Source organism: Anguilla anguilla, chromosome 7, assembly GCF_013347855.1.
Source record: "Anguilla anguilla isolate fAngAng1 chromosome 7, fAngAng1.pri, whole genome shotgun sequence".
In the NCBI taxonomy this organism is placed as follows: domain Eukaryota; kingdom Metazoa; phylum Chordata; class Actinopteri; order Anguilliformes; family Anguillidae; genus Anguilla; species Anguilla anguilla.
In genome coordinates, this window is record NC_049207.1 from 33,946,991 (window position 1) to 34,219,464 (window position 272,474).

Below are 272,474 nucleotides of genomic sequence, written 5' to 3' on the forward strand. Positions count from 1 at the left end.
ATGAGGAGACTGCCAACCAAGAACTCTCCCCTCCTCAAACCAAAGCAGTTCTGAGTGGGCCAGCTGGGTCAAACGAACGGGCTCTACCTTGATTGTCAGCTCAACAGGCACCCCTGCCGAGCCCTAGTGGACACTGGGTCCACCATTTCTATCATCTGGCCTGGTGTACTCCCCGACACCACAGGTATGCTCCCACCTGGCTGGACCCCCTCCACAGCGGGCCTGAGGATGGTGACTGGAGAACGAGCCGAGATGATGGGACAGAAACCGCTGCGAGTCAGGGTGGGCGACAAAGACACTAACCACGACTTCTGGCTGGCTAACATCCAGGACGCCTGCATCATCGGGCTGGACCTGCTCGCCAGTTGGGGGGCACAGCTCGACATCCCCGGTTCCGCCATCCACCTGGGGAAGACAAGTGTAGCCCTCCAGCAAGGCTATGAGAAGCAAGCTGCCAGGCGACTGCAGCCCCCCTGGTTCCGGAGAGAGCTGTCCCCCAGCATCGGCACCCCACTGCCGCCACTGACCACCCCCTCTCCAAGCCCCAGTGGAATTATTGCGTCACCCACCGCAAGCTCCTGACGGTGGTGGAGGCCCTGCACCACTTCCGGCCCTACCTGTGTGGGAGGCACTTCCTGCTCTGGACTGACCATACCTCCCTCACCTGTAGGGCTGCAACTAACGACTATTTTGATAGTCGAATAATCTATCGATTATTGAAAAGAATAATCGACTATTCGGATTATGAATCGCACAGTTACTCAATGGCTCTTATTTAGCTATCAGCTTTTAAATTTAGCTTGAGGTAGGTTTAGGCATGTGCTAACCAGAGGTGGGTACAGTAGCCAAAAACTGTACTCATGTCAAAGTATTGTTACTTTAAAATAATAATGACTCAAGTAGAAGTAAAAGTAGTCATCCAAATAATTACTTGAATAAGAGTAAGAAAGTATCTTGTGAAAAGACTACTCAAGTACTGAGTTACTTCATATAATTTGATTTAATGTTGAAATAAGCAGAGCAAGATGAACGTAAAAATCCAAATGTCCAAAATATAAAATTGTAAATGCTTGTCAAATAGAAATAAACAAAATATAAAATAGCCATGTGCAAATTCAAATATGGCCTAAATCATATCCCTTTAAATAAAACAATACACAGGAGGTTCGTCAGAAGAGGAGGATATTCGCTTTCTGTTAGACTCTATTAAGTCTGTATACCTCGTCAGTTTGTTGGGGTGAACCCTCCGTTGACAGAAAAAATATCAATGAGGCTACAGGGGATTTATCCATTAAAATAGACTCATCATCACAACAAAGAGGAGCCTGCTCAAATTCAAACAGAAACTTTATATGTGGAAAACATAATGCTTTGTAGCACCATTATTGTACCTTATGATGCACTTATCCACAATATTCCCAAGTCCCATGATGCCTTGTGCGGAATATGCGCAGAACTTCTGGTTTAGCGTAAACAAACGTTATGTATGCTATGCAATGTTCCAGCGCTCACGTCATGACTGTTGCATGCTTCACAAAAACTATTACACTACTAACTAACGCTTACATTACAGTGTGAAATATCCACATTAATACCAGTAACCTATTTAAACACACTCAATTTAAAAAATAACGTATATAACCGAAGTATTTTGAGCAATAATAGCCTACTTACATAGCAATGATGAAATCTTACCTGTGTTCAGTAGATGGAGACAGAGACAGTAAATCAACAATACAGTTCAATCCGCTTCTGTTTTGCTCCAGAAAACGATGTCAGCTAGGTCTATCAGCAAACATACAGCTTAGCTATGCCCAGAAGTCCTCAATAATAATAGTATTTCCCAAGAAATTATGAATAATAGTTGACCACGTTTCGTGCTGCGTCTTTAAGAAAAATTTCGGTTACGCTGACCTAAAAAATGCTATTCCAAAAGCAAAATTAGACATGTTATACATCGTTAGAAAGCTTATACTCTCACCTACTGAATAAATGAATTGTCAATCAAGCCAGACTGTACTAAAAAGGGCGACAACGCCGTAAACAAAGCGTGTGGTATTAGGCACAGCTATTTTGGAAGGTACCTAGGCATCACAAATGCGCGTATATTTCACAAACGGATTGTCCAAGACAATAAATGACCACTCAGTCAAATAGTCTATCCACAGCCAAAACTAACCTACAACTTACCGCCACATATTTTCTCAAGTTCGAAGTTGAGTTCTTGTAGGCTGCAATGTCCATATTTCTAGGCAGACAAAGAAGGCAGCGCATAATGTAACTACTGTTTTTGGTAGTCTGTAAGTAAAACATAGTTTCAACGTGAGGCGAGGGGTGTTCTCCCTGCTACCAATCACCCGCCGTTGTTTCAGCCATTGTTGTCGCCCACTCATCCTTCTGTGTGCTGTGACTGGCTACGTTTGATTGGTGAAACGGAGTCATGTGGGGCTATGACAGAGCCAAAGCAAAGACCAGTCAGCCTCTTTGGCTGAAGTCTCTCTGAGAGAATGAAACAAACAGAACGTGCATTGAATAAAAAATGGGTAAAAAATAAAAGTAACGAACGGAATGTAGCCGAATATAACGGAGTAAAAGTAACATTTTCCTTTACAAATATACTTGAGTAAAAGTGAAAAGTATGTTGCATTATAAGTAAATGTAACGGAGAAAATATAACGTGTTACTACCCACCTCTGGTGCTAACTAACAATAAAGACAATAAAGATGAATACTTCATTCAAAAATATGTCTTTTAATGAACTTTCCTGCTGATACAAAAGGTTAAATAAAAATTCCAATATCCATTTTTTTCCGTTAAAACCAAGGATAAACAAAGTAACAGCAATAAAATATAACAAAACTACAGCAGTTTTCCTTAATCAAATAAATCAAACAATCCATCGAAATTTAAAAGAAATAAACAAGAGGGTGAGGATAGAAAAGTGCATTCTGTGGTCTACACTCTGCTGCAACTACATTAGGCTATATGTCAATCACAGTTTTGTATTGAAATGGAGGAAAGTCAGCATCTCCACATGGTCTCGTGAGAGGCTTGCTCTCTTCTGAGAGCAGACATTACCTGCTGCAGAGAAGATGCGCTCTGACGGGGTGGATGTTGCAGGAATGCACAGAAAAGATCTTGCCGGCCTTGACAGCATGGGAAAAAGCCTCTCATTTTCCATCTGAGAGGGTCTTACTTTTTGGGTATTGCTGGCACATTTGGAATTTGAACAGGATCGTTGTGAATAATAGGTTATTATTTGCTATTCTGTTCAACGCCATTAATAATTCATTGATCAAGAGAAAATGTATTTCAAAATAGAAAACGTTACAGCTCATGATGTGAAGCAACATGGCTTTTAACATTAACATTAGCTAATTAGCTAGCTAGCTAACTAGAGTGAGAGCACCTATTATCGACCACCCGAGGGGGGGGACATGTATACTGCTAGTGTATTTACTTTGTATTTATCAGAGAGAACTGGACATCATTACCTATTAAAATGTAAGTCCTGTAAAAATACACATAATAAACTGTCTAAATGTCTAAAACTAACTTCATACATATACATTTAGTTATATTAATACAGCCTATTCACTATGTCAACTTTAAGACAAGCAACACATTCGGAATTATCTCATCGCGACCCATTAAATCCAATGGCGCAGATGTTGCTTCATAATTTCAAACTCCTCTTCAATGCCAGGCAAAGCTTTGCAAATGTTGCAATTCAGAACCTTTTTGGCCGAGTTAAGAGTGAAATGCTCCCACACTTTGGAGGTTTTTGGCCAGGTGTTGCCATCGCACTATTGTTCACTTCACTCCAGTAAGCGGTAATGCCTACATGTCTTGTCAGAGCATTCCGAGTCAGCGCGAAGAACACATGCGATGACGTCACCAACTAATCGACAATTAAATTCGTTGGCAACTAATTTGGTCACCGATTTTAGTCAACGTCCTCTCCTCTGTGAAGCCCTGGAGTGCCGCTACTGTGAGCAGCAAGAGGGGCGCGGCCAGGCGCTCCCCAGGGTGGCGACCCTCCAGACTGACGACAACCCCGAGATGTGCCTGGGCCTTGACGAGCGCAGCTGGATGACCAGGTGCTGTCTCGTGTCCGGAGGTGGCTGGAGGCGGGGAGGCAACCGGTGTGGGCAGAGGTATTGGCGCTCGACCCCGAGACCAAGGCCTACTACGCCCAGTGGGTCACGCTCGTCGCACAGAAGGGCTTGCTGTATTGGCAGTGGACAGCACCACGACGGGCGGCCGACCTATTGCAGCTGCTGGTGCCCCGGGCACTCCAGCCCCTGGTGTTGCAGCTGGTCCACAGGGCGGTGGGGGCCGGGCACATCAGGGTCGCTAAGACACTCCACCAACTTTAGGGGTGGTTTTACTGGGCGGGGTGCAGCCGGGATGTCGAACTGCATGTTCATTGCTGTGACACCTGCACTGCCCAGAAGGGGCCGACCCAGCGCTCCCACGCCCCCGTACAGCAGTATCTGGTGGGGGCTCCCATGGAGCGCGTGGGGGTGGACGTCTTGGGCCCCTTCCCCACCACCGAGTCGGAGAACCGGTACGTCCTCATGGCCATGGATTACTTTACCAAATGGCCCGAGGCGCATGGGTCCTCGACCAGACCGCCATCACCACCACCAAAAAACTGGTGGAAGAGATGTTCTGTCGGTTCGGGGCGCCGGAGGAGCTGCACTCGGACCAGGGGCGGAACTTTGAGGCCGAGGTCTTCGCAGAGGTCTGCAGGTGCATGGGGATCAAGAAGACCCGGACCACCCCTCTCCACCCCCAGAGCTACGGGCTGGTGGAGAGGTTCAACCGGACCCTGGCTACCCAGCTCGCCAACCTCACCAGTCGGCACCAGCGCGATTGGGACCGGCACCTCCTCCTCATCCTGTGGGCCTACAGGACCGCCGTCCAAGAGTCCACCAGATGCACGCCCGCCGCCCTCCTGTTCGGCCAGGAGCTGCGGACCTGGTGTTTGGGGCCCCTCCCGGGGACGAGGGACTGGGGGAGACGGAGTGCGGGTACCTGTAGCGGCTGCGCGAGCGTCTCCAAGTCGCACAAGAGTTTACCTGCCAGGCCCAGGCGAGCGTCGGGATCCGCCAAAAGCGCCACTACGACACCCGCTGCCAGGGACGGGACTTCGCTCCCAGGGACCAAGTCTGGGTTTACATTCCCTGCTGCAGGAAGGGGGTGTCACCCAAACTCACCAGCCATTGGGAGGGGCTGTGCCAGGTGCTGGGCCGCCTCTCCGATGTGGTGTACCAGGTGTGGACGAGGGTCCGTGGCCGCACCGTGGTACTCCATCGGGACCGGCTGGCCCCCTTCCGGCCGCTCGTGGACATGGCAACTATGGCGGCGGAGGCGCCCTCCGCTGTGGCTGAGACCCCCATGGCATCCCCTGACTTGCCCCCTGAGACCAGCCCTCCTGGACGCCCGAGATGACAGCGGCGGTTGCCACAGCCCCTATTGGACTGTGAGTTGGACTGTAGGGCCGTTGGGGACGACAGGCCCCTTGGGTGGGGGCAATGTGACGTCTGGGGGCTGTTCCAGCAGGCTGCGCCGGCAGTTCCCAGAATGTACGATGTGTGGACTTTTGTAAATAGTTCGTGCGGGACTGTAAATTGTTAAATACGTGTAAATAGTGAAGTTATGTGTACATATGTGTTCTTGTGTTAACTGGATTGTGTTTGTTGCTGTTTTATATGTTTTATATGTGTTACCCTGAGTGAACCAGTAATGTAATGTAATGTAATGAGTCTCAGCTTCCTGATGGAGCCCCGTTTCACTACAATACACTACAGTGACTTCTGGAGTCGTTTTTGTGAGAGAATTTTACTTTTGCATCTAAAAATGCCAAACCATAAGTGACGTAACAGAAGGGAGAGCGGTCATGTTGAACAATAAGAATAGATACCATGTCATTCTACAGTCAATATCTGGGACTAAACATTGAATAAATATACAAACTTACCATTGGTTTTAGGTGTAAAGATGTCCCTTTTGAGACTGAGTGGTCATATATTGTCTTGGACAATCCCTTTGTGAAATATACGCACATCTGTGATGCCTGGGTACCTTCAAAAACAGCTGTGCATAATACCACACCTGTTGTTTCCGGCGTTGTCGCCCTTTTTAGTACAGCCTGGCTTGATTGACAATTCATTTATTCAGTAAGTGAGAGTATAAGCTTTCCAACGATGTATAACATGTCTGATTTTGCTTTTGGAATAGCGTTTTATCGATCAGCGTAACCGAAAAATGTCTTATCATCGCATTCACTTAAGCATTTACTCTGGGGTAGCAGTAAAAGACGCTGCACCTAACAAAACGTTATCAACGATTTTTCATAATTTCTTGGAAAATACTGTTATTATTGTGGACTTCTGGGTATGGCTAAGCCATATGTTTGCAGATATACCTAGCTCACATTGTTTTCTGGAGTAAGACAGAACCAGAACCTGCTGTTGATGGCAGACCTGATGAAGCCACTGTGTGCACTGAAGGAACCGCACCAACTGTCAGTCACACCTGGTCCTGGCTTCGACATCCCATCCTGAACTCCATCATATCGCCGGGAAGATAATCCTCTGGTCTAAAATTAGCGCCACACACGACCGCGTTTTGTAACAGATGCAGCAGTGAAGTCCTGTCTCTTCACCTTCACAAAACGCATCCAGGCACGAAAGCTAGCACCATTCCTTTTCCTGTTAGGAAAATTGTGTGCTCGATGTCCTGACAGGCTGGAGTTTGTGCAACCTGCACAAACACAATAATTTACCATGATGATTCACGGTGAAATGCAATATAAAACTACTGAAAAAAGACCAACTCACTATATCACGACCGCTCAGACTCACTACCACCTACTACTGCACATTGGGCTAAGACAGGCAGACTCCCTTCTGTTACGTAATATGACGCGATGAGCTTTGCTCTAAACGGCCACTGTTTCCTCTGAATTTGTGCCCTTGTCTTGTAAAAATTATTAAATTACTAACTTTTCAAATGGTCATTTTCAGACAAGGTTAAGTATACATTTTGTAAAAAATTTAACCTACAAGATGCTCTTTAAATTTTCGTCATTATTAATTTTGATTCGTATTCCTAGGTTTGTCAGATAAGTGTAAGCCAGGGGCTCGTTCAGCCCCGACAAAACGTAGCAAAACGTTTATTTAAACGGAAACGGCAGTGTGTTGAACACCCTGTTGTGTTACGCAAGCGTTGCAACTATGGCAACTGAGAAGGCCATTCTTTGCGTTCTTTTCGAAGAATTTTCGGAGCCTGATGAAATCGGTTTAAATACGTGTATAATACTATAAAATACTTACGACAAGCATGTCTTCTAATGTCTTCAATTGTTGCATACACCAAGCTCCAGTGGACACATTTGTAAAGGACTTCAGTTGGATCCATTGTGCGCACTGCCTTTTTAATACGGCAGGTTTATGTACACATCACTGCTGATTGTACCTCTGACACCCCCACTAAACGAGAGAAAACGTACCTCAAAGCCCGCTGCACACCGTTTCACACCATTTCGAGGAAACATGTTGTTCAACCCGGAAACCGTAGCAAAATGGTGTATACCGTTTTCAGATTTAACGTGCCCCAGGTCTGAGCCAAACAATTTCAGGCTTTATTGTAACTGGTTGTACTGAGTCTATTCTTTCACCTGTCAGCTATGAAGGACACATGACTGTCTTTTTAGCATATATGAAAAAGGTTTTGTAGTAGTGTGTACTTCATGTTGCTTTGTGAAAAAGGAACAATATTTTTCACTTCTTTCGTTGTTTTAAGCCGCAGCACAAGCTGGTCATCCTTATAACTACAGCCCGACCGATATATCGGTTTGGCCGATATATCGGCCATTATTTGACTTTTTTGACGACATCGGGATCGGCAGTTATGCAGCCCAATTTTTAAATAAGTATTATAAACAAAAAAAGCATTGATTATTTATCTGTACTTGTCTGTTCGAATGTTGTAATTGCTATTTACTAGAATTATGCCATAGAGGGAGCTCTAATACAAGTGTGAACTGCAGCAGCTGAAGCGCTACTTCTGTAATAAGACGTTTGTCACTCGTGCCTCATCCAATATTCTCCACTGCAAGACTTGTCTGCACAGATTCGATTGCCGCAATGAAGGTATGTATATTTAGTGAAAGTTTTTAATTAAATGCGTTTATACGACCACTATGTTTATCAATCCTCATTATCAAGCGAGCGAGCTAGCTAACATATTTGGTTCACTTTAGCAAGATAGCTGGCTAGCAAGCCTTTATGAAGTGGCAGTGAGCACATAGGATCTACATTTCCAGAGGACATCGCTGTATTCTCAAATAAATAACCAGCCAAAATAAAATGGTGATTGAATGCATCACACATTTGTTTTTTTATCTGAGATAATGATATTAGCTACTATATGATGCTATGTCAATAGCCAACGCGTTATTGCAAGCGATTATGTCATCTAGTCACGCGTCATCATAGCAAGCTAACCAGACAGTAAAAAAGCCGATAAAACACTTCTAACGTGGATCATTTTAAGCCATGTTATCTAGCTTTGTTGTGATAACATGAGAGAAGGATTGCTGTTGGAGAAGTGAATCAACCAACAGTTAGCGCGGGTAACCTGCACGAAAGCGCATTGTAGTTTTTTTCCACCACTGAATTCTTATGGACAAGCCTCACATTACGTATTTCATCCAGTCAATTTAGTTTCATCTAACGTTACACTTGATTCACTCATTAGCTCCGCTAGATAAAGTCTTACTCTTTGAGATCATGTAGTAGGAATAAAATAAGAAAATATAATTAATTTACTGAGAATAGATACTAAGAAATAATAATAACAAATTAATAATAACAACAACAACAATAATAATTAAAGCCGCAAGCGGCGTTGGGAGGGGTCCAAGCATTGGCACCATCGCGCCCCCTATGGAGCGATTTTAAAATGGCTTTGTCTTCATGATGATATGCCGTCACCCAACATATCTACTGAATATCACGATGATCGTATAAAATATTGATGACTTATGGCCAATTTTGTGCTAAGAGACGCTGTCGGATGACTTAGTTGCGTCGCTATAGATGTGTCCTGGCCGCTTCCCGTAAAGGCCTTTACTATGTCGTAACGCTTAGATGGGATGTCGTAACACTTAGATGGGATGTCGTAACACATATATGGCCCGGCGTGTATGTACAGCTGCAGCGCTTCCATGCTGTAACTAAAAAAGGCGTCACACTAGTGTTGTCACGATTCCAAAATTTTGACTGTCATACCGATACCAGGTTTAGTATCACGATACTCAATACTGAAACAAGATTGATTCAATAATCTATACCTAACAATACTGAAAATACCTTCATAGATCAGAAACCTAATGTCCAAAAGGGTTAACCTCATTTTCGAATTCACAGTTTATTAAAAATCTGGTTTATGAATAACCTTTAAGTTGAAGCCTGTTCAACATATTAATAAGCATAGGCCTATCGTGTTACAACACTGAACGAATAGAAAAATATATTAAATAAATTTCAAAAATGTAACTATTGTAAACTAAATAATCTTTAAACAGGTCTTTCACTTTTAAATAGATCTAAAAACAGCATATTCTAACTCTCAGGGGTCTAAGGGTAAAATGAGGCAAACTGGTGATTCTGCGATGCTCTGGCATTTGTGTAAATTTCATCAACTTCATATACAGTGATTCCAAAGTTTTTCATATCTTTGTTTTCAGCACAAACTCAGCTACAAGAATATGGCAGTAGTTAGTAGGTCATAATCATGTGTGGATTGTAAACAGCTCTAAAATCACACAAATTGTAAACAGTAGTTTTGAACATGCACAGGAATGTTGTAATAAAACACACTAAACAATTGTGACGAAGACTTTTGGTCACTGAAATGTGTTCATCAAGGTCTTGGGTATCAAAAGATGACAAAATATTTTTGCAAATCCAATGAGAAATATAAAATAAATTGCTAAAAGTAAGTGTTGTGACTATTATTTTTGAAAATGGGAGGGCTAATGGCCTTTCTGTAATGAATATTTATTGAGAAGGAGGACCTGCCTGCTAAGTAGGCTATTCACACCTGGCCGCATGCCTCCCCACCTCTAAGACAAAGACTTTTCACAAAGCAATACACAGTGAGCCATTTAGAAGACAGAAACGCAGACATCATTTGATTTTGGTACATTCATTGAAGTAAATTATATGAATGGGAGATGCAATTCACACACACTTCCAGGTTATTTCAGAATCAGAATCAACTTTATTAGGCAAAGTGCATAATATAAAAGAGCATTTACACAATATAAACCCAATATTTCTGCTTCACACACACAATTTGACTCCAGAATGACACAGAGTTATATGAAAGTCCTTGTCCTGTCTGAAAGCTGTTCTTTCCTGTGTACACAGCAAAATCCACAGTGTATCCATTGCTGGAGTCACAAAGCACAAACAACTTGAAACCCCACTTTGTCGGCTTTTCTTTCATGTACTGTGTCATACCAGTCTTTGCTTTGGTTGCTACCATTCTTTCATCCACTGCAAGGTTCCTGCGAGGATGATAGAAGGCTTTGCAGGCATGCTGAATTGTGTCCATGAGAGGTCTGACCCGGAAGAGTTTGTCATGCTGCGGTGTGCCCCGCTTCCTGTCATTTTCTTGGTCCTTGTCTGCATCACTCATGTGTACATTCCAGCAAATAGTTCTGTATCTGTCCCTTGTCATTACGGTTGCTGGGAATGGGACAGAGAAAATGCTACTTTGCCGCCAGTAATCTCTGATTTGGTCCAGCTTTACCATGGCCATGTAAAAAATCAGTCCAATGTACCTGTAGAATTCCTCTATCCCAATGTCAGTCCATTTATACTTCCTCCCTTTTGCTATTGCCCTGGCAGCATGCTCGTTAGTGTTCTTGCACAGTGTCCTGACAGCATCTGTAGAGAAAAATAGTTTGAACAAATCCAGAGGAGTGTGGGCTTCTGTCGAGCTCAGCTGCACTCCAGGTTGCCGCGCAGGACGGAAACGCATCACCGGTGGGGCCACATCAGCAGATTTCTCAGTTTTCCATGACCGAGCTGGCTGAGCTGCTTGCTGCTTGTTGACTGGTGTCCTCTTGCCACTCTTGCGTCGCCTCTTAGCAGGTGGTAAACTAGGCTGTGTTACCTGATCAGCATCTCTGTAAATGTAATAGAAACAAAATTGTTAGGAAATGTGACATCAAATCAAACTTTATTTAGCACATTCCCATCAACAACAATGTGATTTACAAAAAAGGGACAAACCACTAACTAATGAAAACAAAACTTAGAAAATGTGGCAGTTATATCTTATACAAACAAATAACCGAACAAACACAACCAGATGCAGAGAGGTAGCCTATAATTTTGAGATGCAACGGTTAGTGTGGAAATTTACAAACGCGCATATTACTCGATATTCCTACAAACACACACATAAATTGCAATACAGTACACATATTTACAAATAATAAAAGCTATCAACGAAACAACATTAGCTAAACTCACGCAACTCATAAATAATGCCTCAATCTGAAGTAGGTCTTTTTAGCTAAGTGGTTAGTTTATTTCCCGAACTTACATGCAATATGCTAACATCGATTGTGCGAGGACACCCGGTTTTAGAATCCTAGCCACGCCAATACACGCCACGCATAGGTTATTTACGTACAGTGATCAAGTAAAATAGTTACAGTGCAATTTTTTGAGATGCAGTATTTGAATCGTTCGTAGTGTGGCAATTTACAAACGCGCATATTACTGGATATTCTTACAAACACACAGATAAGTTGCAATACAGTACACACTACCAATATTATCGTAAGAAATACACTTACTCATGAAGTTGATCCTCAGCTGGATCAGTTCGCAGTTCGAAATGACACCGTTCTTCATCAGTGTCAGCTTCAGTGTCCGGACCTGATGAGTTCGCGTCTTCATGGTCGCTCTCCCACAAAGCATGAAGAACATCCAGTCCAGTCATTCGTGCCATTTTCCGAAATGAAATGTAAGGATTGCCCGAGAAGACGTGGGCTATGCTTCTGTGTGACATTTTATCCTTGTTTACAGTAGGCGCTCTCGCACATCAAACGCATCGCCCCTCCCCTGCCATCGATAGCAATTAGCATGTCATTATCTTGTGAATGTGGTCTGGGTGTACTTACTGCCGAGCGAACATCACATATTAATGAGAAAGACTTAGCACATGGCAATGGTCTGTTTGATCTCATTTTAAATAGCTTAAAACAATTCATATATTTTGTCAATGGGTACATTGGAATGCCACGATTCTAAGGTTTATGTCAATGTCTTTGTTGTGTCCGTATGATAAAAGCTCGCGAAGTTATTCATCCAAATAGCAACGAAATCTTGTCGAGCTCCGCCGGCGGAGCTCTCGACCCCAGAGAGTTAATAACAATACAGCATCTTCCTATAATAAAATATTTACAAATTAGAACACCTATTGCTACTGAAGTCAACTGAGTGGAAGCTTGCGCTGTATCAGGGAAGTGAATGCACAAGCGCAGGTCACCTCACTTGGCAACCTTAGTTGCTACTGCCATCTAGCGAAGATTCTGACAAACTACACTTTTCATCCTCTAAATCAGTAATGCGGGAGACACATTTCCCTGGCTTTTACATTTGACGCAAAACTGCCGAACGTCGGAAAATTCTAATACGGAAGTTTTTTTTTTTTTTTTTTTTTTTTTTCGTTTCGGTATACGGTGCAACAGTACGTCAGACACATATTCCAATCCATAGCTCAGCTTAGCAGAGAATGCACATTTCAGAGCGCCTCAGAGACAGATAGAATAATAACACATAAATACGCATTTCAAATAATGAAGACGACATTGAGAAAAAACGAAACAAAAGACGAAATATCAACTCGCGACCTGCGTAGTGCTCGCAGAATAGCCTACCGTATTATTTATTTAGACACTGGCATATAAGAAAATTTTCGGTTACGCTGACCTATAAAACGCTATTCCAAATGAAAAATCAGACATGTTATACATCGTTAGAAAGCTTATACTCTCACCTACGGAATGAATTAACTGTCAATCAAGCCAAAGTGCAAAAAAAAAAAGGGCGACAACACCGTAAGCAACAGGTGTGGTATTACGCACAGCTATTATTGAACGTAGCCTACCCAGTGATTTAAAAATGCGCGTATATTTCACAAACGGATTGTCCAAGACAATATATAACCACTCATTCGCAAAAGGGACATCTCTACGCGTAAAACCGATGGTAAGATTGTATATTTATTAAATGTTTAGTCCCAGATATTGACTGTAGAATGACATGGTATAATTTTTTTTTTTTTTTTTAATTGTCTCGTTTATTTCGTTATTCAGTGAGCAGCGTTTTCACTGCTGTATTGGCATATTTTAGGGCTAATGTCGGGTTTATCTTGTTGCTACGGAATATTGCATTACATTACATTACAGGCATTTGGCAGACGCTCTTATCCAGAGCGACGTACAACAAAATGTATAACCATAACCAGGAATAAGTGTGCCGAAAACCCTAGAGAGAAATACCGTTCCAAGTGCAGGGAACAACCGCATAGTTCAACTTGGACCCAGTAGGTTAAACTGATTAACGCTAACACAAACAAGAACAGCAACAACGCAGTCTATGAGAACATTCAAACAATAGTTAAGACGAGTTAAGACTAAGTCACCTACGGAACAACTACCTAGTTACAACCCTAAGCTTACAGTCAATTTAGAGATTAAATTGAGAATACGATTTCTCAGCACAATGACGGATTTAAAGACTAAACGAACTCACCCGATGTTGTCTTCAAATGGACCGTATTATTTATTTAGACATTGGCAGACTACAGCGTAAAATGCGTCTTTTGTTTATATTCAATATTAGTAATTGCAGCGAGAAACTGCAGCTGTAGGTCGTTATGTTATGGTAGCAACGGAACGAAGCGGACTATATATGTATTAGGCTACCGTCATTGTTTCATTATACCAGCGTGTTTTCGCGCGTTTGCACAGAAACTCAGAACCTATCAATAAAATGGTTTAGCTGTTTCTCAGCATAATGACAGATTTAAAGACTTAACGAACTCACCCGATACTGTCTTCAAATGGATCCATGCCAAAGAAAAGTAATGATTCATCCTCTCAAAGCTTTACCGTGGCGTATTATTTATTTAGACATTGGCAGAGTACAGCATAAATTGCGTTTTTTGTGAATATTCAATGTTAGAAATTGCAGCGAGAACTGCAGCTGTAGACATAAGATAGTCTGTTATGTTATGGTAGCAACGGAACGAAGCGGACTATATATGTATTACCGTCATTGTTTTATTATACCAGCGTGTTTTCGCGCGTTTGCACAGAAACTCAGAACCTATCAATAAAATGGTTTAACTATTTCTCAGCATAATGACAGATTCAAAGACTAAACGAACTCACCCGATACTGTCTTCAAATGGATCCATGCCAAAGAAAAGTAATTATTCATCCTCTCAGAAAGCTTTTACTGAAAAACTTTTGGTAGCCTATCCTAGCATGCACTCTAGGTGGCACTGTCAGACCGCCCTTTCACTGATAAAAACTAGACCTACGGTGTCGGATTACTTGCATCGCCATGGTTGTCGCTTGCCGTAAAGAAGTTTACTCGATGTCGTAACCGTTTAGATTTGGAGCCACAGCTCTTCCGCACCCCACCTAATAGAAACGGCCAAATGGCGGGCAAACCATATGGCGGACATAGATGGTCCCAAAAGCAAAGTTGTAGAGCACATTCAGATGCATCGGTCGATGAAGTTTTGTGTTGATCGGACTTGTGGCAGTTATGGCCTTTAAAAGTATGACCCTTTGTTATAGCGCCACCATCTGGCCGACATGGGTGATTTTTAGAGCTTGGGTAGTGGGGGGCCATAGGAACCCACCTGCCAAATTTGGTTGCTCTAGGACTTATGGTTGCTGAGCCTCAGACATTTTAGCGGAGAAAGCTGCCACGCCTCAACGATAAAGTTAAAATGGCGGGAAAACAATATGGCGGACACAGGTGGTCCCAATGGCAAAAGTATAGAGCACGTTCAGAGGCATAGATCTATAAAGTTTTGTGTTGATCTAACTTATGGTGTGGGAGTTATGGCCTTTTACGCAAAACCCTTTGTTATAGCGCCACCATCTGGCCGACATAGGTGATTTTTAGGAGAAAAATAATAATAATAAGAAGAATAATAATCCTAACAGATACAATAGGGTTCCACCAGCTTCGCTGCTTGGACCCCTAATAATATTCATAAAAATACATGTTTGAAACTGGAAAACTGATTTTTTTAAATAATTTTTTTTTATAGATGGCTGGAAAAGAAAGGAGTAAAAGCAACGTGTGGAGTATTTTTGAATTCACACCACTTGAAGATGGTGTTAATATATATATTTAATTTAATATCGTCTTTTACATTTTTTTAAAAAGTTCTTTGTATGTTTATTTTTATTTATTTGTTTGCTTAGTTAAGGGCTTTCAAAAAAAGCTCTTCGGCAACTCCAACTTATTCAGAACGCAGCTGCCAGGGTCCTGACGAAAACTAGGAAATACGACCACATTACACCAATTCTAAAATCCTTACGCTGGCTGCCAGTCACTCAGAGAATTGATTTCAAAATTTTGCTGCTTGTCTACAAATCCCTCTGTGGTTCTGGGCCCAAATACATCTCTGACATGCTTTTGCCATATGAACCTTCTAGGACCCTTAAGACATCTGGGGCTGGCCTACTGGCTGTCCCAAGAGTTAGAACAAAACACGGTGAAGCAGCGTTTTGTTATCACGCATCACAGACCTGGAATAACCTCCCAGATGATATTAGACAAGCCCTGACTCTGACCACTTTTAAGTCAAAGCTAAAAACTTTCCTATTTTACACTGCCTACTCTACCCTATAATGGCTAAAAACTTATCTTTTCAGCCTATCTTTTAAATAGCCTTCATTTTAAATTGTTTTTATTCAGGACCCAAATCTTTTTGAACTGCACTAGTTTACTTTTTAGGTTTTTTTTTTTTAATGTCTTGTCTGTACTTCTGTAATTTTTAATTGTAAACCTTTTACCTTTACTGTATTTTTTTATTTCTTCTTTTTTTACTCTGTAAAGCACTTTGAATCTCCCCAGTGTATGAAATGTGCTATACAAATAAAGCTGCCTTGCCTTGCCTTATGGTGAAGCCACACTGTACGCGGCAATCCTGCGTCCCACAATCGACCGCTTGTGGGTGTGTCACTTTTTTTGACAGACAGTTGTGTTCGTTAAATGTGACGATCAGGTTGCTGGTTGCTAGTTGCTAGTTGGACGATCACGAACAACTAGTAACTAATACATTAGCAAGAAAATGTTTTTGTTGTTATTGTCGGTAGTTACTCACTAGCTAGACATTAGACAACCTAGCTAGGCAGCATCTTTCAGAGCTAGGTTACTTAAAAAATTATTTTTATTCAGACTGGACCATGATAACTCATAGTAATGGCTATACCTACATAGCAGAGCCACCGACAATTTCAGAGACTTTTCTCCACGCTGCGTTCTTCTTATCGGTTTCTCTGTAGGAGATCGTATAAAGTTGGGAAACCTGATAAAGGCAATTACGAGCGAGTCCTCCAATGTGGAACTATAGAATGTGGAACTAAAATTTGAAAAAAATGGGGACAATTTACTTGATGGATCATTAGATCAAATCTGATTGGTTACCGTGATGCGCCGTTGCCCCGCCTGGGGTTCAAAGTTGAACTTTGGCCATCCCCCTCGCCGCCTCTCGCTCATACAGTCTATGTCCTCGCCCCGCCACCTGCAATCCCAACATCCCTTGCGGAGGTGCCGCCATGTCTCATTCAAAATGAATGGAGGCGGTGTCGCCATCAGGCGTCGCCGCGTGCAGTGTGGCTTCACCATTAGTCTTTCTCAGTGAGATTATACGATGTCTCATAAGTTATTTATTTACTTCTGGGGGTCTGCCTTACTCATTTACTCATTGTATTAATCAAGCGTGAGTGATAGTTTAAAATTATTTTAAAAGACAAAAGCACCTCATTTGTATAAAAAGCCGGAGAGACATTTAAGTAATTTAAGACAGAAGCACCTCATTTGTGTAAAAGGACTGATTCTCTACTATAGATCAAGTACTATTTCAGAACATCAGTTGCTGTGCAACAAGTAAAAATGTTGAGGATAGTTGTCGTACCAGTTGCCCTTATCCGTGATTCATTATTTTGAATGGTTTGCTTTGTATCATTTAGTCTTTAAATTTTAAAAAAATGAACAAATTCACATTATACCTATTGTATAAATAGTGACCCTTCAATCAAAAAACAAGTCAAATCATTAATTACAACAATTTATTAATTTAAATGTTTCCCTGTCATTTGTTTCCAGCAGTCGTACTTGGGGTTAAAAGAACTTCACTGGTATGTCATTGCCATGGTTTAACAGTGGTGCAGCTCCACAGTCCACGGTAAAGTCTATGTAGAGGAAACACAAAACTTAGAAAACAAAAAACAGGCTAGCCTACACTGATGTTTAGCTGAGATACATAAATTGAAGATAACTGAACATAATTACATTATTAATTTCATACATATAACGCAATGAAATAACAGTACAGTCACGGATAGAAATGAAGCTCCGTAAACATTTGATAATAAATTATAAAACATAACGGCAGACAGCCAGTTTACCTCAAGTTCATTTAGCAACCAATTTAGGTGATGGGTAAGTGAAGTAAGCTTTAAGGTCAATGGCTTTTCCGCTCCGGACTGTCAATCACACTGTGTTCGGGCCACTCTTCCGGGGTTACGTTTCCGGTTACGTTCCCTTAATGCATAAGTTAGCGTCAACTTGGCTACCTTGCATGCGTGGTTTCCAAGCGTTCTCTGCTGGTTGCTAACCACAGTGAGTGATTGCCAAAAACAAAATCTGTGAGAAAAGGTTTTTTTTCTTCATCTGGCTCTGTACTCTACAATTCTAGATTAGCAATCAAACAATTCACATATGGTCAAAGTGCATATATTCTCAACTTTCATTTCAGGGTATTTTTATTAATTTGTTGTTTCACCATCTACAGATTACAGCACTTAACTAGTCCCCTCATTTTAGGGCATCATAATGTTTGGGACAAATGGCATCACAGATGTTTCTGATTAATCAGGTGTGTTCAATAGCTTCCTCAGACCAGGTATAAGAGAACTTCCAGTCTCTAGGTTTGATTCTAGACTTTCAATTGCTTTTGAAGTCTGTTATTAGCATATGTCAACATGAGGATCGGAGGTGTGCCAATGAAAGTCAAGGAAGCCATTATGAGGCTGAGAAATAAGAAAAAACATTCAGTGACATAGGCCGAACCTTAGGCTAACCAAGAGCAACTTCACAGATACAACACCATACTTCGCAGTAGGTATGACCTTCTTCTGACTCAGTTCCAGTTGAGGTACTAATGTTATTTGGCAGACTCTAGATACATATTTTGCTGACTGCCATCAATAGAGCTTTTTCTGCCAGCCCTTCCAAATGCTTGTTGACATGGAGGTGGCATCTGATGTTAGTTTTGGAGACTTTCTGTTGATAAGATGCAACAAAATTCTATAGATCGTCAGTTGTGTCCAGTGCTGGGCAGTTTGCAAACAAATTAATAATTTTGAACAACTCTCAAGTGAACCCACTGACCTGAGTCTCCATCAAAGATTTGTTCATTTGACTCTCCATCCAAGCACTGAGATTTGTATCACTCGCTCCTCTTTTGTCTTTTTATTGCAAAAAATAAATACAATGATTTAGTGACTTGCACAAGAAGCCAAAAGCTAGTTATCAGACCTGCATATGTGTGAAGCCAATAGGCTTACTGAATAGCCAATAAAATAGCTGCAAATGGATGACGTTTTTCAGTATAGCTAAGTCAGCAAAGGAGAAGTGAACAAAGAGCAAGCAAACAAGAAGTGAACGAAAGCAACCAACAAATGAGAAGTGAATGAACAAGAACTGAATGCAAAAAGCCAAAGAATGAAACAGCCATGTTAACAGCCAAAGAATGAAACAGCCATATTAAACTGAAAGAACTGTGAAGTATAGACGCTTTCATCGGACGCACGTGCGTTGCCAAGGTTATGCGCTTGGCCCTAAGTTAACTTCCGCTCTGTGTTTGTTTATTACTGGGTTTGTGTTTAATATGACACCGATTACAAACGGAGTGAAAGTTAAACTGATGAGCAGACTGATGTTGGGCTCAGGTTGTTGTGCTGTGGGGTGCAACCTGATCTCAGGAATAAACTACATTTCGAAAATTTGTAAAAATGCATGCAGTGATGTTTTTCCATCAATGCATGCTATACAAATAAATAACCTACAGTAATTGCATTGGCTACATGCTGCCCACTAGCCCCAGTTTGTGTCTCATGTAATCATCGTTTTTAAGCAATATCATAGAAAGAGTGCACTTGTTACACAGGAATGTGCATGAAACCCAGAACAGTTATGGATTACGCAAGGAATGTATGATGCTCAGCAAGGTGCAATACTGTCAACACTATCTGTTTCTGTCACTTGTTTTTCTGGTAGTGTAACGTTATCGCATTTGAGTTTGGCCAAGTAACGGTTCTTTTCTTCGACTGGTAACCTCAAATAATACTGGCCAGACATAGATTTAACTAGCTAGCTAACGTAATTTACTTGTTATTTATTTTGCTTGTTTTCAGAAATAGTCTAGAGGGACTCTGTTGTTATTGATTGTTTGCGGAAGTCTGCCGAAAGTTAAGTTAGGGCCAGAACAATGCACATGCACAGTAACCTTTGTTTATGTTGTTACCGTTGAAAGCGTCTATAGCCTGAATGTAATGCAGTTAACAGGTAGCGCACATTCTGAGGACCAGGCTATCATAAACAATATTTAGTTAAATCCTGTTCATAAATTATAAGTTTCTATAATACTAGATCCAGCAATGTAATAATTTATAAAAATTATTTCAAAAAGACCAAATACAGTATATTGTATCTTTTAATATTTTTTAGGTATTGACATATTGCAAGTGTTTATAATAAGAGTATCATATTAAGTAAATATTTCAATTACTTGTCTTCTTGTTTGTCTAATTACTGAGTTAATTATTCATAAGTTAAAGGGTACTCAGTTCATAGAAATAAGCCTACTAGGGAACTCAAACTAATATAAAAGTGAATTACATTAGGGTAAACGAACCTAGGGCCCTGCCCTCAACAGCTATGGTGGTTAAAGGGGCTACACTAGTGTAGCTGAGTCAATATGTTTATGTTTTATTTTTATTTTTTGGCGAACATTCTCAAAACCAGTGTGTTATATTTTCTTTCATTGGGTCAAAGTTTTGGTATATCGCCAATTTAATATTGAGGGAATGAATGTGAAAATAGCTCCGGTTTACCTGTTGCAGGGGGGGCTTTAATTATTGACGCACAATTAGCTGCAGAAGGGACGTAATTGTGGAAAACGCGCCAGAACTTGGACAGCTTTTGTGCTGGTAAGACGTGTTGTGGTACGCTCTCTCCTTTGAATAATCTAGCGTGTTTAAAAGTAATATAACCTGGTTTAAAGTGCATGGAAACGTAAAGATACATCATTGCTAAGGTTTCCTTGAGTCTGTCATTGAGTTTCGTCAGAAAAACGGACATTATTGCTGTTAAATCTGTCGGAGATTTTCTCCTCAATTGCATATTTCCTAACTCGCTACAGGTGAAGGAGAGAGAGTCGGTTAACACTGCGTGTACTGATCGTGCCCCGTGCTGCTCTTTATAGGTATGTTACCGTGTTAAAATTGTTATCTGTTATATTTCGTGTATTTTTATGGAAGAACTGCACTGAACGAGTAGCTTGAATTTGGAGGAAAAGATCGGTTTTAATTAGTGCGCACATGTTATTTTTTCATTTTGCAAAGATGTTTAATTCTATATGTAAAGTGAAGGATAAGACCTCTAGTAAAACAAGTTACATTTTGTTTTAATGGGTATTAATGTTACTCACTGGATATTTGCAAGTTCTTTTGTTTTTAATGTAACTGTTAATTTCAAATATATATGCTAAGGCAAGAATTCACTGTGCACTTACCTTATTTGTATTATTTTGTGTATTACAACAACAACAAAAAACAGAACTTTGACAGCTTTTGTGCTGGTGAAGGAGAGAGAGTCGGTTAACACTGTGTGTACTGATTGTGCCCCGTGCTGCTCTTTATAGACCATTAAAGTGCAGATCCTTCCTGAAGCCTGGTGTGACTGGTCTCCTTGAGCAACCATTCTGCGGCTGCTACACTAGCATCACATGGCTACTAAACTATAATTATCAGTATTACTCCATCAAAACAACATAATAAAATCGTATAAGTATGTCAGGAAGGCACACAAATACTCCTTTGAATTTCAATGAGTGGACGAGCTATCTGGCTAAATTAGTGGATAGTGGTTGCTGCTTTAGATGAGTGGGCATGTTGGCAAATTTGAAAATGGTATATCTGCCCAATCAGAGCTTCAGACCCGCCCAATTTCAATCTTGAAAAAAATTGCCCAATTAAAAAAAAAAGCATAATGCATGTACATAGCCCCCTCCAAAAGTATTGGAACAGCAAGGTCAATTCCTTTGTTTTTGCTATACACTGAAGACAATTGAGTTTGAGGTCAAAAGATGTACATGAGATGACAGATCCGAATTTCAGCTTTTATTTCCTGGTATTTTTATCTAGATTTGTTAAACAACTTAGAACATATCACCTTTTGTATCAGACAACCCAATTTTTAGGTGAGCAAAAGTAATGGAACATGTGACTGACAGGTGTTTCTTGTTGCCCAGATGTGTCCTGTTAGATTGATTGGTTAAACAATAAATAGTTCTGAATGTCTGCTCTTGGTTTTAGCCTTGGGTTTTGCCTGTGAAAACTGCATGTGTTATAAAAGATAAACTAACATGAAGACCAGAGAGCTGTCTTTGGGAGAAAAGCAAGCTTAGAAAAGAGGGGAAATCGATCAGAGCCATTGCACAAGCATTGGGGATAGCTTGTACGACAACCTGGAATGTCCTGAAAAAGAAAGAAACCGCTGGCGTACTGAGCAACAGATATCGAACAGGTCGACCAAGGAAAACAACAGCAGTTGATGACAGAAACATTGTGAAAGCTGTAAAGAAAAACCTCAAAACATCAGTCAGTGACATCACAAACAATCTCCACAGGACAGAGGAGAAGGTATCTCAATCAACTGTTCGAAGAAGACTTAGAGAGCAGCAATATAGAGGCTATACCACAAGATGCAAACCACTCATCAGTAGTAAGAATCGGAAGACGAGATTACAATTTGCAAAGAAGTACAGAGATGAGCCTCAAAAGTTCTGGAACAAAGTTTTATGGACTGATGAGACCAAGATTAACTTCTACCAAAGTGATGGAAAGGCCAAAGTGTGGAGAAAGAAGGGATCTGCTCATGATCCAAAACATATAAGCTCATCTGTGAAGCACGGTGGAGGAAGTGTCATGGCTTGGGCTTGCATGGCTGCTTCTGGAGTGGGCTCACTAATCTTTATTGATGATGTAACTCATGATGGTAGCAGCAGGATGAATTCAGAAGTCTACAAAAACATTCTGTCTGCCAACTTACGGAGAAATGCGTCCAAACTAATTGGGAGGAACTTCATCATGCAGCAAGATAATGACCCAAAACACACTGCCAACACAACAAAGGATTTCATTAGGGAGAAAAAGTGGAAGGTTTTAGACTGGCCAAGTCAATCACCAGACCTTAACCCAATTGAGCATGCATTTCACCTCCTGAAGAGGAGATTGAAGGGAAAAACCACCCGAAACAAACAACAACTGAAAGAGGCTGCAGTAAAAGCCTGGAAAAGCATCACAAAAGAAGAATGCAACAGTTTGGTGATGTCAATGGGTCGCAGGCTTGATGTAGTTATTGCAAGCAAGAGATATGCTACCAAATATGGTTTAGTGTTATTTGCTTTCATTTACTTAAATACTCTCTGTTCCAATACTTTTGCTCACCTAAAAATTGGGTGGTCTGATACCAAAGGTGCTATGTTCTAAGTAGTTTAACACATCTAGGTGTAAATACCAGGAAATAAAAGCTGAAATTCTGAACTCTTGTCTCATGTTCATCTTTTTATCTCAACCCCAAATGTATTCAGTGTATTGCAAAAACAAAGGAATTGGCCTTGCTGTTCCAATACTTTTGGAGAGGACTGTACATACAAACACACACATGCATTATACTTATTTTCTCCTGATAAGTGTGAACGTGCTTATTATGCAAGACCACAAACAGCAGCAAACACACGCGCATGCTCCCCACCAATGCGATGACAAATGCAGCTAATTTTATTATTTCTCTAATTGTTTCACCACTAGCAATGTTTTGCCTTCAGTAGTATATATCCTACACTTTCTGTCAAAAATGATTTATGACCCCTGTGATTTATGACCCCGTCAGCTTGATTGACAGGTCAGTTAGACGGACAGGCCAGTTTGTCAGTGAGATTTCTGACACCTCCCCAGACAGTGTTTAAAAGGAGACATCCGTTTGCCAGTGAGGTTTCTGACACCTCCCCCAGGCAGTGTTTAAAAGGAGACATCCGTTTGCCAGTGAGGTTTCTGACACCTCCCCCAGGCAGTGTTTAAAAGGAGACATTGTTTAAAAGGAGACATCTTCCAGTTAAACTACTCCGGCTCGTGAAACACTGTGCACTCTGCGATACTAAAATGGCAGCATCAGCGGCAACAAAGTGTGTGAAGAGGATACCTCTCACACCTATTTCCGATGCTACTGCGGATGACGAAATGACTTTTGCGCCAAAAAAGAGAAAATCTGAGAGTTTGATCTGATTTCTTCAAAATGTGAGGGATGCTGAGGAATATGAATGGATGTTGTTTGATGGATATGTTGGTGGATATGTTTTTGACAAAGTTACACGATCTGTGAAACTATATGTCGTTGAACCTGGATGGGGGACATTTGAAGACGACACGTTGCACATTTCATTCCCTGCTAAAGACTGGAGTTTTTTTAGAAACAAAGTTTGTGGAGACCTTGAATTCCTTGGTTTGGACTGCGTCTACACTGCCGCGTGGAATAGCGCAACACCGCAAAAAGGCTACTACATATTTGCTAATCGTTTTGAAAATGATCCTATTGATTACGTTTATATTTGTAGTGGGGATTTGTAAGGGATCGTGAAGAAAATGATGTCGAGAAGATCATGCATGACCTGAAAGTTATGTTTCTTTGGAAAGATGTCTGTTCTACATGACGTTTTCAAGATAGACAGGTTGTTCAAATGGTGTGACATTTTGGATAGATACCAAGACATCAAAGTAAAACTTTTTCAGACGTGTCAGTCTGACCTCGAGTGTGACTGTGGGGTGGCCCTTTTTCAATCACCGCCCATTCTCTACGAGCATTAAAAAGGCCAAAACCTCCAAGACAGTTCATCTTAAAGACTTGTTGACACACTGACTAACCATGTCGCTGGTAAATGAAGCTGAAATGCCTGAAGACTACGGATGGCTTGACGATTGGTGCGAAAATCTAGGGAGAAAGAATTTGACATACATGCAGAGGTCTGAGTCTACTGAATCGCTAACAACATTGCCTTCAGCAGGTTGCGATAGTGGCGACATACCCTCTACAACCCCTGGAGAAGACGTGGTTGGATGTATAGCACCGCTGGGCTTCAGACTCATAAAGGAAGCTGTTGGTGTCATACTAGAACACATCATTGGTGTAAAGTTGCGGGAATGTTGTTTCGGCTGTGAAGTGGATCACCCGAGCCAGTTACAGCATTCATGTCCGTTTAACCCCAACGCATTCTTTTTTTCAATCGCACATTGAGTATATAATACAGAGACTTTTCAAGCTGGAATTACTACAAGCCTTCGCACATCTTCTGGACACACACGGACTACATCCACACCTGCAAAAAATCCATGGTTCTGTGGAAGCTATTGCCTACGAGCTGGAAGAAGAACCATACATTTGTGAGAAACTGAAGGAAATCAGGGAAAAACTTGTTGATCCACAGTGTGAACAAGCTATTTTTGACGCACTGAACTGTTGGCGGGGAAAAAGTGATCTTTTAGACTGCATGGAGCTGTGTCAAAGGGGTTTCAGCATAGGACACATCACCGGTCTTTGTACGTACATAACGGATGTCTGTGTAATGAAGCTGTCTAAAAACGAGTCAGTAAATGTGTGTAAAGTAGTAGAAATACTAGTTGATTACCTGCTTGAGAGAAATGTTGATGCATGTGTTAAATTTTTAGACTACCTTGACACATTGTGAGTTTGTAATCTTGTTGAAAATAAAAGATGTGAATCAAACAAATAATGTCATTATTTGTTCAGGTATTTGGTGAGCAGGTATCATGACAGATCTTCTGAAATCTGTTTACTACACACCCTCTAACGAGGGTTCTTTTGGTGGTAAAACACATTTAAAAGAGGCTGTGTTCAAAGACACAGGGGTGCGCATGTCTGACAAACAAGTTTCTGAGTGGTTAGCCGGTGAGGATGCCTATACGCTTCACAAGCCTGCATGCATTAACTATAATAGGAACAGAGTGATAGTGCACGGTATCGACATTCAATTTCAAGTTGTCATGGTTGATATGACTATGTACTCAAAGATACAATATTCACCATTTTGCCACAGACAGCGAGCTAAAAGCTAGCGTTGTTGAACGCTTCAATAGGACTATTAAGGGGAGAATGTGGCGGTATCTAACAGACGTCAATTCCAAGCGATATATTGATGTCTCGCAAGATTTAATTACCTCCTATAACAACAGTTATCATCGGAGTATCAAAATGAGACCCGTGGACGTATCCAGAGAAAACGAAAATAATGTATTTAAAACCTTGTACGGGCTGAAGGATGCAAAAGATAAGAATGTTGTGTTTAAATACAATACAGGCGATGCGAATTTCCAAAGTAAGGGGCCCCTTTACAAAGGGTTACGAGCAAAATTATACACACAAATTTTTCACCATATCAGAACGCATTCCACGAACACCGCCAGTCTACAAGTTGAAAGATTATGATGAGGAAATAATAGACAGATGTTTTTTATGAAGAAGAGTTGCCAAAAATTAAAGTCGGTAGGGATAAAAGTTTCAGAGTTGAGAAGATTTTAGAAAGAAAGAAAATGGGGGAAAAGATTATGGTTTTGGTAAAATGGCTTTCCTGGCCTTCAAAGTTCAACAGTTGGGTTCGCGAAGAAGTGGTTAACATCTAGAACCTTTTTAATTAGTGTTTTTGCACACTGTGTTTCATTTGGTGGTGAACAACGCCATGGGTGATGACGGATTTTACATAACGCTACCTTGTAATTCGTCTCGTTCAGTGTATCCTGATAATGAGATAATAATGAACAAAACTATCCAGGCCATTAATATTAAAAGGCGATTAGCAGGTCGGGTTAATCGAATTCCAGTATCCAAGAACGTGGGAGACTTTTCGCGATGTAGATGGATCTTTTATCCTCATTGATAAAAAAATAAAAAGTCAACCGGATGCAAGCTGTGCGCTGGATTTTACCCGAGCATTACAGAGTTAGTTGATGAGATTAATCAACACTTAGTTCCACACCATGTAAAGTTTGGTTATGACTCTGTAAAAAACAAAATATACATACAGACAAGGCGTGACATAGCTCTAAAGTTCTATGGAAAACTCGCAATAATTCTGGGGTTAAATACGGAGGATGTTTTTGACCTGGCGGAACAGCCAGAAACGTCTGAAAGGCATCCGGACAGAGTTTATGCACTGAACCCCACTGATGTATACGGAGGGTTCGATATAATTGAGCATCAAATTGTGGGCGACTACTTTGTACCGTTGTTGAGATGCGTACATATATCAGGGAAAGACAATGAGATAGTCACTATTAGATACGGCAAGGTGCACTACGTACCTGTGTCTAAAACCCACATCAGTGACACTGCTATAGAAGTAAAAACTGATCAAAACTATAGCGTGCAATTCAAGTACGGCAAAGTGGTTGCGAAGCTTCATTTTAGGCCTGCGAGACAAAGGCTCAGATTTTTAAAACGATGAAACCGTTTAACCCATACACAGAGGCTCTGCAACGTTATGTGGCTTATTATCAAAATCAGGCCGGTGGGGTGCTGCCCGGATATGCGGGCAGTACTGTAATGTATAGATCAGGGCTCAGTGGAATTTTTTGCGGCCGTGGCCGTGCCGCTATTAAAAAAAAGGAAGTTAGCGAAGTGGTCAAGTGACAAGAACCAAGGAGGTTCAGGCATGCTTGTGATGACACGCAGATCTGTGAAAAGACCCCCGGGGACGAGGCGTGAACCATGCGCAAAGAAAAACAAAGCAGTTCGTAAGAATTTATCAGTGTTAATAAAGAAACCGAGAAGTAAACAACATAGACGTGTATCGGGTGGAAAAGGTTTTAAAACCGTATTCTAACTATGTCCCTCTTACATGTCAGAGTGTGCTGAGTCAGAGTTGGACTTGTTCACAATTCCTTTGACACAAACAACAATAGAAAATAACACATATGTAGAAGTACCCCCTATATCGGCAATATCTGACACAACGCCGTCAGAGTTTTTCATCGCAGGGAACAGTGAAGACTATATTGACCTAAACAATACGCTGTTGTACATACGACTCAAAATCACAAGACCTGATGGGACAGACATCGCCGTTGGGTTGATAAACTATCCTGGGGCTACTGTTTTTTCCCAGGTTGATGTTTCGTTGGGCGACAGACTGATCTCGCAGAGCTCGAACACTTACCCATACCGCAGTATCATAGAATGTTTACTGAACTATGATGGACATACCCTGGAATCACTTTTCTCTCCGGGGCTTTTTTACAAGGATACAGCCGGACATATGGATGAAGCAGACGCCGCTGGGGATAATAATGGTCTGACAAAGAGAGCAGCCTTTACAAATGCCAGTAATGTGGTGGAATTGATGGCACCAATCCACAGCGATATATTCTTTCAAGAAAAATTGATGTTAAATGGTGTTGATATTAAAATACGAATGACCCGATAAAAGGATTAATTTTGCCGAATGCGCAGTGAAGCCGTGGCGTACAAAATAAGCATTCTTACAGCATCCTTATTTGTTAAAAAAGTTTCTGTTTCCCCTGCTGTAAGACTAGGTCAGGCTCAGGCATTACTCTCGGCAACTGCAAAATATCCTATTGATAGAGCGTGTCTAAGAAAAATTTTCCATACCTGCTGGGACATGTGTCTCCAATCAGGAGAATTTGTTTTTAGGAATACTACCAAAATCTACTGTGATAGGTATGGTCGACATTTACGGGTGCTTACGAAAAGAACCCTTTTGCATTCAAACACTATGATCTAGAATTCTTAGCGGTCTACGCGGATGGACAACAATATCCAGCTAAACCTCTGCAGCCCCAATATCTGTTGGGGTCAGCCGTAGGTGAGTTCTACCAGCTAGCACTCGCCTCTGGAAGACACCTTAAAAATAGAACCCTAGCTATTGACCGAGAAGACTTTTTGAACGACTACACACACTATGTATTTAACCTCACACCCGACGAAGAATGCGGTCAACATTTATCTCTAATTAAGGCTGGAAATCTACGGTTGGAAACTCGTTTCAGACAGCCTCTGCCACATACTATCAATCTGATTGTTTACGCTATATTTGATAGCATAATTGAAGTATCCAACCATAGACAGGTCCTGGTGGATTACTACTGAGACTCCCTGGGGAACACTGGCTAGCCGTCTACATAACCGAGGATCGTATCGGGTGTTTTTTTTATAGTTTTGGAAACAAACCAAACCACAAAATTTATCCACCATCCATCTATACGTTTTTAAGAACTTTGTGTCCTGCACATTTCAGCTTAGGCGCGCGCCTGGGACATGCGCACTTTAACTAAGATGGCGCCGTCCAGGAAAAAAGCATGTTCCTAATTATTACTGTGTTGTGATTCCGTCTGCTGTGTTTTGCAAGTTAACTTCAGTAAACGCTATGCAACCATATTCTTGTCGTCCATGCCTTGAGAGTTTTACAGCGTTTAGCCGACATAACACTGGCGACGAGGCGGATCACACTGAGTGCTACGGCTGCTACAACCCATGGACTGGAATTGGCGGCGATAACACGGTGATGTTCGCTAGCTTTTCTGTTGATCTGTGAACGCTATAATCGCGTGTGCGGACACGGACTTCAGACGGACTGAATTCATCTGAACGGGAGTTTTATTAGTTGTTTTTGCCCTTGCGGGAAAGCGCTATGACATGCTTATGAAGAGCTGGCTAACTGCATCTTTCGTTATCGTCTGTAACGTCACATTCTGATTATCATTAAAAAAAATAAATAAAAAGAAAACGCACAACAGGAAATTAATCAAGTGAGACAAACTTTGCTAACATGGCCACATTTGGACGTATTGAAGAATTCTCAGAGGAAAAAAGCAGCTCCTGGCAGGAGTATGCAGAAAGACTAGAATGTTTTTTTGTTGCTAATGGCATTGTAGAAGCTAAAAAGAAAAGAGCAGTTTTTTTAAGTGTGTGTGGCCCAGCTACATACTCCACCTTGCGGTCTCTCCTGACACCACGGCTGCCCTCTGCAGTTTCTTATGAGGATATCATAACTTGCCTTGGTCGCCATTATAGCCCTGCTCCATCACCTATTTTCCAGCGGTTTAACTTCCATCACTGCAAACAAAAACCAGACCAGCCCATGGCAAGTTACATTGCTGAGTTGAGAAAACTCTCAGTTTATTGCGAATTTGGGGACCATTTGGGAAATTATGTTTTGTGACCGCATTGTGTGTGGTGTCCTTGATATTAATCTGCAGCGCCGTCTCTTAGCTGAGCCTAACCTAACATTTGCTATGGCCGAGGAGAAGGCTGTGACTGCCGAAGCTGCTTCTACAAATGCACGCATGCTCCGCCCAGTGGAGGCACCTGTATCTGACACAGCAGCTGATGTTCATCATACTCAGCCCCGAAGAGGACAGAGGGTTACAGGTGATGCAACGGAAAGCCGCAAGCCATGTTTTCGGTGTGGGGGACCTCATGCTCCACAAAGCTGCCGGTTCAGCACTGCAGTATGCCACTTCTGTAAAAAAAGAGGCCACATTGCTCGTGTTTGCACATGCAAATGCACCCTCTGCGGCTACACATGTAGTTGAAGTGCAGCCTCAGCAAACTGATTATCCAGGTATGGAAACTGAGGGTAATTATCTTATCAACTGTGTGACTGAGCATGAAATACCTCAGAAGAAAGTGCCATACCATGCCACCGTCACAATCAACAGTAGGAAACTGAAAATGGAAGTGGACTCTGGAGCCGCTTGTTCATTGATAAGTGAAGACACATTTCATTTCCTCTGGCCTGAAGGAACCCCTCAATTAATCAGCGACGACCGTGTTCTGAAACAGTGGTCGAGTGCACCCCTCAGCGTGTTAGGTAAGGTGCTTGTTGACGTGAAATACCAGAAGACGGAGTGCACCTTGCCCTTGCTGGTGATTCAAGGTTGCGGGACCAGTTTGCTTGGACGTGACTGGTTTGGCGCCTTGGGCATAGAGGTTACAGGTGTGTACCAGGTCCGCCAGCAGTCCACAGCGGCTATATTGGCAAAGCATGCTGAAGTTTTTGCTGAGGAGCTTGGGGCTTGTCGGGGTCCTCCTGTCTCAATTGAAGTGGATCCTAACACAGCACCCAAGTTTTTCAAAGCTCGTCCGGTGTCTTTTGCATTGCGGTCAAAGGTAGACAAGGCTTTAGATCGCTTAGTCGAGCAAGGTGTGTTCATGCCAGTGAAACACTCCAGGTGGGCCACTCCGATAGTACCAGTCACAAAAAAGGATGGTAGCCTTGGGCTGTGTGGCGACTATCGTTGCACCGTGAACACAGCTGTTAAGCCAGATGTCTACCCACTACCCACTGTGAGTGAGCTCTTTGCAGCTCTGGCCGGTGGTACGGTTTTCACGAAACTGGATCTGAAACAAGCGTACCAACAGCTCCTGTTGGACGATGACGCAGCGGAATTACTGACCATCAACACACATCGTGGTCTGCTCCGTGCCTTGCGCTTACAGTTTGGAGTGTGTACAGCTGTTTCCATCTTTCAACGATTTATGGACACGCTACTAGCCGGTATTCCAGGAGTGAAGCCTTACCTATGACACACTCATTGCAGGCCGGACACAAGACGAGCATGATGCACGCCTTGATGAGGTGCTATGCCGTTTTGCCAAGAGCGGGTTGCGGCTCCAAAAAGAAAAATGCAGCTTTGCAGTCCCTGAAGTGGAATACCTCGGATTTCGGGTGACAAAAGATGGAATAAGTCCAACGGGTGAGAAGGTGGCGGCCATACGGAACGCTCCAACGCCAAGCAACAAGACCGAGCTCCAGGCCTTCCTGGGTTTGCTGAATTTTTACAACTGTTTCCTCCCCAATAAGGCCACTGTCCTTGAGCCGCTGCACCGCTTACTGGACAAGTCGGCAGCATGGAGATGGACCGAAGAGCATACAACAGCCTATGTGCAAGCTAAGCTGCTGCTGCAGGCTGATGACATCCTTGCACATTATGATGAAAAGAAGCCACTTGTGCTGGTGTGCGATGCCTCGCCCTATGGGCTTGGGGCACTGATGAGTCATGTTGAGCCAGATGGCCGGGAAGCACCTGTGTGTTTCGCCTCACGCACCCTGACCTCAACAGAACGAAATTATGCCCAAATTGACAAGGAGGCACTAGCTGTTGTCTTTGCTGTCAAAAAATTCCACCAATACTTGTCTGGCCGGTCATTTGTGGTCCACATAGATCATAAGCCTTTGCTCGGATTGCTGCATCACTCCAAGCCGATGCCCCAGGTCCTCTCCCCTCGCATGCTGCGGTGGAGCCTGATTGTGGGCGCCTACCAGTATGAGCTGTGTTACCGGCCTGGCAGGCAGATGGCCAATGCAGACGCCCTCAGCCGCTTGCCGTTGCCTTCGGCAACTACAGAAATTCCACAGCCGCTTGAGGTCTTACTGCTAGAGGCTGTCCCAGACGGTCCGGTGCATGCTGAGAAGATAGCAGCCCTCACGGTGAAAGACCCTGTCCTCTCCCGTGTGTTGAGGTGGATCTTGCAGGGCTGGCCAGATGGAAACAGTGACAAGCGTTTCAGTCCTTTTTTCTCGCGCCGCCATGAAATGTCTGCTCACAAGAACTGTGTGCTCTGGGGCAATCGGGTGGTGGTTCCAGTACTGGCAAGGGAGGAGGTGCTGGCACGACTCCATGACGCACATCCCGACATTGTGCGCATGAAAGGTCTTGCACGCAGCTACGTGTGGTGGCCGGGCATAGATGCTCAGGTGGAGGAGGTGGTGAAGAGTTGTTCTGCATGCCAGATGTCACGACATAACCCTCCGAGAGCACCTGTGCATCCCTGGGAGTGGAGCTCAGGGAAGTGGTCCCGACTTCATGTCGACTTCGCTGGCCCATTCCAGGGGAAGGTCTTCCTTATTGTGGTGGACTCACATTCAAAGTGGTTGGAGGTGGTGTCGATGAGTTCCATGTCATCTGCTGCAGTGATCATCACACTGCACCAGCTGCTGGCAACCCACGGCTTGCTTGATGTAATTGTGTCGGACAACGGCACAGCTTTTACCTCGGCGGAATTCAAGGGATTCATGGAAAGAAACGGCATCAGGCATGTAACGGTGGCGCCCTACCACCCCTCATCCAATGGGCAAGCGGAACGTATGGTGCAAACAACGAAGGAGGCATTAGGAAGAATCCTGAAGGGAGATTGGCAGACACCGCTGGCTCGATTTCTCCTGGCCCAACACACAACACCACACTCAGCCACTGGAAAGAGCCCAGCTGAAATGTTGATGGGTCGCCGCCTCACCACGGCCCTTGATCGCCTTCACCCAGATTTTGGGGCAGAAATGCAAGAAAAACAAGAAAAGGCTGCAAGTAAAAGTCAAGGTACGTTGCGGCAGTTCACGGAAAGAGAGGCTGTACATATGCGACACTATGGAGGAGGCCCAAAATGGGTACTGGGAGCAGTCGTGGAGGCTACAGGACCACTGTCGTACAGAGTACAAACAGCAGATAGCCAAGTGCACAGACACCATGTGGACCAGCTCAGGGGACGGATGTCCCCAGCTCCTGATGCAGCACCTGTTGCTGCCAGTGGTGTACTGGTACGGCCCTTGGAATACTACCCCACAAGCTTGCCAGTGTCAGACCTCACGCAGGTTGAGGCTACTCAAGAAAAGACTCAGCCCATGCCGCAGGCGCCCCCCAGTTCTCCAGCTGTGGCTGATTTCCCAGTTCTCCCTGCTCAACCCCAATGGCCAACCCGCCAGCGAGTTCTTCCTCGGCGCTTTCAGGACTAAAGTGGGGGGAAGGGGTGTGATGTATTGGGGTTACTTTTGTCGGTGCACGTTCCCTGCACATTTCAGCTTATTAGGCGCGCGCCTGGGACATGCGCACTTTAACTAAGATGGCGCCGTCCAGGAAAAAAGCATGTTCCTAATTATTACTGTGTTGTGATTCCGTCTGCTTTGTTTTGCAAGTTAACTTCAGTAAACGCTATGCAACCATATTCTTGTCGTCCATGCCTGGAGAGATTTACAACGTTTAGCCGACATAACAGTGTTCAAGACTATAATACTCAAACCAGCAGGTTCAAGACCTTACGTCGATCACTTGTGAACACTGCGTTTTTTCCCTCTATCACATCAAGAGCATTAAACTATGAAGATGTAATGTCTAAATATTCTGATAATTTGGTTAAAAATGATAACATAGTCTCACTATTTGTGAAAAAATTACAACCCTGTGTGTGTATTTCTAATATGTTTAACTGTGTTCAACATGTACAAATGAGGAAATTGTTCATAACTGTTCATAAATGTTCAAACTTTAATATACTGTGATGATGATGGAAAATAAAACACGACAACGAAATTATACAAGTCAAAGTTTCATTTATTAACAATGTTGAAATATACAAAACACATTTCATAGTAAGAATAAAAACACATTTCATAGGGTGAATTAAAAACACACCGTAGTAAGAAGTGAAAACACATTTCACGGTAAAAATTAAAAAACAAAATGTAGAAAATGCTACATATTTCACAACAGTACATTTTAAAAAGAGAGCCACGAGGCAGTGTCCAAAATCGGAGATCTGAACATTCCCTACAAACACACTATGTAATGACAACGTTACACTTTGGTCGTAATTTGGTAAGTCGCAACATTACCAACAGGTGACGTTGTGACAACATTGCTCTATGGTCGCAAAATAACCAGTCCTCATGGAGACTGTTCTGCAGCGTTGCTGTAACGTTATAGAATTATGTAAATACGATGTAATTTAATAACGTAACAATTACGTTATATCACAGTCCTCATCCTTACTTAATTTGAAACGTTACTGGTAGGTTGTGATAGGTTCCCTGTTTTAGTTACAGGTTTCATGTAACTATGTAGTACAATATATATATATTAGACTGTATGTAGTGTTTTGTGTTTCCTTTTCCTACCATGCTGTGTCTGTAGTTTGCATGCCTCTATGTCTAGCACCTCTGTAGTGTGTCTCCGTATAACACCTCTAGTGTCTGCGGCAAGGATGTCACATTCCTATGCTAAATGGCTGCGAGGGTCCCCAGGAAGAGACAAGACCATTTGTCCCCGGTCCGCCACTTAACTCAAACCTTTTGATGTGTATGACTGAAAACTGTATATCTAGACACCACACAGTGTGATGGGCAGAGATTCTCTCAGCACAGCGCCCGAATGTGCTGGGTCTGTCTCTCCCTTGCGCATTGAATTAAACAACAAATCCTCTGAGGAAACTTTGTCAGCGTGTTCTTCATCGTCCTGCATTTGACTCCACGAATAAGGGCAAAATATCCTAACAGTTGTCAGAACGTTTGTAAATGACGTATTGGCTTACAGTAAAATATCTATCTGTCTATCTGTCTGCGCGTTTACGCTTGGACCGTTAACACGTTATATCCAATGCAGGGTTTATTATTATTATTATTATTATTATTATTTTATTTATTTATTTAATATAGGATATGATGGATAAGCAGGTATAGGGTTCTTGGGTGGCTGACATGGATAGGGATTTTATAGTAGGACTCAGTGTAAAGCATGGAGGATAAAATATAGCTTAGGGTGAAGGGATTTTTGAGTGTAAATCTATTGTCTGATACACACTCCGAAGCAGAAGGGGGCGGTAATTCACCAATAAGCTGTTTACCACCCGCTGTAAAACAAGAAGACGACGGTATATCCAATCACATGCGCATGTTGCTGTGACGTGCTCTTGGACCCAGCCAGGTGTCTTTTACAAGGGTCATGGGATCCGGGTGGCAAGATTAACACTAGAAGCGCCGTATTCACTGACTTTTCCTAAATATTTGTTCTTTACGTACCAACGTAGTAGGAATGTCAAAGTCACGTTTGGAAAATGTTAAAAACACCTTATTTCACTTCCGCGTGTGTTATAACAGTGTTGTTAAATTATGGCCGTCTTCAGACTAAGGAGTCAGTTTTCCTTCACCACACCAGGAGGCGCAAAGATTCACTTTTCATCACGGTGCACACGCTGTTGCATTTTTATTTGTACGAATGTTTTATTTATTTTGTTATTAGAAATATTTGTTTATGTTTATTTCGAAGAATAAATTATATAATGTTTTAAATATGTGATCTTAAAAAATATTTTTATAGGCTATTGCGTTCGTTTTGTCATTTTTTTATGCCCATGCCTTTCCCTTGTGTTCTGAAATCATAGCCCTACATTTTATTTTTACAGTTATTATGCAACTGGAAATTTCTAAATAAAGGTTAAAATAAAATTGATCTGTCTTCAAATGCAAAAAACAAATTAGTTTTTTTCAGTTTTATGCATTATCATGCTCGTGCACAATGGCTGCATGCGACACGTTCACGTACAACAACAATGCTGCGTAGGATAAAAATATATTTGAAGCGCTATTTGTTTCGGCTGTTAATTTGTTTATTCATAGAGTGTTACAGTTACCGGACGTTTCTTCCGCCATGGGTTCCCTCGGCAGATTGCCAATGCATTTTTCCAATAGGGATTTAGTTTTCTTCCGAAAATAAGGCCTATGGTTAATTTATGCCTAAAACAGTTTCACGTTTTGTTTTACGAGTTCTAGGGGTTCGGCGCTCATTCACGCTTAGCGTTCGACGCTCAGCGTGCATGAGAACTAGTAAAACAAGAGTGGCTATTGCAAAAATGTGACCGCTCTTGTAGTTTCAATATAGAAACTTAGCCTACTTTTCAAACACACATGACAGCTTAGAAATCCACGATTGACATAGGCTATTAATGGGTGTATTTTATCTTGTAGAACAAACGTGAAGCTCATTTAGGCTTACGTTCACCACAAATCTTACTTTTGGCAGAAAACTAAATCCCCACATGAAAAATGCATTGGAAATCTGACGAGAGAACCCAATGCCAACTTACTTCCGGGTTTTAGGACTACAAACTGTAACACTATAGCAAAAACAATCTAAAATAAAGAAACCACTACAATACAGCAGGATAAAAATATATTTGAATCATAGCGTAGTTTGTTAGTTTATAGTTAGTCATAGTTTGTTTCGGCTGTTAATTTGTTTATTTATAGAGTGTTTCAGTGAAGACGTCTTTTTGTAGACCAACTCGGACGTTTCTTCTGCCATCGGTTCCCTCGGCAAATTTCCTATGCATTTATCCCAGACGGATTACGTTTATTTAGTGCACTTGTTATCAGTGGACTTTCTGTGAGTGCTGATCAAGCATACCTTGCTCGTTGATATATATATATATACAGATGATAGTGAACGTAGGCTACTTTTCAAAATATGCTAAAAAATTATAGCTGTATCATATCCTATTTTCTGTAAAAATGTGACGTCGTGACACATTTTGCTTTTGAGGGACCAGGAAGGAGGGGACATTCGTTTCAGGGAGTAAAGGTTTTGGGGGAGGGGGGGAATCATTGACACGATGTCCGGTTAGGCTAGGCTTTGCAGTTGCTATTATGTATAACTCCATAATTTTTTTTAAACGTAGTATTAACCTTTAGGCTACTTGAGAGAACAAGTTACTATTACATAGCCTACAATCAAAAATGATTTCTCAAATGTGAAGTGTCTTGTGATGTGTTCGTGTGGTGTATGCTGTTATTCCGTTGAGTAAACTAGTAATAAATTTAAAAAAAAAAAAAACAGTAAACTAAATAGAATAAAAGAATAAAAATGTAGAAAAAAAGTATAAGCAAGAGCGAGAGATTGCTGCGTAACTAAAAGTAATACAAGGCATACTTTGTAGCGTAACAAATTATGGCTAAGCAAATTACTTTTATTATTTTTGAAGCGAGTAGGCTAACATAACATAATAATATTATGTGCCGGACAAATAGAACATTTTATCTCTCCCTGGAGAGATATCAACTATCAACCATTCACACGTGGCATTAGTGAACCATTCTCAAGTGGGACATTCACATGTCAATCTAAAGCCGTGTTTCCACCAAAATTACCCGGAACTTTCAGTCCCAGGAACTACTTTACCAGGAACTAAAAGGTTCCTTCAGCCAATGGTTGTCTGCGTTTCCACCGGGGTCTAAAGTACCGCGAAGATTAGGCAAATTAGCCCACTGACGTATGAAAAAGCGACGTTGTCGTCGGTCCATCTGTCATATGATTTCTTCTGTAACCCCATACTACCACCGAAGTAGCCTACATTATTTAATAACCGGGACAGCCCGGAGGGGTTTATTCCACTTATATACAACGGGTTACCAACAATGACTATATATGGTTACTTTTGTATTTATTGATTTTCATATATCCTCTCAAACACATTCATTATGTTTTTATGCGAACATTCGCTTTCATGTCTTGACATCCGAAGGGACAGAATGCATTCACATGTATATGTATAACTGGCAACAACAGCAGAAAACATGCACCCGTTGTAAACAATTTGCTTGTTTGATTATTTTCTCGTCGTCAATTCCATATAGGCTAATCGCAAAATGACAAGAATAGAACGAAAACTCGGACTTGCGTGAAAATGTAAATTAGTAGTGGTACAGCCACCGTTTGCTTTCCTTCGAAGTTACTGCTAGCCGAGCAGCGAAGTGTGCTCTCCAGATGCGAACCATGCACCATAAATTAGTCCATAGTCTTCCTGGTATTTTCGTGGAATTGAAAAATGGCAGTAAAATTGAGTAAAATTACGGCAGTCTGAAAAAGCTAAAGCGACGATTACTAGAATTAACCTGCTATTTTACCCTGACAAAAAGTGCGGAAGGTGATTTCCAGTTTGCTTGTACTGTATCACCAATGTTAATTACGCAGAACTACCGCATACCTCACATAACTGTATCAAACGTTTTGAGTCAATTACAACAGGCTAACAAAGAAAATCCGGAAGAAAATATTCAGCAACCGAATTAATCCGTTTGAATGTTTTAGTACGTAATATGCTGTCCCAGCACGAATGCTTAGCATTTTATAAAACGAATACTAAAGCAAGAAAAGAGCAGAAGAGCACACGTTATAATTCCAAGACGTTGGCAGGCTATAACCAAAAGTAGGCTACTGCGCCGCATAACATACAAGTTTGATTTAAAGTTATTATGAAAATAAATTGGTTTGCGCCTGCATATTTTTAAACATGGCGCCTGAAAACAAAAAACACAAAAAAAATGCTTCGAGTACTCGACCAATCAGAAATGTTCAGCGCTGCAAGCTCCACCCAAAAGGTTCCTGTACTTTCGGAAAGTACTACCCCCCGAGCAGGAACCTTTTGGGGGGTAAAATAAAGCCCCAGGAACCCTAGTTCCTGCGGTGGAAACGCACTGAGTTCCTCAAAAGGTTCCTAGTTCCGGGGTATAGTTCCTGCGGTGGAAACGCGGTTTAAGGGTAATGGTAAGACCACTGATCTGTATGGGACATTCAACGCTCACCCCTCCCCCACCCGAGAACACGGAAAACTTCAGATGCTTTAGCGAAGCATGGCACAGCATGGTTATGCTGACCGTAATTTTTCACTTACTTAGAAACGAAAGCACATATTCATGCATGCACGTATAAAGATGAGACGGCATCTTGAGCAATGTGCTATCGACCGAACTTGCAATGTCAAATCACATGATGGCAAAGGCAGCTAAGCTTACAAACTCCGCGGCATATAGGCGACCAGCAGCTCTTTAGTTTGTTGGTCAGTTGGTCCACAAAAGTGTCCTCCTGTGGATGCATGCGCGGTCGCAGCTATTGCGGATTTGGGCTTGTTATTACTGATGTTTTATGTTTACTATTAACATTTAGCCTACTAATGTTTTATATTGATTTTCTTATTTATTGATTTGATATCAATAAATACATTTGCTTATCCATAGATTGAATGGAAATTTTTAAATATTGTTTTCACAGTTGAAAATGTAGGTTTTGAAAATATAAGTTAGGTCTATTGAGGTGTCCAATCGCCATCACTGGTGTCGTGGAGAGGAAGAAAATCACGCCCCTCTGCGAAGCTGAACATTCACACCTACTGATAGTTTGACTCGGGGCCATAGAGAAAAAAACTATCAGCTCTGGTTTCGCTAAAGGCAGCTAAAGAATTCTGTATTCTGGTGCTGGGGGAGGGGTGAGGGGCGATTCAATGGATGAGCGTGAACGATTGTGCGTGAATAGCTGGTAGTTTTTTTGAAGCTATTATCATGAGTAGGCCTTTTAGGCCTACTGAGTAGTAAAAAGATAAATGCCCAAAACAAAGATACAAGTGTCACATTTTTACTTGTTTTATTTCTAGTAATAATAGGTTCGCACCTTGTTTCATATTCAAAAATCAGAGCCTTGCACGTTAGGAACTGTGTTACATTACATTACATTACAGGCATTTAGCAGACGCTCTTATCCAGAGCGACTTACACAACTTTTTTACATAGCACTTTACATTGTATCCATTTATACAGCTGGATATATACTGAAGCAATGCAGGTTAAGTACCTTGCTCAAGGGTACAACGGCAGTGTCCTTACCCGGGAATCGAACCTGCGACCTTTCGGTTACAAGCCCAGTTCCTTACCCACTGTGCCACACTCCGTCCGTGTTAGAAGACTGCTCACGCTGTCTGCGTAGATGCAACAGCACATGCATAAACTATCGGGATGCGTTTCGTGGGAATATAGGCGTCTCTGTGCTTTACCATGTCCACACAACCAGTGATAGAGTTTATGGAGTTTATGAAACTAATTGTCCACATAATTACTATTCCAATTTCAGCAATACATTTACAGTTACCAATCGGAGAAACAGGTCGCTACCACTAATGTTACTAATGATTGGCACATGTGATGAACAATTTTCTTACACTATCATAGGATTGACAGCCCAAGCAAGAACCACGTCAAATAACCAGGAATAAATGTATCATTATTTATATTCTTTTAAAATATTTAAAATATTGCGATCGTTTCGTTATCATTTCTCTAAAATGCCTGTGCATTTCGTTTGTATTCCTATACAAACGAATATCATAGTCCTACATAGTTATGCAAGTGGAAAAATTTATATAAGGGTTAAAATGAAATGCATCCATGTTAAAATACCACACAATGGAAACAGATATCCTACACGTTTGCAGATGTTGCTATTATGTGCAACTTTTTTAATTTTTACGCAGAGTATTCACATTTAGGCATCTACATAATTATCAAAGTTTTAATCGAAAAGATTGTTAATGTAACATGTTATGGATGTTACATCCTATCAAGGAATTGGCTTTTCACGCACCACACCACACCCCTCATACCTGAAACTATAATGGCATGGGCGGGGCTGTTATAATAATTTCTATTCAAATTATTATTGGGAAAATATGGCTATAAAAGAGAAGCATGATTATTTCGGCGACCAGTTCGGTTTGGTATCGCTTGCCAAGATGAACATACGACCACAGAGATACTCTGCCAAGCAAGCTTTGGACCTGATTCAGAATGCCAGTGAAATGGATTCGGGCGATGAGGAGTTGGAGCTGGATATTGAATTTGATTCAGCTTCTGAATCTGATTCTGAAGTTGAGACTGAGACTGCGACTGAGTTTGTCTCAGAGAGACAGGAAAGGGCAAACGATGGGACAGTTTGGGTCGAACAGACTGCTGGTAATTCTCTGGGCAGAGCACCATCCTGCAATGTCTTACGGGAAAAGGCTGGGCCCACATGGTGCGCCAAGGAGAACATTGGAAGTCTGCTGAGCAGTCTGCTATGTCTGATTGACATTCCGATGTGGGAGCAGATTGTCAAGTATACTGTGGGAGAAGCCCACAGAAATGGGGCACAAAACTGGGACCTGTCAGTCGACGAATTGAAAGCTTTCGTGGGACTGCTGTATTTACGAGGCATCACTGGCGGTAAAAGTATGAATTTAGAAGACTTTTGGTCTTTAGACTTGGGAAATCCATTTTTCAATGAAACTATGTCGCGGCAAAGGTTTCAGGACATCATGCGCTCTCAGATTTGATGACAAGGACACAAGGGCAACACGTCTTGAGAGACAAATTTGCCATTATTTCCGAAATATGGAGCAAATTTGTAAGCAATAGTACTGTGTGTTACACACCTGGAGAAAACATAACTGTTGATGAGCAGTTGTTCCCAACTAAAGCGAGGTGCCGCTTCACGCAGTACATTGCTACTAAACCAGATAAATTTGGGATAAAGTTCTGGATAGCAGCCGACGTTGAAGCGAAGTGCCTGCTGAACGCTTTCCCATACCTTGGGAAAGATGAGGCGAGGCCTGTCGGTGAACGATTAGCTGACAATGTGGTCATGCGCCTTGTGGAACCCTTCATCGGAAAAGGAAGAAATATAACCTCGGACAATTTCTTCACATCAATTGCCCTGGCAAACAATCTACATGCAAAAAAAACTACATTGGTGGGTACCATAAACAAAAAGAGGAGAGAAGTGCCCCCTTCTACGAAGGCACAAAATCAAGAGAGATTTTCCACCACGATCTGGAGAGCTGGACACGCTACACTCACGGTTTATCAGTGCAAGCCCAAGAAAAATGTGTGCATCTTGAGCACTATGCACAAAACCGTATCGATCGACAATGATGCCAAAAAACTGCCAGAAACAATCGCCCATTACAACGCAACAAAAATGGGAGTGGATGTTTTGGACCAGATCGGTCAAGGGGGGCAGTCGTCGTTGGCCAGTTGCCGTTTTTTACAACATTTTGGATCTGGCTGCAATCAATGCCCATGTTTTGTACACGCAATGCATGAACAAAACAATTAGTCGAAGAAGATTTATTCTTGAGTTGGCCAAGGAGTTGCGTGCAAATCACATGACCGCAAAGGCAGCTCCGCGGCGTACCGTCCTAGCGCCACTCTGCAGTCCAGAAACCCCCAACACACTGCAGCGAGAGCGGTCACTAAAAAGAAAACGCTGCCAGGTATCCAGATGTGGAGGGAACAAAACTTGTGACATCTGTGACAAGTGTAAACGACTTGTCTTTGGCAAATGTACAAAAATGCAACCCAAGCTCTGTCTTGAATGCTGACGGCGTTACCGCATTACCAGCAGCTCTATTGCTAATGTTTCATATAGATTTTTTTATTTATTGATTTGCGGGTTGATTCTAAATAATTCAACTTACTAGCTATATATTTAGCTAACGTTATATTTTCAAAATCGTTTCAACTTCCTAACAATGTGCTGTATGCTAGTGGTTTTGATATAATAAAGCAAATTACTGAAGACAGCAACAAAGTAAAAAGACGAGACACCTATCTCAATGTGACTTTCTGTGTGCGCTGAAGCAATATATTGTAGGTCTACTGTAATCAGTTTTGAAATCCCACTTTTTTGCTAAGGTCTTATGTACAGTGCGGTATTATTCAGTGTTACGAATGGGCGTTTTTTGTAATTACGATGAATAAGAGACGTGCTGTCTTTGGATTTTGAATCCCCAGTCGAATAGTCACAGCTAGCTATGACCTGCTTGCCAGTGTAGCCTACATGTTTTCTGGTCACCATAAAAAACTTGTTTGAACAACAATATTTTTTACATGTATTTTTATAAAACAGAAAACCCGACCCTAAAATTTGCACGGGTGATGATGCGTTTCCCTCGAACGACAGTGATCACATGCGGAGGGAAGCGGCTAGAATGCCGAGCCATAACTAAAACATAACTTACTCTGACAGTCTAAAATCTCAAATCGCAAATATTTCATTAGGACAATGGGCTGGCAACCTGTCAGCTCGTGTCTAATAAGCACCATCTAGCGAACAATGCGAACATTTCCCGTTTGAAGGCTAATGTGTCATATGACCCAGGCCGCGCAGAAAGTTATTTCAATGCCAGGAAATGGTCCGGCACTCCTGGTGTTAAAAGGAAACCATTTTTTGACAGTGTAAATCAGTGGGCCAGTAAATTGAGAATGCAGCAGGAAAGCATAGCAAATGATACAGGCTGGTTACCTGTACCTTTTTGGTTAATGCAAGAACTGGACATTGACCTCACTTTTTTTTACAAGAAAAGGACAGTAGTGTGATAGTTTCAAAAATAGAACATTACCTTAACAGAGAAATGGAATCTTATTTGAAAGTTTTTACAGATGGTTATAGGGACCCAGAGAGTGGGAAAGCAGGATTTGGACTGTATTTAGCTCAGTTTGATTTTAGGATTGAGCAGCGTGTCACTAATGGAAGTTCTGTCTTCACAACAGAACTACTGGCAATTCTTTGGGCTTTGTGGTGGACAGAGGACGTAAGACCAAAGAAAGTCCTCATTTGTTCTGACTCAGCAGCTGCTCTGATGGCTATAAGAGGACTTAAATCAAAAGCTCGGCCTGACCTTATTAATGAGATCTTATCTGTTTTGTTCACAATTGGGAAATCTGGTTGCAAAGTCAAGTTCTGCTGGGTTCCTGGGCATACTGGAGTTGAGGGAAATGAAATAGCTGACGCTATAGCAAAGGCAAGTCTTAAGAAAGGAGAAATAGATGTAAATATATCCCTGGGAAGGGTGGAACTTAGAGGAAAAATCAAGGAGGGTGTTGAAAGAGAATGGCAGGGATTATGGGAAAAGGAGACTAAAGGAAGACACTATTTTTATTTTCATCCTCAGATTAAAAAACCCAGTTGTTGGTCTGGAACCCGAAGAGATTCAGTTAAAATTAGCACACTGAGGCTTGGACACTGTGGGTTAAATCATTACTTGCACATTGTAGGAAAACATCCAACAGGACTCTGTGAGTGTGGAAACCCAGAAACAGTCAAGCATGCTCTCCTGGAGTGTGGCAAGTATAAAGCAGAGAGGGAAACTTTCTATAAGAGATTGTCAGACCTAGGAGTAGTTGCATTCTCCATTAAATCTTTTTTTGGCCAAAGCAAGAACCACCAGCTGATCACCAATACAGTTTTACAGTTCCTGCATGATTCAGGGCTGTATATGAGAGTATGAGCTGCAATTGTTAAATTTCTATCCTGCGAAGTTGCGCCTAGTTGCGTCTACACTGCCAAAAAACTGACAAGAAGAAGAAGAAGACGTGTTCTTGGAAGAAGGTTGTTGTGATTTCAAATTCTCCGTGGGAAAACCTGGGTTTGACGGCGTTCAAGAGCAGGTAAGCGTTTCATTATGCCTTTATATTTTTAACTGAATGTATTAATGCAACAATACTGGATGCCAACCGCCGTAAAAGCTAACAAGAAGAACTGAATGCATTGGAGACCTTTTCGGTTAGTAGTATTTGCAATGTAATGATGGAGTCCTACTTTCAACATGCATGTTTGCAGTTCTAGCTGAATGTTGCTAATGCTTTAAGTTAGTAGGTGAAATGGCGTCTGTTCAGACCTGGCGTCTGTTTGGGACTAATTTGAGTTAGTGTTCTGTTAGATAACATATTTGCTACTTTGAGTATTTAACGCTAATAGCCCAGTGCAAATGTAATGTAAGACCAGCCAGCTTTACCTAGCTGATCTTGGCGATGGCCTGTTTAGTTAGCTAACAATTGAGCTAATTCGACATGTATAAACGGCTGTCCGTAAAGCACCTTTGTTCATGTCCTTTTAGCTAGCATTACATTCATTACATTACATTCATTTGGCATTCATTTAGCATTGTTGCCAGCGCCTCTTTTGAAAGCTAATGTATGTGGCGCTCTTTTGAAAGCTGTAATGTACCTTGTCCACGTCCTAATGAGATATCAACATGTTGGTTAAAATATGCATCATAAATATGATATAAAATAGTTGTGTGGTCTTCATTTGGTTTTTGGTGTTTGACAAACTGGAGCTAGCAAGCCTTTTCAAGCTAGCATTGTTGGCGCCTCTTTTGAAAGCTATTTTTGCGCTCTTTTGAAAGCATTAACTAAACATTATTTCCATTAGAAATACAAAAACTCAACTTTTTTTCATCAAAATCCTGTAGCATTATTACTCTATACCTGATGTAATCGTGGCCTTAAAAAAATTAAATAAATAAATAAATTTGCTTTGGCTTCACGCCAGTGCATTGTGTAATCAATATTAATCAAGAGTATTTCCACCAAATACTGACTTAAATTGATTTTCTTTTGCAGAGTTCTCTACATTTGGCCCAACAGCTCAAATGGAAACTAGAGCACAAGATCAGAATGAAGGTAGTTATGGATATTTTATGGAAACAGCTCTTTGCTCATTGACTGTTTGTCATTGTCAAAACACAATTACGATTTTAGCCTGCTGTGTGTGTTACTCAATGTATTTTTCTTACTTGGTCCAATTTCATATCCTTTCAGCTCCCACACATGGCCTTATGACTGTTGCCCCAGTGAAGAGCCCGAGGTCCAGCCTTCCCCACTCAAGACATGCCTGAGACAAGAGTGACTGTATTCCAAGTTGATCCAAGGTGATCCTAACTTAAATGTAGTTCACCGTTTGAAAAAGACAAAAATACTCAACACTATTAATGTTGAAATCATTGGTCTATGGTTATTACTTTCCTGAAACTACCGTTCACCCTTTTTATGTTTTTGTATCTAGTTTTGTATGTTTGTCTCATCTTCTGTACCATAATTATGCTTGCACATATTGCCTACCTAGAAATGTAACTTGAACCTGATCTCAATGGTATTCTATACAATGACAATAAAGGCTTTCTATTCTATTTGGGCTTGATATGTGTACATTTTTTATTGCTGCAATTAAAGTATCTTAAATTTTGAAGATTGGGATGGCAGGTATGCCATCCCGCCAAGTTACGCCTTGGCGGGGGCATGCCCCATACCTATACAGCACCGAGAGTTTGGCACTTTTCAGGGTTCCCCACAGAAATAACCACAACAGCCACAGACACTCAGCCCTTAAAAACATTAAATTCTGTACATTCTGACCCCATTTCAACAGACAGATTTCATAAACAACTTCACATGTCCACACAATAAAGCCCCAAACTAAGGGGATTTTGCGTTTTCTCCTTCTTCTTCTTCTTCTCTTTCTTCTTCTTCTCATTCTTATTTTTCCTGCCGCCTATCCCACTAATAACATGTCTCCCCATTGGACATTTTACTGACACCCGCCAAATCTTCACCTACGTGACCCAATGAAAAACTCGCATACACACGCAAAATACCCATACCTTTTTACTCTGAAACATTCTCAGTACAAACAGCTAGTCCACCTGTGGCCTAGTGGGTAAGGTTACAGTCTTGGGATCACAGGGTCCTAGGTTCAAGCCCAGCTAAGAATGCCTTTCTTTAACCTGCTTTTAACCTCACTAATAATTGTCTACTACTTCTCAATTATTGCTTTTGCACCATATCTACCAGCCGTTCCCCGAACGTATACACTGTATTATGACGTACCGTCTGCACGTTCAATTGCTAACCGGCTACAATATGGCAAAGCCATATGGATTCAACGGGAGCTCTTCTGTGCTTACTCGCCTGTGTTCTTCTTTAAAACCACGGACAGGTTTGCTAATGATTTTTCACGCATTGCATAGCTATGTCATGGTGCTGCCCTAACAAAGTGACAGACTGGTAAACCTCCGGTTGAACGACTGAATCCCGCCTCGTCCTCAGGCAGATAATTTCCTCTTTTACACTAATGTTTTCTTATGCTTTTATATTTGCTTTACCAAAACTCACTCACGGCCACCCATATGCATTTCATGACGGCAAATGTATTCCTTTTATTAAAAAGTTATACCAGTTCACCGCTGTGCCATTTCTACAAACTATATTTCTTCACTTCGCTACCGTACAAAACCTTCTTATCAGCACGTTTCTACATTCATGTTACCTCGCCCTGTTCTCTATCTAGCCACATACAAACAATTACCACATATGTACGTTCTGCAACTCCCCATTAAAACATTACATTTAAAATCATGACTCACCAATAAGTATAACTACTAGTACTGAACATGAGAAAAGCACAACAGTGCAATAGATTTCACTCGTTACTTAACCCTCCACTTTAACGATTAATGCTTTACACCGACTATTATATATAGAGTGGTAACTTTCTTTACTCCGCACTATATTCTGTGATCATGTCAACCTTCACCTACATGCCCATTCTGCTAAAAACATATTGTTTCAACTACGCAATTTCATCATTTCGTCATAATTTCTCGCACACTGTTGTTATTTTCTCATATGCAAAGCCTGCTGGGACATATGCGTCTGCTCCTATTCTCCACTATCAACTTTTCCGGTTCTAGCTTAGCAAAACAGCGAAGAGGATTCCTACCTGCTGATAAGCCTATCAAAATGCCTTATAAACCTTACAAACACTAAAAGTGCATCTCCACGAAATAACAGACAACGGAGCAGGACAGAAGGGTATACAAGTTGCGACCTAGGGAGCTCTAATTCTACGCGTTTGCTCATTCTTTTATCAATCAAGGCTCATTGGATGGCCCTCAGATCCGTGAGTACATACACTAGCCATATTTAAACTGCGCTTCTGTTGGGTTTACGCTTACGCCACCGCATGCTTTGTCACAGCCACTGTTTTACATATATAGCAAACCGACACTGCTAAACCGTATACGCTCATCAGACTGTACAAATTCACACAAGGATAGCCATAATCCACAACCGTTTCTTACAGGGTCACTTCGCATTTCTCACTCTCATAATAAAACGCTTTGCAAAAAGAAATGATATCTCATAAAAAACATGTTTTCAACGTACAAAAATGCCAAGTTACTCAAAAGTATTGATATCAAAATGACACCAAGTTACGGTACTACAAACAATATAGGCTATCTTGCCTCACTGAAATTACATAAGATGTATTTCAAAGCAGTGCTACCCAATATTTCCTCAATTCTTTCAAGTCACTTGGCCCTGTGTTTTGTAATCTTACCATTTTACAATGTCATGCAAACTTTGTGTCAGATCAAAGAGTCAAATATTTCGAATTGCCTCATGGAACACAGAAATTCATGTAGAAAACTGCTGCTGAGTAACTGCAGGAAGCATATTTCTCCAGAAAACATGTTTATACTTGCTTCTGAACTGAATTTGAGTACATGTACAAGTTATTGTATATTTGCTACGTACAATAAATACTGCATGTAAAACACATATTGTACATACATACATAGAGAACTTCTTTATCCGCATGGGGACATTTCCCTGGCAGCATCTTACATTCACATTCACGAACACACACTTATACCAAGAAACATACTATTATTCACGCAACAGAAAGCCTGGGCAGCAAAATACATACATACCAATACAAATTGGACATACACACGCCTATTGAATCAATCTTGACTGTGAGAGAGCCATCCACACATATGTTTGGCCTGTCCATGTAGTGCATGCTTATACACACAGGCCCAAGTGACTTTAAAGAATTGAGGAAATATTGGGTAGCACTGCTTTGAAATACATCTTATGTAATTTTGGTGAGGCAAGATAGCCTATATTGTTTGTAGTACTGTAACTTGGCGTCGTTTTGATATCAATACTTTTGAGTAACTTGGCATTTTTGTATGTTGAAAACGTGTTTTTTATGAGATATGAATTACAGAAGCAATGGCATTTTATTGGTAGGATAGAATGGAGATCAAAATTACAACACCATGATATACCTTTTTTTAACACACAAAATCAAAATGTATGGTCAGGGTTTAGTAAGTAAGCGACCAATCCGCAACGTTGTGGAAAGGTAAATAACGTAATAAAGAAGTTTAAACAACGTGTCAGCGACGTAAATCTATAACGTTACGACGGATGACTGCCTGGTGACGTAATCACAACGTCGGGGTAAGGTTATTCTATTACATTGTCAAACGTAAAGTTGTAAAGACGTAAGTGTTACGTATCCACAACGTTGTTTTGCGACGTCGCAGCGACGGGGCGCTGGTCTTACGTTTTTACGGTAATACTACGTAAATTGAGACGTAACGCGGACGTTATGAGACCAATAGAGGACGTTAATAGTATGTCGCCACAACCATATTTTGTTAGTAGAAGTTTCGGGTTGAAGTTTCTGGGGTTCTTGTGGGTATCGCGTAACCAGATGCACCAGTGTTTGTAAATGAATTGATTTCGTCTTTAACACGGTGGTTTGGAACTGTAGAAAACGGTATGTTTAGAGTCGCAATAGCTCTCAGGAATTCGTGCCAACCTAGCCGTCTCCTTCTAACATTCACCATTTGTGGCGCTGTAACACTTTTCACTAAATCAATGCTACGTCCCAAATGTGTGTATGTGTCTCTCTCGCTCGCTTTCTCTCTGTCTTTGTTCTGACTATCATTCTCTACAGGATCCCCATTCCCATTTGTCCCATCTGCCGTCAATCATCATTACATCCTTGTCCCGTCTCCACCAAAAAGAAAGTGCCACACCACCCCGGTTCCTCCAATCAGCAGACAGCTTCACATTTTAAAAACCCCGGACTTCCTGTTTTTGGTAGCTCTCGTGTTGTCAATCTGTCTTTGAGTTTTAGCCGTATGTTTTTTTGCTGGTGTTTAATCTTCGTATTGTACCGTTCCCTAGTGTGTTGCCATTGTGTATGTTGTTATCCTCTGTTTGTCTGTCCCGTTGCATTCCATGTGGCCACGACGAGGCCTTGGGACAGGGTAAGACAGAGGCCTCTATACATTGAGCACACGTAGTTTTGGTACTTGTATAGACACCTTAGGTTAGGAGTGGTTGCCACCTGCTGTTTCTGTTTGTTAGCTAGAGTAGAAGTCAGACTTTTGTCTTGTAAATATACTAGTTAGCCTTGTCCTACTTTTGATTTTCAGCTAGCTGTTTGGTTTTGTTGTTTTTCTTTTCTTTAGCAACACTCCGGTTCCTTTACCTCGATTGTGTGTCTTGTTTAGCCACTTGTATTTTCACTTTTGCACTTTAAATATAGTGAACACACTTCACTTGGCAGTCCGTTTCAGTCTCCTTATTACTATCACACAATTGCTCATCTTTAAATCACCCGGTCTTATAAATATATAAATGTTACTCACCCCATGTACCCCTAAACCTTTGGGGCCATAACATCAAATATGTGGGTACCAGGAATAACGGTACCATTTAAAATAAATTTGCCCGATTCATTCCACGAAGCCAAGTCTTTCGATTGAAACATCTTATCTAAAATGTATTGAGCATTCTTTCGGTTTCTCGATGGCACATTATTCAAAACTTCTTTAACCATATTATCCCCCTCCACACCAACAGCGGTGGTTTGTGTTCCTGGTAAAGTCTGCTCTGCATCATTCTTTACAGAAGGTGTTGGTACAGCCAGTGTTAAAATATTAGTTTCAAGTTCCCCCTGCTTAACCAAGGACAAGTATCTATGCAATAATGATGTGTATTGCTTGGCTTTCTCGTGTGGGTCCAAATCATCTCTACTCAAAACATTCTTTATAGAGGCGTTCAAGTCATTTTCCACAGTCTGTCTTACAGGTTTGGGGACACAGTTATTCCTTAATCTATCCAAATGGCGTTGGGGGACTAAATGCATTTTCTCAGCATACTCCATCAGATTTAACTCTGTCTCGATGCAATTAGACTACTTTTAAACGGAACAGCCACACTTAAGTGGAAGAAGGAATCCCCCCCTTTGATTAATAGCTTGTTTTTTCCTACGTATGCCAATCTTTTTATCCGCAATAAACTTTCTCTGTTTTCTTCTCCAACTTTTTATATTGTGAATTTGTAAGTGGCATGGTACCACTGAGAATGTTAAAAGCCACTTCGCACAGGGTTAAGATTAACTCGTTTGATGCAGATTGCAAAATGAGTCATCTCTGTGCAGGTTTAGCTTTAAGTAACAGTTTCAAAACTGGTAAGTTCCTATGAATCCTAGCCGACATATCGGTGTCTCAACTCTTTTTCTGGACATGAATAGCCGGATACTCTGAAAGCAAATCTGTTCTGAGACGATATGGGTCTGGTGTTTTGGCTTTATAATCAATCAGTTATAATATCTGTAAGGCTTTTCTGTGGCGTTTTTAAAACATGCTTTGTATTACCAGGGTACATTTGCCGGGCCAGTACATTTATTTGATTATTGTCTCTGGGGTTCTTAAACAAAATCAGATAATTCGTATTCAAACTGATCGTTCTGCTAGTTTTACCCTGAAAAAACATTCTGTACCAGGTAGACGGTGATGTACGTATTGCGTAAACACCTTTTCAACCTGGTGGTTATTACTAGTGTCTTTCATCACATTGTCAAAAATTAATAAATTATTCTTAGCCACAGGCAGGAGGTTGTCGTCGTATAGAGTGCTGGGTATCCCTTCAACGAACTTGATGTCTCTTATCTTCATTAACTCATCGTAAAGCGGTTGCCAACAGTCATAAATGTATACAACGTTTTCAATTTTATCAGAAATCACATTGTCTGCATTAGCAATCAGCATCTTTATAAAAAACGTTTTCCCCGATTTTGAAGGTCCACTTATTACACAAGAGAAAGGGTGTTGAAGTCTAAAGTCAAAATTTGTGATGTCTCTCAAACCCTGAATAGGTCTATCCATACCTCTCTCAGTACCCATAAGGCAATGTCAAGAAATCAGAAAGTAGGACACGTTTGTGTACACAACTTTAAAACGCTGAATGACTGATTTGTTTTTCAGTGTGAGTTGCTTTTTATTCCTCACAATGTTATCAGTGCGTGCAAGTATGTGTTGAGTGCTGTCTCTATTCACCACATAATGGTCAACAAGGTCAATCAGCGTGTCTAACTTGATCACCTTTGAATTTTCAGCATTCAGAGTAATTCCTTTTGCTTTCATACACGTTTTACCACTAGCCGTCCGATACCCGTAGGTCTTTGGACCGCCCGAGCAAAATTCTGTGATGTAATCCCCGCCGCCTATTTCATCCATCAGATCTCCTAGATACGGCCCTAGGGACGGTTCCCAGTCACCATCCTTAAAAACAAAGACAACACTGTCTGTGTCACTGTCCAACAATCTGTCACCCAGCTTATCCATAAGATTGTACAATTCTAATCGTGCATGAGCCGCTGTGAAAGCACTGAGAAGCATGTTTATGTTGCGAGTTTGTCCACCATTTCCATCTGCATGACGCCACTGAATCAATGCCATGTCTTCCTAGACAAACGAAAAGTGGGTGACATCATACTCGTCACCAAAAATGTATCAAGCAAACTGTTCAGAGTCTGTCAACATTTCTGCTACGGGTAGATTTTTTCCTCATTGAGAAGCGCCCCCAGAGGCTGTTGAGGAGAACTTTGTTGATGGATCTCTGGGCTTGATTCACACACATTTCATCAGGATTCAACCTAATATTCTACTTTTCAAAATAGTCTTCAATATAGGCTCGTCGGCCTCTGACACAGCATGCGCAGCATGCACTGGGTAACCGCTGTCTGAGCTTTGCGGGATGCCACACCTCATCTATCCTGACTACCACATAATCCTTCTCAATAGCTTTCATCAGCTCGATACTACCCCAGCATCCTGAAATCCACCTTTCTTCCAGTTTGTCATCAAAACGCTTTCTTAAAACCCCATATGGTATCTTTGACAATGGATGAGTGTGGTTTGGGTTATAACGGCATGCGTGACCATGATGCATACAACCGTTAAATTCAAGAGCTATTCTCGCGCCGTCTTTTTTGTAATAGCCATCAACATAATATTTACCCACCATTATCTCACCGTGGGTCAGGGCGTGGTGCACATCTACATTTCTGGTTTCCTTGACAAATTCTAACCATTCAATGGAAATGTTTGAATAAGCTTTGTGTTGGTTAATGTAAGCGTTGTTATGTGTCAGGGCTAGTGTGTCTCTGGGGAGAAAACGTGTCTTGTAGCCATACAGCAGGACGCTAGCATGGTGTGGTTAAACAGGTCAAGCCCTGTACTTTCAATAAATTCGTTGCGGTACTTTAAGCACGCCTCTCTTAGCAGGACGACATCATTTCTACCATAGGTGTACAGTTCTTCCTGGAAGTCAAAAACACCGTCAGCAACATCGTTGTACCACTTGTCAAACTCGGGCCTTGTCCTTATCCGACGTGGCCTCATAACCATAGTAATGTTTGTCGGGATAAGGGCCTCGGTAGTTGTCATTTTCCTGATTGGAGAAAGGGCATTTCCCACACAAATTTAACACAGTGCTCAGATTTAAAGTTACAATCTCGAAGATTTCTGTTTCGTTCTCTTTGGCGGTACCAATGACGAAAAGCAGTAATTGCAGGTGTGTTTTTGGACCTCACTTCCCAGAGATCCAACCGGATCCAACCAGTGTCGCCTGTGTGACGTCAGACAGTTGGCACCTGGGCCACGCCAACTATAACACTATTTACTGAATAAAAAATGGTTGTTATAAAAGTAACGTTATGTACACACTCATTCATTGTCTAACATAAGGCTAACTTAAGCTGCCTTTACACTGCCAAGCTGGGTTAAAATGTTGTAGCAGACCTGGGGTAGAATTAATGATGATCAATTTCCACAGACGTTCTTTATCCACCTTTTGCCCGGTATGAACATCTTTACACTGCAAAGAAGAATTTGCGGGATTCTCTGCGGCTCGTACAGTTATGTATCTCATGCACACTAAACAGTCTTTCTCGTGAATGATTGTTGTGTGATATTTTTGAAACAACTGCCTTGCAAAACGTAATAAAATAATAACGCTAATCCATACTGCTGTATTCTTTTATTTAGTTTTCTCCGGTTTGACATCTTTACACTGAAATCAGACCTGGCTCTGCTCCACCTATACCCCTGGTTAATGCTCTGTTTAAAGATGGCTTTATTCCGATCATTATAATATATTGATGAATGTGAAGGAGTGGCCCTTCACTAGTTAATTGTTTAATTGATTGCTTTTAATTGATCACATTTAATTGTTTAATTGATTTAATTTGTTAATTTGATGGTGATTGTAACCCAGGTGCATTTGATTGGCTCAACCTATTTAAGTGTGTCAGTAGGGACAGAGAAGGAGAGCCATGTCTATCATTTGTACTGCTGGTGTTTTTAGAATAAATTCTTCATCTTTATAAGTCTTGTTTTACTCTGCTATCAAGTTAATTGTGAAAAAAGGCTTAAAAACAACAATGTAAATAACGGTAACGTTAAGGCCAATTCAGATCAATGATTCGCAACGAGACTAAACGGTTTTGGAATGTTGTAGAGAAAATTGCAGCGGTGTGAACTGGTTAGTTGCAGAGCGTCTGAAGCCGTTGCCTGGGGTCTCAAAAGACCCACCTTGTCAAATCGCCAAGTGCAGTTAGAACGTTTACAATCAGACGTCTTGGAATTTTGCAAGTTGCATCCAGTCTCGTTGCGAATCATTGATCTGAACTGACCTTAAGTTAGCTACACTGCAACGTTGCAACAAGGTATCATTGCATTCGAGAGACGGTTTGCGAGGTCGGTACCGGTCGGTAGCGTTAGCTAGCGTTTTTTTCTTATTGTTAACCGACATTAGATTGTGTTAATTACATTAGCTAGCTAGCTAACGCAACGTTACCTGATGTGAGAGATGGATACTGTGCGCAACGTTGTCTAAACTAATGTTGTCTTGTTCTTGACATGGTCAGGTAGCTAGCGTTAGCTGTGCAAATAGCTATGTAATTTAGTAAAGTTACATTGTCATTAAATGTAATACGAAATCTACATCAACAAATAATATGATCTCTCATGTTACCCAAAAACCTTTTAGGGTTCCATAACTCCCCCAACCCCCCACTTCTCTGTTATTGTAATGCATGCAGACACCAGAAAAAACAGTATGCCGCTCACACACAAGTGAGTTGAAGAGCGAGCCTGTTGCGTTAGTTCCGCCTACCCTCTCTGGCGGACCAACCACTGATGGGTGATGAAAAACGCGTCACTAACTGTGCACCGCTTGTGATTTTTTCCCGGGAATGTCGCCACAGACACGAAGTTTTTTAATCATGAATTATTATAATAATAATAGTATAAATTAATCTAAAAATAGGCTCAATCACCATTGTGTTACCCAATGCAACGATAGATAGTGACTTAAAAGACATTTATTTTAATGAAAATCTTTGAGATTATTACTTTAAAAAGCAAATTGGACTTTTATTTTGCCATTTTTCTCCCATTTTCTCCCCAACTTAGTCGTTATACCAGTTCCTCGTGTGTATCACAGTCCTGGTCGATGCGCTATCCTCTTTCGGTCTGGGGAGGGTGTAGACTACCACATGCCTCCTCCGATACATGTGGAGTCTCCAGCTGCTTCTTTTCACCTGACAGCGAGGAGTTTCACTGGTAGAGCGTAACGTGTGCGGAGGTTCACCCTCAGATCCCCTCCCCGCTGAACAGGCACCCCAACCAACCAGTAGGAGTCGCTAATGCAACGATCAGGACTCTCACCCTCACCGGCTTCCCACCCGTGAACACTGCCAATTGTGTTCGTAGGAACATCTCACCAAGCCAGAAGTACCGCTGCCAGGGATTGAACGCGGGTCTCTGTGGTGGTAGGCGAGTGCTTATACCTCTACACTACCCAGATGGCCCAAACTGAATTATTACTGATGTCATTGTAAAACCATGACTTTAATGCTTTAATATCTCAATGATAGTAGTGGCAGTGATTATAATGGTAAAAGCAGTGACATAATGGTAGAATGTAGGGATTTTTGGCATTTTATACAGCTTCAGCTTAAACTCTGCATTCTTCCGGTTTCAGCCACGCCCTCTTCCGATATTTAAATCGAAAAACACATACAAATAATTTTATTGGTTGAACAAATAGATACACATATATTTATCTGGATTTCCAGCTTATTTTATGACAAAATTCACATTTGAAACATAAAGGAACCAGTTCAATTAAGTCATTATATAATTTGACTGCAATCAAACTGCAACATCATTCTTAAGATAAACCTGTGCAGTATTAAAGATAATTCCTTCACATTTTTGATGTGCACAAACTAGCCTCACTCTGCATGATTCTGTCCCAGTCTTTGAAAGGCTTTGAGAGATAGGTAGATGGGGGATGTTCAGAGAGTCTCCTTTACTTCTCATTTTCATTTTCAGAGTGCCATACTATTCAAGCAGGCCATGTTTTTCATTGGTGGAAAGAAACTTTTTTACTTACCTTGTTGAAGAACAGATGCTTATTTTATGCTATCTTGCTTACCTAAACATATTATCTCACTCCAGGAGATACTGGATAGACCATACTAGATGAAAAGCAGATTTCAAATAAAAATGCCTTTTATTATCTCAATTATTAATTATAAAAGCAAAATGAAAGTAGATGCCATTAATATGTTTTGCAAACATTTGTTTGTTTGCTTGTTTTGACCAAGTTGACAATTATTCTTAGAAACGAAGTGGTTTATTATTGTATGCAGAGCATTTAAACATCTGAATTGATCGCATCCCATCTGTGGATTTTCATCACTTCGCCTGAGTTATTCTACTGCAAGTCTGATATGCTTATAAGGGGGTACCGCTTTTTATTTAAAGTATTTTAATGACATTTAAATACTAATTTAGAAATTATTTGAAATTCAGTATTTACAAATACTGAGTATTTAAATTACAAAGTGCATTTCAAAATACATTTAAGGAGCATTTGCATGTATTTGCCATTACTTTCAAATATGTCTTTAAAAAACATTTAAAATACTGAATTTTCAAATACGAAGTATTTGATTTATGGAATTATTTGAAAATACTTTCACATCATAGTGGTCAACACTATGCAGTTGCACCAAGCTTTTGAAAGACTTGAAGGCAGAGACTGTAAAAAATATGGACAAAGCTACTGTGACGTCACTCATTGCCTCTCCGTGGGTCTGTAAAACACGTTTTGAAGCTCAATGGCGGGCGCGGCCATGTTCTCGATTTGGAGCCAAAACCATAGAGTTAAGCGGTCTTGTGATTTTCACAATGTGATTGACAGTCCGGTGCGGAAAAGCCCATCAACCTGAACGAACGATTGCAGAACGAACTTGAGGCTAGCTGACTGTCTGCCAAAAAATATATGATCAAATGTTTACGGAGTTTAATTTCCATCCGTGACTGTACTGTGTCATGTAATCACGTTATATGTATGACATTAATAATACAATTATGTTCAGTTATCTTCAATTTATGTTTCTCGTCAAAACGAATATGCTTAGCTAGCATATCAGCTTGCCAGTGAGCTAGGTAAGCTATCCGTGGTTAGCTCACGCATTAGCAATATGAACTACAGGGGAAGAACATCGACTGCACTGATGGTCAGTCAATCAGAGATGTGTAGACTACTGGTGATTTGACTAGGCTAATTTTCATATAACTGTCTGGTAGACCTGCTGTTAAGCAAGCAAGTTATCGTGAGCATTTTGTCTAATTAGAGAACAGTATTTTGATAAGAATGCGTCGAGTGGCTGCAGACGGCCCCAGTCCAATTGTATGGATTTCCATTGTTAACCCCTTCACGCAAGCCCCCTAGGCAAATGCAATCAAATCAATAAGCCCCCTAGTGGTTTGCATGCTGGTGTGCCTAGATTGCTCAACTCAGACCTTAATTTCTCCTGAAACCAAACTATGAGTTGAAAACACAAATTGTGTATTCTAGTTTTGTTAGTAGATGATACATGACAACTATACCGAATAAGGAGTTTTGCAGCGCCACCATTGTCGCTCTGGTCCTTCATTTAACACGCCTCCCTCCCTGCAGTCTCATCTACAACTACACCCCCCACCCATGACATAATGGACAATATTGTCTATCTTGGCATTCATAAAAATATTCTTTCACCACTAAAAAATCGTATTCCGTCATAGCAACAACATAAACCCGACAATAGCCCTAAGATATGCCTATACAGCAGTGAAAACGCTGCTCACTCAACAACGAAATAAACGAGAAAAAGTTTTAAAAAATGATACCATGTCATTCTACAGTCAATATCTGGGACTAAATCTTGAATAAATATATAACCTTACCATTGGTTTTACGTGTAGAGATGTCCCTTTTGAGACTGAGTGGTCATACATAGTCTTGGACAATCCCTTTGTGAAATATACGCGCATGTGTGATACCTGGGTATCTTCCAAAATAGCTGTGCATAATACCACACGTGTTGTTTATGGCGTTGTCGCCCTTTTTAGTACAGTCTGGCTCGATTAACAATTCATTTATTTAGTAGGTGAGAGTATAAGCTTTCTAACGATGTATAACATGTCTAATTTTGCTTTTGGAATAGCGTTTTATAAGTCAGCGTAACCGGAAATTTTCTTTTCGCATTCAATTATGCATTCACTGTGTAGTAGCAGTAAAACAAAGACGCTGCTAACGAAACGTTGTCCTAATTTCTTGGAAAATACTATTCTTATTGAGGACTTCTGAGCATAGCTAAGCCATATGTTTGCTGATAGACCTAGCTGACATCGTTTTCTGGTGTAAGACAAGATTTCTACCTTTCACAATGAGCTCCCTCCCTGCATGCAAAGCAGATTTTAACTGTTATGTTGGCACCTGTAAGTCAGAACTTTCTGTGTATGATGATTTCATATTTATAAAGCAGCCATATGGATGAAAATGCTTTCAATTAAATACATTTATTACACTTTAAATGCACAAAGATATCATGTTAAACCTACATCACATAATCCTATCAAATAATAGTAGCAGTCACACAATTCATAGTAAATAAGTGCACATTCCACTTCAAAAAAGTTCAAAAGTATTTAGGCCTCCAACAAACTCTGGCAGAGGCCAGAGCCTGGTGTAGCAGTGACTGTGACTATGGAACAATTAATGCATGATCCCTGCAGACTGGGATTCTGGGATCCTGACTTTTGTACTGCTATGACTCATCCACTACATTAAAGCAAGCTGTGTTGTTAGATGTCGGATGCCGTGGATATGAGTATAAAAAAACCCATCTATGCACGTAAAAATGGTCTCACTCAATCGAACACATTGCTGAACACTGAAATTATAGCAAAAAACGCCAGAAAGTGAATCGCTTTAAGCCAAATTCAGCTTGTTGATGAGAGCTTGTTGCAGCTGAGTCGTTCCATGACACTCGATTAAAGAAAACAAACACTAGACGGCCAATGCAGCCATCTTGAATGGCTGGCATTTCACTGAGGTGCTCATTCACGGATTCCTCAATTTATCATAGCAATGTAAAGATATTTCAACGTATAAAATCTTATTTACTGTAGTTATCTCTGCCAGGCGAGAGCCTGGAAAGGATTATGTGTTTGGTCGCGCGCGCGCGTGTGTGTGTGTGTTTGTGTATCTGTCCGCAGTTAATCTCACATACTACTGGGCCAATCAGCCTAATACTTGCTGTGCATGCTGGCAGCAGGCCAAGGACCTGAATTCTAGAATATTTTGCAAATCGGTCAACGACAAACATTTTATTTGAATTAATTTCCAGCATTGTCCATTGAAATACATTCGCGGCTAACTGGCCGGTAGGGGCCGCAACTGCTTCCATTTGGAATGAAAGTCCAGCGATGTAAAATGTCCATTTCAACATTAAAATGGCAACAAAATAATCCGCCAACTAATGGGGTACGTTAATGTTTGAATCTGTAGCAATTATTTTGTGGCCATTTTCACGCTGAAATTGGTATTTTACATTGCTGGTCTTTTGGAATTGTTCCTGTCCAGATTTGAAAAGAAAGTGCCAAACTATAACGTCAACATTAGTTCTGTCTAACACATCGTGGCTGATATGAATGACATTAGCTAACATGTCACCACCTTAAGCGTTACTTCTGTTTTTGATCTTATCTGTGCTGATTTTATTTATTTTATTTTTATTTTTTAAATTATATTTTACTGTATTTTATTCTAGTTATTTTATTATTTACTATGTTAGTTACTGTTGCTATATTCTATGATCTTTTATTACACTTTCTTACATTTATTTAATTGTGTTTGTAATCTCGGCTACATTGAAAATGAGGGCCTGGCCCTCAATTGTACCTCCGAGAATTTAAATAAAGGTTCTGATTGACTGACTGACTGAATCGGCATTCTTGGGATTTTCAGTGGCACATGGTAAAAACTTGTAATATTGTATTTGTCTGGTCACTATTGATTGTGTAGCCTCTATTGTTGCATCAGCAAAGCTAACACGCCTGGCGGAGATCTGCACTCTACTGAGTGCACTCTTCTAGTTTTAACTGTTTTTCTACCAATGTGTCAAACATTTCATTGTATTTTGAGACTGAAACTCCAATTCTTATTTTCCTATTTTAATAGACTGTGTCCTAGAGCACTTTCCTGGCACTTCCACCCAAGATGTCAGGAACATTCTGAGAAGAAATAACAAAGTAACAAAGAAAGCTGCGCCAGGAGGCTGAGCCAGGCTGGCGGATCCCAAAGGTCTGCGTAGACAATCAGCACACAGCATTCTCTTTAAATTTGATTTACGTTATTTATACTTTATATAATGTTTTCCTTTTTTTCTTGATTGCACTGATCTGCGTACACAGGGACACGTTTTTATTTAGTTTATACCCATCTATGGTGACTTCTGTCACTTTACTTTTACTTTATTCAGTTAATTTTTTCAACTGTAGTCCCTAGAAAGGCAGAAGTGCATGTTAAAGGTGTGTTCTGCAGGTTTGGAAATAAAAGAAAAAAGATCCTGACAAGTGTCTTCTTTCAGCCGCATGTAAAACAAGTATGCTCTAATTACCATTTAGTGTCAATATGGGAACACTTTAAATGTTAAAGTGCTGTAATAGTATTTTTAAGTGACTACAGACATATCTATGTATTATTTTGAACATATTTTAAATACTTTTCTATTACACTGATGATACAATTGTATGGTGTTGGAAGTATATCTGTATATGTGTTTATAATTCACTGAAGGTATGCACATAATATACTTAAATCTTACAATGAATGCAAAATTATGACAATATAAGTATAGTGAAATGCTGCTTTTTATGTATTACAATACAAAAGAAAAGTACTATTTTTATATATTTAGCATTCAGGTAGAACATTTGTAATACACTTCATTTTATACTTACTGATATTTGGGGATACTCTGAAATATGACTTAGTACACTTACATTGTTATATTGACACTAATTTAATATGCTCATGTTTATCACTCAGAAGTGTACTTAAGTATGCTATAAGTTGTTCCAATTTAACATACTTTAGTAAACTTTAGTGTACTTAAAATTGTGATATAGCACAAATTTAATGTATTTATTACAACTTAAATACAAATTAAAGTGGGTCAAAAGAGCACCCTCGAGTATGTTTGAAGTACATGTATACAGTATACAAAATTAAGTATACTTCAGCATGATATTTTTTCACAAGGGAATGCAGACTACATTAACAAAAAGGCAAGGCAGCGGCTCTCTCTCCTCAGGAAACTGAGGAGCTTCAATGCCAGCAAACACACCCTGATCAGGCCTGGCCTATTAAAGAGAGACGGACTCCACCCGAGCTGGAGAGGTTCTCGTGTCCTATCCAACAACATAGCTGCTAGTCTTAATAAGGCCAGATCCTGACACTCCATCAGGGCACCGGCCAGGCCGCAGGCTTCTAACCTTATGTTTTTGCCTGCTCGTTTCTTTATACCTGTGTCCCAGACTTATGGCCCTACGCCTCTGTCTGCAAGGTGCGTTTCAGAGTTAGTTCATAGAAATAGTATTTCAAAAGCCCCTTTAATTAATACTCTTAAACTAGAATCTGATATCTGTTATATTGAGACTGTGTCTGTTCCACGCATCTATGCCAAACATAAAGCTAACCGTGGAATTGATGTGGATAACTTAATTGTCATTAAAACACGGCACGCTGCTATTATTCATAGTGAACCATCCTTAAAAATTGGACTATTAAATGTTAGATCACTCACTCCAAAAGCAGATCTTGTCAACGAATTGATAATAGACCATAATCTGAGTGTATTATGTCTGACTGAAACTTGGCTAAGACCTGATGAATATGTTGCGATTAATGAAGCGTCTCCTGTGGGTTTCATAGGTACTCAGGTGTCACGTCCATCAGGCAGAGGGGGAGGCGTTGCAGTTATTTACCAGTCCTTATTGAGTCTAGCGCCTAAGCATGGCTATATGTTCTCCTCTTTTGAAGCTCTTATTACTAACTGTGTACAGCCCGATCTAGCTAATGAAAGTGCTAGCCGGCAGTCCTTTTTTCTTGTGTCTGTTTACAGGCCACCTGGGCCTTATTCTGATTTCTTAAGGGAATTCGCTGAGTTTTTATCACACCTTGCAATTTCAGCAGATAAGGTCATAATTGTTGGTGACTTCAACATACATGTGGATAAAAATGGTGACCCCCTAGGAACAGCTTTTGCCTCTATTATTGATTCCATTGGTTTTGTACAGAATGTTTGTGAGCCAACTCACTACCGTGGCCATACCTTAGACTTAGTTCTGTCACATGGTATTAGTGTGGTAAATCTTACCATCGCACCTCATAACCCTATACTGTCAGATCATTTCCTTATTACGTTCAATATTAAGGCATCAAATCCTCCTGTATCACAGCCTAGATATTACTACAGCCGCTCAATAAACCCTGAGGTTATTCCAAAGTTTTTAAATATGCTTCCGGAGTCATTCCTCTCCATAGAAGAAAAGACTGATGAAAATGCTGATGAAGCCGATCTGGACCAATTGACCAACCAGCTAACCTTTACCCTCAGGAACACTCTTGATGCCGTTGCCCCCCTTAAAAGAAGAAACCCTAGTCAGAAAAAGCACACTCCGTGGTATAACGATACCACCCGGGCCCTGAAGCAGTCTACTAGAAAATTAGAGCGAAAATGGCGATCAACAAAGCTAGAAGTATTTCATCTTGCATGGAAAAACAGCTTTCTTCAGTATAAGCAAGCTCTTGCTTCTGCGAGATCTGCCTTTTTCTCAAAACTTATTGAACAAAATAGACATAACCCAAAATTCCTATTTAGCACTGTGGATAAATTAACTAAAAAACAATCATCAGAGTTTTCATCCTATCCTTCCAACCTTAGCAGCAATGCCTTCATGAACTTCTTCGATCAGAAAATTGAGGCTATTAGAGACCAGATTTCCAAACTGTCTCCATCATTTCCAGTACTAGGCCAGCATATCCTAAAAATCGTTAATACATCCCTAGTCACAGGATACGTACCTGAGTCACTAAAAGTGGCAGTCATTAAGCCATTATTGAAGAAACCAAACTTAGAACCCGATAAATTGGAAAATTATAGACCTATTTCAAACCTTCCATTTCTTTCAAAATTATTGGAGAAAATTGTTGCTAAGCAACTAAGTGCATACCTTAGCTCTAACGGTATCCATGAGGTATTCCAATCTGGGTTTAGACCCCACCACAGCACAGAAACCGCACTTATCAAGGTTACAAATGATTTACTACTGTCAGCCGACCGTAACTCTGTGTCGGTTCTTGTGCTCCTCGACCTGAGTGCAGCTTTTGATACAATTGACCATGGAATACTCCTGGACAGACTCCAGGCCTGTGTTGGACTTCATGGACAGGCACTTGCATGGTTTGGATCATACCTCTGTGACAGGAAACAGTTTGTCAAATTAAAAGAAGATGAGTCCAGCTCCTCAATAATGAAATACGGTATTCCACAAGGATCAGTACTAGGACCAGTACTCTTCTCGCTATATATGCTACCACTTGGCAATATTATCCGGGGACATGGCGTAGAGTTCCACTGTTATGCGGACGATACCCAGATTTATATTTCAATGAAACCTGGCGAAGCACTGCCCCTTTCACGGTTAGAGGCCTGTATTGTAGATATCAAGGTTTGGATGCTTTCAAATTTTCTGCTCCTAAATTCAGACAAGACTGAAATGTTGGTTTTAGGTCCCAAAATATTAAGGGAGAAATTGTCTACTCTCACCTTAAACTGTGATGGTTGTTTGGCTGAACCTAATATGGTCGTTAAAGACCTTGGTGTCACCATTGATCCTGATCTATCTTTTGACACCCATATAAAAAACACATCCAGAATTGCCTTCTTTCAGCTGCGCAACATAGCTAAATTAGACATTTCCTGTCAGTCGAGGATGCTGAAAAATTGATCCATGCATTTGTTACGTCTAGGTTAGACTACTGTAACGCCCTGCTTTCTGGCTGCCCTAATAACTCGTTAAAGAGTCTCCAGCTTGTGCAGAATGCAGCTGCTCGTATCCTGAGCAGAACTAAGAAGTATGAGCACATTACACCAGTACTAGCGTCGCTTCACTGGCTACCCATTAAGTATAGGATAGACTTCAAGGTTTTGCTCCTGACTTTTAAAGCTCTGCATGGACGTGCACCTGTGTACATATCGAACCTGCTCCTACCTTATAAGCCCACAAGGTCACTCCGATCTCAAGACGCAGGCTACTTGGTAGTCCCAAGAATTTCCAAGAACCTAAAAGGTGGTAGGGCTTTCTCCTACAGGGCCCCACTACTGTGGAACCAGCTTCCATTATTTATAAAGGAGTCAGACAGTCTCAATATTTAAATCTAGATTAAAAACGCACCTCTATGCTCAAGCTTACAATCAGTTATAGTCTGGAGACAGGGTGCGAGAAGCCTGTAGTCATAGAGCTTTCTAGGTGGCAATCCTTTCCTTACTGTCACCTGTCAATCAGCTGTGACCCGACTTTACATGGGCTGGCTCTTGATAGGCGGGTATGGTTGTCTACCCCTCATGACTGCATGGGCTCTCCATCCCTGTCCTAGTAGATATGCAGCCATATTCTACTCCTGGCGGCGTCCCACAATACATACCACTGGCACTTACTCACTGTCTGGTATATTGCAAATCCCTTAACTGCTGTTTCCACCCTCTTCCCCACGCTGCCGGCGGGGCTCTTGCCCCAACCCTCGAGAGTGCTTCGAGAGTCGTCTGGTCTCCCCCACCTCTGCGGTCCAGCCCCTCCTTCGTCATTGGCTCCACCCTGCCCACATCTGCCGCCACCTGCTGTTCCCCATCACCGCCACCTGGCCCCACCCATCATCTGAGCCACATCACTTATCATATCTTCTGCATAAACTGGCTGACATGCTGGTCACCAGTCGGCACCCTGAGCCGACCAGAGGAGGATGGGTTTCCCCCTTGAGCCTGGTTCCTTCCAAGGTTTCTCCCCATCTGCCACAGGGAGTTTTTCCTTGCCACTGTTGCCTTAGGCTTGCTCCTGTGGGGGTTTAGGCTAGGGCTGTCTGTAAAGCGTATTGTGACAACTGTTGTAAAATACGCTATATAAATAAAATTTGATTGATTGATTGATTGATTGATCATGGTCTACCGGTCACTCACTGAGAGTGCTCTAACCTTTAACATCGTCTCCTGGTATGGGAACCTCTCAGTTAGACACAGGAACAAGCTGACCCAGGTGGTCAACCAGGCCAGCAGGATCATTGGAGACAAACAATTACAACTCCAGAACCTATACAACCGGTACATAACCAAAAAGGCAACCCAGGTCTATAATGATCCCACCACCCCCTTTACTCATCATTCCAGCTGTTTCCATCTGGCAGAAGACTCAAGGTCCCTCTAACCAGAAAAAATGGGTACAAGAAGTCCTTTGTGCCCTCTGCTGTGGCCATTCTGAACAGAGATATAATACAATAACCCCCCCCCCCCCCACTGCCCACGAGCATTGGTGCTGCTGAAAATGCATTTTATTTTAGCTGTTTTTACTGTCTGTTATACACTGTGTTTCCAGAATGCCAAAGGCAAATTTCCATTTTATGTAAATGTAATGGACAATAAAGTTTTTTATCTTAATTTATTCAGGGACTTTTGAGCATAGCTAAGCCACATATTTGCTTATAGACCGAGCTGAGTTTTTTTGAGTAAGTCAGAAAAGGAGAAAGACAGCACTAATTCTCTGTCTCTATCTACTGAATACAGATAACATTTCATCATTGCTATGTAAGTATTACTGCTCAAAATATTTTGGTTATATACGTTATTTTTGAAACTGAGTGTCTTTAAATAGGTTAGTGGTATTTTATAATGAGGATATTTCACACTGTAACGTAAGTGTTCGTTGGTAGCTCAGTAGTGTTTGTGTTTCATGAACCAGATATGATGTGAAAGCTGGAACATCACAAAAATGTGGTGGATGGTTGTATATTGTTTTAATGTCGTCCCATCCCCGTACAAGAAAACATTACATACTGTAGAGTAGAGTTAATGATTACACATTTAGGTAGTGTACCACATTGTGTGACAATGGTTTTGCCTTATTTTCATTTTCTATCAATGTTTAATCTTAAACCTTCATAAGGGGCACATTTATATGCTTTATAATGAACAAAAAGCATTTTATTAATTTTTGGAGAGATTTTAGATATGTTTCGGGACCCCTAGATATTTTAGACCACTGTACTGACAGAAAGCTTGTAATTCCCACTTGAAAATGATACCAACAGTAAGTTTCTTGAGTCAAAACAGTTCATTTGTAGTGAAATACATGATTATGTTGTGATTTTCAGCAATGCAGAATTTTGACATTTTGGATAGATTTGGAGACACTGGTACACTGCTTAGTTTTTGCTTCATAGACCTTTAGTAGTTTAGCAGAACTTGTGGTCAAGGAGTTTTTGATCCAGGACATGTATAGTTTAACCTGTTGTATATATGGGATCTCTCAGTATTTCATTGCAAACTAAAAAAAGAGCAAAATAATTTTTGCTTTTTTGCTTAGACAATTGCATTTGTGGCATTTTATTTCTTCCTAAATTATGAATATAAACTAATCCAAGTATTGTAGTATTATAAATGGTACAAATGTCTTGCTTCAGTTAAGCCATTTTTAAAGTATCTGTGATGCTCACATCTGGAGTTATAAAGCTTTAAATAGGGTACCCCCGTAAATGGGCAAGGATTGGCCAGATTTTGCATGTGCGTGAAGGGCTTAATCGATAGTGAATATGTACGGCTGAATTCTATTTAATCAGGGTCTAACGCTACAAAATGTAAAAGATGGCACTCTACATATGGCTGTTGAAAACAGAAAAAAGGAAATACAGTAATAGGCCGCTAACTTTAAAAAGATTTCATGGGTACAAATAAACTGCCAATTATCTTATCAAGAAGTCTGAGTTTGCCATCCCCTCCATGCAAAGACATATATGGGCATGTAAGCTACTGTCTGTTAGAGGCAGCGCATGGGTTGTTTAAAATTGCCAACGTAGGCTACCTTTGCCCATAATCCAAATTCAACCCCTAGCCCCTAGTAGTTCCCCTGGAGTGCCCTCTGTATTATAATTCACTGTCATCACATTGAGGGCTGCTCACACAGTGTACAAAGAACTCTGGGATACCCCCTTCACTACATTGTTGCTGGCTCAGTCATTTCTCTTGTCTATCACAGAAATATTTCAAAATATTTTTAAATTGTTTATATTAGTATTTAGAGCCATTTAAAAATACAAAAGTATTTGGTTTCCCAGGAAAGTATTTATTCAACGGAATGTATTTTTCAAACACTATTTGGGAAAGTGCTTGGTTTTCTATTAAATTAAATTTCTATTGAAATACAAAGTATTTCATTTGTAAATGTATTTGAAAATACTTCAAACATGTATTTTACTACATTTTCAAATACAAATACAAATACGTATTTGTATTTAACCCAGGTCTGAATCAGACTTATTCTCCATGTCTCCTCTCAGTATAGGCAATGTGGGCCACAAGGATTTCAGCTGCGATACAGATTTCAAACAAGGCATTCTGGGTATTTTCACATCTCCCTGTGAAATCTGAAAATGCACAAACATCAATTGAAAACACTAATTTTTCTCATATATCTATGCCAATCTGCAGTTTGTGGTCTGAAAAAATAACATTTTTGGATCAGGCCATGAATTCCTATTGTAAATATAGCAGCAAGCAGCAGAAATAAAGGGATCTATGCCAAACACCCTAAATAGCATAAATTACTTTCGTAATTACATTGAAATGTTCATTATTTAGTTGAAAATGTAAAATATGCTTTTTTCCATATTTTGAGTTCTGTAGCACCACCATTTGTTTTAATTTGGCTGAAAACTTGAAGCCTTTGTGTGTCAATGTATATTCCAAGTTACATCATATTTTGTGAAACCATTTGTGATTTATAAGCATTGTCTAAAGCCACCCACTGAAAGTTAATTGGCTTAGCCATTCTCTGGCATGGCAAATTTCAGTGAACAAATTTTATAAAGGAGCATCTCCTAAACAAATTAGTGCAAATATATGAAACATCCTTGAAGGAAATTCTGATTAAGTTTTACAAAAAACAGAAAATCCAACATGGTGCACTTTTTGGTCCTAGAAGCAAATTTTATCCTTGCAATTAGATTGAACTATTTACCAAATTTAGTAACTCTATACCATTTCTCTCTGGAGTTCTATGCTGCCTAAGTTTGTGTTTTCAAGTGTGTCAACATTGCCACCATGTGGCCTATTGGGCCCATATTCACAGGCTTTACACTGGCCTCTGTAAGCATTTGAGTTTGCGTCAATCCCTGTTAATTTCCGAGCCATTTTTCAACTGATGTATAAAAACAATAAAAACCAGAGCAATTACAGTACAGTATGGTTCCAGCAACTTCGCTGCTTGGACCTGAAATTACCACTGGGTCCAGAGAACCAGCCACACAGCTGTGAGAATAAATGTGGATGAGACTATGTGACTGTCAAATCAAATTAGATTTAAAGTTTTTTAATTTTAATTTTTTTAATTAAAATAAGTGATTTCAGATTAATAGAGAAACTTCTCAACAGCAATCTGTATTTTATTTTTTCCACTTTTATGTCTTTTCCCTGACTGTGGTGCTGACCTTGAACATGCTTTCAATATCACTGGCATCGTCTCCCTAACTCATCCGCCACATACAGGCAGATTAGACAACAGATCGTTTCTTTAGATTAAAAATGACTTCAGTACTTTTCAAGGAACTAAACATTTCTGCTTGAGGCTTCTTTTTTGCATCAAATACAGCACAATACCTACAGCACCCCCAAAAAAAAGTGTCACTGCGTAGCAGAGGCTGGTTCAGGGAGTATCCTGGATTCTGAACTCTCCTGAACTGGTCTGTAAAAGTCTTAGAACAGCCTTAGAACAGCTGTGACAGCCAGTTGTGAGTCCTCAAAAGGGATTTCCTGCCCCCAAGGCCTAAAGCAATCAGGCGCCACTAAAGCTTGTACTTAGCAGTCTTTATATATGCCATCTCGGACAGCCTATTTGAAGAGAAAACACAATAGCCCTCATTTACGAAACGAACGTATGACAGAAAACTGGGCGTACGGTCATTTCGGCGCAAAGCTCGGCATTTATCAATTTGGACGAGAGCGGAGGCTACGGCATCTAACCATATGCAGCCACATATTCATCACTTAAAAATATGTAACCTATGGCAAGATATTCTGTTTTGTAAAGACCTACATCGACTGTGTCATATCCCTGACATAAATAGGTATTTTCTAATTGTTTGCAATTAACGGGGTTAACAGTTTTTTAGTGTAGGCTATGAGATTAATTTCTCTTTCATTTTGAGATACCGGTGACATAATTACAAGCAATTAGGTTAGATGCTTATTCAGTCACCTATTTAAACAAGAGCTTTGACAGTCATCAAATCTTGGCAATGGCAGATCTGGCTCTGTTAGAAGGTCTTCTACGCGCCCGTAAAACAAAAACAAAACAAACGAAATGAAAAAATGTTTATAACATCATTAAAATGAAGAAATAAATAAACCCTGCAACCGTGTAATTATTTAAATACTAGTAGCCTAGGCTATTAAATTTTTACAATTATCTGCCACCTGTTATGCCCGAAATGGAAGCAGACCTGATAAGCGCGGACACTCACTCCTCAGTCTGCGTCAATGCAAGGCAGGAATCCAGCTGGCCTCCTCCAGTCAGCTGGGTGCTGCGCCTACGGGCTGCAACACGCTTTTTGGTGGCGAGTTTGAGGTCTGACCATTTTTTCTTATATATATATATATATATATATAAACATTATCAAATGTAAATAAGCAGCCATTAAAGAGTGAGAGAGGGGAGGGGAGGGGTGGGGGAAAGCACAAAACTTTCAGTGCAACTACAGTTTTACGGTTAATATATATATAGGCTATACATATCACGGATGTATACATTAAATATTCCAACCTCAGCTGGAGTTCGATAGTCCACGGCAACGCTGTTGACAACAGCAGTGATTTCCTTCCATACTGCATTTTTCTGACTTCCTTCTATGCCACTTTTCAGGCTGCCAAATAGAAATAGAATCTGAACCAATTAGTTCTATGTCAGAGAAATTTCTCTTCTTGGCCGTATTACGCTTCTCCATGTTGTAAACTCTAGGGGCGAGGCCTCTAAACCGAGAATATATAGGGGCGTGATATTTAAATGACGATTGTTTTAAGCCGCCACATTTATCAATGCCCGATCATTCTTACGCTCTGATTGGCGAGATACGAACATTTCATGAATCACACGTGAACCCTGTCATAAGATGATTTCTGCGCTCGGATCTGCGCTGGTTTCTACGTTAGATTGATAAATGAGGGCCAATTACCCCAGTCATACCTCTTCAAACAGTGGTTTAATGATGAACTTTCCTTGAATATTGTTTAAGAGCAGTACGCATGAGGGACGCGAGCTCAGCTGGAGGAGGACATTTCCACAGCCTGCCCTTGTCATCATGCTCCTAATACCAACTCACCTGCGGCTCCCGCAAGAGATAGAACTCCACAATTTCCTATTACTTTTGAATTATATAAAATATCACATTCATCTTTTAATAAATACAAATGAGGAATTCACACCAGCTAAATTGTTCTTTGACATATATTTGCACCAGAGAGGCATAAGACCAAATATAGAATAGGTACATTTGGATCAAAACCATTGGCCATTCCATTAAGAAACCTTCAATAAACAAAATTTTTTATGACATTTCCCCCTCAATAGCATTATATACATAAACATTTAAAAGTATCTATCACACTACAAAAGGCTCTACACGTGTATCAGGTGTTCCTCACTGTGAAGTTAACAAACTACAGGAGATATTCCCCTAACAGGAACACTAGAATGAAACAGGTGGAAAAAGCAATAAATATTCACTTGCTTGAAGAGAAACTGAACTTCTCGTACAGGCTCTCAATAGATCATTTCATTTCATGTATGGCAAGACACATTAACTGGTTATCCATGTTGGCCTCTCCCTCTCTTTCTTCTGTCTTCCCTGCTCTTAACCTGAAGAGGAAGAGGTAAAAGCTCTTCAAAGAACTGCTTTGCTGTTACCTTCTTTTGATTGGTCACTGCACGAGGAGTTCTTTCCTAGTAAGACATAGCTCAAATAAATGTGAGGGATAAAGTCCAAGAAACTGACACCCATTAAGGGGGCCCCCTCCTGACCTCACCTACACCTAATTTCCGTGTATTAGGGATGGACAATTTATGATGGTTATATTTCCATTTCTGCCTTAAAGAGCCAGAAGATGTTTTTTTATTATCTCTAGAGATAATAAATGAAAACCAATCAAATCAAGGTCTGATAATTGTGCTTTGTACAGGGCACAAACATATCCATTGGAAAAACTTGGGGCTTTATTAATTCTCTGCATTAAGCATCTCTGAGGCTGGGGGACGTGTTTTCCTCTCCGTAAGAGCAATTTAAACAAAATAAACCTGGGAGTTCAGCTTTGCTAAAAACCTAGTGCATTACAACTAACAAGAAAAGCTATTTTTTAAACTGGTAGAAGCCACAAATAGCAATTAAACTTTCCTTTCTTGTCCTGTGTTGTTTCTTTCTACAGTTTCAAAATGCTTGGCTACTGCATTAGTACACAACTACAACATAGTATAGAAATGCTTTACAAATGTAACAGCATCACTGATCAATGCTGTGTTAGATGTGTGTTTGAATTTGTGAAATGCTGTGCTGTGGCATTCTGTCGTAATGTAATATCATTACTAACTATAAACTACTGTAGCAAAGAGACTGAAATAAAACTTCACCGGGTTCTCTCTGTTTGCACTGACTGCACAAGCACTTTGGGTAATATTTTAGATAGTACAATGTGCAAAGTAATTTCCCTGTGTGCCCAGAGAACTTTCCTTTTATAATAAAGGCATAACAACTGAGCATAACAGATTACGTCGGTTTAACATAATTGAGATTGAGTGCAGACTGGGGGGGGGGGATGGGTTGGGGGGCATGAATAACAACATTCAGACTTTTAGTACGCAATGCACATGTGAAACCAGACTTCCTACACTGTTTCTTCTAGATTACATCAGCACCACCAAGCGGCTGTCATGAAGAGCCACAGGTGCCGAGAATTGAGTTGAGCCTTGTGATCAGCCAAAGAGATTTCAGTTCTCCCCATCACACCATGCAATCCAGGCACATGGGGTACACTGTTTTTCTGATAACACAGACCCTCAGAGACCACTAGAAGAAACGCCATGACTCACATCTGTGGTGTTGCGTAGATGGGTCCTACCAGGGCTCACTTTGGCATACGTCCCTGGAGGCTGAGTAGGGGCAGAGCCCGTGACAAAGATGACAGCGAAGAGTGGCGGAAAGGTGGCGGGGGGTTGAAAGAGGGGGTCTCCCAGGCCACCTCTCTCCTGTAGGATAGGGTTGAGGACGGTGTGGTCAAAGTGCTCTGCGAGTAGCCAGAGCGCTTATACGGCTTGTCTCTGCTGTAACAAACACAAATGGCCAGCGTGAGCACTGCCTCTTCTGTACAGTTACTGAATGTACATCCACCTGCATTTACCCCATGGTCAACCCTGCCCCAAAATAACCTCTTGTGGAAAAACAACTTTGGACAGGAGGAAGTCCAATTCTGCTGTTCTTTGAGGCTTTAATTCTGAATTATATGTATGAGCAGCACAATTTCTATCCTGCTTCAATTCTGAGAGATGGATATAAACACTGGTTTCTGTTATACTGTATTTGGTTGCAATGTGTTTTGTTGTATACATCAAGTAACAAACAAGCTCAACAGGTTTGCAGTTCTTCCAGATTTTCAGTTTATTCCAGAAACAAATTTTTAAAATGGCAAGCTTAAATTTGTTTGATATGCAAAAATTTTCTCACTGCTTTTTTCTAGCAAAAAGAAAAATGAACATCAAATAAGCCAAATTCCTCCCCCTCTGCCCCCCGCACCAACTCTTAATACAAATGTTGAATTTGATACATTGTGTTCAGTTAGGGTTATTTATTTAGTTATTTGAGGGTAGAAACGTGATCACATTGTAAAAGACACCAAGACTGACTGGCTAATGGTGCATGAAGTTCTGCATTTATCAAATGGTTCCTTCCAGTTTTCATCTAACACAGGGAATGTACAGTTGTGCTGATTTTCCGTTTAAATAAAATCAGATTATTCTCAATTCAGGGTGTATTAACTGTAGATTTTGATGCAAGAGTATTTGGCAAACCATGGAATGCCTTGATTAGGAAAGTGGACATTGTAAGGTTATACTCAAAATGAAATTATCATATTAACACTAGGAGCGCTGTGACAGGTCATTTGACCCGTCACTGAGATATTTCGGAGTTTAGGATTTTTTTCATTTAGTTACTAGCAAGCTACATCATCCGCATTCACTGACTTTTCCTAAATATTTGTTCTTTACGTACCAGCGTAGTAGGAATGTCAAAGTCCCGTTTGGAAAATGTTAAAAGCACCTTATTTCACTTCCGTGTGTGTTATAACAGTGTTGTTAAATTACGGCCGTCTTCAGACTAAGGAGTCAGTTTTCCTTCACCACACCAGGAGGCGCAAGGATATACTTTTCATCGCGGTGGACACGCATTTATATTTGTACGAATGTTTTATTTATTTTGTTATTAGAAATATTTGTTTATGTTTATTTTGAATAATACATTATATAATGTTTTAAATATGTGATCTTAAAAAATATTTTTATAGGCTATTGCGTTCGTTTTGTGATCATTTGTTTATGCCTATGCCTTTCCCTTGTGTTCTGAAATCATAGCCCTACATTTTATTTTTACAGTTATTATACAACTGGAAATTTCTAAATAAGGGTTAAAATAAAATTGATCCGTCTTCAAATGCATAAACAATTTTTTTTTTTCAATTTTATGCATTATCATTCTCGTGCACAATGGCTGCATGCGACACGTTCACGTACAACAACAATGCTGCGTATGATATTGAAAAAACTAAATCTAAGCTAAAGAAACGACTACAATATAACAAGATAAAAATATATTCGAAGCGCTATTTGTTTCGGCTGTTAATTTGTTTATTCATAGAATATTACAGTGAATACGTCTTTTTGTAGGCCAACCCGGACGTTTCTTTCGCCATGGGTTCCCTCGGCAGATTGCCAATGCATTTTTCCAATAGGGATTTAGTTTTCTTCCGAAAATAAGACCTATGGTTAATTTATGCCTAAAACAGTTTCACGTTTTGTTTTACGAGTTCTATGGGTTCGCCGCTCACTCACGCTTAGCGTTCGACGCTCAGCGTGCATGCGAGCTAGTAAAACAAGAGTGGTTATTGCAAAAATGTGACCGCTCTTGTAGTTTCAATATAGAAACTTAGCCTACTTTTCAAAAGCACATGACAGCTTAGAAATCCACGGTTGACAAACAATCGTGAAGCTCATTTAGGCTTACGTTCACCACAAACCTTACTTTCGGCAGAAAACTAAATCCCCACGGGAGAAATCTGATGAGAACCCAATGCCAACTTACTTCCGGGTTTTAGGACTACAAACTGTAACACTATTGCAAAAACAATCTAAAATAAAGAAACCACTACAATACAGCATGATAAAAATATATTTGAATCATAGCGTAGTTTGTTAGTTTATAGTTAGTCATGGTTTGTTTCGGCTGTTAATTAGTTTATTTATAGAGTGTTTCAGTGAAGACGTCTTTTTGTACACCAACTCGGACGTTTCTTCTGCCATCGGTTCCCTCGGCAAATTTCCTATGCATTTATCCCAGACGGATTACGTTTATTTAGTGCACTTGTTATCAGTGGACTTTCTGTGAGTTCTGATCAAGCATACCTTGCTCGTTGATGTATACACACACACACACACACACACACACAAAATATGCTAAAAAAAATTATAGCTGTATCATATCCTATTTTCTGTGAGGTAAAAATTTGACGTGACACATTTGGCTTTTGAGGGACCAGGAAATAGGGGACATTCGTTTCAGGGAGTAAAGGTTTTGGGGGGAAAAAATCATTGTGGAAGCACGCGAGTGGTGACACGATGTCCGGTTAGGCTAGGCTTTGCAGTTGCTATTATGTATAACTCCACAATTTTTTAAAAACATAGTATTAACCTTTAGGCTACTTGAGAGAACAATAAATGTAACTATTACATAGCCTACAATCAAAAATGATTTCTCAAATGTGAAGTGTCTTGTGATGTGTTCGTGTGGTGTATGCTGTTATTCCGTTGAGTAAACTAGTAATAAAAATCTTTTTTTAAAAACAGTAAACTAAATAGAAAAAAAAGAATAAAAATGTAGAAAAAAGTATAAGCAAGAGCGAGAGATTGTTGCGTAACTAAAAGTAATACAAGGCATACTTTGTAGCGTAACTAATTACGGCTAAGCAAAATACTTGTATTATTTTTGAGTAGGCTAACATAACATAATAATATTATGTGCCGGACAAATAGAACATTTTACCTCTCCCTGGAGAGATATCAACTTTCAAACATTCACACGTGGCATAAGTGAACCATTCTCAAGTGGGACATTCACATGTCAATCTAAGGGTAAGGGTAAGACCACTGATCTGTATGGGACATTCAACGCTCACCCCTCCCCCACCCGAGAACACAGAAAACTTCAGATGCTTTAGCGAAGCATGGCACAGCATGGTTATGCTGACCGTAATTTTTCACTTACTTAGAAACGAAAGCACATATTCATGCGTGCACGTATAAAGATGAGACGGCATCTTGAGCAATGTGCTATCGACCGAACTTGCAATGTCAAATCACATGATGGCAAAGGCAGCTAAGCTTACAAACTCCGCGGCATATAGGCGACCAGCAGCTCTTTAGTTTGTTGGTCAGTTGGTCCACAAAAGTGTCCTCCTGTGGATGCATGCGCGGTCGCAGCTATTGCGGATTTGGGCTTGTTATTACTGATGTTTTATGTTTACTATTAACATTTAGCCTACTAATGTTTTATATTGATTTTCTTGTTTATTGATTTGATATCAATAAATACATTTGCTTATCCATAGATTGAATGGAAATTTTTAAATATTGTTTTCACAGTTGAAAATGTAGGTTTTGAAAATATAAGTTAGGTCTATTGAGGTGAAGTCTCCAATCGCCATCACTGGTGTCGTGAAGAGGAAGAAAATCACACCCCTCTGCGAAGCTGAACATTCACACCTACTGGGTTTGACTCGGGGCCATAGAGAAAAAACTATCAGCTCTGGTTTCGCTAAAGGCATCTAAAGAATTCAGTATTCTGGTGCTGGGGGAGGGGTGAGGGACGATTCAATGGATGAGCGTGAACGATCGTGCGTGAATAGCTGGTAGTTTTTTTGAAGCTATTATCATGAGTAGGCCTTTTAGGCCTACTGAGTAGTAAAATGAGAAATGCCCAAAACAAAGATACAAGTGTCACATTTTTACTTGTTTTTTAAGTTTTACTTATTTCTAGTCATAATAGGTTCGGACCTTGTTTCATATTCAAAAATTAGAGCCTTGCACGTTAGGAACTGTGTTAGAAGACTGCTCACGCTGTCTGCGTAGATGCAACAGCACATGCATAAACTATCGGGATGCGTTGCGTGGGAATATAGGCGTCTCTGTGCTTTACCATGTCCACGCAATCATTGATAGGGTTTATGGAGTTTATGAAACTAATTGCCCACATAATTACTATTCCACTTTCAGCAATACATTTACAGTTACCAATCGGGAGAAACAGGTCGCTACCACTAATGTTACTAATGATCGGCACATGTAATGAACAATTTTCTTACACTATCATAGGATTGACAGCCCAAGCAAGAATCACGTCAAATAACCAGGAATAAATGTATCATTATTTATATTCTTTTAAAATATTTAAAATATTGCGATCGTTTCGTTATCATCTCTCTAAAATGCATGCGAATTTCGTTTGTATTCCTACACAAACGAAAATCATAGTCCTACATAGTTATGCAAGTGGAAAAATTTATATAAGGGTTAAAATGAAATGCATCCATGTTAAAATACCACACAATGGAAACAGATATCCTACACGTTTGCAGATGTTGCTATTATGTGCAACTTTTTTAATTTTTACGCAGAGTATTCACATTTAGGCATCTACATAATTATCAAAGTTTTAATCGAAAAGATTGTTAATGTAACATGTTATGGATGTTACATCCTATCAAGGAATTTACTTTTCACGCACCACACCACGCCCCTCACACCTGAAACTATAATGGCTGTTATAATAATTTCTATTCAAATTATTATTGGGCTACGAAAATATGGCTATAAAAGAGAAGCATGATTATTTCGGCGACCAGTTCGGTTTGGTATCGCTTGCCAAGATGAACACACGACCACAGAGATACTCTGCCAAGCAAGCTTTGGACCTGATTCAGGATGCCAATGAAATGGATTCGGGCGATGAGGAGTTGGAGCTGGATATTGAATTTGATTCAGCTTCTGAATCTGATTCTGAAGTTGAAACTGAGACTGCGACTACGACTGAGTTTGTCTCAGAGAGAGAGGAAAGGGCAAACGATGGGACAGTTTGGGTCGAACAGACTGCTGGTAATGCTCTGGGCAGAGCACCATCCTGCAATATCTTACGGGAAAAGGCTGGGCCTACACGGTGCGCCAAGGAGAACATTGTAAGTCCGCTGAGCAGTCTGCTATGTCTGATTGACATTCTGATGTGGGGGCAGATTGTCAAGTATACTGTGGCAGAAGCCCACAGAAATGGTGCAGAAAACTGGGACCTGTCAGTCGACGAATTGAAAGCTTTCGTGGGACTGCTGTATTTACGAGGCATCACTGGCGGTAAAAGTATGAATTTAGAAGACTTTTGGTCTTCAGACTTGGGAAATCCATTTTTCAATGAAACTATGTCGCGGCAAAGGTTTCGGGACATCATGCGCTATCTCAGATTTGATGACAAGGACACAAGGGCAACACGTCTTGAGAAAGACAAATTTGCCATTATTTCCGAAATATGGAGCAAATTTGTAAGCAACAGTACTGCGTGTTACACACCTGGAGAAAACATAACTGTTGATGAGCAGTTGTTCCCAACTAAAGCGCGGTGCCGCTTCACGCAGTACATTGCTACTAAACCAGATAAATTTGGGATAAAGTTCTGGATAGCAGCCGACGTTGAAACGAAGTACATGCTGAACGCTTTCCCATACCTTGGGAAAGATGAGGCGAGGCCTGTCGGTGAACGATTAGCTGACAATGTGGTCATGCGCCTTGTGGAACCCTTCGTCGGAAAAGGAAGAAATATAACCTCGGACAATTTCTTCACATCGATTGCCCTGGCGAACAATCTACACGCAAAAAAAACTACATTGGTGGGTACCATGAACAAAAAGAGGAGAGAAGTGCCCCCTTCTGCGAAGGCACAAAATCAAGAGAGATTTTCCACCACGATCTGGAGAGCTGGACACGCTACACTTACGGTTTATCAGTGCAAGCCCAAGAAAAATGTGTGCATTTTGAGCACTATGCACAAAACCGTATCGATCGACACTGATGCCAAAAAACTGCCAGAAACCATCGCCCATTACAACGCAACAAAAATGGGAGTGGATGTTTTGGACCAGATGGCACGGCTGTATTCGGTCAAGGGGGGCAGTCGTCGTTGGCCAGTTGCCGTTTTTTACAACATTTTGGATCTGGCTGCAATCAACGCCCATGTTTTGTACACGCAATGCATGAACAAAACAATTAGTCGGAGAAGATTTATTCTTGAGTTGGCCAAGGAGTTGCGTGCAAATCACATGACCGCAAAGGCAGCTCCGCGGCGTACCGTCCTAGCGCCCCTCTGCAGTCCAGAAACCCCCAACACACCACAGCGAGAGCGGTCACTAAAAAGAAAACGCTGCCAGGTATCCAGATGTGGAGGGAACAAAACTTGTGATATCTGTGACAAGTGTAAACGACTTGTCTGCGGCAAATGTACAAAAATGCAACCCAAGCTCTGTCTTGAATGCTGACGGCGTTACCGCATTACCAGCAGCTCTATTGCTAATGTTTTATATAGATTTTTTATTTATTGATTTGCGGGGTGATTCTAAATAATTCAACTTGCTAGCTATATATTTAGCTAACGTTATATTTTCAAAATCGTTTCAACTTCCTAACAATGTGCTGTATGCTTTTTGATCTAATAAAGCAAATTACTGAAGACAGGTGTCTCGTCTTTTTACTTTGTTGCTATCTCAATTTGACTTTGTGTGTGCGCTGAAGCGATAATCAGTTTTGAAATTCCACTTGGTTGCTAAGGTCTTATGTACAGTGCGGTATTATTCAGTGTTACGAATGGGTGTTTTTTGTAATTACGATGAACAAGAGACTTCTTTGGATTTCGAATCCCCAGTCGAATAGTCACAGCTAGCTAGGCTATGACCTGCTTGCCTGTATAGCCTACATGTTTTCTGGTCACCGGAAAAAACTCGTTTGAACAACAGGATTCTTGCATGTATATATTTGCTATGGTCTTGTGTACAGTGCGGTATTATTCAGTGTTACGAATGGGTGTTTTTTGTAATTAGTCTACGATGAATAAGAGACTTTGGATTTCGAATCCCCAGTCGAATAGTCACAGCCAGCTATGACCTGCTTGCCAGTGTAGCCTAGCCTACATGTTTTCTGGTCACCGGAAAAAAACTCGTTTGAACGACAATATTTTTTACATGTATTTTTATAAAACAGAAAACCCGACCCTAAAATTCGCACGGGTGATGATGCGTTTCCCTCCAACGACAGCGATCAGTGATCACATGCGGAGGGAAGCGGCTAATTTTAGCAAATTGGCGATTTATATGTTGTTAGCCTATTTGATTATTAGCATTTATGATATTATGCATGAAGAATAAACTGTCAAATTTGTTTTTTGAAAAACAGGTTTGACCTCCCTACAATCTGTTTATTGTTAGCTTTTCATACAGACATACTGTTTATTCTAAATACATTTATATTGCAACAATGTGTTGACTAGAATGCCGAGCCGTAACTAAAACATAACTTACTCTGATACTCTGACAGTCTAAAATCTCGCAAATATTTCATTAGGACAATGGGCTGGCAACTTTTGTCAGCTCCTGTCTAATAAGCGCCATCTAGCGAACAATGCGAATATTTCCAGTTTGAAGGCTAATGTGTCATTTGACCCTTGGCCGCGCGAAAAGTTATTTGAATGCCAGGAAATGGTCCGGCGCTCCTGGTGTTAAAAGATGAAAGAAAAAAATAAAGACAAATGCCTCAGTGTTTTTTCCTGAGTGGGCTGATTATGCGCATATTTATGAACAGGATGAAAGAATGTCACTTCGCACGGAACCGGTTTTGCTCGCCTTTCTTCAGCTTGCAGCTTTTAGCTTGATCATTTCATGCACAACAATGGTTGTCTGCTGCAGTTAATTTAGTGACGATTCTTTGTTACCATGTTACCTGACTGTTGCAGACTTGGCAGAGTGCGTCACTAGGGAGGTCTGGCTGTTTGATCTGTGCTGGACAGTACCTGAAAAAAGACAAACAGAATTCAAGCTGCACTATCTGAAGTCTTTCAGCCTACACTCAGAGCCGTGTCCATTACTGATACTGTAGTGGCTGCAGGAGTGTGAATATTTGGTCAATAGCTATTAGTAAGCATACAGGGTGACGATATAACCAGACATTTTTAGTAATTTAGAAATCCTGCCTGGACTGCCTTTCGGTCCCAAAAAAATAAATATCCAGGAAAAAGAGGACTTCTGGTCAGTCTAGTATATACATACACGTGGCTGTATTTGGACGAGGCACTACACCTGCTAATCAGGAAATTCCCAGGATGATAATGATACATTCAGTCAATCTGTGGCCCTGTTTTTCAAAATATCGGAATAAATATAATCAATGCATCAAAGTTTTGCATGTCATACACATGCATGCTCTCTGGGACTGCTCACTAGTCAGACAGTTCTTAAGTAATATTTGATCAGAATTGTCTCAGATTATGGACTGCAGCTGGGGTAGCCCATGCTGGTTAGCAGATCACGTTGTACTGGCCATTAGAAAAGTAGATTCCAGGCCAAAAACATGTGGGCACCCCAGGGCTACAGCATTCCAATCTAAATCACCAATAATCTGAGAAACATATCATGATAACCAAAAATAATTTAAAGTTAGGGCTGCACAATATATCTAATCACAATTTGACACAATTTTTGCCTCCATGTGGCATATTGCTAATCTTTCGTCCTTATTTTATGTGTTACCTTATCCGTATTTTTTCTTTAATCATACCTGATGCAATAGTAAACAAATAAACATCAAATGTGGAATGCTTCCAGAAAAAAACATAATCACTGATGTCTTTTGGGTGTTCTTAACCCCTTAGGGCACATGCCAAATCTTGCCAATCCTTGTCCATTTAGGGGGTACCCTATTTAAAGCTTTATAACTCCAGATGTGAACACCACAGAGACTTGAAAAATGGCTTAAATGAAGCACAACATTTGTACCATTTACAATACTAGCTTAGATTACTTTATATTCATAATTTTGGAAGAAATAAAGTGCCACAAATGAAACTGTCTAGGCAAAAAAATCTAAAATGAATTTTCTTTCTTAGTTTGCAATGAAATAGAGAGAGATTGCATATATACAGCAGGTTAAAGTATACATGCTCTGCATCAAAAACTTCTTGACCACAAGTTCATAAAATCTAAGGGTGGATATGTAGAACTACTAAAGATCTATGAAGAAAAGACTAAGCAGTGTATCGAGCGTCTCCAAATCTACCCAAAATGTCTAAATTATGCATTGCTGTAAATCACAACATATTCACGTATTTCACTACAAATAAACTGTTTTTATTCAAGAATCTCACTGTTGCATCATTTCCAAGTGGGAATTATGAGCTTTCCATCAGTACAGTGGTCTAAAATAGCTAGGGGTACAGCTAGGGGTACAGAAACATATCCAAAATCTCTCCAAAAAGGAATGTAATACTTTTTGTCCATTGTAAAGCATTTAAATGAGCCCCTTTATATCAGATTTAAAATTAATGCAAAAATATTGTCACACAATGCTGTATAGTACCTAAATGTGTAATAATTAACTCTTGTATGTATTTCTATACTCTGTACTCGCGTATGTTTTCTTGTATGGGGATGGGACGACGACATGAAAACAATTTTCAACCGTCCATCATGTTTTGGTGTTCAAACACTCTTGTCATCACTGTTGCATGCTTCACAAAAACTACTAGACTACCAACAAACGCTTACATTACAGTGCGAAATATCCTCATTATAAAATACCACTAACCTATTTAAAGACACTCAATTTCAAAAATAACGTATATAACCGAAATATTTTGAGCAGTAATACTTACATAGCAATTATGAAATCTTATCTGTTTTCAGTAGATAGAGACAGAGACAGGAAATCAATGATATAGTTCTATCCGCTTCTGTCTTACACCAGAAGACGAGGTCAGCTAGGTCTATCAGCAAACATATGGCTTAGCTATGCTCAGAAGTCCTCAATAATAATAGTATTTTCCCAAGAAATTACGAAAAATCGTTCACAACGTTTCGTTAGGTGCAGCGTCTTTTACTGCTACCACAGAGTGAATGCGTAAGTGAATTAAATGATAACAAAATTTTCGATTACGCTGACCTATAAAATGCTATTCCAAAAGCAAAATTACACGTTATACATCGTTAGAAAGCTTATACTCTCACCTACTGAATAAATGAATTGTCAATTAAGCCCGACTGTACTAAAAAAGGGTGACAACGCCGTAAACAACACATGCTATTACGCACAGCTATTTTGGAAGGTACCCAGGCATCACAAATGCGCGTATATTTCACAAACGGATTGTCCAAGGCAATATATGACCACTCAGTCTAAAAGGGGACATCTCTATGCGTAAAACCAATGGTAAGGTTATATATTTATTCAATATTTAGTCCCAGATATTGGCATGGTATCATTTTCATCTACTAATGTAACTCAAACAACGCGTTTCTGTTTTTAACTCATACTTTGGTTGCAGTAGCACTGAATGTTTGAGTTTAGTAATCTTGGCACGCCAGATTGTTGATTGTGTAGCCTCTATTGTTGCATCAGCAAAGCTAACACGCCTGGTGGAGATCTGCACTCTATTGAGTGCACTCTTATAGTTTAGTTTAGTTTTTGGGGTTGTCATTCCAAATTTGGACATCCTGTAAGAATTAAATCAAATCAAATTTATTTATAAAGCACATTTAAATACAACCCATGTTGACCAAAGTACTGTACAGGCAGGTAAAATCACTTCAAAAATATACCTGGACTAACCACCACTCTGTGGGGCACTCCCAATCTGGGATCATTTTTATCACTTAAATCCCCCTCTTTCGTGCTACACATGTACATCCTGTTCCACTTTCACATTACATGTACCTCCATCCAGCACTTATTGTACTTTGCATCATTTTCTTGATGTTTAGCTTGTCATGCCTCCTAGTTTGACTTAGCATAGGTTAGGTCAGAGTAATGTTTACTGTGTGAACTGGACTTAATATGTTCACAGCTACTGTTACGGCTCAAGACTGTCGATTTGCTATAACCGGCTGCCAACACCAAGAACACCACAGCGTCCTTTTGCACAAAAAATACGTCAAGTTATTATGACATTGTACAAATCGGAAACACAAAAACAGGGAAGTCAGAATGACAGACCTTTCTCTCTCAGTCAAGAACTGGTCTGAGCTGTCTAGAAGTAATTCTTCTGACCTCACTCACAACAAGGACGGAACAGAGAGAGAGAGTTGAAAACAAAAGGGGAGAAAGGGGTTGGTGAGCCTTCCGGCCCACTGCTGACCTACCGACTGACTGACTGAAACTAAAAAGGTGAAGTAAATAAAGAAAACAACCATTTACAACAATGCCAACCAGCAGTGTTAATCGCAAGGGAATTGCACTTTATAACACTTCTAATGAATGTGTCGCCCTTCATTTTTTGATTAGTTATTTCATTATGTTAATATTTTACACTGTTTTGTTGTTTTTCTTTACAAATGCAGGAAGTAGACCCAGGCAGTTCAGTGTCAAACTCGAGTATGCATATCATTGCGCGACTTCTGATGTGGACGTACCTGCAGACAATAACATTACATTGGTCGTAGAAATAGTGTTGTATTACTACTAGCTAGCGAAACCGAAAATGTCTGAGGATTAAATAAATGGATGGTGGCAACCTTATAACAACAGCCAGCAAGCTGTCTAACTGTTACCGTAGACATCCTATGTATCACAGACAGACGCGATAGCTTTAGCCAGCCCGCTTAGTACCTGCCTCGAACGGTTCGACCAATGATGGGATAATGGTGGGTACAGCTCAGAGACTGTAAACAATATGTACAAAGCTACTGTGACGTCACCCATTGACTCTCTGTGGGTCTCTAAAACACGTTTCGAAGCTCAATGGCGGGCGCGGCCATGTTGTCGATTTGGAGCCAAAACCATAGAGTTAAGCGGTTCTGTGATTTTTACAATGTGAATGACAGTCTGGTGTGGAAAAGCCCATTAACCTGAACGAACGTTTGCAGAACAAACTCGAGGCAAGCTGACTGTCTGCCGTTATGTTTTAAAATATATTATCAAATGTTTATGGAGTTTCATTTCCAACCGTGACTGTCATGGTTCTGTGTTTTCCTGTCTGTGTTTCCCTTGTTGGGCCGCCAGATGGCGGCACTTCTGTTTTGTGTCCTGCTCCCCCCTGTTAATTGTATTATTGTTGTCTCGTTATTCTATCATTGTTCCCACCTGTGTCTTGTTATCCCCTCCTTTTCTGGTTTGATTGTTTTTTGAGTTCACCTGTGTCTTGTTACCCCCTGTCTATTTAAGTTCTTTGTTCCCTTGACTCGGGTGCTGGTTCCTTGTGTTTGTTTCCTACTTGTGTTCATTTTGTATTCTGCCCGCTTCGGTCCTGCTTGTGCATTGTGTGTTTCTGACTTTGTTTCTGCCTGCATTCCTTCTTGTGTGTATTCTGTCCTGCCTGTGTTCCGCCCTGCCTGTGTTCTGTTTTGTTTTTTTTTAGGTTCTTAAGAATCTTTTTGTGTTTATGGTTTTGCCCCTCGTGGCCTTTTGTTTGTTCCCTGTTTATTTGGTAAAGTCTTTGTTTGAATTTCCCTTTTGGAGTCTCCTGTGTCTTTTTACTCTGCGCCTGGGTCCAACCCCCCTGAATCCCTGACAGTGACTGTACTGTGTCATGTAATCACGTTATATGTATGACATTAATAATAAAATGATGTTCAGTTATCTTCAATGTATGTTTCTCAGCAAAACGAATATGCTTAGCTAGCATATCAGCTTGCCAGTGAGCTAGGTAGGCTATCCGTGGTTAGCTCACGCATTAGCAATATGAACCACAGGGAAAGAACATCGACTACACTGATGGTCAATCAATCAGAGACGTGTACTGGTGATTTTTGACTAGGCTAATTTTCATATAACTGTCTGGTAGACCTGCTGTTAACCGATCAAGTTATCACCGTAGGTTTTCACCACAGTCAGTTAATGAGCCAGTAACTGCTACTACTCCATCGCCGTTTGTGGTGTTCACTTGCTGGGTGACGCTAGCTGACCGATCGTTCGCAAGTCACTTTTAAACGAATAAAAATTAACACTGTCAGCGGTGATTAACAAATCTACCAAGTATTTTAATAACTGATCTGCAGGCGTGTAAATATATGACAACGCACTTTGTAAAGCAAGTTTTCCACCTGGTGCATGAAGACAAAAATAATGTACATTGACTTATTATTATTATTATTATTATTTCTTGTAGATCATCAAAACCAATGGAGAAAAGCCAATATACGCAAGGAGCCCCCAGGACCAATTCTGAGAACCACTGGCTTAAATGCTCTTGCGGGTCTCTTAAATGCTAAAAACATGTTCCTTTCTAAATGCCAGTCTTACAATGATGGTTAATTTCGTGAAATTCTGTGTGTGTGATTTCATCATGTGTTGTATGTTATCCAGCAAATAAACCTTAAGAATCTTAATTCGCTTTGTGAAACTGAAAATGTTGCAGTGTTTATCTCAAAATCGGGATTATAGTAGCTTTGTCACATCCGTGAAGCATGGCCAAGGTAGACATTTAAGGAATGTACACGACTGACAAGCCGTCAAACACGTTTGACAGATTGAATATTTGCCGGTTAGGGTTAGCTAGCTAGTCAAATGGCTTGGTAGCTGAAGTTGCGAACTGTTTTAGCATAGGCTACTGGACTACCAAATATAGTAAGCTGATTATGCTTTCTGCCAATTCATTATTTGGTTAAGGAGGCTAAAGGAAATAGTAAAAATGACTTGGCTACCAAAAAAACTTCAGAGGAGGAATATTTTATGGTCATCTAGTGCAGCTGTAAATAGCACACGCCATAATGAAATCACTACGAAATGGAATGCCTGCATTTTATGACTTTGCACAGGTGGACCGTGGACGACGAGTCGGAGCCACAATGTCAAGACCAAGAGGCGCCACCTCCCACCCCAGTGGCCATAGACTGTAGCCCCTATTGTAGCTTAGCCCTCCGCAGAAATCAGGAAGTGACGCAAACTGTACCTCATTGGTCCACAACAAATATTATAACAGTGCCCAAATGACACAATAAATCATGAAATCGACCCACGGACAGTCATAAGACAAATAAAATACACATATTGTGACTATTTGTTCTTGTGAGAAAAAATTATTGACTTTGTATTTGACCGCATTTGTACCGTAGACTTACATGGAAACCGGATATGAAAACACCTATACTGAAGCCAATCGCAGTGGCGCTAGTGAGCAACCAGAAACAACAAGACCAGGAAATGAGCTTCAAAAACTAAGTCTGGTTTTGGCCGCTTGGTACAGCTCCAGGCTTCAGACGGTTGTCTTGGTAGTCGGTGACTTCAAGTGGTCGCTGCCTCAGTTCTCGTTTGCGAATTTCTTAGGCTGTTATGTTGGGGTGTCTGATTACATCCAGCCACGTCTAGTCCAAAGTTGCATCGCGTGGAAAACTATGAAAACGTGCTTTTAAGGCAAGTTTAACGGGGGCATTATAACAACCGGGTACAATGCACCTCATTATTACACCAATATCGCGTCAAACAAAAGAACGTTAGTTTGTTTTATTTCGAGGCTAAGTTAACGGAATGTTTTGCTTCGCTTCTTCTTGATTTTGCCGCGAAACGAAATTGAAGAATAAGAAAAAACCAAAAACCGTACTACTATGTGAACTTGCGCTAAAAAAAAATAGGTCTTGCTTTCTAACGTTAGACATTTAAAATGAAATAACCAATCACAAAATTAAGGGTGACACATTCATTAAAAGGACAACATCAGTAATGAGAAGCAGAAGTGTTATAAAGTCCAATTCCCCTTTAACCGCTTTTTAATAAACCACAATTATTTAGATAAACGAATATTGCAAATAAAAGACAACAGAACAAAACCAATAGTCACGTTGTGTTGAGGTGCCTGCCTGCAGGATCAGAGAGAGCGGCTTCCTCGAATCTTATATAGTGCGTTAGAGGCTTGCACCCGCAACCGAACAGTGAACCCGCATCGCCTGTGTGCGCACCCGGGAGAACCCAGCCAACTAACGCTGCAGTCTGTAATGAAAAAGCAAAGTACACGTGACACAAAACACACTCGCGTGACACAGAAAATTACAACAAAATGCAGTTTTATTAAAGAAATAACTAGGAGCGCATAACATAACAGACTTTTGTTGGAGCTCTGTCACTGAGATAAGTTATAGTAAGATAGGTAACGATAATGAAAGTACAGAGAGTAAATGGTTCACGGTGCACAATCGTGCTGTTTATTATTCTCAAGTAAGCAATGCAGGTTAGGGTTAGTTAGACAACTTGAACAGGAATAAGAGGGTGACAAAATGGCGAATACCCCCATATATGCAGTGTGGCACGTCATCAAAACTCCGCCCCACCCACAAGTTTTACCATAGATATACTGTAGTTCCTAATACAGTTCATTACAATAACAGCTATGAATAAATTACAAAATGAGCATTGTACCTTATCGGACCTGTGTTCTGTAGTTGGTACAATGACCTTCGGTATGCACTTATTGTACGTCACTTTGGATAAAGCCTTCCACATTATTGTAATGTAATCTTTAAAATTGATAACCAGCAGAAGTATATATGCTAATTCTTTCAGTTTACTTGCTTGGAAAACACACAACTTTGACTGAGCCAAAAAATAATAATAAAACTTAAAGACTGAAAAGGGCCATAAATGTGTTTGTCAATAATTTCTGCATCTACATAAAAACTAGGAATGTATGGTAACAGCCCGATGTTAAGATTATGGTTATTACATTATTACCTGTTCCAGAGCTGTGAAGGAATAGCACAAATTAAAGGGGAATTGCACTTTAAAACGCTTCTGCTTCTCATGACTGATATTATCCTTCTAATGAATGTGTCGCCCTTCATTTTTCGATTAGTTATTTCATTATGTTAATATTTTGCGCTGTTTTGTTGTTTTCCTTTACGAATACAGGAAGTAGAGCCAGGCAGTTTAGTGTCGAACTCAAGGATGCATATCATTGCGTGACTTCTGATGTGGGGTATCAGCAGACAATAACATTAGGTTGGTCATAGAAATAGCGTTGTATGACTACTAGCTAGCGAAACCGAAAATGTCTGACAGTGTTTCCTGTGGAATTGATCTCTTAGCTTAGTGTGGTGGTGGGTGTCTGAAAGGGGGGGGAGGCGGGGGTGTAGCAAAGGCAAGAAAGTTTAAGACTAACCTCTTGAGACTTCTTAAAGGTTTTTTTTGTTTTATATCTAAATCTATCTTTTAGCTCTGACGAGCTCTTGATACAAGGAATAGCAATTTGCAAGAGCTAAAAAGTAGTTTTAGATGTACTTTAAAACCATAAAAGGTTTGTTAACCCTTGTATTGTTTGTAAATATTGAAGCAAAATAGGCATGTATTTGAGTTATGGTGGGGTGAGAACAATTAAAAGAGCACATTGTCCATCTAGAAGTTCGATCTTCAAGAATAGAGGACTATATAACCAAAATTGATACTCAAGAAAAGTTACATATTGCACTTTAAAAGGGACACTCTTCTGTTAAATTAACTCAATTACCATGACAAAATAGTACTTAGAATGTTTTAACTTTTTATTTAACAATATAATTTGAGCTGGGTCCACATTCAAAGCCCTCTCTCTGTCTGTCTCACACTCAATGACAGAGTTTACATGCATTGTCCATGCAAAAAAAAAAAAAGGAAAAAGTGAGAAAAATGGCTTTAAAAATTCTGTTCTGTTACATTCTAATTCTACTGAGAAGCATGATACAAAAATTTCCTAACTAACTTAGACACTTGATTAATGTATTTTTTATTAGCTAGTTTTATCTGTATTCATTTCTGGACACTGCAGCAGCTTGTGAGACTGCTCCTCTCGTTATAATCATAATCGTCATTAGAATGCCCTCTTTGTCAGCTGTAGCCTAACACTCAGTTTTGCTAGCTCACTACATTCACAAAACCTTAAAAATAAACACTTTCCCTTTCGTTTTCATGGGAAAAAATCACCATGTTGTAGTATGGAAATGGAAGTAGTTGAATCACTCAAACATTTTAAATGCCCTTTTTTAAAAAAAATTCGCCGTTTTGGCGATTTGCCAACAATTTTCGGCCGTTATAATAGTAGCTCTAGATTTTTAAAAAATGGTAGGCACGTACGTAGCTCAACTGGAACAGGTTCCGCTTCGGCTCAAACAAACACTGTTTATTTTCAGATAACGTTACATATTTATCACATTTATTTTTTACTTGTCCAATCAGACAACTGCATGAGGCATTCCACTTGCCCGAACAGAGTAAGGATCCGCCAGTTGTCATCACCGAATGATAGTTGACGCCAGTGCTTGAGATGGGCAGGAGCTGTTGGAACTTGTATATGAGTACCGACTCTTCTTTTGATTACCAACATTAATTTATTTTAAACAGTATGTATTTTGAGGAGTAGGTACCGGCACTTATTTTGGTCCAATTAAAACACTGGTTAACGCTATGGTATTTTTGTAATATTTGAAGCGTCGCTACCTACCTTTTCCTTGTCTTTCGGTGGCTGAAGAAAAAAAAGTGACGCTTTGACAGACCGTGCGACCTTCGCGCGCTGCAAGTCATCCGACCACCTCAGAAAGGAGCAAGCATGATGTGTGCGGCCTAGGCTCTTTTTGAAAATAAATGTGGACGCGACAGTATGGATTTGAAAGGCAGAAATATTTAGAAAGTTTAACATTTTTAATTTATGAATTTAATATATAGGCTATATATATATAGTATATATATATATTTTTTTAAATTTTTATTTTAGCATTTTTTATTTTTATTATGGTGTGGCGGCAAGGATTTTGCCGTGGCGTGGCGCCACGACAAAACCTTACCAGCGGAAACGTTGTGTCTGAGGATGAAGGAGATTTTGTTTTTGATCATGGAATTGTTGTGCCCTATCGATTCGAGCCAGAATACACAGAAGAACAGCTGGCTAATTTGCAGGCTGATCGTGCGAGAGCGAGTCAGGAGCGGGCCGAGATCAAGGAACCACAGGCTATTCCCAGGACAAACAACAACTGGTGGTAGACATCCTATGTATCATGGACAGACGCGATAGCGTTAACCAGCCCACATAGTACCTACCTTGAGCGGTTCGACCAACGATGGGAAAACGGTGGGTACAGCTCCAGGCTTCAGACGGTCACCTTTGTAGTCGGTGCCTTCAAAGTGGTCAATGCATACCCTTAGTTCTCGTTTGCGAACTTCTTCGGATGTTATGTTGGGGTGTCTGATTACATCTAGCCATGTCTGGCACAAAGTTGCATCACGTGGAAAACTATGAAAATGTGGTTTCAAGTCAAGTTTAACCCTCTGGGGTCGGGAGCTCCGCCAGCGGAGCTCGACAAGATGAAATGAACTTTTGTTTCTATTTGGATGATTAACTTCATGAGCTGTTATCATACAGACGCAACAAAAACATTGACAGAAACCTTAGAATCGCGGCTTTCCAATGCGCCCATTGGCAAATAATATGAATTGTTTTAAAAGTTTTAAATTTGATGAATTATACCATGTATGCTTCGTTAGTCCTTACTCATTACTATGTGAATTTCGCTCAGCAGGAAGTCCACCCAAATCGCATTCACATGTTAGCGACATTATAATTACTCTCCATAGAAGGGGACTAGGGGAGGGGCGATGCAAAATCCATGTGAGAAATGCCAAGCCTGCAAAAGCAGGATAGAATGTCAAAGCATACACCTTTGGAGGTAAACATTTCGTTTAATTTTGGAAAATGGCACGGATGACTGGACTTGACGTGCTTCATGCCTTGTTGGAGAGCGATGATGAAGACGCGAGCAACTCATCAGGTCCGGTCGGCCCGAACACTGATGAAGAGCGGTGTCATTTCAAACAGCGAACTGATCCAGCTGAGGATCAACTTAATGAGTAAGTATATTTCTTATGATCATATTGGTAAATATGTGTACTGTATTGCAACGTATCTCTGTGTTTGTAGGAATATCCAGCAATATGCACATTTGTAAATTCCCACTCTACAAACTATTCAAACTATTGCATCTCAAAATTATAGGCTATAGGCTCTGCGTCTGGTTGTGTTAGAAGTAGCAGGTAGACTATATTTTTTTCGATCATATTGGTAATAAATAGCCCATGCCTGGCATGTAGTGGCATGGCTACGATTCTAAAACTTAGTATCCTCGCACAATCGATATTAGCACACTGTATGTAAGTTCGGGAAATAGCAATAAAATAACCACTTTGCTAAACAGACCTAGCCTACTTCAGATTGAGGCATTGTTACTGATGAGCTGCGTGTAGTTGAGCTGGAATATCAATGTTTATTTAGTTTCGCTAATGTTGTTTCGTTGATAGCTTACATTATTTGTAAATGTGTGCTGTATTACATTCTCTGTGTGTTTGTAAGAATATTCACTAATATGCGCGCTTGTAAATTCCCACACTACGAATGATTCTAACCATTGCATCTCAAAATTGTAGGCTACCTCTGTCAGGAATCCTGCCTGATTCTCCTTGTGTTCCGTTTTAGTTTTGTTTATTTTTTATTTTTTTATTTATTGTCTAGTGTGTATTTATTTTTATTTTCAGTTTACTTGTTTTCGCTTGCGGTGGTGTTTTCTGTGTTCGTGTGCTTGGGTGTGCGTTTGTTATTGTTTTTCCCCCTTAGGTTCCTGGTTCCTGTCCACGCCCACGCCCCGCCCCTGTTCCACCGGTTTCCGCATCTGCAATCAAGCCTCCACTTACCTTCCTCACCTGCATCCCATCTTCACTCATTGGCGTTGCTATTTAGTTTCTGTGTGCACCTTTTTTCTTTGCCAGATCGTGCCTCTGTTTTTGTCAGTGCCGTTCAAGCCTTATCTCGGGATCTTTGTGTATTCCCGGTTTTTGATCTTTGCTTGTTTTTTCGACTACGTATTTAGCCTGCCGACTCTGTTATTCTAGCTTCTGATTATTGACTTCCGCCTGTTTCCATCGTCCTGGTCTCTGCTCCTGATTCTGTGCCTTTGCCTGTTTGTGTTTGGATTTCTGGATTTTGACCTGCGCCTGTATTCTGACTACGAGACTGTTGCTTATCCTGTACCCTGTGTCTGGAAATAAATCTCCACGTTTTTTCTCTGGACATCTGGTCTGCTTTTGAGTCCTCCCCCAGACCCTGACAGTACGATCTGGCCACCATGGACTCAGCGGACCTGGGTCAACTCCAGACGGCGCTGGGAAGACAGGGAGCCATGTTAGGCGAACATCAGCACCAGCTGGAGGCGGTTAAGCAGGCACTGGACTCCTTCGCTCATACCATGACGGAGGTTACTGCTCAGCTACAGCGACTCCAGCAGACGCCAACCAGCGTCTCGTCCCCCCCAGTGAATCCGTTTGACCGGGTTCCCCCTGCTCCCCCAGCCAGGGAACCTCGCCTGTCACCACCGGAGCGCTATGCTGGGGATCCAGGTACCTGTCGGTCGTTTTTAATACAGTGCACGCTAATATTCGATCAGCAACCGTCCACCTTCCCGACTGAACGCGCTAAGGTGGCTTACGTTATCACCCTGCTATCCGGACGAGCTAGGGAGTGGGGAACTGCTGTTTGGGAGAGTGGGGCTAACTTCTGTAACAATTTCAGTACCTTCGCGGAGGAGATGCGCAAGGTGTTCGACCGCTCCGTGCATGGAAGAGAGGCTGGCGGTCTGATGCTCCGGATACGCCAGGGAGGACGGTCGGTCTCGGACTATGCCATTGAGTTCCGCACCCTCGCCACCACGAGCGCGTAGGACGGGGTCGCTCGGTTTGATGCCTTCCTACACGGGCTTGCCGAGCACATAAAGGACGAGATTGTTACTCGCGAGCTCCCTTCCGGTTTTGATGATTTAGTTGATTTGGCGATCCGAGTGGACAACCGACTAACCCAACGCCGCCGGGAGAGAACCGTGAGTGCCCCCTTGTGGTCATCTTCAGAAATTCACCCACGCGTTGCCTCAGTTTCCAGGTCTCCTCCTCGGCGGGAGTCGGAGCCTATGCAGGTGGATCGCGCCCATCTAACCCCGGCAGAGAGGCAGAGGAGGTTGAACAACAAGCTGTGTCTCTACTGTGGCCAGGCTGGGCACTTCCTCTCCACCTGCGGATTAAAAGGCAACGCTCACCAGTAGAACGGGGAGTACTGGTGAGCGTCACCTCCGTTCCTAGCTCCCCATCCCAACGCACCCTATTACCTGCTACCCTCTCCTGGGAGGGGCAGCGGCGGCCCATTACCATTCTGATTGACTCTGGCGCGGACGAGAGTTTCATTGACGCCTCCCTGGCCGCCCAGTGGCGGCTGCCCGTCGTCGCCCTGCGTACCCCATTGAGGGCCAATGCCCTCAACGGGGAGAGGTTAGCCACCGTTACCCACGTCACAGCCCCGGTGAGTCTTCTCATTTCTGGCAACCACGGTGAGGAAATCGTCCTATACCTGTTCGACTCACCCCTGGTTCCGGTGGTGCTGGGTCACCCCTGGCTAGTTAAACACAACCCACACATTAACTGGTCAGAGAACTCTGTTATGGGCTGGAGCACCTACTGTCACACCCATTGTCTCCGGTCTGCCCTGTGTCTGCTGCCCTCTGCTCCTGTGCCTCAGGAGGATAGCCCTGACCTGTCTTCCGTTCCCCCTGAATATCAGGACCTGCGGGCCGTATTCAGTAAGGCCCGAGCTACTGCGCTGCCCCCGCATCGCCCGTATGACTGCCCCATCGAGCTGCTACCTGGCACTTCTCCTCCCCGGGGCCGCCTCTACTCGTTGTCTCCCCCTGAGGTCGAGGCGATGAACAAATACATTGGTGAGTCACTGGCCGCTGGCATTATTCGTCCCTCCTCCTCCCCGGCGGGCGCGGGGTTCTTTTTTGTGGGCAAAAAGGACGGCTCTCTCCGACCCTGCATTGACTACCGGGGTCTTAACGAGATCACAGTTAAAAATCGTTATCCGCTTCCTCTGATGTCCTCCGCCTTTGAGCTCCTGCAGGGGGCCACCGTTTTTACCAAATTGGATCTCCGCAGCGCCTACCATCTGGTCCACATTCGGGAGGGGGACGAGTGGAAGACCGCTTTTAATACACCCACCGGGCACTACGAATATCTTGTCATGCCATTTGGCCTCACCAACGCTCCTGCCGTTTTTCAGGCCCTGGTCAATGACCTACTGCGGGACATGGTCAATCGTTTTGTGTTTGTGTACATTGATGAAATTTTGATTTTTTCCAAGTCCAGCCAGGAGCACGTGCAGCATGTCCGGCGGGTGCTACAACGGCTACTGGAGAACCAATTATACGTTAAGGCAGAGAAGTGTGCCTTCCACCAGGAGTCAGTGTCCTTCCTGGGGTTCATCGTGTCCTCCCGAGGCGTCCAGATGGACGAGGTCAAGGTCCGGGCCGTGGCAGAGTGGCCCAATCCTAAGACGCGTAAGGATCTTCAGAGGTTTCTGGGATTCGCAAATTTTTATCGCAGATTCGTGCGTGACTACAGCAGGGTTGCGGCCCCCCTCACTGCCCTTACATCTCCGGCAGTTAAGTTCCTTTGGTCAGACACCGCAGATCAGGCCTTCAACGAGCTCAAGAGACGATTTACGAAGGCTCCCATCCTGATTTCTGCTGACCCTACCCGCCAGTTCATTGTCGAAGTGGACGCCTCCGACGTGGGAGTGGGGGCGGTTTTGTCTCAACGTGCTAGCCGTGATAACAAGCTTCACCCCTGTGCCTTTTTTTCCCACCGTCTCAACCCTACAGAACAAAAGTACAGTATTGGAGACCGTGAACTGTTGGCTGTGAAGTTGGCCTTGGAGGAGTGGCGCCACTGGCTGGAGGGCACCCAGATTCCCTTTCTAGTGTGGACCGATCACAAGAACCTGGAGTATATCAGGGGGGCCAAGCGTCTCAACTCTCGCCAGGCTCGCTGGGCCTTATTCTTTGGCCGTTTTAACTTCACCCTCTCGTACAGGCCGGGCTCCAAGAACACCAAGCCTGACGCTCTCTCCCGCCAGTTCAGCCTCACTGAGGAGGGCCCCGAGCAGGAGACCATCTTGCCTGCTAACTGCCTAGTGGCGGCAGTGGGGTGGGAGGTGGAGAGCGCGGTGCGCCGCGCTCTGCAGAGGGAGTCCCCCCCGAGTAACGTACCTCCTAACTTGCTGTTTGTCCCCAAGTCTGTTCGTTCCCAGGTTCTCCAGTGGGGCCACTCCTCCCAGCTGACCTGTCACCCCGGGGTCAGGAGAACCCGGGCCTTCATCCTGCAGCGTTTCTGGTGGCCAGCCATGGAGGAGGAGATTAAGCGCTTCGTCGCAGCCTGTCAGGTCTGTGCTCGCAATAAGTCCGCCAACACCCCCCCCGCTGGACTGCTTCGCCCCCTGCCAGTGCCGAGACGCCCATGGTCTCACCTAGCCCTGGATTTCGTGACGGGGCTTCCCCCTTCCCAGGGTAACACCACTATCCTCACAGTGGTAGACCGTTTTTCTAAGGCCGTTCATTTTATCCCTTTGGTCAAGCTCCCGTCTGCTAAAGAGACTGCTGAACTAATGACTAATTATGTTTTTAAGATTCACGGCCTACCCACTGATATCGTCTCGGACAGAGGCCCCCAGTTCATTTCCTGCTTCTGGAGGGAGTTTTGCCGCCTCATCGGGGCATCCGCCAGCCTTTCTTCGGGTTACCATCCCCAAACCAATGGCTAAACAGAGCGGGCCAATCAAGACCTGGAGCGCATGTTGCGCTGCATCGCCTCCCACAACCCGTCCTCCTGGAGTGAGAGGCTGGCTTGGGCAGAATATGCCCACAACTCCCTTCCAGTGGCCGCCTCGGGTTTATCCCCATTTCAATGTTGTTTGGGTTACCAACCCCCTGTTCCCCTCTCAGGAGGAGGAGGCCAGCGTCCCATCTGTCCAGGCTTTTATACAACGGTGTCGGCGTACCTGGAGGCAGGCTCGGGCTGCCTTGCTCCGGTCTGGGGATCGAGGAGAGCAGCAGACCGGCGCAGGACCACGGCTCCCCGTTACCGTCGCGGACAGAGGGTATGGCTGTCTACCAGGGACATTCCACTGAAGGAGAGCTCCCGGAAGCTAGCACCTCGGTTTATCGGGCCTTACCTGATCTCCCGGGTCATCAACCCGTCGGTGGTCCGCCTCAAGCTACCAGGTTCTCTGCGCCGGGTTCATCCCTCCTTCCACGTCTCCCGGATCAAGCCTGTTCACCAGGATCCCCGCGTGCCCCCCGCCCCAGCCCCACCCCCCCCACGGCTCATCGATGGCACGCCCACCTACACTGTCAGACGTCTGCTCGAGGTGCGTCGCCGAGGGCGTGGTTTCCAGTACCTTGTTGACTGGGAGGGGTACGGTCCGGAGGAGAGGAGCTGGGTTCCCACTCGAGACATTCTGGACCCGTCCCTCATCCAGGACTTCCAACGCCGGCATCCCCTTGTGGAGACACCAGGAGGTGTCCGTCGGGGGGGGGGGTACTGTCAGGAATCCTGCCTGATTCTCCTTGTGTTCCGTTTTAGTTTTGTTTATTTTTTATTTTTTTATTTATTGTCTAGTGTGTATTTATTTTTATTTTCAGTTTACTTGTTTTCGCTTGCGGTGGTGTTTTCTGTGTTCGTGTGCTTGGGTGTGCGTTTGTTATTGTTTTTCCCCCTTAGGTTCCTGGTTCCTGTCCACGCCCACGCCCCGCCCCTGTTCCACCGGTTTCCGCATCTGCAATCAAGCCTCCACTTACCTTCCTCACCTGCATCCCATCTTCACTCATTGGCGTTGCTATTTAGTTTCTGTGTGCACCTTTTTTCTTTGCCAGATCGTGCCTCTGTTTTTGTCAGTGCCGTTCAAGCCTTATCTCAGGATCTTTGTGTATTCCCGGTTTTTGATCTTTGCTTGTTTTTTCGACTACGTATTTAGCCTGCCGACTCTGTTATTCTAGCTTCTGATTATTGACTTCCGCCTGTTTCCATCGTCCTGGTCTCTGCTCCTGATTCTGTGCCTTTGCCTGTTTGTGTTTGGATTTCTGGATTTTGACCTGCGCCTGTATTCTGACTACGAGACTGTTGCTTATCCTGTACCCTGTGTCTGGAAATAAATCTCCACGTTTTTTCTCTGGACATCTGGTCTGCTTTTGAGTCCTCCCCCAGACCCTGACAACCTCTCTGCGTCTGGTTGTGTTTGTTTGGTTCTTTGTCATTTCCTAAGTTTTGTTTTCATTAGTTAGTGGTTTGTCCCTTTTTTGTAAAGCACATTTTAATTTTCACTTATTTTCACCTGTTGAAAAAAATGTGCTATATAAATAAAGTTTGATTTGATGTCACATTTCCTAACAATTTTGTTTTTATTATATTTACAGAGATGCTGATCAGGAAACACGGCCTAGTTCACCACTAGCTAAGAGGCCACGCAGGCGTCGCAAGAGTACACCAGTCTCATCTCATCTTTCATGAATATAGTTTACTTCAATAAATGTTCCAAAATCAAAAGATGTCTTTGTTTCTATCTTCTAAATGGCTCACTGAGTCTTTGTCTTAGTGGTGGGGAGGCATGCGACCAGGTGTGAATAGCCTACTTAGCTGGCAGGTCCTCCTACCCAATGCATATTCATTACAGACAGGCCATTTGCCCTCCCATTCTCACCTGGTGTTGAAAAATATTAGTCACAACACTAACTTTTAGCAATTTATTTTATATTTCTCATTGAATTTGCTAAAATATTTTGAACACATTTCAGTGATCCAAAAACTTAGATACTATTGTTTAGTGTGTTTTATTACAACATTCCTGTGCATGTTCAAAACTACTGTTTACAGTTTGTGTGATTTTAGAGCAATTTACAATCCACATATGATTATGACCTACTTACTGCTGCCATATAATTGTAGCTGAGTTTGTGCTGAAAACAGATATGAAACACTTTGGAATCACTGCATATAAAGTTGATGAAATTTACACAAATGTCAGAGCATCGCACAATCACCAATGTGCCTCATTTTACCCTCAGACCCCAGAGGGTTAAGCTGTCTTTACACTGCCGAGCCCGGTTAAAATGCTGTAGCAGACCTAGGGTAGAATTAGTGATGATCAATTTCCACAAACGTTCTTTATCCACCTTTTGCTGGGTATGAACATTGTTATACTGCAGAGAAGAATTCGCGGGATTAGCCGTGGCTCGTGCAATTATGTATCTCGTGCATCTTCATCGTGAATGATTGTGTGATATTCTTGAAACAACTGCCTTGTTGTTTCTGGTTTTGCTAGCAAAACTGTTCAAGAATAAAGCTGAGCTGGGTGTTAAATTAGCAATCAGAACAATAATAATAAAACAAAAACAAAGGAGATTTCATCAAAAAAGGGCATCAAGGCTGAAGGAACATACGAGGAAGCGTAATAAAATAATAACAACGCTAATCCATACTGCCGTATTCTTTTATGTAGTTTTCTCCGGTTTGACATCTTTACACGGAAATCAGACCCGGCTCTGCTCCACCTATACCCCGGCTTTATTCCGATCAATATATTGTTGAACTTGATGGCAATGTAAATAACGGTAACGTTAATGCCAGTTCAGATCAATGATTCGCAACGAGACGAAACGTTTTTAGAATGTTGCAGAGAAAATTGCAGCAGTGTGAACTGGTTAACTCCAGAGCATCTGAAGCCGTTGCCTAGGGTCTCAAAAGACCCACCTTGTCAAATCGCCAAGTGCAGTTTTAGAACGTTTACAATCAGACGTCTTGGAATTTTGAATATTGCATCCAGTCTCGTTGTGAATCATTGATCTGAACTGGCCTTTAGTTAGCTACATTGCAACGCTGCAACAAGGTAGCATTGCATTCGAGAGACGGTTTGCAAGGTCGGTACCGGTCGGTAGCGTTAGCTAGTGTTTTTTCTAGCTGACATTAGATTGTGTTAATTACATTAGCTAGCTAGCTAACGCAACGTTACCTGATGTGAGAGATGGATACTGTGCGCAACGTTGTCTAAACTAATTTTGCCTTTATTGACATGGTCCGGTAGCTAGCGTTAGCTGTGCAAATAGCTATGTAATTTAGTAAAGTTACATTGTCATCAAATGTAATACAAAATCTACATCAACAAATAATATGACCTCATGTTACACAAAAACTTATGAGGGTTCCATAACCCCCCCCCCCCCCCCCCCCCCACCTTAATGCTAGCAGACACTGGAAAAAACAGTACGCCGCTCACACACAAGTGAGTTGAAGAGCAAGCCTACCCTCTCTGGCGGACCAACCACTGATGGGCGATGGAAAACGCGTCACTATCTATGCGCCGCTTGTGTTTTTTTCCCGGGAATGTCGCCACAGACACCCTGTTCTTTAATCATAAATTATAATCATAATAATAATATAAATTAATATAATAATAGGCTCAATCACCATTGTGTTACCCAATTCAGCGATAGATAGTGACTTAACAGACATTTATTTTAATGAAAATCTTCAAGATTATTACTTTAAAGAATACAATCTTACAAAATTATTGTAACTATACTTCTAGGTCTACTGACATCTGATTTCCATCCAACATACCAAAAGTGAAACGGTTCAAGCATTTCACTCAAAAATTCCATATATTTTACATTTATTCTATGAGACTGAGAGTGAGTGAAACGGTTCAAGCATTTCAAGCATAATTCAGAATAAATTTGAATTAGCTTAAAGCCTGCCCATTATATAACAATCGTAATAAAGATATTGCTGAAATGCAAAAACACTTGAGGAACTGACCGACCAGTCTGAACTGAATTAATCTATTACTGATGAACTGGTGATATCAGTACATCATTTCTGTACACTTAGTCAACTGAATCAGTAACCATCTGTATAACACGGACATTCTACTGAGAATTTAAAAAATCATGAGGATAAACTATGCCCCTTGGTACCTTTCTGATAGCTTTACGATCTGGTAGCATGGAACGATCAGAACTTGACCACACAAGGTTTCATGTCGTAGCCTAATTTGGTAGCCTCTAATCCATTTTCAAATGCTCACTGGAATGGCCTTACAGTAGCTTAATCCAGAAAGTGAACTACAAGGAAAAATACAAAAGGTTTATGCAAGGTAAGATTCTGTCATTAGTAGTGCTAACGACAGAAATTTTTCACATATACTGATGAATGATACTGAGCTACAAGTGAACTGAACGTGCTGTTGGAATATTAATGCATATGCTCAACTGACTGACCTCATCAAACAGATCACAGAGTCATTAACTAGGATCTTTGTACTGAACTGAACAAATTAATTCAAATCAGCAAAGTGATTCCTAATTTCCACCACTATTATAGTGAATGGTGAAAACTCCCTTATATACCCTCTAGCAAGCAGGGATGAAACCAAAAATACTCTTTTCCTGTACAATACAAAATGTTACATTATTACAAATAAAATACAGATGCACGCACGCAGTCACAGACGTGCAGTTTGTCAGCTTTGTTTGTTAGCATGGTAATGCTGCAGTTTAAAACACTTAAAACAAAGTAAAACCATATGGTTAAAATATAAACAGCCTACTGCTTCACTGCCTTACCAGTTGGCCGCCATTGACAGTGGTGCTTCTAATCATAATTTAAAACGAAAGTCATCAATTGAATTCCATATAAGAGAATACTCCATTGTGCTGATGCTCAAATGCGCTGCCTCAGATCCAATGGCCACATCACTGGATATTTTGCTTTGATTAGTTTAAAATGGCTTTGATTTTTTAAAATTTCTTCGAGACTAATTATATTCATTTTGAAACATACATTAAAGTCAGTAATTCTGCTTTTTGAAACAGGGCCCTGGTTTAGTATGAGCTACAACTAAATAGCCTAAGTATAATGACAACCCAGACTGTCCATTTTGCTTCATCAAATGCTGATGATTTACACTTATAGCAGTTCAGACTCTTCATGTAGGAAAAGAACTAAGGAGTCCTTGGCATAAAGAACGAGGCACAGTAATATTTATAAAAATGTGAAAATGCACTTCCAAATAATGTCCTCCTGTGCACTCACCAATCACAAAATAGTTCCCACAACTCAAATGCATTTATACTTTTCATAACATGTTAAAAGACAGTATACAATGTTTCCCATGCTTGTTGTAAAATAAATATGCACAGCCTAATTGGAATGCTTACCCATCCGCCCATCCATAGGCGGACTGATCAATGACAGCCTGGGCATGCTTCCGGAAATCTCCGGCTGTATGCAACAAAAAAACAAAAAAAAACAAAAAAAAAACAAAAAACAAGAATGAGAGAGAAATACCAGAGGCACTTTCCATTACTTTCCTCAAGTTACCATTGCCAACAGCCTTTTAGCTTTCTGACAAAATAATTTAAACATTGTAAAATCTATAATATGGCCAATTTTCTGACATGAATCAATGTTCACTTCCACTATTATTTAAAATTGGAACATTCAATAATTAAATGAAAAAACATGGGATTATTTTGGCTTGTAGTGCCTTATACTGCACTGAAGTGAGAATTCCCCCTTTCTTATTCTTTCACTCCTTTATCTCCCTAATTCTTGGAACGCTCATTTGTACTCATTAGTGCTCACTGTTGCAATCTCCACTACTGATTTTGGAGAGTGCAAACATGCTCTGGACAGCCTTGTCAGGCACCACTTGTTGACACACTACTGTTCTGAAGTCGGGCTTGCACAGACACAAGTCAGAGGAAGAAACTTCACATGCAGCAGAACAGGCAGACTTCTAGGCACCCAATCAACCCGTGGTCACTGGTGCATGATGAGACATGATAATCCCAGCTGACTGAAACCCTCCCTTGAGTGACACTAGAACCAAGTGTTACTAAGTATAAGTGAAGAGCAGTTATTGTGCAGATCCATGTATCTTCAGATCAATAGAATGTATTTAATTACTGGTATCAATTAAAATCATTCCATTCAAATCACAATCAGTGGAACTGAGCAACTTTTGTTCTGATCTGATAACCATTAAAATTGAAAAATTAATGTATTAAATAGCCATTAAATACTCAACATTCTATTAATTGGGTTTAAACGGTACACATACCTTCCTGTACAGAACCTGGCTATCCATGTCCATTTGATCGACCCTAAAAAAAAAATATATATATATATATATATATTGAATGAATTGTGGCATCGTAGTTCAGATTTTCATTTGAAATAACCCAATAAGATTGAGGGAGCCTGTGCATACAGACAATAAGGAACCAGTCAAAATAAATAACAGCAAGAATACAAAATATCCAAACAGAAAGCTTCTAAAACTAGGGCCACAGACCTCATTATTTTTCCCTGTGAAATTGCTCATTTCCATAGCCGTAACTACAAAAAACGACATTTTTCAGCAGTTCCACGGTGCAGTCTAACAGTGTACTCAGCGATCCCCTAAAGTAGAGCCTAAGTAGAAGGGGCGACATAGCTCAGGAGGTAAGAGCGGTTGTCTGGCAGTCGGAGGGTTGCCGGTTCAATCCCCCGCCCTGGGCATGTTGAAGTGTCCCTGAGCAAGACACCTAACCCCTAATTGCTCCCCGGGCACTGTACTGTAGCTGCCCACTGCTCCTAAGTAATTAGGATGGGTTAAATGCAGAGGATGCATTTCACTGTATGTACATGTAGCCTACATGTATACATGCACGTGGAGTGCCCTCCTCTTGTCAGTAGGTGTATGTATACACCCTCGTTCTGCTTTTTTTTTTTTTTTAAATGGATGGTCACCAGCTGTTGTAAAGTTTGCAGAGTTTTTTTGCTTGCAGCTCTCAAAAATGAAAAGGGAGGAAAACAATATTCAGAATTTTTGGATATAAAACAATAAAAGAGACAATGATGTGAGTAAATTGTGGTGTTAAAGCTGTCCATAAGACTAGCCAATTCCCTGACAGCTAAACAAGCAAGGCTGTCACTCTGGAAAAGATCCAGGGAGATAGCTAATTTTCGCTATTGTTGAATATCACTTTGAGGAGGTGACCTATTTCTCCCATCACTGTTCCCCTCATACTACTAAGGGGGGGGGGGGGGGGGGGGGGGGGGGGGCATTTACCTGTTTTGCAGTATTGGGGCGGTTGTAAATCCCCAATCCCCACATAAATTATGCCCTGCATATCGTTCATAAAAACACAGCACTACTTGAATCACAAAATTAAAACATTGAAAAATAATAATAATAATAATAATAATAATAATAATAACAGGCATTGCTATATTTTTTCCAGAAAGAATATGTGCTTCCTCACTGCACAAGTTAACACGACCCAATCTTCAATGAAGTAGAAAGTTATACAGTGGTCACTGGTTTCATTTGTCGCTTCTGCCGCGAGAGATCTTCCCAGCAGCAGCAGCAAATTTTGCAAGAAATTAATGGGTGTTCGATATTCATTTTAAAAACGTAAATCGAAAAATGAGAATCAATTGGTTATTCCTGTTGCTGACTGATCTTAAACATACCTAAAATTACATAAAATTTAAAACTGAGAGTTCAGTTTATGGTATTTTGTTCGGTTTTTATTATAACAAAAAGGTTAGATTTTTAATAATGACCTAATTGACTTTGGATCGTATTAAATCACATTAAAGAGCTGTTATTTTCTGATAAGTTAGGTATTTATATGTCTCTATTTGGGTAGAATTTATGACATGAAAATATGAAAAATAAACTGTTTTACCCACGGCGAGCAGGAATTAGCACCGTGGGATATGCGTGGCAGATTGTGGTCACTCACTCACGGACAACATTTGAGGGAGGTTTGGTGGGACGCATGCGCAGGTGGTACGGCACGACATTTTTTTTGTCAGCAGCCCCGAAATTCACAGCAAACTCCCAGTAGAACATTGAATTAAATCTTTTAACGTTATATATTTTCTGAAACGTTAACGATTCCGCTTGGCCACAGTGAGTGAAACTAGGCGATCTGAGCATATAGTTTCTATGTAAATTACGTCATAAGGATTCAGCCTTGCTGTTTGCTACCTAAACTTCACAGCACAGTCATTGCCGTTTTGATTATAGCATGAAGTGTCTATTTTCAACCAACTGCCATATATGAGCGTGTAAAATCAACCAAAAAAATATAGTTTGCCAAGTTGCGCCGTAGGTCTGGACGGTTTCGTGCTTGTTTTGCTGAAAAATCACCAAAACAGGTTTGACGTCCCTATTAGGGTCTTACGAGTTTTGTTGCAAACTGTTGTAATAATTTTTTAAAAAGAGTTAACCAGATCCATTAAATATTTGAATGGCTTCTATGCTGATACCAGCCCAATATCAGCTGGTATTAGGACTTCATTTTTCCGAAATACTAATGTTATCTTCAAATCACAGAGCTAAGCTCATTTTAAGATTGCGAATCACCCCGAAATGCAACGCAGCATGACGTCAAGTACAATGCAAAATGGTGGAAGCTATCCTTATGAGGAAAAAATACACTCTGCTGCCCCCTACTGTCAGAACCCCGCATGCATTTCCTTCTGGCCGGCAGAACTGCTGCCGCAGAGGCAAACGCGTCAACTGAAACCAGTGACCACTGTAGTCACGCAAGACTCTTACTTAGCGTTGTCCACACATAGGGCCATATTTACTAAGGATTTGCAGGGCTTTTACAGACACTAATGAAAGAAATAGCGTTTCTCCATATTTACTAAGGTGCCGCACTGAAGGTTTGCGCTTTTAAAATGAGAAAAAAGTAGCATTCCTAAAATTTGCGTGTTTGGGTTTATGCATTGGGGGAGAGTGGGGTAAAATCTAACACAGACTTTTTAGGTAGATGCATCAAGCCTTAACAACTTATTTCAGGTTAAACACAGAGAATTACCATCGCTTTGTCTCCAGCGAACAGCGGGAGTTCAATAAATATTTCGGGAGATATTGCCAAAAGTTGGTTTTGAATTTTTTTAATTTTACCACCTGAATTTTCGGCTATTGTATTGTGTGTGTTATGTCAAGGAATCCAAATTAATGTAATCGTAAACAGTCTTTCAGAGACCAACGGTTTACATAGTTTTGATATAGCATGCTAGCTTGCAGGATTGCTGGCTAGGCATACGTGCACACCACCCCCCCCCCGAGGTTAAACCGAACAGGGTTGTCCTGTTGTCAGTAAACTATTAATTGACCAACAGATTGGATTTATTTAACTCAGACCGGATCTTCGTATATTTAACTCAACTTTAACTTTAGGCTGCGTGGTGACATCTACTGATACAGCTGTTTGGATTTAACAGACATTAGACAAGAACCAGAGAATAATGTAGGCCTACAGTCGTGATAAATTTTCACCAATATAAGTAGGCCAAGAAAAACTTAATGTAACCAAAACATAAATTAAAGACTGTTTGTATCATATAACATGGAATTGTATTAAATTTGCGTTGTCTTACTTTGCGTTAACCTTTAAGTCCCTTTAAGTCCCTGTGCAGCCTCCCTTTTCTTACATTTAAATTGTTCCTTTAGTTACTAAATCACAATATATATCTGTTTTTTCTACTTTTTAGACTTTGAAAAGACAAAAAACCTGCTTTGATGTAAAACCTGAATTTTTTAATATAGCAGACTCAAGACTGGCTGGGCATGTCAGTTCTGTCCTAATTATTTATGCATTCACTTTTGATTGACAGCCCGGGCCGCTCACACCCACTGACTTGGATCAGTGATCACTCCATGTAACATCAGTTGTTAAAGCTAGTTATCATACGACCGTAATAATGGATAAGGAGTACAGAAGTGACAGCATTAGAAATATTGAGCTGTATATGTATGAGCCCATTGCTTACAGCCTACAATATAGGACCCTAACGTTATAGGAAAACCTAAGTTAGCACATAACATTATCGATTGATTTTTTGCGGCAGTAACTTTATAACAGTCTGGAGAATAAAGTAACATTACACTCGCCAGTTAACGTTAGCTATATTAACACAAGATAAGTACAGCTCATTGCTACATTAAGCAAAATTATCAATAGCCAGACAGCAAGTAAATAGCCAGACAGCAAGTAAATTGGGGAGATGAGGTTAATGCTAACGTAGTTTGTAGCTTGATTCGATTAATAGCAGAACGTCATCTAGCCCAAACAGTAAGCATCTAGCCTAAACAGTTACATTATCGACAGCGAAGTAAAGTGAGGTTAGGACGGCTAATATTATGATTTGTAATATAATCTATATCAACATTAAGTAACTTTAACCTTAACTGATCTTAGTAAGCAAAGGCTTAATTAGATTATCGATAGCATCAAAGCTATCTAGGATTACCTGGTTGGGTTAGTTAGCTACGCTGTGTTTCATGCACATTGAGCTAGGTAGCATGCATAAAACACCTAAAGTAAAAAGACAAACAGGCCTTATCTTGATCTTCATTGATAGTTGGCACAGCATCTGGCTTTAGAAACATTGTCTTGGCAAAACCCATCCTCTTCTGTTCATAATTGTAGAATGAATCAGGGGTAAAATGTGTTCTGCACAATCTTGTCACCTTTGATATTTCTAACTGTGCACCGTTTTGTTTTTCTACATAATTGCTCCAGACCTTTCGGAGACTTGAATTTTTGAAAATATGGCATGAAAAGATGCATTCCCATCTCTGCAATATTTAATCACACAATAAGGCATTGTTGAACTGGATAGTTAATGTTAGCAACAGACCCGCACAATATGTATTTGAGAATTTGATCATGGCTTTGAACTTGGGAGCACACACTACATAAATATTCATACTGGGTGAGTGTTTTGGCCACTGCACATCGGTCAATACAAATTAGAAACATTCGTAACGAATTACGTCTCAAAACCACCAATACCAAATACTCCACCAGGCGGCAATGTCGAGCACTGTATAGTTTTTAGGAAAAAATATCCAATTCATTACATACATGTATGAAATACTTTTAACATCAATGTGCAAGTAACCTTACAGTCTTTGGTCATAATATAAGCATTTTAAAATCATGATTTTGGCTGCACAGGGTCTTTAAAGCTATTAAGACTTGTTAGGTGTACGCTGCACTACATTCGTTTTTACCCCAACCTTGGGGTTAAACGTAACATTTCACTCTCGGTACTCTCGGCCAGATTACAAGTGAATGGTATGTCCCAGAAATTTCACTGTGATGTGTAATCATAGCCAAGGAATTGAACCAAATATGAAAACCGTTTCATATTTCCCCAATCACCCCTATTTGAGGGCGTTGATGGTAAACCACAAAAATATGGGAGGAGAGAATGGGAATTTATGCATATGACCTGCTAGAGATGATTCATCATGGCTGGTGATCCTTGCAGCAAAAGTAATTGTTCCTGTTTTTTAACATCTGTGAAAAGCGAGAGTTAAATTCTTTCTGGCACAACATCAGAATGCCCACTCTTAAGCGGAGACATTGTCTGTGTGTTACAATAGGGGAGAGCCACCATAAATGTAACAGTTTTTTCAGAAAATATTGAGCCCAGCACCGAAATTTTACTTCAAACAGCTTTGACATGTCAGTAGTCACTAGCCATTTCAATTACATTCATAACATGTTCGAGTCAGATACAATTAAAACCAAGGTACCTATAGTTCAATGTTACACTGATACCACCGAGTCCATATGATTGTATCAGAGGTGGGTAATAATTGTAATGGTAAATGAAAACACCCTATAGGGTAATAAAGGAAACGCATTTCCATTGGTAACATTCATTCTCAAATTATGAAGTATGGGGCTTTATTCATGAAAAAGACTATGTAAAAAACTGACGTACAAGCAACTTCGTAATTTACTATGAAATGAGTTGTGGTGTCCAAATAGAAGAGGAAAGTTGCTTTTGTTTGTTTCTTAACACCCAGGTAAGCTTATACAAAGCTAACAGCCGACCATATGGACCAATCACAGTCTTCAGAAGATGAATGAATGAATGAATCACTGCTTTTATATAGCACTTTTCCAAATGCTCAAAGTGCTTTACAGAGATGAGTGGGAACTTCCCTCACCCACGACCAATGTGTAGCACCCACCTGGGTGATGCACGGCAGCCATTTTGCACCAGACAGCACCACACATTAGCTAAGGTGAAGAGAGAGAGAAGATTTTTTAGCCAATTGAATCAGGGGGTGATTAGGTGGCAAACTGGAGAGCCAGATTGGGAATTTACCCAGGACACCAGGGAACCCCCTACTCTGTGTGTCATGGGATCTTTAATGACCACAGTGAATCAGGACCACGGTTTAACGTCTCATCCGAAAGACGGCATCTCCTACAGTACAGTGTCCCCGTCACTACACTGGGACATTGGGGTTTTATTTTGACCAGAGGGAAGATTGCCCCCTGCTGGGCCACCAACACCACTTCCAGCAGCAACTCAGTATTCCCTGGTGGTCTCCCATCCAAGTACTAACCAAGCCCACACTTGCTTAGCTTCAGCCATTCGGCAGGAGCAGGGAGCAGCTAGTTAATGATGAGGCTGTCAACACAGCAAGCAAATTAGTTGAACATTTAACATTAAACACCAAACTAACTTAAAGTCAAACACGTTGACTAAAATTAACATTTAAGAAATTAGACACCATTTAAAATGATTATCAGAACATTGACGGGCTTGGAGAAAGGCGACTGTTTCACTACATCAAGTCAAGCTGTGATGGTTTTTCATGCAACAGTAGGCTACATCACACAGGAGTATATTCAGGCTCAACAAATGCAAGTAGGTCCCAAAACCCTTAGCCCTCTACCATGCTTACGACAAGCATGTCTTCCATTTTAGCAGTTAAATTTGACGTTGTTTCAGCTGGACAGCTGTATCCCCGATGAGGTCTCACTACGAAGTTGGATGCTTGTTTGCTGTGATCCTTTGGCCTCAGATGTTTTGTTCTTAGGCGGGTTAACATCATAGATGTCAGCATGGGGTATGAAAATTTGGCAGCACATTTTGCACTGAACAGTGTTTTCATTGAGCTTTTAAAAATCATTCCACATACTTTTGCAAGCTGGCCATTTTTCCACCTGATGGTAATTAAAGTGAATGATAACACTCTTACCCAAAACCCATTTAAAGTAGTAGCCTTGATAACATTTGGTGATCCTTTATTTTGAAAGGTTCAAAAATTTAAAAAAAAGGAAAAATATTTTTGATCATTTAATTTAACAGTCGACATGCATGCTCGCAACTGACAATCGACGAATCAACAAATTGTTCACATCCATACCTTGTAGTACAGAGAGCATCTTAGAAATAAAATGTTAAGACCCACAACAAATTGTTACTGCTGACCTTTTATTTAAATTTTATCTTTGCTTCAACACTCAAATAACTTCACTTGAGTTAGCAACACACACCAAAAATCAAAGAACACCCAATCAAAACAGAATTGATGAGCAAATTCTTGCATTGAAGAGAACCAAAGAGGTATAAAATCAGCCTCGTATTTCAATTAAGATTTTACATGGGAGAGTTATAAAGGTGACCCTTAATATACTTAATATGTTGAAGGAGAAACAGTAATTCCCATGGATTAGGAAATCAGAAGCACATCTTCACAGGGGAGGGAGTTTTTCCATTGCTTGAGAGGCAATGGATAGATATATATATATACACATATACATATACATAAATACACACAGTGACCAGGGTCCAAAGTTTTTCAGACCCTTCATAGACATGAGCAAAGAAGGCTGTAGAAAATAAACAATACACAAAGCTATATTATATGCTCACAAAATGGGAAACATAACGTTTTATACAAATATATTTGCTAAGAGAAAATGATTGTTTAGCAATTAATTTTTTACCCCAAAATGCAATGCCAATTAAGTTGGAAATTGCTTTTCATTTCTATGCACTGAATGTTTGACATGAAACTGGAGTCATTTCCTTAATCTTATGTTCTGCCAGTCTAGTTGAAGGTTCTTACCACCACTTTTGTTTGCAGGCTAATGATAGCTCTGAGAGGATGTAAGGGTTTGGAGACGAAGACCAAGCGCAACCGAACAGGGATCTTAATAAAGTGTCTCACTAAAAACTGAGCACGCCACAATCTCTTCCGAGATCGAGGAAGGGTAAAGCCACGGGAATATCCCAACTAAATAAGGGAACCTCAAAAGGAGGACTCCGAACCAAGGGGGAGGAGTAGATAGGTTCTCCAAAACTCAGAACGAAAATAAAATAAACAATAGCCCAACGGAGCGAGCTGATGCAGACCCAACCTCTGGGCACTACACTCAAAAACCTCCGTAGCTCAGAGAGAGAGAGAGAGAGGACTAACTGCACAACTCGCAGAACTGAACTCCTCCTAACTCTCTACCCCGTGACAATCCTGACTAAAAGAGTCACAGACGTGCTAAACCAGATACGTTGCTTATATAATTTTCACGCAAGAGATTGTTAACGCCTATGGGCATAATTCTTGGATGTGAACTTTATATAAGGTACAAAGCGCTGAAAAGCACCATTGGGTTACCAGTACCGACTCTTGTGTGTAGATAACACTAAAGTGCCGTCTTTCTGTGAACCCACACCTTAAGTAACGTTAGACAGGTGCCGCAGCTAACGCAATCAATATGCCTGCCGAGCTCTGAACCAATCAGCGCGGAAGGGATCTGTATACCTATAGACAATTAACCCAAACGAGGTGACAAACTCTAATTGGAGAAGCAGGAGTGGAAAGGAATAGAGCAGAATGCTCAAGCCACCCAAAACCATGACAGAGGATGTTTTGCTTGCAGGTGACTCTGTAAATTAGTACCTTATATGAAAAGTTTACAGTGCAGATGGTGCAATTTGCTTTTTAAAGTCACTTTTGCCTCTGCATCTAACTTACAACTAAACTAATAAAAATGTCCATATTAATGCTAGCAGTTTTAAGAACCCAGATGTTGATGATTTTGTTCAACTTCTGGGTTTTGTTCAATTTTTCCTGGGCAACACCATAAAGAATGCAAACTTTAAATGTTAAAGATTTGTATTAAAAAGACCAATACATTTTTCTCTAAAATTAGTTTTGATCAAAGCAGCAGTTCAGAGTTCTACAGTGCAAAAATGTGCTTGCCATTGCTCAACGTAAAAAAAAATGCTAATTACCCTTTGAATTGAGAGACGCTGGTGCGAGAGGAGATTTGGACCTGTGCCATCTCTGGATGTTCAATTCATTAATTGCATGGACTTGTCTATGGCAAAATGAACCACAAAATAAACATGAGCTAGCTCTGGAGCGTGCTAACGAAACAAAATTATATCTGTATTAATATGGCATGACAAACATTTCACTATCTCAGATGATGAGTGCGCATGTGAAATATTTAAGAATTTATCATCTAATGAAAGGGTGATATCACTCATCGACAGTAGGTTAAGCAAGTTTTCTGGAAATTAAAACAGTAAAACTTATTTTTGTCTGGTGGAATACAAGTGAGAAATCCCCAGGAAAGAAAACAAACACTGGTACACATGAAGAGAAAATCTATTTTAGAGGCTGGATGAAAATGTTTGGGAACCCTCTGCCATGCACTGATAACTTGAGTACTGCATACAGTATTGTAAAAAGAACAGCTGTTTTGTTGAAAGAAGCATTCTAAATTTATAACAGGCAATTTACAATGTGTTTCTGTCACAGGAAAAAAAACAAAAATTGCTGTGTGCTTCTAAATTTTCCTGATCAGGAGCACCAGTGCGACCTGGCAAAAAGCGTACTGTAAATTCCCGTCTTTGATTAAACTGGAAAAATAGATGCATTTAGGCCTAATCGGTATAAACCTAATATTAGAAAACAAACGCTGACATCTAAAAAAACTTAGAATTTCCATTATGCTGACAAATTTACATTTTAACCAGGATAAATGCATTATGCATTTTATAAATGTTTTATAAAATGCATAAACAGCCAAAAGAAAATCAAGCACTTTAACCATGAATTTTTAACATTCTCATTTTTTCAAGGACCTCTGGGAAGGAACCATTTTGGCTGGAACACACAGATCTCATGTGGGTAAATTAGCTTCAAGGAAACTCGGTTACTTATAAGGGGACAAATAACACAAAAAAAGGATCATTGGCCAAGAACTTCTCCACCGTTTCTTTTCAAAACACTGTGCTTTACTCACAGATAGCTGGCAGATGGTGTTTGCGGTATTTCCAAATGAGATGCAAATTGAATCTGCTTCAGAGATGCTGTGGAGACATAAAATCACGGCCTGTAATAAAATATAGCATTAACACTCGATTCTGATTAGTTAAGAAGGTGTGAATTTAACTCTCCGTAGCCAATTTTCATGATGAGTCAAGCCCCCTTTTGGCTTAAAGGAATACAATGTAGGATTTTGCACCCTTTGTAGACTCTGTGTTTGTAAACCCCACTCACACCACCTCTGTCCTCAACCCCACCCGCACCTTCGTTGAGGACACACCCTCAAGCGCTACAAGCAAAATGTCAAGCGAAGAGGTGAGGCAGTATCAGAGATATTGAAAATATTCTTTTTAGCAACATGAATGATGGTAACAGTAATTATGCAGTGTTATAACAATCTTTACACTGAGCGCACCCCTTAGCACATGGGAACCTCGAACGGTAACTGCTCCATAGTGCCACTGCAGCTATTTCGTGTTTTTCCCTATTTGGTATTTACCTATTCTAGGCCCTGTTTCATGAAGCAGGATTACTGAGTTAGCTGGATAACTGCACTGAGTAAAACTCAGAACCCTCCAAAACGTGGAACATGGATTGAAAAAGAGCTGTTCTGGGTTTTACTCTGTGCAGTTATCCAGCTAACTCAGTAATTCTGCTTCCTGAAATACCCTCCTGAACATTCAGTTAAAATTGGGATGTAAACATAGAATCGCATGTGGAATAAGTAACATTAGCAGGCTATAGGCCTACCATAGCTAGCTAATATGCTTGTAAAGTGAATTACTTTTTCATGAAGTTTCCCATAGCCTTTTAAAAGTTGTTAGCAACTTTTTTAGCTTTGTTAGTGAAGTTGATGAAACGTAACATTAGTTAGATAGCATGTAAGCTGTATCTAATTCATTTTCCAATTGAAATCATGAATTACCGAGATAGCAAAGTTACAACTACAAACAGAAACAGCAGTTCCCATATGGGGGAAGTCATCCTGATAGATGAGCAGAATTCTATGAAAAAGCTACCCAACCTCGGGCATCTGGCTGCCTAAGGTAATTAGCTAAAAGTAACGTTACTTACAGGTTCAACTGAAAACAGACCAACTCCGTGTAGGTTTCATCCCCTGGGCAAACTTCAACTGATGCCACCACAGAAAAGTAATTTAAAATATTTGCCCTGTCGGCTTGTCTTTTTGCTTTGCTGTATCTAGGCTTCTTAGCAACTGCCATTACAACTAACTAGCAACAAACACTTTCTTCAAATCTAATCCGAGACCACAGACTCTGTAGCCACGCCCACCCCTCCCCATATAGAAACAAGCACCATGCCCAGACACGTCCCAAACACATTTTAGAATAACAAATACAGGTAAAAGGTGCACAAATTCAGCTAAAATGTTTAAACACAGATTTCCAATGCATCGTAGACATGCCTAAGCATAGTTATTTTATAATATTTTCTAATAAAAAATCCTGCACAGTATGCCTTTAAAGCTTAAATGCATCAACCATTTGGACACCCATTTCCTTATATTGCTTATTCCTGGTCAGGATCATGGAGTTTGTGTCAGCATGCAGTGGGCAACAAGCAGGAATAAACCCTGGACAAGTTTATAGCAGAGCCCACACAATGTTCACTCACACATAATAATTTAGTGATTTAGAATCTCCGATTAGCCTAACACATGTTTTGGACTGTGGGAGGAAACCAAAAAACCCATGCCACACATAAAGGCTCTCAGGATTAAAACTTGGAACCTTCTTGCTGTGTAAATTAAGTAAAATTGATGGATGCAGGTTACTCAACATGTAGGTACAAACCATGCAGAAATACCTTTTTATGGCAAAAAAGGACTGCCAATAGTTTTTTCTTCATTATCACCAAGCATGAAACGTTAAAAAAGTGCTAGAAGGACAAAAATAAACTGCACCAGAAACATGAATCAAACTGTCAAGTTTCAATAGATATTAATATAGCTGCAAGCTGCGATTACGGGGGCCAAGCAGCAAGCACAACACGCCATTGCAACATTTGAGCTACAATGTGGTCGCTCAGAATGACCTTGGAGTGACCTTCAATCATTATGCAAAGTTTTGTCACACCAGAACGGGCGGTTACATAGTGTTATCAAATCATACAGGATTAGTATCATTTGAAGCATTTTTCAAAAAACTCTAATTTGCGGAAGATCTAATGGGCGGAGCTTATGAGTCCTTATGGGAAACGTGTTATGCTTGACGAGTTGCACATATGTGCAAAATTTCATGACTGTGGCTCAAATGGGGACGGAGATATGCTTGTTCATATTTACCTAAGAAAAACACCTTTTTGCTCATGACAGCGCCACCTCTTGGCCAATCGGCGTCATTTTTACTCCCTGTCCATATAGAGTGCCCCAATATATGTGTGCCGAGTTTCGAAAACATCGGCCTTGCGGTTATGCCTAAAAAGAAAATGAGCTCTCTTGCGCCACCACTTTGCTTGATCGGGCCGAAAATGGAGGGATAGCCTCCACTCATGGCTGCTGATGTGCCTACCAAGTTTCATGGTGTTAGGTGACACCGTTCAGAATTTACACACCTTCATGTTACAAGCCACACCCTCCTCAATATTAATTGGCTCATTGTGGCTAAATAAATTGCTTTATCAAAATTCTGTGAATAACTTTTTGGTCAGCACCATCTGTAGATCATATGCACCAAATTTGGTGGCGATCGGATCAACGCCCTACGACTAGTTTGCAAAAGTAGGTTTTTTAAATTATTCAAAATGGCTGAAAATCTATTATGACGCGTTTAAACGGCAATGGGTGCATTGGAATCTGCATGACCCAAGGATTCAGGGTAAACAATCCGCACAACTCTAGGACAAACGGTTAAAAAGTTATAAGCAATAATGTACCTTGAAGTTTGGCCTGTTGGTGGCGCTACAGAGTTGGCTGGATTGACCCCAAATTCGACGCCTGGATACATTGGACTGTTCTCTATCAATGTGCCAAATTTCATAAAAAGTTACCAATGGGTTCTATGGGCTGCCATAGACTCGCATTGCAGAAAGTATAATAATAATAATAATACTAACGATTACAATAGGTGCCCTGCACCTTCGGTGCTTGGCCCCTAATAATAATAATAATACTAACAATTACAATAGGTGCCCTGCACCTTCGGTGCTTGGCCCCTAATAATAATAAATATAGCTGCAAGCAGCAATGCGGGGCCCTACGAACATGTCCAATCCGGATAAATACAAGGCGAAGTAGAAAAGAGTCCAAGCGGCATAGATTTCAGGATTTTGGACAATCTACATACCCGTGCGTGAGACAATCCAACTTCTGGTTCATGAGAAACATTACTTCAAAACATAAATGTGCATTAGAATAAAGTGCTAATTTTGTCATGCCACAAATCACACAATTTTTAAGGAAACGACTTTTCCTTATCACCCTTGGTGGAGAGAATACCCATGAGTACACATGTGCGATGGTGACGGAATCAGGTAAAGCGTTCATGGGAACATGAGTTTTAAAGCATTATATTAGCATTAGCATCCTGCCAAAAATTCAGATGCCTGTAATATCCGTGTTTTTTGAGATATCTGCAACTGCTTTGACATGGTACAACATGGTAGTGCCCTCTTCATGGCCAGTCCGCTTCAAGTCCCTAGATTGTTGTTGTAAAAAGTTATAAGAATTTGAAATTTGCATTGTATTAGCATTAGCATTAGCTTCCCGCCAAAATTTCAAATGCCTGTAATTTCCTTGTTTTTGAGATATCTGCAACTGCAATTTGACCATTTCCAGGAAAAGAATAATAATAATAATAATACTAATAATAATAATAATAATACTAACAAAAACAATAGGGTTCTTACTTCGTAGGACCCCTAAATATAGCTGCAAGCAGCAATGCGGGGCCCTACGGACATGTCCATGTAAATACTAAGCGAATGAGAAAAGAGTCCAAGTGGCATAGATTTCAGGATTTTGGACAATCTACATACCCGTGCGTGAGACCATCCAACTTCTGGTTCATGAGAAACATTACTTCTAAATATGAATGTGCATTAGCATGGAGTGCCAACTTTGTCACGCCACAAATCACACAATTTTTAACGAAACGACTTGTCCTTCTCTCCCTTGATCGAGAGAATACCCAAGAGTACACATGTGCCATGGTGAGGGAATCAGGGAAAGCGTTCATGAGACGATGAGTTTTAAAGAGTTATATTAGCATTAGCTTCCCGCAAAATTTCAAATGCCTGTAATTTCCTTGTTTTTTGAGATATCTGCAACTGTGCCGACATTGTACGGCATGGTTCCTCATGAGAAATGACACAAGTACACCTGGTTTCATGAATTGTCATCAAACGAGGTGGAAATGCCAGCATTTTGAAATTTGCTTATTGAATCAGGTACTATAGCGCCACCTATGGACGAATCATGGTCATTCTTTCTGGCATAGTTACTCATGGTCTCTAGTTTCGACCTGGTAATTCATATCATTTTTGGTCAAGGACTTTTTGAGTTATTTGACCATTTCCAGGAAAAGAATAATAATAATTAAAGCCGCAAGCGGCGTTGGGAGGGGTCCAAGCGTTGGCACTATCGCGCCCCCTATGGAGCGATTTAAATATGGCTTTGGCCTCATGATCATATACCTTCACCCAACATATCTACTGAATATCATGATGAACAATGGATTGGAATATGTGTCTGACGTAGTAAAATATTGATGATTTATGGCCAAATTTGTGGTAAGACATGCTGTCTGACGACTTAGTTGCGTCACCACGGATTTGTCCTGGCCGCTTCCCGTGAAGGCCTTCACTATGTCGTAACACTTAGATGGCCCGGCGTGTATGTACAGCTGCAGTGTTTCTGCGCCGCAACTAAAAAAGGTGTCACACTAGTGTTGTCACGATACCAAAATTTTGACTTTGATACTGATACCAGGTTTGGGATCACGATACTCAATATTGAAATGATACTTGAAACTTAAACGATGCTGATTCGATACTCGGTACCTAATGATACTGAAATTACCTTAATAGATCAGAAACGTAATGTCCACAAGGGTTGACCTCATTTTCAAATTCACGGTTTATTAAAAACCTGGTTTATTAACAACCTTTAAGTTGAAGCCTGTTCAACATATCAATAAGCATAGACCTATTGTGTTACAACACTAAACAATAGAAAAATATATTAAATATATTTCAATAATTAAACAGTTGTAAATTAAATGATCTTTAAACAGGTCTTTCACTTTTAAATAGATCTAAAAACAGCATATTTTAATAACAATACAGCATCTTCCTATAATAAAATATTTCCAAATTAGAACACCTATTGCTACTGAAGTGAACTGAGTCAAAGCTTGCGCTGTATCAAGGAGCTGAGTGCACAAGCGCAAGTCACCTCACTTGGCAACCTTAGTTGCTACTGCCATCTAGCGAAGATTCTGACAAATTACACTTTTCATCCTCTCAATCAGTAATGCGGGAGACAATTTTCCCTGGCTTTTACATTTGACTCAAAACTACCGAACGTCAGAATATTCTAATACCGAACCGTTTCTTTTTCTTTCTTTTTTTTTAAAGTACCGAGAAAGTGCTGAAGTTTTGGTATACCGTGCAACAGTACGTCAGACACATATTCCAATCCATTGCTCAGCTTAGCAGAGAATGCACATTTCAGAGCACCACAGAGACAGATAGAATAATAACACATAAATACACATTTCAAATAATAAATACGACATTGAGAAAAAACAAAAAAAAAGACGAAATATCAACTCGTGATCTGCGTGCTGCGCGCAAAGTAGCCTACCGTTTTATTTATCTAGACATTGGCAGATAAGAAAATGTTCGGTTACACTGACCTATAAAACGCTATTCCAACAGCAAAATCAGACATGTTATACATCGTTAGAAAGCTTATACTCTCACCAACTGAATAAATGAATTGTCAATCAAGCCAAATTGTACTAAAAAGGGCGACAACGCCGTAAGCAACAGGTGTGGTATTACGCACAGCTATTTTTGAAAGTAGCCTACCCTGTTATCACAAATGCGCATATATTTCACAGACGGATTGTCCAAGAAAATATATGACCACTCAGTCGCAAAAGGGACGTCTCTACGCGTAAAACCATTGATGCAATTGTATATTTATTCAATGTTTAGACCCAGATATTGACTGTAGAATGACATGGTATAATTTTTTAAAACTTTGTCTCGTTCATTTTGTTATTCAGTGAGCAGCGTTTTCACTGCTGTCTTGGCATATTTTAGGGTTAATGTCGGGTTTATCTTGTTGCTACGGAATATTACATTACATTACAGGCATTTGGCAGACGCTCTTATCCAGAGCGACGTACAACAAAGTGTATAATCATAATCAGGAACAAGTGTGTCGAAAACCCTATAGGGCAGTAGCCTACCATTCCAAGTGCAGGGAACAACCGCATAGTTCAACTTGGACCCTGTAGGTTAAACTGATTAACACTAACACAAACAAGAACAGCAACAACGCAGTCTATGCAAAAATACAAGCAATAGTTAAGACGAGTTAAGTCACCTACGAAACAGCTAACTAGTTACAACCCAAAGCTTACAGTCAATGTAGAGATTAAATTGAGAATACGATTTCTCTCAGCATAATGACGGATTTCAAAGACTAAACGAACTCACCCGATATTGTCTTCAAATGGGTCCATGCTCAAGAAAAGTAATTATACATTCTCTCAAAAAGCTTTTACTAACAAACTCTTGGTAGCCTACCATGCACTCTGGCTGGCACTGTCTTCCATTGCTTCCGTGACGCTCAGACCCTCCCCTCACTGCTAAAACCTAGACCCTACGGTGTCGGATTACTTGCGTCGCCCTGGATGTCGCTTGCCGTAAAGAAGTTTACTAGATGTCGTAGCACTTAGATTTGGAGCTCCAGCTCTTCCGCACCCCACCTAAAGAAAAAGTCCAAATGGCGGGCAAACCATATGGCGGTCATAGGTGGTCCCAATAGAAAAGTTGTAGAGCACATTCAGATGCATCAGTCGATGAGGTTTTGTGTTGATCTGACTTACGGTGTGGGAGTTATGACCTTTTAAACATGACCCTTTGTTATAGCGCCACCATCTGGCCGACATAGGTGATTTGTAGTGCCTGAGTAGTGGGGGGCCATAGGAACCCACCTACTAAATTTGGTTGGACTACAACTTATGGTTGCTGAGCCTCAGACATTTTAGCGGAGAAAACTTCCACGCCCCAACTAAAAAGTCTAAATGGCAGGCAAACAATATGGTGGACATAGGTGGTGCCAATGACAAAGTTGTACAGCACGTTCAGATGCATAGGTCCATGAAGTTTTTTGTTTTTTGGGAGTTATGGCCTTTTACACAAAACCCATTGTTATAGCGCCACCATCTGGCCGACATAGGTGATTTTTAGTGCCTGAGTAGTGGGGGGCCATAGGAAACCACCTGCCAAATTTGGTTTCTCTAGGACTTATGGTTGCTGAGCCTCAGACACTTTTAGCGGAGAAAAATAAGAATAATAATAATAACTAGATAATTCCTGCAGAAATTGTGAAGTGTGGTTGCCGCCAATGCAAAGTCGACTTTCTGCTTGGACAGAGTGAACAGTGGTAGGAGTTATAGGCGGTTGCTATGGTGGTTGCTAGGGTATTCTAGGTGGTTGCTAGGATGTTGCTAGGTGGTTGCTATGGAGTTATAGGTGGTTGCTAGGGTGTTGCTAGGCAGTTGTTATGGTGTTCCAGGTTGTTGCTAGGGTGTTGCTAGGTGGTTGCTATGGTGTTCCAGGTGGTTGCTAGGGTGTTGCTAGGTGGTTGCTATGGTGTTCTAGGTGGTTGCTATGGTGTTGCTAGGTGGTTGCTATGGAGTTACAGCCGGTTGCTAGGGTGTTGCTAGGCATTTGCTATGGTGTTCCAGGTGGTTGCTAGTGTGTTGTTAGGTGGTTGCTATGGAGTTCTAGATGGTTGCTAGGGTGTTCTAGGTGGTTGCTAGGGTGTTGCTAGGGGGTTGCTATGGAGTTCTAGGGGGTTGCTAGGTCTTTACTGAGTCACGACCCATAGTTCTCTATGACAAACGGTTCAAAAGTTATGAAATATCAAACATCGGCCAATCAGGAAGGGGGTAAAGGCTGATCTACACCAATGGACAAAGGACTCTCTACCATGTCCAATGAGGCATTGCACAATTTGTGGGCAATTTTTCCCCATAGAGATGAATGGCAGAATGTTCAAATCTAGAGAGAGACCAGAGTACTGCTGCTAGAAGACAGAGCATTGTGACATCACAAGGGTGAGAAGACAGAGCATTGTGACATCACAAGGCTGAACATTCTGCCATTCATTCCCTATGGGGAAAAATTGCCCACAAAAATTCAAATTTTTCAAAAACCGTGCAACCAATCTTTCCACAAAGTAATAGCACACCATTCCCGATGAAGCCGCTCGATTTGACATATTGCACGTGTATGTGGTGCGAAAACTCTGTGAGGAGTAGCGGTCCAAAAAATGGGTGGAAAGATAGAATAGTTCGGGTATTCTATCCATACTTCGTAGGAGTAATAAACTAATAAACATAGCTGCAAGCAGCAATGCAGGGCCCTACAAATATGTCCAATCCGGGTAAATACAATGCGAAGGAGAAAAGAGTCCAAGTGGCATAGATTTCAGGATATTGGACAATTTACATACCTGTGCATGAGACGATCCAACTTCCGGTTCATGAGAAACATTACTTCAAATATCAATGCATTAGCAGAAATTGCTAACTTTGTCATGGCACAAATCAAGCAATTTTTAACGAAATGACATTTTCACCCTTGATGGAGAGAATACCCAAGAGTACACATGTGTGATGGTGACAGAATCAGGTAAAGCGTTCATGGGAATTTGAGCGTTATATTAGCATTAGCTTCCTGCCAAAATTTCCAATGCCTGTAATTTCCTTGTTTTTTGAGATATCTGCAACTGTGCTGACATGGTACAACATGGTGCCCTCTTCATGCCCAGTCTGTTTCAAGTCTCTAGATTATTGTTGTAAAAAGTTGCAAGCATTTGAAATTTGTGGCCAAATTTCGTTTTTTTTTAAATATGAGTTTCTCTGCCATCTTGGAATGGATCTCTTAGCTGTTAACACCCTATAGGGAGACATGCACCCTACAGGTACATGGGCAATTTCGGATCAATCGGACTTACGGTTTATTAGAAGAAACCTTTTCTATGTTTTGCCAAATTTTCAGTCTGCTGGAAAATCCATCATGGAAGAATTTATGGGTTCTTGAGGCATATTTGTTCCTCATGAGGAATGACACAAGTACACCTGGTTTCATGAATTTTCATCAAACAGGGTGGAAATTCCAGCATTTTACAAAAACAATAGGGTTCCTACTTCGTAGGACGCCTAATAATAATACTAACAAAAACAATAGGGTTCCTACTTTGCAGGACTCCTAATAATACTAACGATTACAATAGGTGCCCTGCACCTTCAGTGCTTGGCCCTAATAATAATAATACTAACAAATACAATAAGTGCCCTGCACCTTCGGTATTTGTTAGTATTATTATTATTAGGGGCCAAGCCTAATTACAATACCTTCGGTGCTTGGCCCCTAAATATATGTCACTGTGTATGGCATTTATCTAAAAAAAAAAAAGTGTCAACTAAGGTCAGCGAAATACACAAGAATGTTTCAATATATGGAACTTACATTTTTTATATTTTTTTAATTATTTTATTTGGTTATTTTGTATTATTGGGGGGCTTGTAACCCCCTATCCCCCCTGTAAATTATGCCCTTGCTACCAGTATTCCAATTTCATTTCTTGAACAAGCTTAACCCTCTGGGGTCGAGAGCTCCGCCGGCGGAGCTCGACAAGATGAAATTAACTTTCGTTTCTATTTGGATGATTAACTTCACGTGCTGTTATCATAAAGACGCAACAAAAACATTGACAGCAACCTTAGAATCGCGACTTTCCAACGCGCCCATTGGCAAATAATATGAATTGTTTTAAAAGTTTTAAATTTGATCAATTAGACCATGTATGCTTCGTTAAACTTTACTCATTACTATGTGAATTTCGCTCAGCAGGAAGTCCGCCCAAATCGCATTCACATGTTAACAACATTATAATTACTCTCCATAGAAGGAGACTAAAGGAGGGGCAACGCGAGATCCATGTGAGAAATGCAAAGTCTGCGAAAGCGGGATAGAATGTCAAAGTGTCGCCTAATTCACTTCTTTTGAGGTGAACATTTCGTTTAATTTTGGAAAATGGTCCGTCCGGAAGCCGACACTGATGAAGAGCGGTGTCATTTCGAACAGCGAACTGATCCAGCTGAGGATCAACTTCATGCGTAAGTATATTTCTTATGATCATATTGGTAAATATCTGTACTGTATTGCAACGTATCTGTGTGTTTGTAGGAATATCCAGCAATATGCGCGTTTGTAAATTCCCACACTACGAACGATTCGAACTATTGCATCTCAAAATTATAGGCTAGGCTCTCCGCGTCTGGTTGTGTTAGAAGTATCAGGTAGACTGTATGTTTTTCGATCATATTGGTAATAAATAGCCCGTGGCGTGGCTAGGATTCTAAAACTGATGTCCTCGCACAATCGATATTAGCATACTGTAAGTAAATTGGGAAATAGCAATATAATAACCACTTAGCTAAACAGACCTAGCCTACTTCAGATTGAGGCATTGTTATTGATGAGTTGCGTGTAGTTGAGCTGGAATATCAATATATAAAATAGTGTTTATTTAGTTTAGCTGATGTTGTTTCGTTGATAGCTTGCATTATTTGTAAATGTGTGCTGTATTACATTCTCTGTGTGTTTGTAGGAATATTCACTAATATGCACGCTTGTAAATTCCCACACTACGAACGATTCTAACCATTGCTTCTCAAAATTATAGGCTACCTCTCTGCGTCTGTTGTGTTTGTTTGGTTCTTTGTTTGTATATGATGTAACCATGTCACATTTCCTAAGTTTTGTTTTCATTAGTTAGTGGTTTGCCCCTTTTTTTAAAGCACATGTAATTTTCACCTGTTGAAGGAAATGTGCTATATAAATAAAGTTTGATTTGATGTCACATTTCCTAACAATTTTGTTTTTATCATATTTACAGAGATGCTGATCAGGAAACACGGCCTAGTTCACCACTAGCTAAGAGGCCACGCAAGCGTTGCAAGAGTACACCAGTCTCATCTCATCTTCCATGCGTATAGTTTGCTTCAATAAATGTTCTGAAAATCAAAAGATGTCTTTGTTTCTGTCTTCTAAATGGCTCACTGAGTCTATGTCTTAGTGGTGGGGAGGCATGCAGCCATGGTGTGAATAGCCTACTTAACTGGCAGGTCGTCCTACCCAGTGCATATTCATTACAGAAAGGTCATTTGCCCTCCCATTCTCACCTGGTGTTGAAAATAGTAGTCACAACACTAACTTTTAGCAATTTTATTTTTATATTTCTCATTGGATTTGCTAAAATATTTTGTCATCTTTTGATACCCAAGACCTTGATGAACACATTTCAGTGACCAAAAGTCTTAGTCACAATTGTTTAGTGTGTTTTATTACAACATTCTTGTGCATGTTCAAAACTACTGTTTACAGTTTGTGTGTTTTTTAGAGCAGTTTACAATCCACACATGATTATGACTTACTGCTGCCATATTATTGTAGCTGATTTTGTGCTGAAAACAAAGATATGAAACACTTTGAATCACTGTATATAAAGTTGATGAAATTTACACAAATGTCAGAGCATCGCACAATCACCAGTGTGCCTCATTTTACCCTTAGACCCCAGAGGGTTAAGACCAGTCAACATGCACTCCAGAGAAGGGTGTTCCTGCAGGTGTTAATCCCATACTTTGAAAATGTTAAATGGAAAAATGGGGGAATGCTTTGATCATCAGGATGACCACACCATCCCGTATGGTCCAAGAAAGTTCTATGGAAAATAATTATTCTGCATTGATGCACAGTAAGGACCCACCCCTCAACTCTCAAACCCCTACGTCACCGCAGAGTGAAAGGACACCTCAGGTTTAAGCCTGGACAAGCTCACGTTCAGCACTCAAGCCCTGTTTGATTGTGCGTGTGCTCGTTAATTGCAGGTAGACTGCTTCAAAGTGTCTGCCATCCACATCTCCTATTTTGACGCTGCAGAAATGCTACTTCACAAGGCTCTCTCCCTGCTTTGATGATGAGGCAGCGAAGCAACAACGCAATTAGTTTTGATTAGCAGTCCGTGCTCCACCTGAAAGCGTCAGGCTCAAAATTAAAGGGAAATGGATCCTGTTGCCCGGTGCCAGTAAAGACAACCAAATCTGTCACAATAAACAGGCCTTTGATAACGACCGCAGCTATTAAAAAGCTCAACTGCAGAAACTACGGTGCTTGCGTCCTGACCACTATGGGGCTTGTGTGAAGGGGATAAGGACAGGGGCTATCAGTGTGTGTTGGAGGATGGCTTGCAACTCTGGTATTCTAGAGCAGCACTGGAAGGCCAAATGTAAGAACAGCTGTGACCAAGACATTCATCCTCAAAATGGTGGAATGTGAGGGGGGGTCTTAGAGAGGTATAGGCTTTGTTAGTAGCTTGTACATAAGAGAAGCTTCCCCTGCTGATGTCCAATAGCCCAGAACAGAATTCTGAACTTAATATAAGCCTCAATTGGTTCCAGGGGAATGGGAACAAAAGACAAGAGATGTGAATATTTAAATAAAGAAAGAAAGTTTTGTTACAATGCATGTACATTTAAATAGAAATATAACTTTAGAATTATGAGTCAGTTTACCCCTTTGGGGATGAATATCTTGGTCGCAGCTCTTCTCAAGTTTCTATTTAAAAGAAATCAAAACCTTTTTGATTTGCTTCCACGAGTTAAGTACTTTTTAAAAGTCTACCTGGAACAGAGGCACTTTTAGCTGGTACACTATGTGGTGATGCCGTAGAGTTAGGCAAGCCACTAGCATTTCACTGATGAAGACAATATGCTGAAATATTGTATATCTTTTAGCCCGTTTAGCGTCATCTTATTAAAAATGTTCAGAGCGGATATTTTCTGAATGGGGTTAGCAATAAAATCTGCAATCTTTTGAAAAGGCGAAACTGTACTGTCTTACTTGGCATTGAGGCACCCAAAGAGGGGGCAATCCGGACAGACTGCTGACCTGCTTTCACGCTGCAGGGGAAAAAAGTCAACATAAAACTAACATTACAGTGATAAGAAACACTTACTCAGTTTGAGACTAATATTAACTTCCACCCATCAATCTTGCTACTCGCAAAACTTAATTGACAATCAACAATCTCAACAGATGATAATGTTAACCAGCACTCTTCCATCTTAATACTCACTGAACTTCACCAACACTTCGCATAACATGGAAATTGATTTTTTACTCATTAAATATGATAATGTGCTGCCCTTCATCCTTACTGCAGTACAAGGGTACTTTTTTCAGAGATAATTATTCACGACAAGCTACAATGAAATAAGCAAACATTGCAGCCTGGGTACACAAAGCACACAGTGAAATAAAAAAATGGACCACTCTCCTGTAAAATTTTACAGAATGTTAGCATTGTCACTGAAATCTTGTCTCCTTTAAAATATTAATGACGACTTTGCACATATGCCCTCCATAGCAACAAGCTTTATCCACATTCATAACATGCAAATTTAGGCAGATATCTTTTCCCTGACCTGTTTTACAAAATGACACAATTTGAAAGAACCTCACTTTTTGGAACAGGATCTAGCCTTATAACTGGATATAGAATTAGTGACATTTTCTTTTTGCCATGCATAGCATGAGAAATAACATGGATTCAGAATTTCATATTTTTCCTGATCCATTTTGCCCAGAACACAACTTAATTTTACAATATGACATAAAAAGCACTGGTAGAATGTGGATGTTTTCAGAAACCAGCGACATTTCCTTATAACTAAAAAGTCTGTCAGTACACAGTTTTTCACTGAAAAAAACCTCTGTAGAGCAGTGTCTAGTTTCACAAGGTATGCTTTCTGTTCAGCCATTTTTTCTGCAAAAAAAGCTGATAAATATTATATTCAAAATGGACATATTGTAACACCAGCAGTGGAACTGAATCAATTACTAAACTGCACTGTAAAAAATGTATATAGATCTTACTTGTTTATTATCTGCATCTCTTGTTGCATCTTGTTTATGACTTCTTTCTAGTTTCATGTTCTGAACACAAACATAACAAGTCTCTTTGTTACTGAAAAAAATGTAAAACTAATTTGCCTGTTTTCTTTTACCTCTCTGTAGAGCGTTCATGCTGACACATATACTTCACAAAGACTGCCAAATCAAAAGCTCTTAGCACAAGGAATTCTGTGTATTTAATTGATAGTATGATACTCATTACCTGTTATGATCAGAGGATAGATTCTATCCACTTGCTCTTTAGCCTTTTAACAACAAATTTAAAAACATCAGAATTCAAACCACTGCAGTGTCAGACATTAATTTGGAGGACTCTCGCATTCCTTTTTCACCCTGGAATCCACCTGCTGATTGCCATACTCACTGTAATGGAGGACAACTTATGTGAAATAGCTCATGAGGGCTGACAGCAGACCATTTAGTGATGAGGTGATTTTAAAACCTGAATTGAAACCCACTAAGAGATTCCTATCCACAGCATGTTTAGATTTGAGCAGCTGTGATTTCTTCATAACTCACCCAGTTCCATCAATTCGATTTCAATTTCTATATTTTCAGACAGTGTGAATTTAAATTCAGATGGCTTCAGGATGGCACATCTTCTTAAAGCACTACCCTGTGCCCCTGTGCCAGCTGCACATTCAGTGCAGTCCCCCAACACACTGATTGCATAGCTTAGCTGGTTTGAAAAGTGAAAACAAGCTAGTAGCATGCACCAGACAGTGTGCTTCTGCATGTTCTCTTCAACTGACAACTTCAACTACAACTTCAAGTGGATGTTTAAGCAATGTGATGGGGATTCCAATTTGAGGAAGATATGAAAAGAGGGGGTGAAAATAGAAAAAAAGTAATTTAAAAAAGCAACACTGACTTGGCTCAATAAACTTGTGTGAATTGTAATATAAGTATGCAATAAGATTTTTTTTCTATTGTATTACTTCTAAACTCAGCTCAGAAAAAACATAAAAATTCAATTTCTAGAAAAAAACAATGAAACCTGGATTCCAGAAAGGAATGACTGTTACAATCTCTGTTGTTAGTTTTTGTTTAAATTTGTCTCTGATGCATGTGTCCTATGTTCGAGAAGGTTTATCATCAAATTGGCTGTTTCTGTCTCCGGTTACTGGGTTCGGAAAAGCTGCCGTTTACCATTCCCAGTGGAGACTAGCTTTTTGAATTTGTGCTTGGTATTTGTGGATTGCGATTACTTTGTTGACTTTTGACGTTTGACCTTATTTTTTACTTCTGATTCTTGTTCAGCCCTTCTGGTTTGATCGCTAATTGGATTTCGTGGTTTGACCATTGACTTGTTCTATTCGATTCTTTCCTTAGCCCTTCTAGCTGTCTGTCCAGTGGATTTTTGTGTGTTAGACTCTGTTTCGTTCACTTCGAACTTGACTCTCATTTTGCCCCTCTGCCTCACCGTATATTGACTCCGGTAAGTCCAGTCTTCCCAGATTACATATCCTTCAGTCAGGATACTACTTCGTTGTTTTGCTTTCTTATTTTTCATTTATTATTTTTGAAGGTAACTGGGTGTAATTGTAAATCTTCACAGGGGGTACACTATTCGGTCTCATGGTCTCAGCCTGCAGATTAAGTGTCCTGAAGCTCAGCATTCAATGATGCCCCATACCTGGCAAGCCTTTGAAGAACACCCAGGTTAGTTAGGTTTGGATATGAAGAGTTCATTTGCAAAAAACAGATATCTCCATTTTTAGTCATTTTCATAAATCATGTTTTTTTCATGTTTGTGCATTCCAGGTAATATCAATCAAACTGCAGTTGGGTTGTTTTGATCAAGTAAAAATAAACTCAACAAAATACAGGTAACTTACAAAATTAAACTTTATTTAAAAATTGTTTTATTTCAAATTTAAAGTTTTGTTTTTGTCAAAAGCCGATAACTCCACCAGTCATTTCTTGTCAAAAAGCAGATAACTCCACATTTCATGTTTCAGAGTTTAAAAAAGCCATGTAATGGATATAAGTTTCTTTTAAGGGCAATATTTGACATTCTTTTAACATAAAACAAGCAGGTAAAGTGCTGGAAATTGCAACAAAACAGCCATTAATGGGCAATATTACACATTTACAAGATCATACCTTGGAAAATCCCAGCTAGACTACAAACCCCTGAGGATGAACGTGCCAATGGTTTTAACCTGCAAAGTGTCATTAAAGGACCACAGTTGTCCTTTTTTTAAAGAACTACAACAGTGGTGACCAGACAATCTCATTGCAGAACTGACTCATTGAGGCTAAAGTCTGAGTGCTTCTCGTTACATTAATACCGCATTGATAATTAAATCACCCGGCAGTAAACTACATCAGAGAAATTAGCTGTTTATAACCTGTCGCTACACAAAACAGTGCACAAAAAATGTATGCCAGTCATTTTTCGGTGTCACCCGCCTCTGATGGTGTCACCCGGTGCACCCCCCGCACCCCCCCTAGTGACGCCTCTGAGGGCACATTCGACCCGGGACAAAAGAGACAAATGGCGCTTCTCCACTGACCAGCACGCACAGTACAGGACGGCAAGCATTCGTATCCTACCCATGCCGTGTTGCCTGTTGCGCTTCTGCATTACACAACAGACCCGTGAAGGTAGGAGGAGTCATAGGAGGAGTAAAGCGGAGTAAAGGGTCCTAAATGTGTAATTAGTAATGTATTAATGTTAATTTGTATGTATTTATATACTCTGTACTCTCGTATGTTTTCTTGTATGGGGATGGGACGATATGAAAACTATTTTCACCATCCACCACGTTTTGGTAATGTTCCAACACTCTTGTTCATCACTGTTGCATGCATCACAAAAACTTTCACACTACTAACAAACATTACAGTGTGAAATATCCACATTATATAATACCACTAACCTATTTAAAGACACTCATTTTCAAAAATAACGTATATAACCGAAATATTTGAGCAGTAATACTTACATAGGAATGATGACATTTTATCTGTGTTCAGTAGATAGACACAGAGACAGTAAATCAATGACAGTTCTATCCACTTCTGTTTTGCTCCAGAAAACGATATCAGATAGGTCTATCAGCAAACATATGGCTTAGCTATGCCCAGAAGTCCTCAATAATAATAGTATTTTCCAGAAATTACAAAAAATTGTTGAACAACGTTTCGTTAGGTGCAGCGTCTCTTACTGCTAATACGAGTGAATGCGTAAGTGAATGCGATGGTTACGCTGACCTATAAAACGCTATTCCAAAAGCAAAATTAGACATGTTATACATCGTTAGAAAGCTTATACTCTCACCTACTGAATAAATGAATTGTCAGTCAAGCCAGACTAAACTAAAAGGGCGACAACGTTTGTAAACAACATGTGAAGGTACCCATGCATCACAAATGCGCATATATTTCACAAACGGATTGTCCAAGACAATATAATGACCACTCAGTCTGAAAAGGGACATCTCTACACGTAAAACCAACGATGAGGTTGTATATTTATGCAATATTTAATCCCAGATATTGATTGTAGATTGACATCAAATGATTTTGAGCGAAAGTTACTCCACATCTACGAGTCGCGGCCATGTTGCGTCACCTGACCTGAATACTGCGCGCTGATTCGCTGAACGGATTTATCGGGTTTTGTTCAAGAACAGCACTGGCGTTTGACGGTTTCTGCTGTAAAATGTGAACTTCAATGGACAATAACGGCTTATGTGACAAAACGGATTTAGGGTTCAGAATGGGCTGTCTGTTAACAGTAACTCACGGCAGTCAGTTCATTTTTTTTAAAGGATGGCGTTTATTGGTTTTTGCAAATGAACTCTTCATATGCAGATAGGGCCCGGAGTTGCTTGTCGGCAGTATCACTTCAAATACGCATTTCCCACTCACTTCCGTTACCCTTTTCCTGTTATGTCTGACCTATAGCAGGTTGTTAAATGACTGAAGCTTTAAAGAAGTATAATAAGACTTTCTGAATTTAAATAACATTCTATTATAAATATTTAAATATTTGCATTCATTATCAGCAATACAGGCCTTTTGAAAGCAACACATACCCTCTGTCTGAAATATGAAAGTAGACTCTTTTGGTGTCTCATCTGAAATATTAAAACCTGCAAAAATGAAAAGGCCTTCAATAAACACCCGGTTACAGCAGAGTGCAACCAGTATTTTACGAGTAACAGGTAAAATAAATTAATACTGCCTCTATCAATAACAATTTTTTCAATCTTGCACAATGCTAACTTATCAATGTTGGCTTGACATGCAAACAAACAATCTCCCTTGTCCAAGTGGAACCTGAATTCCACAAAAAAAATTAGATTTTCCATGAAAAAAGGCCAAAACATTAAGATTTCATGTCAACAGTTTGCCATTTTCAAGTGAGCTTTAGATCTGCTTTTTTCATTCTCAAAAAAGACTGTCTGACAATCTTTGTCTAGAACAAAAAAGAAAATTAATACACTGTTGCCCCCTGGCAACAGATATAAAAATAATGTAAACAAAACAAATAAACAATAACAATAGATAATTATGGACATAGAATTAAAACAGTCGCCAATTACCTTGCTTATCTCAGAAAGGTATTTGTTTGCAACAACACTGACATCAGCAAAGAGGGCCTTTACTTCTGGTCTGCTCTGTGAAAACAAGGCTTCATTGAAGTGACACTTCAGTTATACATTGATTTTCATGTATATTCAGTTCTACAGTGAACCTCGATACAGATTCTGCAGCTACATATAACATATACCTACAAGTTCTGGAGTTAAGTTTAGAGTTTTGTACAGTATGTTGACATTGACTATGCAGTATCAACAAAAATATTTAATCTAAATAAAAAAAGACAAGTTACATACATAAAGAATACACTATCTATACACAGTTCCTAACAGTGTCTGCATAGCCAGGGTTCAACAATTACACTTGCCCACTTGCACAGGGCAAATAAAACCAGGTGTTAGACAAGTACACCTGGTTGGCCACTTGCCTGAACTAGCAAGTGATGATTCAGGGATAATTCACTATTCAGTTTGTTAATTCAGAAATTAAATTGGAAAATGATGTTTTTTTTGCCGCTCCAAAAATTGGAATAGACGTATTTGTCTGCTCTTTTTTCCTTATAAATGATAAGATGTTTAACATCAGCCCTCTGGGCTATGTACTACTGTGAAGTTCCAGTCTATTTCTTGTTATGGCATCTTGCCAAAGAAATGCTGATGAGTGAAACTTATCATTTCATAGATTGATTTAAGTAAATAGAACACATAGCTGAAATCAATCTATGAACGATAAGTTTCTCTTGTCAGTATTTTCTGGGCAAGAAGCCGCCGGTGAAACTCTTCAGACTGGGTTCAAATATACCCAGGAAATTATTGGGATTTGAAAGCAATGCAGAAATTCATACAAAAATATTAATATATTATCTTTATCTCGATTCCAAACAATATACATATGGTTAGTGGCTGAATTTACCACTGCTAAATCACATTTAACATGAAAGCGTCATTTACTGGTGATACAGATGTAATTATTATTAAAAATTCACTAATGAAGGTATGGGGAACATAAATCATACTTATCTGTGAAAAATTCTAATGAAACAAGGTTTTCATGCAGTAGATTATTTGTATATTTTTGAACTGACACACTTCTTGTATTATTCTACATTTTGAGCAGCAGATTGCAACAAATATTATCACTGTCATTGTCAGCACACAAGTCTGAATGTACTCATTGAACATCTGAATTAAATTTCTGCATTTTTGGTGTATGAAGTACTGTACCACTTCATGATGTATGAAGTACTGTAGCTAGTGTAAATCTGTCAACAATCTGTCTCATTTGATATGACCATCCCATGGCTTTCCCCAAGGTGTTTGATGACAAAGAGATTTTACATGCATGTTACCTCCTTTTCATCACTTTGCGCAATGGCCCTAGTGGTTGGCAGACCGGCATGCCTAGATTGCTCACTCTGTGCTCCTCCAATCAAATTATGAGTTGAAAACACAAACTCGGTGTTCTAGCTTTATTAGTAGCAATTCAGGACAACTATGCTGAATACAGAGTTTCGCAGTGCCACCATTGTTGCGCTGGTTGTGCATTTACCAAGCATCCCCTTCACTGCAGTCTCATCTGTAAATACACCCCCCACGATTGACACACTGGACAACTGTGTCTATCTGGACCTACATGAAAACAATTTTTTTACCACTAAAAAATTGTATTCCGTCGCAGCAACAAGATAAAGCCAACAATGGCCAAAGGTATGCCAGTACAGCTGTTAAAAACGCTGCTCACTGAACACTGAAATAAACAGGACAAATTTTTCAAAAATGATACCATGTCATTCTACTGTCAATATCTGCGACTAAATATGGAATAAATATACAACCTTACCATTGGTTTTACGCGTCCCTTTCGAGACGGAGTGGTCATATATTGTCTTGGACAATCCGTTTGTGAAATATATGCTTATTTGTGATGTCTGGGTACCTTCCAAAATAGCTGTGCATAAAACCACACGTTGTTTACGGTGTTGTCGTCCTGTGTAGTACAATCTGGCTCGATTGACAATGAATCGATCCAATAAGCCAGATTGTACTACAAAAATAAGAATAAGCTTTCTAACAATGTATAATATGTCTAATTTTACTTTTGGAACAGTGTTCTATAGCTCAGCGTAACCAAAAGTTTTGTCTCTTATAGCTGCATTACGAATTCAGTCTGTGGCAGCAGTAAAGACACTGCACTTGGTGAAATGTTATCAATGACATTTCTTGGAAAATGTTAATTTTGAGAAATTCTGAGCATGGCTAAAGCATGTTAGCTGATAGACCTAGCTGATATTACTGTTTTCTAATTTAGAAGTGGGGAACGACAGCATTCATTCTGTCTCTGTCTCTATCTACTGAACACAGATGAGATTTAATCGTGCAAATCGTTGCATCATAAGTATTACTGCTGAAAATCTTTCGGTTATATACATTTTGAAATTGAGTGTCTTTAAATAGGTTAGTGGTATTTCATGAGGATACTTCACACAATAATGTAAGTGTTCGTCGGTTCCCTAAATAGTAAATGTGTTTAATGGACCGGATGTGACCTCAACTGGAACATTGGTGGACGGCTGAATATTGTTTTAATGTTGTCCCATACAAGGAAGCATCACATACTGTAGAGTACAGAAAAACATACGAGAGTTAATTATTACACATCTAGGTACTGTACCACACTGTGTGATAATGTTCTTGGATTATTGTTTTTAAATCTGATACCAATGTTTCACCTTAAACCTTAAGGGGCACATGTATATGCTTCAAAATGGACAAAAAGCATTTTATTCATTTTTGGAAAGATTTTGGGATGTTTTTGATGTTTCAGGACCCCTAGATATTTTAAGCCACTGTACTGACAGAAAAGCTTGTAATTCCCACTTGAAAATGATGCAACAGTGAGTTTCTTGAGTCAAAACAGTTGATTTGTAATGAAATGTGTGATTTACTGCAATGCGTTGTGGGTGGGGGGGATCTGAACAGATCCCCGTTCAGACGCGACTGAACGGGGATCTGAAAGCTATCCACACGGGGTGGAGTAACCACAAGGTCTCGAAAGACTAGAGGAAGGGGACAAAGTTAACAAACAGAAAAAATAAATACTCCTAAAGGCGAATATCCCAGGAATACACAACTAAGTTAGACTACCCGTGAAAGGGGTGAAAAGAACTAAGTCCAAGGAGTATATAAAACTACATAGAAAACTCCTAGGGGAGATTATCCCAGTCAAACAGGTCTAACAGTAGGTATGAAATAAGGAAAGGAGTAAGAAAACTAGACAGAACAGAGTAATATACTCCTCTGGGCGGTAAGCCCTGCCGTTCAATACCAACAAAAATCTACCCAGAGAAAAGGGCAAAACCGAACAGAAAAAGGAGTACAATAAAGCTGTCCCATAAACAGATCTAAGAGTGTAAAGAAGGTGAAAACTAATGATAACAGCCCTAGTACTGATAAAGAAACACTCAAAATGTAATGCCGAGTAAAAGATTATTGTGCAACCTTAGCAAATAATCCCTTAAATCTCAGCATTCAGTACAACAGAGATCTCTTCACAAAGGAAGAAGAGAGACTGTTACAGCACTGAATAGTTACAAAACCACACTGACAGAATTACTGGCTAACGTGTAACAAGAGTTGACACAAAAGCCCTGACTGCAGGGCAGCCGGAAATAGCAATAGTTAAACTATGCGGTTGTTCCCTGCACTTGGAACGGTACTCAGGGCCGGTTTTAGCCTGCTGTAGAAGGGTGGGCTGGTAAAAATAATAGGTGGGAAACTTGGGCGCAGTTTCGTCACTAGGAATGGTGTCACCCAGTGCGCTCGACGGGGGGCCGGGGTGCTGTTGGATGCTGTCCGGGGTGGGGGGGGGGTTGTGCTGGCGGGTGTGGGCGCATGTTATGCATTAAATTGATATAGCACTTCTCGTCACATTAAAGACCATCTTGCAGGTTACATTTTTTACGAAATGTGTACTTAACCTTGTCTGTAAATGACCATTTGAAAAGTTAATGCAGGCTTGAATAATTTTTACAAGTCATAAGGGCATTCAGAGGAACTAGTGGCCGTTTTCAGCAAAGCTCCTAAAAACACCTTTTTTTTCCTCAACATTGCGTCATATTAGCCCACTGTGCAGTAGTAGTGAGTCTTAGCGGTAGTGATATAGTGAGTTGGTCTTTTCTTCAGTAGTTTTATATTGCATTTCACCATGGTAAATTACTCTGTTTGTGCAGTTTGCACAAACTCCAGCCTGTCAGGGCATACAATTTTCCTAACAGGAAAAGGAACGGTGATAGCTTTCGTGCCTGTGTGCATTTTGTGCAGGTGAAGAGAGGGGACTTCACTGCTGCATTTGTTACAAAATACTCCTGCCGATATTAGACAACCAATACTAGTTTTGTTATAGCCTGATACACGATAGCAAACTTTACAATGTTGTGATGTGAACACAGCGTTAATATCGTTAGCTAACGCCCATAGATACGTGTTCATTCTACAGTCAATATCTGTGACTAAATATTGAATAAACATACAACCTTACCAACCATACATTACGCGTAGAGATGTCGCTTTTGAGACTGAGTGGTCATATATTGTACTGGACAAACTGTTTGTGAAATATACGCGCATTTGTGACGCCTGGGTGCCTTCCAAAATAGCTGTGCGTAATACCACACGTGTTGATTACGGCGTTGTCGCCCTTTTTAATACGGTTTGGCTTGATTGACAATTCATTTATTCAGTAGGTGAGAGTATAAGCTTTCTAACGATGTATAACATGTCTATTTTTGCTTTTGGAATAGCATTTTATAGGTCAGCGTAACCAAATTTTTTCTCATTATTGCATTCACTTGCTCTGTGGTAGCATTAAAAGACGCTGCACCTAACAAAACGTTGTCAATGATTTTTCGTAATTTCTTTGGAAAATACTATTATTGAGGACGCCAGGGCATAGCTAAGCCATTTGTTTGCTGATAGCCTAGCTGACATCGTTTTCTGGAGCAAAACAGAAGCGGATAGGACAGTGTCATTGATTTACTGTCTCTGTCTCTATCTACTGAACACAGATAAAATGTTGCTATGTAAATATTACTGCTCAAAATATTTATGTTATATACGTTATTTTTGAAATTGAGTGTCTTTAAATAGGTTAGTGGTATTATATAATGTAGACATATCTATAAGCTAACGCTGGTCACTCACCAAGACACCTGCCCAGTTCTCCACTGGTTCTCCTCACACCACAACTCAATTTCTCTCCTCTGACCGTTATTCCTTGTAACCCTGGTCTGTGCCTGTTCTCTTGGACGCCTAGCAGGCTCATAATGGTAAGGCTGTGGTCCGTCATATGCGTTTGCATAAACATTTACAACCTCTTGTGTCAAAACTAGCGTTGAGATCCATTCTTCTTATTGTTCAACATGACCGCTCTCCCTTCTGTAACGTCACTTCTGGGTTGGCGTTTTTTAGATGCCGAAGTAAAATTCTCTCACAAAAAAACAACTCCAGAAGTCACTAGTGTGTATATGTAAGTATATTTTTATGAGCATCTAGTTCCTACATCATTTTCCGACACATTGATTCACTGGGGTCTCCAACCTGCAATATGCTCTTTAACACCACTAATTAAATCAACTGGCAGTACACTGCATCAGAGAAACTAGCTGTTTCAACCCGTGGCTGCCCATCCAATCAGAAGTTAGAAACGGTACTGGTATTTTCTGTGCTATTTTTCCATTGGCTGTACAAAAAAAAATTTTGTACATTTTTTTTCTTAACTTTTGATTGGGTGGGCAAGACGCCCATTTGGGTGGGCTGAGCCCACCCCTGCCCATAGCTACCGACGGCCGTGACGGTACTCCACTCTAGGGTTTTCGACACACTTGTTCCTGGTTATGGTGATACACTTTGTTGTACGTCACTCTGGATTAGAGCGTCTGTCAAACGCCTGTAATGTAATGTAATGGAACTACAGCAGGTGAACCCAATTAGCCCAATCAGGGGAAAGAAGTGACAAGGATGCCCTCCAGTGGCCAAGGATAGCCACTACCACCCAGAACCGTGACATGCATAATTTAGACATTTTGGATAGATTTTGAGACACTGGGTACACTGCTTACTTTTGTATTCATAGATCTTTAGTTGTTATGCTTATTCACCCTTAGATTTTTTAGTTTTCGATCCAGGACATATTGTTTTACCTGCTGTATATTTGTAATCTCTCAGTATTTCATTGCAAACTAAAAAAGTGCAAATTCATTTTTGATTATTTGTTTAGACTATTGCATTTGTGGCACTCTATTTCTTCCTAAATTATGAATGTAAACTAATCCTAATATTGTAAATGGTACAAATGTCTTCTTTCTTTAAGCAAGTCTTTGTGATGCTCACATCTAGAGTTATAAAGCTTTAAATAGGGTGACCCCTAATATATATAAATGGCATGCAGTTTCTGTCAAAAAGTTTGATGGATTGAAACCCCGCCCCTTGTCCCGCCCCCTGTCGTTTTTTTTTTTTTTATAGTCATTGTTTAATTTTTAATTTTTAAATGTTTTAATTTATTTTTTTTTTATAGTCATTGTTTCATATTGTTTTTATTTTTGGGCGAGTCGTTTTTATTTAGGTTTGTTGGTTTTTAGCGTAGCACATCCATTGATTTGGCTTATATTTTATTTGAATGGAAATGTTTGTTTTAAAAGTAAAATTATTCATGAGGGAAAGTGTTGAATATCTTTGTGTTTTTTAAATGTGTTTGAAAAGCGTAGTTTTGTGTAAAAATGCTTTAGCAACTTAAAACATTTTATTGTTTTGAAACACCATCCACCACCAAATACCCGAAAAGGTATGAATGCGTTAATAGGGTTACATGCGTTAAAATGTTTAAAACAAGTAGAAATTATGTTAGAAAAGTTTGGTAGTTGGTTCGTAAAGTAGACTAGTTATTAGTTAGATGAGGAGACAGCGTTGTGTGTATGAGCGTTAGTTTTGTTGTCAAATAGAATTTAAGATAAGCAAAAGCGTGTTAAAATGTAAAACAATTGAAAATAGCAAATAGTTACATCTCTGAATTGTTTGTAAAGCAAATGCAAAGCGTGACAGTTGTAAGTTATCAGGCTATGTGTGAAAAGAGAGTTTCTTCTTAAAAAACTATGACAGAAAAGACATTTTAGAGAAGAAGACATTTAGAGACAGAAACAAGCAAAACTTATGTTATTTTCTCTGCGGAAAGCCTTCTTTGGATTGATGTCCGTAATTGTCGAGAGAGAGCAAAAAGACCAGCTATGTCCGATTGTCCTAGGTCCGACTGGAATCACTGTCAGATCATTCAGGCTCGGCGAACGTTTTGTGGTTGTGGCGTAGGCTGTGACAAGTCTTTGTCATGTGACGAGCCAGAGTGGTATGTATTGTGACCAGTTTTTGTTATGTGACGAGCATAGGCAGTGGTTTGTCTTGTGAGAAGGTTTGCTTTGAGGGGGACAGACTTTTCACAAACGTGCATTCACAAAGCAACGTTGTGGGTCAACGGTCTGTTTGAATCGCGCAAAGAGCATAACATATATTTACATAAACTAGTAGCGCAAGGCAGAAACCCTTTTATCTTTGTCTCCAGACGTTAACAAAACAATAGGCTATTATATAAACTAGGCCTGCAGAACAGAGCTGCAATAGTAGGCCTAATTCTTATTTTCACGTAGGCTATAGCCCATGACCCTTTTTAAAGTAGCCTAATGTAGGATGAATTATATGTGTCAAGTTTTAAAACAAATGTTTTAGGACACCTTTTACGTTTGTAAGCTCTAATATTTAGCCTACAGTCGTAATAAACACTTTGTTTAAAAACAGGACTAAGCTATGATAGAGCAGAACTAACAAGCTTATTGATCAGTAGATCTAATAAACATTACAAATTAGCTAGGTTATGATTGCCTACAGACATCAGTGCTTGTGCAACGTGAAACATTTTATTCATTCTTTAGGCCTACCAGTAAATCAAGCAATATGTGAGAATATGTAAGTAACTAAGCTTTAAAGCTGTGGTTTGTACGTTAGTTTGCCCATGCAAGTATGCAAAGTCTTAACAAACCGATAGGGCGCCTGTTTTAAATGTATAAAAGCAAGCAAGTAAGCTTGCTATGATACAACGTAAACGGCTATAAAAGCAATGAGTTTTAAAAGCAAGGATTTGCAAGAGCTGAAAGCAAGGAAAAGCTATATTAAGTTTTGTTAAGTTTTAAAGTGTTATAAGAGAGGTTTGTAAGAAAGCTAAAGTAGAATAAGGACACGCGTTAGTCACTTAGCCGATTTCCTGCGACAAGGTTATGATTGCCTACAGACATCAGGACTATTTGTTAAACAAAGCCACTCTATGTTTATGTATCAATCCCTAAATAAATATTAAATAAATAATTCTTATTTCCATAAGTCATCAAAATAATATGTCAAGCCATCAACAAAGCAACGTTGTGGGCCTACGGTCTCTTTGAATTGCTCAAAATTAACTGCATCCACAGGGTATAAATTAGGCCATCCATCTCCATCAAGACAGCATTATAACTGATTAATTCCACTGGAAAGCCACGATCTATGGTCAGGGCCCTAGGATTTTGGTGGCCCTAAGCAAATTTGTCCGAGCGGGGGCATTGGGGGTTGAGGGGTGCTGTTGGATTCTGTCAGCGGGGGGGGGGGGCGGGGCGTGGGTCGGGGGTAAAATCATTCTTACATTACATTGTTATGAAATGTTCTGTTGCCATTCCATTTAAAATTTATACCACTAGTTCCGCGATAGGGGATGAATAACGTAATTACGAAAATAACGTTATTTACCTTAGATAAACATTGGATCGTGTGGCCCCCCTCGTGGTCTTGTGGCCCTCCCTGCGGTTGTAGCCCTAAAACAACCGCATAGACCGTTATTGCCACGGGACGCCCTGTCTATGGTCAGGAAACGCCTGAAGACCTGGGAAGCCTATCAGGTATGTAACTTGATAGGCCTATAGTTTAATTTTGCATCTATAACTACATCTATAACTATAACTAAATTATTCAGGCTCGACGTCTTGACTTATTTCACAGATTTAGAAGAGGTCCTGCGCCGGACAGATGCACCCGATTCGATGCTTCACGTGTTTGACCCGTCAAACTTCAGCTTGCGTACAGCCAAGAAGGGTCTATTCCTCAGAGTATGTTTGCCAATTCTCTGTGTGCCTGTACTTTTAAATGTTTATTTATTATTTATTTATTTATTTATCTGCTTTTAGCCAACAATCAGACAGAATCTACACCGGCAGTGCGGATTTGGAACGGCCGACTCAATCGGTAGAAGCACAAGTTCACACATCAGTGGACGCCGAAATATACAACTTTCTACAGAGTATGAAACTTTAAAATTTATGTTCACTTATTAACTTTTATTTTTCTGTCATCTGAGTTGTGTTATTCATTTATTTATTTTTAAAAGCCCCTGATAGTTCAACCAGAAGGGGTCACTGAGGTCACTGACTTCTTCGACGGATACCGTTTCGGTACACTTTCCAAGTCTGAAGAGAAAACGTGGTGAGATTTTATTTGTGATTTTGTAATTTGTGACCCTGCAGAAACAAATGTGTTTCTGCAGGGTCAGGTTCTTTCTTTCTTTTTTTATGCGGCAGAGGATAGCATTTCAGACACCGACATGGATTTTCTAGATGTGGAATTGGATCGAGAAGCGCTGCTTCAACCTTCGGAGGCTGCACTGAGGCTCGGATCCGCAACACCATCAGAGGGAGCAACGCCAGCAGTAACAATCCCCGACAAATGTGGAGGTCCAAGAAACCAAAAAAATCAGAACTGTGTATGCAAATTTTGTCGCTGTTGAAGCGTGAGTTGGACGCTTCCAGACAACGTTTGAATATTTTAGAAAAAATATTAAATGGCACCGAAAACACCCGCGAGATACACGCTCTGAATCTCAGAGTAATAAAAGACCCAATGATGAAAACCGGATGTTGGATGCTAATCATGATACTAACTATGACACTAAAGGCTAATTTATGCTTCGGCGACAAAAGTGTTGTACTACAAAGTGTCGGCCGGTAGAACTTTGTCGCACAACGTTTTGCATTTATATTTCAGCGACAGTGCGCGTTGTTACTATAGCAACCAGGACGCCAAGCCCAGCAGAGATTTGTTTAGGCTAAAAAAATGGCAGCTCCACTAATGTTGTCATAAAATTTTTCCCGACGTGAAACTGCCTGACTTGTTTACATTTTGGACAGATGTGGCTAGTGGGTAAATCTATCGCTGTTCCGTTGCAGCACTTTCGACACAAGCAATATCGGAAGCGCTATCCTAAAATTTCTTCTTACCGTGAAGAGATTGACGAAAGTTCTTTTTTTTATGCATAGTAGGTTTGATCTAAATGCAGTTATAGCATATAGCCTTTTTCCAATGGTAAGGTACTTTTAGTGTTATTAACTAAAACAAGAGCCAGTTTAGTCCCAAAGTTGTCAAAGTCAGATGGGTGGGTCTATATTTAACATTAACCTGTAGCCTACAGTTTTAATTTAATTAAATTTTTTGATAAGGGGTGGTTTTATGGTTTTAAACACTCTGCGCTATGATTCCATTATAAATACATAAAGTGAGTAACTGACAAGCGTTTTTGTGTTTTTATGCATGGTAAGTTTGATCTAAATTCATTTACAGAATAGGCTATAGCGTTTTTTCCCAAAAGATGGTATTTCTCGATATAATTGTGCCGCCGTGTTAACATTTCTACTGTTGCGGGTCAGGCACTCTTCACGGTAAGAAGAAATTTTAGGATAGCGCTTCCAATATTGCTTGTGTCGAAAGTGCTGCGACGGAAACAGTGATAGATTTACCGAGTAGCCACATCTGTCCAAAATGTAAACAAGTCAGGCAGTTTTCACCGGTGGGAAAAACTTCATGACAACGTCGCCATGGCAACCTGTTTGCCTTCGTTTCAGCCATCCAATCACAGCTGCGTGACACTTAAGACGGCGCCTGCAACCTTACAAAAATCAGCAGGTACGCGACACCCGTCGCTGACCCTCTAAAAGTGTCGGCTTGACGCCAAAACTGTCGAATTTGCATAATTTTTGTCCCAAGACATGTCGCATGACACTTTGTCTCTGAAGCATAAATTAGCCTTAACAGTTTAAACTCGGAAAAGCAGCAAGCAGTGGAGGCACAATTAACACACATGCAAAGGTTGAACCTGTAGAGCATGGGGGTGATGATGTGTTTGGGGGTCTGCTACGCGCTTTGGACGCTGTAAACCGTGAGATAGGTAGTTCCGTAGAACCAGAGATAAGGCCTAACATTGTCGACAATAACATGCATGTGGCTACAGATAGTCTAATGATGACCAAAATGGTGGGGGCCTTAACGATACAGAGATGCAGGTGATACGCAGACCACGTTTCAAACAATACAGAAATTAGGTTACGGTTTAACTTTGCATCTTTTACGATGTGGACAACTACGCAGAGTTTTACGTTCATGTTTTAAAACACCCTAGAACATTTAATGAACAAAGTTCACGAGCTGGCGGCCCCCGGAGATGTTGTACAGTTACAGTTGCTGGGGGGATTCTGTGCAGTTTGTCTGGGGGTGTAACTGTGCAGTTAACCAGGGATGAAATTGATTTGGATGTTTTTTAAAGCATGATTGAAAATCTGGTTCAGAGCAATTTTAAGGTGCTGTCTGATGATGCTTTGGAGCTGGTTGCTCACATTACTAAAAACCCTAATGCTGGTGTTGGAGCCCGTCGAAAATTGTCAACATGTCTCAAAAATCTAATAATTTGCAAGAAATTACGCCATTTAATTGTCAGCTACAGTAGGGGCAATAACCTGTTTTGCCACTTGTTTAGCGCATCTTTTAAATCCGGCATTTACAACATGCGAGGCTGAGAAAGAGGCCAGACATTCACAGCGGCCTGTAGGTCTGAGTGTCCACCATAAGGTCAACTTTTCGGACATTGAAATGTTTGAGCAGCTGTTAAGCGTCAAGATAGTGTGGAGCCATGGTACCACTAATGGTGTCTTTACAAAGTTTCAAACGTCCTCCAGACCACACCCCAAGACGTTGTTTCTTTAGCTCGACGGTGACCACTATTATGGCATAAAGTCCTTGAAAGGCTTCTTGGGCAGTGCATATGTTTGCAACTATTGCTATATGCCCTTTAGCGCAAAGAAAGGACCATAGCTGTCAGTACCACTCCAACGTGTATTACTGTGCCAAATGTTTACGAACAGCGCAAGATCAATACAGTGTAAGGATTGTTTGCACATCTGTCAGTCAGAGTTTTGCTACAAAGAGCATAAAGTTGTGAAACCACAGGGTGTCAGTGGCAAAAAGCTCAGCTCATGCGATACTACCAAGTTTTGCCCCAAATGTTGTACAAGGTATGTTGTCAAGCAGCAGCAGCGACGGGTCCCCTAAACCATGCAGTTGTAGTCCACAGCGTTTGCAACACCTGCAAGGCTGTGTTGACTCCTGAGAGTAGCCATGAGTGTTTCATACACGGGGTGAAGTCTGAAAGCCCCAGCCAGCGTAACGTGTTTTATGATTTTGAGTGTCGGCAAGACCAAGGCCACCATATAGCAAAATTTCATATGCTGTATTGATTTTAATGGCGAGCGTTGGTTGGTGCCTGGTGATAAATGTGTAGAGGCTTTTTTACCAAAGGTATCGGACTCCAAAGTACAAGGGCTCATCGCACACAATTCAAAGGGTACGATGGCTACCTGTTGATGCAGTATTTAACTGACTAAGGTTGTAACACCGCATCTAATTGTACAGGGCAGTAAACTCATGTGCATTACTGACGAGGTTTTTGACCAGAGGTATGTTGACCCCCTTTGTTTTCTAACAATGAAGCTGAGTGCAATGCCGGCTGCTCTAGGTTTTGAAAATTCAAAAAAAGGCTACTTTCCCTATTTCTGGAATACAATCGGTATCCAGAATTACACTGGCCCGTACCCACCACCCTTGTACTATGGGGTTGATACAATGATGGAAAAAGAGAGGGATGAATTTATGCGGTGGTATAATAACGTGTCTGGAGGGGTGTTTGACTTTAGAAAAGAAATGGCTGTACTGTCAGAACGATGTTGTCATTTTGCGTGAAGCGTGTTTAAGGTTCCGTACCAAGGTTCTTGGGAGCACAGGTCTAGACTCTTTCCAGTGCGTAACTATAGCCTCGGTTTGTATGAAACAGTACTGCACGAGTTTCTTACCAAAAGACACCATTGCTGTAACATTGCCCGATAAATACATTCAACAGCAAAAGTCATTTTCGGGCATTCAGTGGTTAGAATATCTGAGTCACCGTGACAATGTATTCATTCGGTATGCTCTGAACCGGGGTGAGGTTAAGATGGGTGCTTATTATCTAGATGGGTATTCAGAGTGAGAAGAGGTGCATACAGCATATGAAATGGCCGGCTGTTTTTTTCACGGGTGTCTGGAATGCTTCGACCCAAACACCATTAACCCTCTGACAAAAATGGATTTTGGCGCAATGTATAACAAATTTGAATAAAAAGCTGATACTCTGTGTAACATCTACAATTTGCATGTGGTTGTAATGTGGCAGCACGAATGGGTAAGACTTAAGCAGGAGAGCGCGGAGGTACAGACGTTCCTACAATATATTGATTATCCGGAAACGTCTGGAACCATGTGATGCTCTGTTTGGTGGTCAAACTAATGCATTAAACCTCCATTACAAAGCTCAAGAAGATGTGCAAATACATTATTTTGATTTCACCAGTCTATACCCTTTTGTGAACAAGACTAAAGTTTACCCTACAGGTCACCCCACCATCATCTTCCGGGGACTTTGACCAATCGAAGACTATTTTGGTCTGGTCAAAGCCAGGGTGCACCTCCCTAGACGGCTTTATCTTCCAGTGTTACCGTACAGGGTTTTCGGGGAAATTAATGTTTCCACTGTGCAGGGACTTGTGTGGAATCTGAGCATCAATGTAGGTGTGAACATACTGATGAGTTGCGTTCTCTCACAGGTGTATGGTGTACCGTCGAATTTGCTAAGGCTGTTTAGAAAGGCTACACAATTGACAAAATTTTTGAAGTTCGGCATTTTCCAGAATGGTCTGATTCTCTCTTTAGTGACTACATTAAGACACATTTAAAGGGGAACAAGAGGCTTCTGGGTACCCCTCTTGGGTGTCTAATGACACTGACAAGGCGGGAATATGTCCAAGTTACTGGGAGAAGGAGGGTATCCACTTAGACCCAAACAACATTTCGGTCGACAAAGCCAAAAGGCAGATATCAAAACTGTTTTTAAATAGTCTTTGGGGTAAATTCGGACAGAGAACCAATCAGCCAAACACGACCTTGATCCGGGATCCCGAACAGTTCCTGCAATACATGTTTTCAAATGAGTATGATGTCTCACATTTTTCATTTCTTACAGAAGACGTGCCTCTGGTCCAGTGGAAACATGCAAAGTGTTTCCCAAAACCGCCCCAAATACAGCAATGTGTTCATAGCGGCATTCACCACCGCTTATGCCCAGCTCAAGCTTTATTCCGCCATGGATAAATGCCTGATAGGGTTCTGTACCACGATACAGATTCTGTTCATCTTTGTCACTCCGCCAGGTGACTGAGTACCTCCTCTCGGGGACTTTTTGGAGGGAGCTGACAAGCGAACTGGACCCAGGTGACCACACTGCTTCATTTGTGTTGGGGGGGGCCCAAGACATACGACTATGGAACACTGCTAGGTAAATCTTGCATGAAAGCTAAAGGTATAACACTGCATTGTACTAACACACAGGTTGTCAATCTTTCATCCCTCACAGATTTGGTGCGTCATCATGTACGTAACCCAAAGAAATTGTCACAAGCACACAGCAAATTGTTAAGTGTAAGAAAGGCTTCTCACTCAGCAACCGTTCAGTTTCTAAAAAATTCAGAGTAGTGTACAACAAAAGGGTCCTGCTCCCCGATTTCACAACCTTAACCTTAATCAGTGTTTGGGGATGAGGGTTTTGACAGCTGTCTTCAACATCCGTTTTTATGCATCATCTCAGGACCATAAAATTGTGGTAAAAGTGTCTTTGTGAAAATGATATTGGAAAACGCATCTCATGTTTTGTCCACCGTACCACAAAATATTGTCTGGTTTTATTCATTGCTGGCAACCAATGTACGATGAACTGCTTTGTAAAATAAAGAATGTACAATTTGTAGAAGGACCTTCCTGAAACTTTGATCAATGAAGCGTTGCTTCCCTTACACAAAACCAATTTGATCATTGTTGATGACCTAATGGAAGCAGCCAGTGAGAGCTCAGAGGTGGAAAAAGCTTTTACCAAGTATATGCACCACAAGAAATTTGAGCATTATATATTTAGTACAAAACCTTTTTTTCAGGGTAAAAAGAGTCGCACAATAAATCTTAACGCAAACTATATTGTTCTGTTCAAAAATCCTCAAGATAAAATAGCAAGTTAATATTTTAGCTGGCCAATGTATCCTAGACATTCAAAGTTTTTCCTTGAATCTTTTGAAGATGCAACCAGAAACCCTTACAGTTATCTTTTGGTGGACCTAAAAGCACAGACACCAGAAGAGTTTCGCCTCAGAAGTGGTTTGTACCCTCCAGAGTGGCCCGTAGCTTATGTGCTAAAGAAAAAGTAATGTCGGCACGTATTAAGCGGTACTGGCCGCTATTAAAAGCTCTATTTGAAGGCAATGCACAGCAAAGAAGTGCCATTTTACACTTTGCCATTTTGAACTCATAAACACAATTTGTGAAATAGCTCTCAACGTTTTACGCGGTAATATACCCCTAACGGATACTCAGCTGAAAAAATTAAGGAAACAACGATCGGGGATTAAACTAGTTGCTAACAAAAAAAATTCAATCAAAAAGAAGAGGAAAGTTGTTCATCAAAAGGGGGGATTCCTTCTACCTCTGCTGAGTGTTGCAATACTGTTTCTAACAAGCTTGATAACGTCACGCAGTGGTTAAACCATGGAGTGTGCTCAAAGATGTATCTAGTACCTCAAAAACAACTGGATAAAATGGACACTAGGGGGTAATTAATAAGCCCGACGCTTATTAATAAGCACGAGGGTTACTACCATCTGCACGGGTGATCTTACAGCGAAGGTATAAAAGTGTATTGTTCAAGTCAATGTAATCTTCACCATTACCAGCAATGAAGAACTCTAGAGGTTCCTATGTCTGAAATGGCGACAGAGGGGGCACCTCCACATAGATGTTCTTCTTAATGCTTGTTTGTGTATACGGAACTGTAAAAAGATCCAGTTCCGACTTCATGCATTCCTCTGACATGTTGTGTATGTAGGCCATTTTTTAAAAATGTATCTACTTTTCCTCTTCTTCTTTGTGTGCTTTTCACCTTCCTCTTGCTTTTACTAACTGTGCGCCGAATGCCTTGACACTCTCTGTTTTTTAGACTTAGGTCTGTTTGAGACACACCCCCCTGGAGGTCTTTTCTGTCTACATCGCGTCATCACATGAGCCCTGATCCTTCCTGATCATCCACGCTCAAACGACGTTGTCGCAACATTAGTGATCAGGATCCTTGGCTATGTTCTTAGCTGCTGAGGCCAACATGGGGCTTAGCTATATTGAATCCTTTCTTTAGTAGCGGTAAATCCATTCGGAATAAGCCTCAAAAAATACCGCCAAAACCCCCACCATACATAACACTCCCACCACTAAATCCCGGCAACCCATTACCCGCTTGCGCCATATAATAATCAACGTATCTGTGTAGATCTATGTGCAGGCCAAGACCTAGCCATCTTTTACTTGTGATAATAGTGTTTCACCGGTCTGAAGTGCAGCTTTGCTATGACTTTCCTGTAACTGAAATTTATGTTCTGGTTCTGATCTGTTTTCAGTTCAATTGTAATGTTGTAATGTGCTTCTTGCTCACAGGTACGTAGTGTGGCTTCTCATACGAGATTGTGATGATGTCGTTGTTTGCTCCAGATATATGTACATTTCGTAGCAGGGGTACAAAGCTGTCACCAACACGTTGGTAGTCGATAACATCCATGTAGACGTACGTTGTGTAGAAGCCGGCGCTAATATTGACAGGGTGTGGTTGCACGGATTTCACGGCTGTCAAGTTGACTCCCTGGTCAAGCCGAGCATCCTAGCAGTTTTCCTGCAGCCACCGTGTGGTTTGCTTATGATGTAAATTTAGTTTTTTATATGCCCGTATGCAATTTCAAATCCATCCAGCATGGGTACCGCATTGTACCGTTAATTTCATTCAGTAGATCAGTGATACCTCTTGTAATACCCGGTACTAATTGCATGAGCTCTTCTGATTTTTAAATATGATCGTATGTATAAAAAGTGTTGTCATCACATGTTATTGAACACCAAGTGTGTGGGTACTGTATTTCGGCTAAGCCAACCTCCCACGTCACGCGCAGTTCAACAGGTCTGGCAAACTATGGTTGTATAGCTTGAAATTTGTTGTCAGGGTAAAGCTCATAGATCAGACTCGGAGAGTAACGTAGAAACCTGTATCCTCCATGGTTACCTAATGCGTTTGTAGGGTCATGAAAGCTTTTCGACTCACTTATGGCCCTATATGGCCTAGATGTTCAACCACATGGCATGCCGGTATCCAACTGTTGAACTTTTCAGGCCAGCCGACCCATTTGACTAAACCAGCTTTTTACCCTTCTGCTTCTTCTCCGCCACTATCTTTTCAACCTTAAACATTTTGTCTTTTCTCACAATAACCTTCTTTAATTCCCTCCTCATAAAATGTACCATTGATGTTTTCACCATCATAATCCTTCACCCTTTATACAGGAGGTATTCTGTGGACCCTTTCTGCAACTGTGAAATATTCATCTGTATACATTTGCTCCTAGCCTTTTGCAAACTTTCCACGCACTTTGGAAACTCATACTGTATCACCCTCCTCAAACTTAAACTTTAGCTTTTTTAGGCCTTTTTGGAAAGAGACCGCACATATTTTAAACACTTTTAAAGCGTTAGTATCATTTACTTCAACAGGCTTCATTTTAATCATACTGTGGTAGCTGTTATTGTATGACCGAACCAAATCTTGTACAACGTCTATGTACCGTCTAGTGTTGTTCGCTGTGAAGTAATGCCACATTCTCGTTGTTAGGGTCCTATTAAAACGTTCAACCACAGAAGCTTTCACATCATTACCCATGGCAAAATGCATTATGTTGTGTTGTTTCAGCAGTGTTTGGAATCCTTTGTTGAAAAATTCTGTACTTTTGTCAGTTTGTAATTTTTTAGGCCTGCGCCCCGGTGCAAGAATCTCTCAGAAGGCCCGAGTCACCTCAGTAGCACTCTTGGAACACAAACCCAAGCAAACTTTGTCAATATAATCTATCCATGTTATCATAAATTTCATATTGTTGTTATGTTCATATACACTTGACATGTCTACTAAATCGGCCCTGCCATTGCGAATCAATGTTGCACACAAAAAACCATATTTCTTTTGGAATTAAGTCTGATGGGTTTGTGTAAAGTGTAGACATCTTCCCCAGGCAACCGATCTGTAACTTTCTTGTTAGACAACCTATGTCCTGCCGTTCTTTACCGCCATAAGAACCAGGGTTTTCTGGTGAATAATAAACAGACTTCAGACACATTTTTCTGCATCCATCCTTATAGCTAATGCAATAATGATACGAGATATAAAAAGCCAAGGCATTTATTATTATTATTATTATTATTATTATTATTGAAATAAAAAAGCCACAAAATACGTATACATATGACAATTTGGCATAGCTTTGAAGCGTTGCTAAACAGTCGTCATCTGCGGCGGTCCATCTTCAGACACGTCACCCTACAGGTCTTCCTCGGTGGCACCCTCAATCTCCCAGAAATTCCTCCGAACCTCAGCAACAATCTTGTCGCTGAAAGCCCCCAGGTCTGTCTGATTTACCGCAGCTTCTCCTGGATGTACGGCTTGTCCTTGAGCTCTGAAACAATTGTGTCAACAGCTCCCTCTATACGCACAGGGATATTGGTTTCAGACCAAACACTTTGAACGCCTTGGAGAGTAGGCACCCCAGCCACGGTGTCTTCACTTTGGCGACCAGCTTGTCAAAGTTGGCCTGAAAGTAGAATGTCTCTGGTTCGAAGAGACAGCTGTGTGCAGCTGACTGGGGTGATCATATTCACACCCCAGACAGTCGCTCTTAAGCTGATTTTCAGTTGTCGTGTCAAGAAGGCTGGCGAGGATCAGCTTCAGGACTTTAACCATTGGCGCTGTAATGCAGCCGTCAGCATCATCTGACCCCGGCTGGGCTTTTGGTCTGGGGCCTCCTCCTCCACAGCATGGCTCATACAGCAGCATTGTCTATTTTCTGCTCTGTTATGAGCCAAGGCTCCGAAACTGGAACATTATTATTCACCATGTACCCAGACTCCCAGGACTCTGAGTCCCGTAGGCCTATTAGGCTATACGTTTTGTATACAGACTGAGACATACTTGTCAATAGGTCTAAGAAGCTTGTTTGAAATTAGCGGTGGTCTTTAATAGATCCTCATAGGCGTAGCACGCCATGAAGAAAACATCAGCCTATCGAGTGCCGTGTGTGTGCGTGAGTGGGTGTATGCTTGGGTTTTGCTTCAGATTTTATCATGGCTTTGGAATACAGTGTAATAATAATAATGTATAAATAACAATCAAATAGCAAGAAAATATTTTAAAAAGAAAAGCTTGTATTTTAAAAGCTCGCATTAATCACCAAAAACGATAAAAGACAGTCATAACATTCTATACAGTCTACAACTTCATAATATACAGTGCTGTGCAAAAGTCTTAGGCACCCTGGATTTTAAAATATAATATATAGTATATCTCACGGTGACGCCCCTCCATGTCTCAGACCACTTCTTTCTTCTTTCTCCCTCTCCTACTTACTCCCCCCACAATTCATCCAACAGCTCACCCACAGTAACTTCCAGGAGAAATCTCTCTACTCTGTCACAATCCTCCCTCATCTCCACTGCTCTCTCTACACTTCCCCCTCCTGCGTGTTTCCCTAACCTGCCAGTTGATCTTGCTACCTCCGCCTTCAAGGTCCTGCCTCTCCCAGTCCCTCGACTCACTTTGTCCTCTTGTCTCCAAACCAGCACGCTCCTCACCCCCCTGCCCATGGCTGACTGAGTCACTACGCTCCAGCAGAACATCACTGCGGGCTGCAGAGAGAAAGTGGAGGAAATCCCGATCCTCTGATGACCTCACCGCATATCATACCCTGCTGGCGACTTTCACATCTGCCCTCACGTTCAGCTAAAGCCTCATTTTTCCAATCTAAGATCAGTGCATGTGTCTCTAACCCACGCAAACTATTCTCCACCTTCTCTTCCCTCCTCATTCCTCCTCCACCCCCATCTCCCTCTTCGCTTTCCACAGATGACTTTCTGGCCACCTTTGAAGGAAAGGTGGCTACAATTCTGAACTCCTTTGCCCATCCAGTGAGCCCCCCAACCCCCCGGGACAAACCCACAGCCACACTGACCTACCTTGAGATGCTGGAGGACTCCAATTGTACTACAACTCATCACCTCTCATTGTGCACCCACCTGTCCACTTGACCCCATCCCATCTACAGTTCTCCAATCCATTTCCAGCGAGATCCTTCCCTATCTGTCCTCCATTGTTAATTCCTCTCTTGCATCTGGTCATGTTCCCTCTTATTTTAAGATGGCTCGTGTTACCCCACTCCTGAAGAAACCCACCTCAGACCCCTCCGATGTAATGAATTATCGACCCGTATCGCTTCTACTCTTTCTGTCCAAAAACCCTTGAACGAGCAGTTCTTAAACAACAAACCTCTTTTCTCCATCAGAACAACCTGCTAGACCCCTCACCAGTCTGGCTTCCGATCCAGGAACTCAACAGTGACTGCGCTCCTAGCTGTGATGGAGGCACTTGCCACTACAAGAACCTCACGCCTCTCCTCTGTCCTGATCCTTCTTGACCTGTCTGCAGCTTTCGACACGGTCAACCATAAAATACTCCTCTCCACCTTGGCTGAAATGGGCATTGCTGGGACTGCCCTGTCTTGATTCGCTTCCTATCTTGCAGATATGTCCTACCAGGTCACCTGGAAAGGGTCTGTCTCTGCTTCTCATCCCCTTGTTAAAGGAGTACCGCAGGGATCTGTACTGGGTCCTCTGATGTTCTCCATATACACCAAATCTCTTGGTTCAGTTATTAATTCACATGCTTCTCCTATCATTGTTATGCAGATGACACGCAACTCTTCTTTTCTTTCCCCCCCTCGGCCACACAGGTTGATGATAAGATATCTTCCTGCCTGGCTGACATCTCCACCTGGATGGCCAGCCACCACCTGAAGCTCAACCTCAACAAAACCGAGCTGCTCTTCTTCCCATACAAGACCTCCTTACTATGTGAGCTCTCAATCACGATTGATGGCACCACAGTGACTGCCTCTCACTCTGCCAAGAGCTTGGGGGTGGTCCTCGATGACCAACTGGACCTCAAGGAGCACATCAAGACAACATCACGGCCCTGCAGATTCCTTCTGTACAACATCAGAAGGATTCGACCATACCTGACAACGCACTCTACCCAGCTGCTCGTCCAGGCTACGTTGACCTCTCGCCCTTGATTACTGCAACTCTCTCCTTGCAAGCCTGCCAGCTTGTGCCATACAGCCACTACAGATGATTTCAGAATGCTGCTGCCCGACTCATCTACAACCTTCTCAAATTCTCCCACGTCACCCCTCTGCTGCGATCTCTCCACTGGCTACTGGTCGCTGCCAGGATCCGGTTCAAAGCCCTGACCTCTTGCCAACACTGCAGCCAACAAGACAGCCCCCATCTACTTGCAGGACATGAATCAATCCTATGTCCCTGGTCGACCACTCCGTTCTCCAGCAGCAGGGTGCCTTGTACCCCCTCCCACCCGACCAAAGGGATCACAGAGCTTCTCCACCCCAGCTCCCCAGTGGTGGAACGAACTCCCTGTCCCTCTGTCGAACCTCCCCCTCACTACCCATCTTCCGCCGTGGCCTGAAGACTCATCTCTTCAGACTATACCTGGGCTAACTACCACCACGCTGTATATTTCACTCTAAACCCCCCCACCCCCTTTTCATAACACTTGTTACATGTTGCCCATCCCAGCACTTTTTGGTAATTTGTATTTTGTCCTAATACTGTAGCTTATTCTTCATGCCTAGTTGGCTTTGCAGAGGTTAGGTCTGAATAGTGTTCACTGTGTGAACTAAACTGTGTTCTTGGCTAGAATAGCTGTACAAAATAAGTATTGTATCTTACTGAACCTGTGTTTAGTAGTTGCCCCATGACCATGAAATGCATGTTTTGTACGTCGCTTGGATAAAAGTGTCCGCCAAATAAATGTAACGTAATGTAATGTAATGTATATATTTGGTCTTAGATGTTTATTTTTTGTTTTCTGCATTAGTGTGTCCGCAGAAAAGAGAAAATTTGAGATTTCCAAACATGAATTTTCCAAAAAATGAAATTTTTCAGATACATTATTGTATTTCGTTAAATAAAGTAATATTTTAAGTAATAGACTACTTCTCTGGGATTACTTGGAGATCCAGAAGCAAGCGAACACAGCCAAAATCTGCAGAAGAACTGTGGCAAGTTCTCCAAAATGCTTGGAACAACCTACCAGCTGATTTCTTATAAAACTGCTGGACAGTGTACCTAAGAGAATTGGATGTAATTTTACAGGCAAAGGGTGGTCACACCAAACATTGATTTTATTCGTTTTTAACTATTTACTGCTCTTATATAATTTTTATCGATATTTATAACCTCATAATAATTCGTTTCATTATTTTTGAAAGCATCTAGCTGTACAGCACTTTTTACAGGTGCCTAAGACTTTTGCACAGTGCTGTACATGTCCTAAATGTAACAAGACATTGTTTCAACATTTCAAAAACAGTTTTTAAATCATTCAAGATCAGCCTCTTCGTCTTCTTCAGATATGGTCGGTATTGCTTTGTGTACCGTTTCCTCAAACCTCTGACACAGGTTAATCTGACACAGTGAAATGAGCTCAAATACCAGTGATTTTCAAAAATTTTATCGGCTTCAGCAAGCGTGTTGTTCATTAAATTCTGTTCTTCAAACGGAAAGAATGCAATGTTACCATCAGTTAAGTCCGATAAAGATGCGTGCCAACTGAAAAATGTTATCCATAATGATAAGTTTTTTTTTTACCGTTGTCGCCACCAATTGATGTAATTTTAAAGGCAAAGGGTGGTCACACCAAACATTGATTTTTTTTCGTTTTTCACTATTTACTGCTCTTTATATAATTTTTTCGATATTTATAAACCTCATAATAATTCGTTTCATTATTTTTGAAAGCATCTTAGCTGTACAGCACCGTTTACGCGTGGCATCGCTGGTCCGGCTTAAAAATTTACTTTGTCTTTTGGACCACCGGCTACCTCATCGTAGCAATCTTCTAAAATCACCCCAGTCATAAGCCTCGCACACGACTCCGAAACCGGTGATAGGGCTGTACTCCTCATCACCATGCAGGTTGAAAAAACAAATTTTTGGAGCATCTCCAGCCATGTCCAAATGATAACCACTGCGAATACCCTCCGGCATCGGCCCCCCACTCACGGTGTAGAGCCCCTGCATGGACTCTTGACAACGAGGCAAAAGGCTTCTTCTTTGGGAGCATCACTGTCTGTGCCCAGATCTTCATGTCTTCAGAGGTAGGTGTCGAAATTTCAGCGGTAGACATGTTTTGTAGGCTAAGGAGCAACCAAATTTTGTATAGGCTCCACAGAGCTGATGTCCAATTCTGACATCTGTGTAGATGACCCCCATTTTATGCGAATCGTGAAGGCTGGATTTGCGTACAGGGAGGCGCTGGGTTGCGATGTTGTAACTCTGTACACCCCACACTTGATACTACTTTTTTCTGTATACTTGTGCCATCAAAGATTGCGCTGGCCCGTAACATTGCTTTGTTAATGGTTTGAAATATTATTTGATGACTTGTGGAAATAAGATTTAATACGCTATTTATTTAGATAGGAATTGATACATAAACATAGAGTAGCCTTGTTTAACAAATAGATGTCTGTAGACAATCATAACGCTTACCAACGTAAAAGGCATCCTAAAACATTTGTTTTAAAACTTGGCATATATAACTCATCCTACATTGGGCTACTTTAAAAAGGGTTGTGGGCTATAGCCTACGTAAAATAAAAATTCGGCCTACTATTATATTGCAGCTCTATTCCTGCAGGCCTAGTTTATATAATAGCCGAGTTGTTTTGTTAACGTCTGGAAACATAAAGATAAAAGGGTTTCCGCCTTGCGCTACTAGTTTATCTAAATATAGGTTAGGCTCTTTGCCGATTCCAAAGAGACCGTTGACCCACAACGTTGCTTTGAAGTGAATGCACGTATGTGAAAAGTCTGCCCCCCCAAAGCAAACCTCCTCACAAGACAAACCACTGCCTATGCTCGTCACATGACAAAGATTTGTCACGGCCTACGCCACACCCCACAAAACGTTCGCCGAGCCTGAACGATCTGACAGGATTCAAGTCGGACCTAGACATTGGACATAGCAGGTCTTTTTGCACTCTCTCCCAACAATCCGAAGAAGGCTTTCCGCAAAGAAAATAACAGCATCATAATAATAATAATAATAATAATTAAAGCCGCAAGCGGCGTTGGGAGGGGTCCAAGCATTGGCACCATCGCGCCCCCTATGGAGCGATTTTAATATGGCTTTGTCCTCATGATCATAATACCTTCACCCAACAAATCTACCTGAATATCATGATGAACAATGGATTGGAATATGTGTCTGGACGTAATAAAATATTGACGACTTATGTCCAAAGTTTCTGGCTAAGACATGCTGTCTGATGACTTAGTTGTGTCACCATGGATGTGTCCTGGCCGCTTCCCATAAAGGCCTTTACTATGACACTAGTGTTGTCACGATACCAAAATTTTGACTGTGATACTAATACCAGGTTTCGTATCACGATACTCAATACTGGAAATAATACTTGAAACTTAAACCATGCTGATTCGATACTCGGTACCTAACGATACTGAAATGCCTTAATAGATCAGAAACGTAATGTCCACAAGGGTTGACTTCATTTTCGAATTCATGGTTTTATTAACAACCTTTAAGTTGAAGCCTCTTCAACATATTAATTATGCATAGGCCTATAGTGTTACAACACTGAACAATAGAAAAATATGTTAATATATTCAAAAATTAAACGTTGTAAACGAAATAATCTTTAAAACAGGTCTTTCACCTTTAAATAGATTTAAAAACAGCATATTTTAATAACAATACAGCATCTATCTATAATAAAATATTTCCAAATTAAGAACACCTATTGCTACTGAGTGAACTGAGTCAAAGCTTGCGCTGTATCAAGGAGCTGAGTGCACAAGCGCAAGTCACCTCACTTGGCAACCTTAGTTGCTTACTGCCATCTAGCGAAGATTCTGACAAATTACACTTTTCATCCTCTCAATCAGTAATGCGGGAGACAATTTTCCTGGCTTTTACATTTGACTCAAAACTACCGAACGTCGGAATATTCTAATACTGAACCGTTACTCTTTTTTTTTCTTTTTTTTAAGTACCGAGAAAGTGCTGAAGTTTTGGTATACCGTGCAACACTACGTCAGACACATATTCCAATCCATTGCTCAGCTTAGGCAGAGAATGCACATTTCAGAGCGCCTCAGAGACAGATAGAATAATAACACGTAAATACGCATTTCAAATAATAAAGACGACATTGAGAAAAAACGAAAAAAAAAGAGACAAATATCACTCGCGACCTGCGTGCTGGCCAGCAGAGCAGCCTACCGTTTTATTTATGTAGACATTGGCAGATGAGAAAATCTTCGGTTACGCTGACCTATAAAACGCTATTCCAAAGCAAAATCAGACATGTTATACATCGTTAGAAAGCTTATACTCTCACCTACGGAAGAAATGAGTTGTCAATCAAGCCAAATGGCACTAAAAAGGGCGACAACGCCGTAAGCAACAAGTGTGGTATTACGCACAGCTATTTATGAAGATAGCCGACCCAGGCGTGACAGATGCGCGTATTTTTCACAAACGGATTGTCCAAGACAATATATGACCACTCATTCGCAAAAGGGACATCTCTACGCGTAAAACCGATGGTAAGATTGTATATTTATAAAATGTTTAGTCCCAGATATTGACTGTAGAATGACATGGTATAAAATTGTCTCGTTTATTTCGTTATTCAGTGAGCAGTGTTTTCACTGCTGTATTGGCATATTTTAGGGCTAATGTCGGGTTTATCTTGTTGCTACGGAATATTTACATTACATTACATTTCAGGCATTTGGCAGACGCTCCTATCCAGATCGACGTACAACAAAGTGTTTAACCATAACCAGGAACAAGTGTGTCGAAAACCCTAGAGGGCAGTAGCCTACCGTTCCAAGTGCAGGGAACAACCGCACAGTTCAACTTGGACCCTGTAGGTTAAACTGATTAACGCTAACACAAACAAGGACAGCAACAACGCAGTCTATGCAAAAATACAAGCAATAGTTAAGATGAGTTAAGTCACCTACGAAACAACTACCTAGTTACAACCCTAAGCTTACAGTCAATTTAAAGATTAAATTGAGAATACGATTTACAGCATAAGTTGCGTCTTTTGTTTATATTCAATATTAGTAATTGCAGCGAGAAACTGCAGCTGTAGACACAAGATAGTCTGTTATGTTATGGTAGCAACGGAACGAAGCGGACTATATATGTATTAGGCTACCGTCATTGTTTCATTATACCAGCGTGTTTCGCGTTTGCACAGAAACTCAGAACCTATCAAAAAAATGGTTTAGCGATTTCTCAGCATAATGACAGATTCAAAGACTAAACGAACTCACCCGGTACTGTCTTCATATAATGTCTGGCACTGTCTTCCACTGCTTCCCCGACGTTCAGACCCTCCCCTCACTGATAAAAACTATACCCTACGGTGTCAGATTACTTGCGTCGCCATGGATGTCGCTTGCCATAAAGAATTTACTAGATGTCGTAACCGTTTAGATTTGGCGCCACAGCTACTTCCGCACCCCACCTAATAAAAACGTCCAAATGGCAGGGCAAATAATATGGCGGACCATAGTGGTCCCCAATAGCAAAGTTGTAGAGCACATTCAGATGCATCGGTCGATGAAGTTTTGTGTTGATCGGACTTACGGTGTGGGCAGTTATAGGCCTTTAAAAGTATGACCCTTTGTTATAGCGCCACCATCTGTCAACATAGGGTGATTTTTAGTGCCTGAGTAGTGGGGGCCATAGGAACCCACCTACCAAATTTGGTTATTCTACAACTTAGGGTTGCTGAGCCTCAGACATTTTAGCGGAGAAAGTTTCCACGCCCCAAGGAAAAAGTTAAAATGGCGGCCAAACAATATGGCGGACATAGGTGGTGCCAATGGCAAAGTTGTAGAGCACATTCAGATGCATTGGTCGATTAAGTTTTGTGTTGATCGGACTTACGGTGTGGCAGTTATGGCCTTTAAAAGTATGACCCTTTGTTATAGCGCCACCATCTGGTCAACATAGGTGATTTTTAGTGCCTGAGTAGTGGGGGGGCCATAGGAACCCACCTACCAAATTTGGTTATTCTACAACTTATGGTTGCTGAGCCTCAGACATTTTAGCGGAGAAAGTTTCCACGCCCCAAGGAAAAAGTTAAAATGGCGGCCAAACAATATGGCGGACATAGGTGATGCCAATGGCAAAGTTGTAGAGCACGTTCAGATGCATAGGTCGATTAAGTTTTGTGTTGATCTAACTTATGGTGTGGGAGTTATGGACTATTACGCAAAACCCTCTGTTATAGCGCCACCATCTGGCCGACATAGGTGATTTTTAGTGCCTGAGTAGTGGGGGGCCATAGGAACCCACCTGCCAAATTTGGTTGCTGAGCCTCAGACACTTTTAGCGGAGAAAAATAATTAAGAATAATAATAATAATAATCCTAACAGATACAATAGAGTTCCACCAGCTTCGCTGCTTGGACCCCTAATAATAATCCGAACAGATACAATAGGGTTCCACCAGCTTCGCTGCTTGGACCCATAATAAATAGTCCTAACAGATACAATAGGTTCCACCAGCTTCGCTGCTTGGACCCCTAATAATAATAATAATTAATAATATAATAATAAAAGTTTTGCTCGTTTCTGTCTCTAAATGTCTCTTTCCTCTAAATGTCTCTTCTGTCATAGTTTTTTAAGGAAGAAACTATCTTTTCACACATAGCCTGATAACTTACAACTGTCACGCTTTGCATTTGCTTTACAAACAATTCAGAGATGTAAATATTTGCTATTTTCAATTGTTTTACAATTTTAAACGCTTTCGCTTTTCTTAAATGCTATTTGACACAAAACTAACGCTCATACACACAACGCTGTCTCCTCATCTAACTAATAAACTAATCTACTTTACGAACCAACTACCAAACTTTTCTAACATAATTTCTACTTGTTTTAAACATTTTAACGCATGTAAACCCTATTAACGCATTCATACCTTTTCGGGTATTTGGTGGCGGATGGTGTTTCAAAAACAATAAATGTTTTAAGTTGCTAAAGCATTTTTACACAAAAACTACCCTACGATTCCCCTGAAATAAAAACAATATTAAACAATGACTATAAAATAAACTAATAAAAAAAACAATGACTATTAAAAAAAAAAACGACAGGGGGGCGGGACAAGGGCGGGGTTTCAATCCATCAAACTTTTTGACAGAAACCGCATGCCATTTATATATATCCCCTAAATGGACATGGATTGGCCAGATTTGGCATGCGCTCAAAGGGGTTTAGACCTGTGATGAAAAAAAAGATTAAATTATTGCATATTTAATTTAATACAGCCTTTTTTCCATTCGCATTAAAGGTGTCAATAAAATTGGAGATGACTGTATATTCAGCCTTTTTATGAAACTGGAACAGGTGGCCAGAATGAGCTTGAGGTGTATTTTCCAGTCAACATGAGGGAAAATGAGAATGAGGGGGTGCAAGTAGGTCAAAGGGTTATTCAATGTCAACTCTTTCTAGTTACTATACTCTGAACAGCTAAACTCAGTTAAGAAATAGATGTGAATAAGACAACATTTAAAAACTTGAAATGAAACATTAAAAACTTCGTTTGAATGTACGGTGGCCCAAGCTCACTCCCAACTTAATTGAGAGTAAAGCTGTTTAGGAGAAGCTAGATTGAATAAAAATAATTCCATAACAAACATTTCAGTTGGCCTCCATTTTTACAGAGTATACAATTGAGGCCAAAAATACACATACACTTGGGCTAAAGATAGTTTTTCACAACTCCGCACATTTCATGTTACCATGCATTTCTTTTGGAAAGCCAATTAAGTCAATCAATTTGAGACACATTTATTTCAGCTTTAATACACTATATCAGAATTCCAGTGGGTCAAAAGTTTACAGGCACCAAGTTTGACTGTCTCTTTAAACAGTCTGGAAGATTCCAGAAATTGATGTAACAACTTTTAGAAGCTTCTGAATGGCTAATTGTCATAATTAGGAGTATAACTGGCAGTTAATTGGCAACTGTGGCTGTATTTACCATGGCCTACCATTACAGCCACTGTCTTTTTGCCCTTGATACCATGGGAAATTCCAAGAAAATAAAAAAAAGTGTGGCCCTCCACAAGTCCGGTTCCTCCTTAGGAGCAATTTCCAAACAACTGAAGGTACCATGAGCATCTGTACAACAATTGTATGCAAATATAAAAATCTTCCTGCATCGTTCAGTAAGGAGGCACAAATTAACTCCAGGGCTGAACAAACTTTGGTCCGAAAAGCTCAACTGAATTCCAAGACAACAACAAAGGAACTGGTGAAGGGTTGGGGCCACCAGGTACCAAAGTATTCACATCCACCATTAAGAGAATCCTACATCGCCATGGCCTGAAAGGCTGTCATGCAAGGAAGAAAGACCGTACTCCCAACACTGGCATAAAAAGCCAGAATGAAGTTTGCAGATGATCACCAGGATGAAGCCCTAGCCTTTGGAGGAGTGTTCTCTGGTCAGATGAAACAAAAAATTGAACTGTTTGGGCCATAATGATCAGCGCTATATATGGAGGAAAAAAAGGTGAGGCTTTGGAAAGAACACCATCCCAATTGTGAAGCATGGGGGTGGCAGCATCATGTTGTCGGGGTGTTTTGCTGGAAAAGGGACTGGTGCACTTCAGAAAATAGATGGCATCATGAGGAAGGAGGATTATCTAGAAATACTGACACCTCAAGACATCAGCTAGAAAGTTAAAACTTGGTCGTAACTGGGTCTTCCAGCAGGACAATGATATTAAGCATCGTCAGTATCGTCACATCCGCATACAGTATCGTCACATCCGCATTCGACTATCTTTGTGGAAATTTTGCGGGAAAGTTCGCTCTCAGCTGTGATTTTAAAATTTCCTTTTATGGTTTTATGTAACGCTTTGAAGCCTTAATGTTATTTTAACCTTTTAAGTTCTAATTTATCTTTAATAGGGTGGTTTGATTCCTTTAAGTGTTTTAAGGATTTTAGGAGTTCTTTTCAGGCTTTTAATATAAAATTATATCTTCGGAGCAGAAATGGCGAGTCTGAACACCTCTCATTGCCAAAAACTGTGATAAACTAAATGAGATGATTTTAGATTTGGAAGGACAATTTCAATTTTATATTCGATCAAGGAAGACGAGTTGCTTTTAGACTGGCTTGTGGAGTCCCAGGGAGCTGGCACTGTTACCTCACTGCTTCTCCCCACCACCGACGCAGTAGGGCGCAACGTCTCTCCCTCCAGCCCCCAATGAACTACGCCTGACAAATAAATTCCAGGTGCTGGACGGGCTCTCCCAGCCGGGGGGAAAGCACCAAGGCCGTAATACATCTTGCCCAGCTGCTGCTCACGGTCCGAGCGATCCTGCTTCCGCCTGGGAGACGGATTCATCGTGGATCACTGGCTCCCGGGCTGGCCCCCCCGCCGATTGCTCCCCCCTGCCGGGGAATGGGGCGGAGGGGAGGGCTCCCGCCTCGGCCACAGCTGCGCAACCCGCTGAGGAGAGCGACACAGGTGAATTGGCCTGCGCGTGACCGAGCCCTCAAGCCGCTCATCATGGTCGCATCTCCATCAGTATTGGTTGTGGGTTTGTCCATGGTTAGAGGTGTAAAGACTTAGAAACACGAAACTCTCTGTTATCCAGGAGCATGTGTTTCGGACATTAATTCCAGCATTACTTCCATCGTCCGGGAACAACAATCTGCCACGACAATAGTGATGCACGTGGGTTCTAATGATCTCCACCTCCAGCAATCAGAAAAGCTGAAAATTGACTTCATGGAACTTATTAGTTCAGCTCTGAACAGTCGGTTTGCAGTGCGTTGGTCAGTGGGCCCATTCCATCAGTATCTTTCGGCAATATGGATTTCAGGGTATTGCAGTGGTCTCAACGTCCCTTAAGCTGACAACTTATTGGATTTTAGAATAACAGGCACCTACTTGGCAGGGATGGTTGACACCTTAACAGGGCAGGTACAGATCTCCTCGCCTATAATATTGAACTTGCGATGCTATCCGTGCCAGCGCAGTCTGACAAGAGGTGAGCTCAAATGAATTCGATTTGTGCCAGGGGTGCCAGCGCAGCTGCTGAAACCAGACAGAATGTGACTAGAAATATTGTTACTTCGGATGCTCAACCTGTCCAGGCTGTGTCTCTCACGTCCTACTGTATATGTACACTTCGTAACTACTGTTTTAAGCATTAACCCCTTAGCGCACATGCCAAATCTGGCCAATCCTTGCCCATTTAGGGGTACCCTATTTAAAGCTTTATAACTCCAGATGTGAACATCACAGAGACTTGACAAATGGCTTAAATGAAGCAAGACAATGTACAATACAACGCAGATTATTTTTATATTCATAATTTTGGAAGAAATAAAGTGCCAACGAATGCAATTGTCTACACAAAAAATCAAAAATGAATTTGCACTTTTTTAGTTTGCAATGAAATACTGACAGATTGCATATATACAGCAGGTTAAAACTATACATGTGCTGGATAAAAAAACTTCTTGGCTATGACAGAATACAATTTTTTAGTGGTGAAAGAATATTTTTATGAACGCCAAGATAGACAATATTGTCCATTTATGTCAAGGGTGGGGGGGGGTTTCCTAGATGAGACTGCAGGGAGGGGGTGTGTGTTAAATGAACGACCAGAGCGACAATGGTGGCACTGCGAAACTCCGTATTCGGCATAGTTGTCGTGTATCGTCTACTAATGAAACTAAAACAATGCATTTCTGTTTTTAACTGTTTTTGGTTGCAGTAGCACCGAATGTCTGAGTTTAGTAATCTCGGCACGCCGGCATGCCCGACCACTAGGGGCTTTGCGCTAAGAGGTTAATTATCTGCCTCGTCAAAAATGTAGGCCTACTGGTATAACAGCAATGCCCTCCCTCCTGATATTAGTGCATCTACTTATTGTCATAAGTCTGAACTTGAATCTCTTCATGATCTCAACATTCGTAGTGGTCTTAGACTTCTACACCTAAATATCAGAAGTTCACTACCTAAGCTAGACTTAGACATTCATATTATGAATTAATGAATCTTCACCAGATATTTTTATTCTAACTGAAACGTGGCTCTCAAAAAATGTTTCAAATTCTGACATTACTTTAACTGGTTATATCATATTCAGATGTGACAGGAAAGCCAAAGTACGTGGGTTACTGATTTATGTAAAAGATTGGTATACGACTCGTGATCTAGCCCCTTCGTCAGCCCCAAAGAAGTTTGAATATATTGCACTAGAAATCTCCCTTGGCGGCGGCATACATTTAATGTTATTGGTGTTTATAGGCCTCCCTCAGCTATCAGTGAGGCATTGGAGGATATTGCAAAACTAATGTCATCTTATGCCTCATCTGGAACTAATTGTAATGGGTGACCTCAATCTGGACTGGCCTTCTAATAACTCAACTGGACTAAAAGATCTATGCAGTAAATTAAATCTTTCTCAGTTGATTTCCAATCCCACAAGACGAAATACAAAAAATCCCTCTAAATCTACATTAATTGATGTCATTTTGACAATAGGCCACATAAATACTCAGCTTATGGCGTTTTTGCACAGGACATTAGCGATCACAGTCCAATTGCGTGTGTTAGAAACGCCAAATGCCAAAAATACAATGGCCTCTGTCATCACAAAAAGGGTTTTCTACAGGATTTATTTTACATAAAAAGAACTTGTTCCATCCCTGAGCCTGACCAAGCCTTGGATCATTTCTCTCAAGTTTTAATTCCCTTGCTGACAAAACATGCCCCCCTTAAACAATTCAGACAAAAAAAACGATCAAATCCCTGGTTCTCTGCAGCTATTCATCTCAAAGATAAGCTTGGTCAAATGCTAGGAAAACTGACTCTCCAGCTGATTTGCTGGGCTTTAGGCAACTGAAAAATAGATGTATTTGTATGATTTAAAAACAAAGTCTGATTATTACTTGAGCCTCTCTTTCTAACTGTAATAAAAGTTCCTCTAGTTTTTGGAAAACGGTGAACTCTTTAATAATAACTCTACAATTTATCTCCCTTCCAGGATTAGCTATAATAATGATTTTATTACAAACAAAAATTGACATGAGGTGAGACTTTCAATTGTCATTTTATCATCCTCAGGTCATTTAGTTGATAGGGCTGTCTGCTGACACTGCCCGCAGGATAGTTTTCCACCCCTAGGCCCTGACAGTGAAACCTCATCTAATCACTCTTACTACCGTCCTGGACATAATTTCTCTATGCTATAGTGAAGTTTATAAAGCTCTGGCTAGCATTGGCGACAAGGAAGTCGTGGAGAGGATACTGACTATTCGAAATACTATGAATAATTTATAATTGTTCTATGATTGAAGTGTGTTGCTTTTGCTTAATCAATTAACAGATAAGGAGATAAATAATAAAAAACAAGGTAGGAAAATTAAGAATTATAAGAAAAAGCTACATGAAAAAGCCATTAAGAAAAAGAGGATAAGGGAGCAATGCAAAATTACCCAAGTTTGGAGATTTTTGTATGGCTGTGTGTAAACTGTATTATGAATTCTGTGTTTACATAAGGCTGAGGGTACAGACGTTAATGATTATGAGGAGTGAGAGCCTGTGGGAAACCCTGAAAAGTGACAAACTATGTGCTGTATAGGTATATGGGGCATAATGTCTCATCAAGGCATAACTTTGTGTATGGCATATATGCAATCTCAGTAGTACACAGAATTATAGTTTTCCACTTAATGTGTTCATGGCTATGAATAACGTACAAAATGAGTATTGTACCTTATCGACCTGTGTTTTGTAGTTGCTCCAATGAACCTTCGGTATGTACTTATTGTACGTCGTTTTTGGATAAAAGCGTCTGCCAAATACAATGTTAATGTATGTAATATTTTTATACTGCTTTCAAGAGAAAAAACAGACCAAATACAATAGCTGTTATCTATAATGAATTACAAAGCACTACAGACTAATCTCCCTGTGGTATTAAAACAAATCCCTTTAGGACTCTAAACCAAGAAAGGGATTTTGGTTTAGAGATTGATGATCCACCCACCTCACACTAAGCTACATCCCTGGTAAATACTGAGCAAGTATTTAAAACTGTTTAAGTAAATGGTCTCTGAACACTTACTTTGTCTGAGAGGGGAGAAACTTGGCATTGTGCTTTACAAATCAGGCATTCTCCTTGGTTGCCTAAAAAAAAAAATATATTACAGTGTTGGACACACATACACGCACGCAACATAACTAATAGTGGAACCAAATGAAGCCAAATCAAAGAGAGACAGCAGTGTAAAAAAACAAGTAGGCATGGTTTGAACACACTATGCACAATGCAAAACAGCTTGTAAACTACTGTAACATCATTATGATAAATCCATTCATTCAACCTTTATTTAATTCTTGGGAATACATTGAGGGTGGGCCCTCATTTTCAATGATGCCGAGATTACATTATGCAGCAATAAACATAATAAAAACAATAAAATACAAACAAAACACAGATTTTTAAAAAATCAGGTAAAACAGTTACATATATAAGCAGGGATTTTGTGATCATGGTTTTAAATTGTCCATAGGTTAGTAGAGAATTGATTTTTAGCATGTGTTGAAGATCATTCCAAGAAGTTGGGGCACTAAGATAAAAAGCTGACTTTGCAAATTCAGACCGTACTCGGGGGACCTTAAGCATAAGCCAGTCATTTGAGCGAGTTAGATAGGGTCCAAAGTTCCAATTCAGCATCATAGCGATATAAGGTGGTAGCTTTCTGGCAATAGCCTTATAGATAAACAGATACCAATGTTTATAACGCCTCTCTGCCAGAGAAGAGCAACCCACCTTATCATACAGGATACAATGGTGAGTACCATAGCTGTCACCAGTAATAAATCTGAGGGCAGAATGATAGACCGAGTCTAGGGGTTTAAGAGTGGAAGGAGCAGCAATTCTATAAATTACATCCCCATAATCCAACACTGATAGGAAAACCACTTCAACAATCCCTTTTCTACTAATCATAGGGAAGCTGGTTCTGTTTCTGTAAAAGAAGCCAATTTTTTGTCATAGTTTGATGACAAGATTGTCTATATGGCACATTTAATTGTTATGTTATGCTACAAGTTTGTGCAAATAGATGCAAAATGGCTGAATGACAAAAATTGACAATATAAAACAGTTTTACATTATAAAGTGCTTTTGGAGAACATATACAGAGTATGCTATCTGGGCTATACCCTACTGACAATCCACTACACATAAGCCGCGTTTCCACCCAAAGTAACTTTTAGTCCCAGGAACTACTTTTCAAGGAACTAAAAGATTCCTTCAGCCATTGTTGTCTGTGTTTCCACCGTGGTCTAAAGACCCACAAAGATTAGGCAAATTAGTCCGCTGACGTATGAAAAAGCGACGTCATCGTCGGTCCATCTGTCGTATGATTTCTTCTGTAACTCCATACTACCACCGAAGTACATTATTTTCCAATACGGGACAGCCTGGAGGGTTTATATCCACTTATACAACGGGTTACCAACAATGGACTATATATGGTTACTTTTGTATTTATTGATTTTTATCGATTTAATCACCTGAAATTGAAATATTCTTCTGCAGCCGTTTGGGCATATTTTACCGTTGTCAAGCAAAACTGTCGTTGGGTAGTTCAACTGGACCACTGTTATGCAACAAATAGGATTATAAAGGTCCAATAGTCAGATTGTAACTGTTTTATATATCCTCTCAAACACATTCATTATGTTTTTATGCGAACATTCACTTTCATGTCTTGACATCCGAGATGACAGAATGCATTCACACTCCACAAATAACTGGTACATTTATAGTAGAAACACATGCTATGCACACATTGTAAAAAATTTGCTGTTGAAATTGATTAATTTGACTCTCATCGTCATTTCCATATCGCAAAATGACAAGAATAAATATATGAAAACTCAGACTAGAGTGAAAATTGAAAATTAATATTGCAGTGGTACAGCTACCGTTTGCTTTCATCTTTTTTAGATTCCTTCAAAGTTGCTAGCGGAGGAGCTAAATACTTGAAGTGTGCCCTCCAAATGCGAACCATGCACCATAAAGAGTCCATCCAGTCTGGTCTTTTTGCGGAATTGAAGAGTAAAATTATGGCAGTTTGAAAAAGGCAAAAGGGACGATTATAATTACCTGTTATTTTTACCCTGACAAAAAGTGCGAAGATGTTTTTTCCAGTTTGCTTTTACTGCATCCCCAATGTAAATTACGCAGAACTACCGCATAGCCTACCTCACATAACTGTGTCAAGCGTTTGAGTCAATTATAATGGGCTAACAAAGAAAATCCAGATGAAAATATTCAGTAACCGAATTAAACCGTTTGAATGTACGATAATGTACGTAATATGCTGTCCCAGCACGAATGCTTAATACTAAAGCAAGAAAAGAACAGAAGAGCACACGTTATATAATCCTCAATCTTCATTTCTAATCTGTAGATGTTGGCAGACTATAACCAAAAGTAGGCTACTGCGCCGCATAACATAAAACATTGGTTTGCGGCTGCAGATTTTTAAACATGGCGGTTGAAATAAAATGCTGCGAGTACTCGACCAATCAGAAATGTTCAGCGCTTGCGCCCCACCCCAAAAGTTCCTGTACTTTTGGAAAGTACTACCCCCCCGAGCAGGGACTTTTTTGGGGGTAAAATAAAGTAATTAATTAATTAATTTAGACCCTGGTCCCTGCGGTGGAAACGTACTGAGTTCCTCAAAAGGTTCCTTGTTCCTGAGGAAAGTTCCTGCGGTGGAAACGTGGCTATACAGGGTCACACCACAATCAGAGGCTGGGCTTCATAGTCACAGATTCAAGCGTCAGCTTTGCCATCAGCAGACTATGACCAGAAGCTGGCATTGGCAGGATTTCCAGTCAGGGGTGGGAAGTGGTTTCAGTCACCCATGATTCCAATGGTTAGAGCTGCTCTAGCTCCTTCCAACAACCACCCGAACTACCACCAGTAGTCAGTTAGAGATGTGCTGCTGATTGGCACTAGCTCTCTGTAGTAATATGTGGCCAGCAGCACTGAGAATAATCCGTGATGGTCAGCATCAGAGGAATGCACATATTTCAGCTGCAGGTATCATTAGAGGGTTCAGTTAGCACAGTTGAGAATACACTTTTCCCATCTTATGTATTGCAGGTGTGCCAATAATGTATTCATCTGCTCTGTTCCTGATTTCAAACCGCTGCTAATCACTTTCTCTGGATAAGTTACATTTTATATTATTTGAGGCTTTATGAGGCCTCTTATGTAGCATGTACTGTCCATTACTGCAGAGCAGGATATTACCAATAGAAACTCATTATAAGCTCCATACTCAAGGATGAAATAATCACCCAAATGAATTGTAATATCCCTAACCTCCATTTGGTACAGTAGTGTGTGCATAGCTGGAGGACAACAGTCAGAGCTAATGTTAGTTATAGTGGAAGTATGGGGGTACTGTACCTTTCTGAAAGCAATTCTGGCAGATAATGTGGCCGCAAGTCGTTACAGCAAGTCTGTAGTCGGCAGCCGGAGGATGATGAAAGCAGGAATTACAACATATCCAGTTTGGCATCATGCTGTGGAATAAGACATTATCTTACAATCATCAACCATTCTATTTCACCACACAGAAGGCCAGCTCACATCAGTGAAGCATGATTTGTAATCTTAAGGCTATAAAAGCAAATCACAATCCACCGTAGGCTATATCCTACAATCAAATACCTATAACAAAGACAACAGCTAATTCTGTACCATAAAGTAGACTATAACCTACTGTGAAAAGGACAGTAGGGTTATAGTCACCAACTGATCATTATTGGCCATTAAAAGGTATAGCCTAATTCACATTACTAACAAGAGATGTGGGTAAATTTGATCACATGGTCAAAATGAAAGTACCACCACTGCCTCATTTTGACCAGATAAGTGCACAATTGGACTTTTCTCGCCCAAAGGGGACCACTTTGTTATGTCAAGTGAACAATATACCGCTTGAATGTCAACCCGTTTTTATGATAATAATAATAATAATAATAATGAACGCTTCATTAGAATACCAAAAACGGTCAAATGGTTTAGATTTACCAAATTAGTAACGTTAGCAAGTTAGCTAGCCACAATGTAGCTAATTTAACGTTAGGCGACTAGCGCTAATTCACTGAGACAAAAATTTCCTTGTGGTGATGACAACGTCGTACAATCTAGTTCATAGTTAGCTAAGTTACACTAGCTAAATTAAAATTGTGTAACGTTATGTTAGTATCGATAAGATCGGAGCAATCTAGAATTTGGCAGTGAAAGCAAACTCTGCTAGTTATGGCTGGGCTAACCGTTAATAGTAAATATAGTCTGTGTGGGTATTGAACGATAACTCTCTAGCTACGTTACTTAGCTGGCTAATCACCATACTGCCCCAAAAACATTTGGCCGAATCATACCAGAATCTCAAAACCAGAACAGCTGCTCTTCTCTCAGGTACCAAGCGTCTGATGAGTTCAAATTTGTTCTGCAAGAACCTGCTATGGATTTCCTTGCACGTGACTTATCCAATAATTTTACGCTCTACTGTCCGTTGTAGGTTACTGAATATTAGGTTAGCGTCAGCATCGTAGGCTAAATGTTAATGAAATATTATAATATTGGGGTAGTTATTGTCGGAATGACTGCATGTGACAGTGCTACCGCGTTTTGTCCTCAGCCACTTGAATGGTTCTTGGTCGTGGTCAGTCTTGCAGTGGTGTGCATGCAAACAAGACAAGCGTTGTTTTGGTGTTATCAAGAACATTTATTTGTGTCTAGTTGATTGTAGCAGTATAAGGAGTGGAGAGACTTGTCTCTCTTATACAAGCTTCTTTTCAATGAGGAAGTCTTTCAAACGCATTCATCTGCCAGACGCCGACGGTGAGAAGAATAGCAGTTTGTAGAATAGCCCCCACAAATATTTCCGTTGCTTTTTTCACTTATTTGACGAAACGTCTCTCCCGCTCCTAAAGAAACAGATGGATTTTCAGTGATAGTTAGTTTGGATGGCTACAGTTTACAGAGTGTAGGCGTCATAGGAAAAGTATGTATAGGTCTGGATTTGAAACGAATTATTGAAATCCATTTGCAGTTCTAGCTAGATGGAGAAATGAAAAGCAGGTTTGAACTGTGGGTGACATTGATGTTGATATTGCAGTGAGATCAAAACCAGGGCAAAGACACATGCGACTATAGGGATAAACATGCCAACAGTAAGGAACAATATGTATTCTGTGCTATTTTGGTTTTGTCCTCCATTATTTGTAAAATTGATATGGCCATATGCTGTTGTATTTTTATCATAAGCTCAGCTTTATCACAGTATCCACATGCTACCCGCTGGAAGTTCTGCTGCTGCTGATGTACAGCATTTGGTCGATTATATGCTGCAGACTGTACTCCATGGTTTTAACTGTGTCTTTCGCTTTAGCAGTGCCTGGGTCCATGGTGTGTTCTCCCATTTGAACATCCAGGTGCAGACGCTGAAAAACAGATGAAAATATTATTTTATATGAGACAACATACATTTGTATATGGGTGGTTCTTAGACTACAAGCACTTTCATGTCCTTTGGTCATATTTTTAAAAATTCATATAATTTTGTACAATTCCCTCTCTCTTTGTTAAATTAACAATAAAACCATCTTAGAAACTTTTTACCATGTGGTCCATTATGATTTTTTCTTACTTTTCAACAGCCTTATAGGCTTCAATATCACTGTTTTGCCCTTGTCCCACACCAAGGACTTTTAAAATTAAACAATGAAAATAAGTGTAAAAATATAATTTATATGAAAACATTTAATGTTCCTGAACAAAGTAATACTCAAATAATAAAAAAACATTTTAGTATTTAATGTGAGACAGTTGTCAATATTATTTTTTACACAAAATATAGTTGTCACACAGTATCACCATCATTTCCACCACAGCAATGTAATTTCCCTTTAAAAAGTCTGTATGAGAGATTGTTTAGGTGGTTGTTAAGGAACTAGACAGTGGCAATGGAGCACATGTTTGATATGGAGGAGATGTGCATTTTCATGTACAGCTATTGAAAAAAAAACCAAGGTAAATATTGCTTGAACAGACAATATTTTTATTGTATGTCATTTCCAAACATGCTGTACCTTCATGGAAGTTTGTAAGAGGATAGATTTTTTAAGTTAAATAAGTGTATTTTGCATGCATCATATGCTAGCTATCAATCAAAGCTAATATGTCAAGCTACCTTGAAGTTTTTCACAAAATACTGTAGAAATGTCATTTCCACCACAGTCGTTTCCACCACACTTCCCTCTGTGGTGGAAAAGACAAGAGTGTGGTGGAAATGAGAAAGGCATTGTGTTAACACATAAACCCAAGCTATCTATGTTGATAAGGCACAAATATGGATTGTAAAAATAGATATGTGTAATACTATGTTTATATATTAATTAAATCCAGAAACCGCAATGTTTCAGGATGGAGGAAGCTTGCCCCTCAACCAGCACATCACATCCTAACACATCCCACAATTTAGGTCTGCAGCACATTCCGGACTTACACAAGGGCTTATAGGTCAGTGGTATGCCGTCAATTATGAACGGAGATGTGTACCTGGGCATCATTCAAGATATTGATGGTTACAGCGGTGCTCTTGTTAAAACAATGAGCCGCATAGGTAACAATTGGTCTATAGGTAACAATCGATTCTATTGGCCAGAGAGAGATGACATCATCTGGTATCAATCCGTGAAAGTAATAGGACTTATCCCTGAGCCTGAACCAGTGACCAAACGGCACCAGTGTCAGTCTGGAAAGAAATTTGTCAAACCCTTGATTAGATTTGGCCTTTAATCACATTCAGACATTCACACACACATGTGCCGCACGTACATACACGCACACGCACACACACATATGTGTCAGCCACACAACTGTTTATAATGGGCCAGACTAGAGTGCTCAGAATGCTTAAGTCCAAAGATGTACTATCATTTTGAATCATCTTCTGCATAATGGAATACTGGGATACATGCACACACCCACACACACACACACACACAAATTAGATAAACTTATGAGACTGTGGTAAGTGTGATTTGAACAAGTTTTTTTAATAAGTTCACAAGGACAAAAGTGCTCCTAGTTGAAGAAACCCCCTATATATGCTTGGTGGCATGGGCTTTGAACGAATATAATAATTAATATCATTTCCAGTGAGTTAAGTTACAGGTTATTAGCTCCATTGGAGGCAAACATCTTTGTCCAAATTGAAAACTGAATGCACGTTGCTAGAACTCCCAAGACTTACAGTAATGTAAACAGGGATTCCCAGACCCTCACTCTTCCACAAGGCCTTGGTTCAGGTAACTTGCAATCATAGCCTATTAATGCTGAATTGATGTCCAAATCTTTGGTCTGTGTAGCACAGTGGGTAAGGAACTGGGCTGTAACCGAAAGGTCACAAGTTCGATTCCCGGGTAGGGCACTGCCGTTGTACCCTTTGAGCAAGGTACTTATTCGAAATTGCTTCAGTATATATCCAGCTGTATAAATGGATACAATGTAAAAATGCTATGTAAGTCGCTCTGGATAAGAGCGTCTGCTAAATGCCTGTAATGTAATTATTGTTATCTTATTATCAAGGACGTTGAGTAGCTGAAACTCACCAGCCTGTCCCCAGCAAAGACTGCAAAGCGTGTGGAGTGGACTGCATACACAGGAAGTGTGGCCAGAGGACATGTGCTGTAAATGTGAATTTTCCCTTTCGGCCATATCTTTTAGACATCAATTGTCTGCAAATAAATAAAAATCCAGTTATTTAGCCCACATTGTACAGTATTATCTCATGAAAAACATGTTTTCCATGTACAAAAATGCCAAGTTACTCACACATTACAAAGCACTATCTATAACTCATTCATTCAAACTGGCAAAATCTAGGCCTGCCCATTAAATGTATTGTATCAAATGACGCCAAGTTACGTACTACAAACAATACAGGCTGTCTTGGCCTCACCGGAATTGAAGAAGCTGTATTCCAAAGCAATGCTACCCAATGTTTCCTAAATTGGTTTCAAGTCACTTCGCCCTGTGTTTTTTAATTTGGACCATCTCACAATGTCGTCATTCAAACTTTGTGTCACATCAAAGTGTCACATAACTAAAATTGCCTCATGCAAAACATTTAAATAAATGTCTGTTTGTAAATGTAAATGTTTACATGCTGCGAGGGAAATGTCCCCATGGGGATAATGAAGTATTTTATGTATGTATGGATAATATTTATTTTACTTACGGTATTTATTGTAAGTAGCAAATATACAGAACATTTAGTAAAATGAACTTGACCAAGCAAGAATAAACATATGTTTTCTGGAGGAATATGCTTCTGCAGTTTTGTACATTCATTTAAATGTCTGAGGCAAGTTAGTTATGTGACACTTTGGTGTGACACAAAGGGTCAGAATGTACATAAATTAATATTTTTAAGGATGAGAGTCTGTAGCTGTTGTGGTTATTTCTGTGGGGGAACCCTGAAAAGTACCAAACTCTTGGTGCTGTACAGGTATGGGGCATTCCCACCAAGGCGTAACTTGGCTGGATGGCATACCTGCCATCCCAGTGCTGAGCCATTGCTAAACAGAGTAGAATCATCAGATTTTGCAGCATGGCGGTGAATGGAGCTTCATGCTATAACATGATCATCAAAGTCAATTTCAAATATTTACAAGTAGCTGGATTATTACTTTCATTGTTACACAACCTATAATGTTTATAATGAATTCATAGTTATAAGCCGACACGCAGTTTTCACAATTCCTGACATTTAATCACAGTAAACATTACCTGTCTTAGGTCAGTTAGGATCACAACTTTACTTTAAGAATGTGAAATGTCAGAATAATAGTAGAGAGAATGATTATTCAGCTTTATTTCTTTCATCACATTCCCAGTGGGTCAGAAGTTTACATACACTCTTAGTATTTGGTAGCATTGCCTCTAAATTGTTTAACTTGGGTCAAATGTTTCGGGTAGCCTTCACAAGCTTCTCACAATAAGTTTCTGGAATTTTGGCCCATTCCTCCTGACAGAACTGGTGTAACTGAGTCAGGTTTGTAGGCCTCCTTGCTCGCACATGCTTTTTCAGTTATGCCCACAAATTTTCGATTGAGGTCACGACTTTGTGATGGCCACTCCAATATCTTGACTTTGTCTTTAAGCCATTTTGCCACAACTTTGGAAGTATGCTTTGGGTCATTATCCATTTGGTAGAGTCATTTGTGACCAAGCTTTACCTTCCTGGCTGATGTCTTGTGATGTTGCTTCAATATATCCACATAAATTTCCTTCCTCATGATGCCATCTATTTTATGAAGTGCACCAGTCCCTCCTACAGCAAAGCACCCCCACAACATGATGCTGCCACCCCCGTGCTTCACGGTTGAGATGGTGTTCTTCGGCTTGCAAGCCTCACCCTTTTTCCTCCAAACATAACGGTGCTCATTATGGCCAAACTGTTCAATTTTTGTTTCATCAGATCAGAGGACATTTCTCCAAAAAGTAAGATCTTTGCCCCCATGTGCAGTTGCAAACTGTAGTCTGGCTTTTTTATGGCAGTTTTGGAGTAGTGGCTTCTTCCTTGCTGAGCAGCCTTGTAGGTTATGTCAATATCAGACTTCGTTTTACTGTGGATATAGATACTTTTGTACCTGTTCCCGCCAGCATCTTCACAAGGTCCTTTGCTGTTGTTCTGGGATTGATTTACACTTTTTGCCACCAAAGCATGTTCATCTCTAGGAGACAGAACGCATCTCCTTCCTGAGTGGTATGACGGCTGTGTGGTCCCATGGTGTTTATACTTGCGTACTATTGTTTGTACAGACGAACGTGGTCCCTTCAGGCGTTTGGAAATTGCTCCCAAGGATGAACCAGACTTGTGGAGGTCCACAATTTTCTTTCTGAGGTCTTGGCTGATTTCTTTTGATTTTCCCATGATGTCAAGCAAACAGGCACTGAGTTTGAAGGTAGGCCTTAAAATCCACAGGTACACCTCCAATTGACTCAAATAATGTCAATTAGCCTATCAGAAGTTTCTAAAGCCATGACATCATTTTCTGGAATTTTCCAAGCTGTTTAAAGGCACAGTCAACTTAGTGTATGTAAACTTCTGACCGACTGAATTGTGATATAGTGAATTAAAAGTGAAATAATCTGTCTGTAACAATTGTTGGAAAAATTACTTGTGTTAAGCACAAAATAGATGTCCTAATTGACTTGCAAACACTATAGTTTGCTAACATGAAATCTGTGGAGTGGTTAAAAATGAGTTTTAATGACTTCAACCTAAGTGTATGTAAACTTCCGACTTCAACTGTATATATGGATTTCCGGATCAATGCATCATTTCTCTATGGAGAAAATTAATGGGAGTTTCACATGACGGTCTCTGTCACAGTCAGTTATTTTGTTAACAGCAAGCTAGTACTGCTGCAAACGTTAGTTACGTCACAGCTAGCCCGGCGGCTTTTCAAGCTGGTCAAAGCAAGCCAGCAAAGAAAATTAAAGGAGGTATACCTTAAGGAAATTACTAACAAAAACAGCAACAACAACCTGCTTGATTGGTTGTGTCTGACACGCACTTCCTGTTTGTGGTGGAAAAAGTGAAGGGAAGGAGTCCGGTGTTTGGAAAAGTTTGTTACAGCATTGTATTGTGCTTTCAACTGTGTATCTGATGTTAGTTTGTGTATTTTTTTTTTTTGTTGTTTTTTTTTTTTTTTAAGCCTCATATTATAAGTAAGGTAAGATGGTTTTGCTCCGAAGGTGAAATCTTTGTCGCCATTAGGGGATGGGGGGGACTTCCAGTTTTTTCCTCCCTTAAGCATTTGTGTAGCAAACTAGCCAGTTAAATAATTCGGCCACCTTCTTTCTGACCTGAGATTTTTTTAGTGGTTTTCAACTTCCCAGGAGAAAATATTATTGTAGTTAGATAGTTTGCCCTTATTGTTACATGTTAACATTAGCTGTAGTTTATTATAATCTGATTTCAGGTAAATTTTGTATTCTGTTCTGAGATATAATTAAAATATTTCCTAGTACAAGGGTTCCTTCAGTCATTGCTATTTAATAAAAAACAAAACTAGCTAAGTTTGTTGATTATAACTCGAGTGATTCTACACCTGTAGTTCTTTTTCGTGTTATTTATTTAACACTAAACCTCTTGCGCACAAGCCAAATCTGCCCAATCCTCGCCCATTTAAGGGGTACCTATTTAAACCTTTATAACTCCAGATGTGAGCATCACAGAGACCTGGAAAATGAAGCAGGACATTTGTACCTTTTACAATACTAACTAAGATTAGTTTATATTCTTAATTTGGGAAGAAATAAAGTGCCACAAGTGTAATTGACTAGGTAAAAATCTAAAATGAATTTGCTCTTTAGTAATGCAATCAGAGAGATATTGAGAGATCCCCATATATAAAACAGGTTAAACTATACATGGCCCGAATCAAAAACTCCATGACCTTAATCTAAGGGTGGATATGCAGAACTCCTAAAACATCTATGAAGCAAAAAATAAGCAGTGTACCCCAGTGTCTCCAAATCTATCCAAAATGTCTAAATTATGCATTGCTGTAAATCACAACATAATCATGTATTTCACTACAAATCAACTGTTTTGACTCAAGAAACTCCCCCTTGCTTCATTTTAAAGTGGGAATTACAAGCTTTTCATAAGTACAGTGGTCTAAAATATCTAGGGGTCCAGAAACAAAATTCCTCCAAAAATGAATAAAATGCTTTATAATTTGTCCATTATAAAGCATATGAATGTACCCCTTATGAATGTTTAAGATGAAACATTAATGTCAGATTAAAATAATGCAAAAACATTATCACACAATGTGGTACAGTACCTAAATTTGTAATAATTAGTTCTTGTATGTTTTTCTGTACTCTACAGTATGTAGGCTAATGTTTTCTTGAATGGGGCGACATTAAAACAATATTCAGCTGTCCACCACATTTTGTTCCAACTCACATCACATCCGGTGTATGAAACACAAATCCTACTGAACTACCAAGGAACGCTTACGTTACAGTGTGAAATATGCTCATTATAAAATACCACTGACCTATTTAAAGTCACTCAATTTCAAAAATAACATATATAACAAATATTTTGAGCAGTAACACATAGAATTCTTATCTATGTTCAGTAGAAAGCGACAGAGTCAGGGAATCAATGCTGTTGTTTTCCCCTTATGACTTAGTCCAGAAAACAGTATCAGTTGAGTCTATCAGCAAACATAGCCATGCTCTGAAGTTCTCAAGAATAATAATATTTTCCAAGAAATGACAAAACTCATCGATAACGTTTCGCTGGGTGCTGTGCTGTAAAACTCTATTCTAAATGTAAAATTACACATACACAAAAATATAAATGCAACACAATTTCGAAGATTTTATTGAGTTCACAGGTAATAAACTTAAATCAGTCAACTGAAATAGATTCATTAAGCACTTATTGATTTCATGTGATTGGGGATACAGATGTGCATTTGTTAGTCACAGATTCCCCAAAAAAGAAGATACCATGAAATGAACAGAATACCGATCAGTATCTTGTGTGACCACCATTTGCCTCATGCAGCACGACACATCTCTTTCGCATTGAATTGATAAAATTGGTGATTGTAGCCTGTGGAATATTGTCCCACTCCTCTTCAATAGCTGTACGAAGTTGTTGGATATTGGTGGGAACTGGAACACGCGGCAGAACTGGGACATTTTCAGCTTTGAGGAATTGTGTACAGATCATTGCACCATGGGGCCATGCATTGTCATGCTGAAACATGAGGTGATGGTGGTGGATGAATGGCACAGCAATGGGCCTCAGGATCTCATCACAATATCTCTGTGCACTCAAATTGCCATGGATAAAATGCACTTGAGTTCTCTGCCCATACCAACACTCCACCACCACCATGGGCCACTCTGTTCACAACGTTGACATCAGCAAACGCTCACCAGTGGCGACTGGTGAACTGAAAATTGGTGGGCACAGAACTTTCCTTTAAACTAATCATTGATCTCAACCGATTTTCATTAATTTTCCTTTATTATCAAGCGTGCCAATAATCGGACGAATCAAATGGCAATTATTAAGTAGCCTAACACGCAGCGTCTTCATTCCGTGTTAGGGGGATTCAATCATAAATTCAATTTATCTGTTAAAAATCCATTTTAATCACCAAGTAGTCTACACTTAATAAACAAGATACACCAGTCTGTTATCTACCGTGTTAGCTTTCAGAATAACCAGCAAAAACCAAAACCTGCACTTCAAGATTGTTTACAATCTACACATTGCAGATATTTGCCATGAATACAAGTGCGGAGAAAGAAATATATGTATCTGCAAATAATGTTGATTAATAATGTGCACAATTTTGTACTGCAAATGAAAACAAATGTAGGCTATAAGGCCTAGGCTACTCCCTAAAACTGCCTATTTGGGGAGAGCTGGCTATATATGATAGTATTGAGTAGCCTATTTTGTGGATTAATTGTATTGATACTCAAGGAAAAACGGGAAGTTTCTGCCACTGCTTAGTGATTAAAACAGATTTTTCTAAATCGCATTTATCATTTAATCTCCCTAACACAATGCGAAGAAGCTGTGTGTCACTTTCCAATTAATTAGTCAGATCATTTGCATGCTTGTTAATCACTGAAAATTAATTAAAACAGTTTGAGATCAATGATTAGTTTGATCAATGATTAGTTTAAAGGAAAGTTCTGTGCCCCACCAATTTTCAGCTCACCAGTCGCCGCTGCCGCCCACCCACCCGACGCCATACACGCTGCCTGCCATCTTCTCTGTACAGCTGAAACCGTGATTCATCAGTTCTGCAGCATGCCAGTGGCCATCGAAGGTGAGCTTTTGCCCACTCACGTCGATTGTGACGCCAAACTGCAGATCAATCAAGACCCCAGTGAGGACGTCGAGCACACAGATGAGCTTCCCTGAGCTGATTTCTGACAGTTGTGCAGAAATTCTACGGTTGTGTAAACCAACTGTTTCATCAGCTGTCCGTGTAGCTGGCCTCAGACGATCCCACGGGTGAAGAAGTCAGATGTGGCGGTCCTGGGCTGGCGTGGTTACATGTGGTCTGTGCTTGTGAGGCCTGTTGGACGAACATCCAAAATCTCTGAAATGAGTCAACTTACGGTGGAGAATGAACACCTGTTACTCTGGCAACAGCTCTACAGGACATTCCTGTAGTCAGCATGCCAATTGCATGCTTTCTTAACTCTTGAGGCATCTGTGACATGGTGTTGAACAACAAAAAACTCAACATTTTAGGGTGGCCTTTTATTGACCCCATCATAAGGAACACCTGTGTAGTGATCATGGCTTTTAATCAGCATCTTGATATGCCACACCTGTGCAGGAGATGGATTATCTTGACAAAGGAGAAATGCTAGTTAACAGTGATATAAACAAATTTGTGGGCAAAATTCGAGAGAAATAAGATCTTTGTGCACATAGAACAAATCTTTGAGGTATTATTTAAACGCATTAAAAATGGCTGCAAAAATAAAAGGTTTGCATTTATATTTTTGTTCAGTCTACTTCGTTAGAAAGCTTATACGGTCACCTACTGAATAAATTAAGTGTCAATCGATCCAGGTTGTACTAAAAACGGCGTAAACAACATGTGGTATTACGCAGAGCTATTTTGGAAAGGACCCAGGCGTAACAAATGTGTATATTTCACAAATATATTGTTGAAGACAATAAATGACCACTGAACATTGAAAGGAATATCTTTACGTTTAAAACCATTTATTTATTTATTCCATTTTTATTCACAGATATTGATAGTAAAATGCCACAATATAATTCTACTATAATTCCTCTAGTTTATTTCAGTGTTCAGTGAGCAACATTTTTCACGGCTGTCAAGGCATACCTTCGGCTATTGTTGGCTTTATCTTGTTGCTATGATGGAATACAAATTTTTAGTGGTGAAAGAATGATTTATGGATGCCCAGATAGATACTATTGTCCAGTGTGTCGTGGGTGTGGGGTGTAGTTGCAGATGAGAATGTGGGGAGGGGGGTGCTTGGTAAATGGAGGACAGGTGCGACAACGGTGGCGATTAGAAACTCTTCGGCACAGTCCTGAATCGTCTAGTAATAAGCTAGATCACAGAGTTTGAGTTTTAAACTCATAATTTGGCTGCAGGAGCACTGAACGCCTGAGTTGAACAATCTCAAGACGTCGGAGTCATGGCTACTAGGGGTCTACACCAACAAGTTAATGTTAGATAGTTAATAGGTATTTATTTATTTATTTTATTTTCCTCTCCGGTTTCTCTTACTAATTGTCTGGAGCCACCCACACGGGGGCTTGGTGCTTCGGCAGTATCTTACTCTAGACATAGGGTGATAGGGGATAAAAATGTGGTCAAAGCCACGTGAGGGTTGCAGGATAATTGTGCTTCTGGAAAGCGAGTTCATCTGCCACCATTGCCAAACTGGTTGAGGACCTTGAGAGCAAGATTCTTGCTCTTGAGGGCCAGCTTGCTGGACTTCTCAGTTCGCAACTGGTAGAGTTCCAGGAACTGAGTAGCTTGTCCTTTAAGGAATTGGTGTGCATGCCACAGCTGGGAAGGGGGGAAATCCAGAGCAGGCAGGGAGAGATAGTTGGGTGATAGTGGGGCGCAGGCTCAGAAAAGGGCATTTCCACCACACTTGGGCGACATCTCCAGAGGTTGTGGTTTCCAACTGATTCCAGCCCTTGCAGGAATTGCATCTGGCTCTTGATTCTGTGAGTGGGAGGACTGATGAGCCACTGGGCTCCCAGATGGCCACATCCTCCCAGAAAAGGTAGCTAGTGATAGAGGTGGACTCAATTATTAGGGGGTAGACAGCATAGTCTGTTTGCACAAAAAGGAATCACGTACGGTGTGTTGCCTGCCTGGTGCCCAGGTAAGAGATCTCCTGGAGCGTGTGGACAAACTCCTGGCGCTACCGAGAGCAGGAGAGTCTAGCTCCCGAAAACCAGTAGCGGGGTCCCGCTTCCATTTTCGCTTCCATTTCTTACCAATTGTGTGCTCCGCCCCGTCCATTTCTTACCAATAGAAATCTCCCCGTCTCTCCGGTCCATTTCTTACCAATCGGGACTCGTTCAGCTCGTCCATTTCTTACCAATCAAATCTCCCCTTTTCTGCAGCTCCATTTCTTACCAATCGGGACTCATCATGCTCGTCCATTTCTTGCCAATCTTTCTTGCGGCAACGCAGCTTTTAAACGATGACAGCGACAGCGCGCAAGAATGCAGCAGAATATTGCATTATAATCAAGGTAAGAAATGAAATGAAATTGTTAAATGGTCAAGAGGAAAACCCAGCTAACGGTCGTTTGATAGCAGCAGAGACGATGTACTTTTATTCTGCCGTCTCTGATAGTAATTTAGCTGGATTAGGTAGCTAAAATTATATTAATGTCTAGCTAGCTAACGGAAATTTACCTGAAAGATCAGGTAAATTAGCCACATGATGTAATTATCAATGTGTTATCTATTATTATGATGTTCTGTGGAGCAATGACATAGCAATGACATAGTCATAGAAAGTCGTAGTTGCATTATATAATAAACATAGACTGATAAAATTCCTTGGACTGACAGTGATTCCCTGTTAAGTTGACATGAGCTGGCTATAAATCAAGTCAGATCACCTTCTGCAGCTCCTGCTCTTTCTGTCCCCACTGCAGTGATCTCACACATATCCTCCCCACAGCCAACACTGAATTTAGGAATGGTAATGGCCTACCATCTTTTAATTTTCCTAGTGCTGATCTCTTTACTTATTTTTTTTTTACCACGACAGCAACTTAACTACAATGTTTTGTTTTATTTGGAATGGTTCTTTTCCCTTTTTTTATATCCCCCTATTCTCATCACATGTCATTCTCTCCCAGTTTGTAAAAGCTTGACCTGGTGGGACACATAATTCTGCTGCAATGCCAAACCTTAATTTGGCCAAGAAGTCTGGTCAGGTTTGTTGGAGCACACATTTTTTAATTACATGGTTTTGTATTAAATGCAATTTATCTTTGGATCATATATTGATTAATTTATATATGATAATTGAAGCTATTGTGACATATTATGCAATGACATTAGCTGTTGTCTTTTGTGTGATTGTATTTGTATGTCTTCTCACTCCTAACACGTTTCCAGTCCACCTGGATTATTTTTCAACTGACAGTGCTTGTGTATGTGCGTTCATGCATGTACAGTGGGCTCCAGAATTATTGGCACCCTTAATAAAAATGAAGAAAAAAGGCTGCATATAATAAATGACACAGATAATAATCTATTATGTTATGTTCAAACATATACTATATATATGTGTGATGTTCTGTGTAAGGACCCACACGCAGACCAGGGAAATCCAAAAAACGTTGTCTTTAATCAGTCCGAGTTTCGAAGCCAGGTAGTCAGAGAGAGGACGGTGCCGAATCGAGTTTCCAAAAGAATAGTAAAAAGACAGGCAAAAAAGTCAAAAACCAGGAGATCAGAAATAGCGAAGGTACAAAGGGGCAGGCAAAAGAGAAGTCAAAGAAAAGCGAAGGTCGAACCAGAAGCAAACAAAACCAAAAGGGGCAGGCAAACTCAAAGTCGGGCAAAGGGGTGTCGCAGGAATCTCAATAAACAAAGGCTTACAAATAATCGGCACAATGAATATGATCAACGTTCTGACAGGGAACTGGTGGAAAAGACTGACATTTATACACTGGGGAAGGTAACAATCAAGGAGGGGTTACGTGAGTGAGGGCGGAGTAACAAACAACATCCAGGTGAAGAACATTAGGATAACTAATTAAATGACAGGGGACTGACAAAACGCGGACTGGAATCACATAGACAACAATGATAACAGACGGCCTGGGTTTAGCAGGTAAACACGTGCAGAGAGAGAGAGGTGCAGTTAGAGCAAGAGACAGGTGCAGGCAATTGCAGAACTCAGCGTTAGAGCAGGCTAGAAGAAAAGGGGCGGAGCTACAGCGCAGCATGGAAAAGGGGAGACTGGTTAATGTATTAGTATAGTGATCTAAACTATCAAAAACCCAAAACTAGTGTGTGTTAGTCCATTAGTAATATTCACATGTTAGTATATTAGTGAGGTTAGTACTTTACAATCTATAAGTTAGTAGGGATTAGTAGAAATTAGTAAAACTAGAAATCAGCAGGAAGAAAGTAAAGCGAGACTGGAAAGAAGGGGGGAAACCACGAAACCCGGAACCACCCGAATAGTGAAATCACACAAGTACAGGGGAGTGAAGCAGCTCAGGGAACACAGACACAGAGACAGTACTGGGGAGACAAGTGACCGGGAATACAGACTACAACAATATATTCATATATATATATATTCAAACATATAAAACTATATACTTTTATTTCAATACATTTACTTTCATGCTTCAATGGTTTTTTTATTAAGTAATCAAATTTTTTCTTGGAAGGGTGGCACGAAGACAGCCCTGACTGAGCACAATAAACAAATCAAGAATCTGGAGCTTACCAACCTCATTGGAATTATGACTGGAAGAGAGTGCTATTGTCAGATGAGACCAAAATTGAACGTTTTGGCCATACACACCATCAACACGTTTGGTGGCAAAAGAGGAATGCATACAGGAGAAGCACCTCATACCTACGGTCAAATATGGAGGTGGGTCATTGATATTTTGGAGATGTTTTGCTGGCAGTGGTCCCGGGGCACTATTTTAAATCAATGGCACAATGAATTAAACAAAGTACCAGGAAATGTTGGCAGAAAATGTGGCTGTCTCTGCTAAGAAGCTAGGACTAGGTCATAGGTAGATTGTCCAGCAGGACAATGACTCCAAGCATACATCAAGATCTAAACAGAAATGCTTACGTGAAATCAACATCCATGTTTTCCAATGGCCTTCTCAGTCTCCAGACTTAAATTCCATCAAAAACCTGTGGTCTGAACTGAAGGGGAGGGGGGGGGGGGGGGGGTCCATAAGCGTAAACCCAAAGATATCAATGATTCTGAAAAGTTCTACATGGAGCAATGGTCAAAAATCCCTCCAAATGTGTTCTCTAAACTTATCACAAATTATAGGAAAAGACTCATGGCTGTCATCTTTGCCAGGGGTGGTTCACAATGCATTAAACCAGGGGTGCCAATAATTGTGGAACCTGTTTTTTGGGGAAATATTTTTTTTTAATTTTTATTTTTTATTTTATTTTTTCTTTGGTTGATTACAATGAATCATTAATCACACAGTAGTTTACACATGTTGGAAAATAAAGCTTATGTCAATAACTGTATTATTTTTTAGTTTAGCCATTTTTTTTAGCATTTGTTTTTTGTGCATATTTATCAAGGGTGCCAATAATTCTGGAGCCCACTGTATGTGTGTGTTTTTCACACTGTCTACATATGCCCTATACTCAGGGGTTAAATTGGGATTTGGGAGGTGGGTGGACCCTGAGAGCCGGTGGCAGGTGGGTGAAAAAAGGTACAAACCAATGAATGTCTCAGCTCAAAATAGTTGTATCTTTGATGTATTGTGCACATAATTGTAATTAAGGAAAACAATGTTTTAAAAAGAATGTATACTATTTATGCAAGCTTTTACATAATATATTTCAAGTTTATTGAGTGTCATTAATGTTGAGAATTTTTTTTACCCACGAAAATAATCGGTCATCCTCCTCTTGTCCTCACTTTCTTCCTCCTTTATCCATCTTTCTTAAACTGGTGAGGCGTAAAACTTTCCTTTAAACTAATCATTGATCTCAAACTGTTTTAATGAATTTTCAGTGATTAACAAGCATGCAAACATCTGACTAATCAATTGGAAAGGGACACAGCTTTTTCGCATTGTGTTAGGGAGATTAAATGATAAATGCGATTTAGAAAAATCCATTTTAATCACTAAGCAGTGGCGGAATCTTCCCCTGATTTTCCTTGAGTATCAATACAATTAATCCACAAAATGGGCTACTCAATACTATCATATATAGCCAGCTCTCCCCAATAGGCAGTTTTAGCAAGTAGCCTAGGCCATATAGCCTACATTTATTTTTATTTGCAGTACAAAATTGTGCACATTTTTTATTAACATTATTTGCGGATACATGCACTTCTTTCTCCGCACTCGTATTCATGGCAAATATCTGCAATGCGTAGGCTAGATTGTAAACAAAATTGAAGTGCAGGTTTTGTTTTTGCTGGTTATTCTGAGAGCTAACACAGTAGATAACAGACTGGTGTATCGTGTTTGTTAAGTGTAGACTACTTGGTGATTAAAACAGATTTTTAACGGATAAATTGATTTTATGATTTAATCCCCCTAACACGGTATGAAGACGCTGTGTGTTAGGCTACTTGCCATTTGATTAATTCAATCGTTGGCACGCTTGATTATAAAGAAAATTACTAATGAAAACAGGTTGAGATCAATGATTAGTTTAAAGGAAGGTTTTGCGCCCCACCAATTTTCAGCTCACCAGTCGCCACTGAATAAAACGTTATGTATGTGGGAAATATTCAATCCTAGCTTAGCTGCTGACCAGCAACCAGCTGATTTTGCTTAACAAAATCATTCAGTGTCTCACCCAAGCCCCTGTGTTAGCTTTTGCAGATCCAACTAAGCCCTACATTCTGCATGTGGATGCAAGTCTGAATGGTCTAGGAGCTGTGCTAGAGAGAAATATGATGTACCTCATGTCAAAATGCTTGATTGATGCCCCGCCCCCTTGACCTTTTGACCTCTGATATGGTCCGGTTTTCTATGATGTACATATTGTCAAGATTTGATTGATCAGTTTGACCTTTTGACCTCTGATATGGTTTGGTTGGTGAGGGATAAGAGGAGGGGAAATGGTGGTTGTGGTTGCCAGATGGTGAGGACAAAAAATAGAAAAAAAATAATAATAGAATAAATAAATTAAAATAAAATAAAAAATAATTAAAATGTTAAGAATGCTTGGTGTAACTAAACTCCTTGTGGGGCAATTGCTTGTGCAACTTGAAACATTTATTTATTCTTTACCAGTAAATCAAGCAATATGTGAGAATATGTATGTAACTAAGCTTTAAAGCAGTGGTTTCTACATTAGATCGAAGAAAACATCTCCAGGCAAGTATGCAGAGTCTTAACAAGCCGATAGGGTGCCGATTTAAGTGTGTGAAAAAAGCAAGGAATGGAACAACGTAAGCGGAATAAATAGCAATGTTGTTTAAAAGCATGGATTAGCAAAAGTGGGGAGAACAGGGTAAACGTTATGTTAAGCTGCGAAGAGAAATGCATGAAAAAGCAAGCGTGCAAAAGCGGTGTTATTGTGGAACGAATTGGGAGTGTTAAAGCGTTATAAGAGAGGTTTTTAAGAAAGCCAAAAGTAGAAAAAAGCACATGCGTTAGATACTTATCCCATTTCCTGCGACAAACAGCAGTGGTGCGTCTCTATGTAAGTAGATGTTCACAGCTGAAGTGCGAGAATGAAAATGACCACAGCGTCCCTGTAAGCAGGGCGGAGTTAGGGAGGAGACACCGTTACGTTAGAGCATCGCCACCAAAGTTTCGAAGGGCCCATCAATCGTCGGTGACATTTAGGATTTTGGGGTAGCCGAAGTGACACAAAGTGTAGATGGGTAGGATACATGTGGTAATTGCATTTACGTCTGGAGATGCATGCAGAAGGCGGGGTTGGGGTAGGACACAGACACGCACGCACACATACACACTCTTATTTAGTATTTTGGTCGTGCAAACAGGATTACGCCCACTTTTCAGAATGTGTATGAAGTCTATTGGTTTGGTTGGAAGCCGTAGCAAGGGTGTTGAAGATCTCTCAGCAACTGCTTTTGCACAAATTACGTTACCGTAAAAGAAAATGTCGGCTCTCCGAACACCCGAAGCGCCCGAGAAAGCCTTTGCGTCCCGCAGCAGAATCCCACGTGCACGGCGTCGTATACTCCACTAGGAGTGGCGGACGGGAAACGACCAAGGCTTTCGGTGCGGCTATTATTTCACCATTGATGACCAACACAGCAGCAAGGTGACACTTTTCAAGCTTTCAAACGCGGAGGTTGACAGCCCGTCAACGAAGGGAGTACGTCTGTACCTGTCAGACTGGCAGTTAATGAAAGACTGTTGCCAGCTCTTTGTGGACTCCTCCGATGAATATTTTGGCTTTGAGAGCAAAGTTAAAGGGGACATTTCTCAGCATGTAATCGAGGTCAGACTTTTGTGGACTGACCAGAACAAGCTAATCAAATTGGTGGAATATGATGGTGTTCCAGAACTGTGTAAAACCACTATGCCTGGTAGGCTACAATGCAAGCTGGGCGATATTGATCGAGAGATCATCAATTCTGTGACATTTCTATGGAAGGACTGGACTGATTTCATATTTCCAGAAATTGATGCAGTGTTTGAAGAGCTTCGGCAGCTTGAGACATTTAGATGTGTCAGAATGCAGCTTCAACACCGTTTTAAGGATAGGGCCTGTTACAACAAACCAACATCTGACATTATTCTGTTGTCTGTACATTTTCAAAATAAAATGTTCCTTTTGCAAATGATTATTTTTCAATAAATGTTTTGTCTTAAATAAAAAGCTATTTTTTAAAAATAAAATAAAAAAACAAAAACTTACAAGTGTCATCTTATATTGTTACTTAAAATGAGGGTGGAATATTTAACCATATATGGTCAAGCACACACACACAGACCTGCCCCCGACCACACCTTTAGCTACATGGTAGGTGGGGAGATGGTCCTTAAAAGCCACCAGATTTCAAAGTTTTCACAGTCAGCACCAGAACTTCCACCAAGGCTAAGACAATGTATAAACCCTTACGGACATCCGTGCTTTTCCAGCAGCCCAAGCCCTCAGAATCTTGGGGATATGACGACAAACCCCGGGATGCTTTCCCAGACCAACCGTTTGTTGCACCGCCATCAGCTGCAGCACCGGCAGCCTCAGCAGCAGCAGCAGCAATTGCTGCTGAAGATCTCGACAAAAACTGGTTGCAGGACCTGTGTTGTAAATTTGACAAAATGGACATTACCTATTCACCAGCAAAGCAATCAGATCAGGAAAAGAACAACGAGTCACCCGATACACCATGCTGCTGCAGGCATCATAAAGTCTTTAACAGCCTGCATTCTGGAGCATATTATTGAGAATGATTTGAAAAATGACTGTGTCAGCTGTGCTGTGAACCATCCCAGCCAGAGGCACCGCACATGTTTGCATGATCCTGAGGCCTACTACTTCACAAACAACTTTGACAAACTGACTGAAAAACTGAAGCAGCCCCGGTTGGCTGTCCTAATAGCCAAAGCTGCATCTTTGAGCCTTAAGCGTATACTCACCACAAATGTAACAGGATGTATCGCAGCTGTTGCAACATTGACAAGACATTTCTTCTGTATTGAATCTTCCTGAAGACAATAAATGCTATTGTTAAATACACTCACTATGCTATTATATCTAAAAAAAAGTGGTACACGATAGGAGGATTTTAAGGTGATTTTCGTGATCAGCAGCCCAAAATTCATAAAATACACCCAAAAGTGTTCAGGAAGCAAAATCTTCATTGTCCAGTGTTATTAGTAAAAATAGGCACATCAGCAGGTGCAGAAGTGAAAATGTTATTAATGGTGTCAAATAGGACTTTGGAGTTGCGTTTACTAGCGGAAATTAGGTTTCCAAAGTAAGAAGCCCTCGCAACCTTCACCATGTTATTAAAATCAGTTAAAAGATCTTTATAATAGAGATGGTGAACCTGGAGTTTAGTTGATTTCCACAGTCGCTCTACCCTCCGACATTTACCCCGGAAACAACGAATTTCCTCATTTAACCAGGGGGAAGAATTGACTAAAGGAACACAGTCTCGTTTTAGTGGGAGCCACTTTATCCAAAACGGTGAAGTAATGTGTATTAAAGGAGTGGACCAGACAATCAACGTCAGCATGAGAGGACAACACTGTGCTAGGGTCAAAATCTGCAGAAAACTTCTCAGCTGAGAGGCAATGTATGATGCGAGAGCATCTTACACGTTTACTGGGCAGAGAGTCTATGTTAAAAGACAGGTTGAATAACACACATTCATGATCAGAGACATGCAGCTCCTCAGAGCAAATAGATTCAATATTTACACCAAGCATAAAAACAAGGTCCAAGGTATGACCCTTAATGTGAGTGGGACCAGACACGTGTTGAATAAAATTAAAAGACTCAGTGACATTAATAAAATTGGCAGCAAATCTACAAGAAACATTATCAATGTGAATATTAAAATCACCAACCATAATAACTCTGTCCAACTTAATGATGGAGGATAAGAAGACACTAAATTCAGACATAAACAAACTATTAAAACCAGGGGGTCGGTAGATTAAAATACAATAAAACGGATTTGAACGACCAACATTGGTTATCTGTAGTTCAAATGATGTAAAAGCCCCAATGCTCACCGTACGACTTAAAAAACAGTTCCGGTGGCGAGCCCTCCACCCCGGACTGAGGACCTGGGAGTGCTAATAAAAGAACAGTCTGGTGGGTACAGTTTGATTAATGGGTCTTGGTCCAAACTCCTTTGCCAAGTAGCAGTCAGAAACAGGAAATCCAGGCTGTGGCAAACAAGCCTGCCGCAGGCCACCGAAGTGGCTTTCCTAGAGGCCCTCGAGCACAGAGACACAGGGAGATGATGTTCCAACAGTCCACATTTATTTACGAGGGTTGGCAAGATGGTACAGCCAAATGAGCAGATGTAAAACACTGTCATGACAGAGAGGCTTCCCTGTGTGAGTGGGGATGGCAGATTTAAACTGTGTGCACTGATTGCCTCACTACGCACAGGTGCAGCCACTCCTGCTCCCGGGTCCAATTAGCCTGGCCAATTATCTAATTCTTAACCAATTATCCAATTGGCCAGGTCTAATTAGCTTGACCCAGGGCAGGTGTGGCTGCTTAAACCAGCCATCCCCACACCACACAGGCCTTTTGAGATTAATAAATCATTCAGTATAAAAGACTTATTTGCAATGGGGCGAGCATTTATCAGCGCCATCCTGAGGGGCTCAGACCCACTTCTAGCAACAGCAGAGGCCTGAGCCAAGGGGCGCAGGTTTTGAGGGTCTGATCCGCTGCGCACAGTGAAATGTCTCACTGGGGGGGAGGCCCTATTTGTGATGACAGTCTGGATAGGAAGATGAGCCATTAAAGGTGTTAATACCAGGAGGGACAGTAGGAGGGGCTAGCGCTGGAAACAGTGACATAGGGTTCCAACCACGGGGACTCCTGTGGAGCAAACTTTCTATGGTTGTAGAAGCTGCAACCTTCGGTTTTAAAAGCAGGGGTAGCTAGCGTCGCTAGCAGGGGGGACAATAGTCTGAAGTAATACAACCGGAATTGGAATAATTTTCGGTGAGGGAGTGCGGGATGTAAACAGTCAGTCATGTGGATAGGATGGAACAGCGTGCTGCAAATTAGCAGCTAGCATTTGGCTACCCAGCCTGTTGGGGTGGACTCCGTCAAATCTAAAAAAGGAGGAGCAGTTCCAAAACAAATTAAAATTGTCAACAAAACCTATGTTGTTCGCTCTGCAAGTGGACTGGAGCCAGGTGTAAAGGCTGAGGATTCGACTAAAACATGCTGCTCTCCCCATCGTGGGCAGGGGGCCGGAAATAAAAATTGTGTAAAAGACTTTACACAGTTGTTTAAAAACTTAAAAAGGTCGTTGAAATCCTTTTTGGTCAGCTCAGACTGCTGACAAGCTGTATCATTGGTTCCCACATGAACTATCACCCAGTTTATAGAAGACGGGAGTGATGGCATCAGCCGAAAGAGGCAATCTTCTTGGACTGCCCAAGAGCCACGTCTATAATGCTGGACAAAAGCAAGTCTTTTTTATCGAATTCATCCGAGAGCCGTCAGATGTCCTCCTCCAGGTCAGTAAACTTTTTGTTCCCTTTCTTTAGTAGCAGTTCATCCTCACCGAGCATAGTTCACATGGTTTTTATTTTGGTTATCTTAGCCACCAGGCTAAAAAACAATAAAAACACTGATAAAATAAAATGGAATAAAATGATGATAAAATAGAACTGCAGATAAAACCACAGGAGCTTACTGAGACATGTCTGCCAGGCCTCTACTGCAGCTATCTTCAGTTCCTGCTTGTTCTTGGGGTGTTTTGCCTTCAGAAAGTGAAATGGATTCAGGTCAGATGACTTGCCATTGCAGAACATTCCACTTCTTTGCCTTAAAAAAGTCTTGGGTTGCTTTCGCAGTATGCTTCAGGTCATTGCCCATCTGCACTGTGAAGTCCAATGAGTTTTGAAGCATTGGGCTGAACCTGAGCAGATAATATAGCCCTATACACTTCAGAATTCATCCTGCTGCTTTGGTCAGCAGTCACATCATCAATAAATACAAGGGAACCAGTTCCAGTGGCAGCCATACATGCCCACGCCATAACACTACCTCCACCATGCTTCACAGATGAGGTGGTATACTTTGGATAATGAACAGTTCCTTCCCTTCTCCATACTCTTCTATTCCCATCATTCTGGTACAAGTTGACCTTTGTCTCATCTGTCCATAGGATGTTGTTCCATAACTGTACAGGCTTTTTTAGATGTTTTTTTTTTTTAAACTCTAATCTGGTCTTCCTGTTTTTGAGGCTTACCAATGGTTTATATCTTGTGGTAAACCCTCTGTATTTACTCTGGTGAAGTCTTCTCTTGATTGTTGACTTTAACAGATACGCCTACCTCCTGGAGGGTGTTCTTGATCTGGTCAACTGTTGTGAAGGGTTTTTCTTCACCAGGGAAAGTATTCTTTTGTCATCCACCACAGTTGTTTTCCATGGTCTTCCAGGCCTTTTGGTGTCCCTGAGCTCACCAGTGCGTTCTTTCTTTTTAAGAATGTACCAAATAGTTGATTTGGCCACACCTAATGTTTTTGCTATCTCTCTGATTAGTTTTTTTTCAGCCTAATCATGGCTTGCTTCACTGACAGTGACTGCTCTTTGGACTTCATATTGAGAGTTAACAGCCAACAGATTCCAAATACAAATGCCTCACTTGAAATCAATTCTAGACCTTTTATCTGCTTACTTGTAAATTAAATAATGAGGAAATAACACACACCTGGCCATGGAACAGCTGAGCAGCCAATTGTCCAATTACCTTTGGTCCCTTAAAAAGGGGGGGACCACATATAAAAAGTGCTGTAATTCCTACACCGTTCACCCAATTTGGATGTAAATACCTTCAAATTAAACCTGAAGGTCTGCACTTTGAGCTCATATCCATAATTTAATTTCCTATATGCTGTGGTAGACAGCTAAAATAACAATAACTTTGTCAATGTCCAAATATTTATGGACCTGACTGTATACAGTCCCCTCCAAAAGTATTGGAACAGCAAGGTCAATTCCTTTGTTTTTGCTATACACTGAAGACAATTTAGTTTGAGGTCAAAAAATGTACATGAGATGACAGATCCGAATTTCAGCTTTTATTTTCTGGTATTTTTATCTAGATTTGTTAGATTGTAACAACTTAGAACATATCACCTTTTGTATCAGACAACCCAATTTTTAGGTGAGCAAAAGTATTGGAACATGTGACTGACAAGTGTTTCTTGTTGCCCTGATGTGTCCTGTTAGATTGATTGGTTAAACAATAAATAGTTCTGAATGTCTACTCTTGGTTTTAGCCTTGGGTTTTTCCTGTGAAAACTGCATTTGTGTTATAAAAGATAAACTAACATGAAGACCAGAGAGCTGTCTTTGGGAGAAAAGCAAGCTTAGAAAAGAGGGGAAATCAATCAGAGCCAGAATTGGGGATAGCTTGTACGACAACTTGGACTGTCCTCAAAAAGAAAGAAACCACTGGCGTACTGAGTAACAGATATCGAACAGGTTGACCAAGGAAAACAACAGCAGTTGATGACAGAAACATTGTGAAAGCTGTGAAGAAAAACCTCAAAACATCAGGCAGTGACATCACAAACAATCTCCACAGGACAGGGGTGAAGGTATCTCAATCAACCGTTCGAAGAAGACTTAGAGAGCAGCAATATAGAGGCTATACCACAAGATGCAAACCACTCATCAGTAGTAAGAATCGGAAGACGAGATTACAATTTTCAAAGAAGTACAGAGATGAGCCACAAAAGTTCTGGAACAAAGTTTTATGGACTGCAGAGACCAAGATTAACCTCTACCAAAGTGATGGAAAGGCCAAAGTGTGGAGACAGAAGGGATCTGCTCATGATCCAAAACATACAAGCTCATCTGTGAAGCACGGTGGAGGAAGCGTCATGGCTTGGGCTTGCACGGCTGCTTCTGGAGTGGGCTCACTAATCTTTATTGATGATGTAACTCATGATGGTAGCAGCAGGATGAATTCAGAAGTCTACAAAAACATTCTGTCTGCCAACTTACGGAGAAATGCGTCCGAACTAATTGGGAGGAACTTCATCATGCAGCAAGACACAAAAAAAAACACACTGCCAACACAACAAAGGATTTCATTAGGGAGAAAAAGTGGAAGGTTTTAGACTGGCCAAGTCAATCACCAGACCTTAACCCAATTGAGCATGCATTTCACCTCCTGAAGAGGAGATTGAAGGGTAAAACCCCCCGAAACAAACAACAACTGAAAGAGGCTGCAGTAAAAGCCTGGAAAAGCATCACAAAAGAAGAATGCAACAGTTTGGTGATGTCAATGGGTCGCAGGCTTGATGCAGTTATTGCAAGCAAGAGATATGCTACCAAATATTGTTTAGTGTTATTTGCTTTCATTTACTTAAATACTCTCTGTTCCAATACTTTTGCTCACCTAAAAATTGGGTGGTCTGATACCAAAGGTGCTATGTTCTAAGTAGTTTAACACATCTAGGTGTAAATACCAGGAAATAAAAGCTGAAATTCTGAACTCTTGTCTCATGTTCATCTTTTTATCTCAACCCAAAATGTATTCAGTGTATTGCAAAAACAAAGGAATTGGCCTTGCTGTTCCAATACTTTTGGAGGGGACTGAATATCAATGACTGTGACAGGCACATAGAAAGTGGGACGGAGTGTGGCACAGTGGGTAAGGAACTGCGCTTGTAACCGCAAGGTCGTAGGTTCGATTCCCGAGTAAGGACACTGCCGTTGTACCCTTGAGCAAGGTACTTAACCTGCATTGCTTCAGTATATATCCAGCTGTATAAATGGATACAATGTAGAGTGCTATGTAATAAAAGTTGTGTAAGTCGCTCTGGATAAGAGCGTCTGCTAAATGCCTGTAATGTAATGTAATGTAATGAAAGTACATTAGTCAAATTTGCAGATGATACAAAACTGTTTGGAATCTACTAAAGTAGATCCAGAAGTGGGCGGAAACCTGGCAAATGAAATTCAATATAGCCAAATGTAAAGTTCTGCATGTGGGAACATTAGACAGGATTACTTTATGGGAGGAACAAAATTAGAATGTGCTCAGTTTGAATACACAGATAGAGGACAGCTGATGGAATGTTTATTTGGCTTGTTACCAAGGCAGTGTACCAGCATTTCTCCTGCTTTGCTTTACACAGAAGAAATACCGGGTCAGGTATGGCTTTTTCCTATGTAATGAGGTGGGTCAGAGTCGGGTTGCTATGCATCTCTCATAAGGTTTTTGCATGTTTCGCCTGTTCAACTGTGTCTCACCCAATGTGTTTGTGTCTCACGTGGTTAGTCCCTCCATTTGTAGTGTGGGGTCCTCATAATTTTCTGCATGTCTCTCCTGGTGCATGTGTTTCTCACCTGGTGGTCTGGGTCTCTCACAGTGACGGTCAGACCAAGATGAGAGTATATATTTCAAAATTAACCTCTTAGCGCATTGCCCCTAGTGGTGGGCACGCCCGCGTGCCTAGATTACTAAAGTCAAACATTCGGTGCTACTGCAACCAACGTGTGAGATGAAAACAGAAACGCGTTGTTTCAGTTTCATTAGTAGACGATACATGACAACTATGCCGAAAACGGAGTTTCGCAGCCCCACCATTGTCGCTCCGGTCGTTCATTTAACACGCACCCCCTCCCTGCAGTCTCATCTAAAAAACACCCCCCACCCTTGACATAATGGACAATATTGTCTATCTTGGCATTCATAAAAATATTCTTTCACCACTAAAAAATCGTATTCCGTCATAGCAACAAAATAAACCCGACAATAGCCCTAAGATATGCCAATACAGCAGTGAAAACGCTGCTCACTGAATAACGAAATAAACGAGAAAAAGTTTTTTAAAATGATACCATGTCATTCTACAGTCAATATCTGGGACTAAATATTGAATAAATATAAAACCTTACTGTTGGTTTTACGTGTAGAGATGTCCCTTTTGAGACTGCGTGGTCATATATTGTCTTGGACAATCCGTTTGGGAAATATAGGCGCATCTGTGACGCCTGGGTATCTTCCAAAATAGCTGTGCGTAACACCACACCTGTTGTTTACGGCGTCGTCGCCCTTTTTAGTACAGTCTGACTAGATTTACAATTCATTTATTCGGTAGGCGAGAGTATAAGCTTTCTAACGATGTATAACATGTCTAATTCTGCTTTCGGAATAGCGTTTTATAGGTCAGCGTAACAGAAAATATTCTTAGCATAGCATTCACTTACGCAATCACACTCTGTTAGCAGACAAATACGATGCACCTAACGAAACATGTTCAAGGATATTTCGTAATTTCTTGGAAAATACTATTATTATTGAGGACTTCTGAACATAGCTAAGCCATATGTTTGCTGATAGACCTAGCTGACATCGTTTTCTGGAGCAAAACAGAAGCGAATAGAACAATATAATTGATACTGTCTCTCTGTCTCTATCTACTGAACATAGAGGAGATTTCACCATTGCTATGTAAGTATTATCGTTCAAAATATTTCGGTTATATACGTTCTTTTTGAAATTGAGTATTTTTAAATAGGTTAGTGGTGTTATATAATGTAAATATTTCACACTGTAATGTAAGCGTTAGACGGAAGTGTAATAGTTTTTGTGAAGCATGCCACAGTGATGACGTCAGAGCTGGAACATTGCCAAAACGTGGTGGACGGGTGAAAATTGTTTTCATGTTGTCTCATCCCCATACAATAAAACATAGGAGAGTACAGAGTATAGAAATACACACGAGTTAATTATTACACATTTAGGTACTGTACCGCATTGTGTGACAATGTTTTTGCATTATTTTTTTAATCTGATAGCAATGTTTCATCTTAAACCCTCATAAGGGGCTCATTTATATGCTTTATAATGGACAAAAAACATTTTATTCAATTTTGGAGAGATTTTTGATATGTTTCTGGACACCTAGCTATTTTAGACCACTGTACTGACTGAAAGCTTGTAATTCCCATTTGAAAATTATGCAACAGTGATTTTCTTGAGTCAAAACAGTTGATTTGTAGTGAAATACATGGATATGTTATGATTTACAGCAATGCATAATTTAGACATTTTGGATAGATTTGGAGATGCTGGGTACACTGCTTAGTTTTTGCTTCATACATCTATAGTAGTTCTACATATCCACCCTTAGATTTTATGAACTTGTGGTCAAGAAGTTTTTGACCTAGCACATGTATAGTTTAACCTCCTGCATATATTCAATCTCACAGTATTTCATTGCGAACTTAAAAAGTGCAAATTTATTTTGGATTTTTTGTCAAAACAATTGCATTTGTGGCACTTTATTTCTTCCAAAATTATGAATATAAACTAATCTGTGTTAGTATTGTAAATTGTACAAATGTCTTGCTTCATTTAAGCCATTTTTCAAGTCTCTGTGGTGTTCATGTCTGGAGTTATAAAGCTTTAAATAGGGTACCCCCTAAATGGGCAAGGATTGGCAAAATTTGGCTTGTTCCTTAAGAGGTTAAGGATATTCCAGTATAGTAATACGTGTTTGTTTTGGATTCAAATACTTTTCTACGCTGTACTGATCTTGTCTGGTGTATTGGAACCAATTAAATACTCTCAAAATGTGCAAATCCCACCTTCTGGTCATACTGGCAGGCTCAATTACACCAGGAATTACCCCCTCACTTTCATGTTGACTGACAGACCAAGTTGTTTTGAAATAAATACAGGGGGAAATAAACATGTCTTAAAATAAATATGTGTACAAATAAATATGCAAAGAAATTAATAAAAGAGGCTATGTGCATCATGAAATGAAATGAGACATAAAATAATTCATAGATATGTATTTCATTGCTTATTTATTTAATTATCAGGTAATTAATTGAATTGCTTATTTAATTCATTATGAATTTATTTATTTCATTTTGTCACATTTTGTATTCCATGGGGTAGGGCTGGTTAAAGCAGTACACTGAAGCAGATATAATTAAATCACCAAAGTACCAAATGACATATTTATATATATATATATATATATATATATATATATATATATATATATATAAAGTTTAGTTACTTTAAATAGTTTGGGTAAACCTTAGAGTATGCAATATGTAGAGACGATGACAGCAATAGAAACCTATAGGGAGCAATTCCACACGGCACCAGGAACTGCAATAGTTTCGCTCTCCACACATGCTTAGCTGTGTCCTTGGTCACATACCTAATCACATGCACAAGGAAAACGCAGGACAATGACGTAAAAACAAGGCTATGTCATAGCCTTGGTGGATGAACCAATGAAAAATGCTTTGAGACCTTAAATCAGTTTACTGCAAAACATTGCTACATACTGCTATATTTTGAGTTATTTTGATATAAATATTATAAAGTCCCAGTTGAAGAGCATGAGGATGTAACTGGTGTCTTATAGCATTCCTGATTTTATTTGCTCTAATTCTTTACACTTTGCATTGACACTAATGTTATACACTAATTGCATAATTGAAACCCACTATTTGCATTCAATTGTTTTATATGGTATCACATTATTTTATAATATAAACTTCACCACTATGGAATTCATCACTTTTTTAGTTATTTAGCATTATTTTAGTATCACAATACTTCAGCATACATTATTCTTTACTAGAGTACATTGTAAATCATCGTTTAATTCTAAGTCATTGACATTCTTAATTCACTGTCATCTTTTTACAACAATTAGAATTCTTTTAGGATTTATTGAGGATAGCTTCTGTTGCAAGTTAAAAACAGAACCCAAGGCCCCAGCCCTTTCAGATTACTAGTGTTAATGCATATCCAGTTAATAGTTCTCATATAGAGCTGGGGTGTTACACTGTTGTCATACACTTGTAGGAGTGTGATGACCTGCACATTGTGTAAAAGTTGCAACTCACATTTGTTTAAGCCCATATTCATAACATAACAATAAATACAGTGGCCCGACTCACAGTGCAGCTCTGCACAGTACTGTCTTCATGCAGTGGTAACTGCTGACCAACCCAGCCATGACAAATATGTCTTCTGGTGTCAGCCAAACTCACCCGTTACTAGTGTGTCCTCTGGCACCTCCTCGATGATGCATTTCTCTTCTTGCTCCCCCAGGTCGAAAAACATTGCAGAAGTCAGTTCCAGGTAACAGAGTACCAACAACCCAGTAATAAGAATCCCCATGTTAAATGACACGATGCAGTGTCTTCGACTAACATAAATGGAAAGTGGTGGGTGTTTTACCGTGAGAAGTTCACAGCTGTGTGTGGTCATACAAATTCTGCACGGCAGTGTTGAACAGATAAAATAAAGAGATAAGCTGTTACACAGAAGGTCAAACTGATGATAAAGAGAATTAAATGGCTAATCTATTAAGTGCCATTCTCTGTGGTGAAATCTGCTTGTATGTGTTTGCACATTTTAATTTGTACATTAAAATGAATGCTGAATAGATAGTCTAGTCCTAAGCGTTTCTGTAAATTAAGAACTTATCATGGCATGTGGTGATTGATTGTTGTGATCTTGCATGTGAAGACATGGATTTTTGTCCTTGCCCATTAATGGCAATGTTTTATGCTAGTTTGTATACTAGCAACTGCACCTTCATCCATTTATCATATGTTAGTTACACCAGTATGAGGCAGTTCCTAAAACCTGCAAAGACTAATTGCATCATGAAATACATAAAAAATTATGTGATTATGTATATATTTTTGATTGGCCCATATATCTGTCATTTGTGATGACAGATATTTTAGATGTTTACATATATTTCCGATGGCCTGTCAGCTTCACAATGGCTGGTATAGAAGTATTAGGGAGATTGTGGTGTAAAGCTGGAAAACTCACTTCAAGTATATCCAAAAAAGCAGGTTGTACAGTGATGTGTTATGCCTCCTGGGGTTGTGCATGTGAAAGTTACCTAATTATTATTCAAAAATTTGTGTTTAATTGCATGTATCCTCTGACACATGCATTTGTTTATCGAGTTTAATAAACTAAATCTGTTCAAATATTTCTTTTCACATACCCTTCATTGTACAAGGAAACTGAGATTAAAGTTGCATTAAAGGATTAAAGGATGCAACGATTGATCTGCCAATGATCAGTAACAGCCGATAATGCTAGATAGTTTAAAAACAGCCGATGGTTAACTCCGATTATGTCCTGTGAATCAAAAGGAAAACAAGTATTGTTTATTTATAATCCCACAGTTTGCATGTCAGATGCAATCCAAAATAATAGCATTTTGTTTTACATATTCAGTTTTTCCCCTATAATTGTACGGGCCTGATGGGCTGCCGGGCCAACAAAATGCTTTTTTTTAAACAGCCAAAAATGACACCAAATATCTACTCATTTGGAAATAAAACATCAATTGTCTTGGGAGCCTCTGTGGGGCGAAATCGAGTGGGAAAAAGAGTGTTACTGCAGTGTTCTATGCTGCGGTCAGTCACACTGAACTGGTCAGTCCCTTTACTTATCCCGTTTCTAAGTTTCTAATATTAATATTTTCTCATGAAACCGCACTGTCAACCTAATGTTACCACATTATGTTGGTATGGTTGAACATTGTCGTAAAACATTTTCTTACCGCAAAGAATTCCTGACTTGTTTACATTCTGGACAGTCTATCATTAGCCGCGTTTCCACCGCAGGAACTTTACCCCGGAACTAGGAACGTTTTCAGTGCATTTCGACCGCAGGAACTAGGGTCTAACTTTAGTTCCGGGGGCTTTATTTTACCCCCAAAAAAGTTCCTGCTCAGGGGGTAGTACTTTCCAAAAGTACCGGAACCTTTGGTGTGGGGCGCAAGCGCTGAAAATTTCTGATTGGTCGACTACTTGCAGTGTTTTATTTCAACCGCCATGTTTAAAAATCTGCAGCCGCAAACCAATTTATTTTCATAATAACTTCAAATCAAACTTGTATGTTATGCGGCGCAGTAGGCTAGTTTTGGTTATAGCCTGCCAACGTCTTGGAATTATAACGTGTGCTCTTCTGTTCTTTTCTTGCTTTAGTATTCGTTTTATGAAATGCTAAGCATTCGTGCTGGGACAGCATATTACGTACCAAAACATTCAAACGGATTAATTTGGTTGCTGAATATTTTCTTCCGGATTTTCTTTGTTAGCCCGTTGTAATTGACTCAAAACGTTTGATACAGTTATGTGAGGTATGCGGTAGTTCTGTGTAATTCACATTGGTGATACAGTAAAAGCAAACTGGAAATCACCTTCCGCACTTTTTGTCAGGGTAAAATAACAGGTTAATTCTAGTAATCGTCCCTTTAGCTTTTTCAGACTGCCGTAATTTTACTCTGCCATTCTTCAATTCCACCAAAAGACCAGGAAGACTATGGACTAATTTATGGTGCATGGTTCGCATCTGGAGGGCACACTTCGTTGCTCGGCTAGCAGTAACTTTGAAGGAAAGCAAACGGTGGCTGTACCACTGCTAATTTAAATTTTCACGCAAGTCCGAGTTTTCGTTCTATTCTTGTCATTTTGCAATTAGCCTATATGGAATTGACGATGAGAAAGTAATTAAACAGCAAATTGTTTACAACGTGTGCATGTTTTCTGCTGTTGTTGCCAGTTATATTGGAAATGTGAATGCATTCTGTCGCCTTGAATGTCAAGACATGAAAGTGAATGTTCGCATAAAAACATAATGAATGTGTTTGAGAGGATATATAAAACAAGTACAATCTATTGGCCTGTTATATCCTGTTTGTTGCATAACAACGGTCCAAGTTCAACTACCAACGACAGTTTTGCTTGACAACGGTAAAATATGCCCAAACGGCTGCAGAAGAATATTTCAATTCAAGGTGATTAAATCGATAAATAAATACAAAAGTAACCATATATAGTCATTGTTGGTAACCCGTTGTATATAAGTGGAATGAACCCCTCCGGGCTGTCCCGGTTATTAGAAAATAATGTAGGCTACTTCAGTGGTAGTATGGGGTTACAGAAGAAATCATAGGACAGATGGACCGATGACAACGTCGCTTTTTCATACGTCAGTGGGCTAATTTGCCTAATCTTCGCGGGACTTTAGACCGCGGTGGAAACGTAGACAACCATGGGCTGAAGGAACCTTTTAGTTCCTTGAAAAGTAGTTCCTGGGACTTTTGGTGGAAACGCGGCTATTGTTACCCATAGCAGCACTTTCGACACAAGCAATGGTGGAAGGTTTGATCTAAATGTAGTGACAACATGGGCTATAGACTTTTTTCTGCTCAGATCCTAGGCATCGGAAATGCCTAAAACGCATTGGATGGAGATTCACCTTGCAGCAGGACAATGTAGAGGACATGCCGCTACTTCTCATAGTGGGGCACCAAAATGTATAAGATATACATCTATATCCTCACAGGTGGCGCCAGCATGTAATAATCAGTCTCATAAATTAAATATACAAACCATAAATTGGCAACTTAAACTACTAATTAAATTAATTATTATTAAAATTACTCATTAATAGTTAATCTTTACCAAATCATAATATCATACAGTATATTCAGCTAATACCAAATTAATATAAATGATTCAGCTAAGAGGTGAAGGTATTCTACAAAGTTCTTTTGATTAGCAGTGGCTGACTCAATTCAACACAACAGTAATATCAATACAGACAACCTTGTAAATATAATAAAGTTTATTTAATATAAAGTACTGAAAGAGGCAAAGCACAATTCACTACAATGATGTACAATAAACTATGTGAGTGCACGCGTGTGTAGCACAGTGAGTAAGGAACTGGGTTTGTAACCGAAAGGTCGCAGGTTCGATTCCCGGGTAAGGACACTGCCGTTGTACCCTTGAGCAAGGTACTTAACCAGAATTGCTTCAGTATATATCCAGCTGTATAAATGGATACAATGTAAAATGCTATGTAAAAGTTGTGTAAGTCGCTCTGGATAAGAGCGTCTGCTAAATGCCTCTAATGTAATGTAATGTAATGTGTGTGGATGTTGTGTGCGCCTGTGTGTATGTGTGTGTTAGCATTGGGCACGTGCGCCCAAGTATGTGAGGAGTGTTGTATGTTCTCCTACTTGTGGGGTTGTGTACCACATGTGCTCCAGGAGACCAAAGGAACAAAGTGGAGTGTATGAATGAACGGGTTTTTGAAATGATAAAGCTAGTGATAAAACAATGGCGCATGAAGCGTGCCAAACAGATAAAGGGTAACTGAATACCTATCGGTGTGTGTTTTTTGAGATCAACATGCCGTGTTAAGACCAGTTAGTATTTAAATGGATCCATTCTGTGCGTGATATGTATGAAAATTAATGCAGAGCGGCGGATGGCTTAGAACCAACCGAACATACAGAACGACAGTAATCAATAAAACACAATAACCGTTAGCATCGTCATGTACATTTAGTCATAAATATTACTACGTTCAGTCTGTTGCTAATTATACTATGCCCAGAGTGACAGCCTTACTTAAGTCCTTTGCTTTGGATTGCTTATTGAAATGCTTCTTGGTTTCCAGTGCGAAGTCTGGGGGGCTTGTGGTGATAGTTTTGAACAATTAAGTTGCTTTCTGTGTCTTAACTTCATTCTGAATACACATTCCCACACTCACACTCTGTAACTGCTTCCCATTGTTAGAGACAAATGGCCACAAATAGAGTTCAATCACTGTTTATAAGGATATACAAAAGCTACTGATCAAAGGGGTGTCACCGGCAGAAGACCATTTGGGTGTCCCCGGGAAGTCTGGTGCAATGTATATTCGTATCTGGGAACGTTCAGACTAGGCAATCACCACACCTCTCAACAGAATACTTAAACCTTCACTTGTGGCTGTCTGGTTGAGATTCATAAAGAACACTTGTCGTGGCACCGCGGCGAGTCTCCCTTTGTGCATGAAAATAAAACATTTTCAATTGAAAAGTGGTGCTCAGTGTGTTATTGCACCTTTCCCGACTCCCGTTCCACACGAGAGAAGATTCCCAACAGTGGAAAAGGAGAAGCCATTCAGCCTTTTCGGGTTCCAAAACATGCAGCTTGATCCTTGTTGCAGGCTGCTTGCCTCGTGGGACTTGCTCTGCAGGATATGTCGGTCGTGCGTGGCTCTCCTGGTTCTTCGACCACTGATAATCATGCAGAAGTGCTTTGGAGCGCCTCATTCCTCCCGCAGCCAGTAGCTGAGGGTATACGCACCTTGGTCGTTTGCAGGCCTTGCAAACTCTTCCTGACGTGTGGACTCATGCGAGTGGGAGACGGGAGACGGGAGAAGGGTGGCGAGTCCAGGGAGATGGAAATGGAACAGAGAGGGTAAAACAAAGGCAACCTCCGTTTTATTGAAGGTTGCGCATTTCAAAGTAAGCCAATACTGTAACTGGAAAGCTCTGGTAGGAGGGGTGGTTATATGAGTCACTCTTTGAGGTGGACATATGGGCATTGTAGTTTCATGTCTTTTGTACATGGTACCTACAACGATGACCCCAAACACACTGCTAAAGTAATCAAGGAATTGTTCAGGGCCAACAAGTGGAATGTTCTTGACTGGCTAAGTCAATCACCTAACTTTAATCCAATTCAACATTCGTTTCACTTGCTGAAGACTGAAAACAGAAGTCCCCTGAAACTAACTGGAACTGAAGATGGCTGTAGTACAGACCTGACAAAGCATCACCAGGAAAGATACCGATCACCGTCTGGTAATGTCTATGGGTCACAGACTTCAGGCAGTCATTGAATGCAAAGGATTTGCAACCCAGTACTAAATATTTAATTGTACAAAATGATGTGACTATGTATAAAAAGTAGGGCTGTCAATCGATTAAAATTTTTAATCGAATTTATAATATGATATGCTGATTAATTAATCAAATTAATCGCAATTAATCGCATATATAAATATTTGCTTGGAAAAGCGCCCAAATGAAGATATTTCAACTCAGAAACATTACATTATTGGCGGTACCAGCACAGCCTTCTGCCCAGTCTTCTTTGGCTCTTCACAGTTTATGAGTTCCCCATGACTGCTGTAGAGGGCATCGAGAGGAAAACCAACAAGCATCTGCGGAGATGGTTGGGAATTCCCCCAAGCTTCTCTTCAGTGGGTCTCTACATCGGATCCGGGCAACTACAGCTCCCCCTGTCATCAGTAGTGGAGGAATTCAAGGTGGCTAAGTGCAGAGTCTTATTAAGTCTCAGAAACTCCAGCGACGACCTGGTAAAGCAAGCTGGTGTCACAACCAGATCTGGGCACAAGTGGGCAGCCAACGCAGCCGTAGAGCAGGCAGTGAGTTCTCTGAAGCTGCGAGACATCATCGGCAACCCCTGCGTCGGGCAGCAAGGCCTCGGCTCTGCACACTTCCAGCAGGGGGGAAAGTCAAGTGCAAGGAACAGGCGAGACATCGAACAGGCAGAAATACGGACCTGTGAGGAGGAGAAGCGGCTGTCAAAGGCAGTGGAACAAGGGTCCCAGGGGGCTTGGACAAAATGGGATCTGCCCAAGCGCAAGATCTCATGGGCAGAGCTGTGGAGACTGAAGCCCTTCCGTATTTCCTTCCTCTTGCGGTCTGTGTATGACACCCTTCCCTCGCCAGCACATCTACACACATGGGGGCTGAGAGAGGACCCGCACTGCAAGCTCTGTGGTCAAAAGGGGACACAAGCACACATACTGTCCAGGTGTAAAACATCCTTAACTCAAGGACGGTATAGATGGCGCCATGATAAGGTGCTTCTGTCTCTAGTTGATACAATGGAGAGGGAGAGAAGCAAGCAGAGGCCAGCCAGCATGGACTTGAGGAAGGTCATTACCTTCATCAAGGAGGGAGCCAGGCCTTTCTCAACCAAAAGACCAAAGCCCAATCTGCTCCAAACTGCCAGGTCCTGGGAGATGAGGGTTGACATGGGAAGGAGGCTGCAGTTCCCGGAGGTGGTACACACAACCCTTCGTCCTGACATTGTATTGTGGTCAACCGAAGACCAGAAAATAATTCTGGTTGAGCTGACAGTGCCGTGGGAGGAGGGATGTGAAGAGGACCACGAGAGAAAGGCTTTAAAGTACCAGCCCTTAGTCCAGGAATGCAAGGACAAGGGATGGCAGGCATGGTTGTTCCCTGTGGAGATCGGCTGCAGAGGTTTCCCAGCCAGGTCAGCATGGCGGTTGTTGTCAGCTCTGGGCCTGGACGAGAGGAGCAAAAAACAAGCAGCTCGTAGGATGGGGGAGGAGGCAGAACGAGCCTCCTGCTGGATATGGAGTAAGTGGGAGGAGGGAAACTGGAAGCCAGGAGCAGACAGGCAGTGATTTGGCCACCACTGCCGGCCCACCAACTGGAGCGTGTTGTGGTTATGGGTTGAAACACTCAGTGAAGGTTGGGTACCATCTGATGACATCTGCTCCTGGCTGAAGGCTACGGTCACCTCATAAGGTAACCGGAGAAAGCACCACAACAGGTGTATGTCACAAGTGGCACACAAGTAAAGCGTTGAATAGAAATATCAAAAGGGGGCATTAGAAATCAATAAATTGTTTTATTTCCCATCAGTTTTCCAAATGCATGTCATTTTCCTTAACTTCACTTTAGCTAACCCTAACATGTTCGCGTTTCACCTACTTTAGCTAACCTAGTTAACGGATACGGATCGCCTACTTTAGTTAACCTAGTTAGAGCGTATGGATGCTATCCTGCATGCATGAGTATTAGCTAAGGGGACACAGCTACAACCACCGATACAGATGTATGGACACAAGGACAACAAATAACGTTACGGAGGTGAGGACATGTCACAGCTAGCTAGCTATATAATACGGAGGGCAAAACGGGGCTTTAAGGTCTTTACACACCAGGGATGTGACGAGTAAACGACACGAAAATGCAAATAATTCGGAGGCGAATTTTGACGCGCCTGAGTATTCAAATCAAGTGTGATGCGATTTTGCGAATAAATTATTAAGGTTCTAAAAACAATTGCGCCACTAAAAACAAAATGGAATCAACATCAAGCGATGATGACCTGGTGCTCCTTTTACTTAATAAAAAGAAGGAAAAAAAACCAAATACCTGGGTACACCCAGTATTGACAAAGAGAGCACTTGGGACTTGGTGAGTTCCACTGCTTGGTTCAGGAGCTTAAACTGTACCACAGCCGCTTCAGAACATACTTCAGGATGTCCGTCAGACAATTTAAAGCACTGCTGCAACAGCTGGAACCTAGCTTGAAGAAGCAGAGGAGTAATTTCAGAGAGCCGATTGACCCGGAGCAGCGGCTAGCCGTATGTCTGAGGTAAGATAATAGGTTTTTTTCTGAGTATTTAATTTGAGGAAAGTCCCGTTTGTTTGTAAACAGTTCCAGCTGTGCGCAGTGCGCAGTGCGCATTTGGTTCATTCATATTCTTCGACAGGAGTTGGGTTGCCTGTAGCTTGGTCAAAAATCATTCAAAGTCTGATCACTCTTGAGGCTTGCGTTAACATACGCACCAAACAGACAGTTTGCTTAGTGGTTAATAAATACCCATCTGTGTTGCTTAGTGGTGTGGGTGGCTCTTGCCACAGGGTGTGTGTGAAGCGCCTAGTGCAGTAGTGTAGCGTAGAAGTGCTTGTAGTTAGTGCATGCCGCTTTCTACTTGCTACTCTCTGCTTACAGCTACCGCCGCTGGCTAGCCCCCTTCAAGGGGGTGAAAAGAGGAGCTGAGTGCGTAAGTCTCCCCTACTACCAGTACAGAGCCTCTCCACCACCAAGACTCCTGCAGTGCCTCCTCGTGGCCACACACGGTAACTGGGCATCTTGGGGTCCCAGGCTAAACTGCAGGTGATCTCGGAGCAGCAATGGGCCCCAGAGATGAGGCGTGCAGGCCCACCACCGTGTGGACACGCCCTAACGCCCGCCAACCATTGTCCCAACTATGGGTAAATAGCACCACTGCCTTGTGGGTAAGTCTACTGAGGCAAGGCTAAGGGAGCACACCCTGACAGAAAAGCAACGTGCTGGTGGTGCGCAATAGGCAGGCCTTAACAAACCAAGGACCCGGCATCCTCCTGCAGCCAAGATGGGGGACTGGTTGTCCTGGGTCCACCCATGCCGCTGGGCTTACCTCATCATGGCGAAGATAGTGCTACCGGGGATAGCGCACCCCCTATGGCACTTTAAAAACTTCTTTGCGCAGGTATCCACCTCTGACCACGGTGAACAGTACCTGGACCTTACATCAGGTTGATGTCTGGCGGCGATGGGGTGACTGGTGACAGGAGCAGGTACGAATGGACTAGGAGCTCCTATCTAGAACCCTGCACGTCAGCAGCACAGGGTATATGGTCGCTAACAGCTGGGACTGAGTGGCAGCTGTTTTCGGCAGTCCCCTGTGCGATTGAGCAGCCCTATTTAGGGACCGCACAGCTCACCCTAACTGGGGAAGGGCCTAGAAAAGGTGGCCTAAAAACTGCCCACTCAACCCACACCTGGATAGGATACTGCACCTATCAAGTCATTCCACTTCCACGGTCAAAATAAAAATAAAAATAAGAAATCATACAACCTGAAACTGGCAACATGGAACGTAAGGACTCTCCTGGACTCGTATGGCAGCTCTGATAGACCCCATAGGAGAACAGCCTTGGTTGCTGCCGAGCTGAGTCGCTATAACATCGACATTGCTGCTCTGAGTGAGACCAGGCTCCTGGATGACGGCTCTCTAACAGAGGAAGGGATGGGCTACACATTCTTCTGGAAGGGTTACCCCCCAGGAGGACAACATCTGCACGGTGTGGGACTGGCCATCAAGAATACACTACTACCAAGACTCACTGAAACACCTGTTGGCATTAGTGAAAGACTAATGACCCTTCGTATCCCCCTGGTCAAGAATCGCTTCGCCACACTTCTTAGTGCTTATGCACCAACCCTGCCATCCAAGAGTGAGGCCAAGGATTGCTTCTACCAGTCACTGGACGAGGCTCTTCGCCGGATCCCCAAGAGGGACAAGATCTTCTTGCTTGGGGATTTTAACGCCCGAGTGGGACAGAACAGCAGGATATGGAGTGGAGTGCTTGGCAGACATGGTATTGGCCAGGCCAATGCAAATGGCATGAGATTACTTACTCTCTGCTCTGAGCACAACCTGACCATAACCAACACTATCTTCCAGCAGAAGAATAAATATAAGACATCATGGATGCACCCTCGCTCCAAACACTGGCACCTGATTGACTATGTCATAGTGAGATGCAGTGACATCAGAGATGTTCTCATCACTCGTGCCATGAGAGGTGCAGAATGCTGGACAGACCATCGTATGATTATGACCAAGGTCCACATGAAAGTGCCCCCCCTTTGCGGCTGTGAGGGCCTAACGGGAGGCAGGTAGATTGCATCCGCCTGGGAAACATTGATACAAGAAATGAGTTCCGTCACTCCCTGGCTGAGAAACTAAGGGAGATGGAGTTCTCCTTGAGTTCAGAGAACACCATGAATCAGATTTGGACCTTTATCAGCTCGGCTCTCTATGAGGCAGCAACCCAAACCACTGGCTATAAGAGCAAGAACCACCAAGACTGGTTTGACGATAACTCGGATACCATCCATAACTTGCTGAAGAACATGCACAAAGCACACTGGGCAACCCTAAACAACCCCTCATCCAGCATCACCAGGCAGCAATGGCAGAGAGCTCGACAGGAAGTGCAAAGGACTATTCAGACCATACAGAATAAGTGGTGGGCAAAAAAGGCACAGGAAATACAGTCATTTGCCGATAAAAATGACATGCACAATTTTTACAATGCTGTTGTAGAGGGGAGCCAAACTGGGACCCAGAAAAGGCTGGCATTTGAATGAGCCTGCAGGCTGGGACTCATCCTGTACTTCAAAGGACCCGAGAGCCTTATGATAAAACAATAGGTTACTCGGACTTCCTCTGGATGAACAGGCCATTGGCTCTCTGGAATGTTACCCTCTGGACAAGACTGAGATAAAGGGAACTGGTCTCTTTGTCTATGGTTGTGGGTGTGTGTGTGTTGGGGCCATTAAGGGTGAAAAGATCATCAGGCCTCTGGCAAAATGGTGGGGCAACTGCTCTTGACAGTACCACAGTGCCCTTATGTGGGCCCCTCTGTCATTACACTTTTTATTTCTTTTCTGGATCTGGACTCTAAACCATCTGTTTATCATATTCACAAACCCCGTAAAACCTTACAAACCATGCACATGTTTTCATTATATTGCTGTATTATGCCTTACATAATAACATGGATTACATGTAAAATGGTTCAACAAAAGGGTATTTTCATGACTGCACCATAATATTACATCCCCTTGACATGTTTGGTATGGACGTATTCAGGGAAATTCAACAAATTGAATGAAATATGTTTCATACCAAATAAAATTAAATAAAACATAGTTTCAGAAACTCAGGGAAAACCCATCACAATGGAATGTCCTCTCTGGTAATCATCTCCTTTTTCCAATCTCCCTACCAATTGTTTTGACAACAGCCTCCAAGCGGTGGGGGCCTAATTTCCAGATTTTATCATTCGTCCAGGTTAATTTATGGCAATGCCGCCTAGATCAAACGTGGGATTTGACTTAAAAGGAAGGGAGACAATCCTGTCGGGGAAGATCGTAATCGACTTCCCACACTGCACATACTCTGTGTTCTGTGCATAGCTGAACAGGGAAGATCGTAATCGACTTCCCACACTGCACATACTCTGTGTTCCGTGTGTAGCTGTGTGAGGCTGGGTAAGAACTTTTTACTCTGTATTTATGTTTTAAAACCTTCCGTATTTTTAAATTGACTGTTTTAAGCTAATGACCTACCTGCCTGTTAATAAATTCTTCTTATTTTTAACTTGCGTGGTCTTCATGACTCTAATCCATTTAATATTCTTTTCAGCCGAAATTCTGATTAAATACTCAGGGGGACAATTCTGACTAAGACCTACTGATCAGGGGTCTAGTACAGCAAAAGTCTTTAGTGAGGTCCTCAAGTTAGATAGGCGACCACGATCTGCCCGCTAACGGGATTGGTGTTGTATTGGTTCTGGTTGGCTTAAGAGGACCCTTGGGTGTTATACATCAGTTCTTGTCAAATTCGCCTTAAGGAGCCCGATAAATGCACACTGTCCTGGGCTCATAACTGTCTATGCAAAAAGGAATGCATGTATTATGGTGGTCAGCCTTCTACCCTCTGTAGGCTTCACCAAACTGAGATTTAGCAATAGTGCTAATCCCGGGAGCATATATTGAGGAATGATGGCACAAGATAGAGTCGAGTGTAACCACTCCAAGATCCACGTAAGGTTAAAACCAAATTTTAAATTCTAATTTCATTTGGAGTCATATTATTACGAAAGTAAACCATAGTAACTGTTACGCTTACTTGCTGTGGTCATGGATATATGTGACAGGTGCTGGTGTTTTGGTCCTCAAGTAGGGCAAGGTCATTTTTCAGTTTTTTTACAGATTATGAAAGTGCAGATTATAAACTTTCAAATGATGTGTCATACATTGAAATCTGAAAATAGTTGAAGAAGATATTGTAAACACCTCACAGCTAGACCAATGAGGGTTTGTAGCTGGAGGGGAAGGTATCGCGTGTTCTCCCTTGGCTGGTGTGATTCAAAACCGAGATGTTAGTTAGTTTTCATCTGTTCGCAAGAACAGGGCACAATTAGAATTAAGAATGCACTGGTTCCATTGCCACGGGTTAGATATGAAGGCGCTGCTTCATATCCCGCTTAAAACTGGCCTAAAACGGATCAGTAGCATTCAGGTTACTCTCCGTTCGTAAACGGGGCTATGCTGTCATCAGAGATATATCCGATCTGTCGCCGGACTGACAATATTCCAATGGGAGCATCAGAATATTCACAAATGCGTGGAACAACACATCAAATATATCAATGACCACAGCAAGAAAGCGTAACAGTTACTAGGTTTTACCCTCGTATTAAATCTGACTCCATTTTATATGATAATTTAAAATTTGGCTTTAACTGTACGTGGAACTTGGGAGTGATTACACTCGACTCTATCTTGTGCCATCATTCCTCAATATATGCTCCCGGGTTTAGCATTATTGTTAAATCTCAGTTCGGTGAAGAATCCAGAGGGTAGGAGGCTGACCACCATAATACATGCCTTCCATGCCTGGCTTACATGGATAGTACATAGACAGTTATGAGCCCAGGACGGTGTGTATCTATCGGGCTCCTTCAGGCGAATTTGACAAGAACCGGCGTACTACGCCCATGGGTTCTCTTAAGCCAAAACACCAGAACCAATACCACCAATCCCTTAACAGGCAGATCGTGGTCACCTATCTAACTTGAAGACCCCACTAAAGACGTTTTACTGTACTAGACCCCTGATCAGGAGGTCCCCGTCCGAATTGCCCCCCTGAGTATTTAAACGGAATTTCGGCTGAAAAGAAGATAAAATGGATTAGAGTCATGAAGATCACGCAAGTTAAAAATAAGAATTTATTGAACAGGCAGGTAGGTTATTATCTTCAATTTCCAAATCAATTATAAGGGTTAAAAACATAAATCCAGAGTAAAATAGTTCTTACCCAGCCTGTTTAGCTACACACAGAGCACAGAGTATGTACCACGTGGGGAAGTCGTTTACGATCTTCCATGGCTATCTCTACACAGAACACATAGCCTAGTATGTGCACTGAGGGAAGTCGATTACGATCTTCCTTGTCTGTCTACACGCAGCGCACATAGTATGTGCATGGTGGGAAGTCGATTACGATCTTCCTCGATTGCTTTGTCTCCCTTCCTTTTAAGCCAAATCCCGCGTTTGGTCTAGGCGGCATTGCCATAAATTAACCTGTCCGAATCATAAATCTCAAATTTCGGCCCCCACCATTTGGGGCTGCTGTTAAAACAATCAGTGGGGAAATCGGGAAAAGGAGATGATTACCAGAGAGGACATTCCATTGTGTTAGTTTTTCCCTGAGTTGCTGAAACTATGTTTTTTCAAATTATATTTGGTATGAAACATATTTCCTTCAATGGCTTGCATTATTGTGAACATGTACATACCCAACATGCCAAGTGGATGTAATATTATTGTGCAGTTGTCATGAAAATACCCTTCTGTTTAACCATTGTACACGCAATCCATGTTATTATTACATAAGGCATAATACAATAATACAATGAACACATGTGCATGGTTTGTAAGGTTTTCCGGGATTTGTAAATAAGATATACAGATGGTTTATAGTCCAGATCCAGAAAAGAAATACAAAGTGTAATGTCAGAGGGGTCCATATGTGGGCAGTGTGGTACTGTCCCGTGTAGTGCCCCCACCAGGTGCCGGTCGCTTCACCCTTTACGACCCCAAAACACCCACACCCACAACCACAGACAAAGAGACTAGTTCCCCTTATCTTGGTTGTGTCCAGGTGGTAACATTCCAGAGAGCCAAATGGCCTGCCCATTCAGAGGAAGTCCGAGTGACTTATTGTTTTACCACAAGGCTCTCGGGTCCTTTGAAGTACACGCTGCGTCCCAGCATGCTGGCTCGTTCAAATGTCAGCCTTTTCTGGGTCCCAGTTTAATTTCCCTCTTACAGCTCCCCCCTCTGGCCCAATGGGGGACACTTCAGAACGTCCTCCCAAGGGGTCATGGACACTTTCCCAAATGGTTGGCGCCGAAGGTCCAGGGTCGTAGGGCTGATGGTGGGAATAACCGGGAAGGCTGATATCAAGGGTTGTGTGGGTTGAGGTGTGTATGGTAGGGAAAGGATGAGATGTTGGAGTGAAGATGGGAACTTTTGTGCCCCAGATGACCTGTTGCACTAAGTCCATTCCATCAGTCGGGGCCCGCCGTGTTCTTAAGCACAGGAAAACTCACAAGACAGCTGACAGTGACGTAGGAACTTTGTACCAGGAGGTGTCCTCTCGATTGAATCTATCGAAGCAAAGTCTTGGAGAAGCTGTACTTAAGGTTGACATCCACGGGGCTGTGCGGAGGTTGAACCTTAATAAACTTGGTGGGATTATGGGGAAAAAGGTTTGTGAGACATGGTATATATGAATGAGGTAGTTCGGAGTTTTCATGACAACTGCATTTTGTGGTAAATATGTTTTTTGTCCTTCTCATGGTAATATCCTTTGTAATTTTGGATAAACTGGATTTGGGAAATTAAAAAGAAAGGAGACAAAACTCAATACATTTTGTATGGATGGGTATTGAAAATGATAGTATAAAAATAAAGAACCATTATAATGAACATATGGTATAAAAATAAAGAAAAATGCAAAAAGCACAATTTAAGACATATAAGACAAGTAGTGTTCGGGGGTTGTAGCATCCTGAAGTCTGTGACAGATATATTTTAAAATGAATGTGAAACTTGCCATTAACATTAACAGAAATTCCATAAATATTAAGAAAATTTCACATATTTCTAAAACATTCTTCCAGAAAGGACCTACAAATCCCCCTAACCATGAGGTGTGAAACTCTTTGCCTGTAGTTGTGCAAAGAAGAGAAAATCTAGGTATGGTTACTATCTGCATAATTTGGGGGTTAAACCACAACTGACAAAAAATAAAAAGATGAAAAAACAAAAAGAAAATCAGACACTGTCTTGGGAGTGTAAGTTTACTGCTCCTTAAATATTCAACAACTGACAGAGAAGGGGGGAAACAGAACAAGACAGACAGATGGGGAGAAGGGAGAAAGGAGGAGGAGGAACAGTAAATGAAAAAGAAGGAGGAGATCTAAGGAGAGAAAATGTAGAAAAGTAGAATAAAGTGAGACCAGTAAGCCAGTCCTTGCCAAAAAATGACCCCCCTTTCAACATTTTAATGCTAAAAGAAAATTTGATGTAAACCTAGGAGTAAGTGCTTCTTCTCCTTATTTATTTATTTATTTGACATATGTAGTTTGGAAGACTTCTTCCTTAAATAATTCTCCTTGCAGGCACAGATGATACTGGCCCTTATTAGCTGAGTTTAAGCTTGATGACCTTATGTTCATTTATGGCATTTGACTGGCTTATCAACGGTTTGCTAAAGATTCTAATATGTATATGTTGTGCTATGGTGAAATTCACACAAAAATACCATTAGATCTCTAGTATCTAACATGCCATGGCTAATTTAATTGGCACCCAAATAAGTCTGTTAGTGAATTCTACCAGTTTCTAAATGGCGTGCACAGGCATGCGTTAATAATTTATATATTATTAGTTAATATTATTAGTTTAAATACTCTGGTTTCATCCTTGTGCTGCTAAGACGCATAGAACAAAAACTCAGATGAAAACAATAGGGTACACCAGAATTCACTACACTTTTTTCAAAGCGAGCTTTCTAAAGAAAGGTGAATGGTGGCACACCTATGCCTATATAACTTAATTTAGCTCTAGGCTAATGGTTATTTTATTTATAATAGGTCAAAGTCTATTTTTTGGTTGGTTATAAGCCATGTTGGAATTTTACCTTCTACACTGGCTTATCTCAACTGTTTCATAAATCCTAACCTATTTATTTAATTAATAGTACACCACTGTTTACTGAGACAGATAACACAGGCCAAGGACCTTGGTTCCAGCACCTCAGAAATGCAGAAGTTCTGTGTCCTGATACCTTTTCATCAGTCTCAGAGGCCTTTAGACATGAGTCCCACATGTGGCAAATTCCAGACGGTCGCCACCCTTGTTGTAGCCTGCGGCTACACTTTCAGAGGGATGGAGACTTGCATTTGCCGTGGCACTCAGCGGTCCTGTGACATTACATCGGGCACGGTACTCAGAGGTTCAGTGACTACACTGGTACCGGCCTCGATCTCTGAGACTTTAAGTATGGTTTTCTCCGGACAGATACGAACAGTTTCAAAACTTGGTGCAGCTGCAGTCTGCACTGTCAGAGGTCTTGAGACGCGCGCACTGCCGCAGGGCCATACCTGGGTTTAAGGATCAGCACAGACTCTGCTTTCAGGGCTGGAACTTCGAAGCCGAGGTTATGCACCTGATTCAGCATTCAGCAGTGTTTTAATATTATTTAATTTAAATATAACAAGAAGCCTGCCACTTTTCCTGGGTTAGCCCCCTAGCAAAGTTCAAACTTCTTCGCGTGTACATTCTGTGATTGCACACGCTTACTGGCAGCTATAAACTTTCTCACTGTTCACCTTCTATTGCTTTTTAGTCTTTCATAACAGTATACCACTCTGTTCACCTTCAAAATTCACTGGCTTTTCACCAGTGCCTCATTTCTCCTGAGTTCGAGCAAGGTTTTCTGCGCCTCTGCGCAGAAACAGTAGTAAGCTTTGCATCAAAACTCCCTTCCTTTCTACAAACGCTTACATTTTCGTACACATACGCAACCATCTACTGCTATAGGCTAGTTTTTCCTAAAACGCATTTTGCCGTATTAGCACAACACATTTCCTAAAAACATGCCAACCTAAGCATCTCTCTTTCCCTGTTCATGAATTCCCCAAAGGGTAGTAGTATGGAAAATGCCTGGTTTCTACGGTCCCAGGCCTGTCTGGGATATGTCGATCCCCTATGCAGTGACTAAAAACTCTCCCTAGCACAGGCTAATATATGAGAATTGTGTCACTCACCACACCAAGGATCAGGAAACCAGAGAAGAAAATGCGAGATACCCACAGTGAAGGGTATCACGCCGGGATGAAAAACACCAGCAGAAACTTCAGGGAACACTCCAGATACTCCATATCACGTCGGGGTCACCACTTGTAAACACCTCACAGCTAGACCAATGAGGGTTTGTAGCTGGAGGGGAAGGTATCGCGTGTTCTCCCTTGGCTGGTGTGATTCAAAACCGAGATGTTAGTTAGTTTTCATCTGTTCGCAAGAACAGGGCACAATTAGAATTAAGAATGCACTGGTTCCATTGCCACGGGTTAGATATGAAGGCGCTGCTTCATATCCCGCTTAAAACTGGCCTAAAACGGATCAGTAGCATTCAGGTTACTCTCCGTTCGTAAACGGGGCTATGCTGTCATCAGAGATATATCCGATCTGTCGCCGGACTGACAATATTCCAATGGGAGCATCAGAATATTCACAAATGCGCGGAACAACACATCAAATATATCAATGACCACAGCAAGAAAGCGTAACAGTTACTAGGTTTTACCCTCGTATTAAATCTGACTCCATTTTATATGATAATTTAAAATTTGGCTTTAACTGTACGTGGAACTTGGGAGTGATTACACTCGACTCTATCTTGTGCCATCATTCCTCAATATATGCTCCCGGGTTTAGCATTATTGTTAAATCTCAGTTCGGTGAAGAATCCAGAGGGTAGGAGGCTGACCACCATAATACATGCCTTCCATGCCTGGCTTACATGGATAGTACATAGACAGTTATGAGCCCAGGACGGTGTGTATCTATCGGGCTCCTTCAGGCGAATTTGACAAGAACCGGCGTACTACGCCCATGGGTTCTCTTAAGCCAAAACACCAGAACCAATACCACCAATCCCTTAACAGGCAGATCGTGGTCACCTATCTAACTTGAAGACCCCACTAAAGACGTTTTACTGTACTAGACCCCTGATCAGGAGGTCCCCGTCCGAATTGCCCCCCTGAGTATTTAAACGGAATTTCGGCTGAAAAGAAGATAAAATGGATTAGAGTCATGAAGATCACGCAAGTTAAAAATAAGAATTTATTGAACAGGCAGGTAGGTTATTATCTTCAATTTCCAAATCAATTATAAGGGTTAAAAACATAAATCCAGAGTAAAATAGTTCTTACCCAGCCTGTTTAGCTACACACAGAGCACAGAGTATGTACCACGTGGGGAAGTCGTTTACGATCTTCCATGGCTATCTCTACACAGAACACATAGCCTAGTATGTGCACTGAGGGAAGTCGATTACGATCTTCCTTGTCTGTCTACACGCAGCGCACATAGTATGTGCATGGTGGGAAGTCGATTACGATCTTCCTCGATTGCTTTGTCTCCCTTCCTTTTAAGCCAAATCCCGCGTTTGGTCTAGGCGGCATTGCCATAAATTAACCTGTCCGAATCATAAATCTCAAATTTCGGCCCCCACCATTTGGGGCTGCTGTTAAAACAATCAGTGGGGAAATCGGGAAAAGGAGATGATTACCAGAGAGGACATTCCATTGTGTTAGTTTTTCCCTGAGTTGCTGAAACTATGTTTTTTCAAATTATATTTGGTATGAAACATATTTCCTTCAATGGCTTGCATTATTGTGAACATGTACATACCCAACATGCCAAGTGGATGTAATATTATTGTGCAGTTGTCATGAAAATACCCTTCTGTTTAACCATTGTACACGCAATCCATGTTATTATTACATAAGGCATAATACAATAATACAATGAACACATGTGCATGGTTTGTAAGGTTTTCCGGGATTTGTAAATAAGATATACAGATGGTTTATAGTCCAGATCCAGAAAAGAAATACAAAGTGTAATGTCAGAGGGGTCCATATGTGGGCAGTGTGGTACTGTCCCGTGTAGTGCCCCCACCAGGTGCCGGTCGCTTCACCCTTTACGACCCCAAAACACCCACACCCACAACCACAGACAAAGAGACTAGTTCCCCTTATCTTGGTTGTGTCCAGGTGGTAACATTCCAGAGAGCCAAATGGCCTGCCCATTCAGAGGAAGTCCGAGTGACTTATTGTTTTACCACAAGGCTCTCGGGTCCTTTGAAGTACACGCTGCGTCCCAGCATGCTGGCTCGTTCAAATGTCAGCCTTTTCTGGGTCCCAGTTTAATTTCCCTCTTACAATATGCTTATGTGAATGTTGGTACTCCTAAAATCAAGTAGCAGAGAAAATCCCCTTGAAAGATCTTGAACTTTTCACACTTCTCACAGGGAGATAATGGGTGGGAACAATAGCTAGTTAACTCCACCCCAACCACTAGAGTACCTGTCAATCCTTGCCCATTTAGGGGTTACCCTATTTAAAGCATTATAACTCCAGATGTGAACACCACAGAGACTAGAAAAATGTCTTAAATGAAGCAATACATTTGTAGCATTTATAATACTAGCTTAGATTACTTTATATTCATAATTTTGTAAGAAATAAAGTGCCACAAATGCAATGGTCAAGGCAAAAAATCTAAAATGAATTTGCTCCTTTTTTAGTTTGCAATGAAATACTGGGAGACTGCAGGTGAAAGTATACATGTCCTGGATCAAAAACTTCTTGACCACAAGTTCATAAAATATAAGGGTGGATATGTAGAAATACTAAAGATCTATGAAGCAAAACCTAAGCAGTGTACCCAGCATCTCCAAATCTACCCAAAATGTCTAAATTATTAACACTGGTCTGAAATAGCTAAGGGTCCAGAAACAAATCCAAAATCTCTCCAAAAAGGAATATAATGCTTTTTTGTCCATTGTAAAGCATATGAGCCCCTTATGAAGGTTTAAGATGAAATATAGATATAATTTAAACATAATGCAAAAATATAGTCACACAATACCTTCATGTGTAATAATTAACTCTTGTATGTATTTCTATACTCTGTACACTCCTATGTTTTCTTGTATGGGAATGAAACGATATGAAAACAATTTTCAGCCGTCCACCACGTTTTGGCAATGTTTCAACACTCTCCTCATCACTGTTGCATGCGTCACAAAAACTATTACACTACTAACTAACGCTTACATTACAGTGTGAAATATCCACATTACATAATACCACTAACCTATTTAAAGACACTCAATTTCTAAAATAACGTATATAACCGAAATATTTTGAGCAGTAACACTTACATAGCAATGATGAAATCTTATCTATGTTCAGTAGATGGAGACAGAGACAGTAAATCAATGACAGTTCTATCCGCTTCTGTTTTGCTCCAGAAAACGAAGTCAGATAGGTCTATCAGCAAACATATGCCTTAGCTATGCCCAGAAGTCCTCAATAATAATGGTATTTTCCAAGGAATTACGAAAAATCGTTGACAACGTTTCGTTAGGTGCAACGTCTTTTAATGCTACCATATATACAGCGAATGCCATGGTAAGAAAATGTTCGGTTACGCTAACCTATAAAACACTATTCCAAAAGCAAAATTAGACATGTTATACATCGTTAGAAAGCTTATACTCTCACCTACTGATTGAGTGTCCGCCATTGTAGCAACCTCACACAGTAAACAAACATAGGCTACTACCACACAGCTTTATTTATGGGCGGTGGCTTGACCGAAACAAAGTGACAATAACCAACGAAATCAAACATGCTAATTAAACTGCACCCCCATCACGCCTCCAAAACCCGGCTGTAAGAATCACAAAAACAAGCCCACTTTGCTGACAAATTCTAAGTATTTAGTGACCCTAAAAATGTTGTTTATTCTATTGAGTGACCTCTTCAACACTTTAACTTTCGTAATATGAAAAAAAGGAAAACAGTAAAAAAAAATTTAAAAAACCTTTTTTGCCTCCTAGCGCGATTTCAAGATTTGCGACTTGCGGATCTTTTCTCCAGCACCCGTCACATATGTGATGTGTTGTTCCGCTCATTTGTGAATATTCTGATGCTCCCATTGGAATATTGACAGTCCGGCGACAGATCAGATATATCTCTGATGACAACATAGCCCCGTTTGCGAACGGAGAGTAACAAGAATGTTACTGGTCCGTTTCAGGCCAGTCTTAAGCGGGATATGAAGCAGCGCATTCATATCTGACCAGTGGCGACGGATCCATTGCATTCTTAAATATAATTGTGCCCTGTGCCCAGTGATTTTAACTCACACCAGCCAAGGGAAAACACGCGGTGCCTTCCCCTCCAGCTACAAACCCTCATTGGTCTAGCTGTGAGGTGTTCACACTGTCAAAACCATCTACGGCCCAATAAATCGCTGCATCACTCCCCTGAAAACAGCAGATGGTCTAACAGTCTTGAAGGACCAGAATAGCATCCTGTTGAGGTGGGCTGAACATTTTTATACCTTTCTTAATCAGGACTCGGATGCAGACCCCACCATTTTGGATGAACTGCCTAAACTTCCTCCCATTCACAACCTCAGCCAGCCCCCAACCTTCCTGGAGGTCCTATTAGCTATCCGTTCCCTCAGAAACAACAAGTCCCCTGGTAATGACAAGATCCCTGGTGAGCTGCTAAAGCAGGGAGGGTACCTCTGTACAAGAACTCTACACCAATACATCACCAAGACCTGGGCTGATGAGAACATCCCACAACAATGGAGAGACACCAATATTGTCACCATTTACAAGAACAAGGGTGACAAGGTCGTCTGTGGCAACAGTAGGGGTATATCACTCTTTGCTGTTGCTAGTAAGGTCCTGGCTAAGGTGATGCTTCAGAGGCTGATCAACAACATCACAGAGTCAATGCTGCCTGAATCACAGTGCAGGTTTAGGAAGAACAGGAGCACGGTCAACATGATTTTCACAGCCAGACAGCTTCAGGAAAAGTGCCGGGAACAACATGAGGACCTGTTTATGGCCTTTGTCGACCTCTCTAAAGCCTTTGACACTGTCCAGAGAGAACTTTTGTGGGACGTCCTCCTCAGGTTCGGCTGCCCCAACAAATTCGTCAACATCCTCCGCCAGTTTCACGATGGAATGACTGCTCGGGTGAGCATAGGAGGACAAGAGTCTGCCCCTTTCCCTGTACATACAGGGGTCAGGCAGGGGTGTGTGCTAGCACCGGTGCTCTTCAGCATCTTCCTCCTATGTGTCACCCAGCTTCTCCACAAGGAGATTGAGGACAGCAGCGGTGTGGCAGTGGAATTCAGGCTAGATGGCAACCTATTCAATATTAGGAGGCTCCAAGCAACCACCAAACTGCATAGAGAAAGGGTCCTTGAGCTGCTGTATGCAGATGACTGTGCTCTTGTGTCTCACACTCCACAAGACCTCCAGTCTGTCCTTGCGGCGGCAGTGAGAGCGTACAGCAGGATGGGACTGACCGTCAACGTCAATGGAGTGCCACCATCCCACCCACACCACCAGCCTTCACTGTTGGTGATGAACAACTGTCAGTAGTTCCATCGTTGAAATATCTGGGGAGTATTCTCTCTGAAGACAGCAGCATTGACAATGAGGTCCAGAACCGACTTAAACAAGCATCAGCTGCCTTTGGGAGACTCCGGCGCCGAGTCTTTCAAAACAAGAACCTACATCTCCGCACAAAGGTCTGCATCTACTAAGCCATCTGCATCACCACCCTCCTTTACAGCTGCGAAGCTTGGGTAACTTACAGCCGCCACATCAAGTCCCTGGAGCACTTCCACATACGCTGCCTTCACCACATCCTGGGAATTACCTGGCGTGATCGTGCGCCTCACACTGAAATACTCACAAAGACCAACTGCAGAAGTATTGAGGCTATGATCACCCAGCACCAGCTACGATGGCTGGGGCATGTGATAAGGATGCCCCCAAATCGGCTGCCTCACAGAGTGCTATATGGCCAGCTACACCATGGACGACGCTCAGCAGGAGGGCAGAGGAAGCGCTACGAGGACCAGCTGAAGACTGCGTTAAGGAAGTGCAAAATCAGACCCGAGGACCTGGAGGATGTTGCTGCTGACCGTAACAACTGGTGGCAGCTGTGCCTGGATGGGATCTGCATGCAGGAGGAGGAAAGGACAGCCAGGAGACAGCAAAGGAGACTCAGGAGGAACACACCCATGGTTGCTGCTACCACTACCACCACATATATATGTCCTACCTGCAATAGGACTTGTGGGTCCAGGATAGAACTATTCAGCCATCAAAGAGTTCACCGATAAAATACAGAAGTGGACGTCATCATCGGATTCGATGGACAACCAAGAGAGGTTAATAAATACCCCCCCCCCCCTTCAAGGAGCATCTCTCCTCTGAGTAGCCAAGAACGAGCATTTCCTCACTAGTGGTTTTTATGCGCAGTAAACTCTTGTGACACTATAGCCTCTTGTTGTCATTCCACAGTACAATTTTAGATTGCATATTCTGTTTTGTCAACTAGGCTACATCATATCCTTTTAAAGACTAAAATAACTGTGAGCATGGACTAATGACAAATAAATCAAATAAACAGACAAATAAACTTAATATCAGACTGATAGGTGGTGGATAGAGGGAGAGACACATAGACTAGGCTATTTAACCCTTGTGCATCCCTAAATCATTCAGTAAAGCATCTTCCCACGGCCCTGAATGCGCACAGCGCTTAAAAACAGCAACGTGCAGTACATTTCTAAATTAGTCATAACAGAGAGGAAAGACTGGGCAGCTGTTCACGCAGACAGAAGCTGTAAAGCAACAGAAAGAAATTATAACAAAGAAGGCAATACTGTATTAACAAAGGCAGCAGCTGCTTTGCGCCTGCCTTAGTAAATCAGGGGGTGCTATGCCATTTTTTGCATCCCCGCCGAGAATTGCACCCCTCCTGTTTTTTCAGCCAGGAAGACTATCACGTATGAAATTCATACTGTCGAGCCAAAACAGCCCAAAATATGTGCTAGTAAAACCACTTGGTTCATAGATCTCCAGAAATAAAGTTACAGTGTGGATTTGCTAATTTCATATGTGTATATATGTATATATATATACATATATATATATATATTTTATTTTATTATAAAAAAATTTTTTTTAATGTATGGTGTGGCGGCAAGGATTTTGCCGTGGCGTGGCTCTGTGTTTGTTTATTATTGGGTTTGTGTTTAATATCTCATAAAAAACACGTTTTCAACGTACAAAAATGCCAAGTTACTCAAAAGTATTGATATCAAAATGACGCCAAGTTACGGTACTACAAACAATATAGGCTATCTTGCCTCACCGAAATTAAATAAGATGTATTCCAAAGCAATGCTACCCAATATTTCCTCAGTTCTTTCAAGTTCTGCCATCCCAATGACACCGATTGCAAACGGAGTGAAAGTTAAACTGATGAGCAGACTGATGTTGGGCTCAGGTTGTTGTGCTGTGGGGTGCAACCTGATCTCAGGAACAAACTACATTTCAAAAATTTGTAAAAATACATAATTTAACTTTGTAACCCCACTAGGGAATTGTGAAACTAATTGCTTGAATCCCTGCGATTAGTAGCTGGTGCTTGCCCGTTGTTACTTCGTATTTTTGAGAAATAACTGGACATCATTACCTATTAAAATGTAAATCCAGTAAAAATGCACATAATAAACTGTATTTAAAAAAATCGCCTTCAGACATTTAGTAATACTAATACAGCCTTATTTATTATATCAACTTAAGACAAGCAACGTGCTCGTAATTATCTCATCACGACCCATTAAAGCCAATGGGGCAGACGTTGCTTCATAATTTCAAACTGCTTTCCTAACGGCTATTTTGCGTCCTGCGACTTGGGTTACAACAGTGTAATAGATTTTACCCAAAAATCCAACATACCTGACACAAAATAACAACCGTAAATCCACGTTTCGGTGCCTGGATTCCAGTTGTTTCTGCGAATTGCAGCGATGCATTTGCTTCTCTTTTCTTTAGCTTTCGGCAGTCTGTAAAAAGATAGCTCCGATTGCTTGTTGAATCGATTTGTACAGTCAATTGCACAACAGCTCTTTCCCATTTTAGATGTGTTTTTTGTGTTTTCGCGGCATTCAAGCTGAACGCTAACGCTGCCATTCAGTAGTCTTTCTGCCACTCAGTGGGTGTAACCGCAGTGACTTCCACTTACTGTGACGTCATGCGCATACTCTCTATAGACGCTTTCAACGGTAACAACATAAACAACGTTACTGCGCATGTGCGTTGTTCTGGCCCTAACTTAACTTCCGGCAGACTTGGACCACTGGTTCTTTGGTAAGTTGTAAGGATCACTGTCGAGTCCAGCTGCCTTTAATTTAAGCAGATAAATGTTTGTTTTACTCCCGGTTTTGCAGTTTCCTCTAATAAAGGCAGCCATGTCGCAGCATGTTTTGCCACTCAGTCCCAACTGAGGGGGTGTATTCCGGTGGGAAAGTGACGTCAATGCATACCCTCTATTTCATTGGTTCCAATACACCAGACAAGATCAGTAAAGCGTAGAAAAGTATTTGAATCCACAACAAATACGTATTTGACCCAGGTCTGGTCTAAATACTTGACTTCAAATGAAATGTCCACCATCATGTTGTATTTTTAAAATACTCTTATACATTGACAACTGTTATGCCATTTTTTGCATCCCTGCCGAGAATTGCACCCCCCCCCCCCCCCGTTTCTTCAGCCAGGAAGACTATCACATGTATGAAATTCAAACAGTCGAGCCAAAACAGCCCAAAATATGAGCTGGTAACAGTGATCCTAAAGGGTATCTATAGAATATATATATGTAGCGTCGCTCCCTCCTAGTTTATGAGTCAGCTCCCCATTCCAGTCTGCTCTCTCCCCCTCAGAAGACGCTTCCAGCGACGTGGCCCCCCTCGACAACGGAACCTCTCCAACCTCTGCTACCCCCCGCTGACCCCCTGTGAGAACTTCACGGTCACAGGGGGGCTATGGAACTGCCAGTCTGCTACGCGCAAGGCGGACTTCACTTCCGCCTATGCCTCCCTCCTATCCCTGCAGTTCCTTGCCCTCACAGAGACCTGGATCACTCCAAACAACTCTGCCACTCCTGCTGCCCTCTCGTCCTCCTACTCCTTCTCCTACACCCCCTGGCGATCTGGCCGTGGTGGTGGTACTGGTCTACTGATCTCCCCCACTTGGAAATTCTCTGTTCTCCCCCTCCCTGACCTGTCTATATCCACTTCTGAATTCCATCCTGTCTCCTATCACATACCCTACTAACCTCTATATTGTTGTTATTTATCGTCCCCCGGGGCCCCTGGGAAGCTTCCTGGATGAGCTAGACACCCTGCTCAGCTCCTTCCCTGAGGACGGCACCCCGCTGATCCTCCTGGAAGATTTTAACATCCACCTAGAGGCCTCCCAGTCTGCTACCTTCCTACCACTACTCCACTCCTTCGACCTCTCCCTACAACACTCTCCCCCAACCCACAAAGCAGGCAACCTCCTAGACCAGATCTTCCTGAGGAACTGCTCCAGCTCCAATCTCACGGTTGCATACGTCTGACCATCACTTCATCTCCTTCTCCCTCCCCCTCGCTCCCCATCCTCCCTCTCCTCCTCCCACCCCCACCGTCACTGTCCGCCGTAACCTCTGCTCCCTCTCACCCTCTCCATGTACACCAGATCCCTTGGCCCTGTAATATCTGCCCATGGCTTGTCCCATCATTCCTATGCCGACGACACGCAACTCTTTCTCTCCTTCTCCCCATCGGACACACAGGTCCCTGCCCGCATCTCCGCTTGCCTGAGGGACATACAGAGCTGGATGGACAATCACCACCTGAAGCTCAACCCGGGAAAGACGGAGCTAATCTTTATTCCTGCTCTATCCTCTCCCCTCCTCGACTTTTCCATTTCCTTAGGGGACACCGTAGTGACATCATCACCCTGCGCCAAGAATCTCGGAGTGATGATGGACAACAGGCTGTCCCTCTCCAACAACATTGCAGCAGTAACCCGGGCATGCAGATTTTTCCTATACAACATCCGCAGAATCCGCCCCTTTCTCACCACCTACTCAACCCAGCTCCTGGTCCAAGCAATGGTTCTATCCCGCCTGGACTACTGCAACTCTCTTCTGGCTGGACTACCGGCATCTGCCACCAGACCCCTGCAGCTCATTCAGAATGCTGCGGCTCGTCTGGTCTTCAACCTCCCCAGACACTCCCACGTAACTCCCCTGCTCACTACCCTCCACTGGCTGCCTGTTATAGCTCGCATCAAATTCAAAACATTGGTCCTAGCATACCAGGCAGTCAAGGGATCAGCCCCAGCATACCTTCACAAGATATTCAAACCCTACATGCCAGCCAGATCCCTCCGTTCTGCTACCTCAGGACGCCTAGCACCTCCCCCTCTTCGCACCTGCACTTCCAGAACACGTCTCCTGTCTGTTCTGGCCCCACGATGGTGGAATGACCTCCCTGTGGAGGTCAGAACAGCTGAGACTGTGACCCATTTCAAACGACAACTGAAGACCCACCTCTTCAGGCTGCACCTCTCCCCATCCCTCCCTTCCCCCCTGTAAATGACTAAACTTAGGGTTGTAACTAGGCAGCTGTTTCATAGGTGACTTAGTTGATGCACCTGTCTTAACGACTAATTGTATTTTTATTTATTTTTATTTTTCCATAGATTGCGTTGTTGCCGTTCTCGTTGTTAGTGTTAATCAGTTTAACCATCAGGGTCCAAGTTGAACTATGCGGTTGTTCCCTGTACTTGGACCGGTACTTCTCTCTAGGGTTTTCGTCATACTTGTTCCTGGTTATGGTTATACACTTTGTTGTACGTCGCTCTGGATAAGAGCGTCTGCCAAATGCCTGTAATGTAATGTAATGTAATGTAATGTCTTCTCACGCTCCCAGAGTGACTGCTTCCCTTCCCCCTCTTCAATCATTTTCCAAGCTCCCCACTAACTCTGCGTCCTCCACCCTAACTTAATCTCTCTCCTCAGCACTCGACTCCCTATGTCCCCTTGTCCCTAGGCCAGCATGCTCATCCCCTCCTAGTCCATGGATGTCTGACATCCTACGCACCTCCAGGGCCAGCCTCCGCGCTGCTGAGAGGAAGGCGGGCAAATCCAGGGACCCATCTGACCTTTCAGCCTATCAGTCTCTCCTGACAGAGATTTCTTCTGCTGTCACTGCCGCTAAGGCAAATTCTATCAAACTAAAATTCATAACTCCATTCCTAACCCTCATCAACTATTCTCAATTTCCTCCTCTCTCCTCAGCGTGCCACCTCCTCCACCCCAGTCTTCCTTCACCGCAGATGACTTTGCAGCATTCTTTGATGAAAAGATCGCAGACATCCGCAGCTCCTTTGCCCCCTCCGCGCCCTCCGTGCCCTCTGCGCCCTCTGCCCCCTGTTTCTCCACATTTTCTCTCCTCACAGACTCTGAAGTTTCCCAGCTCCTGTTCGCCCACCGCCCTGCCACCTGCGCCCTCGACCCTATCCCCTCATCTCTCCTCCAGGCAATCACACCAGACATCCTCCCATTAGTCACCTCCCTCGTGAACTCCTCCCTATCTTCTGGATGTTTCCCTTCATCCTTCAAGAGGGCCCACATCACCCCGCTGCTGAAGAAGCCCACACTAGATCCTTCAGTCATTCAGAACTACCGCCCGGTATCTCTCCTCCCTTTTCTATCCAAAACACTTGAACACTGAAGCTCAACCCGGGAAAGACGGAGCTAATCTTTATTCCTGCTCTAACCTCTCCCCTCCTCGATTTTTCCATTTCCCTAGGGGACACCTTAGTGACATCATCACCCTGTGCCAAGAATCTCGGAGTGGTGATGGACAACAGGTTGTCCCTCTCCAAGAACATCGCAGCAGTAAGCCGGGCATGCAGATTGTTCCTGTATAACATCCGGAGAATCCGCCCCTTTCTCACCACCTACTCAACCCAGCTCCTGGTCCAAGCAATGGTACTATCCCGCCTGGACTGCTGCAACTCTCTTCTGGCTGGACTACCGGCATCTGCCATCAGACCCCTGCAACTCATTCAGAATGCTGCAGCTCGTCTGGTCTTCAACCTCCCCAGACACTCCCACGTCACTCCCCTGCTCACTACCCTCCACTGGCTGCCTGTTATAGCTCGCATCAAATTTAAAACATTGGTCCTAGCATACCAGGCAGTCAAGGGATCAGCCCCAGCATACCTCCACAAGATATTCAAACCCTACATGCCAGCCAGACCCCTCCGTTCTGCTACCTCAGGACGCCTGGCACCTCCTCCTCTTCGCACCTGCGCTTCCCGAACACATCTCCTGTCTGTTCTGGCCCCACGATGGTGGAATTACCTCTCCGTGGAGGTCAGAACAGCTGAGACACTGACCCTCTTCAAGCGACGACTGAAGACTCACCTCTTTAGGCTGCACCTCTCCCCATCCCTCCCTACCTCCCTGTAATCTCTTAAATGACTGTAAGCTTAGGGTTGTAACTAGGTAGCTGTTTTGTAGGTGACTTAGTTAATGCACCTGTCTTAACTACTGCTTGTATTTTTGCATAGACTGCGTTGTTGCTGTTCTCGTTTGTGTTAGTGTTAAACAGTTTAACCTTCAGTCGAACTATGCGGTTGTTCCCTACACTTGTACCGATACTTCTCTCTAGGGTTTTCGTCATACTTGTTCCTGGTTATGGTTATACACTTTGTTGTACGTCGCTCTGGATAAGAGCGTCTGCCAAATGCCTGTAATGTAAAAATGTAATGTACTGTCATAACATTTCAAAAAAGAAAATTGTGCAAGATACATTTAGTGTTAAGATATTGACATAGTTAAATAGATCACTAGCTAGCTAACTTACTAGCTAGCTAGTTATATAGATAGATAGATAGATCACGAGATAACTAGCTAGCAAGGTAGCTAGATAGACAGACAGATCGATAGCGAGAGTAAGCTTGCTCCCCCTAGCTAAGTAAATCCCCCTACCTTATTTCACCAACAACATGTACAAATTATAAAAGACGAGACTTTATGAGAATCAACGAAAACCCCCAAATGGTCTGAAATTGCATTTTGACATAGAACCGTTTATTTGAAAATGTCTCAAATTATTAACCGAAAGAACTGGAGAGAAGAATTCTTAGAATAGCGGTTAGTACAGTTGAACGCAGCACACAACATTTTTGGACCTTGGACTTAAAATGGTGAGATAGTATGTAGCTAGCAAATCGGAATAAAATGACACAGCATCACACCTGCCACTGAAGCACTCTGCCTGGCCGCGAGGATGGGGAAATCCTTATATGGTCATACGGTAGTAGGACAAGCCACATTGCACGCACTTAAATTAACCCAGATTTGAGAATTTTGGCGGAATTATTTTAGAAGATCAGACCCAGGGGAAACATTACAAGGGATGGGATTAACTAGTTAAACTATCATTTCTTGTGTAAAAAATGTATTGACTTTATATTTCCTCAGAGAAAATTGGCCTCTTTTCAGGCTTTCCCCATTGACTTAACATTACGTGGGCGGGGTTTCAAGTTCTTTTTGCAACCAGACGTTGCAGTTCACGCCGTAGCCACTGGGGTAAAAGGCTTCACTCATAGAGGCGAGTTGTTGCCCCTTGGTTCTGGTCATATTGGCAGGCTCAATTACACTAGGCAAAATCAACAGTGCACAGAAAAGTATTGGAATCCAAAACAAATACATATTTGACCCAGGTCTGATTTAGACTCTAAACTTTAATAAGTGGTCAGCGGTCAATTCCACAATTATAAGGGCACCTTCTCGGTAGTCTTGCTTTCCCTGGTGGATGCAGACTACCGATTTCTGGCTGTTGACATTGGAGGTTTTGGCAGCAACAGCGACGGAAGCATCTTTGCCAAGTCTCATCTTGGCAAAGCCCTCCAGGCAGGTGACCTTGATGTCCCGACACCATCTCTCCTACCTGCTGCACCAGAGTTGGGCCCTACCTCCTCCGGCCCTATCCAGGGCGCCACCTTCAAGAGGACATGCGAGTCTTCAATTACCGCCTCTCCAGAGCCTGCCGTATAGTGGAGAACTGTTTTGGCATCCTCATGCAACGCTGGATGGAGGGTCTACTGTCGAAGACTGCAAGTCTGCCCTGATACAGCAGACAGTATCGTGAAGGCAACTTGCATACTCTCCTCTCCAGAGGATCAGAATCCAGACGATGGGGATCCAGGTGAAGACGATGGTGGAGAGAGCATCCTAGCTCCAATCAGGAACCTGCGGGGGAACAGGGCATCGGCCCATGTACATTGTGGTTTTGCTGCTTAAAGCAGTTTGCATCTGCCCTGATCAGTTCATTTAATTTTCACCCCAGTTTTACATTAACATATCCAAATACTATAGTATGAAAGGCCCTGTGTACAGCATTGCTCTTCTCCTGTGTGGTGTAAACTTTTAAATGTTTTCACTGTTTTTTTGTACACATAAATAATAAAAGCCATGTTTCTTGCCTTACCACTTGTTTTTCAGTCAAATGCAGACAGGTTATTGTCACAATAAGATTTTATTTAATAAATTAAACAATAAATATGAAATACAGAACAAATTTGAAATATAGCAGCACAACTACAGTGAAGTAAAATCTGGATATTGCTGAGAATACACAGCTCCAAACTCTGCCTCATAACACAACTCCTGCATCTTGAACCTAACCCAGGATTGCCTTTCTGGGGGCAGACGCCTCATTGCAGGCGCCAAGCTTAAGAGGAACAGAGTGAACTTATCTCTCTGCAGTGCTCTCTCGAGGCTGCATCCCTAATCACTCCCTATTCCCTATATAGTGCACTACTTTTGGCATCAGCCATTTTGTAGTGTGTTGCATCTGAGAAATAAAATTGTAGCACACTATATAGTGAACTACCTCCACCCCACAATGCACTGCAAAATGTAGGGTACAAGCTATGTACGCTATCCGGAAGCCCAACATCCCACATTACACTGCGGTATGGCTTTACGGTTTTTTTCAACAAAGATGGCAGTTGTAACAAGCGAGCGGTAGCTACTTGTATAAATGCAAGTCGTCCATAATTATGTAAAATCATGAATTATATTTGCGTATTCGATACAACAAAGTCACCAATTTTCATTAGAGTGCCAAGTGTAATGTTAACAGGTTTTCTCCGGAGAGCTGCTTGCTAGCTAAGAAGCTAGCTAATCTCGGTAGCAGTGCAACTCAAGCAAAACGTCATTTTCGGCCCCTGATAAAAGATTTTTGAACAGTAAATTGCTAGACATTTGGTCGATGCCAACATTAATGAATATTTAACCGAGAATTTCATATATACACGTACGGATTACATTCAAAAAATATTTTGTCAGGGACCAAAGACAACGTTGCTTTCTCGCCACATAAATAACGAACAAAATTTCCATTATTGTGCGACAGATATTCAAAAGATAGTACTAGTAGCAGCGCAGGGTGATGACAACAGTGTCCCAAAGCAAACGTTCGTTCTGCCGCTCACTCCCTATGTAGTGTGCTACATATTTTCCACTGTATAGGGAATAGTGAATGAGTGAACAAGTGAGTCATTTGGGACGCAGCCTCTGTCTCTCTCTGCTTCCCTGGCTTCCTTCTTCCTCAGGTACTCCTCCAGAATGCTGTCACTATTCTTTCTCTTTGCCTTGGCTGGCCTGCGAGCTACAGCACCACACTCTCCCTCACTTTCTGCTTGGTCAAACACCTGCTCTGCTGGCCCTGCATACTCTTCCTGCCCTTCCTCACCTTCTAGATTGCGCTGGGTGCTATTCAAAAGCAAATAATTAGTATTGTGCCTTGTAGAAAAATGGTAATGAGAAGTGTATAGGAGTCTTTTAAAAAAAATAAATAACGTTGAGTGACAGGTGAAATTTTTATATTTTAGACGGAAATAGGAGCTGTTGATTTTTTTCTGGGAAATGGTAGAAAAATAGCAAATATTGTATTAACAGACACAGAAAAAAAAATCAGGCCCTCTGTGTAGATACCATATTTTCTAATTGTCACCAGATGACAGGATTGGTAAAAATCACCGCTTGCAGTGTTTCTTGTGTTAAAGCAATTGACAAATGAGGGGTAAGTTAAAATGGTTATAGCCTACCTCCTGAATGAAGTGGACTTGTCTAAGAAAGACATTGCCTCCATATGCTTCCATCTCTTCTTCTACCTGCCTGCCTGGCCACTCTTCCCCTCCCCCTCCTTCCTCTTCTTTCTCACATAAGTGTCCCTCAAATTATTCCACTTCTTCACTTCATCAACTATAAAGTAGAAGAATAGTAGCTATGCTACACAGCAAACACAACACCAGACCGATTACGATCAGTTCTGATTAGACACAAGCTTGTTTACATTATGTTACTATCAAATAATATATCGCATTGTTGACCGCCGTTACATTCATTATATTTTGGACAATAAACATCCGCAAAAAAAGAAACCAGGGGGATATTCTACAAAATAGGATTAGAAAGTTAGTCAGATAACTGTGAAAAAGATTATGTTATAACATTATCTTGATGATAGTGATTTGGATCTGTAAAGCAAACCTGCAACGTTCACTTATCCAGGGTGATGTTAAACCAAATTTCATAAGATATTTTGTAGCACTTTTTAAAGATATCTGATTAACCTGATAATCCTGCTTTATTACCCCCCCCCCCCCCCCCCGATGGGTGCAGGTTAGCCCAGCCTCGGTATCTGCTGGGTCCTATTGTAAAATGTCCAGCAGTCTACCGAATTGGGGCTAGGTGCAGATAATGCATAATCCATAATCCATAAACATACAGCCTAGGCCTACTCGTCGTTTTGTGACAGCAAACAAACGGACATGACTTTGAAAAAGTGACAGTTGTAACCGGGCAGGTTAGCTTCATATGGGCTAACGTTGTCATAAAATTTTTCCCGACCGTGAAAACTGCCTTACTTGTTTACATTTTGGACAGATGTGGCTAGTAGGTAAATCTATCTCTGTTTCCGTCGCAGCACTTTCGACACAAGCAAAACCGGAAGTAAGTAGCTAAGTAAGTAAATTTTATTTATAAAGCACATTTAAAATAACTGGTGTTGACCAAATAAAACGCAAATAGATAATACGCAAATTTAAAAAAGCGCTATCCTAAAATTTCTTATTACCGTGAAGAGTGCCTGACCTGCAACCGTAGTAATGTTATAACACGGCGGCACAATTATATCGAGAAATACCACCTTTGGAAATAAGGCTATATGATATAACTGCATTTAGATAAAACCTCCTAGACTATGCATCACAAAAAAATAATGTTCATCAATCTCACTCAATTTGTTTATAGTAGGCTACCTTCATAGCACGGAGTGTTTTAAACCATATTGCGCTGCACCCCCTTAGAAATAAAAGGAAAAGAAAAACTAAACTGTAAACTGGCTACATGTGAATTTAAAATATAAACCCACTAGTCTGACTTTGAAAACTTTGGGCCTAAACTGGCTCATGTTTTAGTTAATAAAATTCAGAAGTGACTATTAGGCTAAACATCCAGTCAGAACTAGTGGCTTAATAGTCTACTAGTTCAGTAATTTAGTACCATTTTCTGGAGCCTACATGAGTAGCTATACTTGATGTACTAAAAGTTGTAAAGAAGCTCAAGAGTAATTAATCCGTAGTTAGTATACTAGCAAAGTTAAGTGAGCACCAGCCGTGTTCTTGGGTTAATGAAACTGTTTGCACAGGCGAACGTGTTATTATTGAGAAATCATTGAAAATGCCTGGAAAATGCCCGTATTCCTGAACTCCCCTCAGTGCCAGAAGAACATCAAACAGCCCACAAATACATCCTAGTTTAAGTACGCTTCATGTATTGACGCCTCTTTGTATATTAAGTTCCCAATATGCCATTATCCACTCCTAAATCTTTTGGAACTGCTCAGGTGTCTGAACCATTTGTACTGGTCAGGATGCATCTTGCGGGGAGACTGACGGGAACTCCAAGAGGCAAAATGTACATATGATTGACTGAAATACAAAGTGGGCCTACGCATATCCACTAAAGTCTAAGCAAGCGTAGGATATAGCACAATGCATTGTGGATTAATGCATTGTCTATATGATTGGTGCTCTTAAAATAATTCTCACTGTCTGAGGAGGGGAATTTGGGAATAAGGTGCTTTCCTATGATCCTACTACTTGAATAGCCAGTTTTACACTGAAGGGAACTTTGACAAGATGGACCCATTATAGGGCTCTACAGTGCTCCTATTTTAGGAGCATTTGCTCCTGAAAATGTATGTGTGCCAACAGGAGCACATCTACTAATTGGGATGCATTAGTGTGCTCCTAAATTTTTCAACACAGGAGCACGTGTGCCCCTTGGAAAAAAATTGTTAGCATAGAGCCTGGCCCAATAGTCCATCTTGTCAAATATTATACAGTACTGTGCAAAAGTCTTAGGCACCCTAGATTTTTAAACATAATATATAGTATATATTTGGTCTTAGATGTTTATTTTTTGTTTTCTGCATTAGTGTGTCAGTAGAAAAGAGCAAATTTGAGATTTCCAAATCTGACTGGACACACCGTCCTGCTACAAGTGTGCTGTGAAGTTTAGGTTGCAAACAACAAGGCTGAATCCTTCTGACGTAATTTACATAGAAACTATATTCTGAGATCGCCTAGTTTCACTCACTGTGGCCAAGCGGAATCGATAACGTTTCAGAAAATATATAACTTTAAAAGGTTTAATTCAATCTTTTGCCCTTCATTGAGGGTGTGAAAGAAAATTTCAGTGCCGCTGATTATAATCGAATGTTTTTCAGATTTACCGTTCGATTGAGCAAGTACCATTCAAAGTACATTTTTATGGGTTAGTGCTGTCCGATTGTGCTAGCTACTTCACGTTAACCTTGTACGGCGATCAGTAAAGGCTAACAGCACAGTACCACTTAATTCTTGTCACTTCTATCACCACTGTAATGAACTAAAAAAAAGGTGACAAACTACCTTTTCTGTGAGAAATGTATTGTCGAGCTCACACACATGGCAACATTCTGAAGCTCCGTTTTGATCTCCCAACTGTCAGATTGCTGTGATAGCTCATTTTAAATCATATTTGGGGACCCATGGATAACTCGTGACCCATAGTTTGCCCCGCTGGCTTACAGGCAACACAATGCAAATATTTGACTAACGTTAGATTCACTTATTAGAGTGCCTTTTAAGGACTATTAGACTATCTCTGGTTGTTCATTTATAGCTAGCTAGCTAACGTTAGCTAGCTATGTAGTTTGCTTTCATAATGTAATGTTATCGATAATGTTCATAAGGACGTTGTAGTTGTGGTTTTATCTTAACTTGGCTAACTAGCTAGCAAAAATTATTATTGGATATAAGTCAACGTCCTTAGCTATCGATACTTGATGTACTAAGTTAGCTAGCTTGTGAAAATTCAGTCTCCCAAGATGAGCGCGTATCATGGAGGTAGCTATGGTGACGGGGCATATGGTGTCAATCATAGCTAACTGACAGTCCTCATTACCACGCCCAGACAGTTTGGGTGAACTTTTATAGTGGGAAATTTAGGCTTAGAAAAATAAGTTTTAAAATACATTTAAATGACTGAATAATAAAAAAATTATGCATATTTGTTTTGTTGTTGCCTAAAGATAACTGGCAAGTGCCACATTCAACCACCATGGTAATCCAAAATAGCTAGTTTATGTCAATTTACTTCAAGTATAAGCTTACCTGAAAACCAGTAACGTTACGACAACTCCTGAATACAAAGAGAAAGTGACATTTTGAAGAGCAAGCGTCTCTCCTTCTCGAGCACTGGTTGTGGTCGCAAGCGAGCAACTGGTGAGAGTGGGCGCCTCTCTTTCCTAGAGCGCCAGTTGCGGTGAGGGAAAAGTATTTAGCAACCCTGTACAGATGGAGTTCTGGGTTTGCGGGGTCAGCCTGTCAATCACCCTGCTCTCTGCCAGTCACAGGAATGCATGGAATGTTGGTCATCGTGCGTGCTTGTGGTTGGTGGAGCAGCGGGGGGGAAGGGCTGGTCCCGCTTGGTACTTATTCACTGTTCTGTGTGTTTCCGCTCTCTTTCAACTGTGAACTTTTAATGAGAGTGTTGCTCCGGTACTGAGTATTGTTCAGCGCTGTTTTCATTTTGTGATTAATAAACCATTTAATTTGTGAATTCGACTTTCATCTCCGACTCGTAATTGGAGCATTACACTGGTGTCAGAAGTAAACTAATAGGACGAAGGACAACAATCCTGTCGGGAGCTAGCCTAGCATGTTGTGTCAGTGAGTTAGCCGGTTAGCTAGCTACTTGCCATGGAATACTATGGGGGGACGAGAGTGAAGAAGGAGGAGGTGAGAGACGGAGAGGAGAAAGGAGCATGCGGGTGGTCGGAGGACATAGCCAGGGAGTTCACAAGGGCTTCAAGGGAGGCGAAGGGTCGCCTGAGGGAGTCTGCTGTGAAGATGGCTGCCGACGCGGGCATGAATTCCTCATCTGCGTTTGGCACCATTTCTCCTCCTTCCGCAGGATGTGGGTCACAGGTTGAGGCTTGGGATGTAAACAAACATGGCGGTGCCCATCACCCCGTAGCTGTCACAGCAGTGAAAACGCCCAAGTACTGAGCTGTTAGCCCAGGCAGAAGGGTGGTTGATGGAGGCTGAAGCGCTACAGCTGGCTTTGTGCCTCACGGACGATGCTCTGTCCTGCATTCTGCTGCTTAGCCCGGAGGGCAGACGTAGTTATAGGGCTTTAGTGGGGGCTCTTCAGAGGCAGTTTGGACAGTGTCTACAGCCTGAGCTTCTGCGTAATGAACTGAGTAATCGGTGTGGAAAATCGGGGAGCCGCTGTGGATGTTAGGCAACGACATTGAGAGCCTGACACGGCGGGCGTATGCCCACATGCCCCTTGGTGTGCAGAGCGAGTTGGCACAGTACCAGTTCATCAGAGCCCCACTGAACTACTTGTCCAGGTACAGCTGCAGCATCCACAGACTTTGCAAGCAGCCTTGGAGATGGCTGTAGAGAGGGAGAATGTGTGGGGTGTGGCTGCTGGGGGCTGTCAAAAGGAGAGCTCATCTGCTGTGAGGGCTGCAGTGGGGAGCACCTCAGAGGAGGAGAGGTCGGCATAGGTGGCTGAAGTGGCTTAAGGGCTGTGTTAGTACAGACGGCATGCAGGCCACAGACAGCTAGGGCATTTGGTCAGGGAATGCCCCAAGTCACCCAAGGCTCAGAGAAACGACTCGGGGCCCGTATAGAGGGGGCTGTGCAGACCCAAACCACAACCAAAACCCCAACCCTACCTACTCAAGCTTTGCTATCGGCAGGAGGGGCCCATCAGCACAGCCGGGGAGCCAGGCTTCACTTCCCCCAGAAGCAGATGATAACACATGTCTGGAGCCTGTTGTGGTGGTGGGGCGTACCTGTGTTGGGGACTCTTGTTATGTCCCTGTCACAGTGGAGGGGGTGCCCTGCTCTCCCCTGGTGGACACGGGGTCGACAGTAACTTTGGTGAGGCCGGATGTGGTGCCAGGCTGGACTCAGTTTGTGCCCACCACTGTGCAGCTGCGCACGGTCACGGGTGAGCTGGTACCTCTGAAATGTAAAGGCATGTTGACTGTGACTGTAGGAGGGAGGTCTGTGCATCACCCGGTGTGGATAGCTGCGCTGCAGGGCCTGTGTATTCTGGGTTTGGACTTTTTGAGGGCTACGGGCTGCCGGCTGGACCTGGAGGGGGCAGCACGGTGAGCTTCCAAGGGGGACCTGCTGTCACTATGGCCCCCGTTGTCACCTCTGCCACGCCTCCTGTCAGACTGTTCACACTGACAGTAAGTACAGCCGAGACTGCCTTCAGCAACCCCCCCTCCTTGTCCCTTCCCCCTGTGACACCCAACCGGTATGACCCCCCCCCCCCACCACCTCCAGAACATGTCGTTTCACCAGCATGGGTGAAAGCCTCGGCCCTGCTGCCCCAGTTGGGGGAGGAGGGGGCGCTGTCTGCAGTAAAGGAGGTATGGAGGAAGAACTGTGACAGCCTAGACTCCCAGCAGCAGGAGCAGCTGTGGCAGCTGCTGCTGGAGTTCCAAGGCAGTTTGCCATGAGTGAGGAGGAGGTGGGGAGGACTCATCTAGTGCAGCACGAGATTGATACGGGGGACGCACGTCCTATCAAGTGTCGCCCTTGCCGCCTCCCTCTGGCTCATCAGCTGGCATGTGCCAGAGCTGTGTGGAACATGCTGCAGGCAGACATCATCGAGCCCTCCGACAGCCCCTGGGCAGCAGCAGTCGTCATGGTCCCCAAGAATATCAGTGGCTGGCAGCTCTGCACAGACTACAGGCCGGTGAATGAGGTAACCAAGAAAGATTCATACCCCCTGCCTTGCATCAACGAGTCCCTGGACCTGGTCTCGGGGTCCTCCTGGTTCTCCTCCTGGGACCCCCGCAGCGGGTATTACAAGGTGCCCCTCTCCCCAGAGGCCAGACCCAAGACAGCCTTCTGCACCAGGCGGGGGCTGTGGTAGTTAAAGGTCCTCAGCTTTGGACTTTGTAATGCCCCTGCCACCTTCGCGAGGATGACGGACAAAGTGCTGGCTGGCATTCCCTGTCAGCAGTGCCTGGTATACCTAGATGACATCCTGGTGCATGGCAGCTCCTTCGAGGTCGCCCTGGGGGCCCTGCGGCGGGTGCTGGAATGGATTAGAGCAGCTGGCCTGAAGCTGCACCCCGAGATATATATATATATCATGCCAATAAAGCTTATTTGAATTTGAATCTTCTGACATAGAGATCTCACGTCCGCTCGTTTTCAGTGATTGTCTGCATGTGTCTCAGTGTGTATTCAGTTCCGGGTTTTCTTCAGTTCAGCGCTTGGTCTTTGGCTACGTTTATACTGCAGGTCTTGATGCCCAGTTCCGATTTTTTTGCCTATATCCTATTTTTGACTGCCTGTTTAAAGTGAATCATGTCCGCTTCATGTGCTCACATGGTTTACACTTGAAAGAATCTGCATGCATACACAAGGGTTTGGTTACCGACAACCACACCGCCATGGCCATATATGGCCATCTACAATGGACACAAAATAAGAGATAAATAATAATCCAAGATGTCTTTTTTAGGTCTGCAACGAACATCCCCTTTATTTTGGCCTGTACCGACCATTCACAGCACGTACTTAAAAGGATGTAACCATGGTATTCGCCACTGGACTGAGCCTTCATCCTCTGTTTAACTTCTTTTAACATTTACCAATACCAGTGGAGAGTGGTTGTGTATGTAATATACGTTACTTTTTTGAATTTGAATGGCGTGTAAGAGAATATTTCATTCTGAATCACGCGTGAATCGCAATGACTGGTAGATTCCGATGTGTACCCTTGGATGCATGGACAGATTCCTGTCTGATTTATTTCCACATATGAATGTGACCCAAAACGCCCAAAAAAATTTCTGATTCCTTGTGCTTTTTCCTGTTTACATGTTCATAGTACATATCCGATATACATGCCACTTGAGAGCAAAACATCGGGGTTGGGTAACTTTTACCAGGCAGCGTAAATGCAGCCTTTGTGTTTTCCTATATGTTCACCTACACCTCCTACTTCCCCATGTCTATTTTTTTTTCTGGTACCTACATCCTGTTGCTGTTTTTTGTTTTTGCTGTTGAAGACTTCAGTAAGGACTTTCAGTAAGAATTTTACTTACCTCTGCCTCCCTGTTTGATCTTTGCATGTGGGTCCTAATCCTCTCTGTGAGCCTGTGACACATTGTAACATTGGTGGTGGGTGGGGAGCCCTACATTTTTTTAAAACATCGCTTTAATAGTCACATTTTTAGGATGTGTAGTCACGTTGCTGTCCATGGATTTAGGACAATTTTTTTTTCACCAATAAAAATTGACAACCATGTGCTTTATGGTAAGCTATCCTCATGTATTAATAACTGGAAATAATATTTCTTTTTGTCAGTGCCAAATTTCCCTTTGCTGAATGTACCTTAATTTGCCAGTGATTTTGAAAGTATCACATCAGCTGAGGCTCAATTCTGTACAATTAATCTCTGAATAATCTAACAGGAAAATGGAATGATTCTGCAGGACATTGGCATGATACATGCAAATAGGGCAATCAAATTACATTTATCACCTGTACTGTTTGGTTGTATGGAGACCAGTGTGTTTTTTCTACTGTTTCTTTAGCATATTTTATAATATTTTATGCTTTGCTAGTAAAGGAAAGGAAGGTGACAATCAAGTTAAATACATGGTATATTTATTTCCTTTTTCTACAAAGTGTTACATATTGATGAGAATTATCAAAAATGTTGTTTTTTTATTGGTGTGATGGTACCACAACATTTCAATTTCCAGAACGTGGAATTGATTGCTGCCCTGAAGTTTTGCAGGATTTGTTTTCTATGAATTAGTATTGATTGAAGAATGATGCTTTGTGGATCTCCATATACAAATACTACACATTATCCATCCATCCATTATCTATACCCGCTTATCCTGGGCAGGGTCGCGGGGGGTGCTGGAGCCTATCCCAGCATGCATTGGGCGAGAGGCAAATACACATTATAAAACGGGCAAATTTTGCAATCTGATTGAACAGTAACCATAATAACTATTCTACCATGGTTATGATGTCTAATGCTTCTTTACACAGTTTCATTTCAATTATCAGCCACGGCTAAGCAGTCATTCAAGTCAAAATAAAAAACCGTTAGCTTCATGTAATGATTATCAGCAGTCACAAAATGGAAACATTTGAAACTTTCTGATGTGGGTCTTGAGTTGAGAGATTATGTCCATGAGTGGTCACAAGTGTGAGAACTCTCTCTAGAGCTATTGGCAACTGAAACTCAGAGACTGTAGAAGGTGGAGCAGAATTCTCCCCACGCCAAGCAACGCGCATCTTCCACCTAACAAAACGAGCATATCTATGAAACGTGATTCCACTGATGGGACAGTTTATCAGTGGTTGCACAATTGATGGGAACATACAAATAAACATCAATAAGGCATAAACTCTTGTTGGCTCACTAATGTTAGCTTGCTAGCTAGTTTGGCAGAAGAAAGGGGGGTTACTCATGTTGCACTGAAACCGCCTGCCCCTATTTTCCCAAGAGTATCCATCTGCAGCATGCAGACAGACCTTTGCGGGGAGCTGGTATCTACTTTCTTGTAAATTTGCCTGTTCTTGTAATTCAATTTTTAAAAACTGTTTTTTAATTGGATTATGTCTATAATATCTATTTCATATTTAGTAACAGATTAGTAAAAGCAATAACTCACTCCAGGCCGAACAACACCCCTCAGCTGCGATAGCCTACATTCACAATACTGCCTGCCCTGGTTTATTGTTTAAATATTCACATAAACATAGTCATATCATATATGGGATATCTGATCTAATATTAAACAAGGTATTTCATGATAAAACATTTTTTTCAGGTGCAGTGCTGTTCTCAATCCTTTGATCTATACAGTAGATGGCCAACAGCATGTGTGTTAATAATTTAACCACTAGAGGGTACTGTCTATCAAGGCTTATGGCTCTCGACACTGTTTCCTAACTAGGGGGATTTGCAATTTTGTCATTCTTGGCCAAGCAGTTCTTGTTTTTGCATTTTACTTAGTTGGCTTACGTCACTGTGATGGAATATTTGGTTTCGAAGTGGAAGAGGTGCAATTCTCATTGTGGAGTACATAGATTCTGATGCCATTTAACTACTAAGAGTGCAATTTCTATTACCATAGCAAGATTTCCAACAGTGCAAATGATTCTGTTAAAAATATGTAGACAGTTACAAAAATATTTTTCCCATGTAGTTTGTTGTAGAATTCTAGTGAAAATGTGCAATTCTCGACATGGAACCTTAAAAATAACAAGTTTTCTGTGGTTGAGCTGAAGACTAGGTTGAGGATTTGTTCACTAAGCAATAACTGTGACTGACTTCATCCTGCAGACATTATTCTGGCCGCCTCATTAGGCAAGAAGAAGGAGAAAAAAAAGCTTGTGACCATAACAGAAGGCTGCCTACACTTCAGGCCCCCAGGATAAGACTACACCAGCTATGAGATTTATAAAATCCCATTCTGATTCTACCCAGTTGGGTGGGCTTAGGAGATAGCCTCCCTTAAATATTCTGCATAGGAATTTGACTGAATACTGCCTGGGATCTCAACAACTGAAAGAGGCACTATGCAGAGTTGGCATACTCATGCCACCTAGTGTTATGAAGGCTGCAAAGCAGCAAAAAGTGAAATATCTGCACCCATGGACCTTCTGGTATGGGCTTGCCTCTCACACACAGTTATCGGGGTCGCAGGTCTTATCCTCCTCCAGTGGGGGGCAGTCTGCCCCATTGTTGGCGGGGTGGAGGTGGATGTAGCGGGTCCTGCGCCTCACCCCAGGCTCCCCACACTTCCCCCAGCACAGGCCCCAGGGGGACCATGCTGACACCTCACAATCCAGTGGGGTATCTGAAAGCACATCAGAGGGGCACATTGTGACACCAGCCCGTGGGACTATCAACTATTTGCAAGGAGCAGAAACACCTGTCACCACAAGTCATGTTTTTATGTATATGTGTCACAAAGTGGCTATAGGCTGGAGTCCAATTGCTGCATTATTCCTTCAACGAGACATATCTCCAATATAAAACTTGCTTTCCTAGACTTGCATATTTAATACTATACTTAAACATACTGTATTTTGTAAAGTAGCGATTTTACTTTCTTAAGTCTCACGTTTCTTATCCTCTGTACATCACTAAAAGCTGATTTGCCTGCCTTTAATTTTTAGAGAACATCTGTAAAAGAATCATGACAATGACTGACAATGACTAAATTCTCAGAAAATTCCCAATACAACCCTGTGGAAGCATTAAATGGAAGAAGTTTAGAAATGTTAAAGAAACTGTTACTGTGTGGTCAACAGAAATGTGGACAGAGCCTTCCACTGCATGCAGTGGTCAATAATTAATTATTATTAATTCACTAACTGGTTCATGTCAGATTGGGTGCTAATTTCTTCCTAAAACTAACAAACCAAAATTTTCTGAGCAGCCATCAAAGAATGTGATTCACCTAACCATAGATTTATTCTGTTCTCCTAGATTAAATAAACATTTGTACCCACAAATTAAATTAAATCCAAATGTTACTTTTTCTCTGCAAACACAGTTCAGCATTTCTGAAATTAACATAATTTTTTTTCTTCAAAAATTAAGGAGCACATACATAATTTACCAGTCAATATAAAGGACAACTATTGATTGAATTCATGGAAATGTCTACAAGTAACACTAACACATAGGATGTGTTTTTGACTGGAAAAATGTAGCCTTTGGGACAGTTCTCCAGGTAGGTCTACTCTGAAGTGCAGTTAAGTACAGTACGTTACAGAAAGCAGAGATTGGTCTTCCTCTTAAAGTTAAAACCCAGCTAATGCATCTGGTGTCATGGGAGAAGGAACTTAAACTAGCCAGACTGCCAGTGGACAACATGCTTTGTTTTATACCCGTAGTTAGTGGATTTTGCTGCAGGAATTGCTTGCACCTAACTCCCAATATTCAACTTCAACCAGAGACAGACTTTAAAACCTGAATAATGTCTACCTCAGATACACATTTGTTCAAGAGCCAGAGCAGTGCTGAGATGAAACAAAGAAATGAAAGCATAGCTGTAGATTGCATCAGCCTTTGCTTCCATTACAAATCATTCCTGAATGCTAAGAAATTATAAATACAGGACTTCAGTAAATGTTGGCCTTTATTTTCTTGTTTGGGGTTGGTTTTCTGGTTGCCGTAGCAACTCGGAACAGCTCTCAGTATCAAGATCTGGCAATTGAAGAGTGTGTTGTGGATGAGGACAAACAACACACCACTTGCGCAAACACATTGCTTATAGACACATACAACCCGCACAAACACATTGTATAAACAAAAACACTCTTTCCATAAACACAGCTCAAACACATTATTTGAAAACACATACAGCTCACACAAATTACTTACATGAACAAAAGCACAAGCACACTTCTCATAAAAAAAGACTGCTTATACGATCACTTTTCTTGTAGTAATGTACTCCAGATGCTCTCTGAAGATTCAGAGAATTAAAATATCAGAGTGTAACAACCTTATAGAACTTTCTCAGAGTTCTGAATCAAAATGAGTTCCCTCCATTACATGTGGATCCAGCACACTAGGTCACAGTATTCTTAACAACTGTCTAATACATGTGACAAAATAGGATCCATTTAATCGATAATCATTTAAAGGAGTTCCCGGCATTTAAAAATAGACTTGGGAACAAAAAATTAATCCACAGATCAGCTGCTGTGGGCTCTGTATATTTTAAGTCAGGTCCCTCATATCTTAAGGGTAATGCTAACTGTCTTGAAATAGCCCAAATGCCCTTCCATTTCTTGTGTCATGTTTCCACTGATTATAAAGACATTTTCCAATTCTTACTTATTAGGGAATCCCCGATCTCATTACCAGTGGGAATCTGGTTGGACTGGGTAGGCTCAAGGGGCAGGCTGAAGATGTGGTTACTCTTGACCTTTGTGAGAGTCACCCGGGCTATGGGAGGCAGGTGCTTCAACCGGGGGTAGTAGAAGGAGTTCGCTGGGTGGCTGGGGAATGATGAGGTTATCTGGAGGAGAAGATGAACCATCACTATATCATCTGTGATCTGGCATGAATCATTGCATACGTGTGTATTCCCTGCGCTACTAATAGCTACTAATAATAGTATTAGTAATAGTCTTAAGTTTATCAGTGAACAGTATTACTTTGAATTATTACTTGGTTTGTCTAGTACGATCCTCATTTGCTCAAAACATTCTCATATAGAGAAATATCTCATTTAGCTCTTCATTCAAAGGTGAGATTTTACCTCTGTGACCTTCTCTTGAGGGATGGTCTCAAAGTTAGGGGAGGAAAAGGTGAAGCCACTGTCTGTACCAGCATCATAAGGAAAGAGGTCTAGTGAAACATTCTCTTTCCAGTGGCCTGCCTCACAAAGGTTGAGGCTGTCCACACCCACAAACCAGTCGGGGCTGGGCACAATCCGTATGATGAAGGAAAGCTGAAACAGTGAAACAGAATAGCCAGATTTAATGTGTAAGGGACAGATATAACACCAAAAAGCGCTGCAAGGAGACAACAGGGATTATTTGTATGGAAATCCCAATTGTGCTGTACAAATGTGCATAAAACACTACAAGCAGACAATAGAGTTAGTGTAAGAATACACAAGATGTGCTATACAAATGAGACTCTGTGCAAAGGGACAGATGTAAATTGAAATAGTCCTTAATTTTCGGTGCGTAACATAAAGGAGAATAATTTGGTCGGCCTGCAAAAGCCATGGTCACGCATTGAGGGCAGGAACATATGCTACTTTGGTTTGAATTTGTTTTGATTTACAGGCTCAGTCTTCTTTAAAGGTTATATTTGTTCCTGGACCAAACGTAGGAACATCAAGGAAAATAAACATTAAGGTAAAACAAGACTGTCACTCGACATGTTTTTATAGGATATAACTACGGCCATGATTTTTTTTCTCTAGCTTGTTTCTGAAGATGCATTATGTTGATTGTTCATCATGCATCCCTGAAACAGCCACATTTGTATTGCCTAACTGTTTAAGTTCCATCATATTCTTATTTTGGTGATTAACAATGAGATTTGTTCTGAATGTATTTACATCTTGTCCATTAAGCAGATAATATTTAACCATAAAATGGGCATAACCTTCAAATATTTATGAATGACTGTACCTGTGAACACTGTACTACCTATTACTTGAAAAGAAAATGCAATAATCTGTTGACCACAATGGACATTACAAAACACTAAAAGATGTGCGAAAAATTGCACAAAAAAGAATGTAAAGACAATTTGTAAAGACAATTTTGTCCTACTCAGCATTTTTATGTATTTAAACATTTTGTTACATTTTGAAAACATCATGTGCATTTTCTACCACACTAGTTGTTTTATGGCTGCGATACACGAGTGGGTGACATGCTGTGTTGCTGAAATTGAGGTCTCAAAAACACATGGCCCAAATTATGGGACAGGAAACTTACAAGGGAGTGCCTGGTGAAAACTTCAAACTCAGAGGAAGTTTGGCCTGTCCCTCCAATAACAGCAGGGGCAGAGAATACCCCATAGACACTCTGGATTCGCTCCCCAGCCGCCTGAACCTCCTTCATTAGCGTCCAGGCTTCGCCTTTCTCCGAAAACTCGCGCACACCATTACTGGCAAACTCATTTCTCTGCCAGATGTAGTAGTCTGAGCTGTGTGTCACACCTGGAAGGAGAGTCACACAATCTTTGAAAAGCTTCTGTTGTCATCACAGAAGTTGGCAATAATTATCACTCCACTTTCATTACTGTCTTCCTCACTCAGGATACATCCACTCTCAAGAGTGTGTCAGCATGCATTTAGAGATTAAGGCCTTCAGAAAAAAATAGCTATTGATTTAGGCAGATCTCAGAGAGGTTTACATGTTCTGCGGTTGCTTTAATTATTGTACCAAAAATGCAGCACTTTCTCCTCAGGATAAGGCCCTAGTCTTATTTTAAGTACTAGTCCTAGTGATGAGCAAAGCAGTTCTTTTCAGTGTACTGAATCAGTAGAATCAGTTCACTAAAAAGATTCGTTCAAAAGATTCGTTCACCAAATCAGTGGTGTCACTAGGGTTGGTGTCGGTCGACCGGGGGCTGGGGGGGTGCTTTGCTGTTGGATGTTGTCAAAGGGCATTTTCCCACAAAATATTTAATAGCCAAAGAACCAAACACTTTCTTTCCCTATTTTAAATAAAATGTTTTTGTTTCGATTTTATGCTAAACAATTTACTTTGGAACAAACTGGTGTTGTGTTGTTCGCGAACGATTTGGGCTAGTGTTGTGTCGTTCGGGAACAATTCGGGCGCACTTCAGTTCAGTGTACCGTCACATCCCTAGTACGTTCAGTGAACGAATCACTCAACTGATAGTCTGCGAACGATATTCAGTCAGTGAACGACCAGTTCATGTTCGCAAATGAATCGTTTCCAGTGAACAACCAGTTCACATTCGCAAACAAATCGCTTCAGGAAGTGATTCAGTTCATTTCGTTCAGCCAAAAGATAGGCAATCCGTACGCGCTAACTAGGTTAGCTAAAAAAAGCGAAACGCGAACATGTTAGGGTTAGCTAAAGTAACGTTAGGCGATAAAGCTGTGCTTAAAAATGTTGTGCCGTACCACCTGCGCACGCGTCCTACTAAACGAAGCACCACCTGCGCATGCATCCCACCAAACTTCCCTCAAAGGTTGTCCGTGAGCGAGCGAGTGAGTGAGTGAGCGACTGAGTGAGTATGTGAGTGAGTGAGTGACCACAATTTGCCACACATAGTTGACGGTGCCAGTTCCTGCATGCCGTGGGAAAAACGGCTACTGTCCAGCATCTATATTTTATGTATTACACATGCAAATTCAGTATCTTGCTTAACCCCTTTGCACACATGCCAAATCGGGCCAATCTTTGCCCATTTAGTGAGTACCTTATTTAAAGCTTTATAAGTCCAGATGTGAGTACCATTTACAATACTAATTTAGATTAGTTTAGATTCATAATTTAGAAAGAAATAAAATGCCACAAATGCAATTGTCTTGGCAAAAAATCAAACATGAATTAGCTCATTTTTAGTTTGCAATGAAATACTAAGAGATTGCACATATAGAGCAGATTAAACTATACATGTCCTGGATCAAAAATTCCTTGATTAAAAGTGCGTAAAATCTAAGGGTGGATATGCAGAACTACTAAAGATCTATTAAGCAAGAAGTAAGCAGTGTACCCAGTGTCTCCAAATCTATCCAAAATGTCTAAATGATGCATTACTGTAAATCACAACATGATCATGTATTTCACAACAAATCTACTGTTTTGACTCAAGAAACTCACTTTTGCACTATTTTCAAGTGGGAATTACAAGTGTGCTATCAGTAAAGTGACCTAAAATATCTAGGGGATCTGAAACAAATTCTCTCCAAAAATTAATAAAATGGTTTTTATAAAGCATGTACATGTTCCCTTATGAAGGATTAAGATGAAACATTGATATCAGATTTTTAAAAATGCATAAAACATTATCACACAAAGTTGTACAGTACCTAAATGTCTAATCATTAACTCTTGTATGTTTTTCTGTACTCTACAGTATGTGATGTTTTCTTGTATGGGGATGGGACAACATTAAAACAATATTCAACCGTCAACCTCATTTTTGCAATATTCCAGTTCAGTTCACATCCGGTGCATTAAAAACAAACACTATTTAGCAAACTAACTAACGCTTATGTTACAGTGTGAAATATCCTCATTATAAAATACCACTAACCTATTTAAAAACACTCAATTTCAAAAAATAACGGATATAACCAAAATATTTTCAGCAGTAACACTTACATTTGGATGATGCAATCTTATCTATGTTCAGTCAATAAAGACAGAGAAAGTAAATCAATAATGTAGTTCCCCAGTTCTAACTTAGTCCAGAAAACAGTATATCAGCTAGGTCTATCAGGAAACATATGCCTTAGCCATGCTCAGAATTTCTCAGGAATTATATTTTCCTAGAATTTACAAAAGTCATAGATAAATTTTGCTAGGTGCAGTGTCTTTTGCAGCTACCATAGACTGAATGCGTAATGCAGCTATAATGAGAAAACCTTTGGTTACGCTGAGCTATAAAAAAGTAAAATAAAACATATTATATATTGTTAAAAAGCTTATTCTGTCACCTAATGGATCGATTAATTGTCGATCAAGCCAGATCATACTATAAAGGGCGACAACACCATAAATAACGTGTGGTATTACACACAGCTATTTTGGAAGGTACCCAGGCATCACAAATGAGCATATATTTCACAAAAAGATCGTCCAAGACAATACATGACCACTCAGTGATATGTGTGAAACCAATGATAAGTTTGCACATTTATTCCATATTTGGTCACAGATATTGACAGTAGAATGACATGGTATAATCTTTGAAAAGGTTCGCTTGTTCATTTCAGTGTCCAGTGAGCAGCGCTTTTCACAGCTATTATGCATTACTATTCTCCTTAGTTACTATATGCAGGGGTTAAATTGGGGGTGGACGCGGGTGGATGGCATCCACCCACCTTTGGTAAATAAATAAATTATTTTAAACGGCAGTTTTACAAATAGCTTTGACAATCCAGTCCATTTTTCATATGCTCCAGTCCATGTGTTCCCTCTAGCCAGTTACTCGCTCAACCAATCAAAAATCTGAAGAAAATAAACTCAGGAGGAACAGTTGTTTATATAGACAGGCACAGAAAGAAAAATATTGTTGATTGTCCTGATTGTTTGGAACCGGACGCGGTAGGTAATTTCATTAACATGTAATTTCATCTATGCAACATTTTAAAGAGAGATGAATAAACAGCCCCCACAAATGCCGGCTATTATTAACGGCAACTTTGATTGCTTGAGCAAAATCATCAGGTTGCTGGTCAGCAGCTAAGATAGGATTGAATAGTTATTTCCCACATAATGTTTTATTCAGGGGCGGCTGGTGAGCTGAAAATTGGTGGGGCGCAAAACTTTCCTTTAAACAAATCATTGATCTCAACCTGTTTTCATTAGTAATTTTCCTTTATCAAGCGTGCCAATGATCAGACTAATCAAATGGCAAGTAGTCTAACACACAACGTCTTCATACTGTGTTAGGGGATTAAATCATAAATTCAATTTATCTGTTAAAAATCTGTTTTAATCACCAAGTAGTCTACACTTAACGAACAAGATACACCAGTCTGTTATCTACCGTGTTAGCTTACAGAATAACCAGCAAAAACAAAACCTGCAATTCAATTTTGTTTACAATCTACGCATTGCAGATATTTGCCATGAATACGAGTGCGGAGAAAGAAGTGCGGAATGTATCTGCAAATAATATTGATTAGAAATGTGCACAATTTCGTACTGCAAATGAAAATACATGTAGGCTATAAGGCCTAGGCTACTCGATAAAACTGTCCATTTGGGGAGAGCTGGCTATATATGATAGTATTGAGTAGCCTACTTTGTGGATTATTTGTATTGATACTCAAGGAAAATCAGGGGAAGATTCCACCACTGCTTAGTGATTAAAACGGATTTTTCTAAATTGCATTTATCATTTAATCTCCCTAACACAATGCGAAGAAGCTGTGTGTCCCTTTTCAATCGATTAGTCAGATGTTTGCATGCTTGTTAATCACTGAAAATTAATTAAAACAGTTTGAGATCAATGATTAGTTTAAAGGAAAGTTTTGCGCCCCACCAATTTTCAACTCACCAGTTGCCGCTGGTTTTATTTTGTTTCAATTCAACAGTTTAAGAAAGATGGATAAAGGAGGAAGAAAGGGAGGAAAAAAGAGGATGATGACAGATTATTTTCGGGGGTAAAAAAAAATTCTCAGCATTAATGACATTCAATGAACTTGAAATATATTATATAAGCTTGCATCAATAGTATACATTCTTTTTAAAACATTGTTTTCCTTCCCAATTTAACCCCTGACTATATGCATATTTTATTTTCCCCAGGTTATGCAAAGAGTACTGTATTTGGGTCAGTAAAGGCAGTACAAAGTCAGTTGGACTCACCAATTAGATGGGACCACTGTGCTGGGGGTCTGTACATGGGATACTGCTTGGGGAAGGCTGTCTGGCTCCACATGCCTGTGAAAACCAGGCTATACTTGGCACTGGTGCCTCCAGAACACTCCGGGTCTACCTCCACAGGCATTGCCAGGGTCCCACAGAGCATGAACAAGGTGGCTAGCCAACCCAGGAGACCTCTTGTATGGACATCTGTCATCTTTTCCACACTGTTACTGGGGGAGAGAGTGTATGTTGGGCAGATCATCCAAATGTGTTGTTTTGAGCAATGGGGCTGTGTGAATAACAAGGAAAGAATTCAAATCTTTTTGGCACAGGTTGCCTGGTTTCATTTAACTGCTCCCATATTCCAATGAAGACTGAAGATTAAATGTACAGTACATGTAAACCTCATGTATTTTCACAAGGATATCTTTAGAATCTAAATATAATATGTAAATTATTTTTGCAAAAACTGCATTCAGAGTACACTGCAAAAAAGCTTGTCTTAAAGGTCCAGGAAATTGAAATCTGTGAATTCTTTGCTGATTAAAAAAAAAAAAAATTATACTTTTTTTAACACATCCCAGAAATAGTTAAAATGATTATTTTAAAGAGATTAAAAAAAACATAAAATCCTGTGCTGAAATTCCCCTTTGGCTAAACGCCAGGTTTTCAGTGGGCGGGGTTAATTGGGTATTAGTTACGTAACAAAAACCTTAAGTCCACTGAAATCCTTTCTATATGTAATATGTAAATAATGCAGGTAAGGCAAGCCAAGTTCAAAATGCCCAAGCATTGCCCCTTCACTGGATACGGAGAAAGCAATATAAGCTTTTTTCTCTTCACAAAAATGAAGAGACCTACAAGAAATGGGTTTTATTTCTGGAGCCCACAGGCACTTTCGCCTGGAACAAATGGTTGATCGGTAAGTAGGCCTACTGCTAGCTAGTGACAATTAAATAGCTTCCAGACTTAGCCATGTGGAATCGTAGACTTAATTTATTCGGATGTAATGTCTGTAGTTTGAGTCTGCTATAGAGTCTAATATAGATAATGTTGTTAAGACTGCCTTTTTTCAATTCAGGAACACTGCAAGTGTGAAACCATTCCTTATGTTACATGATGCAAAAAAATATATATTCATGGGCTTGTTTTCAGGCGCTTAGATTATTGTAATGCACTCTACACTGTGCTGCCAAAAAAGACAACTGGCCGACTTCGACTGGTACAAAATGCTGCTTCCCAAAATTTGAGAGCACATTACACCTATTCTGGCCGCATTACACTGGCTCCCTTGTTCACTTTAGAATTGATTTTCGGGTTTTCTTACGGGTTTTCAATGTTCTTAATGGTTTAGCACCTGCATACATCAGAGATTGCCTGTCTGAATATGTTCCTAGCCGAGCTCTCATATCTGCTGAGGCCTGCTTACTCAGTATACCCAAAATAAATCACAAAAGGAGTGGAGAAGCGCTTTTTATTTTTATGCTCCAAGGCTGTGGAACACCCTACCATTAGAAATCAGACAGGCAAGCTCTGAGTTTACACATGACATGTCTTACAGATATGAATGATAATGAGTGCAGGATACACGCCTACCCTGTCCTTGTCTGCTGAACAGGTCACAATAATTTAATAGTGTTTATTACAATTTAATGATATTGGGTTTAGAACTTGAAAGAAATATTAAGAAGACAATCAATTGTTTGGGGAATATAACCTCAATTTGAATCCAGTTGCCTGGACCTTTAAGTGTTTTAGTATTGTTAACTTTCTCTCAAGTACAGTTGAGGCCAAACATGTAAATACACCTAGGCTAAAGACATTCAAACTCAATTTTTCACGACTCCACGCAATTCATGTTACCATACATTTCCCGTGTTAAGTCAATTAAGGTATCTACTTTATTTCCATAAGAGGTCATTTCAGCTAAGAGACATATGTATTTCAGCTTTTGTGTACTATATCAGATTTTCAGTGGATCAAAAGTTTACATACACTTTGTTAGTATTTGGTGGTATTGTCTTTTAATTGCTTAACTTGAATAAAAAGCTTGGGGTAACCTTCCACAAGCTTCTCACAATACTTTGCTGGAATTTTTACCCATTCCTCCAGACGGAACTAGTGTAGCTCAGTCAGGTTGTGGGCCTCCTTGTTCGGAAACGCTTCTTCAGTTCAGTCCACAAATTTTCTATGGGATTCAGGTCAGGGCTTTGAGATGGCCACTCCAATGCTTTCACTTTGTTATCTTAAAGGGCCAATTGCAGGTTGGAGACCCCAATGAATCAATGTGTAGGAAAATGATGTAGGAACTAGATTTTCATGAAAATATACTTATATGTACACTCAGGGTTCATACACTTTTTCACCAATGATTTTCAATGACTTTTCCATGACTTCTCCACAATCTTTAACTGAATGTCCATGACCCAAAAAAATGACTTTATCTCAGCGGGACGATTTAAAATTATTTATTGTAACACTAAGTAAAATTAGGTCTGCATCTGAAACATATGGTGCCTCTCTGAAACAAATAAACACCAGATAGACACACTTAGATACATTCTCTCATATTTTAATTCGAATAGTTTAACATTTTTGTCAATGTCTCAAACAGGGCTCAAAATTGCGACCATTTTGGTCGCATATGCTCCCGAAATTTAATCTGTGCGGCCTTGAAATATAATTGGGAGCATTTGTGCGAGTGCAAATAATTGTTCTGGTGTGACCTTTTTTTATATATATTTTTTTTTTCCAGTCGAATGTCTCTTTCTCTGTACATTCGCTAGTTAGTACACTCAGTATGTGCCTTGTGAGCTGACGGTGACCCTTCTAACCAATCATGAGCTTGACATTCTTACCTTTAATGCTGATTTTAAATTGGTTAATATTAGCCTTCAATCACTCCCTTTCGCTGCACTCCACTGTCACACAACACAGAGAGCTAACGCGTTAACTAATGTTACCTGAAGACAAAGGTTTATGGTCAATTTATTAGCGTTATCGAAAGCTGAAAAGTTGAAGCAGACGTTTTGTGTAGCGACCCGGTTGAAATAGCTAATTTCTCCGACGCAGTTTACTGGCGGTTGATTTAATTAGCGGTAGGCCTATTAATGTGACGAGAAGCACTTTGTCGTTTGAATGCATAACCCGCAATTCCTTGAAGAGTCGACACATTTTAGGCGTGACAGTTTAACTGTTACTTGTAAACCGTACTGTTATATTGTCGTTTCTTATCAATAAAAAATCTATTTCATATATTGTTGGTGCTCCTTACATTTCGGTGGGTGCTCCTAAGTTTTTGAAGTTGAGAGCACCAGTGCTACCAAGTTAATTTCGAGCCCTGATATATTATTGAAGCTGCACTCCCTTGGCATATTGTCGGCACAGTAGGGCCTACGTTTACTAACTGCTACATCAGCAGAGGCGTGCCTGTAAACAGACTGAGCCGGACCAAATTAACTTCTCACACCACCAAAATACCGCGAAGGTTACGTGTCAATTTACGTTTCATTACTATACATACTATTTTTATGATTGGATTAATTAGTAATTATATTTGATGCAACTTTAGCTATATTTCCATTACTTTTCCAAAACCTTTCAAAAAATATTATTTTCCATAACTTTTCCAGGAAATTGCATTTTAAATTTCAATGACTTTTCCAGGTTTTTCATGACCGTACAAACCCTGTACACTACAGTGATTTCTGGAGTCGTTTTGTGAGAGAATTTTACTTTCACATTAAAAAAAATAAAATAAACTGCCAAACCGGAAGTGACGTAACAAAAGGACAGCACATTATATAATTCCACTAACCTATTTAAAGACACTCAATTTCAAAAATAACGTATATAACCGAAATAATTTGAGCAGTAATACTTACGTAGCAATGATGAAATCTTATGTTTTCGGTACATAGAAACAGAGACAGTAAATCAATATCCGCTTCTACCTCCAGAAAACGATGTCACCTAGGTCTATCAGCAAACAAATGGCTTAGCTATGCCCAGAAGTCCTCAATAATAATGGTATTTTCCAAGAAATTACAAAAAATCGTTGACTACGTTTCGTTAGGTGCAGCGTCTTTTTGCTGCCACACAGTATGCGTAAGTGAATGCGATGATGAGAAAATTTTGGTTACCCTGACCTATAAAACGCCATTCCAAAAGCAAAAAATACATTGTTAGAAAGCTTATACTCTAACCTACTGAATAAATTGATTGTCAATCAAGCCAGACCATACTAAAAAGGGCGACAACGCCGTAATCAACATGTGTGGTATTACCAGAGATTGCTATTTTTGGAGGTACCCAGGCCTCACAAATGCTAGCACCGTTCCTTTTCCTGTTAGGAAAATTGTGTACTCAGTATCCTGACAGGCTGGAGTTTGTGCAACCTGCACAAACACAATAATTTACCATGATGATACACAGTGAAATTCAATATAAAACTACTGAAAAAAAGACCAACTCACTATATCACGACCGCTCAGACTCAATACCACCTACTACTGCACATTGAGCTAAGGCTAGCTAAGGCAGGCAGACTCCCTTTTGTTACGTAATATGACGCGATGTTGGGAAAAAAATGTGTTTTTAGGAGCTTTGCTCTAAACGGCCACTATTTCCTCTGAATCTGTGCCCTTATGTCTTGTAAAAATGATTAAATCCTGCATTAACTTTTCAAATGGTCATTTTCAAGGTTAAGTATACATTTCGGAAAAAAAATTTACCTGCAAGATGCACTTTAAAGCCATTTTGCTACAACCTTGGATGTATGCTGAGCATCACTGTCCTGCTTGGAAGACCCAGTTGCGACAAAGTTTTAATTTTCTAGCTGTCTTTAGGTGTTACTTCAGTATTTCTAGATAATCCTCCTTCCTCATGATGCCATTTATTTTCGGAAGTGCACCAGTCCCTTTTCCAGCAAGACACCCACACAACATGATGCTGCCACCTCCATGCTTCACAGTTTGGATGGTGTTCTTCAGATGAAGCCTCACCCTTTTTCCTCCGTTCATTATGGTCAATTTTTGTTTTATCTGACCAGAGAACACTCCTCCAAAAGGCTAGGTCTTCATCCTGGTGATCACCTGCAAACTTCATTCTGTCTTCTTGGAGTAGTTCCTTGTGACAGCCTTTCAGGTCATGGTGATATAGGATTATCTTAATAGTGGATGTAGATACTTTGGTATCTGATGCCTCCAACTCCTTCACCAGTTCCTTGTTGTCTTGGGGTTCTGTTGAACCTTTCGGAAGTTTGTTCAGCCCTGGGAGTTAATTTGTGCCTCCTTCCTGAACAATGCAGTGTCTGTGTGGTCCCAAGATTTTTATATTTGCATACAATTGTTTGTACAGATGCTTGTGGTATCTTCAGTTGTTCGGAAATTGCTCCTAAGGAGGAACCGGACTTGTGGAGGTCCACAAATTGTTTTCTGAGGTCTTGGCTGAGTTTCTTGGATTTTCCCATGGTATCAAGGGCAAAAAGGCTGTGGCTCTAAAGGTAGGCCCTTATATACAGCCACAGGTGCCAATTAACTCCTAATTAGACAACCAGAAGCTTCTAAAAAGTCATTACATCAATTTCTGGAATCTTCCAGACTGTTTAAAGAGACAATCAACTTGGTGTATGTAAACTTTTGACCCAATGGAATTCTAATAGCTGAAATAAATCTGTCTCTAATCAACTGTTTTAAAATTACCTCTAATGTAATGCCCTAAGTGGATGCCCTAATTGACTTGCCAAAAGAAATGTATGGTAAAATGAAATTTGCGGAGTTGTGAAAAACTGAGTTTTATTATCTTTAGCATACCTGTATGTAAACTTTTGGCCTCAACTGTAGAAAATAATGTCTTGTTTTAAGTAACCATTTGCTTGACGGTTGAAATTGTCTCACCCCTTTGGCAAATCTTAAAATGAGTCAAACTGTCTCACCTCCCTGGCAATATTTTTTTTTCTGATTTTGCAAAAAAAAGTAATACAAATAATATTTAATAAGTCTAAATCTAAGACTAAAATACTTGTAAGATTGACCCTTTTTATTGTTGCAGTGTAAATCCCAAAATGTTAGTCCTGAATATGTGAAATTGCTAAATGTTTCATGGAACTGCTAGCTATAGTGGTCTGTCTGGTATTCATGACTAATGTCATCTGGTCCAGTCTAGTTCCCTAACTGACATATTGCTGGCTCTTCAGATATACTAAAGGGAATAATGTCCCAAAATATCCATTACTTGCCTGATATCCTGGAAAAAATTCAGTTTCATACCATATAATGAAGAATACAGTAAGCAGCTTGATGAAACATAGCCTAATATTAATTACCATTAAGGCAATGAGTTTGTCACCAATGTCCAGTTATAGCAGAAGAAGAGAGAAATGGGAGAAACAGAAATTACTTCAAATGAACAGTCAACAGAAAAGCCAGACTAGCCTCTCCTGCTGAGCAAGAATTGGATTTCACCTTATTTGTTCATGCTTGGTTGCTAAACTAAGAAGTCAACTTTCTTGTTGATTTCTGTGAAGTGCATGTATTGAGCAGTGGACTGCAAGAAACAACTAAATTCTAACAATCATCTTGCAAATATATAAGGTAATTGTGCAGATCATTTGAGAGCACAATATATTTTCTTAGAAGCCTTTTTTTAATAATCACAAGGGATATGGCAGGTTCTTGCATATTGTTTCAAAACCCATGAAATGCATTCATTAAGTAAATACAACTGAACTGTATTAAATATCTGCAACTTGCTGATTTAAGAGTTATACTGTCGTTATGTTTTGTTAATTGCTTGCATGCTATCTGTGATGCTTTGTGGAATTACATATTGCATGTTTGCTACTCTAATTTAGTTGCATGACAGATGCACAGTCTACATATATTTATAATTCATGCACATCAGAGTTAAAGGATGACAATGTGGCACAGCTGCAGAAAAGGAACAGTTAACAGTGAGGAGCGAAAACACAGGATCATACAGCTACTCACTAGGGTCTGCAGAGCTGGCGGAGACGTGGAGAGTGGAGAAGAGAGGAGAGGACAGGAGATCAGCTGAGTCGAGGCTGTCTGCAGGATAGACTGGAAATCTTGGCCTCAGCAGTCTGCTATTTATGCCTTTCAGGGGTCGCTCAAGTCAAGCAACTGTATTAACCTCCTGACCCTGCTGGCATGGTCTGATGCACACAACATGCTCAGCAACACAGCCTATTTTCAAATTCCTCCCACAGTGGAAGGGGGATGGATTCAGGTTGGAACGAAAAGCTTTTGTTTTTTTTTAAGTTGGTTGATGCAAACACATGAGTGCGTCTGCGCTGCAGTGGTGTGTTCCTCGCAGGAATGCACCAGGCGCCTCAGCCAGCTGCTTGTCACCACGGAGACAGCCAGCATATCGGCCACATGCAAATCTCTATGAGCCTGCCGCTCTAATTGCTTCCACATGTTCACGTTTCTCCCTGCACTGCTCCCACCCTCACCAACTCATCTCCAGATTTCAAATGTAACTGCCTCCCAATCCTGGCCAAAAGAAGCTTTGCATTTATAGATAAAGCCAGAGCCTGTTATTGAGGAGAATATTAAAACAGACAAGGGGATATAGCAAAAATCTTATGAGCTTTGAGTGACGTTGTCTCAACACTTTCTTAATCAAAGCCATTTTTAAAGTTTTTGGGTGTATTTCTGGGATCTAGCTTGAACCCAAACATGGGTATTTCTCTGTTATACACTGATCAGCCACAACATTAAAACCACCTACCTAATATTGTGTAAGTCCCCCCTCGTGCCGCCAAAACAGCTCTGACCCGTCAAGAGTTTTTAAAATCATGTGGAAATAATTCACCCTCTAACAATATCTTAGCTTTTTATAGCCCTGTAGAAACTAATAATGTAATAAACTACCAATAGTGTAATAACTCCCAACAATGTAATCCATGTCAATTTTCTATGTAATAAAAACCAATAATGTAATAAGTAGTAGTAGTAGTAGTAGTAGTGTACTTTATGGTAAATGGTAAATGGACTGCATTTATATAGCGCTTTTATCCAAAGCGCTTTACAATTGAGGAAACTTTATTGATCCCCGGGGGGAATTTGCACTGTTGCAGCATCAAAGACAACAAAGTAACACAATCAGATACAAATTTACAGTAGATACAAAATATCTGATACAAATATACAGTAGATTCAAACATATACAGAAATCCAAATATACCAGAGGACACCTTCATAGGTGGAGTCCATGCTTTGACGGGTCAGAGCTGTTTTGGCGGCACGAGGGGGACCTACACAATATTAGGCAGGTGGTTTTAACGTTGTGACTGATCGGTGTATGTTAATTCATGAATTATTACTTGTTGGCTCTTCAGAAACAGACCACAGTGCTTGTTATGGTTGCACTTTATATCTCAGCTTGAAGTATTAACATGATACAATGTGGTAACATTGCAATGTTAAGTACACTCACATTTTTTTTAAACTCAGGAAGTGAAATATCCCTATTGGTATGCTGCTGGAGCTGTAACATGCCACCATTTTTATAATATCATTAATAAGCTCAATAAGCCAATAATAAGTCTGTATACGTTGTTTTCCACAAACTAATATACAAGAAAGCAGGCTGTTTGTGAGATTACCATCATGATTAAGAATAGTGGGACTGCAATAAGCAGTCTTTTTTGACTGGAGATTGTTCTTTCTTACTATGTAAAGCCATCTGTGTGCCATGTAAGAAAAGCACTCAAAAAATGTTTTATTATTATTATTATTATTATTATTATTATTATTATTATTATTACTACTACTACTACTACTTTATACAGATACACATCTATTGTCACTGCTCATCTGTATTTGTGCTTGTAAGCAGGGCCGGCCCGTGGCATAAACGCTCTATGCGGTTGTTTAAGGCCACAACCGCTGGGGGGGGGGGGGGGTGCACATGACCACGAGGTCGCACAACCCCCAAGATTGCTGAACTCGGACATTCAATGCTACTGCAACCAAAATATGAGTTAAAAACAGAAACATTTTGTTTTAGTTTCATTAGTAAACGATACACAACAACTATGCTGAATACGGAATTTCAAAGTGCCACCATTGTTGCTCTGGTTGTTCATTTAACAAGCACCTCCTCCCTGCAGCCTCATCTGCAACTACACCCCCAACCCATGACATAATGGACAATATTGTCTATCTGGGCATTCATACGTGCATTTGTGATGCCTGGGTACCTTCCAAAATAGCTATGCATAACAACACGTGTTGTTTACGACATTGTTGCCCTTTTTTAGTACAGTCTGGCTTGATTGACAATTCATTTATTCAGTAGGTGAGAGTATAAGCTTTCTAACAATGTATGACATGTCCAATTTTTCTTTTGGAATAGCGTTTTATAGGTCAGCGTAACCAAAGGTTTTCTCATCATCGCATTCACTTATGCATTCACTCTGTGGTAGCAGTAAAAGATGCTGCACCTGATGAAACGTTGTCAGTGATTTTTCATAATTTCTTGGAAAACACTGTATTATTGAGGACTTTGGGCATAACTAAGCCATAACTTTGCTGATAGAACTACCTGACATTGTTTTCTGGAGTAAGACAGAAGCAGATAGAACTGTATAATTGATTTACTGTCTCTGTCTCTATCTACTGAACACAGACAAGATTTCATCATTGCTGTGTAAGTATTTCTGCTCAAAATATTTCGGTTATATACGTTATTTTTTTTAATTGAGTGTCTTTAAATAGGTTAGTGGTATTTTATAATGAGGATATTTCACACTAATGTTAGTGTTTGGTAGTTTAATAGTCTTTGTGATGCATGCAACAGTGATGACGTGAGAGTTGGAACATTGCCCAAATGTGGTGGATGGTTGAAAATTGTCATCTCATCCCCATACAAGAAAGCATACGAGAGTACAGAGTATAGAAATACATACAAGAGTTAATTATTACACATTTAGGTACTGTACCACATTGTGTGACAATATTTTCTGCATTATTTTTTAATCTGATATCAATGTTTCATCTTAAACATTCATAGGGGGCTCATTTATATGGTTTATAATGGACAAAAAGCATTTTATTCATTTTTTAAGAGATTTTGGATAAGTTTCTGGACCCCTAGCTATTTTAGACCACTGTACTGATGGAAAACCTGTAATTCCCACTTGAAAATGATGCAACAGTGAGTTTCTTCAGTCAAACAGTTGATTTATAGTGAAATACATTTATGTTGTGATTTACAGCAATGCATAATTTAGACATTTTGGATAGATTTGGAGACACTGGGTACACTGCTTACTTTTTGAATCATAGATCTTTAGTAGTTCTGCGTATCTACCCTTCGATTTGACGCGCTTGTGGTAAAGGAGTTTTTGATCCAGGACATATGTAGTTTAACCTGCTGTATATTTGCAATCTCTCAGTATTTCATTGCAAACCAAAAAAGCAAATTGATTTTTGATTTGATTTTGATCTGGAGTTATAAAGCTTTAAATAGGGTACTCCCTAAATGGGCAAGGAATTGGTCAGATTTAGCATGTGCTCTATGGGGTTAAGAGGCAAATTTAAATGCTTTATAATAGATAAGTTTTTGAATCCCTAGATATCTTAGATGAAAATATAATAATTCCCACTTGAAAATGATGATGCAGAAGTGAGTTTCACGAGTCAATTTAGACATTTTGGATAGATTTAGCGACACTAAGGGGCACCAGGATACACTCCTTACTTTTTGCTTTATAGATCTTTAGTAGTTCTGCATATTACCCTCAGATTTTGCGTACTTGTGATCAAGGAGTTTATGATCCAGAATATGTACTGTATAGTTTTACCTGTTTTATATTTGTGGTCTCAACATTTCATTTCAAACTGAAGGGGAACAACTTTTTTGCATTTTTGCCAAGATAATTGCATTTGTGGCACTATGTTTCTACCTAAATTTAGAATATAATCTCATCTAATAGTATTGTAAATGGTACAAGTGTCTTGCTTCAGGGCAGCATGGTGGTGCATTGGGTAGCACAGCGCAAGAAGGTTGTGGATTTGAATCTTGGCTTGGGCCTTTCTGTGTGAGTTAGAGTTAGAGTAGCATGTTCTCCCCGTGTCCCTCTGGGTACTCCGGTTTCCTCCACATTTCAAAGTCCAAAGACGGCTGGCATGCTAATTGGAGACCAATTGCCCTAAGGCATGAGTGTGTGAATGGTGTGTGTGCTTTGCGATAGATTGGCGGCCTGTCCAGGGTGTAATCCTGCCTCTCGCCCAATCACTCCGGCACCCCCCGCGACCCTGCCCTGGATAAGCAGGTATAGATAATGGATGGATAGATGTCTTGCTTCAGTTAAGCCGTTTTCCAAGTTTATGTGATGCTCAAATCTGGAGTTATAAAGCTTAAAAACGAACACCCCTAAATGGACGAGGATTGCTCAGATTTGTAATTTGTGTGAAGGCTTAAATACCATTCAGAGGAGACTCAAGAAGCAAGTGTGTCTGTAAATAGAAACTGCCATAGCTTGCCAGCAAAAATAAGAAAATCTGACACAACATAGCCAAGCAAATGTAGGTCAGGAATGGCAAAAAAAATATTGCCATAAGTCTCCCATATAAAGGTGAAGCCCCAAGGTCTGCATGTTGTATTTTCAGAGTAATAAATCAGTCTAAGGCTAATGTCAGTTCATTTCCCTGTTTCTATTAGCAGCTTTCTTGAACAGTAAAGCATGCTACCAACTTGAGGAAATGTGCTATCTTCGCATATGAGGAGACTTAAAACAAACAAATGCATAGTTTTCAAAAACACAAAACCAAAATCCTTGATATATGTTAATGTGGAAGCAGCAGTGAGCCTTTTCAACAGCTATGCTATAACACTTCATATTAGTTGTGAAGCTTCTAATTATTTTCTATTTTCAATTTGCTGTCATAGTGCCATATAAATTCTATAAGTCCATAGCAACTTCTGGTGTACTTCTCTTTAAAAACAAGTTTTTATTTTATTTACCAGATAATGTTCCAACTATATAGCAGCTAAGGGGGGGCCTCATATATATTTTTTCGCTAATAATTTAGTAGCTGAGCATAGCAGGACTCTTCAGTCCATCTATTCCTCTTCACATCCCTTGGTTTAGTTAAAGAGGTCTTGCAGGTCACTAGCTTTTCGAGTCCTGTAATCACAGTGGTCCACATACACTGCTGTGAAAAAGTATTTGCAAATTTGGCAGGTCGCCCACTTCTGGGAAGATTCAATCAATCAATCAATCAATCAATCAAATTCAAATTTTATTTATATAGCGTATTTCACAGCAATTGTCACGATACACTTCACAGACAACCCAGGCCTAGGCCCCCACAGGAGCAAGCCTAAAGCAACAGTGGCAAGGAAGAACTCCCTGTGGAAGATGGGAAGAAACCTCGGAAGGAACCAGGCTCAAGGGGGAAACCCATCCTCCTCTGGTCGGCTCAGGGTGTAGATTGATGGCCAACATGGTCAATCAGTCAATGTTTACAATCTTCATATGGTGGCTCAGATGATGGGCGGGGCCAGGTGGCGGTGGTGGGGAGCAGCAGGTGGCAATGGATGTGGGCAGGGTGGAGGCAATGACGAAAGAGGGGCTGGACCGCAGTGGCGGGGGAGACCAGACAACAGCACTCTCAAAATTTGGGGCAAGAGCCCCGCCGGCAATGTGGGGAAGAAAGTATAAATGGCAATTAGGGAATGTGCAATAGAACAGACAGTGGGTAAAGTGACAGTGCTGTGAATTGGGGATTACAATTACAATTGGGGCCCTGCCAGGAATAGTCTGTTGCTGCATAGCTACTAGGACAGGGATCGAGAGCCTATGCAGTCATAAGGGGAGGGAGACAACCATATCTGCCTATCAGGAGCCAGCCCATGTAAAGTGGGGTCACAGCTGATTGGCAGGTGACAGTAAGGAAAGGATGCAACCCCACAATGCTCTATGGCTACAGGCTTCTCCCACCTTGTCTCCAGACTATAACTGATTATAAGCCTGAGCAGAAAGGTGCATTTTAAATCTAGATTTAAATATTGAGACTGTGTCTGACTCCCATATAAATTTTGGAAGTGTGTTCCACAGTAGTGTGGCTCTGTAGGAGAAAACTCTACCACCTTTTAGGTTTTTAGAATTTCTTGGGACTACTAAGTAGCCTGCGTCTTGAGAACAGTGACCTTGTGAGCTTATAAGGTAGGAGCAGGTTAGTTATGTGCACTGGTGCATGTTCATGCAGAGCTTTAAAGGTCAGGATGCTTAATGGGCAGCCAGTGAAGTGACGCTAGCACTGGGGTAATGTGTACACACTTCTTAGTTCTGGTCAAGATACGAGCAGCTGCATTCTGCACAAGCTGGAGACTCTTTAACAAGTTATTAGGGCAGCCGGACAGCAGGGCATTACAGTAATCTAGCCTAGACATAACAAAAGCGTGGATGAATTTCTCTGCGTCTCCCACTGACAGGAAATGCCTGTAGCTATGTTGCGTAACTGAAAGAAAGCAATTCTGGATATGTTTTTTATATGTGTGTGAAAGGTTAAATCAGGATCTGTCACGGTTTCTGTGCAGGGTAGATCATTTTTCCGTGCCTGCACCGGCTCAGTGGTTAGCATTCAGATTAGCCACTCGGCTAATCGTTATTTTGGTGTTTGGGGACGATTAGTTTCGAGCTTGCAGATTAGCCACTCGGCTAATCGTTATTTTTGGTTCCTGTGGGATGATTGTTCCCGCTCTAACATTCCTTGCATTCCAGCAGGATTACCACTGATTTGTTTCACCTGTTGGTTGCTCGCATCTTCCGCTGATTACCAGCCACACCTGTGGCTGGGTATTTAAAGCCTCAGTTGGCAGTGGAACGGTGCTTGAGTGTAACGTGTTTCGCTCTAGCCAGTTCCCTGTCGCTTTTTTTGAGCAAGGTGTAAGTATTTCAGGAACCAAGGAACTCCAACGAATTCTGACTTCAGTTTGTTTTTTGGGAGAAAGGTATTAGGACGGTATTTGTCCAGATTCTGAGGTTGGCGGTTTTTAGGGGTTATTGTGTCACCTTCGGGGCACAAATCTTTCCGCCCCTTACTAACCAGTTTTCCCCCTGGTTTTAGTTGGCCTCAGAACGTCTTCGGTCTGTTTGTGAAAAGACATTTTCTTTTTCTCAGCTTCGGTTTGAAGTCGTTTATTGGTCTTTATTTCTCGTTTCCCTGTTCCTTTATTTTTTTTATATACTCCTTCTTCCTCAGTTACCCGTTTAGGGGTTTATTATTCTTTATTTGGGATACGTCCCTTAGGAGTATAGCACCCCCTTATTTCGTCTCTCACGAGACTTAGTGGTTACTGGAGTGCCCTTCGGTAACTTATAGATCCCCTGTTTGGTCGTGTCTGGTCTTCACACTTCCCCTCCCTCACAGGATCAATGGTAACACCAAGGTCTTTAACAACGATATTTGATTCAGCCAAACAACCATCACAGTTTAGGGTAAAAGTAGACATTTTCTCCCTTAATATTATTGGACCTAAAACCAACATTTCGGTCTTATCCGAGTTCAGAAGCATAAAATTAGAAAGTATCCAAACCTTGATCTACAATACAGGCTTCTAACCGCGAAAGCGGCAGTGCTTCGCCAGGTTTCATTGAAATATAAATCTGTGTATCATCCGCATGGCAGTGGAACTCTACACCATGTGCCTGGATAATACTGCCAAGTGGTAGCATATATAGTGAGAAAAGTACTGGTCCTAGCACTGATCCTTGTGGAATACCATATTTCATTGTTGAATAACTGGACTCTTTTAATTTAACAAACTGTTTCCGGTCACATAAGTATGATCTAAACCATGTGAGTGCCAGTCCATGAAGTCCAACACAGGTCTGGAGTCTGTCCAGTAGAATTTCATGATCTATTGTATCAAAAGCTACACTCAGGTCGAGGAGTACAAGAATCGACGCACAGTTGGCTGACAATAGTAGATCATTAGTAACCTTGATAAGTGCAGTTTCTTTGTTGTGGTAAACCCTGATTAAAGCTAAAGTATGCGTTAAGTTGCTTAGCAACAGTTTTCTCCAATAATTTCAATAAAAATTGAAGAATTGAAATAGATCTATAGTTCCATTTTGTCAGGTTCTAGATTTGGTTTCCTGGCTTAATACTTGCCGCTTTTAGTGACTCAGGTACATATCCTGTTACTAGGGACGTGTTAATGATTTTTAGCATGTGCTGGCCTAGTACAGGAAAGTTCTTTAACCCAATTTGAAGGAATCGGATCAAGCAGACAGGTCGTCAGTTTTGAGGACATAACTAGATGTCTAAGATGTTTAGATGTCTAGATGAACTAGATGTTGAAATAGCTCATCCATGCTAATGGGTGTAAAACAGTTTAGTGCCGCTGTCTGTACATCTTCCTGTGGTAACCAAGTACTGGGCTGTTTATTTATACTAGCAGGAGTACTGTATGATGGAGAAGACAGTTTGGAGATCTGGCCTCTAATAGCCTCAATTTTCTGATCGAAAAAATTCATAAAATCATTGCTGCTACAATCGGAAGGATAAGTTGAAACCTTTTTTTTGTTGTTGTTGTTTTTAGTTAATTTTTCCACAGTACTAAACAGAAATATTGGGTTCTGTTTGTTTTGTTCAATTTGTTTTGAGAAAAGAGCAGATCTAGCAGATGCAAGAGCTTGCTTATACTCAAGAAGGCTGTTTTTCCATGCAAGACAAAATATTTCCAGTTTAGTTGACTAACATTTTCGCCCCAATTTTCTTGTGGACTGCTTCAGGGGCCCAAGTGGTGTTGTTGTACCAAGGAGTGTGATTTTGCTGACTAATGTGTCTTCTTTTAGGCGGCACAGTGGTGCAGTGGGTAGCACTGTCACCTCACAGAAAGAAGGTCGTTGGTTTGAATCTCGGCTTGGGGCCTTTTCTGTGTGGAGTTTGCATTTTCTCCTCCTGTCCGCGTGGGTTTCCTCTGGGTACTCTGGTTTCCTCCCACAGTCCAAAGACATGCAGGTAGGCTAACTGGAGACTCTAAATTGCCCATAAGAACGAGTGTGTGAGTGAATGGTATGTGTGCCCTGCGATAGATTGGCGGCCTGTCCAGTGTGTATTCCTGCCTCTCGCCCAATGCTGAGACTGGCTCCAGCACCCCCCACGACCCCTACAACAGAACCTGTCTTTTCACTGTTTCTGTGGCTCAAAAATGGAATGTTCCAGAACGGACTTCTAGAATGCTATATTGGGACTTCTAGATTTTGCGCACAAGTAGCAGGACTTATTTTTTCCACTTCAAGCACTAGGAGGACATAACCAAAGATTCATAAACTAGATGTAGTTTCTGGGTTTTAGGACAAGCCAGTCTTGTTCTCCTCCATGAAAAACATACAATCAATCCTTTGCGTGAGGGAGTGATGGTGGGGGAAACTTAGTTTGTTATATATTTTTGATGTCCCATAAGAATTTTCACATGAACTATAGGGGATGCAATAATCGCAGATACATTCTGGTTTCCTTTGGTTTCTCAACTCTGATGGGATGGTTTTTGGATGTGAGCTGGACTTTGACTTTGAATTTGACTTTGTCAGGGTCTTGGATCCTTTTGGCAGAAGTGGACCTGAATAGCATCATTTTAGAACACATCGGCAAGGATTTTGAGAGGGAATGTACCAGTGAGTAATTTTCTGTCATTTACTGTAAGCCTAATTTATCTAACTGGAGTCAGATATCTTCTCATGGAAGTCTTCTCATCTTCTGTTCCTTCTTGTTTGAATGACTCCTCTAAATCAGGCAGGACTCCATACTTGTACCATCACACCATCGCTAATACCCTTTTACTTTGGAAAAACATATACAACTCTATCCCTATTTACACTCACATATCTATACATCCTATCCTATTGCTCAAAGCACACATATTTATATATACTCTCTTCAATGTAGAATAAGTCTTATTCTATTCATAGACAGACATGCACTTAGAATTCACACACACATAAGGACACACATAGATGTTCTAGCTACATTTTGCATTTTCCATAATGAGAATATTATGACACAATAGTTATAGTAGTAATGGCATAGGCTGGTCACAGCCAGTCTCCAGTCTGGAGCAATTAGCAGAGAAGGGAAGAAAGAAAGAGCTGCCCTCCACTCACTCACATCTGCCTCTACTTAATTAAAAATGTAAGCCTCATCTGTTTAAAAACATCAAAGGAAAATAGGTCAAAACTCTTACAACTTACTTTGAAATGAGGGATTTCCATGTGATTTTAGTCTTTCCTCCTACTGTAATTATCCTCCAAAAGTTCAGAATCCAGACAGTGCTGCAGGAGTGCTGTAGCCGGAGTGAACATACTGGGATCAAATGCCCCGCTTCCTGTTTTCTCCATTTACTTGACAAATTCCATCACTCCTTATGGGGACTCCACCTGATCACATAGATGAAATGCCACTTATACCATTATCACATTCATTTAAATGTGTTATTCGATGTACCTCTTTGTATATACACACTGGGCCTCGTTCACAAACTTTAAAAAAATGATTCTTACTTTTGTTCTTAATGTTCCTACAAAAAAAACCAATAAGGGATTCATGACACATGCAGACCTTTGTTGTTGTGCATACCTCAGATGTATGAGATGATGAATGCTGACTGTTTATAAATATTACACACAATCCTGTTCATGTGATTAGCATAAGAAAACAGCCATGAACAAATATAAATAGGAAAAAAAAAATAATGGCGAAATGTTCATGGAATCTTTCTTACACACAGTTCACAATCAAATGTGATCGTACGCATGTTTAGTGAATGAGGCTCACTGTATATTTAGTGAACTTCATAATGGGACAAAGATTATGTTAAGTTTTGGTTACCAGTAGCTCTGGAGAGAGCGCTTGCACTTGTGCCTGCTTATGAACATAATCTCTCTTGCTTTAAGACCGGAAATACCTCTACAGTTGATAACCAAAGAATTCTCACCATAATGAAGAAAAAACCCCAAACACCTGTCTGAAAGGTCAAATACTCTTCAGGAGGCATAGGGATGGCTAAGTGACTACAATCTGCAGGAGACTTCACAGACAGAACTACAGAGACTACACTGTAAAATGCAAACCTACTTAGCAGCAAAAATAGGATGGGCCAGATTGCTATAAGTACCGAAAAGAACCTGCAAAGTTCTGGAAAAAGGTCTTGTGAACCGATAAAATCAAGATTCACTTGTATCTGAGTGATGTCAAAGTGTGGAGTCCAAAAAGAATTGCCCAAGATCCAAAGTACCCCCCCCCCCTTCCGTGAAACATGGTGGTGGGGGGTGTTATGGATTTAGTATGTATGGCTGCCACTACTACCAGCTCACTTTGATGTAGCTGCTGTGATAGTAGCAGGATGAATTCTGAAGTGTACAGATGCATTTATCTGCTCAAGCTCAACCAAATGTTGTGAGAATCCAAGCTGCACCTCCTCCTGCTGGTCACCAGAGGGCGACATAGTCATCACTAGGGTTGCAAAATTCCCGGAATATTCAAGGTGGAAACTTTCTATGGGAAATAACGGGAATAAAATGGAAATATAGGGGTTATTTGCTCAGGCTGCATTTACCATGTCATATGCAGATTAGAAACAAACCTTTTACCATATCATAAGCAGACATAATTGCGAACTTTCCCTATGACCCCCCTCCAAAAAAAAGACTTTTCTCCATGAACTTCCTCAATGTCAGACTCTGATGCCTCATCTTCACCATCCAAGCTTGTTGAGGATGGCTCTGTATCAGGCTCAAAGAGCCTCAAGTTTGCCCGGATGGCCACCAGTTTTTCAACTCCGAATTGGTCAGCCTGTTGTGTGCCTTGGTGCGAGTGCTCCCAAACATGGACCAGTTGCGCTCTGATGTTGGTGGGATCTAGAGGATGATGGAGGCAACAGGGGAAAGTGCCTCAGATCCACAAAGTCCCTTCCACCAGGTGGCTGATGAGATGTTGGCACGACTGCCATATTCCATCTCCTTCCCAAAGCCCTTGATTGGTAGAGTACTTCGCCAGACTGCCAAGAACCTTCCCTTCATCAAGGCCAAGGTGGTGAGCCACAGCAGTGATGACACCATAGGCCTTATTAATCTCTTCACCAGAGAGGATGCTCTTGCCAGCATACTTGGGGTCCAGCTTGTACGCTGCGGTATGTATAGGCTTCAGGCATAAGTCTTCACGCGCTTTTATGGATTCCACAACAGCAGTTTCCTCTACTTTGAGCAGCAGTGAAGTGGGCAAGGCAGTACAGATTTCTTCTCTTATCAAGCAGACTCCGAACATCAGACAGAGTAGCATCATCTCCCTCCATCTGGGCAATAGCTACTGCAGTTGGTTTCAGTGGTTTCAGGCTGCTTACCACTCTCTCCCAAAATACATCATCCAGCAGGATCCTCTTGCCTGAGGTTCCTTGCGTTGAGCTCGGAGGGAACTTTGTGCACTTGGCCAGATGATTCTGCATCTTTGTTGCATTCTTGACATATGACTTGCCACAGTATTTGCAAATGCACACAGATTTTACATCTACATTGGCTGGGGTGAAATGTCTCTACACATCAGATGGTGCACGTGACATTGTTCTGTAAAGATGAGGGGAAAAGCTAGTAAAAAGCTCTAATGCAATGCCATGTACATATAGCTAAGCAGTTTAATTAACCCTCTGAAGAATAAGGCCTAATCTATACTTGCTGTATGCTACGCGGACACGCACGCAAGGGGGCGTTCTCGCATATCCTATGACCGTTTGGCAATTGTGTGCATAGCCAAAAAGTTACGC

At 40.9% G+C, this 272,474-nt stretch overlaps 4 protein-coding genes and 3 long non-coding RNA genes across 10 annotated transcripts; 3 read left to right on the forward strand and 4 right to left on the reverse strand.

Moving 5' to 3' along the window:
- Positions 1–10,274: 10,274 nt before the first annotated feature.
- Positions 10,275–12,453, reverse strand: LOC118232293 (piggyBac transposable element-derived protein 4-like). The gene is made up of 2 exons (XM_035427173.1): positions 11,889–12,453; positions 10,275–11,210 (listed from the first exon to the last, which is right to left on the reverse strand). The coding sequence occupies exons 1-2, from the start codon at positions 12,101–12,103 to the stop codon at positions 10,331–10,333; spliced, it is 1,095 nt and encodes a 364-aa protein (XP_035283064.1). The 5' UTR covers positions 12,104–12,453; the 3' UTR covers positions 10,275–10,330.
- An 8,068-nt stretch (positions 12,454–20,521) lies between these two features.
- LOC118232296 lies at positions 20,522–21,313 on the forward strand. Its single transcript, XR_004766245.1, has 3 exons — positions 20,522–20,561; positions 20,774–20,836; positions 21,275–21,313. It is a non-coding gene; the product is annotated as an uncharacterized LOC118232296 (long non-coding RNA).
- Positions 21,314–29,997: 8,684 nt separating this feature from the next.
- LOC118231921 (uncharacterized protein K02A2.6-like) lies at positions 29,998–33,451 on the forward strand. The gene is given in 3 exon segments (XM_035426296.1): positions 29,998–31,244; positions 31,246–32,844; positions 32,947–33,451. Coding segments are annotated over 3 exon segments (3,351 nt in total).
- Positions 33,452–44,371: 10,920 nt separating this feature from the next.
- On the forward strand, positions 44,372–46,024 carry LOC118232295. The gene is made up of 3 exons (XR_004766244.1): positions 44,372–44,737; positions 45,695–45,754; positions 45,893–46,024. It is a non-coding gene; the product is annotated as an uncharacterized LOC118232295 (long non-coding RNA).
- A 25,437-nt stretch (positions 46,025–71,461) lies between these two features.
- Positions 71,462–171,536, reverse strand: LOC118232294 (probable E3 SUMO-protein ligase RNF212). Its single transcript, XM_035427174.1, has 12 exons — positions 171,442–171,536; positions 170,462–170,577; positions 167,093–167,154; positions 132,274–132,348; positions 131,764–131,820; positions 127,679–127,738; positions 126,644–126,702; positions 103,439–103,481; positions 102,534–102,597; positions 81,232–81,301; positions 73,027–73,257; positions 71,462–71,802 (listed from the first exon to the last, which is right to left on the reverse strand). Exons 2-11 carry the CDS (start codon positions 170,574–170,576, stop codon positions 73,062–73,064), a joined length of 801 nt encoding a protein of 266 aa, XP_035283065.1. The 5' UTR covers position 170,577; positions 171,442–171,536; the 3' UTR covers positions 71,462–71,802; positions 73,027–73,061.
- Positions 171,537–171,749: 213 nt separating this feature from the next.
- LOC118231466 lies at positions 171,750–196,928 on the reverse strand. Of its 2 annotated transcripts, XR_004766070.1 has the most exons (4): positions 196,885–196,928; positions 174,679–174,804; positions 172,361–172,506; positions 171,752–171,990 (listed from the first exon to the last, which is right to left on the reverse strand). It is a non-coding gene; the product is annotated as an uncharacterized LOC118231466 (long non-coding RNA). The 2 variants fall into 2 exon arrangements; XR_004766069.1 differs by having other exon boundaries at positions 171,750–172,506.
- A 45,319-nt stretch (positions 196,929–242,247) lies between these two features.
- On the reverse strand, positions 242,248–259,968 carry spon2b (spondin 2b, extracellular matrix protein). Of its 3 annotated transcripts, none has more exons than XM_035425017.1 (6): positions 259,670–259,968; positions 252,681–252,969; positions 248,100–248,323; positions 246,902–247,093; positions 246,475–246,658; positions 242,248–244,480 (listed from the first exon to the last, which is right to left on the reverse strand). In XM_035425017.1, the coding sequence occupies exons 2-6, from the start codon at positions 252,940–252,942 to the stop codon at positions 244,302–244,304; spliced, it is 1,041 nt and encodes a 346-aa protein (XP_035280908.1). In that variant the 5' UTR covers positions 252,943–252,969; positions 259,670–259,968; the 3' UTR covers positions 242,248–244,301. The 3 variants fall into 3 exon arrangements, with proteins under 3 accessions (XP_035280908.1, XP_035280910.1, XP_035280909.1); XM_035425019.1 differs by having other exon boundaries at positions 252,681–252,904; positions 259,670–259,967; XM_035425018.1 differs by having other exon boundaries at positions 252,681–252,910; positions 259,670–259,966.
- Positions 259,969–272,474: the final 12,506 nt, after the last annotated feature.

Coding starts and splice junctions, on each gene's coding strand:
- LOC118232293 (XM_035427173.1), bottom strand. CDS start 12,103: ATGTCACACAGAAGCATAGCCCACGTCTTCTCGGGCAATCCTTACATT. Junction 11,211..11,888: donor GCTGAGGATCAACTTCATGA/GTAAGTGTATTT, acceptor TTACATTTACAG/AGATGCTGATCAGGTAACAC.
- LOC118232294 (XM_035427174.1), bottom strand. CDS start 170,576: ATGATGCCAAACTGGATATGTTGTAATTCCTGCTTTCATCATCCTCCG. Junction 167,155..170,461: donor CCAGAATTGCTTTCAGAAAG/GTACAGTACCCC, acceptor TTTTTTTTTTAG/GCAACCAAGGAGAATGCCTG. Junction 126,703..127,678: donor GAGATGCAGATAATAAACAA/GTAAGATCTATA, acceptor TTTCCCCTGCAG/CGTGAAAGCAGGTCAGCAGT.
- spon2b (XM_035425017.1), bottom strand. CDS start 252,942: ATGATCTGCCCAACATACACTCTCTCCCCCAGTAACAGTGTGGAAAAG. Junction 247,094..248,099: donor TTTTCACCAGGCACTCCCTT/GTAAGTTTCCTG, acceptor TCACTGTTTCAG/CTTTCCTTCATCATACGGAT. Junction 246,659..246,901: donor CTCAAGAGAAGGTCACAGAG/GTAAAATCTCAC, acceptor CTTCTCCTCCAG/ATAACCTCATCATTCCCCAG.